The sequence below is a fragment of the Epinephelus moara genome, chromosome 6 (assembly GCF_006386435.1).
Source record: "Epinephelus moara isolate mb chromosome 6, YSFRI_EMoa_1.0, whole genome shotgun sequence".
NCBI lineage: Eukaryota > Metazoa > Chordata > Actinopteri > Perciformes > Serranidae > Epinephelus > Epinephelus moara.
The window spans coordinates 32,813,513-33,071,949 of NC_065511.1; the positions used below are offsets into that span (position 1 = coordinate 32,813,513).

The 258,437-nt window shown below is 42.5% G+C and overlaps 11 protein-coding genes across 23 annotated transcripts; 8 read left to right on the top strand and 3 right to left on the bottom strand.

Annotated features, from left to right (window-relative positions):
- The first annotated feature begins 30,150 nt into the window (after nt 1-30,150).
- On the top strand, nt 30,151-73,462 carry si:dkey-246i14.3 (ephrin A4). 2 transcript variants are annotated; one of them, XR_007570180.1, is made up of 6 exons: nt 30,151-30,663; nt 57,016-57,314; nt 63,857-63,925; nt 65,713-65,914; nt 69,597-69,623; nt 71,507-71,610. XR_007570180.1 is itself a non-coding variant. In XM_050047799.1 (5 exons), the coding sequence occupies exons 1-5, from the start codon at nt 30,551-30,553 to the stop codon at nt 71,593-71,595; spliced, it is 597 nt and encodes a 198-aa protein (XP_049903756.1). In that variant the 5' UTR covers nt 30,151-30,550; the 3' UTR covers nt 71,596-73,462. The 2 variants fall into 2 exon arrangements, 1 of the variants encoding a protein (XP_049903756.1); XM_050047799.1 differs by lacking the exon at nt 65,713-65,914 and having other exon boundaries at nt 71,507-73,462.
- Nucleotides 73,463-82,983: 9,521 nt separating this feature from the next.
- On the bottom strand, nt 82,984-93,039 carry flad1 (flavin adenine dinucleotide synthetase 1). 3 transcript variants are annotated; one of them, XM_050047016.1, is made up of 11 exons: nt 92,980-93,039; nt 91,271-91,364; nt 90,882-91,050; nt 89,346-89,723; nt 87,361-87,474; nt 87,017-87,284; nt 86,518-86,665; nt 86,095-86,193; nt 84,705-84,894; nt 83,491-83,564; nt 82,984-83,397 (listed from the first exon to the last, which is right to left on the bottom strand). In XM_050047016.1, exons 2-11 carry the CDS (start codon nt 91,276-91,278, stop codon nt 83,262-83,264), a joined length of 1,584 nt encoding a protein of 527 aa, XP_049902973.1. In that variant the 5' UTR covers nt 91,279-91,364; nt 92,980-93,039; the 3' UTR covers nt 82,984-83,261. The 3 variants fall into 3 exon arrangements, with proteins under 3 accessions (XP_049902973.1, XP_049902972.1, XP_049902974.1); XM_050047015.1 differs by lacking the exon at nt 92,980-93,039 and adding an exon at nt 92,680-92,961; XM_050047017.1 differs by lacking the exons at nt 82,984-83,397; nt 92,980-93,039 and adding an exon at nt 92,680-92,962 and having other exon boundaries at nt 83,487-83,564.
- A 5,031-nt stretch (nt 93,040-98,070) lies between these two features.
- Nucleotides 98,071-131,064, top strand: shc1 (SHC (Src homology 2 domain containing) transforming protein 1). 3 transcript variants are annotated; one of them, XM_050047280.1, is made up of 14 exons: nt 98,071-98,302; nt 107,039-107,083; nt 115,510-115,674; nt 115,901-115,971; nt 118,199-118,262; nt 119,283-119,402; nt 121,448-121,501; nt 121,876-121,927; nt 124,052-124,178; nt 124,285-124,432; nt 124,755-124,812; nt 125,015-125,131; nt 125,731-125,987; nt 127,284-131,064. In XM_050047280.1, the coding sequence occupies exons 2-14, from the start codon at nt 107,072-107,074 to the stop codon at nt 127,410-127,412; spliced, it is 1,374 nt and encodes a 457-aa protein (XP_049903237.1). In that variant the 5' UTR covers nt 98,071-98,302; nt 107,039-107,071; the 3' UTR covers nt 127,413-131,064. The 3 variants fall into 3 exon arrangements, with proteins under 3 accessions (XP_049903237.1, XP_049903238.1, XP_049903236.1); XM_050047281.1 differs by lacking the exon at nt 107,039-107,083 and having other exon boundaries at nt 98,072-98,302; XM_050047279.1 differs by lacking the exons at nt 98,071-98,302; nt 107,039-107,083 and having other exon boundaries at nt 109,931-115,674.
- Nucleotides 131,065-133,052: 1,988 nt separating this feature from the next.
- pbxip1b (pre-B-cell leukemia homeobox interacting protein 1b) lies at nt 133,053-145,580 on the top strand. Of its 7 annotated transcripts, XM_050047276.1 has the most exons (12): nt 133,053-133,811; nt 135,874-135,950; nt 136,136-136,170; nt 136,359-136,434; nt 136,631-136,698; nt 138,652-139,060; nt 140,029-140,274; nt 140,448-140,471; nt 141,734-141,786; nt 142,119-142,232; nt 142,389-142,623; nt 142,812-145,580. In XM_050047276.1, the coding sequence occupies exons 3-12, from the start codon at nt 136,165-136,167 to the stop codon at nt 144,311-144,313; spliced, it is 2,733 nt and encodes a 910-aa protein (XP_049903233.1). In that variant the 5' UTR covers nt 133,053-133,811; nt 135,874-135,950; nt 136,136-136,164; the 3' UTR covers nt 144,314-145,580. The 7 variants fall into 7 exon arrangements, with proteins under 7 accessions (XP_049903233.1, XP_049903229.1, XP_049903230.1 ...); XM_050047272.1 differs by lacking the exon at nt 136,136-136,170; XM_050047273.1 differs by lacking the exon at nt 136,136-136,170 and having other exon boundaries at nt 142,815-145,580.
- Nucleotides 145,581-148,398: 2,818 nt separating this feature from the next.
- Nucleotides 148,399-153,502, top strand: LOC126392103 (protein S100-A11-like). Its single transcript, XM_050047283.1, has 3 exons — nt 148,399-148,472; nt 148,626-148,795; nt 152,871-153,502. Exons 2-3 carry the CDS (start codon nt 148,667-148,669, stop codon nt 153,003-153,005), a joined length of 264 nt encoding a protein of 87 aa, XP_049903240.1. The 5' UTR covers nt 148,399-148,472; nt 148,626-148,666; the 3' UTR covers nt 153,006-153,502.
- A 430-nt stretch (nt 153,503-153,932) lies between these two features.
- On the top strand, nt 153,933-161,228 carry si:ch211-105c13.3 (uncharacterized protein LOC325758 homolog). Its single transcript, XM_050047282.1, has 3 exons — nt 153,933-154,093; nt 160,536-160,657; nt 160,754-161,228. The coding sequence occupies exons 2-3, from the start codon at nt 160,538-160,540 to the stop codon at nt 160,907-160,909; spliced, it is 276 nt and encodes a 91-aa protein (XP_049903239.1). The 5' UTR covers nt 153,933-154,093; nt 160,536-160,537; the 3' UTR covers nt 160,910-161,228.
- Nucleotides 161,229-164,426: 3,198 nt separating this feature from the next.
- s100t (S100 calcium binding protein T) lies at nt 164,427-166,255 on the top strand. Its single transcript, XM_050047073.1, has 3 exons — nt 164,427-164,569; nt 165,498-165,660; nt 165,756-166,255. Exons 2-3 carry the CDS (start codon nt 165,499-165,501, stop codon nt 165,918-165,920), a joined length of 327 nt encoding a protein of 108 aa, XP_049903030.1. The 5' UTR covers nt 164,427-164,569; nt 165,498; the 3' UTR covers nt 165,921-166,255.
- Nucleotides 166,256-167,584: 1,329 nt separating this feature from the next.
- On the bottom strand, nt 167,585-195,446 carry chrnb2 (cholinergic receptor, nicotinic, beta 2). The gene is made up of 6 exons (XM_050047072.1): nt 195,122-195,446; nt 181,228-181,373; nt 178,910-178,954; nt 177,155-177,264; nt 172,055-173,183; nt 167,585-169,015 (listed from the first exon to the last, which is right to left on the bottom strand). The coding sequence occupies exons 1-6, from the start codon at nt 195,183-195,185 to the stop codon at nt 168,863-168,865; spliced, it is 1,647 nt and encodes a 548-aa protein (XP_049903029.1). The 5' UTR covers nt 195,186-195,446; the 3' UTR covers nt 167,585-168,862.
- A 4,699-nt stretch (nt 195,447-200,145) lies between these two features.
- On the bottom strand, nt 200,146-211,092 carry she (Src homology 2 domain containing E). The gene is made up of 6 exons (XM_050047619.1): nt 210,191-211,092; nt 209,628-209,754; nt 206,937-207,191; nt 206,337-206,700; nt 203,505-203,624; nt 200,146-201,300 (listed from the first exon to the last, which is right to left on the bottom strand). The coding sequence occupies exons 1-6, from the start codon at nt 210,635-210,637 to the stop codon at nt 201,108-201,110; spliced, it is 1,506 nt and encodes a 501-aa protein (XP_049903576.1). The 5' UTR covers nt 210,638-211,092; the 3' UTR covers nt 200,146-201,107.
- Nucleotides 211,093-212,617: 1,525 nt separating this feature from the next.
- Nucleotides 212,618-235,547, top strand: LOC126391662 (cingulin). Of its 2 annotated transcripts, none has more exons than XM_050046555.1 (20): nt 212,618-212,789; nt 219,647-220,550; nt 220,660-220,757; nt 220,861-220,930; nt 221,044-221,139; nt 222,881-223,002; nt 223,266-223,377; nt 224,197-224,409; nt 225,538-225,686; nt 226,707-226,827; nt 226,916-227,128; nt 227,334-227,555; nt 227,651-227,899; nt 228,039-228,209; nt 228,459-228,620; nt 229,302-229,475; nt 229,624-229,742; nt 231,282-231,390; nt 231,511-231,674; nt 232,195-235,547. In XM_050046555.1, the coding sequence occupies exons 2-20, from the start codon at nt 219,648-219,650 to the stop codon at nt 232,328-232,330; spliced, it is 3,603 nt and encodes a 1,200-aa protein (XP_049902512.1). In that variant the 5' UTR covers nt 212,618-212,789; nt 219,647; the 3' UTR covers nt 232,331-235,547. The 2 variants fall into 2 exon arrangements, with proteins under 2 accessions (XP_049902512.1, XP_049902513.1); XM_050046556.1 differs by having other exon boundaries at nt 220,687-220,757.
- An 8,121-nt stretch (nt 235,548-243,668) lies between these two features.
- tuft1a (tuftelin 1a) lies at nt 243,669-257,447 on the top strand. The gene is made up of 12 exons (XM_050047169.1): nt 243,669-243,908; nt 251,665-251,742; nt 252,738-252,839; nt 252,948-253,034; nt 253,272-253,322; nt 253,460-253,546; nt 254,628-254,738; nt 254,830-255,053; nt 255,167-255,272; nt 255,376-255,459; nt 255,773-255,867; nt 256,326-257,447. Exons 1-12 carry the CDS (start codon nt 243,849-243,851, stop codon nt 256,396-256,398), a joined length of 1,158 nt encoding a protein of 385 aa, XP_049903126.1. The 5' UTR covers nt 243,669-243,848; the 3' UTR covers nt 256,399-257,447.
- The last annotated feature ends 990 nt before the right edge of the window (nt 257,448-258,437 follow it).

A 258,437-nucleotide genomic window follows, 5' to 3' on the forward strand; every position in this document is an offset into this window, starting at 1 on the left:
CAAAAACGGAATTAAAATAAAACAAAATAAAATAAAATAATATCCTGCGCCCAATAATTCGGTACAGGGTCGTGCCGAACCAAAAGTTGCGTACCGAACGGTTCGACACAAATACATGTACCGTTACGGCCCTAGTTGCAGGTGCTGCCATCACAAAGCTGGTCCAAAATATCCCTAAAGTGTTCATCAAGCTATTCACTGACTCCAGTGCCATGTGGATGGAGAGTGGATCAGGAGCATTCAGTGTCTTCAACATGGGGACTAGGGGAGCTGGAGATCAAACCGCTGATTTTCCAATTAATGGACAACTCGCCCCACCTCCTGAGCCACAGCCACCCTCCATTGTATCATGTGCAGTACATCTGTATTCATACTCACTCAGGTTTTTCTTTATTTCGTCAATTGTTTGTACAAATTACAAACCTGGCAAGAATGTAAAAAGTTAAGGCCTCTTAAGAAGATAGTTAGAGTGTGTGTGTGTGTGTGTGTGTGTGTGTGTGTGTCTACGTCTTACAAGCAAGTATTTGTATGTGCACTGCTGCTAGCTTGTGTATAAGAGTGGTTGGGCTTTGGGGCTCTTTAGACAAATGTTCCTGACGCCTCATATATCACAAGTCTCAGTACTGTATTAGCCCCCGCGAGTGTACTTCTGCAGACAGCACAGAAACACTGAAGACAGCAGGTACGCACACACACGCAGAGACAAACACATACACAAGAACCCTCCCCCCACGGGCACGCAGACAGACACACATGCACACACATGGAAAAGGAACAGGTGCAGGTTGAAAAAGCCAGCTGCCAACCGTTCTTTGTAACATCTACATTTCATCATCCACAGCAGCAGCAGCACAGGTGACGCCGAGCCCAGTGGGCACCGAGATTAGGAGAGTGGGAAAAGGTTTAACTTACACTGTCATCTAAGGTCAGATTTGCATTTTCCCTTTATTGTTAAAGGTTAGGTATTCCAGTGGCTAAGCTGATCTGAGATCAATGCCTAAAGGCACCTTCCACCCTCAAGGACGGCTCCTCGGAGCTTCTGATGGTGACATCATCATATCTGTGAGGGAAGTTGAAAGGGCGGCCGGGCAGAGGGAGAGATTGTTGCCCGTTTTGGGTATGATTTGTAGACAGTTGGTGTCCTCTGCGCCTGTATCTCTGTTGCTGTCTCCTCTTTCTCCATTTCTTTCTCTCTTGCCTGTAGCTTCCTCTTTGTCATTCTATCTCAATCGCCTTATTTCTGTCCCCACTGCTATCTCTGTCGCCCTATTGCTCCTGGCTTCCTCCTTCCTCGCTCTATCTCTATTTTCCCGTTGCTCTCGGCATCCTTCTCCTCCCTCTGCCCGGCCGCCACGAGGAAGTGCTGTCAGGTGAAACCCTGGTAGATTAACCTCTGACCCTCAGCAGGAGGTGGGACCGATTGACTTGTAATTGCTATCAATGTAGCATGTGTGTGTGTGGGTGTGTAGATTGAGCATTTGTGTATGTGTGTGTGTGTGTGTGTGTGTGTGTGTGTGTGTGTGTGTGTCTTTTCTACATTTGGGCAATATGATGGCTATCTGGGCCAGCACAGGCAGCCTGCAAATTTAAAGGGTGAAATGCATTCTGGGTTGTGATGGTGCGTTATGGGTGTAAGTGGGTCTTTGGTGTCCATACCAAAGCGGATGAAAAACCATTTCTGCTGCTCTCAGCAAACTGGAGCTTACTGCTGTGTCCGGAGCATCAGCACGTATACACAAACATGTTAACACACACGCGCACACACACACACACACACACACACACATATAGAACACAAGACATAAATACAAATGTTTTTCTCCCTTCTACCGACTTTGAATGGCACCTGATTTGTGCAACAGCGAGCGCTAAGGGCCCTCCTCTGCAGCTCGTCTGATTGGGTTTGTGTGCATGGGTACCCATGTGTGCAGAATATTTACGACTGCATACGCATGTGTGTGTGTGTGAGTGTGTGTATTCGTGCAGAGATAGGGTGCTGTGAAACAGAGGCTCTGACTCCCAGCAGTCCTTTGTCACACTGACTGACTGCTGAAAGGCTGAAAGCAGGAAAGCCATTTCAGACTGTGGGGCTAAATGATGGCAGGTACTCCGATCCATCTGCAGCTCGCTACAATAACACAATACAGACAAGTCATCAACAGCCCTGTCATCTCCATCTGTAAATGCACTTCACACAGCCCCCTCTATCTCTCCTCCTCCTCTGACTGCCATTCAAACACTTGTGTAACTGTCCCCTAAACCCAATTGGCCCTCAAATAGCTGAAGTAGAGCCAGATTTAGCGAAATCATTTGTGTGTGGCTCCTTCTCCCCTGTTTCCTTGTTTTGTTTGCCTCGTGTCGTCCTCAATTTGTTTTAGAGTTACTGCTGAATTTATCGGCTTGCTGTTTTGGTAGGAGGGGGAATGTCACTTGGCTTTAATGTATGACTAACTCGGAGAAGCCACGTATTTCTAGTGGTGTCGCTGCTACTTCTTGAGCCTATTGATGAAATTAATGACCAGAATGACTAAATGGGCCGTCACAATACACGGCTCTGGAGACTCACAGGGGTGGGCAGGCTTTTACGCCGGGCAAGCACTAACACAGTCAGCTGCAAGAGAGACAGAGCACAAAAAAAGAAGAGAGGACTAGAGAGTTTTTTCAAGGTGAGGTGGGAAGAAAAGAGACATCAGATGCACACAGTGAAAGGATGGAGAGAAAGGGGGGAGAGAAAGCGAGTGGCAGGGAGGAGAGGGAGAGAAAGAGAGATAGTGAGTAAGTAAAAGCAGGTCTGGTCCAGGTGGGGTTCAGACAGTCAGTATGTTATTTTAGGAGGGCAGAGGGAGGGAGGGCGAGAGAAAGGGATGGATGGAGGGAGGGGAAGATGAATGTAGTTAATTAAGATGAGCAGGCGGAGGAGACAGTGTGGAATTACACAAACACTAATTAGAGTCTTCGTTAGGGGGCACGAAACGAGAGCAGCGCATCCATCATCGCAACCCTCCATCCCTCTTTTTTCCCTCTCCCTCCTTCTTTACCTCCACTGCTCTTCTCTTGCTTTTGCATGGCAACCACATTTCCTCGCACGACTCTTCCCCGCATGCCCCCGCCACTGTCGCCAGTCCTCTGCCACTTTTCATCCCACACTTTCCTCCCTCCATCTTCCCTTTCCCTTCTCAGTTTCCCCCCATCGATCCCATCAGCAGTTAACTAAATAGGTGCGATTAAACATCTGGGATCGTAATCGAAGCAACCTGTGCTCTCCCCTTTCCTTCACTTTGATTTCTATCCTTTGTTGTCACATCATTCCTTCTGTTTTTATCACTGCTCCGGGAAGGATTTCATCTGCACTCTCCCTCTCCCACTTCCCCGTATACGTGCTGACAAACACACACACACATTAACTGTACCATGTCAGCACTATTTTTATTGTTACGCCAAGCCAGTCAATGCCTCCTCTAGTCTTGCTGCTCCTGCTCCACTCCTCCTCCTACATACAGTATACACAGCACTGTAAACCACTTACCTCTTCTTATCTTGCTTTCTCTCCTCTTCTCTCTCTCTTTTTTTTCTGTACACACAGGCTCTAAGCACTACTCTTGTCCTCTTTATCGTTTCACTGTCCTCCTCTGGCTCACCCCTCATTCCCTGCTCTTACTGAGGAGCGGATCAGCCTGTCACTGTTGTCGTCTGCATCCCTTTCCCCTCATGAGACCACGAGGATGGAGGGAATAATGAGGGATAAGTTTGGATGGAGCCGACGGTGGTTCATGCCAGCTCTTGTTTCTGGCATACATATATACGCAGTGTGAAGCAAAAATAATACCATACCTGCTGTGTGGTCACAATGCAAGTGATTGCAATAATGTGCTTAAACGAGTCAAGTGCTCGCTGATTCTACAAGTTCAGCCCATTATCCATACATTTACTCTGATCATGTACATGTTTACATTGATTTTATACCTTCCAGGTGGTTGTGGTTTTCACTGTTCACTTTATAATTTCAGTAAGCTGTGATTTGAGAAAATCCACGTACTTGACAATGATGGTGAGCATTTAGTTACTTTACTTTTCTTATGATACCAAAGCCCAGTAAAACATTAGAAAATGCTGTTGGAAAAACAGTCCCTTGTTGGTGTGTGTACGCCCTTTTTACAAGTGAATGAATACAGAATCAGGAATGATAGAGACAACTGTTTTCATACAGTTTTCTTTTTCAGTTAAATATTTCTATCATCTAAACTGAGGTGTCAGTTACATAAAGCTTTTGCTATCCCAATGTTTTTGGAAGGTATATCTGGGGATAGTGTCAGACAATGTCGGGCATTGGTGAGCATCTGTCGGCCTGGTTTTTGAGGTGTGTCCTGCACTACTGGACCCATTAAAGCACTCTGATTGGCAGTTCAACTCAGTGCACATGAAGAGAAACAGAAGTGGGGAAAGCAAACAAACAGCTAAAGTGACAAGGGCGTGAGATCGAAAGAACCTTGTTATATTAGGTTACATTATTGTTTAGCAATTAAGCTATTTAGCAGAAATGATTCATATTTGTTTGTATTACCGTTCGCTTGCACAAGGTACATGTCCTTTGTTCTCTCAGCATCAGGTCGTCCTAACTGGCTAACTAGCGTCTTGAAGCCGTCCTGTCAGTCTTCCAGTGTCACCCTAATGATAAATACAGACTATCATTGCTTGCTTGGTGTGGAGTTATTTCCTCTCACAACACTGCAGAACATATGTACTAGTTGGCTGTTGGCTGTTGGCTGGAGTCTTTGCGTTGTATCCAAGTGTAACAGGGTCAATTATACAGCAGTAATATGTGTAACAAAGTCAAACGTACATTTGTAATATGAAGTATTATAAGTACACAAAATTTGTTTCAGTTGTTACCTGACACTCCTAGGCCTCTATAGTCAGTATGTGAAACATCTGATACTCAGTTTCTGTACCTCTATGTTCACCTTTAGGGGTGCCCCACCTATAAAGGGGTGTCTCCTGCCTTGCCTCTCCCCTTTCCCCCCGCGTTTTAGCGCTGTTAAGCTGTTTATGAGTTCTTTTTTCAGCCTAAACTTATTGAATAATATGTTAAAATATTCCTGTGTCACTTAATTGGTGTAGGGGCTCGACTTATATGGTTGTAACAGACGGAGGATTTTGTTTTTACCTTGCTGTCAGGTATGTTTGCTGTGTTTCATTGTACTGAATTGAATGTAACATGGCTTGCCCTTTTGCTGTTGTGCTCCATGGGAGAGGGGCTCAAGTTATATGGTCGTAATTGACGGAGGATTTTGTTTTGACTTCCTGCTGTCAGAGTTGTCAGGAACAATCAGAGATCACCTCCAAAGATCTCCACCGTCTGGGCCTCTTTATGTCAACACAAGGGAGACAAAACTAGAGTCCACCATTAAAACAAGTGCACCTTTCTGGCCGAGAATGTGAAGCGGTGATGTGAAGCAACATAACAGCTGATCTTCATCACCCCTTGATGTTGGGTTGTTGTGTCTAGGCCTTTAGAGAGAGGGACAACAGAATTTAAAGGGATAGTGCACCCAAAAATGAAAATTCAGCCATTATCTTCTCACCCATATGCCGCGCTTCAATTATGTGTTTTTGGACGTTTGAATCTGGGGCTGAATTTTCATTTTTGGGTGCATTATCCCTTTAAGGGGGGTGAGAGAGGTGAGAGATGAGATGTGTGTCAAAGGTCAAAGGCCGGACTTGAACTGAAGACGCTGGAGTTCATGGTCAGCCCAAGTTTCCATGTGGTGGGTCGAAAATGACAAGTAGACCCCCTTAAGACATGTTTTAAAGACACACTTAAATACTCTGCTGCAATGATAATCTGTGTTTGATATGTTTTTCCCGCAAAAAGTTAATTTGCCCATTCAAAAAGTGATTATGCAAATTTGTTTCAGTACAAATGTGTAACTGCTGGACACAAGCTGTCTCCTATTTCGGTGAAAAGTTCATCCTAGTATTAATGCTAAAAGCTTTATGTTTCCACATCACACTCATGTGACACTGCCTTCCAAATTAGTTGTGATGTCACTAAATCCTGCTCACACACACGTGTTAAATTGAGATTTAAGGTGAGCACAGAGAAGCTTTCAGCAAATGAATTTGGAAACAGCCTTCTGGTGTCAAACTCGGCACATTATTCTGCTCAGTGAAGCTCAAACATCCACATGAAGAAAAAATTAGCAAAACAGATTTTTGAATAGAGGGGGACTTTCAAGTTAGCAGCATTACATCACCACCGGATTTAAAAATGTCACAGCTGACAGGCTGCTGTTTGAAATCTGCTACATTTTTTTCCATATAAAACAATATAAGGAAGAACAACATGTTAATTCTGTGATGCTGCACAGGACAGGAAAGTAAGCTTATTGGGCTCTCGCTGTGGAAAGCAAAGTCCACAGTAACAAGCTGAGGGTGATGATTTGCAGTAATTGCATGCATCTCATCAAATACACAGAGGCACACACACACATACAAACACACAGCTTGTTCAGCGCCGTGCTGGACCCGATAACAGCTGCCATGTGTCATGACCGTGACTCGACAAGCGATCTGTAGTTTAATACTACATGAGCTGGGTAGAGTTACAGTGGAAGATACAGTTGTTTTGAAGCAAGTGAGGTGCTGCCTTTATCTGCTTGCAGTGGTGAGCTAATGGCAGTCAACATGGTACAACCAAACATAAATATTGTAAAATGTTGTTAAGCAGTCTCATTAATTCTTCCTCCCTGACCTTTGACCTTTGAAGCCCATCTTGGTGTGAGCTTCTTGCTGCAGTCACAGACAGACGGACGGACGAAGCAGACAGAGCGGAGGACTCCCAACAGTTTGCAGTTCCAGACTCAGGTCAAAGGTCACAGTGTGCACACAGCTGAAGCCTACTAACAAGCTACCGGCTACCTGTCCGTCATGTCTAGGTGACCCCAGAGCATCTACTGTATGGTTTCATTCATGGTTTCATTCATAAAAGAAACAAAACAGAAGCTAGCAGAGCACTGGAGAACAAGTAAGGGAAGTCATGCTGATTTTAAAGTTACACAGAGGAAAAGGGGAGGAAGTTCAGAAACAATTATTTGAGGTATTCATCCTAGATGTTAAAGATTTGCCTTTAGCCATGTTAGCGACAAGGCTCGGGGGATGACAATGTCAGTCTGCAGGTCAAGTTCAAATGAAAAACTTAGGCCTCAGGCTCCCTCCAACAATGCTCATTGAATAACTACAAAAAGGGAAATCATGCAAGTAAAAGCAAAATCTCAATTTATGACATAAAATAGTGTAGGTTAAAACATAAATAAAATACAAATAAAGTTTGTAGACAGTATTGCAAATGAATAAACAGGAAACAGGAATATAGTAAATGTTAATGCATTATGAGAAGTAATAAACACAGAGTAAAACAGTAAGTAGAGTCTATAAAAGTAAAGTGACTATTAAGTTAAGGAAAAGCTTAAAAAAATGGCAGCCATCCTCAGTGTGCAACCCAATCATCAGAAAACATGTTGGCATTGTACGTTTCTGCAAACCCTGGTTACGTTATATTTGTAGTTTATGTAGTCGGTACATTGAAACATAAAATTTCAGCAACACTGTGTTAATGTATGGTTAGGTTTAGGCACAAAAACCACTTGGTTATGGTTCAGAAAAGATCAGGTTTTGGCTTGAAGAATCCGGTTTTAGGGGCACAATCCTGGCAGGAAAAGCAGCAATGTCTTGGTAAAGAAAAACATTTAAAAAACACTTTTTCAGGCACTTTACCCTGTGGAAAAACAGCAACAGGTCACTAAAATACTAAAAACACAGGGATGACTTACTAAAACATAACCAGTTTTGTTGTTTGTTGGTTTTGAACAGGGGTCTGCAGCTTGGCAGGTGTCTTGCCCAGGAGTTACACCACCCACCATCCCCTCCTCATCTGCATGACAAAGTCAGCCTATATACTACATCCCTTTAGAAAAGTTAATATGATACGTATGAAATGTACAAATGTAACTTATTCATGGTTTACAGAAATGTAAAATGCCAACATTTTCCCTTCAGTGACTGGACTGCGATTCTATCTTGAGGCTGCGGGTATAGGTCAGTCTACCACTTTGGTCCAGACTGAAATATCTCAACAACTTTTGTATGGATTGCCATGACATTTCACACAAACATTCACTGTCCTCAGAGGAAGAAGAAGAAGAAGAAGAAGATATACTTTAATAATCCCTGAGGGGAAATTCAATTCAATCTTGTCATATACACACAGGCCTGAAATACACACGGATGCACAAACAGAACATACACATGCATTAAATGGAATGTCAGAGCGAGGGGGCTGCCCTTGGACAGGCACCCTGAGCAGTTGGGTGCCTTGCTCAGGGGCACCTCAGCAGTGCCCAGCTGCCAGTCCACGCTGCATATTTGGTCCAGTTGGGTACTTGAGCCGTCGACCCTCTGGTTCCCAAGCCAAGTCCCTATGGACTGAGCTACTGCCGCCCCATTAAGGATGAATCCTTAATGACTTTGGTAATCCCCTGACTTTTCCTCTAGCACCACAATAAATTTGACAGTTGTGGTTCAGAGTGAAATATCTTGACAACTGTTGGATGGATTGCAATGATATTTGCTATAAATTCAAGGTCCCAGATAAAATCTAACGACTTTGGTGATGCAATTTCCAAGCACCACCAACAGGTCATTGTGAAATATCTGAACATATTCTGGGTAGATCTGCACAACATTAGTTAGACACTTGTGCAGTTCTTTGAACATCCACTTGAGGTTGGCAACAGAAGTGAGTCAATCCCCATAGATGCCCATGTGAAAATGCCTGACTTCACAACAGATATAAACATGTTTACAGCCTGGTACAAAAAGCGGTTTTGGGTCTACAGCTAATTTCACCCTTTATGAAAACTGCGGGGTGAATTTTATATAATATAACTCACCCGTTTACATATTGTAAAGGCTCAACGTAATGCATAATTAAGGGCGAGCAGCTTTGAGTGACAGGCTGTCTGCGGGTAGTGTCCTTGGGCTCTCAGTCAGCTTCACCCTCTTGTCCCAATATGGTCCCTTCTGGCTCCAAAAAACCAAGATGGCGATGGTCAAAATGCCGAACTTGAGGCTTCAAAAGTCCATAAACAAATGGGTGACGTCACTGTAGCTACGTCCATTATTTTATACAGCCTTTGTTCCCAGAGAGTGTATCTAATGACGTAAGTGATCCTAACTTTTGCATGTTAGCATTGTTGTCATGAGCAGAATAGTCTCGCTCACCAGACCTTTCTCAAGAAAAGAAAGGTCTGGCTGGGCCGACTCTCACTTTAAGATTGGAGAAAAAAACGCCCCGGCTGCTTGTATTTCTTTCAACCAATCACAATCGTTCTGGGCGGTGCCACAGCAACGGTGCGCTTGCAAAAATATTGCCGGGGGGAAACAGGTTTTGGTGTAACACGCCCACAAAAATATCGCCTACAGGACGCGAACCATGGCAGAAAAATGGCTACATCCCTGCAAGATCAAACACTGCAAAAGTTAGTAAAGGACGTGTTGAAAACGGTAGAAAACTGCTACACAACCGGAGGTGGTAGGGCGGGACTTCAGCGGGTGGCTCGTTCCGCCCAATGAGAGGCTGATCTATACAGCGAACTTCCGCCCACTCAGACTATGAGCAGAATAATGGGAGCTTTTGTTGATTTATGTCCTTATTTTAATGCCTTTGTATTCATAATTTATCTCACTTTACATGTGCAATATTATTGATAATCTTTTTTTACACAATTTAGTCGTATATCATTTCTTATTGTGTCTTTGTATGTACCGCTGTACTGTCTTGTTGGCTACATATTGTCTTAAGATGATTGCAGCTGTATGTAGCACTATTGCCTGAGCAACATTTCCCCTTGGGGACAATAAAGTCTATCTTATCTTATGTTATGTAGCTTAGAGCTCCGATGTGCTTAAGTACACAGTACTTACAGAGCTTATGGATGGCTTAAAAACATATTTGGATCAGTGTAAAGTAGATGCATTTGAGTGGCACTTACATGAGGATTTTCCATCTTCAGATCCTGCTCTGCAACTACAACCACATTGTTGATGCTAAATCTTTATGTTTCATCGGCTAACAAAGCTTGCACTTTTGTTCAATACTTCCTTGGCAGGATGTTATGCCCTTCAAGGGTTAGGTTGTATTATTTATGCAGCCCTCGGAGGCCACGGAGGTTGAAATTCTGTCAGTTAAACACAGTCAGCTGGGACTGTATTGCAACAGCAGATCACCCAATAAGACCAGTACCATGAGCGTCTCCCACCTTCCATCAGTAACCATTGTGGCACATCCCTCCTGGCCAGCACAACAGCAGCATGCTAATTCACTGTGAAACCAGCGTAGTGTGTCCCATCACCGCACCTCCTGTAATCCCTGCAGGTGAGAAAGAGGGAGAGATGGATTCCTGAGTATCTGATTGAGCAGCACACAAGATGAATAATTGATATGTAGGTTCTCCATCCCGATGAATACACAGTGTACACACAGAAGCACAAACACCAACTGTCTTACAGCCCGTGCAGTCACTGGTCTTTCAGGCTAAACTAATCCTCCAGGAAATGTAGTACGTGATTCAATTAGCAGCAGCATATAGGGCCAGATACCTCTTGTGTATGACATGGTAGTGTGTATGTGTATGTGTAAGCACTTTAACTAGTCCATTCATTAATGTAAAACCACTGATATACGGTCCTCTCCCACATGTTTCTCAGATCCTCGAGCATGAAGAGGCAAAAATACAAGACGCTGAGGAGAAAATCCCAGAGATACACGCATTAAATGTAAAAAAATAAAATGCTGCCCAGTAAATTAACACTCTGATGGAAAACAACAGAGTCAAAATATGTGATTCTTCGCAACCACCTCAGAAATTGATAGAACAGCAAACAACAGCCCGACTGTAGTCTCTCTGTTTGCTTTTCCATTATTCATCATCTTGTTTTCATGCGCTCACAGTTGTTTTTCATGCTCACAGCAGTAGGATGATGCCCCTGTCTTTCAAGTCCGTTTTCTTATTCACTTGGGTCAACTCTTGCCTCAGACCCTGAATAAACGTACACACAGAAGGCAAGAAAAATGCTCTCATAAGCTCAGCGCAGGGTAGACACTGTGAGCATCTCCCCCTGTTTTAATTGCTCAGGATTTCAAAAGGAGTGTTGACTGCTGAGGCATTTAGTTAAAAGATGAACATTAATAAGTCAGTTTCACAGTGAAGGTGGTAATACCTTGGATAAGTCACTGAGTAGATAGTGTTCCTGTGTGATGTCTAATTTAAGACTTTTTCAGAGAATAAAACAATCATAATAATTATAAATCAGACACAGATTGCAGGCAGGAAAACATTTAGTACATTATCAAAGGAGACAAGCTGTCAGATGTGTGACGTCTGACAGTCTTCAGACACGTTTCCAGCTCAACCCTACTCTTGATCTGCTTGTTTCCTTTTTTTTTTTAAAGCAGTACCTTAAATTACTTCTCAGCAGGGAAATTCCTAAATTCTATTTTCATACATTACAAAGTCAAACACTTTCAAAATACAAAACACTGCCCTTAGAGGAAGCTTGTTAAAAATTACATAATTATGCTCAGACTTGGCAAATAATAATTGCCCTCTTTTTAAAAATGCATGTAGTGAAATACAGCCCATCTCATGGTCCAGTGGGGGAAAGAGAGGGAGGAGAGAGAACAAGAGTGTTACTCTTTATTGCTCCATCTCTCTTTCACGCTCCCTGAATCTCTCTATTACCCTGGAAGACTCCCGAATCTCTAAAAAAGAGAAACACACACACACACACACACACACACACACACACACACACAAGCATGCACAGAGTCCATCTATAAACACTAATACAGCATGTGGATGGGAATAATGAATGTGTGCGTGTGCTTCTCGGTGTGTCTGAGTTATGATTGATGTCTCTCTTCTCAAATTAGGCATTTAAAGAGGAATGGGGTAAAGCAAGGGAGCACCGGATGAAGGAGGAGGGGGGAAAGCAGCCACTTAAGAGGGCCTAAACCATTTAACCACTTAACCTTAAAGCCCGCTCAATGTCATGCTCAAACTGCCTCCTCTGTCCTGTGTCTCCTCTCGACTGCCTCGTCTCTAATTCAAAGCTGATTCAGTGACACGATCATGTTGTGCAGGTCAAGGTCTACAATGTACAGCAAGTAGCCCACAGTGATTTGGAGTGTGATTAATAAAGACAAATGGTTAATATACCACAGTGTACTCTACAGATTTGATATAACCATGATTAGCAGGCGCAGTCTTTTTTGTCCACCATTTTAGTTCATGTTAATAACTCTTGTACTTATCACGCTCCTACTGTTACTCTATTAGGCACTGGTTTTTGCTTTTGCTTCAAGAAAACACATCTATCGTGTATATTTGTACATTCTGCCAGATATTTAATACTCTATTGTTACAAAACTGGGCCCAGTGTGTGACCCTGACCTTGGGAAACCCACTGGTTGTTTGGTTGATACTGGTTGTAAATCGTTATAATTGAGGTTACTGTACTTTGTGTTACTGTAAATTTGAAGCATTGTCTGGCACAAGAATTTCCTTTGGGATAAATAAAGTTCTATAGAATTGAATTGAATTGAGCACAGCCTGTAACTCTAAATTAGCCTATCAGCATTGCTAATAGGTTTAACGAGCAGCCATGAATATGTTTTACCACAAGGTGGCCACTCTGCAGTGGGCTATATATGATTATTTGGCACTTAAAGGAAATGACCACTTTAGAATGAAAATACAGACAGTTCTTACTCACCCTCATGCTGACAAGAAGTCCAGTGTAGTTTTTAATCCACAAAACTCATTCGGGGTATCGGAGGATAACAGCTAGCCGGATTTTTCCATTCATTTGAAGTGCATGGAACCCACGTTCCAAAATCATTTTGAAAATGTAATAAAAATCCGCTAATGCATTTCAAAAACGTCAGAATGGCTCGTCCGTCATAATAGTGCCCTGCAGCCGCGGAATGTAAAATTGACTTGAAAAGACATAATTTACTCCACTCAGTTAGCCTGCAGGCGTGCTGTGTTTACATGGCAACTCGCACGAGACTTGAGAACATTTAGAGACGTTCTTGTTCTCGAGTCTCGCGAGTTGCCATGTAAACACAGCACGCCGGCGGGCTAACTGACCATGGTGAGAAATTATGCTATAAAAGTGGAGTAAATCATGTCTAGCTGTTATCCTCCGATACCCCGAACGAGTTTTGTGGATTAAAAAACTACACTGGACTTCTTGTCGGCATGAGGGTGAGTAAGTACTGTCTGTATTTTCATTCTAAAGTGGCCATTTCCTTTAAGCTTTGCAGCATTGGCGGTGAAAGCAAACAAATCTGTCTGCGCACTATTAAAATCTCTGTTTTCTTCCAAAACTTTTTCTTTTTTGGATTTGGAATCATAGCAAACCTAGCCAAGGAGACTCAAAACTGGTCTACTCGAGATCAAACGCCAGGCCGTAAACGTTTGATGCACATTTTATGTTAAAATATTTTTTTATTTGGTATAGGCTACATTTTTAGCTCTGGAGACTCCATCTCCACCTAAATCTCTTTAGGCCTACAACAATATAAATGAAAATTAAAATGTGAGAAAAAAAAAACATTTTTAATTTCCATATCATTTTTTGTCAGAACCACAGGGAGCCACTGGAGAGGGGCCACAGAGCTACATGCGGCTCCGAAACAGCAGGTTGCCTACCCCTGCTCTGCATAATTGGACAGCCACCCATTATGTGCTATGCATACATCTATCAATTATGTTTTTCATTCACTGTTTGGTCGATAAAATGTGTGAAAACTGTGAAAAATGACTAGATTTCCCATTTGAATTCAGTTTACAGTGATATGAAACACAGGAGAGCAGAAAATCCTCACTGTTTAGAAACCTGCTGATCGACTGAGTGATTAGTTTTTAGCGCAGCATAATCTTATGATCACAACTCTTAAGCAAACTTCTGTGTGACAGTTCTTTGACAGCTGAAAGTAAATTCAGTCTGATATGGAAAATCCTGAGAGATACAAACTAAAGCAGAACAGATACAAAATGGACCGTGTTTGTTCTGACTGCTGATTCCAGGAATGAACTGTCCATCCTAATCTATTAATCAGCTAGTTGTTTGATGTCTACAATGCTATATGCATACAGCTACATTACTATAGTACAAAGTATAGAATACAGAAAGATAAGAAAATCATTGTGTGCAAAATATGAGAACATACGGGCGAGATATTCTTTTTCATGCTGCGACATATTTTTCATGAAGTCAGTTCTTTCCCAACTAAACATTGAATTTTGGTTTTGTTTGTGAAACTCTTGGCATTCGAGTTTTATTTTTTGGTAAAGAACTTGGCTCCCATGTTTTTCATGCGGGCTGAAGTGTAGCTGGAAGTGTTGCTCCATCTCTACCTTTTGTTCTTGGCAAAACTGACACAGTAAAGCTGCATCCCGAGTCACAATATATCTAATTCTGAGCAGGCACTGAGCATGTTCACACAGGAAAAGTGACAAAATTACATATACCCCAAAATACTAAAAGCATGCACACTGAAAGACGCCTGATTTTTAAGTGTGCTGTTGATGCACAAAAATGCCAAGCACAGCTGCATAATTTTAAGTGAAATTACAGATACTGGTAAAGTAGCACCAGAAGATCTCATGAAGTGAAAAACAACAACAAAATATCAAATCTTTGTAAGAACACTGTGGTTTCTTTTTGAAATGGCAGAGTCTGTTGATTTCTGGTATACCGACTGCAAAAACATTTTACCATACAGATTATTATACAGTACATACCATCAGGGGCGGAGCAGGAGGTGCTTCTGGGGCTCCAGTCCCAAATGTTTTCTCAAAAGCCCTGAATCTTTGCTATTCCCTAAAGAAATCTAATATAACTAAGAAGATGTTCTGTTGGCCTGATTTAACATTCAGAGTATTGAAGACCACATTTACTTGGCTTTACTGTGAATCCTTGATTTGCAGTTGCAGCAGCACTGGATTATGTATCACAGATTTGTCAGATTAACATCCATTTTGTGAACTCTACTCCAGCGTAGTATGGCAACACATTCCTACTCCACCCTCGTCCCATATAAATGTTTGGTCATGGACCTTCCATGTCCAGATATGACCTGCAAGGTACCCTGGGTTTATGAGGCTCTTGCGAAAGTTTAGTCAAGCAGACAATACTTTTCATGCTCAGGCTGTAAGTTCTTTCTCACCCTGCCATTCATTCCTCGCATGTATGCTCACTCACTATCTCTAGGTGTCACTGTCTGGGTAGGCATCTGAGTCACAATCAACCAGTAGCACAGTGAGACTGCTTCTTTGTCAGCCTATCATCTTGCTGCTTCTCATTTTAAATATGGTTCTTTCTCTGCCGTAGTTCTTTCTTGCTGCTTGCTGCCGTCACCACCTATTCTTTACAGATTCATCAGCCTCATACGCCTCAGCAGTCAGCAGCCTTCAGGCCTAGTCCACACAGACCCGTGTACTTCTGAAACTGAAGTTTTTCAGGCTCCGGTTTCCAAAAAAAAATATGATATCCACACGAAACCGCAAAACCCACTACCAAGTGATGTAATACCCATGCCAAAGCAGTAGGTGGCAATGTAACTTCTAACAGAAAAGCCATTTTAACCAATCAGAAGTCAGAGTCAATACCGGAATAAGGAAGTGCGGAAAATAAAAACAACCTGATCCACAAAAATTGTGCGACCTAATTCAACAGCAGAGGCGCCTGAACAACCAACTAAAAGAAAGCAGTGTCGGGCCTGCCAGCGGAGGTCCAACCCAGCCGGATCCAGAACCTTTGTTGGCAGGCCTGTCGCTGCTTTCGTGGTAGTGTAGTTGGGGTAGCTAGCAACAGGAGCAGCCTCCTTCGTTGGTCGTTAGGTTGAGCAGCTGGATATGCCATCCAAAGAGAGCAGATAGCACGCTCACAAAAAAAGTTAGCACCAGCATGTTTGTTTGGTCTGCCATTTCACTAGCTATTTACCGTCGCTCTGACGTCAAACAATGGAGACAGGTAATAAAATATTGCAGTTATCCTATCTACACGCAACCGCTGGCACCGGAGTCTTCCAAAAACTTCACCATGTGGCCAAACAGCCAAATCGCATAGAATAATACACGGTTTCAGAAGTACACGGGTCCGTGTGGACTAGGCCTCAGAATCAGCAGCCACCACCACCAGTGTCAGGACTCCATGGGGAGGATTCAATCTGCTGCCGCTCAGATGTCCCTTGATTACAAAATATCTCCACCACCAAAGACTTCTGTTAAATCTTAATCAGCACAAATCAAATGTTCATCTGTACACTCATATTCTGTACTAAATATTATCTTTACTTCATTCTTCTGTCTCTCCTGATTGAAATACCTGCAGACTCATTTCAGTGAGGCGAAGGCATCTTATTGGTAAATATCTGCATGAGTTTCTGATTGAGACATTTCTGTTTGTGATCTGTATCATGATTATTGTAACTATCAGTGACGTAAATGGGACAAAACATCTTCCTGGGAGAGCATGCCCCTGGACCCCCTTGAATGTTCAGAAAAGTCTGGCTCTGCCCCTACATACCATTAGCTTATGGAGTTTAGCATCTGTCTTCTCTGGATTGCCAGGTTTGTTTGTATCCACCAGCCAGCGTTTTCTTGGTTTAATATGGGTTCTTTGGTATAGACGTCCAGGGGTTAATGTACTTTTATTTTTCTTTGGCTACAATTTTCCTGGTCCAGATGGTGTCAGGGTTATACTGAGGCTTCAAATCCAGATCCTCTCATCATCTGTTCATCATCATCACACTGTTAAGGCCTGACATCCATCCATCCACTTCTTTTGTCTCCATTACTGCATATTTTTTTCTAGTTGAAGTTACATTTGCCACAAACTGTGGAAAACATTTATAGTTGCCTTGAAGATCAGTTGCTCACTGACTGACTGATTTGCAGTGATGGTGAATTAACCCTGATTGGCCGGGCTGTCTGTCTGTAATCAAAGTGGATGAGGCGAGGGCAGGCATCAGACCGGCCGGATGAGACTCTCATTATTTTCCTCGCTACTTTCTTCTCCTCTCATCCCCTACATCAATTTATAATACCGCTCTCTCATTGCGTCTCCTCTCCCTCTTTCCCAAGCCTTCTGCTCATCAAATCCCCCTCCTAGACTTATCCATTCCCTATTTTTCATTTCCACGTTCTCTCTCTCTCTCTCCTCTTCTGTCTCTCTCCCCTCTCTCTCTCTCTCCCCTGGATATTTAGTTTGATTTATTGCCTCTTGTTGGAAAGGTTGGCGTTTTAATAACTCAGCTCCTCCTCACCCCAACGAAGAGAGAGAGAATGTGCGAGAAGAAGAACTTTAGTAAGCACAAAATAAACGTGCGGACAGACAGCGAGGTTTTTCTAGTGCTTTTCTTTTATCTCCCCAGCACTCTCCCACTCTTTCATGTCTTCCGGTTCCTCTCACCGTTCACTCCGGCTGAGGATATAAAAGCTAAACGTGCAGCCGAAATGGATGTCAATTTGAGCTCCTCTCTGATCTGTGGAGAGAGAAAATACACATACGCGCGCACACACCCAACAGCTGTAATGGACTGGGGATGTGCAAACTGACAAGCACATAAAAGATGGACCATCTGGTTTGAGGTAGAGGGAAGGATGGGACCAAAAAGAAAAAAAAACTTTAACCAGAAGATCAATGATGAAAGAGGGACAGCACTCTGGCCGTGAGATACACAGTGATAATAACAAAAAAGTAGAGGTGTGAAATCAACAGAGGGAGACAAGGCTGGAGAAGTATGTTCATCAGCTAATGGGCCAGGGAGGATGAAAAAGATAGTGAGAGACAGACTGGGAGATTTCTAGCACCAAACAGAGCCTTTATTTAGATGGCGATTATTCACACTGGTCATTAGAGAACCATATCACTTTCCCTCATTTACTGAAAGACGGCGAGGGGAGAGGGGGCGAGTGGAGAATGAGAGGGCAATCATTAGGAGATATCACTTTCACCCATCTTCTGCAGAGGGGAAGAACGCCACAGCAGACAGATAACAGTCTGAGAGTCCACATCCTCGAGCAATAAGACAATAACTAGCAATTAATAATTCAAATGACAAACCAGCAGCCGCCGCATCCACACGTGGGAGTTGCAAAACCTGTTAACAGAAACTTTACGCTCTTGTTCATTTAGTTTTTTCTGTGTCTGCATTGAAAGTAAATCTATCTGATCAGGGTAATTATGTCTTAGCTATAGGCTGAGCATATTGTTTGTTACTTTGCAGCACGTCTCCTCCCAGAGCAATTAAGTTAAAGTGTGTGTAGAGTTAATTACAGAGCATGAAGTGGGATTATTGGAAAACACGCGCGTTTTCCCGTTTAATTAAATGTTTGCAGGTATTCATTGTAAACCTGTCAAACGTCGTGATGTAAGAAGAGCAGAGAGGAGTTTTTATGACACACAGATTTACAAACACACACAAAAGTCTCCCTCTCTCTCTCTCTCTCTCTCTATCTCTCTCACACACACACACACTGCCAGTGTCTGATTCCGCAGTAATAACTCACAGGAAAAATCGTTGATGGGGAAAAAGTCATTGACAGGGAAAAAAAAAAAAAAAAAAAATCTGCATTTTTATCTTCAGCCCATAATTCTAAGTGGTCCAGCCTGTTTGAACGTTTCCTAAGGGAACAATTAACTTGCTTTTAGTTCCTACCACATAAGCATGTCTGCCAAATCCCCATCAGATCGCTGCCCACAAAAACACACACTGACAGTCAGGAGATTACAGACACCAAGACACAAACTGGAAAACACTGGTTTGTGTCTGCACTTAATGAAGAAAGCTGTAATAACAACGAGGAAATGACTGTACATGTGGAGGTCAGAAAAAAGAGACAAAAACTAAGTGGAGTTTTGTCTCTGCGACACTTTCATCTGCCAGCTTTGATTCCTTTACAAGTGTGGATCCACTTAAATCTATGACTTTACATCAAAGCCGTCGCTGTCACCATTTTGACCTTTCTATATTGGTATCTAAAGCAAGCGTTTATAAAAACACACACAATGACAATTGAGTGCTTGTATGCGTTGGCCTCTCCTGTCAAAGCACACAGCTGCTAAAAAAAAGATGGATATTCATTTATTCTCTTATCTCTTTCAGAGCCACATGACTGAGCAGGTAAGGGATTTGTGTCCTCCTCAAAGGCACTTTGATGGGGTTCAAAGCTCATCGTGTTGTACTGGGACAGTCACTTCAACCATTAGACTGCCCCGCTGCCTCCTGTTTGGCTGTATTTAAATGGAAATCTCTTTTTTGGCACGGAGGTGGATTGATTCTTTTTAGACACCAGAGCATAATTGGAGAAGTCACAAAAGTGGAGTGTCTTGGCAGTAAATAGATCAAGACATAACCTTCACTGCATTTTTGGCAGAGTGTCAGACTGCATGCGCAAACAGCCATAGCCTCGTTCATCTCAAAGTTAATTTTACTACAGAGGGTTCGCTCAGTCTATCTGGGATGGAGAGGAGGAGCGGAGGGAGACGCAGTACAGTAGGGGGACAGAAGGGGAGGAGAGGAGAGGATAAATTGTGGAGGTGTACGTGGGGGGGAGGGAGGATGACTGCTGGCACGCAGAGAGGACGGAGAGAAAGTGGACAGAGCGCAGAGAGAGTCCACAGCGAGGGGGCCGAGTGAATAGAAGGAACAGAAGGACAGATGAATATGCAGAGCGGGCCGCGTGTCCTCCTCTTGCCTCCATCTGACTCTACTAATCATCCACAAATGCTGCGAGAGGGGAGGGGAGGGGGAGGACAGGAGAGACAGAAAGTAGGTGACAGGAAAGGCAGAGGAACACTATGGAAACAGAGTGAGGATGAGACAGGGACTGGAGAATTTTGTGATACCATTGTCGAGGTTTTCCTCACATTAAGGAATATTAAGATGTACTACAAAATCCAAAGTTCAAAATCTTAAATGCCCAAACACATAAGCCATACAGGCACCCTTTAATGCTGTACATACATATCATGGAACAGTCATTGTGCAACAGCATGTGCAAACAGAAAAATCCTTTTACTGTCAATGTATGATGTCTGAATTTTATTTAGCTGTGTCAGTTACAGGCTCTTGGTGATGTTTATGCTGCCTCACTGTCATACTGGGACACCTGAACAGAACTGAGCCATCATTAATGTTTTATTAGTAACACATGCTTTTCCTACTAGCCCTATATGACAGGTCAAAATGTTGCTATACATACTCCGCTGCATTCCATTTGTAATTCCACTTCCCCTCAGCCCTTGGTGTTACATAACAGCATACGTCGCACGGAGGAGAGCAGAGGGAAAATGGGCGGGGGGAAAAGCAGGGGATTGAAATGGAACGCACCTATCCCTTGTACACTTACAGCTCAAACCATCATGGATCACAACGACAGTTAGGATGGCGGCGGGAATTCCCCTGAGGCCAAGTGCTGAGGGGAAGTCAGCGAGGACATGTTGAACATCTAATGAAGCACAGCCTCTGTCCATCAGTAGAAATACATAACACCTGTGTATATAAAGTCAAAGTAACTTATACATGCAGTATGTATTCAGTCATTGCACTGCCATGCACTCTTCTATGACTTATATAGTACAGTGCCAACAAGACTGCAACCCTGTGTGTTACACTGGAGCTGTATATTGTCATCCCATGTATCTCTAAAACAGCTCAAATGTCTGTCTTCAGCTTTGTGACAATAGTACCTTTGGATTGATTGATATATATATATATATATATGTATATATATTAGAGGGTGCAATTTACCTTGTGTAACATCACAGCTTCTATTAATGGGAGCATAAGACAAAGGTTGGAAAACTGTTATTTCTTGACACTTTTCAGATGTAAAGTAACTCATTTGCAGGATGAAAATGCAGCTGGAGTTATGAAGAGCTAACAGCCCACTCAGGAGCAATGTAAACTATAAACTTACATAAAGATGACAATAAACCACCATGTTCTGAACAGACACATTACAGACAGAAACATAAAACAGCAAACTCAACTGCAAACTACAAACTACTCAGTCCAGCACTGGGCATGATGGGAAATGTAGGCATTGTAACTCAACTCAAGGTCCACCTACAAGCCTTTTCTGGACCTTTCAACCACATCTAATGGTCTCCATCAGTGGACCGAGTTTTCAGATGGGACAGTTGTCATCATGTGACCTACTTTCCTGGACATAATAGCTACACAGTATTCATTTATTTATTGTTGTTTAGCTTGATGTCTTTGTGCAGTTGCACACCTATTTGTCTTTGATCATTTCTGTACTGTATACCAAGCTTCTGACAACCAGAGTCGTAATTCTGGTTGTTACTATTTGATCAAAATTGGCAAAATTCAGATTTAAAGTCAGATTATTCACTTTTTGAAGGAAGAATTAACACATTTTCTCTCACACAAATCAAATGTTGAGTTTGTACGAAATCAAACGCAGTGTTTTCCTGCTACAGTCTCACTTGGTCTGGTATGACCAGTAGCTTATGTTCCCTAATTTAAGATACTGTATGCTAACTTTAGGTAAATATCGCTGTGTATGTGATGTCACTAAGTCTGTGTTACAGTTTCACTACTTTTTTAGCTTGCTATTGTCTCGTAATTGTCACATGTGCCTACTATGGAAGCTCTCTGGGAAAAGTTACATGGTCTCACTTTAATGCTACAGGTGGTGACTTTTATGAAAATTTCACAAGAGGGTACACTCTTGACGAAGGTCCAGGAGGACTGAAATGTTAGTGTTACTGATAAATTGTGAAGCTGAGCAAGAGCCGTGTTTCTGTTCAAAGACTCAAGTGATATTTTCCAACGCACCTGCATCTGAGACAGTTGGATGTGCAGATACGTTTCTTCAAACTTTTATGAAAATAACTTTGACATATTTGTTGAAACTGTCACTACATCCACACAGTAGTACATAAGACAGATAGCCTGTGAAAAAAAACATGTTCCTCTGCCTCCTTGTGGTGCTTCTATTGGCACTTGCCAGAATCTACCATGGTGGAGGGATCACAGCCAATCAGAATTAAGATGTCTCTATCTAGCTGTCAATCATGTCAATCACTGCTCATAAACTGCAGTCAGACTAGGCAACAAAATGTTTTCAGAAACATATTTTAGTGTACCGTTTAGCTGTAAAATGAGAAAGTTTGTGACCTGGCCACCATGTCAAGTTAACCATGACCAACAGTCAAGTTAAAAACCAAGGGTCACTCATGGGCCAGAGCAAACTCTCTCAATTTTACAGCTAAACTGTACACTAAAATATGTTTCTAAAACATTTTAGGCAAGAATTAGGCAATGCATATTTATTCATTGTTTGACAGGTTGATCACAATTTACCAGCAGTGATTGACTGCTAGATAGAGACTTCACAATTCTGATTGGTTGTTTTCATTCAGCTGCTTTTGATTCTAGCAAATGCTATTAGAAGCACCACAAGAAGCTGGAGGAGCATGATTTCTTTTCACAGGTTTTCTGTCTCGTGTACATTTGTCAGGACATGGTGACAGTTTCAGCAAATATTCCAGAAAATTATTTTTATTGAAGATACTAACCACAGCTTTACTGTCTGATCAAAGAAGAAGCTAAGGAGAGAAATTGTGCAAGCATGCGAAACCAGCTTTGGGAACGTAATGCTACGGATACATTTCCATCAGTACCGAAAGAGTTTTGAAGTTTGATTTCCACCTCCATCAAAGATAGGGGACATAAGAAGAAAGGGCTCAGCAGCTTTGAAAGACGGATGAACAAACACAGAAAGAGAAAAGCCAATAGAGAAAGACAGACAAGCAGATTGGACGCTCTGTGTCTGTGATGATGAGAAGAAAGACGAGACACAATCGGATTGCTCACATCTCGGAGTGTTGTATTCAGTGAGGGCCACTTACGCAGTCAATAGTAATGGATAGCACATGCCGTAGAAGAAACCTTGCTTTCTTTATCTGCTTATATGTAGTACACGGCGACAACAATAGCCCCGACTACTGCATTGAAAATCCATCCAACATACTCAATTCTCATCTTTTCTTTACAAATGGCAACTATTAGTCCCCAAAGAAGTTGAGGTGGCTCCTCAGACAACAAAAGAGAGAAATGAAATGAGGGGAAAGACACACAGATGACCATCAATACACAGGAGTGTGACAAAAAAGTAAACACAGAGAGAGACAGGTGGAGCTGTGGAAAGAAAAGGGAGGAGGAAAGGGGAAGGGGCTACGGGGGGAGTAAGAAAGTGTGGCGAAAAGCATTCAATAAACACGTCTCTATAGTAACCAAGATGTAATTTGCTTGGTGAGAAAAAGAGAAAGATGGAGATTGAGGGGGAGTGATGGAGAGAGGGGAATAGAAAAGCATTTACCATCACTGCTTGAGTCCAGAGCTGTAATTACGGAACTGAGATGCAGCGAAAGAAGGGGAGGAAAAGAGCGGAGGTACACACAAGAAAAGAGCCGCACACAATGTACTTTTACAAAATGAAAAGGTGAGAATGAAAAATACACACAAGTAAAGTGATGACCCCATAAAATTGGCACTGTTGCAAATAAGTGTAGTAGGCGTGCAGAGGAAAGGCAGGGGAAAGAAGCCGCTCCAGAGAGTACATAATGACAAAAATAAAAGACAAAGAGAAAGTCGTGAAAAAAGGCTTCTTTTGTGTGTTATTGTGCGGGGGGGGGGGGAAGTGAGTTCAAAAAACGTAATAGTCCTGGCTGATCATTAAGCCAAATAAAAGAAATGAATGCACTCTCTGATGAGTTGGAGGTACGTGTTAATGTTGCAGGGACCACAGACAGAAATGCAGAGATGGAGATGGAATGAGACAAAGAAGAGGACGATGTGGAGTGGAGTAAAAGGGAGGAGGAGAGGGAAGAGTGACAGGCGAAGACAAGATATCTTATGGGAAGCAGTGGTTTTCGAGTGATGAGTGATAGACAGGCCAAGATGTGCATGAAACATGCAGGCATATGGCCGATCAAAATAGTAAGAGACCAAAAATAGCGGGATTACAGAGGAGACGGAGAATGGGGCCAGTCCCGCTCTGAGCGTGTGTGTGTGAAAGAAGGAGAGACAGAGCGATACAAGGAGAGGAGTGTGTTCACGCTGTGTGAGTGTTTAAGAAAAAGTGTGTTTGTGAGTGTGTGTGTAGGGTAGTTGATTACAGCTCTGGCGAGTGGCTTGGTGTCAGCCTGTATATGTGGAGATAACAGGATTAAGAGGCTACTGACACTACTGTACAAAAGAGAGGGAGAAGTGCGGGTGATGAAGAAGAGAGCAAGAGACGAGGAACAGTAGGGAAGGAAAAAATGAAAAGAGACTTAAAGGAGTATTCCCCTTGGAATCTGAAAATTCCTTTGGCATATAATAATAAATAATAAGTGGTAATTCTCTGGAGGGGGATGGCCCTGTTTGGTCCAGCATGGAGCGACATTCATGTGTACCATTGGACCCTGCCTCATTACTTTATGCCCCTCTGCCACTTTGCAGAAAGCACCACTCGAGCAACATGGTAGTCAGTAGTTCCCGTAGGATATGGTCACACTTTAGGATGCATTTTGGATTGAAACAAATCATCCAATCCACTGCCATAGTAAGCAACCCCGCTTTCACACCTCGCCTTTTAGACTCAGCGTTCAATTTGAGGTTCCAAAAGGACCTGAACTGAATCGCTGACCTCTTCCATGATGTTTTTTTTTCTTCCTTTGACCGTTGGTCTACCCTGGAAATCCAGAGTTCTCGCGAGAGCACAATTTGAATTTGCTCAGCGAATCACTCTGGCAATCAGTAATGATGCTCATTACCCATGCCCTTGTAGCCAAGCTGCACCAATCACATCAGTGTATCTGATATAGGCGGGCCATAGGCGAGCTAAACAGATGATGACAGCGCTGCGACAACGAAGTCCGGAATCAGTCAGTAAACATTGCAAGATGGCTACGGATGAACACCAGTTGTTTGAAACAGCTTTGGCCGCTACAATGAACGAGTCAGACTTGGCTTTTTCTCTAAAAAAGGAACAGAAGACAGCACTCGAATCTTTCCTTTGCAAAAAGGACGTTTTTGCTGTTTTGTCAACCTGATACAGCAAGAGTATAATCTACCAGTTAGCTCCACTGGTAGCTAAGTGTATACGTCACCCTGTGTATTGTTCTGATTGGTCGTAGGGTTATCCAATTGCGTGCAGTGATATTTACAAATGCATGCTTGGTGCTGCCCCTCGAGTTGGGCCATTTGCATTACTCATAGCCAGACCCTAAATCTTTCTAGATTTGGGTCTGGATTTCAAGGCTACCGACGGTCATGGTCTTTCCACGTTCCACATACAATGTGCAAGGTACCCTGGGTGCGTTAGTTGTTGACGTTCTGGGACACTGTGTCAAGTTCTCTTCTTTCAAGATACACTTCCATTTTCAAAATAAACACACTACATCAGTACAATACCGCAAACTGACATTTTTTCCTTCAACAACAAACACACATTGGGTTTAGGCAACAAAAGGAGGTGGTTAGGTTTAAGAAAAGAGAACAGGGTTTGGCTTTAGAACCTTATGGGACACGAACACCACTCTCTCGGGTGAAAGTCGGTGTTTATTGGACCCATCTACCACCCCACCTTCCTGCCCCATTAGGACTTTCGCCGCCTTAACTTTCGTTTCCCATTTTGGTCCATCTATATCTGAAACTCTTTCACAGATGTATGGTCGTAATATACAACTGAACCCTGTAGCTGGGGTGTTTGGAGTTGCTCCAGAAGGCTTGTCCCTTTCAAGTAGCCAAATCAAACTCCATGGCTTTTGCGTCCCTTCTGGCCCGCCGACTAATTTTCCTGAAGTGAAAGGACAGGGCTCCACCTTCACATGCCCGTTGGGTCAGAGAGGTGACAGCACACCTAAAGCTAGAGGAGCTGAGATATCACAGTCAGAGCTCTATTTAAAAATACTACAAGGCGTAGCTGCCTTTCCTGGATGACTTTAACAACCTTCCATGTGCCAGGTTGACTGAATAAGGTCTCCACCAAATGCACATGCTTCCATACAGAGCACTTCAGGGGGTCACTGACTGGTCTGATAAACATAAAAATGAATATGAATCAAATGACTATGGCCTCAACTCAAGTGAACACTTATGGGGATCTGTAAGACAGCACTCTGTTAGACATTCATCATCAAGTATCTTTCGGAGGAATGGTTTTCATTCCTCAAACAGATCCCCAGAGACCTGCAGAATCTATAACAAGAGCCATTAAAGCTGCTCTGGAGGTCTGTGGGGGCCAAACACTTTACTAAGACACTTTTCTTGCAACCTGATCACCAGAAAAATGTTTGCTTTATATGTTTCTGCATACCATGGATACATTACAATTGTATGTTATTATGTAGCGGATACATTTAAACTTTATGTTTCAACAATGCTGTGGTTAACATATGTTTATACACAGAAAGCACTTGGCTATGGTAAGGAAAAGATCATGAGTGGCAATAAAAAAACTGGTTTTGGTGGCACAATCATGGCTGGAGAAGCCACCAATGTCTCGGTAAAAAACAACCGCTTTTATGACACTATCCTGAATGGAAACACAGCGATGTCTCAGTATAAAACAATTGCTTTTTGTGGCACTTCCCTTGGTAAGAAAACAGCGATAGGTTGCTAAAAAAAACACCCAGGTTTGGGGCTTAAAAGCCACTGGGAACAGCAATGACTCGGTAAAAATCAACTGCTTTTCATGACACTATCCTGGCAGTAAATGCAGCGGTGTCTCTGTAAAAAACAACTGCTTTTTGTGGCACTATCCCTGGTCGAAAAACAGTGACAAGTTGCTAAAAACAACTTCATTTGGTGGCTTAAAAGCAACTGGAAACAATGATGACTTGCTAAAAACAACAACTTTTCTTGACACTATCATGACAGGAAACGCAACGATGTCTTAGTAAAAAACAATCACTCTTTTTGACACTATCCTTGATGGAAACGCAGCGATGTTTCAGTATAAAACAACTGCCTCTTGTGGGAGTATCCCCGGTGGAAAAACAGCGACAGGTTGCTAAGAAATACCCACAGTTGTTGGCTTAAATGTCAGTGGAAATAGTAATTACTTGGTAAAAAACAAGCTGTTTTGTGGTTTGCTGGTTTTGAACAGTGGTCTGCAGTGGTCTGTGGCATTTGACCTAGATGTCACGCCATCAACCATCCCCTCATCCTCCTCCTGATGACAAAATCAGCTCATTGTCACTTTAGAGATATTAAAATGATAGTATAAAACGTACAAATGTAACGCATTCATGGCTTGCAGAACTGTACAATGCAACATTTTCTTTTGCTGACTTGGCTGTTTTTTGTTTCTTCTTTAGTTTGTCACCTTCTGTTCTGTGCATGCACAGGGGAAAAACAGCTGACCACTTCTTGAGCCTCTGTCCCCAGGTTTCGACATGTTACAGAAAACTGGAGTAAATCAATACAAGCTTGGACTTCAACTTGACATATTCATGAATCATCTTTAGCTTGATCCGAGGATGTTGTAAAGGCCCCGAAAACCTATTTTCTCAAACAGCTTCTTAGTACGAGGGATGCAGTCTTCCAGTTTTGGTTCTTTCACGAGAAATGTTGTGTATTTGTGTTTTTGTCTGTGTTCCTCTCACCAGTCTGAAGTGGGACAAGCTCAGATGGAAAAATGTAACAGTTGTGTGCACAAATCAGGGTTTGAGAATATTTTAATCAAAATGTGGTGACAGTTATGGGGCTGTTTGCTTATGTTGCCAGGCAACTGTCAATCAGATCTGATCACATGACACACACATAGTCCTTAAAAAGTGTGTTGGAGTTTTTGGGGTGCTAAACGCATAAATAAAAGCTACCTATAAACATGTTTTTTAAACTTTAATTGTTGCATATTTAGTCGCAGATAATTAATGCAATAGAGAAATGCATGTAAGGCTCACAGGAATCTCACATGAATGAGGGAGTAAAGGACAAACTCTGTGGGATAACAGAAAAATGTTTGCTGAGATAAACTGTGCCAGGAGATGTGGGGGAAAAACATATTTGACCAGTAATGAGAAGATCAATGAGAGGGAAGATTAGGACGAATGATGGATAGAGATTGAAGAAAAAAGAGGGAAAAGATTTTTGGAAAGAGTGCTGATAATGATGAATAGCAGACACACAGGAGTTGGAACAAATATTAGAGGGGAGGAAGAGACAGAGAGAAGGTTTGAGGGTGAAGAGAAGCTGTAAAGTTAGTGGTAAGATTTCTATTTCTGCCTATTTAGTTAAAACGGCCATTAGTACGTGCAAAATCCATCAGCTTTGCAATCAACACGGCTCTTAATTTGGTGCATCATAACTGTAGATTTCAATTGGTGCTCCCATGAGGTAAATGAGACCACTTTTCTCTGCAATCTAATCTGAGTCAAGGGGGGGAAACTGGTCAATTTATAGTCGGAGACAGAAGAATTAGCTGCAGGGCCACTGAGTACTTAAACTGTTATGTTCTGAAGACAATTCCAAATTGAAAGTTAGAAAGTTTTTCAGAGGAAAAAGAGGGAGAATTAAATGAATTTTCACAAAGCATTATTAACCTCTGGCACTCTTGCAAAATTTGTTAGGCTCTGTCTGTTCCTACAGATCAATCAAAACGGGAGAGAGAGAGACCCCTGCAGAGTGAGTTACTCCTCTGTGGTCTGCTCCACGTTTGCTGAGGGAGCGCTAGCTCACTAGGGACAAATTAGCCACACAGGAGCACTGAGGCATCATGGGAAATTAATGATCAGGACCTCCAGGAAGTGAGCTAATGAGTCCTAGTGCCACACGCACATGTACACGATGAACCGCACACACATAGCCAGGATAAAAGATAGAGAAAGCAAGAGAAGGACGGAGGGAAACCTGCAGAAAGGAAATAGCCAAACGTGCAGTTTCAGCAGCTAATAACACAAAACTATCAATGTAACTTTGTCCGGATGAGTGATAGTGCTGGAACAATAGTAATCTCTCACACACACTCTCACACACACACACTTTAGAAAATCAGATAATTAGAGAGGACCACCAGTGGCTTTCGCCCATGGAGGCGTAGTGATTACTGTCACTACACCCTCCCCTGGGGCGGCTGACAACAACCAGTGAATTAATACTCATCAACACACACACACGTACACGTACACACAAACACACACTCACAGCTCATGTTGCCAAGTGTGTAGCTGAACTAAATCTGGATCTTGCAGACAACAGTCAAAGAGATAGTGTGGCTCCCCACTGTTTGATTATCTAGTGTGTTGGTACCTGAACGCACCATTTTAATATGTAGCATTGCACAGGTGTATTTCAGGGGGGAAACAGGGGACACGTCCCCCTTTATATTTAGAACATGTGCATTTCCACCATGAATTTTTGCAGAAAAAGGCACAACAGGGGGCACAAAAAATACCAGAATGCAGAAAATAAAGTGTATGACACTCAAAATTTCCTTGAGGTGCCCCCCAAACCCCATTTATTTGGCACCCCTCTAATTTTGAAACCAAACCTACACCCTTGTGACAATGTCCTACCTGGATACTTAGAGCTATACTGTAACTATAAGTTGGAAGAAAGTTTAGGAGGGGGATGCAGTAGAAAGTTTGCATGTTAAAATCTGTGAACCAGCTGCTCAAAGGCACCCAGGTACCCCTGGGTCCTGCAGAGGAGCTGCTCAAGGACTTTAAATTATGTGTTGGAGCCTATTGCATGACTTATGTCTAAAGAAGCTTGACTATCCAGCTCCAGATGTCAGTGGGAGGGGTGGGGTGTGGGGGGAGGAGGACAGAGGGTCCCAGGATTCCCTGCAAAACTGGAACAGTGACAGACTGTCTCCCCACACCAGTGGGCGCACCTCTCAAGGATTTAACCTTGCACTCCAGTATCATACATCACCACACCCTTGTCCACTGATTGGCCCAAAGTTTCCCCGGCACCGCCCTCTGCTCGGCGGATCCGCCCTTCCAGCACTCCGCAGCTTGTTGCTGCCAAACCAGCTGGCATTTACAATTGATGTCCTGATGACTGTATGCGTGGATTCGTGACCTTTAAACTCGGGTTTAGTGTCTTTTATTACTTTACAGGAAAGAGATCAAGGGTTCAAAACCACCATGCGGACCACGGAGAGACTCTCAGGAACTTTTCACAGTGGAAGTTCACACCTCCTTTTCAGCAGCCTGTGATTTAACCTGTTCTTTTTTTTTTCTTTTTTTTTGAGCGACTTTAATCAGCCCACCTTAATGCATCATGCGAAACTGCGGCAGCGCATGACGTAGACGTTTGTTCATGAGTTGGTGAAGCTGCTGAGGGAAGTTGTTCACAGAGCCTCTCCTATCTGCCGGGGTCTCCATACCTGGGTTGCGCGCCACTCCCAGCCGGTGCAGAGCGTCTCCGCAGGGCAGGCCCCCCGCTGCTGTCAGGATGGGGACACCTGGAGCTCCGCCTGCTTGGAAAGCCACGATATTCCTCTTAAACCTCATCTCAGCTGCTGTGGCCAAAAGACACGTGGTGTTTTGGAATTCTACAAACACAAGGTGAGAAAACTCTTAATGATGCTGCTCTCCCGGGACTACATGAGAAGTGTTTCTATTTTTTTCTCTGCTGCTCTGTCTCACTGTGGGCCAAATCATGTTAGGAGCAAAGTTTGGTTAATTTCAACCTCCTTTGCCAGAGCAAACATAGCTGGTCTGAACTTGCACTGCCATGCCATTGCACAACGACCACAGCAATTCCAACTAAATGAGTCAGACTTTTGTTGGTTTAAAGAATCTCTGCTATGCTGCACATCACGTCCTTGTTTACTTAATTGAAGAGGGGTGCAGAGCAGGTATGATCACTTAAACTTGCTCCAGCAGCTATCAGACAGGTATTTTTTAGTTTAATGAGGAACCCTGAACTCTACAGTAGAGTCAGAGTGGCCTGATCTCACCTTCTTCCCGCAGCTATCTTTATCCCAATGACTACACTCTAACCCTGGCTTTCACCTGTCCACTGCCTTCTGCAGGTAGTTATTTTTCTACTTATAGAATGCCAGAAGTAAGGGGTTCTTCCTAAGTGTTTGTTCTAAATAGTGTCCTAGATAGCATTCTGAGGACACAGGTGTATATTAAAGTCTAAAGTGCCACTGTGCATAAGCGAATATGTAGTTGGATAATGGGAAGGTGTGTGTGTTTGTGAGTGTGATTGGGGCCATTAGCAGAGCAGAGCGAGGCTCACCTGCTGATCCAGGTGTTCCAGTCTGGCTAATTGAGGGGTTGAGGTGGGAGACCTGCAGGGCCAGTAAGACTACTGCCCAAAATACCACACGCTCTCACCCGCTTATTTAGAGACTCTCGCTCTCTGGAAGGCCCCAGTCCCCCCAAACACTCTTTCAGATGAATGACCTTTTTAGTTAATAGCCGTTGGCCACAGAGACCACTTTGTCAGCCCCTGTTTTGTCTTGTATTTTACATTTGTGGATGCAGAAATGTAGAGAAATATGACTCCCGGGATGAATGATTTCCCCAAGGGCTCCTTTGTCAGGTCTGCAGGACTCATCCTGCACTAGAGTCGGCTGAGGTTGTATCCAGTGTGTCCAGGCGGGTAAAACCCAGTCCTGTAATTGGGATCCAACAGAAATGTGATGAGGAGGAACACTGTGAGGATTAGGAAGCACCTTCTTGTTCCCCAGGGATTCAGGGATGAATGGTCACAGTCTGTGGCAGGGCCACACAGTTGGCTGCAACACCACACAATCACAATGCCATCAGCATCACGGCGGAGGGTAACCCACTGTGGCAGAGAATCACTCTCATCAGCAACACCACCCAATCACAAAGCTATCAACAGAGCCGTGATGTTGCACCCGGTCCAGAATCCCCTGGGTTTACTGCTAGGACACTTTTTCTCTCCTCTCCTCTCCTCTCCTCTCCTCTCCTCTCCTCTCCTCTCCTCACTCTTCATTACCTCCTTTGTTACATCCCCTCTCCTTTTCATTTTTTTGTCTGCACCCCCCCTCCTCCTCCTCCTCCTCCTCCTTCTCCTTCACTCCCTTTATCTCTCACGACTCCCTCCTGCCCAGTGATGGATATTGGCGGTGTGATTAGTTGAGCTTCAGTCATTTTCCCATACCATATTTTCTATTAGCTGCCAGCCAGCCGGCCAGGTTGTCCTGAGGCCTGTAAATGTAGCCTGGCAAGGGAAAAGGAGCACAGGGACTAGAGAGAGACGCTTTTGCTGGCATGACACTGCACTGCAGGGTCCAGGATTCCACTCATGCTCACGGTATAGGAGGCATTCTAGATTACAAAATAACCACATTTGGCTTTTTGTGTGTTTGTCCACAACATGTAACTTATGAATATGCTAAAAAGCTCCAGGCTAATTTTTTAAAGCTGCTTCAGTCAGTATTTTTACATTCAAAATGTAACGGGAAAGGAGCCACTTGTAGTGATGAGCCTCTAGAGAATTATTATCTGACTCTGCAGTTCCCCTCAGCTCCATGGAGCACTTAAGCATCTTTCAGCTAACTGTTTTAGTTTAAGTAGGGCTGGGTGATATGCAGAAAATCCAATATCACAATTTTGTTGACCAAATACTATGGTATTGATATTGTGACGATATGTCAGAGTTGACTATTGGTGCTATCAGAAAATACCCAATGAGATTTTTGATAAATAATCAACAGTACAACAACATACTTAATTCCTCTTAACTTAGACCTGTTGTCCTTATTTTTGGACACTTTTTGTGACATCTAGCAGTAGTCAGAGCAAAATTAAACTAATCTCTGTAGAAACAAGATGGCAGCCATCTCTGCCAAGTCAGTCTGCAGCCGATCCTGACCCAAAAGTGGACAAGGTCCAAAACTTGTTTATATATGATTAAGAATGTTTGTAGTTTTATATGGCAACAAATTTGACCAATTTTAGCAACAGCAACAAGCTAAAATGTTAATTAGGAAGTGCTCGTTTGAGGACACTGGGACTGTATTATCATTGACAACGTTTAGTTTTTTATACTTATCGGGTCCTACTGACCCCAAATAGCAAGAGAAATTAAAAATGCATACTATAGAGAAGTTCGGGTCACAACAGGTTATCGCTCTGATTGGCCCACTGTAAGCTACCTTGTCAATACCAAAAGGCAAAGGGACAACGTTAGCAACAAGTAAAGATTTAGCAGCTAAAGGGCCAGATATTTCTCCCAGGAGTTGGTGGAGAACAAAACAGAGCACACACCAGGTTGCTTGAAACACAACTTGAAATGCTAACATTGGTCTTTGTCTGCTGGATTTTGTACATTTGCTTGCTAACAGTATGCTAAGGGCCCTGAAACACCGAGCCGCCAGTCAGCCCTTGGTCAGGGTTGGGCCGTTGATGAGCAACTATCGTCCTAGTTTTTGCTGTGTGTCCCACACCGTACGCACAGCCCGTGTCACCTGTTTTTCGGCTGATTCCATATGTTGAATTGGCACTGGGGGCAGCGGAGGCCATTGGTGAGAGAAATCACTGTGACTGGTAGTTGAGCTCCGGGCACAAGATGGGAAAAGGAAGTGAGTTAAGCAAACATCGGATGGTGACAACAAAACAAACGTTGGTATATTAGATGAGATTATTTTTGTAGCCATTAAGGTCTTTAACAAAAACAACTTGTAATTGTTTGTGTTATTGTTCACTCGCATACAGTAAATATCTTTTGTTTTTTCAACATCGGGTTGTGTTGTTAATTTGCTAACTGGCTAACCAGCGTCTTGAATCCGGCCTATTGGTCTTCCAGTTTCCGTTTTAAATCACAAATACAGACTACCAATGCCTGCTGCTATGGGGAGATATATCCTCTCATGCAGGCGCAGAACATACGTGCTCGTTGACGTTGGCTGTAGTCTTTGCGGTGTGTTCAAGTGCAACTTTTGGCCAAGACACAAGCAACATGAGGCGATGCAACAGTCGGCTGTCGTCGGCATTAGCTTTTTGAAGTCGGTTATGGTATGGGCCGTAATGCCACAACTTTACAAGCGATTAATGTAGGTCTAAATATAACATCTTAAATTAATTGGTACATATGAGCAAGTTGTTGTCGCTTTGGCCGTTTGTGCTTGTTTCTGTTGGTTCAACCTTCTTTAAAAATGTTGGTGATGTAGGAAAAACATTGTTCCCGCCATCTCTGCCACAGGACAGACAGCTCAAGAGGGGCAAGCTGCTGTTACAGACCTCGCATTAAAGGCTCAGCTCGTATATAACATAACTGTAGCTGGTGAGCAAACAGGCCCCTCTTTAATACGGATGACAGAGGACATTCTCTGGCCATCACCTTTCTTTCGACATCTAGATTTATGGTTTTAATGAAGCGGGGGCAGTGGAGTGGAGACTGAAGGGCCTTGTTGCTCTGTTCTTTGCTGGCTAATATGGCTGTAACAAAGGCCCGGTGAAGCACTTTAACTGGCACACATTTAGCACCCTCCAGATTGAAAAATGGAGCTCTGGAATAGAAGTGATAGACTGAGTGCGGGGTCAGCGTTGAACATCGCGGAATCAAGACACCCTGGCCTCTTTCATTGTGAGGCTCAAGTGGTTCGCTTTGCCCTTTTATGATTTTATGAACAGAGTTTACGATCGTTCTCGGTTTTATAACGGTGTTTCTCTCAGAGCGATAGTTAGATTAGAGGAGAAATTATTTTTTTACTTCCTGGAGCAGTTAAAGGTTAGTAAAATATTATAACCGCGGTGCTCTAAGCTTGAGTGTGTGCTGACAGTATACCTCAGCTCTCCCCCGAGTAGCAAGCTCAGACCAGTTTATTGGTATATTCAGCCCCCTCCTCTGTGCCACGGTGTGCTTTAAAACCTGTTGGGCCAAATAAGTTGACCAGCCTATTTGCTGATACAACAGTGTCTGCTTCTTGTGCTACATTCATCCTCATAAACTCACTCAGGATCTGTCAGGAAGTTTACTCGGAGCACCCAAACTTTAAAGATTGAATTACCTTTCTTTTTTGCAGGAGATGGCTTGAAAGAGGCTCTCGCCACCCATATATGGGCTTCTCACACATCTGTAACGAGAATAAATGTCACCCAAACCTGAACCTTTAAATCAGCTACTCCATTTCCCTGTCCTCTACTTACCCTTGGTCTTGGCTTACACCTCTACTATTGCTTTCCCTCTTATCCGACATGACAGGAGGCAAACTTGTTGCAACAGTTCCTCTGGATCGCAGCTCAAACTTTCCAGACTCCTCTTATCTTTTCTTACCTGCGCTCAATCGGAGATAAGTGTTTTACTATTAAAATGGAGAGATACGGCACAATTGGAATATTATAACCAATTTCTGCTACCTGGATTCTCTCTCGCTCGCACTGGAACTCACTCTGCAAGTTTGGACACAGACCTCAAAGCATTTACAACAACACCAGACCCCTCTGAAGTCTCTCTCTCTCTGTCTCTTTCTTTCTTCCTGTCTGTGTCTCTCTCTCTCTCTCCCCTCTTTCGACAAAAGCTCAGGGCGAGCTCCAAGCCAGTGAAGCATGTTTAAACGGTGCGTGAGGAGATGAATATTTGTATTGGTTTTCTGTATCTTTATTGAAAGCAGCCCTCATAAGTCTTCCGTGTAATCTCTGCTCTGTTTATGCATCATTTCCCTTTGTGTGCACTCATGAATGATCTAGTTTAAATACCAAAGTAAATCACATTCTGCACACCATACCTTCACACACACACACACACACACACAAATCTGATGTGTGGGCAAGCAGACACACATGCAGTGTACAGTAAAGTGAAAGCAGACAGTGTTTGTAATTGTGTCTTGTCAGAGATGATTGCACTTCTCGACTGATTTCTTTTTTTATTTCTTTTTTATGATTTCTTCACCCGCCTGTGTGTGTGTGTGTGTGTGTGTGTGTGTGTGTGTGTGTCTGTTCCTCCTCTTGTGTGTGTGTGCATGCAAATGTATTTCTCGTACTGCCTGCTATCTCTCCTCACTGTGTCTGTCTCCGCACTAATCTCTGTCTTCCCCTGGTAAATGATTAACATGGAGAACCTGGCTGAACTATAATCAACAAACCCACAGTGAGGTAATTACCACTTTATTCCCTGTCCTGCTAACAAAGCAATCTCTCCCTCTCCTCGTGTCTCTCCGCTCCGCTCTCTCTCCTCATCTGTCATCAAACTGTATCAATGTCTCCCTCCTTCACTGTGTCTTTCTGTGTCAATGCCTATTGTCCCACTCACCGCCGCGCTGTAGATCCAGAGATGTGTTTGTGTGAGTGCGATTGTGTACCTTATCTGTCTCTGTAAATGTGCTCTGTCTGTTTGTTTGTGGTATTGAGTGCATTATCTGGAGGTAAACTGGGGATGAGTTAACTTTGTGTACACTTGAGCTCCTTCATCTCTGTCAGGGAAACAATGCGAGGCAGTGATTTTAGTGATTTGTACGCCTTTGGAATTGACATTTGGTGCCATTGTTGTCGGTTGAAGTTCATTTCAGTGGAACAATAGCTCTGTTAGAGGTGTGTGTGGGTGCTTTAAGAACTGACCTGCTGGTTTGCGCAAAGGGGAACTGTTTATTTCCCTCAGAGGAGATGGAGTGTGATAAATTTCACTTCTGGAAAAACAAAACCCAGAAATGCACCAGGATGCCCAGCCCTGTTAAAACACACACACACACACACACACACACACAAAGTTTTGAATTGTGATCTCGTACATGATTCATGCTCTTTACAAGTTTTGTGAGATTTCCCCTCCGCTCACAGCAAGTAGTGAAAGTGGCTTTTACTGGAAAAAAATCCTCAATTCCAGCCAACGGCGTGCGGCTGTGGGAACATTTACCAACCGCTGTGCCGGCCTCTCGTCTAAATAGGTCATTGTTTTGTTTCCACTCGTTAGTTGATTTTAGGTGTGACTGAAGTGTTGGAGGGAAAAGGCGTGTTATTGCCTTTGGATGCTTGGTTTTTTAAAGGTGGGGCATGCAGATGGAGTATTGTGCAACCACATCTTTTACTCCAGTCTCACATGGCCCTGTTTTGTGAAGTATTTCAAGTAGATATAGGTGACAAACTGACACTGCCACTTTTATATGTGTGAAATCAGTAATCCTCCATTTTACTGTTTAGGGCTATTGTACCCAGAATGAAACCAACATAAAAGTTGAAAAATAATCTTTGCAGCTGAATTGAAAGCAGAGATACACACATGCATAGGTGGATTCAAGCACACTGTGTTGAAAATTAGGTTGAGGCAGAGGCCTAGCGGTGAGGATGTCTGTATTAAAATGGATCAGATAGTCACAGTGCAGCTTGGAGCCATCGGAGCAGACATGGTGTACAAGCATGAAAGGACGGCCGCTCTCTCCTCCTGGTCAGGATATTTAGTCAATCGATACCAATTTAACACCCAGATATTATCGCCGGCTCCTCGCATTATCGCCAGACTGCATATGGACCCATCTCTTTCCCAATTTCTCTCCGCACCCTGCCCCGTTTCTCTGTGTACACACATACATCAATATTAGGTGGCATTAAGCTGTAATAAGTTGCATTGTACGAATGTTTCCAAGTGGCGCGGAACAGCTGTGGAATGAAATGAGGTTCAGCGTCGTCTGCCGCTCGGGTTGGCACAGCGCAGCCTGGCTTTGGCACAAAATGGCTGCTGTGCCGTATGTGTGTGAAGAGGGTGGTTAAGGGCTGTTGGTGAGCACCGAGCGGGAGTGCATTCATTCATTCACTCATGGCGCACAATGAGCTGGCATTGTTGTAGGTGTCGGGCCAACTGTGTATTTCTTTGACAGACAAAACAGCAATTAAATTGTGGCGTGAGAATACGTAAGCTCAAAAATGTGGGAAACACTATCGACTTAAGCCTGACCAAATTAACACAATCTGCTGGTTGTTTAGCCAATATGTGCATTTAAGAATAACACACACACACATACACACACATGCACGCACAGACAGGCAGACACACACTCTCAAGTACATATAACCTCTCACAATGCTCTTCCACTCAGCTCAGAAATCCTGCCAAGAGGCAGCCTGGGAATTCCCTGAGACAGAAATTGAATTAGTATTGACCCAGGCAGAGCAAAAGGCTGTAGCAGGAACCTGGATTATTGTACCATACAAGGTTCTTGCTGCCAGGAGGACACTGAGACATGTTTGCCATCAAACCTCAAGTCTTCAAAGGTGCTTAAGTGTGTCGTCCATAGATAATGTTCAGGAGTACAATAGTTGCTGCAGATGCCCTTTATCTCAGAGAGCAGAGATGAGAATGTCTATTTTACTCAACAAACCCAGTGAAGCCTGTGAGGAAACGCTTTGTTCGCAGAGTTGCACTTGTTATTTATATTAACTTATGGAGAATATTGATACAGGTCTCCCAGAGTGCGATGATTTACTTCTTTTTCGGTCGCTATGTGAGTCCCGTCGTTGGCATCAAGGATGGAAAGAACATCAATTTTCTACATTTTTAAGCAAACTCTCAAGGATCTCATCATGAATCTTTAAAAATTTGATTTGCATCTTTCAAGTTACATATTTGGAGACAGTGCGGAAGAAGTTGTGAATTTTGATGCATCATTTTCTGCATCGATTTATGGTGGAAGTGTCTTTAATTATATCAAAATAAAAGTCCTCTGCTACTTTCATGTTTTTATGAGGGGGGGACAAATGCACATGTTCTAAGGTGCCCCCACATCACTCCGAAATCTCCACCAATGAACATGCATACAGTATCTGTATCCGTCAGTGTCACTGGGTTAGACTAACAACTCCAGGTAAATGGTAGCAGTTTTAGCTGTCCTTTTTTAATGATTGTTCCAGTGTATAAACTAAAGAGAAATAGTATAAGCAGTAAAGATTTGGTGTCAAAGAAGTATTGTAAATGCGCATGAGGTACCTCCTTTAATAAAACCGTAAGCTGGCATTCTGCCATGGAAAAGCATAATGAAGGATGAAACGTATTTTGCTTTTAAATAAAATCATGCAATTTCTGTTACAGGCCTGCACTCACTGGAGGAAATGGGGGGGGAAAATTCTTAAAGGAATACTTCACCTGCAAAATGACCATTTGTTCATCAAATATTCATTGTGTGTTACCTTGAATTCATGAAGAAGACCTTGTTTTTCTCACATGCCCCACGGTGAACAAAGAATTCAACAAAAAGCTAACATTCTTCATGAACTGAAGTGAAAGTGGGGCACGTTTAGTAACAAAACTTTATCAGACATGTTTACAAGCACTCACATAACTCTTGCAGTATATTTAAGTCTCATTTATCTAGTTGTACGCTCGCACAGTACTTCTCAAACACATGCATTTTCACTAAAATGTTAGGCGGAAGAGTTTTAGATAGTAACATTTTAGCGAAAGTGCATGTGTTTGGGAAGTGCTGAACGTACGACTGGATAAATGAGGCTTGGATTATATCGTCCCAATGAGATTGAAAGGTAGCAGCCAATCAAAACACATTTAAAATACAACAAATACAACATATAATACAAAAATCCACAGTAAAACAAAAACTACTCAAACATAGTGGCCTCTCAAGAAAAACAAGCACATGTATCTGTCACCACATTCTTTATGATGCCCGAAGAGTATTCCATGCCCATAGTGCATAGTGGGAAAATGCAGTTTTCCCCAGATCTGTTAAAACCCGGGGCACCCCATAAAAAAAAAAAAAAAAAAAAAACATTTGGAGGGGTGTAGCTGGTAACGACCAGAGCTGACACACAGAAGGGAGCAGAGGTAGGCTGGAAGTTTGCCTAATATTGCTTTATAGATGAAAATATGCCAGTGCTGTTGTCTGCCCAACCCACTAAATCATAAACAATGCAGTGATGAGTAAGGGACTTTGCATTTGTAATAAAACGTAGCGGTGCATGGTGTACTGAATCAAGGCTACATAAAATGGAGGAGGTTACATGCATAAAAAATATGTCACCATGATCAATCACAGACAGAAAAGTAGCCTCCACAAGATACAGTTTTGCTGTTGTTAAATGTGGACCCCAATTACTTCAATTCATGAGGAATGTCAGCTTTTTTTGGATCCTTCTTTCACCATGGAGGCATGCAAGAAAAACAAAGTGTTTGCCACAAATTCAAGGCAACACATGATGAGTAACTGATATACAAATGCTTATGTTGTGGGTGAAGTCTTCCTTTAAGTAGTAAAAAAGCAGAGCATACATTACAAGAATCCTCACCCAGTGCTTTCTATACATTGCTCATCGGTCTTTATTTATTGAGTAACATTTACCAATCGTGTGCCCTGTTCAGCCTGTTTTGTGAGCTAGCACATAGGTTGCCATGTCACGTGCTCACTGCAGTATAGTCTTAAGTGAGATGGTGTGCATCCAGAAGCCGTAGAGGACAGATAGGAGCGGCCGCCTTCACACCAGAACAAACTTTATGGACTCATAAACCTGGTAGAAAGCACAGCTCCACTCCACTTTATCAAGACAACAACAAAGAGGCACTTAGATAAAAATACTTGAAGGGGTGTGAGCGTGTGTGAGTGTGTGTTTAGGGGGTGTATAACTTTTGTGTTATGGCACCGTTTGTAGAAATGATTCTGCTTATCAGAATTACCTTCTCTTATGAAAAAAAGAGCTTCAAGTAACACTTTTTGTCAGCTATATTCCCAGTTCCTAAAAAACACCTTTCATCCTGTGCTTTGTGATTTCCAGAGGAGACGGATCACATGACATATGTGAAGATATTTTGAATCTGCTGTATGATTTTTGGGAGACTTTTCCATGGTGGAACAAAAACTAATATTATTTTGCCATTGCCTCCCAGAAGTATGGCAGCACAGCCTACTTTCCAGCCCCCAGTGATGTGAAACACAAACATTCCTCTTCTCTGTTTCTTTTTGGGCTGCCACACGCACACACACGCACCACATATGAATATACACACTCCCTCTCTGCTTCCTTTTTCTCGTCAGCCCCCAGAGATTGTAAAAACATTAGACCTGCAGTAGAGGGAGCGACGGATGGAGAATGCGTTAAAGGAGAGGATGGTAGGGAAAGAGTCAACAGATTTCAACTCCCAAAACAGCTTGGGAAGGCCCCCAGGGGCGGAGGGATGAGGTGAGAGAGGAGAGAGGGAGAGAGGGAAGAAAGGATGTCAGCAGGTATTACTATCACTGTCACAAGCAGGCGTGAGGAGCAACCCCCCCCCCCCCCTCCTCTTCCTCTTCCCTCCCTCCGCCCCAACGCACACACAGAGGCTCACACACACTCTTGGTGACGCAGGCTTGTGTACAGGTGTGGTACAGAGACACACCACCAGTAGTACCATCGCCTTGCCTGCACACACACGCACACACACGGCTGCTCGGACTCTGGGGAGAACCCGAGTAGGAATCACACCCCATTTAGAACTGACACTGCTTTCTGGTGTGTGTGTGTATGTGTGTGTGTGTGTGTTGACTAAGCATATCGCATATGGTATGCATGTTGTAAAATCACAGTAGAACCTCTATACCTGGAAAAAAAGGACAAACTATGAATGGAATGTGGTATCATAATTCAAACAAGCCTGCGCTGAGATTTTCTGAGGCTTACAGTACGATGATGAGATATGGTTTTTGTGTGCGTGCGTGCCAGCGTATTTGGATGTGTTATTTTTGTAGCAATAACCAGTACCACATGATCTCTGGGTGTGCAGTAATGCGCAGCTTGATCCCTGTCTCCTGGTACTCCGACTGCTATTTTCTTCTCTCTGCTTCCTTGTTCTTTTTCTCTGCCCTTCCTCCTCTCTTTTTTTTTCCTCAACATTTTGTTCCAATCAAATCTTTTATTTATGAGTTCAAGGAATGTGGACTGTTTTTTTTTTCTTCCAGAATTAGTTCTTTGATCAACCTGCAGTTGTGCAGCTAGATGAGTGCAGTGTGGTGCATGTGTTATTGCTTTTGTGGGACGCTAAGGTACCATCTACAACGCTGACAGGCTGCTGACACGTTAGTATGCAGAATAGGGAGTTGCATACTTGACGTACTGTACAAACAGTAAATCTTTGGGGCTAAGTCGATCAAATTGTGTTTATTTTTTTTACATATTTTTTATACAAACTGTCATTTTTCTGATGAATTGCTCTCTGTCGCTGTCCAAAAATATGTTTTGTTATATTCATCAGAAATGATTAGATGGCTGTAATTCACAGTCGGAGAGCATCCAGAGGAGTGGTGGTAATGTTGTGCAGAATGGCAGAGGGGGGGGGAAATAGCCTTGTCCCAAATCTCCATAGCTGTGGCCTTGTAGCAGGAGAACTCATGAATCTCATTGCTCTCCTATTCAGCTGGAAATGGAGTTCTTGTACGCAGCGCGCTTCTCAAAACACTGGAGCGGACGCTGCGTGTTTATGATTGTGGAATTAATCTGTGTGTTCTTCCAAAAATACACCCGGGTGACAAATGCCTAGTCATGAAAGTCAGAAAATCCCTTACTCACTACATTTTTTTACATATAAGGAGGTTCCCTGATGGATTTCCTTTCAGGAAGGAAAATTGTTCGGAGCGGTGTTGTTCTTCATCAAAGGTAGATACTGAATACCCAAACAAGTTGGGTTTTTTGTGGTATTTGCTTACTTTGCAGCTGATTTACAGTGGACTTTGTGTTACCATGGAGAAAAAACCCTCACCTCGCAGTGGGCGATATATTGAGTATAATCGATACATTGATAATATTCATTGTATCGGGGTTGGTTCCCCGTGGGTTGTATAAAATGACTATATCATGGGCATCGAGTGTACACTGTCATGTTTTTGTTTTGTTTTTTTGGTTGTTTTTTTCATCCACTGGGAGGGGACTGGCTTTGGTGTTTCGGTTCTCTCAACTCTCCGATGGCTCCTTATCTCTCACAAACACAAAAAGAAAAACAAAGACTAACAAACATGATACATCACACACGCCTTATTACAACAGTACTTCATTTAACTTTATCATAACAGCACTTTATTTAACTTTATCATAGCAGCACTTTATTTAAATTCATCATAAAAGTACTTTAACTCTATTATAACAGTACTTTATTTGAGTTTATACAACAGTATTTTATTTAACTTTATTATTACAGTACTTTATTTAACTTTATTATTACAGTACTTTATTTAACTTTATTATTAAAGTACTTTATTTAAATTTATTATAACAGTACTTTACTCAACTTTATTATACTGCTTTATTTAACTTTATTAAAACAGTACTTTATCTAACTATTAAAACAGTACTTTATTTGAGTTTATACAACAGTATTTTATTTAACTTTATTATAACTGCTTTATTTAACTTTATTACAACAAGAGTTTAAATGTATTGTAACTGTACTTTATTTAACTTCATCATAATAGTACTTTATTTAACTTTATTATTACAGTACTTTGTTTAACTTTGTTAAAACAGTACTTTATTTAACTTTATTAAAACAGTACTTTATTTGACTTTATACAACAGTACTTTATTAAACTTTATTAGTACAGTACTTTATTAAAACAAGAGTTTAAATGACTTTATTAGAACAAGAGTTTAAATGTTTTGTAACAGTACTTTATTTAACTTCATCATAACAGTACTTAATTTAAGTTCATTATGACAGTGCTTAACTTTCTTATAACAGTATTCATATAACTTTATGAAAACAGTACTTTATTTAATTTTATTATAACAGTACTTTATTTTACTTTATTGTTACAGTCCTTTATTTGACTTTATTTTAACAATACTTTATTTAACTTAACAGTACTTTACCTTTATTATCACAGTAATTTGTGTACCAGTACCAGTATTTTTTGATAAACTTTATTGTAACAGTAGTTTATTCAGTAGTTTAGTATTTTAGTCCAAATTAGGAGGAGATTTCAATATATCAAGATATATATCTTGTGTTGCGATATGCCTAAAAATATTGTGATATATTTCTAGGCCATATACCCCAGTACTTTTTACCACACTCTGTGGCTCTGTACCTCGTGCATGTCAAGTTGTAATTTTGGGTGATTGTGGTTCTGTACTTCAAGTTGCAACCAGTCATTTTTAATCCCAGATAAATCAGTTAATCCCAGTCCAGCATCAGGCTGTTGTTAGCACTATGTCAGGCTGCCGTCTGCACCTCTCCTGTTGACCCTCGCCACTTCCTTCCCTTATGCTCCTAAATCCAACCCCCCCTCTCCTTCCTTCTTATTGTGTCTAAACCCTTCATCAGTGTTGTGGAACTCGACTGGCCTTTCTAAGAAATTCAGGGGCATCCGGCCTTGAGGCAGAGAATGGCATCCAGTTATATCAGCCCAAATGTTAAAAGCATGAATTTAATTTCACACGCTGCAAAGCAATGGATAAGCTAATGTACGAGAGCTGAATATGCTGTATCAAGTTTATAAATAACGCACATTCAGAAGCCTTGAAGCCAAATGGATGGATTTTGTTCGAATATCTTAATAATTTTTTTTAGTCTCCTTTGAGCTGATTGGTGTGAGACATCACTGTACATGTCGGACCTCTGGTGCGAATATGTGTTCGTGTGTGTGAGGGCTGGGGTGGGCGGCTGGGTGGCTGGCTGTGCGTGACTAGAACAGGACAAAGCTGGCTGCCTTGAGGGGGAATAAGGGGGACCTTCCATACCCCCGACGCATAGAGCGATATGAATCTTAACGGTTGTGACGGAGAAAGATGGAGAGGGAGAGAGAAGCATGGATCGGCTGCGAGGGAGGGAGAGGGGGGCCAGTTTAGACTCCTGGGATTCCAAAGCAGTGACCGTGAAAGTGCTTAGATAAACAGAGAGAAAGACGGAGAGGGGAGGGTGGGGAGGGCGAAGTGGGTGAAATGGTGGTGGAAGAAGCAATGGAGGGAAGAGCGGACGAGAAGGTGTATGGACGCTGGCAGGGGGAGGAAATGAGACCTGCTGAGGATGGGGTGAAAGAAAGCAGATGGGAGTGAAACCAAGTATAGAAGTTTTTAAATAAGTTCACCAGGAGTCAGAGGGACGGGAAGCGGCCAGCTTACTCTATTTACTCCTTAACTCTTTTGCCTCTCCAATCTCTTTCTCTCCATCTTCTCCTTTCCTCTCCATCTCTCTCTTTAAATTATTCAGGCCTGTTGGCTGTATTAGGAGGACAGGTTTCCTTGACATGTCTTAACTGTGTGTGTGTGTGTGTGTGTGTGTGTGTGTGTGTGTGAGTCTGACTGACTGAAGGACAGCTCCAGCCCTCTAACTGGCCATTCCTCCACTAACAACCAGCAAATAATCAGACACAGAGGGAAAGCAGGAGGGGAATGCACACCTGGGATTAACAGTCTATACGTTGCCCATCCAGCATTGACCTTCACATCATGGAGAACTACAAAAGCAGAGTGCAAGAATGGGAAAGAAAGAAAGAGTGTCTACGGCATCAGAAGTGTGACCCACTTAGTAAATGATGGATTCTCAAAGCCAGGTCTGATTTATTGGCCGAGTGTATTTGCTTTGCGAGCGCCCTTTTCACTATAGTAAAGAGTGTATCTGAGTAAGTGTGTGTAGGCTACATGTTTTAAGGGATGTTGCTCGCATGTCCTCCTTAACCCACTTACACAGGTGGGCCTCGCTGAAAGACCTGCGGCACAGATAAGTGTAGTTAAGTATAGTTAATATAATAGATGAGGGGACCCTGGAAAAACAAGGGATAAAAACACACAATAACTTTTTTAAAATAAATCAAGACAAAACTAGAAAGCGCTATATAAAACTGTTTATTGTGTGGTGTATTATTTGTCTCATGGAAAAAGCACTTTACTGATGTATCCTAATTACAAACGCTGGTACAGAGATGGGTCGTATTTGGTTGAAAGCCAATTAGCAGCATTTGTTGTGTATAAAAGAAGTCTGGCAAGCCACACTCTAGTGTGAGTTTGTAAAGCAAGCGACAGCTGCAAATTGGTCATATCATCTTTTCCCAACTTCATAAAAAAATTAAGACATTTTTTTTGTGATTCAAAGGGGAAACAAAAACTCAAAATTCACAACAGCGTACAGAGAGACGGACAGGCTGCTCTGAGAAGAGAACCAGAGAAAAATGAACAAGTTAGGGTTGCAACTTACTGCCATTTTTTACTAATTAAAGCTGTAGTTGATACCTGTAAGTTGGTCCAATCAGTGGGTGGTGCTTGGTATTTTGGTCGTCTATTTACAACATGGCGGTTGGGTCACAAACGTTCTTAGTTTACAGCTAAACAGTACACTAAAATATGTTTTGGAAAGCATTTGAGGGGAGAAACAGGCAATGCAGTAACAGGATCTTGATTCATATGTAATCACAGTTTGACAGCAATTCACAAGCTGTGACTGACAGCTGCGTTAGAGACTCCTCGGCTCTGATTGGTTGTATTCAATGAGCCAAAGTAGAGTCTAGCAAATACCATTAGAAGCAGTGAGAAGAGGAGGAGGAGGGACATGATCTTTTTCACTGACTGTGTCATGACTTCTTTCAGAATATAGTGAGTTTCAGCAAATATGACATAATCATAAAAGCCACCAACTGTAGCTTTAATCTGCTTATCCAGTTAATTGTTTAGTGTATGAAAATGTCAGAAAATGGTGAAAAATTTCCCAGAGCCCGTTGTGACGTCTTTATAGTTTCTATGATTTAATTATATTAACATTTTATCAACTAAAATCCCAAAGATATTCAATCTATACTGATATAAAGCAGAGAAAAGCTGCTCATCTTTACATATTTGGCATTTTTGCTTTTTTTCTGTCAATCATTTACTTGTTTCAGCTTAAGACCAACAGATGTAGTATGATTGACGTCCACAGTATAAAGCCGCTTGACAAACACTCTTGTCAGTTTTTGTTATCAGTGTTTTTAATATAACCTTTTAGAATCAATAGGAGGAAAGAAAAAACATCACCCACTTCCCCCTCTGCCACACACCACCTGTTCCATTGGCATGAATCCAATATGACCGACCTCGGTTATTTACTTCAGTGTTAACATTAATTTGTCGACACCCTTTATTTAGCTCGATGTATCTGCTTTGACACTGTGTGCAAAGCTGAAGGGCCCCAAACAGCAAAGTTAGTACATAAACATGAGACAAATGATGTTGACAAAGTGGATCAGCCCAGCTGCCACTTTGTAGCAATACACTCTGATAGATTTTATAAACAGTTTGAATCATGGCTTTTTGTGTCCACCCATCATCGCTGTCACTGCCTTCCTCCCTCCCCCACCCCCCGACAGTTCGTCCTGTCAGTGTCTGAGCGGTGAGGTACTGTAGCTATATTCAGGTCCATGTATCCAAGGCTGGCACCTGTACAGATCAGCCCTGTATTTACTCTGCAGCTCCATTTAGACTGCAGAAACATGGAGAGCACTCATTACTCTGAGGTTTAGGCTGTCCGACTGAAGGATGCAGGGGGAAAAAAAAGACGGATGGAGCGAAGGATGGATGGGTGGGGCATTGGCTTGGCACCAATCCCAGCTCCGGATTGGTTGTTGTCCTGGCAACGGCACGTCTGACCTTATTTACCCCCTCGCACGCCCCTCACCGTACGTGCACTCCGCTCTCGCCCATGCGCAATTCTTTTGCCGCACACTTTTCCTCGTCACTCCTCTCTGCGTGCGAGCTGAAACTCTTCTTTTTCGTGCCCTTTTCTCCCCTCACGCTCCTCTTACAAGTGTGGCCACCTCGCACGCGGAGCAGGTGAGAGAGTCAGGTCGGAACACTTAGAGCTGCCACCGTGCTGGTGGGCATAGTGAGGCAACATTTGCAGTGTGTTTTTTGGACAAACGGCAAAAGGGAAAAAACGAGCCATAGACTGCGAGGCTTCACTCTTGTCCATTTATATTGTGGACAGTAATTTCATACCTCCCAGAAAAGTCGCTGGAAAGCTTATTTTAGGATCAGAGTAGACCACACATGGAGAGCGGTGCCTATGCATGACAGAGCTCTGCCACAAAGGGGGATGATGGCTTCTGCAGACCTGCAGCCGTATCAAAATGGTTCCGATGGATTGGTTTCCATACTGATGGGTCCTGTGGGCCCGAATCATGCAATTTTCCTCAGCTCTCGACGGCCGTAGCTATACATCCTGTTGTGCTGCTGAGTCCCACAGAATGGACACACATACACACACATGCACAGAGGGACCTATGCCATAACAGGCAGAAAATAGGGTCTGTCTTTAACCTGGGGCTGAGAATCCCTCAGGGCCTGAAGCAGCAGGTGTGTGTGTTTGTGGAGGCAGCCTGCTGATCCACACAGTTTGAATGCCCCGTGCCTCCTGGTCATTTAATGGAGGCTGCAGGGCACGAAAGGTGCAACCAATCACTTCATCTAGGCTATAAGACATACTCACAGCCATAGTCACCAACGCTTATGCACAAAATTCATATTGTTATGTGATGCTTTGCTGTGCACTTGTGCTCCTATTCTTCTAGCCTTATAAGGGCAGAGGCATCAGGTATGTCTGATAGCGCAGGGCATCCCCAGGAAATTGTTTCACAGAGGTCATAAGCCACCCAGATCGCAATGCATATCAATACAATGGACCCCATTTACTAATATGCGTGTAGAAATGTTCCTACAAAATAAGTGTAAACGATAGGCTTAGGCGGTATCTATTATTTCATATCTTTTTATGGCATTTCAAAGGGGTATACGATGTATGACAGTATGATGGTTAAATGTGAAAAGCTGAGCTACTGGTGATTGAAGTTATTGTAGCATGTGCAGTTTGTAATTGTGTAGCTTACAGTGGTGTGTTTCTAATATGCAATTGGCCTACTCAGACAAGTCTTGCCTGGTTTAAAGACTTATGACCCATAGAATATGGAATAGATTGGAAATAAATGCCCTTCTTGCTGAAAAACCAGATTACACTAGTTGCCATGGCTGATACCAATACATCAGTGGGCTGAACGGATATGATGTGTTTAATAAAATCATGTAGCCTGCACTTTTATAGCGCCTTTCTAGTCTTCCGGCCACTCAAAGTGCTTTTACACTACGAGTCACATTCACCCATTCACACACGTTCACACGTTCATGCCGTGCTCTACATTGCCTCAATACAGCATCTCCGTATCAGTTTAATAAAAAGAGTAGCATCTGTATTTTTTACATTATCGAAAAACCGTACCTTTGAAATTTTTAAATACCCTGATATACGGTAAAACCGTGATACCTAAAATTACTGTTTGATTCATGACATGTGCACACCAGCCAATTTTGTTCTTACCGGCATGAGTATGTCAGTGAATCAGACTCACTCTAAGGTGACAGGCACATGCTCGCTATTTGCAATCAGCATACTGCCATGGACCCATTTCTCTATATAAGGAAATACGTTTGCCGAGAGGTTTATCATTGAGAAAGCAGTTAAGTTGTCTCAAAGCGCAAATTAGTGAATGTCTTGGCAGTCGGAAACAGCTGATCAGCCATTTGTCACTCCCTTCAAACATGCTATGTCGGTCTCTGAAGACATGCTCTCTCCTAAAGGCATGGCTGCAGCATCTTCCAGCAAGGCAAGATATGCCATCCTAACAGCTGCTTGGAGCTTAATCAGAATCTTTTACATACCTTTTATACATGTCCAATTTCAGATTTGTTTGGAGTGTGCAAACAAATTTAGATGAGAAAATATTGATGAAACCCCCACATTCTTACACACGGGTAAAGTACACATGTGTGTGTATGCGCTGTTCGTGAATGAGGCCTAATGTGAAGAAAAACTACACACTTAAGTGAATGGAGATGGAAGAGGGGAAAAAGGAGGAGGGAAGTTCACATACCGACCACATTTGGAGATTAGGAGTCATAGAAAAGAAAGCAAAAGGTCTGGTGTAGAGGGGAGATACACTTCCTGCTGACCTTGAAGGAAGCACACACACTTACACACATACACACACTCACACAGGCATACCAAACAGGAAAGAGCAGATAAGAGCAACAGCTTGTTCCCCTTAAGTCCCTCTTTCCTCTCGGTGAGGAGTGGTTGATCGCCGTCTTTGGCCACGGTTTGATGACACTGACAATCCAAAGAGGCGGGGTCTGCCGAGTGTTGAGGTTGGGGGGGGGGTGGTAAAGGGATTTCTCGGCCAGGCGGGGTGGTGGGGGGCCCCAGATGGTCAGTGGTGGGGGGTGAAGTCCTTGTTTGTGCGCGTTGAAGGGAGTAAGCACCAGGTTAGACACAACATTGGTGTTTGGGCTCTGGACACAGCATGGCTTTGTGCTGGCACGGAGGGGGGGCATAGCTCATAGAAGGGGATTGAAGGGGAGGGGGGGGGTGGTTGTCCTGATTCTACATCCGCGCAGAGAAAAGAACAAGCAGGAGAGAGGAAATGAAGAGCAACACGGTTTGAGGCATGCAAATTCCTGGAAATAGTGCAGTATCGAGAAGACGTAGTTTCTGTCTTTCCCACTTACTTCGTGACTCTTGGGTGAAGCAGTACAGGTGTAAGATTCCTTTTCCCTCTTCCTGTGAAGATAGGATAGCCTGTGGAGCAAAAGGTCACAGACGCTTTGGAAACCTGAAGGAAAGAATGTTCTCTCTCTTTTGTTGTGCTTTGTTTCCTCTTTTCCTCCTGCACTGTCTTTGGGCTGCTTTTGTCATAAACTTCTCTCATCTTTTCCATCAATTATTCTCCACTGTACAGCACTGTTTTACCATAAAAGGCACCCAAAGTCTGGTCTTATTCACCTGCCCAACATCAAAACACTGGTGTTCAGGCGTGCTCACATGTGAGAAATGTTCTTCCTTCATGTGTAAAGTTTTTCTCAGTCCCTCTCTTGTCAAACCAGTGTTGAGAAATGTTTGCATGTAATTCTTTATGATTTAGTACCCAGATGTCACCAGAAAGTGGCACAGCAGAAATAATTAGTGGGGAAGGGTGGTGACATAGTGAGCAGGGCTGGTTGACTAGCTACTTAGGCTGGTGAGGTAACATGCTAGCACTAGCCAGCTACAATAGTCACTCGAGCTAGCTGGGTTGCTAACAGACAATCAAGCCAGCATCATTCTTTCCGTGTCTGCATGACCCCTTGGTGGATGTCCACATGCAGCCCAAAATTTGTGGCTATGCAGACTGCACACGCCGACTATGCATGCACCAGTTGCAACATATAATTGCTTGTTCCACACTACTATCCAGTTGGTGGTGTATGCACCTTTCATATATCTAATTTTGGAGGTTTATTTGGAGAGAGGTTGTGCAAGGAGATCCACCATTACCCACATATGTAGAATTTGGCTTTAAAGGAATACAAAGACTGCCGGGACAACTGGCATGGAGTGTGGATCGGGAAATGTACATGCATAAAACGCCAGATCAACACGGACCCTCAAATGTAGTATGAATGAAACCTCATGTGCATCTGCAGTTGTCCATGGATGTCCACTGCAGAAAGTAGTCCAACTTAGGTAAAAAAAAATGTTCAAATTACACATTTATACATACATTTATATAAAAGTACAAACTATACAGTTTATGGAACAGTTTAAAGTCTGGCAAAGCAGAGTGGAACAAAGCTAATGTGACTCCAGTTCAGGGGTCGCGTTAACGGATATTCTCGGTCATTGACCGTTTTTTTTTTTACAAGAATGACCGGAAAATCTGAAGGCTGTCGGTTGCAATTACCACCCCTGCCCACTTGGCGGCGGAGTGCACAGCCAGTGGTTTAAGTGGCTGCCATTTTCACACTGCAGAGAAAAGGTCATTCATCTGCTTCATGTAGCGTGGTTGACATAACGCCCTGGACACACCGGACGCGGAACCGAGGCACGGCGCCCAGCAGCGGAGGCCGTTTTCAATCAGCGCCCATGTCAACCTATCTGACTATCCACACAGGCCACGAGCGCTTCTGTCAAGCTGGATCGAGCGGATCGTACCAAACAGGAAGTCGGACACAGAAAAGACGAGAGAATCTGGCCAATTTTCAAAATAAAATAACAGCACGCACTGAGGAACATGAGGAGAAAATACCGTGTTTATAATTTAAAATAACACAACAATGCATAACCGAACACATTTTTCAATACCATAATCACTTCATTACAATTTTAATTTTGTGTCACCGAGCCTACAGACATAACTACATAACGCCCTGGACACACCGGACGCGTAAGTCCAGGGCGAAGCCTAATGGCACGGGTGTGTGGATGTCTGTTCATCTTTTCGTTCATGTCCTTATTAATGCACACTTTTTAATTTGCTTGTTGGATTTATTAAAAACGAACGAATGAAAACTAAATGTCTTTGAATATCTTTATTATCATTTAAAAACGAAAATTAAAATGGCCGGTAAAAATAGATTATGACCGGATTTTTATGACCCTGTCAGTCAAAATGACCGGCGACAAAAAAGTCTAGCGCAAAGTCTGCTCCAGTTCTAACAGTGGCGAGACAGTTTGCAGTTGTTTAGCAGCAGAATTTTTTGTGTGAAAGGTCACCTGAGTTAAACCCAGTGTGAAAGTTTTGCACTGATTCACTTCATCTCAGCAAGTAATCCACCGATGACAGCAATTCCATTTAAATGAATTTAATTCAGCTTGAAATTCAGCCATTAAAAATGCTGGCGTGACTTGATGCTTTAAACAAACACAACTGTGACACCCAGACTACTAAGATAATAAGTATGTCAGAGCTGACATTGTTTTATTCTTTTTGACTGACTCACCTGGCATCTACTCATCTGTCATCACGCACTAAACCCAACCCATCTGGTACACCAAAACTGAAATAAACAATACCATTTCATAGAGTCATCCTCAGAGAGCACCAAAGATCCTCCAGTTTCACCATGAGTGTTGCTACAGCACCCACCATAGAGGCTGAAGCTGTGTCATGCTATGCCCAGCCAAGGCACACTGACCACAGCGTGCTGTGCCCAGTCAGCGTAGTGGCCAGACTTAGCCATCACCCTGCTGTGACTGACCACGGAAGAACTGAGGCTCCACCAAGCCTTTCGGCCTCCCGCCGTCACTACAAGGAGCCGGCAGACTTTTACTGCAGGCTTTTTAATGCATGAAAGTGTTAATTAAAACCATAGTATCTACAGTATACATTTAGGATGCATACAGTGTATGCACGTTATCAGCATTTTCATTTTAGTAGTCTATTTGTATCCCCCATGTTTATGTGCAGTACATGGGTTAAGTGCCCAAGTGTATTCAGTATGCATAGTACGCAGCTGCTGTGCGTGATCGAGTATCTACTCTGTATTCCTGAAGCTGTGTTGTGGAATTGTTGCTCCTTTAATTATTCTCTCATATTAAAGGATCAAAGGTCTCTGCCACAGTCAACCCCCTGCATTTCATTATATCTGCACACACACACTCCCACACACACACGTGCATATGTGCTTCTGTGTGGACGTGTTAACACGGACACACATTGGGAGGACATTGGTTATGTTCAATTTTGGAATTTTGAATGTGATTTCCAGCAATTATAAAAAGGATAAATGGTAGCCTTTTCAAGTCCTCCATTGAAGAGCCCAGCGTGCTACTTTTGATTCGGCTCCTCGGTGCGAGTTTTCTTTATCAACCAAGAGCTTGCACCAGTCCTCAGAAGGGTGTCACCGATCACCCTCTGGCAGGGGGGATGGAGCATGTTTTATTCTACCAAAGTACTTTCATGTCTGTGTGTGTGCTTGACATGTGTGAACACGTGTGTGTGTGTGTGTGTGTGTGTGTATTCACCTATGTGTGCTGAAATACACGTGTGTGTGTGTGTGTGTGTGTGCTTCTCTGTGTCAGTGCCCTCTCCCCTCTTGCTCCAGCACTGGACCAAACCAATCCTCTCCTCAGCTTCCAGAGGATTCTCCCGCTGATAGGCTGCTCCAGCACTCTGTTCTTTTTTACACCCACAGCCCCTTCGGTGCTCCCATGATGCCCCTGTGCTGTCACCGCTCTGCTGCATGGTGGCTGGCAGGAGGGGAGGATGCTGTGTGTAATTAGGGCGTACCCAAGCCTACCAGGGCCAGAGAGAGGAAGAGGACAGAAAGAGGGCTGACAGTTTGACATCAGTAGAGCACACCGTCTCTGTAATTGCTGGCATGCATATGGCGCAAGCCCAGGTTGGAGGCTTGTGAGAGGAAGGGGGGGGCAGTAATGTAGGATACTGAGGAGGCAGAAATAGGTGGGAGAGCAGGAGGGAGGTGCAACCTGTGAAGCAGTAGATGGGGGGGATGAGTGCATGTCATCCGAAGTGGGGAAAGACGAGGGAGGAGATCGAGGAGAGGAAGGGGGTGAGGAGGAATGCAGATTGGAGGGGGGGGGTGGGTGAGGGGGAAACAGGACCTGAGCAGTGCAGAAGAACCTTGAGGTGACTGACATGTATAGCAGGGGGTGCAGCATGTTGACACAGCACACGTCTATTATTACATTGCATATACGCGCACACACCCATGCACACACTTCCACAGCTGGTGCACCTAAGTAAACATTCCTCTGCCTCAGAGAAGCCTCAGAAGCACCACAGGTAGTACGTGTGTGTCTTTGTGTGTGTGTGTGTGTGTGTGTGTGTGTGTGCGTGATGACACTGGCTTATGCGCTTTTGTGTTCCCTTAACCAGACAATCAAGTTCCTTTGTTCGGCTGTAATTAGCACACACAGGTAATAGAGCTATCGGGACGTGGCCACACACACACACACATTCGCAGAGGGGATATTGATCAGACGGAGCGTGTGTGTGTCCTGAGCGAGGGATCCCGATCGATGCCGTCCTGTCCCGTTGATAGATCGCCAATTCTGCACGCTAGCTATTGAGCAGGAAGCAGCTTTTGGTGAGACCTGCCTCCAGGGTCTCACCTGCATCCCCGCGACACACACACTTTTCTGCTCCATTATCTCACTCAGAAATGTGCACCGTTGCGCCCACATTCGGGTTCAAAGTTAAAGTGGATTTCTATTTCAGTTTTCTTTTCGCCGTGCCATATGGCCCCCCTTTCTCTCCGCCGGTCTCTTGTCATTTTTCCTCTCATTGCTCCATCCATCTTTGCCACCCTCTGCAGATTTGCTGGACCATCTCAGTCTCCTGCTTCCTGTCATGTCTATCTGTTTCATTTCAGTTTTTTTCGTCAGCTCTGTCTCCTCCTCCTCCTCCTCCTCCTCTCCCGCGCTCATTCTTCTTCTTATTTATTCTTTTGGCCTCTTCTCTGTCCGCCTACTTAACTTGAGACTACAACCGCCGTCCGCCGCCATCCACCCCTCCCCATTCCACGTTCCTTTTCCCTCCCATGTTCCCCTTCACTGACTCCCAGCACTCCCTTCCTCTCTCCTCCGCTCTGTCACCCCTCTATAAAGACTCCCACTGATGGACCTGAACCTTCTGCCCAAGCCACATTCTGCCCCTCATTCTTTTCTCCTGCGTTCCGTGCAAAGAGGAGCCCAATTAAAGTCCGTCTCCTCGCTTTCTTCCACTCCGTTGTTCTCCTCTCTGTGTGTCTGCACTCAGACTCTCTGGGGTCGCTAATTAAAACACTTTACTTTCTTTTCCTCTTTACTCTACTTTTCTTTTTTCACCTGTTCATCCAACTTTCCTCCTTCTTTTGGCTTTCTTCGTTTCCTTTTTTGTTCCAGCTCTCTGCTCTAACCTGTCTCAACAGCCCTCGTTTCATCAGTCTCCATCTGCCTTCCTCTGGGCCTCGTCTCATGTCACTCCATCACTCACATTCCCTCCCTCCATTTGTCACACATTCCTCTCCTCATTTATTGTCTCCTGCTTTGTCTTTTCGTGCCATTATGATTCATACGAAGTCTTATGATTTCTTCATGTTGAACGTACCCCTCTTACTTTGTCCTACATCAACTTCCCTTGATCTTTCTCGCATCCCCACTCCCTCCACTCCATATTAGTTTGTACATTAGTTTTTCTCTCCTTATTTAATGTCTCCTGCTTCGTCTTTTCTTGAAGTTATGATTCATACATCGACCTCAATCTTTCTCGCATCCACATTAGTTTCCTCCATATTTATTTGCACATTAGTTTGTACAATTTTCTCTCCTCATTTGTCTCCTGCTTTGTCTTTTGTCTTTGAGTGCTCCCCTTGTACTTTGTCCTACATCGACTTCCCTCAGTCTTTCTCTCATCCCCTCTTCCTCCGCACTAGTTTCCTCCATTTTAGTTTGTACATTACTTTGTCACGCATTTCTCCTCTGAATTATTGTCTCCTGCTTTGTCTTTTCATGCCGTTATGATTCAAACAGTCCTATGATTTCCTCATGTTGAATTCGCCCCTCTGACTTTATCCTCCATCGACTTCCGTCAATCTGTCTCGCACACCCTCTTCCTCAATATTAGTTTGTACACGGGTAACTCTTTATACTGTGGCTGACAGGAAGTCAGAATCTGCAGTCTAAAGGAGCATGCATTATGCAGCTCTTCTGTTCTAATGATGCTGTCTTGTCCAGAGTTGTTGTTATGCCTAAAGCCAGTCAACCTTGACTGAAGACGTGGTTGTGCATGCGCACGCACGTCCGCATAAGTTTGTATATCTGTGCTGTGTGGTGGGAGAGTGGAGAGCGGAGGGAGCCGAGTTTATTTTACACTGAACTCCCCTCAACGGTCTTAATTAGCATATGAGGAATTGTTGTTCTCGCTATCTGTCGCTCAACACCGCTCCCTCGCTGGTTTAGAAGTAAAGTGCAGTCGTATCATTGCGATATACTAGATAGTAAAACATTCTTTAAGACCTGCACAACTTTGCTTTATCTCCCTGTGTAATCGTTATGTGTAATATTGATGAACAATCCATCTGCTGTAACTATCCACATTCCTCCAGGCACAAAGGAATTATGGAATATCTGTCATCTGTCTTCCTTCTCTCTCCGTCTGCGCTTAATCACCGCCTCCCTTTCCCCTTCAGTCATGTATTACTCTGTGTAATCGTTACGTGAAATATTAATGTCGTTGTCGTTCTCCTTTCCAGGTTAACAGGAGGAGATCTGTCCATCCAGGTTAATCTGAATGACTACCTGGACATTTACTGCCCACATTACCCCAACAAGGGGAGCCATGACCTCGAGCAGCCGGAGACGCTGGCTCTCTACCTGGTGGGAGAGGCCTCTTTCCAGGGCTGCGTAGAGACCAGAGGGGCCATCAAGAGGTGGGAGTGTAACACGCCTTACGCTCCGTTTGGACCAGTGCGCTTCTCTGAGAAGATCCAAAGGTTCACCCCGTTCTCACTGGGGTTTGAGTTTCTTCCAGGGCGACACTACTACTACAGCTGTGAGTAGAGGATGAGTGTGTTTCTGTGGAGGTGGTGGTTGGGGATCATTAGCCAGGGGATTCAGTCAGTTAGAGATTCAAGTGGGTCTCATGTACCTCAACCAAAGTGGTTATGTTTTTGGTTTGTTTGTTTGTCAGCAGGATTACGATACTGGCCCAAGTTTCATGGAAGCATGGGCCAGGAGAGAACCCATTTCATTTTGGAGCATATTCACAAATTATTTTTTGCTTGTGTTAATGTTGTGTGATAGGGCATTTGGCCTTGGCAGAAGTCTGCATTCGTAGAGTGCCCTTCTAGTTTGATACAGGTAACAAAACGGTCCTGAATTTTCATGCAGGTTCATTTAAAATTCATTTTACTCGACAGTTGTTGACACTCATCAGTGACTGTATACAGAGATACACAACGTGTCTCCACTTCCTCCCACTGCACAAAAATGAAGCCAAAATATCTCAAATACAGCCGCTGCCATCTTGCATTGGTAATGTCATTTGGGGACAGGATCTGTGCAGTAGCGATCTCCGAGGTATCGAGTTCCTGCCCTCCAACCAACAACGAGCAGCTTCATTAATCGCGAGCACACCCATTGCCACACATGGCTTTTAATCATGACATCACACTCCCTTTTTATAGCACTAAATAACTCATTAAAACCAACTTTGTCAGAAGAAATGAACACTTGAACTTAAAGCAGCATGACAAGAACGACCTAAAATGACATAGACCATCTTTTGTAACAATTTGACGTGTACTTTTAGTTTGGCTTATGTCCCATCTGCTAACATGGAGGCGGTGGGGTTTATGTTTGAAACTGCAGCCAGCCACCAGGGCGCTGTTAAGATGTATTTGCTTGCTGTCATGTTGTCCGTCTTGATATAGAGTCTGTGATACTCACACTTGCGTCAGACACATTTCCGCCAGTAGGCGCTGCAAATTATTTTGATTATCAATTGATCTGTTGACCATTTTCTGATGGAAACCGTTAATTGTCCATGAAATACTAAAGGATAGTGAAAAATGTCCATCACAGTTTCCTAAAATAGTAATTTCACCTTCAAATTGCCCATTTTGTCCATTCAGTGGTGAAATATCAAAAGATTTTCATCGTGTCATCGCATAAGGAAAAGAAAAGTGACATATTCTTGCAGTGAAGAAGCTGAAACTAGGTGATGCTCGGAATTACTGCTTGAAAAATGACTTCAAGCCCTTTAAAACTTGGGTTGAGATCTCAAGTATTTCACTGTAACATAAAATATTTAAGACTCAATCAGCAAAAAACGGAGTGGAAGCTTTGAAAACAGCTTAAATTGTGTAACATCCTATCCTTAGGTAACCTTAACTCCAGGAGTTAAACACCACAGACTCAGATAATCTGCTTCAGCAGCACTGCCTATTGATAATAATTATTAATCAAGCTGCATATTAGTTTCCTGTCGTTCCTCAGAGAGTGTAGAGGTTCAATACATGGCTAAAAGGTATGTGTTTTTATATGCAAAGTGCATTATCACTTACTTTCTTGTGGGAAATTTCTATTCCAGTGAAGCAATGAACATTCGCTTCAGGCTCCGCACACTGGAAGCTGAGTAAAACAGCCCGAAAAGAGAAAAGATGTAAATATTTGATGTTTCAGTTCATCAGGCTGTGCAAAGACACCTGTGTCGAAGGAAGTGTGGTGGCCGGGCAGCCGGGATGAGAAGGTTGAGAGCAACTTGCAATGTTTTTTATGAGTCTTTGAGTGTCTGCAAACTGCAGCTTACAGCATTAATGTTTTCCATAAATTCACACTGAATGACATTAATTTGATGTTTTCCTAAACCTGTAGGCTGTTACACAATTATAGTGATGGTTTCCTCTTTTCCCATTACACTCTCCCGTGCTCCTCTCCCCTCACTCATTTATTTCAAACCACTGGAGGGAGAAAAGGGAGGGAGAGACACAGAAGATGGCTTAGTGGCTGTAAAATCAGTTTTTCTTTTTTTTTTTTACTTTTTACAACTTGTGGTGTCAGTCCAACCAAGAGGGGGAGGACATGAAACAAGGCAGAGAATGAAAGAGTCAAGTGAATGCATGGTATGGAAGGGTTGACAACAAAGAGACACAGGGACCGCAAAGTGTAGGAGGAAGAAATGGAGATCAATACAGGACGACAGTGAGGAGCGGGGAAAAGAGGCAGGCAGAGAAGCAGACGGAGGTAGAGAAGCGTGGAGGAGTGACAGAGAGAGAGAAAGAGAAAAAGATGGACACAGTCTGACAGTACAGGAAGGGGAGGGGAGGGGGGGGGGGGGGGGGCAGAGGGACGAGAGAGGCCGGATGAGAGGAATCCACACTGGAGAAAGAAAAGGGAGAGCAACAAAAGCGACGAAGCAAAGGGATGGATGAGACGAAGAGAAAGAAAGAATCTTTACATAAATTACTGTTGCGGTCCAAGGGACAATGGAGCATTGTGAGGGCATGAGAGAGCGCTTCCACACACACACACTCTAACACACACATGTATATATGTACACACATACACACTGGGCTATTGTGGTTGTTCAGGCCAGTTCAGAGAAAAGCAACAATGGGTGTCTCCCCCCCTGGTCGGGCCACATCGGGCTCCGAGCGATTGTGTGTGTTTTGTCCACATCAAAGATAAGGCGTAAAGTTGGTCCAAATGTCTGGCTCTGGGGTCTGTGGGCTGAATGGGCCCGCAGCACTGGAGACAGTATAATGGCATTAGCCTGGGAGAACACTACAATAGTATTAGAAACACTAATGGCATTAGTTGGCTCAGTCTGAGCCGGGCTCAGCTCCTCTCGACGGCTCCCACAGACTATGACACTGACAGCCTACTGTCTCTGGGACTCTGCCCGACCTTCTGACCGACGCCCGCTGCTTCTCCATGTCCAGATCCCACAAACAGGAAACACCTTGACATCCTCTGATAGTCAGCTGCTCCTAACACAGAGCCATTTGAGGGGATGGCAACGTTTCCAGGGGCCAGCGAAAACTGAAAAATGCACTTAGTCAAAGTCAAACACTAAATTATGTGATCACATTGTTAAAACTAAACAAAATATTAAGCTTAGAAATAATAGTCTGAAAAAACAACTCTTAAGATCCCCTTAAGACATGTTTTAAAGGAAGACTTCACCCACAGAATGGCCAGCTCATATTAATTATTCACAGCTTGTTACCTTGAATTTGTGAAGAACCCCTTGGTGGTGTTTTTTTGCATGCCACCACAATGATCAGAGAATCCAAAAGAGGCAAACATCCTTTGTTTGTTTGTTTATTAAGATCCCCATTAGCTTTTGCATTGCAGCAGCTATTCTTCCTGGGGTCTACACAGTTACATGGTGACAGTAAAAAACATACATTCACACCAAACACTAAACACAATCCACTAAATTACACATCATAACGCACATCCACTGTAAACGGAACAAAAACATTTGACAGAGTTTACATGAGAATTTAACAACAGCAAAAAGTATATTAAAAGATCCTTTAAAACTTTCACAGAACCCCTGCTGTATAATCCAAGTCTCATTTATCCAGTCGTATGCGCAGTACACCTCCACCTATGAGTAGCGTGCCCTGAGTGTGCCTGGACACGCATGTGCGTTTGAACTGAGCTCAAATGCAAAACTCAGGCTGCTCGTCCATACCTGAGGCAGTTTGTACTGACATGTTGTAAATCGTAATGTTTTAGTGAGTATGCACGTGTTATGGAAAGTACTGAGCATACGACTGGATGAATAAGACTTGGATTACACTGCATGAGTTGTGTGAGAGTTTGTAAATGGATGTTTTGATTTAGTCTTGTGGTTTTTAAAGGCAGTCCCCGTTTACTTTAATTATTTTAATTGGGTTCTTCATTCAAAAACAATGTTTTCTTCACAAAGTCATGTGCTGTACTTACACTTAATATTTTGAGTGTATTTATAAGTGCGTTCACACTGATAAGTATGGAAAAATGCAGTGCACTATGAGTACCCGGATGGTGCACTCAAAACAGTCAAAAAGTTGAGTGTGGAACTATGGACACTTGTCGCCTTCAGTGGTCGCCATCTTGGCTACGTAGCGCAAGGGGAGGGACCACTTCTCAAACTGGAAATAGCAGCCGAGGACTGTGCGACCGTGAACGTAGCTGCATTGTACAATACATGTGTTTTTTGCACTAAGCACCACTATACTGTTGTCGGGTGTAAGCCAGCAGTATGTTTATTGGGTTAATTTAGCAGTTTGTAATGATTTGGTACCGCGAACGATAACACAGATGCTAATGCTAGTTTGCTAACTAGCTAATTGTTTGACACAACACTACCCTTTACTAGTGTACTAACGGAAGTATGTGATTTGAGACACACGAATGGTAACACAGGGTAAGTAGGGGATAAACAGATGGTCATTTTGCAAGTGAAGTATTTCTTTGATACAAGAATGCTCTGCTCTGAATACAATAATACTCCATTATGATCATTTTCTAGTATGTTTTTTTAAATAGTACAATAAACTACTTTCATCCTCTACTTCTCTCAGATGTTAAATAAAAATATGGAATCTATAAATGTGCAGATATTGATCATATCAAAAAATTTAAATGCTGCACACACGACGTCTCTTCACTGAAAAGTCCATTCAGTTACACTTCCTGCTAATGAAATTACCCAGATCTTGCGTAGAGATGTTGTCCACAGTGCAGCAAACTTCTGTTTACCCACCACTAACTTGAATGGAGTTAAAATGATTAATCTTGTAGACTTTTGAGATGTTATCTGACTGTATGGATGAAATCCTGAAACCCTGATAAGAGTCATTTTCTGGGGGTGATGCTTAAAAAAAAAATGTATCCAATGATTTACAGATGTCGCTCTCCCAATGTGAGTATATGGGGAAAAAAGTATTTTGGGGCCCAATGGTGTCACTGAATGGACCCAGAAGTTGTAGTTACACAGTTTGGCCACTATGTCAAATTGGCATCAAAGCCCAGCGTTGTTCCTGGAGGCTTGCTGTGCACTGAAGGTTTCACGTTAGCAGTTGCGTGCTGGACCATGATTTACTTTCAAAGTTGTTGTGATGTCACAAAACCATGCTTGTACATACACGTCTTACATGGAAATTTGACGCAAGCACAGAGAAACTTTCCCTCCTTTAGAACATGAACGTAAATACAGCCTTCTTTGGTCAAAGTCCGCACACATTCTGCACAGTGAAGCTCACACATCCAGCTGAAGCAACAACAGGCAAAACACATTTTTGAAAGGAGGGGGACTTTAAGTAAAGGTCCAGTGTGTAGGATTTATGGGGATATATTAGCAGAGATGGAATATAATATTCATTACTCTGTTTTCTTTACTTTATAATCACCTGAAAATAAGAATTGTTGCGTTTTTGTTACCTTAGAATGAGCCGTCTGTGTCTACAGACAGAGCGGGCCCTCTTCCACAGAGTCTGCCATGTTGTTTCTACAGTAGCCCAGAATGGACAAACCAAACACTGGCTTTAGATATGGCCAATCGCGTTTTTGCATTGTCACACCTCACAGGTAGATGCAATGGAATCCTGCACACTAGACCTTTACGGTTTAAGGTGGAATCTACAGAGAGAAGGTTATACGCAGACCTTGAGTAAAGATTTGCTTTGTTAGAGTGACATAAACATCATTAGCTCATCTTCCAACATCACCGACAAGTGGTAATGTTTAACAATTCGCATGTGGGTGCATGTTGGTCAGATTTTAGTGTCGTCTGGAAACCGTGTTGGAACCCACTCTTGTTGTGTTGCGCACCTCTTGCAGCATCTCTGCATTTGCTTGTTCCGTCTGTGTTTTTGGTGAACATGCTCCTCTCTTTGCTTTTGTTTCGTTTATTTGTGCTGTCAAAATGAAGATGTTCTGTCTGTGTGAGTTGAGCTCTCTCAGCCACCGTCGACGGCGCCGTATAACACGGCCCCGCTGCTATTCCGTGCTGCATCCTATCAGTTGAAATCACAGATACAAAGTGAGACAGACTGTTAGCGATCATACACTCAGCTTGTGCGGTGGGTCCCTGTTGAGTTAGCAGCTGTTTGTGAATAATTCAAATATAAAGCCCCTGTAACTGCACTTTCCAGACAGATTTGTTTTGTAAAAGCAATGCTAAACTGACAGGTAATGCAGCTGATGTTCGCCTGTTTTCTCGCATGAGCCGTGATCAGTATTGATATCGCAGCGGTTTCTTGTTTTTGTTTTTATGGTCACACTCTCAATTGCATGTTTTATTGCTTTTATTTAGTTGTGGAGATAAGTGTGTCTGTGTGACATAGGGAGACTGTGTTGTGATATTGGCAGCAACAGAAAAACAAACCTCGCTGCTCTTTAGCTTCACTTGTCACGAGAATTCTTCAAAAGTACCAGGAGAGTTCTCAAAAGTGTCGATTTGATGGAAAGATTTGATTCAGCATGTGCAAATTTCTGTTTTCATTTGACACGTTTTGAATACTAACCATTTGTTGGGCTGAACAGATAAGCAGCATATTTAAAGCTCCCTCTCTGTCTGCATCTCGTCGTTCTTTCTAGCTCTACCGGCAGATGAAGGCCCTCCTCTGCCATGTATGAAGTTGCGTGTCACCGTGTGCTGCGAGCCCAGTGAGTACACTCCTCTTTTCATCTCCTCTTCCTTTCATGCTTCCCCTTTGTACACCATGAGACTCTTCTCTCTGCCTCTCTCATCTCCACTACCAGGGCATGATGTTTAGACTGCTCCTCATCCCCACCACTACTCCTTCTGTTTCCTCCTCTCCTTCTGAATAGCTGCAATGCTCTAATTCTCCACTTTTATCAAGGAAGCTAAATTCATCTTTACCCTTCAGAATCTTGTATTATCTTTAACCTTGTAAGATGAGACTTACTCCACACTCCACTCCACATTGGCTTTTAAACCTAATTGGATTGAGGGTTTTTTAAGCATTAGTTCCCTCTCTTCTCTCTCTCGTCTTCCCTCACCCCTCCCTCCATTCTTTTCCTTTTTTTTTAACCTCCCTGTCTCCTTCATTCTCCCACTCTCCATCTCTCTGTCCCAGTGTGAAATTCCCAGAGTTGATCTAATCCAGAGCGCGCCTGGAGTAATGTTAGTCTTCCAGTCCAGTGAGCTGCCCATTCCGGTTGGGAATGTTGCCCAGTCACTGTGGGAATCCCTGTACAGTTGTTGGTGTATGTGTGCGCGTGTGTGTGTGTGTGTGGGCATTTCTACGTGTATGAACACTTTTCTGTGTCTGTGGACATTGTGTTCAAGTGCAGTCCTGCATGGGCCTTTGCGTGTGCTCTCTGGCTCTCTCTGTGTGCGCCCCCTCATATGCGTGTCCGAGACGTCTGTCCCAGTTCCCATCCCAGCGCTATCTGCAGGGGGCTTGTCGCGCTGTCCCAGGCTGAATCAACACACACTCTTTTTTTTTTTATTATTATTATTGCAGTAAAAGCTGCTCACAAGGTTGTTTGTCTCTGCATGTGAGAACCATTCACTAAATTCCTACATGTCGTCCAACGAATACCTCCCGACCACGCCGCCTTGATTAAATTCGTGTCACTTTGGCGACAAGGAAAGAGAAATATTAAAAACCGGAATTAAAAAAGAGCCCCATCCGTCTCGAATGAATTCTTAAATGCCATCACTGTTCCGGCGCGAGACGGGGACTAATTTGCTGCGTTATTACCAGAGTGAAGGCTGATGACTTTTTTTTATATGTTAATTATCCTGCTGTCATTAATTAGAAATACCACAGATAGTTGCTCAGAGAGGAAATGCTAATGCAGTCTTCTGACCTTCTCACGGTATTCCCCCGATCAGCCTGCCTGAGCCTGGGAATAATCAAAATATTTGGAATCACCTGGATTACTATACACATCCACACACACTTGACTTTACTGTTAAAGCCCATTATTTTACATGAGAAAGACTTCCAGCGACAAAGATGCACATACTTCCATGTACTGTTTCCGTCCCTCGTGCTTTTTTCTCTCCCTCTCATCCTGTTCCTTAACCAAAACTAATCCCGACTAAATGTCAGGATCTCCCTCTCCTTGTCTTCCACTCCCCCCCTCCCTCCCCTTCACTCCAGCCTCCCGCTCTTTCTTTCTAGTCTTCTGTCATTCCTGAAGTGGCACTAATCCTCCCCTTCTCTCTGTCTCCTCAGCTCTCTCCTCCCTTCCTCATTTTTTATGATCTTTCGCTACTGGAGCAAAACTAATCTAGGCACCATCCATGGCAGTCTCTTACACTTCCTCCTCCCTCCCCCTTGACTCCGCCCCACCACCACCACCACCACCACCACCCCCATTCCTCCTCCACCTTTCCCTGTGTCTTCTCTATCTCTTTTGTTGCATCTCCATATCTACAACACAGTTATTCACCGACTCCCCTCTCCCCCGTCTCTCAGCTCCGCTCCATCTCTGTCGTGCGCATGCTGTGCGGCGAGCGCGTCGGGATGAGGATGCATGAGGCCAGAGAGAGGAGCGCAAACGAGATGGATGAGAGAGGAGACGGAGGGGAGTCGGAGGGGTCTCTCTCTCTTTCACTCTTTCTCCTCGACTGTCCATTAGTGGCGGTTTACCACAGCTGTTGTTGTGCTGTTCCCCGTGGTAACACCTTACAGTACATACCCTCTGGTTCCTTCCTGCTCAGGTTCCCTTTTATCTGACAGGTAGCATGGCAGCAGGGCGCACTGTGCCTGTGTGTGTGTGTGTGTGTGTGTGTGTGTGTGTGTGTGTGTGTGTGTGTGTGTGTGTGTGTGTGTGTGGCCCTCGGTGATAGCAGCCTCTCGTCCTTCAGTAACATCTTATCTCTCATCTAAACTTCAAACCGTTCACCTCCCTCCCTCCTTCACTTCCCCAAAAACTTTTTTTTTCCCTTCCAGAAAGCATGTGATTAAACGGTATTTCCATGTGGGGATGCCCTGTTGTGGGTGTTTGAATTAATTATTAGCAAGCCCACATGCACACACACACACACACACACACACACATACATACATACATACCTGCCTCACATGGGTCTGAAGGACAGAGTGATGACAGTGAGAGGGTCCGTCAGGTACGCTGTCATTGCTCCAAGGTCAGCTACCACTCGCCAGTCCCTCAGTCTCCTCTCCGGTGTGTGAACGTGTGTGTTTATCGCCTTAATTTAACCCAAGAACACAACAAACCACGCAGGACAGATTCAGTGACGCAGGATGCTTTTAATGACATCCCGTGTGTGTGTGTGTGTGTGTGTCTCTAATGTTTCCTCATCCTGGTTTCTGCTCGCAGCACTGAAAAGCATGTTTTGGCTTTTTAGGTTTTGGTGATGTTTTTCGGTGTAGTGATGTGTGTGGTGATGTTTATTTGAACACTGTCACGAATCCCGCCAGAGAAAAGTGCTTTTGCTGAAAGGTGCTTGAGCCCGCGTTGCATCAGAAAACAAGGCTCTGAATCGGCATCAGCAAGACTGGTGTCATGTGAAATCTCCAGCGCCCTGCAGCCCTCTATTGCATCTTTCACCGGCTCGCTTCGCCTCTCACTCCATACTTACCTTTTTTTTTTTTTTTCTCTGCAAGTTCTCCCTAAAACTCCTCCTGTTGTGTTTATCTCTCGTCTTCTTCTTGTCGCTCTGCCTCTCTGCCTTTCTCTTTCACCGCCGTCCTACTGTGAGAAACCATTATAGACCAACTTCCCTCTCTCTCTAATTGATTCCCGTTCTCTCTCCGTCTCTCTTTTCCTCTTTTCTGTCATCCTCCCGCTGTGAGCAGTCCATTGCATTCATTTCAGTTTGCAGAGCTTCACCATTTTCCCCACTTTCTTTCTCGCCCTTTCTTTTTCTTTCTTTTTTTTTTTTTAGAAATTTCTTACATCGCTGCCCTCCTTTACCCCCTCCACTCTCTCCCAAATACCTTTGTACCCCCTGAACTCGATACACACAGGACAAAACTCGAACACAGACGCACACACACACCGCTTGCCCAGACGAGCTCTCTCGGATCCCAAACTCGACTCTCAAAATTTTGACTTTAACCGCTTTCGACGATTTGCGTTCTTACATTCGCCGTTTCGCATCTTTGTTTTATTTCTCATTTTTAGTAAGGTGCTAACAGTCAGGGTCGGCTAGCATTAGCTCCTGCGTGTGTAAAATGGCGGCACGAGAGGAGAGGTGGGATGGTGGAACACTGTCTGTCTCTGCAGTGGGGCGTTCTGCCGACTGGAGACACACACACACACACACACACACACACACACTGGCACGCGCACACACTCACACATTTAGCCACGGTTGTGCATGTACAGTTACACACGCTGCATGTTTCTGACTGCAGTGCAGAGACGACACTGCTCTTGCAGTCACGCCACCGCGGACGCCATTTTGCGGCGGAGCTCACCATGACCAAAATGATGATGTTGACACAAACTAGTGGTCCTGCATGTTCGGCTTGTGCGAAAAATTATGTGATTAAAGTCGGGTCAAAACACACATATCACACACAGCCGGGTAAACATAAGGCATTTAACATTTTTAATTTCGCAGGGCGGCGTGGCGTTAAACACACACGCTGATCGATGCTGTTCAGTAAAGTGTTTTTCCTACACCAAGTAAATTATAAGTCTGATTTAAAGCATGTCTGTAATTGTCATAATATAATTGTTTTTACAGCGGTGTTTGCTGCATCCAAAATATCCAAAATGAAAGAAAAAAAACTCGCTTAAATCAAGGAGTTAAAATATTTTTTGTTAATTCATTTAAAATGCTTTATTAATTAAAATTGTACACATTTTTATGCTTTAGTTTTATCAACACAATTTAAACTTGAAAGGGGAGCTAATTAATAAATATTCTTTGGTCGTCAGATTGCATTAAAACATGTAGTGATAGCAGAACTGCCTTATTTTTCAATTTAAAAAATGAACACGATGATGATAATTTTTTTTTGTTCCGTTTTGTGTGGCAGCTCTGTTTAAAGCCTGAAATGTCTGAGTATTATTCTCTTGTGTTTGCTTTGATTTCCTCCCCACAAACACCCAACAATTACAGCCGCATAGACACACACACGTGCACACACACGGGCTCAGCAAGAGGCCCGAGCCCAGCATGCTATTTAATGCTTCGTTAACCCCTAGATGGTCGTTAGTTGTACAGAACCTGGGAGTAATTTAGTGTCTCATGTCTGCCGGAGCGACATGTTGCTGCAGAGACCTGTAGGTGCGAGATGGATATTGCAGACAAACACATCGTTTCGACGCTAAGCCCTCATTTAATAAATCCTTTCTCCCTCTGTGGTGACTGTACAACAGATGAGCTCCGAGTGTCCCATTTCCTGTCTCGTAATCTCAGTCAGTCGCAATGGGATCATGTGGATAGGTGGTGGTTTTCCCGGAGACATCAATACACACTTTGTCTTCACGCGTGCGTTTGAGGCTTTGGGGTTGCAGTGTCAGAGGTGGGTTCAAGGCCGTAGATCGATTTAATGGCAGCTGCAGTTGTGCAGCCTCATCCCCGTCTCCTGACCCTTCCATCCTCCCTCATCCTCACGTTGCACAGCGGTTCCTTTTTCTGAGGGGTTTTAACCATTTCCGCTTTTTAGTCTCACCACCTGTATTTTTTTTGTCCTTTTCCCTCATCTCACCAGCTCTGCCACCCCTCCCTATCCCTTCATCCTCACCATCCCTCCATCCGTCCCTCCATTATTTCCTTTTAGTCCGCCCCCTGCTGAGAAAGTGACGCCCAGACACAAACACCCCCCTATCCTGTCTCTTTCTCTCCCTCCCTTTTCTCTCTGTCTGACCTTGTTTCAATCTTTCCAACCTTCTTTTTTTCCCCCCTCTGCCATACTCTCTCACTCGGGTCTCCCTTTCATCTTCTGTCCACTTCTTGGTTTCGCTCTGTCATTTTGAATTTTCCCGTGTTTCTTACCCCCTTCTCTTTCATTTCCTGTATCCCCCCTCTGTATAATCTCGATCATTCTTACTCCTCCTCATTTACATAACACCATCTTTTCCTGTTGCCATGCTTCTCAAGCGCTTTTTTTATCCGACCTTTAAGAGAATTTGCATAGGGGACATATTTAGGGTTGCACAGCCAGTCAGTACTCATTTTTCATGGCGTAAGGCGTTGAGTAATGGTAAATACCTTCCCCTGGTCATTTGTCTGTTTCTTGCTCCTTTTGTTCCACAAAGCAGCAGCTTTATTGAGAAAGTTAAGCATGCAAAAATGACTAATCAGCAACTTGTTTCTTCGCCTCAACTTTATTTAAATCTTCTCCCTCCTCTTCTCTCTCTCCTCTCTCTCCTGTTACAGCATCAGAGGGTTCAAAGCAAATACAAGGTGAGATGCAACATTTCAAAACCCAATTTAGTCTTAAGCATAGGAACATTGACATGCTGTGTTGCATATGTCCTATTTCTGTATCTTTGTGTTCGTCTGTCTCAAGTTCAAATGTGGTTTGTTGCCGTGAATCAGTGAAAGCAGGGGTCCTCGGCGTTTTCAGGCCACAGACCCGTTCGCTCAACGAGAGACAGAACAGGGAGCTCCTGCTACATTTACTGTTGCACTTGAGATAACTCTCTGAGCATTCATTTGACCTTCTCATTTGCACTTGGCTGTAGCTGCTAACTCAGCAGGTGTAGCATGGCTAGGTGCATTAGCCTCACCCTCTGCAGACGGTGTTTCAGAGTCTCTTGCTCGAAAAGTTACAAAACAATCCACTGTGGCTCACAAGAATGTCCGTACACTTGGAATAATAATACAGCTCACTAGCTAGCGCACACATTTGCACAAGGATTCATGGGTAACAGTTAGCATCGTCATTAAAAGGGGAATATATTGTTACCATGGCCGATAAAAGTTCTGTCAGCATTTGTGAACATGAGCAACTCTCACTCAGAGCCAGAAACCAGAGAAGGAAGTCTCAAACGTGTGATGTCATCAAGTATAAAGTCTGGAGCTGCTCCATAGACAATGAATGGGAGCCTGATTTTGTGGAGCCAAATGAGCTTTATTCTATTAAAGTGTTCTCAGTTCTGAAACAGAAAATGTACCCATGTACTCAGAACATTCCCCTGGGAACTCTCAGTGTCATCGAGAACGTATTTCACCATTCATTGCCTATGGAGCAGCTTTCCATTCTATACTTCATGGCATCTCAAATTTGAGTTTCAGCACTCTAGCGTTTGGATTTTAGAGAGAGTTGTTCATTTTTACTAATAGTTTTGGACAGTCTAAGACCACAGGAATAAAATGTATGAATTTTTAAAATGGGTGAAGTTCCCCTTTAATGTTGTGTACAATAAATTCAATGTTTTTTTTGTTGTTGTTGTTGTTTATTGTGAATAGGCCAATTTATGTTTGCTAATAATATCTTGTATTAACATATATGTTCAGATATATTTTGATTTTTTGGGGGGGAAAAAACACACAAATTATCAAACAATAATTTGGTGGCACCCCTGCTGTCACTCTGAGATTCCCCGAGGGATCCCAGACACACTGCATGAGAACATACTCATACATAAAATGGCCAAAAGTATGTGGACACCAAAACGTTACACCTATACATATATATGTAATAGTTAAAAACCTTCCAAAACAATGGTCATTAATGTGCTTCTGTCACAAACATCTCTCTTCTGGATCAATTTTGCACTCGATTTTGGAACCTTGCTGCAGAGATTTCACTCAATGAGCCACAAGAGCATGAATGATACAAGGCCTGGCTTGCATTCTGCGTTCCAGGTTATGCTTAAGGTGCTTTCTGCAAAGTTCTTCTATGGCTACACTAAATTCAGATATCAAGGGCCTTCTACAAACAGTTGACACAAAGTTAGGAGGCACGTTATTGTCTCTAATATGCTGTAAAATTGAGATTTTCAGAAATTTTGGGGTGCCCTGTAGTTCACCTGATAGAGCGTGTGCCCAGTGTACTAAAGCTGACTGCAGCAGCCTGGGTTCAATTCCCAACTGGGGCCTTTGCTGCATGTCGTTCTGCTTATTCCCCCTGTCCTGTCACTCTTTGTTTGTACTATCAAACAAAGGCAAAGAGAAAAAAGCAAAAAAACAAAAATAAGTTATTAAATTGAAATTATGATGTCGAGCTCAAGCTAAGGAAAACTGGTACAGACCAGAAGTCACAAGGGTGTCCACATATTTTTGGCCACAAAGTGTATCACATACGTACAATTTCATTCATAAAGTTTCCTTCTCTCTTTCAGAAACTGTACGTGGAAGTGGCGCCTGCTCACTGAGGACAGCTTCCACTCCACTCCTCCTCACCCTCGTCCTCTTCCTGCTGACTACCTGACTTCACCCTCGTCCGCCCGTCCTCACCGCCGACCTCGCACCCGTTCCCTGCCGGGAGCCGGGAGACATTTACTCGGACGTTCAAGTACACAATGCAATCTACGCTCAGACAGTGAATGACACGATGCAATCTATGCTAAGCTACTGCAAATGACACACACATTACCTTGTGGCCGGTTTACCTGAGAAAGACTCGGTGCGACTTCTCCAGAACGGGGCCACAGTGACTCAGGGACCGACACGCCGAATCACAGTGATTCATGTCTTGTTGTTTTTCTTCTCCCACCACCCGTTGTGTAAGTAGTAACACAGAATATCACTCGTAGGCCTCGTCATATCCTCCTCTGATGCTAGGAGAACAATGAGTCTGCCAGGAATCGTTCCAAACAAGTTCTCTCACTTTTTCATCTCTGTGTCTCATTTTCTACTCGTTGTTTTGCGTTTACTCCTTCTCGAGGACCTGCCTTCTTTTAAAAAAGTGGCCAAATGAACACATACTACTGTACAGAGTGGCTCAGGTTGGAGGTCAGTCATTAAGCTGGTGGCTTTTGTTTCTTCTTTACATTGTTAGACATAAATAAGTGACACATTTTTAACCGTGCCATTTGCATCTGATTAAAGTAAACATGGTAAACTTTTTCGACTAATTAGATTTTGGAAATAAAGGTGTTTTAGGAGGAAATGTTGGAATATTCTGGAATAGTCAAGCAGGGTTCCTGCGCCCCCTACTGGGATCAAACTGGTTTAACTGGAGTTGGACTGGGCTGGCCAGAAACTCAGAAACTGGACACTAGATTGTGGTGCTGTGTGGTGATAATGGGACCTGGGACAGAGTTTGTCCTCCCTGATCGGACCTCCTGTTGTTGTGCCCCCACCTCCACCCTTCTCCCTGCTTCAGAATAAAGCACAGAACAGAGGGGTTTATGGGTAAATAGAGAGCATCAGCTCGCCTCGCTCCACTGAACGGACCACTGAGGGGGCTGATTGGTTGATGCTTGTGGTGACCAACCAGGTGTGTAGATATGCACACATGCTTTTTGTTCCTTTTTATGTTGCTGTTGTCTTCCTTTTTTTTCTACATGATCCTTAATTTTAGGTTTTACTGTGTAGTGATTATATTCTGCAAAATGAGAGATATATAACTACACGATTCAGTGTTTTAGTGGCAAATGATCTCTGATATTTAAGTCCAAATGTCTGATTTAGAAATTATTTTTGTGGCACACACAAACAATCATTTATATTCTGGATAAACATGTATTTACTGGTATTGTCAATACGCTCTGCTACAATGTAGTTAAATGATGTGTTGTTATTTGTTTTAAGAAATCACTCCAATTTGCTGTCATAGATTTGGTAAAAATATAATTAAATCAAATTAGAGATAATGTAGGTGTGATATTTTTTTTTCATTGAAATTAGATGGATTATATATTTATAAAATTACGTAATTATTTCCCCACAATATTTGAGTGATTTAAGCTCAGAAAATCTATGGGTTAATTGTTTAATTTATTAAACAGTTTATTCTGGAAAAAAAAACAACTACATTGTTGGCGCTTAATATATTTGTCCTCATGTTGTAAATCACACCAGTCATGTCATTATTTTTATGTTAATTTCCTAAGTGGGTGATAAAACTGATGTTCGAAGATGTGTTAAATAATTTCAGTGATGTAGAAATTTATCATGTACAACTAGGATTTTTGATTTCTTTACCTGTGTGTGTGTGTGTGTGTGTAACGTGTTCTGCTTTCACATTTTAGTGAAGAATGAAGCTTCTTCTGTGAAGACTTAACTGCAATCTGAGCCTTTTTTTATACGTGGCAGACAAGACAACAAAATAAATATGATTGCATTTAAACGCTTCCAGTCGTCCGTCTTTTAAGTCTTGAAAGTGCTGATGTTTTACCTCGCTCACACACACACATAAACATACGACTTTATTTGCGGAACGCACACGTCCAGTGTAATACACATGGGAGTGGAGATAAGGAGACTTCAGGGACTTGCAATGACCTTGTGGTGCAAGAGGCCATTGTAATGTGAGTAACTTAGTGGAATATCGAGCTGAGTTTTTATCTGTGGGCAGCTACAGCCTGATAAGACTCCCGGTATTAATAGACCCTGAAGCATCATTGCCAATACATGGACCTTAAAGTAGTAACTGTATTTATATTCAGTAAACACAGAGCTGAGGTTGGATACAGAGCCAGAGATGCTTTTTTGTTTTTTAAGTATAGAAGTGTACATCCAGATAAGCTGCAAATGCATTTTCATTCATGTAGGCTGTAATGTAGAAGCCTCTTGTGAAGCCAGAAAGGCAATTTCCTGGATAATAGGGCTAATGCTTCTATTTCATGCTTTCTGATCTCTTCTGATGACATGTTTGTCACTGTTGAGGCATGTTATGAGCTGGCTCTGATTTTGACCTTCACGAAGAAATTTCCAAAGCCCATGTTTTCATTCTTTGCCCATTGTGAATGATGAAGTAAGCACACTGAAATCAGCGGAAAGTGGGGAGATACTTTTTAAAGCAGTGCTAAAGTAAAAGGACTTAAAAAGGCGAGCGTGTGTCCACTTCCATTTCAGCTGTGTGTTCCAGCAGAAGCATGCACAAACCAAAGCTTTAACACAGCGGCGTGATATTGAGGGTTTTTTATGTTTTATCTTTGATTCCAGACAGGAAACGCTTCAACAATACCAACAAACATTTCTGATATTTCTTTGACAGTGTTAATGTTTTCCTCTGTGCGTCACTGTGTGCTAAAGCTGGAACCGAACTCACCCTCCAAAATAAACTTCATAATTATGGACAGATGTTGCCGTATTATATAAATTTAGAAGATCATGAAAATCCCACGTCAAAGCTCCCTCTGAGGCTTTCTGGGGCGACTGTGATCATAAACAATTTCTGGGATGACAAATTTAGTTTTAACTATCTGAGTGAGAAAAAAAAAAACAATCTTTGTCGCATATCCATATTACAGCTCTCCAATGACACTGTGATTACACTGTATCACATTTCAACACAGCAGGGTCTTTTTCCTCATGTTGGCCTGTGTTTAATTGGACCTTGGCTGAAGATTGCCGGTGTTGATTACATCTTCAGAAATACAAAACTCTGGCTATTAATAGAGGCAAACAATGCTCATTATATTGTAATTACATCAATAAAGACATTTTAAGAGCATACTCATTAGTCAAGATTTTTTAAGGGTTATGAAAAATACAATTGATACTTTTACAGCATAAAATGTGTCTGCTGGAATAAATTTAAGGATATTTTTTGCTGTATTTGTGAAATCAAATCTGGCATAGGTGTAGATTTCAGGGGGACGGGAATATTTAGTGCATTTGTCTCCCCAATAAACACATTAAAGTAGCAGAGGGCTTCAGTTTGACCAAATAAAAGATACTTACATCATAAATTAATGCAGAAAAGGCACAAATTGGTGCATAAAAATATGTATATATATGTCCCACTCAGTGAAACGAATCTACGTCCATGTTTAAATCAATGCAGGGTGACATGTTTCTCCTTTCGGTTTACTCCTCAGCTGGGAGTAGATGTTCTGGACACATGCCTCTCAAGCTTTTCCTTGAATTTTGGAAGGATGTTTATCACACTTAAGAGTTTCTCAGCATGCAATCAACACCTTGATCCACAGCGACATTGTGGTTGAGAGTCCTGACTAGTGTATGTTTCACATATTTCAGAACCAAGGTGAACAAAGGTGAGAGGGCATCCCTGCCGCAGGAAGTGTCCTTCTGAAAACTTTTGAATGCTTTGAGATGACGAGGTCCTTGAGCAAAATGTGTTTCTACATTTTGAACTCATTCATTTTATCTTTTTGAAGTCGTATCATCCAAAGAAAATAAGCACTTCATCTCCTCGGGGCAGTGAAGTGATACAAGGCCAGTCATTCATCAGGTATTTTAGCGCTGAAAGTCCTTATTATGTTATTCCAAACAAGCTCACTCTGGTTAAGATGCTGTATTTATTTTTGATGAAGTCATTAAATAATTTTGTCTACAACTTCTGCTGCTATGTTTTGACTGTTTTCACCGAGATGAAGCCATAACCGTTATCGACAGGCAGAGTCAGATAGAGATTTCAAAGGTGCCAAAAAGCTCATGAATCTAATATTTAGTTGTCATTTCTTCCCATAAACATCTGCCAACTTCCAAAAACATTTTACATGAGGAAACGGGACTGAATCACAGTTTGAAATCTCTTGACCTCTCAGTCTCACAGCTCTTGACATAAAACATTTTACAGCACGAAGAAGCAGAAGGAACAGGAAAGTGTTCCTTTCTGTTGGGTGCCATTGCTGCCACATATCTGTAAAGAGCAGAATCTTATTTACTCCTCGAGGTAACCTCTCAACTGTGGTAGTCCTGCGAAAGAGCTCAAGATCAAGGACTTTGTTAAAGTCTTCACCAATCAGCAGAATGTCACTTGACATCTCTTGCACGTATTGCGTCTACTTTTACCCCCCAATACTTTATAATCAGATACAGTATATATTTCCCAGGGTGAGTATTTGACCCTTCATGCAGTGGAGAGTAAAAGACTGGCTTAAGATGCTAAGTCTGTGAAGCAGACCCTCCACATAAACGCCTTTGGGTGTCTTCAGAATTCAGTTCAAGAATATCCCTTTTATTTATTCTGGGAGGTTTCACTTCACTTGGTTTCCCAGTTAGGAATATTTTCAATGGTCCTCACCAGGGGCACCATCGTCAGGAGAGGCAAACCAGGCAAATGTATGGAGCCCAATGATGGCTACTCATATTGGCAAATTTTGCTGTGACAATTATAAACCCAATTAAACCTCCTATAAAGGGACTATGCAATGCACTACTGTTGCCTCACTATGTTTGGCAGCTGGGTACCATTACTGTCACACATACAACATCATTTGGTCACCAGAAATTCAAGAAATACTGACATTAGGGGCAGTTAAGGAGCCTAAACGGGCTTATTTGCCTGCGGGATCGGCACTGGCCCTTACAGCTGATCACCAGTTACACCATCCAAAACAACAGAAGCCATACAACCAGAATTATATGAAAACACTGCTTTGTTAAAAAGAGGATTTAACTGCTTAACTGTGTAGTCACTGTACAGATGCAGAAAGTTGTGGTCGGGTAATTATTGAATTATTAAGAGACTTTGCTAGTTTCAAAGTTTGACTCTGATAATGATAGTAGACAGCCTAAAACTTGTTGCAAAAAAAAAAAGCCCCACACATTTTAAATCATTTATCAAATTGCGGATTCAAAATGTCACCTAAAATTATTTGAAATAAATGAGTCTGTTGAAATAACACATTTGCATTTGCGCATTCATTACCAAGGATGCTATTACACAACACAGCTAGGTTTGGAGAAATCTTAATTTTACAGTATTTGTTTATAGTCAGTGATGGAAGAAGTACTCAGGTATTTTACCATAAGTAAAAGTAAAAGTACAAGTACAAAAGTATGAGCATCAAAATAAGTGGGTGTACGACTAGGTAGATGAGTAGGTTACAGAGGAGGAAGTAGGTTTACTCCTCCATATATTCATTACATATAAAAATGTATACCCTCTACTACACCACTGTACTTTAACAACAAAAAGTAAAAGTACTCAGTATGTAGAATGGCCTATCTCAGAATAAAGTACATTATAGTCTATTACGGAGTGATGCATTAGTGTGTTCATCACTTTAATGCTGCAGCTGGTAAATGTGGAGCTCATTTTAATTGCTTTATATACTGCTGGGTGACTTCATCATCATTATTAGTTGATTTATATTTTTGTGTTAATGATCTAAGTTATCAAATACATGCAGTGAAATAAAATGGTGCAGTGTTTGCCTTGAAAATGTAGTGAAGTATAAAGTAGCATGAAATATAAATACAGTACTTGAGTAAATGATTTTAGTGATGATTTTATTTATACAAAGTGATTAACTGCATCATTTACAGCTGGGAAGCTTAAAAGACACGTAGCTCCCAACCAGGTTTCATCCCTGAATGTATTCTGTGTGCGAGACTTTGGCTTGTGAAAGCCTCTGAGGATTATCATTGAATAATTCTGCAGCCTTGATGAATCGCTGTGCTATTTAATTTCCAGGTAATGAATAATAGTCGGGGCTTTTATTTCCTCTCTGGGCTTAAGGCAGAGTTTGTTTGTTCTAAATAAAAACCTAACCCGACCACGTCTGCTTGTCGCACCGGTATTCACCTCCTGTTACACGTGTCAGGTAGCCAATAACGGTGTAATTATTTCTGCTGCGTGCTCACAAAGCAGGCACTCCACTGTGTCATGCAAACTGTGATGAATGTGGACAGACCAGATTATAAGGAAGGAGGGGGAAACACGTAGAGGATGTTATGGTGTTAAGCTCAAGTGAGAAATAGATATATCACCAAACATGCAAGCCTTTTTTTGTGATTGTGTTCTCATGCAAATCCATTATTTTGTACACAAGCATGAGCTAAGAACACTTTGAAAACATTGCAAAAAGTAACTCTTCACACTAAAAAGATGACCAAGATGACATCTGAAGGAGGGAGACATACATAAACATTAATTCCATGCCTGATTTGGGATATTTTACATTGATTCACACATTAAATTGGCCTCAGTAAAGTCATGGCAGGACTTATCTTTAAAAACAGGATCAGCTAACATTGGCAGGGCCTTTCTAGTGTTAAACAATCTCTCATCTTTCTAACACCCTGCACCATGTTTAAGTTATGGCTGTTGAGTGCAAATGAGCTCCAGTTGAGTTAAGCTGAGCAGATTCTTTCTCATCACTTTTCAGCATGCTGGTTGAAGCTTCACAGACCCCGGCCCTTTACATTAAAGCGAGCTGTGTGCTGCTGTGTGAGAGGCATTTTTTTTTTAAAATGCATCCCATGTGTGCGGCTGCGAGCAGGGGGTCTTGGTTCTGTGTACCGGACTGCGAGCTGTGACAAACTTAGGATTATGAGACTGGCTTTTATTTGAACACACCAAAACCAGACACAAACGAGCTGAAGTCAGTCACACTTCACGTGGCAGCAAAGCAAAGCAAGGCAGCCTCCTTCCTCATTCTCCCTCCTGCTTTCTCTCCCTTCCTCCCTTTCTTTCTCTCTCACTTTCATCCACTTTTAATGTGCGACACTTTGATACTGAACATCCTATTTCCCGTGTTCTGGTCGGTTGGCTTTACATGCAGATGGGCTGGTAATTTGCATAGACTCAAAGGTCTCCCCCTCTCTCCTGATGCTTTCTGACAACGGAGTGTCTATTCATCCTCTGTGTTAAGCATCCCTCCTAGGACATCGCCTGAATTGCTGTCTCATGCTGCTTCAAGTCTCGTTTTACACCGCAGGAACTGCTGAGGAATTGGATTAGGAACATATTCCTTTAGAGGAAAGCATCACAGCCACCAAGGCAGGCTCGCATCTGAGCATCTGAAATGGATAGTTCACTCCGATATCAAAGCTTGTCGCATGTTTTGGCACAAAGTCACACCAAGACATGCTGAGTCCATATCACACATGCTGTTAACTGTGTAGATTCTGTTATACGTAAGAGTCCCACTGGGGTGGTTTGGAGGAGGAACTCTAGTGTTTCAGCAGAGCAGCGAGGAATTATGGTGCTAATGACGAGGAGGTAACTCTGATCAGCCCACTTCCTCTTATCCTCACATCACCTTTAGTGGCTGCTGTGATCATACCTCCACCAGCTGACCTAAAATCTGTCTTTGGAGAGCCAATTAAGTTTAAATATGCACAGGAGGAAAAAGAAATAGCCTTTTTTTTTTTTTAAAGTTCCTGCTTGTTCCACTTCGTCTCAGATGACACATTATTTGCTGTATCAGAATTTCAGGAGTGTTTTGTTTGCAGTTTTGTAGATTTCAAACAGACCCTGTTTCAAAAGCACAGCAGTGTGAAATTAAAAAATAAGATATTCATAAATATGCAGTTAAGGACCGCACACACGCACAAAAGTATTTTAGTCCGGATACTTTTAGGCCCCTAGTCAATACCCATATCCTCCCACTATGTCACCCAAGACGTTTTTCTGACTCAGTCTTCCAGGTCAAAATCAAAACATCAGTTTGAAATTCATAAGGAGGACTGAACAAGAATCCGGAGTTATACAGGAAAGGCAGTGAGGAAGGAAGTGGTGCGATGACTACAGTAGATAGTGGATGAATACAGTGGTGGAGCCAAAACTGAAGTGAAGGATGAAACAGGCAAGTGAGAGTGATGGAGTGACAAGTGAAAGAGGATGAAGATGGAACTGTGGAAAACAATGGAACAAAATGTAATAAACTTTACAGAGATATCATACAAATGGCAAAATAAATTTAGCAGCCCACTGTATCCCTGTAGTGGAAACAAATGCACTAGTAGAAGAAGTATAGTCAGATCTTTTACTGCAGCTTATTGTTGGAGCCGGTCGAGGCAGAGCTGATTTCAGCTACTTTATCTTGATCGTGTCGAGCCCCGCCAAAGTATCACAAGAGAAATCTGGGAGGTCCTGACGTGACTAATGAGGCAGGTTGCAAGAAAAAAACAAAGTTCTGCCACACAAATCTGTATTCATTTTTTGGATTGTCTCTTATCTTTGATCTTTCAAAATAATTTATTGGATGATTCTACCTCTTTGGTTCTTGAACAGCTTTTAAAATGAAACCATATGACAAGTTTCGGTGCAACTGCTTAACGTCTCACAGACAGCTGAAATGTGACAAGGGGCCCAAACCAGACACTGTTCAGAGCCACAAGCCAAAAAGGCTGGGAACCGCTGGTTTAATCTTTTAAATGGTGAAAGAGATCACTTTCCATTTTCCTCAACAACACGGGACAGGACTGCATTTTATTTTCTGCACTTATTCTAGTTTTCTGTTGTCTGCCATTTCCCAGGGTGTCTTCAGACATCAACAAGTTATATATAAGACTTTCAAAGACCTTTTTAATACCATTTTGAATTCAATTTAAGATCAATATTAATTAAATACTAAATAATAAACACATTGATGTAAGTTCAAAATGAATAGTAAGGTAAAATAACACTGATGATACTCTCTATGTGCGTACCACGTGCATATGACATTCTCCCGCCTTAATCTCCGTTGAGTTTGAAAAGTGCAGTTTGCTCCATGTGCATTTGAAGGCGCCATCTTTAACCACCACAAGTAACTGTTGTACTGAAGCCATTTGTTGTTAAACTTGCATTTATCCCTTTCCATAAGCAGGCTGGTTAGCAAGGCCTTAACAATGAGGACTTATCGCATAATCTAAATGCATAGAGGGGGCAAAAACAGGAGCATTACCTGCACACAGGTGTTGTGTCAAAGTCTGCTCCCTTGTCAACTTGTGTTTCCCTCCAGTTAAAATAACATTTCCTGCAGTGCAAACACCTGAAATTCCCACGGTGACCTAACTAAAGAATAGTTGAGACCCATCCAAAATGAATTTAAGACAATGTAATGCTACTTTTAAGGCTGTCAATAGCTAGTGGTGAAAACAAAGGTGCTTTCCTCTTTCTGTTTTGGTTGCGCAATGGTTGATGCACTTCCTCTGTGCCATAAATTAAGCATTCATTTTCTCGGGAGATCGTACCTGGTGGCACACAGAATTGCAGAGTGAAAGCGAGGCTCATAGGGAACCAGGCTGAATCTGAATGCTGATGGTGTCATTATTCTATGGCAGGGGTGCAAAACTTATTTAAATTCATAGGCCCCATGCAGCTCAGTTTGATGTCAAGCTGGACCAGTAAAACCACTACATTATACCCTCTAAATAACAACACCTACATATTTCTTTTTATTGTTATTCTGGAAACATTCATCCATTTACAGAACAGTCGAACAGCTTGAGATGTCCCCAGAAAAATAAATGTCACTGTCATTACATGTGGATTTCTCCATACATTCCCACTCTTGTGTAATAATGCTGGCATCACCACACCAAACTACAGTGGGAACTATTGAGCAAGCAGGTTAAGATATCCCCTGCCTTATGAGCTATTTACAAATCCAAAGTGAAAGTCCCGAAACATGGCACCTTTTCACCTTCTCAAGTGCATCAGTATTCAGTGTGCAAAGTCATCCTGTGGGCCAGATTGGACTCTTCCTTGGGCCGATTCTGGTCCACGGGCCATATGATTGCCACCCCTGCCCTATCACTATTATATTATGCATCAATATTTACTTCAAAATGATAATTCAAAGCAAAAAAACATGTCCATCCCTACTTTAATATTATGTTTAGAAGCAGCAAAACACCAAAGCTAAATTACTGTGTGAAAACCTGCATGGAAATAATATCATAATGTGTTTTATAGGATTATCATGGCTTTGTTTTTTGTTTTGAAACATTGAAACTGTACTGTAAAGACATGTAATGAGTTATTTTCCATCAGTGAGCAAATTTACTGCAGGTAACAGGCCTGCCTGGATAAAAACATTAAAGTTTCATGAGCAAAGTCACATATTGTGGGAGGATAAGTCAGTAAAATTATTATATAGCAATATCATATACAGAAACCAAGCTCTAATTATTCCATTATATACCCTGCAAGTAGGACAAAGTTTGAGTCACATACTGGGGAGCCCATCTCAGACACATTGTGTATAGTAATGTAATTTTCCTGCACATAAATATCACCATTCCAGACAATGTCCCGGTGTTTTTATCGCACCACCAAAACACACACACCATTACATTTCTGCTGTGATTATGAAGCCTCTGTTCATTGCCTCTTTTATTACTGTTATTATTAATAAATCAAGCAAGCCGTGAAGCCCGGACAGATAAGTTAGGGGGTATGGGGGGCCGGGCTGGAGGTGGTAATTGCTGGTGTAACAGTGTGTGCTACCCCGCGGTGGCCTCGTAAGCGACCCGCTTTATTAGATCGGCCGGTATCGATCCTCGCTGCGCGGCGTTGACTAATCTCCAGGCGGGGGGAGAGAAGGAGCGGATCGATGAGCCTGGATTCAATCATGTCTGGAAACAGAGAAGGTAATTTATTGTAATCACGGCTGCTAAATGGGGAAAAAGTGAGAACAACGCGCCCGTGAGGTGCTCAAAGAGAACTGCAACACCGGGGTGAGGGGATGCTCAGATCTGCAAATATGGATATTCAGCGAGACAGTAAGAGTCAATATGAACCTGTCCGATGACCTTCAGTTGTCTGTCCATGCTGCTGCACACACAGCCTCCACAGCCTGATGTTCTCACCTTGAGATTATATTATTTACCAATATATTCTCACACTGGCTGTCTTGCTTGCTCATATTGCATTTAGAAATCACACAAATGGACTCATGAATAAGATAAATCAAGAGAGCCCTGCGCTGCCATATGTGAGACTTAAAATAGTAACATGACAATGGAGAAAGATGACACACATTGATGTTTTATTTAACACCACAAAGAGCCATTACTTCAGGCTGAAACTCACAAGTAAAAACAAAAAGCACACTCATATACAGGCACACAGACTTCAGTTACAGTCTCAGATACTCCACAAACATTCACATGTAGGGTTTAAAAAAATGTCCATGGTTTATATTTCAGAGTTACATTATGAGTGCAGGTGGGGGGGAGGTGGTCTGAGATCTGAAGACATGGCTCTGTCAGCAACAGGTGACACGGCGAGAAAGTGAGGCTACATCAGGCACGGGAGTTTCGCTCCTCTTCTTCGTTCTCCAGGAGGTAGGCTGCCTTGTATCGCGTCACCCCCCTCCCGTCCACCATCTGGAGGGAAGGGTTTCGACAGGTGTTGTCCATACTGCCCAGTGAGGTGTACCTGCGGGTCGACAGGGACGTTTAGGACAGGGAGTTCTGCGCTTGAGCTGGGATGTTGTGCGATGGAGGATGCAGAGAGTGGCGAGAATCTTACCCTTTATCGTAGAGGATACAGTACGGCACGTATAACGTCCTCAAGAACGACCAGATGTCGTGATACGTCCAGTCCTGTGGAGGGTTGCAAGACATCGAATTTAATTGGTTTGTGATTGAGCCATGATGTAGGGGAACACTGTGGATCCCTCTGAGATGCACCCATGTGATTAAAGGTTACATAAATGACCGTAAAATGATTTCAACTCTGTGCTACTGTATCATATGTACCGTTGCGGCTGTCCTGGTATGACCGTTACCAGCCAATCTAAAAGCATTTGCCAAATCTAAAATAAAGCAAAACTGAATGCTGGCCAACTGGATAGCATTATATAGTTCAGGTGTACCCTAGTATTTGTTTGTGCGAGGGGGGCGAAAATATTCACAACATCATTTAAAGCCTCACAGATGCAGTATTACTGCGGGGCTGTTGGATTGCATTAAACTGTGCAGGTGCTGTGATATTTTGTTTACACCCTGTAGATCTGCTCTCTGAAACTTCAGTCAAGATGACAAATAACATTAAGTGTAACAAGGGGAAATTGCCTGGCTGGAGCAGTGAAAACAGATTTGTATTACCAGTCAAAAAGCAGTTTTTCCCGCAGCACTATATACGCCGTATCTTTAAAAATGTGGGGAAACTGAAGGACTGCTTGGTTTTTTTTCTACATATAATTAATGTCTGCAGGTGCTTCTCACATTAAGGCTACATGCGTTTTTCTTCACATGGAAGAATTAGCTGATTTTGTTTTTACTCCTAGACCAGGGATACTCAACTTACTTTGCCCAGGGGACACTTTAGCAAAATGACAAGAGGCCGGGTCCAGTTGCAGCAGCCGGGTCAGGTGTACACAGTGGCGTTTCTAGAACTTGAGGACATTCAGGGCTGACCTCTGTCGGGGAGATTCAAGAGTTCCTCCCCTGACACTTAATTTTAATAAACATGCTCTGTTATGCACTCTGGCAGCTTACTTGCATTCAAAGTACCAAAAAAAAATCCCCAATGTAAAATCAATTTATTTTAATTGTGATTAGAAAATGGTCAGCAGGCCTATTCACCATCAGTAGAGTATCACTGTCCTAAACCCTCTTACATGATCTGACCTTTTACCATCAAAGATAGGAAAATTTCAATAAGAGAAAAAAATACCAAGACATAATGAAACTGTATATCTATGTTATTTGTGTGTATAGGTGTGTGTGTGTGTCTCTCACAAGTAAAGGGTTGACTCTCATGTAGTCTGGCCAGCCGGGGTCTGTGGGACACATGGCTGTGAGTGTGTGCGAGTAAGGGTCACTCCTCCTGGTCCCCATCAGGACGGCTTTCAGCTCCGGTCTCCTCTCCTGCACCTCGCTCAGTGCCTGTCGTATACTTCCCTCCACTGAGAATAGGTCCAAGTCATATCTACGGGAGACACGCAATGACACGCAGTAATGAGCTGCTGTATTGTAACATAAAGGACTAGGACACTTTTTAACAAGAGAACACAGAATTATTTGGACTGGTAACAGTTGTTGACTCAAGCTCAGGTTACCATTGGTAAAAACATTTTGTCATATTTGCTTTGACTGTCCCTATACAGACAATCTATGAAAAAAAAAAAATATCACATTGCTCTGCCTCCTTCTAGTGCTTCTGATGGCATCTGCTAGGATCCACCGTGGCTTAAGGAAAATAACTGAACAGAGTCTCTCGTGAGCTGCGGTCAAACTGTCAAACTCAGCAGCACTGATCAAATATGAATCAAGATTCTGTTACTGCACTGCCTATTTCTTGCCTCAAATGACTTCAGAGACATATTTTAGTGCACTGTTTAGCTGTAAAATGAGAAACTTTGCTCCAGCTGGTTGGCTGTGCTTCATTGTGGCGTGACAGTTTTCAACGTTGCAGCCAGGTCATAAAGTTTCTCATTTTACAGCTAAACAGTGCACTAAAATATGCCTCTGAAAACATTTGAGGTGAAAGTAGGCAATGCAGTAACAGGATCTTGATTCATATTTGCTCAGCGCTGCTGAGTTCGACAGTTTGACTGCAGTGTACGAGCAGTGACTGACATGATTGACAGCTGTGTTACAGACTCACATGTGGTGGATTCTTATAATTAGAAGCACTATGAGGATCAGGAAATTTTTTATAACAGATCATCTGTCTAATGTACTACCATGTGGATATAACGACAGTTTCAGGCGATATGACAAAAGGTTATTAATGAAAGTTACCAACTACAGCTTTAGGTAAAAATGTGCTCTATAGAAAAGTAATGCACACCGAGGGTTGTAGTGAGGTGCTGATCACTGGAAGTAGACCTGAAAATAGGCAAAAAGAGTCGCTCACTCCCGCTCCACATGCACCACTCCTTTATTCAGATGACGTTTTGGCCCTCAGGCCTTCTTCATCATTGTTGATCTTGACTGTTGATCTTGAAGAAGGCCTGAGGGCCAAAACGTCATCTGAATAAAGGAGAGATGCACATAGAGCCAAAGTGCGACACTTTCCTCCCCTAATTTAAAGTAAAAATACGGATAAAAATACATAAATCTATTTTTAAAAATGTTCTGAAATGTGTTTATTGGCAGTGTGCAATGGGGCGAGCTGTTGGCTTACCTTTTTATCGTATCTTGGAGAAATCTCTCCATTTCTGGGAATGGAGAGACGATTCGGATATAGAGGGCTTTCACCTTGTCTTTACCATCTGGATAGCGCCTGAGAGTGGCAGGAGGAGAGGAATGAGACATTCAAAAAAAAAAGAAAGATACATAGGAGCAATCCAGAAAAAGATTAGATGTTTATCCTTATCACTATCTCCACTATCTGTCCAACACAGGTCAAGAACAGTCTAAACAGTACTGTGTCTTGTCCAAGATTTTTCTCAGTCTAGTTCCTACTATACTAATTTTCCTCTTCATTAACAGTGATGTCCCACTGTGCTAAAGTAATATCATTTCCCTCATTTGTTTTGTCCTGATTAAATCATCCCTACCCCCGAACGTTCTACCTGTCTCACCCCGTCCTCTCCCCTCCCGTTACCGTTTCAGTGCTGCATAGTAGAGATGGAGCAGTGCCGTGCAGTCTTTCCCTCCGTTGAAGCCGACGCAGACTTCCTCTGTCGAATACTGATCCAGTGCAGCCTCTATCGTTTTCAGTGCAGACGTAACTTTCTCGCCCAGCGGTGCGCCTGTGAGGCATGAAATCCACAGCAAAAGAAGTTTTACGATCAATGTAGTCAGATTTTCATAGTTATAATATAAATAATCACTCATTCTCGTGTCAAATTGAGAGTTAAAATATCTGCTTCTCCTTTCTCTCATTTTATTGACGCTTGACTCTATTCTCTGTTCAGCCTCATGCCAGTTCTATTCTGTTTTATAACCCACTATGATTTTTACAGCAATAATTACTTTAATCTTTTAGCTTCTGTTATTGGTCCCACTGCCTGTGTAAAGAGTAAGAGTTCTCTGCAATATTCACTTCATATTAAGTTCAACTACCACCCTCCACCACCCCCTGCCCTCTGCCTCCCCCTCACCGCTGTTGGCCAGTGTGTACACCTCGGCAGTGGCAATGGACACAGGGTCAGTGACCAGGGGCACCACGCTTCCCTTGGGCAGCTTATCCAGCAGCTGGGTCTGGGCTTTGTCCACCTCCTCCTGGCTATCTGAATCCAGGACCAGCCTGACTCTGTGATAGTTGCTCAGCCAGTCCGGGTAGGAACCGAGAGCCACCTTACGGCCCCAACCAGCCTGCAGTTTGGTCAGCACAGGGGCGATCTCTGCTTCATCTGCATCCACAAACACCTAACGGAAAAGCATGTGGTTATCAAACACAGTACTCAGGTGGATTTGTAAATGAAAGGTATGGTTGTGGTGTTACCTCACGGGTGTGAAAAGTGGTCCCTGAACTGGCAAAGAGGTGCTCCAGCCCATTGAAGGCCCTCTCCATCAGAGACGGGATCCCAGGAAAGATATACACGTTACGCACACTGACCTGAAAGAAGATGGACACGTCATACAGTGGAGGAATGAACCCACAGGTTTGATCATTCTGTTTAAGGTACAATACTTCTACCAACGTGTATTCAAAAGGTATTTAACATCTAGAAACTGACCTTGGTGTCTTTCTTGTTACTAAACTGTTTTCAAGGCAATAGTCTGTCCCATTTAATATGTCTGTAAACTCATTGATATAACTCTGATATTTAGCCAATGTATTATTTCAAGTGAGTTTCTGTGAGTGTTTCTTTTTATTCGACTTAAAAGACAGGGTGTCCACTGTTTTCTGTCAAACCACATAATTTCAGTTCGTCAAGGCATGGCCCCTCTTGAATCATATGTTCTCAGTGTGGTATGGTACAATCAGAGTCACGTTTCAAATAGCCTGCAGTATGAATAAATATAGTCAATAAACACATTTGTGTAGCTGCTTCATTTGATTACTGGCACTACTGACTAATTTTACAACATGTACTATGACAGTTTGATTTTCTGTGTCATCTCTTTTTTTTTTTTTTTTAGATCTTTATTTTTTACTATTTATATCATGTTTAAATCAAACCTCACAATGGGTGCACATCAATCTAGACGTACACCCTACACTTAAAATGACAATATGACCCAGCAAGAACAACACAAACACAAAATCTCAGGGCAAAACCAAAATATTCAAAAACACTCTGACAAAAAGTCTGAAATCACACAGTCCCAGAGTCTTCAAAATAATTCACTGCAGGGTTTTCTTTTATACTTTTTGTCCAAGTCAATCACTTTTTCCAAAAAAGGGGAAAAAATGAAGTTCAGTTCAAAATGAAAGCAAAGTTCAAATCAGTTCATTTTCATACCGACCAAAAAAAAAAAACAATCTTCAAGCAAATTTTTGAAAATCACTTACAGAGTCAGTAAGTCAGTCAGTCCACTAATCTGGGAATGCAGTCCCAGTTTGCTGCTGGGCGCGGGTTAATGATCGCCTGTAATCAGCTGAACAGAGAATGAAGCAATCCTGGAGAACGGAGTGTATATGGAGTATTCCGGGAGAATGTCCGGGAGGACAGCTGTCGGTGGTGGATGAATAAACATTTGCGAGGTATTTAACAACCTTACTGTGTGATTATCACGAGTGTGCTGCTCATACCGAAACTCACTGACACTTTCCTGCTCTCAACCTCACCACACAAAAACTGAATGACTAATAAACGGAAGGGAACTGAACTGTAATGCAAATCGAGAACCAATCAGTGAGCAGACTGAGTAAGTGGGTGTTTCCAGGGGTGTGTACAGGCGATGAAACATGGTGATGAAAACCAGTTTGTCACAAGACAACTGTATGAGGTAAATGTGCCTAAATATAATCATAATGCACTACAGATGTTAACCATGCAGAATACTATAGTCTTCATTTTGAAAAAATATCACTGAATTAACTAAATTTTAGCAAACTGCAACACAAATATTTGCAGTTGTGTATTCCTTACACTGCTGTTTTGCTGTAGATGTTAAATGTCATTATTTTGCCCATTGTGAGAAGCCGCTTTTCACTCCTGCAGTGTCTGGGTAGCAGTTAATGTTGCAATCTGTCTTCTACAATATCCCCAGAACACAATGGAACAGACAGAAAAGTGTACGACTGTGAGTGAACGTCTTCCTGAAAGTTGTGTCAGCTTAACAAATTTTGTTTGCCCAAAAAAAGCCTACTGAAAAGGTACTGCACAGCACAGCAGATAGCAGACAGAAGCGTGCAGGCAGGCAGTCAGTAAATGGATGAGGGTAAATGATCTAATTTCATCTAAGTTATTGTTTTTTGACCACATGATGCAGCTTGATGAAGGAGCTGGGCTAACCCCCCGCCATCGTGCCTTCACTCACCAGTGGGTAGCGTAGCAACTGTCCAGTCAGAGGGTCGGTCCCATAGTTGAGACTGGCAGAGCGAGGCACCATGGCCAGCTTCATAGCAGCACTGTTCTCATCCACCACTCCGAAGAATTCCTCAACCAGTCGGGCCAGCTCAGGGTGGGGATATAGCTCCTCTTGGAACGCCTTGGCGACGCTCTCAAAGGTGACGTCGTCATGGGTAGGGCCGATGCCCCCTGAGGTGATGAGGTGTGTATACTGAGGGGAAAGGAGGGCCACCTCTTTGGCAATTATCTCCTGTACATCTGGTACCACTGTTATGCGCTGCACAGAGACTCCGAGCTTCCTTAGTGCTCGTGTCAGAAAGGCACTGTTTGTGTCCTGAGTGTGACCCTGAGAGACGAAGATCAAGAGGAGGCACTCAGTTAGTTTCAGTCCAGTGTTTCCACCTACACATCACATTCACAGACTTACAGGAATAGTTCACCTGCAAAGTGACCACTTGTTTGTAATTTACTCACTGTGTTACCTTGAATTCCTAAAGAAAATTTCATTTTTCTCACATGCCTCCACGGTGAATGGATAATCCAAAAAAGACGAGCATTCTTCATTAATTGGCGTAAACAGGGACTGTGTTTAACAGCAAAACTATAAAAACATCTGTTAAAAAATGTCACACAACCCATTCAGTTTAATCCTAGACTCATTTATCAAGTTCTTTGTTCAGTATTTCCAAAACACATGAATTTTCCCTGAAGCATCACGATTTAAAGCATATCAGTACAAACAGGTGTATTTGCATTTTGCTCTCAGGAGTTCAAACGCATTTTCAAAAGTGTTTTAAATTGTAAGGTTTTAGCAAAGCTGCTCGTTTGTATTGGATAAATGAGGCTTGATTTATACTGCATCAGTTGTGTGAGAGTGTGTAAACAGATGTTTTGATATAGTTTTGCTGTTAAACCACTTAAACTTAAATGACTTAAATCCGTTAAAAAATGCTCTCCTTTATTGGATTCTCCAGTCCTCATATAAGCATGCAAAAACAAAAGTTTTCTTCACAAATTCAAGGTAACACACAGTGAATAACTGATATACAAATGTTCACTTTTAACAAAGACTCCAAGGTCTTGCTCGATAAAATCCAATGATTCACAGTGAGCATGTTTTGAGGGTAAGACATGACATTGGACAAAAATCAAAGGCTTCATCTTTAAATCATGATCATGTCAAGTCAAGAAATAGTGCTGAACTTGTCGTTTTATAAATGAGTACTGCTGCCACATCAAATAACCATCACAGCGTTTTCCTGGGGATACACAGTGTGGACCCTAGACGGCGATGTGCCTATGCGAGACCTGAGGCATATTGATGATTTAGGGTGTCATGCTGGAATGTATATATAAATAAAATCATACTTTCAAGTATGCAGAATTATTAGGAAAAAAGGTCAGGGTCTATTTAGATTTTCTACAATCCGCAAATTTCCAAGGATTCTCTGTGGGATACTGTCAATGATACAAATACAGAGAGTGTCTCTCAGCTCTAAATCACCTTGAGTATCTCATCTCCAATGATGAGAATGGCTGCAGTGGGAGCATCCCCGTTGGCTGCAAAGGACGGACTAGAGCCCTTGTGGTTTGTGGACATGGTTGCCTTGGAGAGCTGAGCTGCGAGTCTCCTCACACGCACCACTGTTGTACTCAGCCTGGAAAAAGAAAGGCTAGAAGACAAAGGAAAAAATGCCTGTGACACCAATTTAAAAGCAGCTTCTGCATGTGTGTTTTGCTCTCAAGTGTAGATTTAGACATCTGGAATGTCTGTTTAAGGACGTATATTTTATATTGTTCATATCTTTTGTTTTGGTGTGTTCTTAATACTTTTGTGATTATGTGATGATAATGATGCCTGAAAGGATCAGTAAAATTAATCTTGAGTCTTACCTCAACATGAAGAACCCATATGGAGTGTCCCAAATTGTTTCATTTCAGTTCAGGCCCTCTTCTCCTTCATAACTTGTCTCCTACCAGGGAGTGTCTGGAAAGAGACACATAAAGGAGCAGATCAGGCAAGGGGAAAAAAGGAGGAGAAAAGAGGCAAGAACTGTGAGCAATGTGTACATGCATCGACTCACAATGACTACTTATCGGTTGTTTCTTGAGATCTATGAGTTGTATCTAAGATACTGCACTTCAATTATTACAAATATTTTGTTGATGGGGGGAAAAAAATCTCATTCTATTTAATGAGTCTGTGAAAAGGTCCAGTGAGGAGGATATAGTGGCATCGAGTGGTAAGAGACGGGTTGCATGTGGACGAACTATGGTGGCCGATGCAAAAATGCAAATGGCCCTATGTAAAGCCAGTGTTTGGTTTGTCTGCTCTTGGCTGTTGTACACACAACATAGTGGACCTCATAGAAGAGGGCCTGCTCTGTATGTAGATATAAATATAATCATTCTAAGGTATAAAAACACAACGATTCTTAGTTTCAGGTGATAATACACCAATGGAAACATAGTCAGGAATATTATATTGCATTTCTGCCCCCTTAATCCTACACACTGGACCTTTAACTCTGCTTTAAATAGTACACTGCTTGACCACAGTGAGCATATCTGCATCAATGACACTGCTACACCTTCCTACTGAAGCCAAGCTATAAAATGGTGACACTGCAAGTTTGGTCTGTCTTCTAAATTTGTCTGAAGCAGATGTGAAGAACTGACAATTAATGAGGCATGTACATGTACAATAATGCATTGAGGAAGACTTGTCAAGATACACACTGTAAGGTACTGAGAGAGAGGACGTTGATCAAGGACCAAAGGGTTAATAGACAGCAGCGAGCTGATTTCACCGGTCAAATGAGGCAACATTAGGGTACAGACAGTGTCGGTGCGGTAGGTTCAATCTGCAACTATCTACATGTGTGTTAACATTTAGCCTTCATGTTGTTTGGCTAGGACTGACAGGAGATACACCTGACTGTACTTTCTATTGCGTAACACTCCCAAGTTATCTAACGTGAGAAGACAGCGAAATGAACTTCATTCACATTTATAAAATACACCATAAATTATAGCTCAATATAAGTCAAAGCGCCGGGTACTACTATGACAACTCTTAGCTAACTGTAAATGTGCAAAGTCTCCTTGCTAGGTTACTTAACGTTAACCCATTGTTGGAGACACTAGCAACAACCAAGCACTAGCATTCAAGCACGCTTCAATACAACCTTACGCCCTGTTTCTACTGCCTACTTCTCTCCACGACCACACACCACGAAAAAAACATAATATCTTATTTCATATATTGGTATCCAAACTCATTAAAACCCGAGGAAACTTACTCCTGAGCCGCTATGACCTCGTTACGTATCCAACTGTTTGTCGCTACATGTCACTCACAACACATGGCGGTCACTGTCCAATCAGAACTCAGAAAAGGCTTCCAGATAGGTCCGAGAGCCAATCAGGTTTAAGGAGGCGGGACTTAACGGTCGCCTTTTTATGTACACGGAAGTGACGGCAAAGACGATCCCGTTATGCTGGAATCAGTAAATGAAGCAGTGTATGTCGTTTAGCTAAAGTAAATGCAATATATGATAAGTATTACTTTAACGACCGGTACCGACAACTCGTCTACCTACGAGCTAACACTGTGCACCACCTCCACTCGGATAGCATTATCAGCTGCCTCTCCTCCTTCTTCTTCTTCTTTGAGTTTTAATGGCGGCTGGCAAACCAGCCTTTAGGCGCACTACCGCCACCTACTGGAGTATGGCGCAACAGTTGGCAGGAAACAACATAATAAAAAACTAAATTCTCTAAATTATTCCTGTTACTCTTAAGTAATTAAATAGAAGCGTATGCACTTTCCTTGATGTATTTCCAGTTTTATTCCCCAATGTGATACTGTGCTTTACTCCAATTAGTCTTGTTTTTAACTACATTCTGTCTTCACTATATCTGTTGCAATCAGTTAGTACATGTTTGGCAGTTTCCATCTTTTTTTACACACAGTCTAGTAGGGTGCTTTCCTATCCTATGAAGAGTTTCGTTTACTCCTGTATGTCCTATCCTCAGACACCATCTCTTCCTTTGGGTTTCCACTCTGTATTCCTCCAACACCTGCATGTTTTGCACACTGTAAAGATGTCTTCCTGTGTCACTTAAGCCCCAAATATCCCTGCGAAGTCCTGTATGCTGGACTGTATCCCTGCATACAGTCTTTTATGACAGTTTTAATCTCTGCTTTACTTAATGGCACTTGCATGTCAATTAACTGTCATTTTAATGTTCAGCCAATATGTCTACTCTCTCATTTCCTTCCACCCATACATGAGCAGGAACCTAAGGAAGGAGACATGCATTCTCCTATAATGTAGCCTGTGCAGCACATGATACATTTCATGCATAATAGTCTCTCATGTCTGCATGACGACTTTAATGCAGCTAGAGGAGCCAATAACTGATGATGGACTCCAAAGTACCACCATCCAAACTACACGCTGCTGTCATGTTTCTTGTCTATAGGTGGCGCATGATGACATGTCTGCAACCGTGGTGCTGGCGCCGCTGCTCTGCATATTGAAAGAGAGTGGAAGGTGGGTTACTTATTTTTCCACAGGACTTTATTGGCTTGAGAATACAGCGGTGGTTTAAGATACATTAAATGCTTAGAATATAAAAAGGGACTCCATTCAAGTTCTGATGGTGGTATTGATTATGCCAAGAAACTCCTTGTGCATTCATGCCCAGATGGTGTCAGACAGTTCATTCAAGCAATCATATTTTTTGGCCTGTTAGATCATTTAAGTGTAGAATAATATGATATTTCCATGGTGTTTAACCTCGTTATCATTACCATTACCTTTAAAAAAAAAAAAAAAAAAAAGTAAAGTAGTCAGTTGTAAAGAAGTAAGGAAAGATAATGGAATGTAATGAAACATATTGATGATAAGTCAAAACAGTGACATAATAAATCAAAATTAAGACAAAGTTCTGATATAAATGAACACTGTGAGATATGTCAATAACACATATTTCATAATTTTGACTTTAAAAGTTATTATTATGGCTAAGTATTTCATTACTTTTGACTCATCCAGATAGTACCAAACAGACCAGTCATGTATTTGGCTGTCAGAGCATTTAAATAAAGGCTCATATAGTATTGCTATTGTGTTTAACCTTATTACTATTATTATTATTATTACTTTACTTTAATTATTGCAGATGGGTCTGCATATTATGGTATATGGGAGCCTGCCAGGGAAAGAGAAGTCAGTAAAGTTAAAATAATATGATGAAACATGATTAAATTAAGTAAAAATGATAAGATAATAGGTCCGAATTAAGGCAAAATCCTGATGCAAGTGCAACTTTTGAGATATGTTAATTACATGTTTCCTAATTTAGTATTTTGACTATGTAGGCTATCATTATTACTTTTCGTGAGTGTTTCATTTTTGTTATTCCAATTGCAACGCTGAAATCTCTGACCTGGCAGATTGTGAGTTGTTGAGGAGTTGGGATTTTGGGGCTGTGTCACTGACTCTGACAGAAACTCCTAGTGCATTCATGCCCACATGGTGTCAGACAGTTCATTCAAGCAATCATATTTTTTACCTGTTAGATCATTTAAGTGTAGAATAATATGCTATTATTTGTTAACAATGGCACTAGCTGTCGCAGTTCAACAGTGAGCCCACATGTACAATACCAGGACCCTGAAACCTGAACAGCTAAACTGAATTGAACCATCATTTATTTCATTATTTTCACCTGCTTTTCCTGCTGTTACATGTTTGAATGTTGTGTGTGAGAAAAGGCCTGTGATGCATATGTAAAGATCCACTCTGGGTGCATGTGAGCAGCAGACAGAGCCACAGGAGTTTCTGGGGTCAAGTCTGCCTTGCTCAAAGACATGTTTAGCTGTTTTGTTGTTAACCGTATGGCCTGCACACAGTCACTTTAAAATGTACTGAGCCTCTCTGAAAATCAGTCATCAGTGTCCATCAAAACTGTGCTGATGGCGATGGAGAGACTGCGGGAAGTAGTGACTGTTACAACCTAGCTATGGTTTGAAACATAGATGGACAAAAAAGTCATACTATTGAGGAAAAAATAGGGAGCGCTGCACTGGGTTATGGCTCTGTGTAGTTAGTTGTAAAAGAAAAATGAGTGTAAAAATCCATAATGACGTGTTTTGACTACAGAATCTTCATCATCCTGATGACGTGTTGGTTTACATGTATTAACAAAGCATTTTTAACTCCAGTCAGAGTGCCTCGGATGCATTTTTCGGACTGCATGCCTGTACCATGGACTTTTACACTGTGTGAGCTGGCCAGTTGTTGTTTTTTATCTTTATAAAATCATACTATTATTCATTTTGTGCCCCCCATTTATACCAATGAGGGCAGGCCTATTGGCAGAGATCCTGTTCTGTTCAATGCAACACAGTTCAACAGCACCACAAACCACATCCTCCAAAATGGTCATACAGTGTAATCGAGGCCTCTCTCGAACACTTCCAACTAAATCTGAACAATTTAACGTGAATGAAGATTGAAGTCATTGCACAACTGTTTTATTAGACTTGTAACCGTCTTCCCTTGATGGTTGGTGTTCCCCAGTTCTTCCAGCCTGTGGGTAATAAGCGTACTACAACATTTGTTTCTTCCTCTTCGACGGCAAGACAGTGCTTACACATTCCAACTTAGTGGTACAGCAACTTCTCCTCACGAAGCACTCACTCTTGTGGGTATCACTCATACCTGTTCCCACAAAACAAGGGCATGCAAAGGAATGCAATGACTCCACTTAAATACATGCACACATACAAATGAAACAATATACAAAGTACTATAAATAAAATAGATTAGAAAGAACTTTTTTTATCTCCAAAGGGAAATTCAGCTGTCCAGTAACAACCACACTTCCCCTCATCAACAACAACACAGTGGTATTAAAATAGACATACAACAAAATAAGTGCATAAGTAGAAATTAAATCAAAATAAAATTGCCCATTCCACAGTGCAGTCCAGTTGTGGCTGATGTGATGTGTGTGAGTGTGTGTGACTGGATTCAAGAGGTGTTAAACAGTCTTACTGCCGTGGGGACGAAGGACCTCCTGAAACGCTCCGTTCTGCAACGCAGTGAGATGAGCCGACTGCTGCAGCTGCTCCTCTGTTGCTCCAGGATTTGTTCAGTGTGCCCCTTTCCACCACAGCTCTTAGTGTCTCCTGCTGAGCACTGAGTCAGCCTTTTTAACCAGCTTGTCCAAACACTTGGTGTTTTTGTCTGTCAGGTGGTCAACACGGTCAACATCTCCACACACACACACATCTAAGGACCTCAGTGTCCGCAGGAAGAACAGGCGGCTCTGCCTCCTCCTGTAGAGGGTGTCAGTGTTAGAGGACCGGTCCAGCTTCCCATCTAAGAAGACCCCTTAGATATTTACATAGGTGTGCACCATCTCAACATCCTCCCAGTGTGTGAGACTGGTTGATGGGGTGACCTCTTCCTCCTGAAATCCACCACCATCTCCTTGTATTTGGCTGGGTTCAGGTGGAGACAGTGACAAAGAAATAATATTTTACCAGTAACCCAATAAGGCTGATTCTATTAGTACTTAAATACAATATAATGTCCATCCATTTTCATAACAGCTTATCCTCTTGAGGGTCGTGGGGGGGCTCGAGCCTATCCCAGTTGACATTGGGTGAGAGGTGGGGTACACCCTGCAGACAACCATTGACACTCACATTCACACCTATGGTCAATTTAGAGTCACCAATTAACCTGCATGTCTTTGGACTGTGGGAGGAAGCCGGAGTACACAGAGAAAACCCACGCTGACACGGGGGGAGAACATGCAAACTCAGCACAGAAGGGCTCCCTCCTGGGATTGAACCAGGAACCCTCTTGCTGGGAGGTGACAGCGTTAACCACTGCACCATCATGCTGCCTATAATATAATAATAATAATGATATATTATTTATAAATAAGACAGTCAATTAAGTAATAAAAATAACCCAAAAATATAATGTGTGCAGTAATTATGGTTACAGACTGCATTAGTTTCAGCTAAGTGTACCCAATAAACTGGCAACTGATTGTATATACTGCCTTATATTTCACAATGTAATATTCTGTGGTAATAAAATCATAATAAATCAATATGTACAGCCTATTTAAAAAGGGGAGATAAAAAATATGGTTGATATTAAGATAAAGACACTACTTTAGTTTGTTTGTTTGCTTTTTTTTTAGTTTATTTAAGGATGGACAGTGCGAATGAATAAATACACATGGTATAAACATGTCAGAATTAGCCACAAGGCAATTTTCTGTGGTAATAAAATCATCATAAATCAATGTATACAGCCAGTAACACAAAGGAATCGCTGCTAAAGGAGATATGTTTAGAAACACTATGGTTGATATTAAGATGAACATACTACAGTGATTTTTCTGGCAATTGTAGTCTTGTGGTAACCAAAGAAAACGAAACTTTACTCGCTAACATGTGGTATTTATTTTAGTTAAGGTACGTGTTAATGCTTTTGGCTCGCGCTCTGGGCTTTCTACATTTGCGCAATGTGCGCTGAATGGGCCAGGTGCAAAACAGGGGCCAAACACACACACACACACACACACACACACACACACACACACAGGATCCGCGGCCAGATGACGTTGCCATTTGTTCGCGGAAGTGGCTTCTGTCGTGACCGTGGAGGGGGGAGGCAGGCAGGGGGAGGAGGAAGGGAAGGAAAGGGAGAGGAAAGAAGAAGTTTAGACTAATCTCTCATGAAGTTTGTGAAAACTGTGAGGCGTCCGGCGGATTAAAAACACCACCAAACCTTTGGCCTGTTAGATGAAATTAAGCCAAAGTGTGTGCAGCAGCAGCAGCTCGGTGGGCAGGAGGGGCAACTCGAGGGAACGGGAGGAAGAGAGCTGGTAAGTTCTCGTTAAAGTTGACCACACTTTTTTTGGGGCATGGTGTGTACTCTGCTACGTGCTGTGCGTCAGTGTAGCAGTTATTGTACAGAAGTTTTTAGGAGACTGTTGACTTCGCCTGGTGTGTGTGTGTGTGTGTGTGTGTGGTGCCCGCAGGGAAGCATTGTTCTGCCTTGTGTTAGGTGAAGACGACACAGTGAAGCCTGTCGGGTTACTGTACAGAGAGTTGCTCAGGAGCACACTGTGCACACATTAGCACAAATGTTTAACTTGTGTTCGTCCTCGCGCTGTCATCGAGTTTTCAGGTCTTGGTACCGCAGCTTCAGGTCTCCAGGAGCCGAGCAACACTATAGGAATACAGTCAGTGGTAAAGTATTGTAGTTAATTTAAAATAGGCAGTGATGAGGAGTCACCTGAGTGGCCTCAAGCTCATGATGCGTTCAGGACATGAATAGAGAATAGCTCATTATAATGCCTCCAGTTATCTATAATACACAGGCATATTCTCAGATAGGATATTGGAAAGAAAATAGGTATACATTTTATAATAAATTAACAGTTGCATTAAAAAAAATGCCAGATATTTGCTGGGTCCACCTTCTCCAGTGTAAAGATGTTCAGATTTTCTTGGTTTAATATGCTATTGAACTGAGCATATTTGCAAATTGGACTGTTGATCATACAAAACAAGTCATTTGAACACCATAAAACTTCAATTAAAAGCCCGGGCTAGTATTTGCTTCCATCCATCCATTTTCTAACTGCTTATCCTCTTGAGGGTCATGGGGTCGCTGGAGCCTATCCCAGCTGACATTGGGCGAGAGGCAGGGTACACCCTGGACACGTCGCCAGACTATCACAGGGCTGACATGTAGAGACAGACAACCATTCACACTCACATTCACACCTACGGACAATTTAGAGTCACCAATTAACCTGCATGTCTTTGGACTGTGGGAGGAAGCAGGAGTACCCAGAGAAAACACGGGGAGAACATGCAAACTCTGCACAGAAGGGCTCCCACACCCAGTATCAAACCAGGAACCCTCTTGCTGTGTGGCAAAAGTGCTAACAACCACACCACCGTGCCGCCCCTAATATTTGCTTACACCACTGAAATCAACAGATGATGTACCGATATTATCGTGCTTCCCTAAAACTGACACACGAATTTGACTTTGAAGTAGACAAATAGATAGATAGCGTAAAACTTCAATTAGTAGCCCAGCAGCTCAACAGGCCTATATTTGGGACAGGCCTTTAAATCCTCTCACACCAAACTGTTGCTTAGCGAAGATTCCGAATACAATCAAATTGTTTATCTAAATGAGTATGAATATTACTCATTTAAAGATCAGGCTTCACATAAAATGTCAAGTATGAATAATTGATTTGATCTAGCTCTGACAGACATCAGATACAGAGGGTGAGTAGTGGTACTTGAGAATTATGTCATCCGGCATACCAACACAACACCACTTTATCCTGTTAAAACAATACTCACAACTTGGACTAATTTTTATAAAAACAACCTTTTGATTCTTTTGATCTGAGGACCCTTATGGACTAAAACAATATAAATAACTTACATTGTAATCGAGGAATGGACACATAATTTTAAGTAGCCAAAATTGAGGAAAAAAATGGCAGATTAATTGATAATGAAAATAATTATTAGTTGAAGCCTTAAAGGGACAGTTCGCCCCCCAATCAATCAATCTCAATACATATTCTTCCTTTTACCTGTAGTGCACTTTGTTTCGCTGTGATTTGCCGATTGTTGAAGATATCAGCCGTAGATGTCTGCCTTCTCTCAAATATAATGAAACTAGATGGCACTTGGCTTTTTTGTGCTCAAAGCCACCCAAAAAATACATTTGAACCAGTGCAAATTTGTAATAGCTGCGACCATGTACGTCATGCATCCACATGTTCATGCACTCACACACACAACTTCACAAACACTTGTCACTAGTACAGTGATACCACCCTACGACCACCCTTTCATGAGTTATAAAGGGGATGTGGCAAAAAGGTGTGTGTGCATATCTGTGTCTGTATGTGTGTGTGTCTTTCTGTAAAGTTAGGTAACGTTAATGAATTGACGTTATGTAGCCTACCTTTTTGTTATAGGCCTCTCACACTGCTGCCAGTTGGTGCGAACAGTTATTCAGCTGCCCTGTGGCTCATGACCAATATGTCCACAAAAACTTGTGCAAGTTGGTTATTTTTGTTATAACTGCCCACCTTCAAGCCTTTGCACACCAAGTCAGCATTTTTCGTATGTTTTTTTAACCCGTCATCCAACAAAATCATTAGCGTTGAAACCTCACACGCTGAGTCTAATCTGTTTATTGATATATTTGTTATGAAAATTCACAATACAAGACAAAATGAAAAGACAGTGTGGTTACCTGAATGGGCTGACTTGTCCTCCCTCTCTGTCTCCACACTGATGCTCTCTCTGTCTGCATGCATAGATCCTCCTCTACTTCATCATCATCCACCTGAATATTACAATCAGACCTGTTGACAAAAGGCTACCTGCGTTATGAAATGATACCATGCACCCTGTTCCTCTCTTGTTGCACATGTATGTGTCCCGCAGGTTACGGCACATTTTCATCTCTGCTTTTTGCTCAACTAATTCTCTTTTGACGGATGTGAAAAAAAACACGTAACATTTGGATGCAGTGCGCAAGCATGAATGACACAAGGTGAGGTCATACTTATTTTTAGATGTGTGACAATTTCAGAAGAAAAATACAGTCCTGGTGTGCATTGGCCTTCACACATACACACACACACACACACCCACTTGACCTCCAAGCCAAATTGAAGTCTTTAGTGCAATAACTGTGGCCACCAAAGGGTGGGGAAATTTTGTTAAACTGACCAAGTGGTTGCAGCTAAAAACTCAACAGCAGTGTCTCTTTCCAGAAACCATGACCCGTTTACTCAAAATAATCCACAGACCTTATTGTGAGCAGTTTCACAGAGGAACTATTTTCTTTCTGCCTAACTACACCTGCCAGCTGTATCACCACACAGAGGGAAGCATTCATCTACTGCTAGCTCACCTGCTCAGCCCTGGAATCAACAATGTTTAGATCTCACGCTGTCATGAGCACGAGCCTCTCGTCTGTGAGTAGATGCACGTTTCCTTCTGCGTGGTGATGCAGTTGGCGGATGCTGTTCAGTAGAAAGAAAATAGTTCCAACATTAAACTGCTTACAACAAGGTCTGTGGATTATCTTAAGTAACCAGGTCATGATATCTGAAAAGAGACATTGCTGTTGAGTTTATTTAATTTATTTATTTATTTTTTTTTTTGGCACTTTGAGCACCACAAGCCGAGTGTCATCAAGTTTCGTTATATTTGAGAGAAGGCAGACATCTCTACAGCTGATAACTCCAACACTCTGCAACTCACACCAAAACAATCTAGACTGATAAACAGCACTTCGAGTAAGAGGAAAAATATGTATGATTGATATTAGGGAGAACTGTTCCTTTTAAAACTTGAGTCAATTAAAAAAAAGTTTCCTAGTAGTGTCAGAGTCGAGCTGAATCTCAAGTCCTCATCATAACTTGTCATTGAGATAAGCAAGAGAGCCTATCAGTACACACATTCATATCTATACACAATTGCACAGCGAAATTACAGCTATACTGCCCTTTTTCTTTTATGTTGATCGTATCCATGGAGACCGATCAGCAAAACACACCTCAGATGTGTTGAAACAGGGTCACTGTGACAGAGTTAAAGTTCACCGCGAACGAGTGAAGGACAGACAGACTATTATGGAAACAGACTCAAGGGCATGGGGGGATGATTGAGGCGACTGAAAGCAGTGGGCTCAGTGCTCTTATCAGGGTCAGCCACACCGCTCAGACCAGCAGCCCCTGACACGATATTATATGGTGGAAGTTATCTCCGCTGATGAAACGGAGGGGAAGAGAGGGTCCAATCAACAGCTGATCCGAAAAACGCTAGATTCAGACACATGTCAGGAGCCAGCCAAACGAGACGCGTGTGCACCTACACACACACACAAGGACAAAAACAACACAAACGGGAAGGACAGTCCGAGACGCTATCTGTCACTCAAAGCGCCGGAGCATCTCGGCCACTCTATCACACCATTGGCACAATCCAAAGTCCACTTGATTAAAATTGGATCTGTCCAATTCTGCTCAAACCGTATCAATCAAAGGTGAAAGCTTTCGTCCTGATTGACGGCACAGCGTGGCGCTTGTGATTGTTGCAGCTTCCCTTTGACAGAGGTTTGCACTTGTGCACACAGCCGCACACTCACCCACAGACACGCACACACACAGTTGTTTTTTTTGTAAGCAGTGAATGTTAGCGCTGATATTAGCCTTCAATTAGTCTTGTGATACTTTGATAAAAACACACTGGCGAGGTACTAAGCTCCTTTAAACGTGTCAAGGCTGTTGACAGGACGTAGAGTGTGTGTATCCGTCCATGGGGGTGTTCGTCTATGTCTTTGTGTGATGTGTGCACTATATCTGTCTGTCTACCAGTGTGGGGGTATGTTTGTGTGTTTGTGTCTGGTGTGTGTGCTCTGGAAACAAACTGTGGGAGTTTTTTTTTTTTTTTTTGAGGTCATAGCATGTGGTTGTCCGTCTCTACCTCTACACAATGGGACTGAGCCTCAGCTGTGTTTCCTCCCGTGCTGCTTGGTGGAGTGCAACATGCTCAGCGCTCGGTACACTGTGTGAACCGCAGTATGATTAAAATACTGTCCTGTGCTGTGTGATGGTAAAAATGAGACGTGAGTGTAGCCTGGGTGTAATTTACAAGAACAGAACCTAAGTTATACTATAGCAACACTTGGTGGTATATATATTAAGACTGGTTGGCTCTGATTGGTGTATCGGCTCAGACACAAACAGTTTATCAGTATGAATCAGTTCTGCCTTGAAGTCTTTATCATGGTCGATCTCTTTTTATGCAGAAAGCTAAGGTTGCATCTTTAGAAGTCACCTCTTCTGTGCAGATCTGGGCTTCCCAGCACACGTCTAGCCTTGGGTAATGTGTTGCGTGTGCGATTGAAGCTGTTCCTCTGCCAAGAAAAGGTCACTTTGGGGTTAAGTTAACATCAGGTCTGAAGCAGACGAAATTTTGATTTCCTGGTCTGTTCCTGGTAGAGCTGTCGTCACTGTTTCATGTTCTAGATTGTTCCCTTTGCTGATACTGAGAACAATAAATCACCAATAAGATTATGATCACACTCGGGACACTAAAATAATTAACTGCTTTGCAAATATGTAGTGACAATACACTGTTATGATGCAGAAAGCACCTTAATTGAATTTTGTAGATAATATTGGACTTAAAAGGATTAAAAGGCAGCAATTTAAACTATTTTGTTGGTCAAACAGCTGAAAACAGAGACTTTGAAACTTGTTTTGCTAAAATAAAAGCAGGAATACTACAAGATGTACCTGAAATAGACAGGGCTTGACAGTAAAGGTTGCCAGGTTGCCATTTGCAACCAATTCTCGGCCTTTGGTTGCCACCAGTGGGAACCAAGGTGCAACAATGCAAGAAAATCGTATTGCAATTATTTTGACAAATATTGCAACCATTCCCATTAGTGGGTAGTAATTTTTGCATTTAATTTTTACTGAAAAAGAATATAAAAAAGATAATGTGATTTTTGCTGGGTATGTACCACACAAGCATGTTACCTGGAACATGATTTGTGTCCAGGGCATTTAATATTTCGATCAACTGTGCAGCCCGAACCACTTTTTAACTTAACGCTAACGAGGGACATGAAACAGCATAACATGCCCCCCAAAATATTGCTGTTTCAGTGAGAACTTGAACCAGACAACGCTGCACATGCATTACTGTGTCTATATGCGTGCACACAGGCATCTGTTATGGAGAAAATGGCGAAGCAAATAAAGTTGCACTGATTTTAACTCTTTAAAGTAGCAGCTAAAACACAAACTACAAAGAATTTTGTTCGGTTACTCTGATAAAGCTTTTAAACAATCTCTTCTATCACATTTTTATTATTAGCCTCATGTATAATTGCATAATATCTTAATAACGGGCTAAAAATGGCAATCATATTTTCAGTTTCAGCAACCAAGAGCTGAAGCCTTTAAAAGTTAGTGTTGAGCCCTGATGGAAAACATGATCTAAATAGTATTCAGCATGTGACGGAAAAACAAATGAATCTACTTTTGAACGATTGTGAGTGTGTTTGCAGACTAGGGAGGTGTGTTGACCTTAAATAGCCTGTGTCTTGTACCAAAATGTGCAACTTTCCTGTTACATACTTTAATGAAACAGCTTCCATGTAGTTTTCTTTGAGCAGGATCAAACCTTGAGCTGTGTTAATGTTCACCTCAACACAGCAAAAGGAAGCCTGGTTAATAGTTAATGTGAAAGAAGACATTTTTTAGTACAATACAGCACGTCAGGTGAAACGTGGAGCGGAGTGTTGAGTAGGGTTGTAACTAAAGATTATTTTCATAATCAATTGATTTGTCAATTATTTGTTTTGACAGAAAAATTTCAGAACAGTGAATCACGCCCTGTGTAATATCTTCAAATGGTTCGTTTTATCTGATCAACAGTCTAAGAAATCCAAATCTATTCAGTTTATTTAGTTTAGTTCAATTCAATAGAACTTGATTTATCCTGAAGGAAATTCTTGTGCCAGAGAATGCTTCAAATTAGAGTTACTCTAAGCACAGTAACCACAATTATTCACAACCAGTACCAACAAGACAACCAGTCGGTTCCCGTGGTCAGGGTCACTCACTTGGCCCAGTTTTAAAACAATAGAGTATTGAATATCTAAAAATAAATATAGAAGTGTTTTCAAAGCACATAAAACCAGTGCGTATTAGAGTAACAATAGGAGTATGATAAGTATAAGAGTTACTAAAAATGAACTAAAATGGTGGAAAAAACAGACTTATTATCATGTATGATACAGAAAACCATCACATTCTCACACTTAAGAAGCAAGAAACCAGCAAATAGGTGCTAGTTCATTTTCTGTCAATTAATTAATCGAGCTGCAGTTTTTGTGTTGAGGTGCTCATTCTGGAAGGCTTCTCCTTGATCTGCTGTGCCTTGGATTGATTGCCAAATGAATGATTGTCAATGCACCCAAGTTTTGATATCCACACAAAACAATACTTATTTTAGATGCCTTATTTTGAGGATTGCGAACACTTTAGGTGAACTGTAACCCTGTTATTTTCTTCACCAAACAAGCCAAACCACTTAAACAGCAGCTGTAGTGTTTGAGCACAAAGAGCCATAAAGACAGGGAAACTTTTCTGAAATAAAATAGTAAAAAACTGGCAAAATTCTGACTTGAATCATGAAATATGATTGGAAAATATCTAAACAAGACCTGAAGCATTCGACGGTTTCATTACTCAACACTGGTACTCAGAGAGTCTTAAAGTGTTACTGGCAACTCAAATGAAGAAATACCACTGTTAATGACAAATAAACCGTTGTAGCAAAGGGGGAAGTTGTAAGTGTAGGGAGGCAGAGAATGGCAGCAGGAAGGGAATGATGGAAGGAGATAGAGATGTGGGAGTGTGGTTAGAGGGGGGGGGTTGGCCCGACCCAAAATAGCCGTCTCACATGTTTGCTGTGTGCGTGGTGAGCTATGAAACCAGCAGAAAGGCCTCCCGCTGAATGCCTGTCTAATCTAATGTTCACCCTCACCCCTAATTTTTGAAAACTTGATTGCCATTTTGCTGTCCGTACGCACGTGTGTGTTTGCACGTCTTTTCCAATCAGAGAGGCTCTCACTTGTCAGTTACAAACCACTCCCCTCCCGCTGCTCCCTTTGCGCTCATCGTCTTCATCATTGTCTTTCTCGTCTCCGTAATGTGAACTGATGTTAGACAGCGTCTCCGGCTGGCAGTACTCCAGTAGGGAAAAGGTCACTGACTAGGCCCGTTTACTCATCTACGCTCATTTTTTTTGGCCTAGTGTACGCAAGGGGGTGAGTGAGGCGGGTCAAATCAGATTACACACACACACACACACGCACACACGCACAGACAGTATAAGAGCAGACAGCAGATATGGCCCTGCAGCGTGTGCATTAGATCCAGAGCTCTGTCTCAGTCCGTCTCTGACTGTTTCATCTAATATACACTGACTATCTGCAGCTTCCTCGGTTGTTGCCTCTTCATGCATAGAAACAAAACGCACACTCGCCGACTCGCGCTGGGCAAGCCGAGACACAAACATCCTACACATGCGGTCCTTTCAGTTAATTCCATTCATTCCACAGAGTGTGTTTCAACATGCACGCTGGATTATTGCCTCTCTCCTCTCACTCGCACTCTTTCATCCTCTCGCTGTCTTTTACTTTTCTCTCCCACTCAATCTCGCCCCGTCTCAAGTCAATGTTGTGTCTCTGTGTGCTTAACCAATTGGGCCGTTTATATCAAGGAGGTCCCATGACCCTCTCCACAGCTGATCCTGAGAGCAAAGCATGCTGGGAGTCAAGTAGCTGCAAGGGCGGCATTGGAGCATGCTGTGATTGGCTCCTTGAGTTATGTGTGTGTCTGCGCGTGTGTGCGTGTGTGTGTGTGTGTGTGTGTGTGTGTGTGTGTGTGTGTGTGTGCGTGCGTGTGCGTGTGTGTGTGTGTGTGCATGTGCGTGTGTGTGTGTGTGTGTGTACAGTATGCTGATGTGCAGTTTGGTGTTTTTAGGGTTACAGACTCACAGGCAGCCTGTGTTGGCCGATGGAATATATGGTAAGACATTCAAATGATACAACCAGCTAATAAAAAACACAACGTGACACAGTGGCAAAGGGGCTGATTCTACTCACGACAACGTAATGGCGAATTGAAAGGTCAAAACTCTAATGTCAAATATGTAAATCAGTGGTAATAATGGTATTTCAAGATTTATGAGAGGTTTAATGGTAAGATAAAACTAAGTAAACCCTCCTGGAAGTAATCATTTGGTCAATTTATCTTCAGTCGTGTTAAATATTGGTCTTATAGTTAATGAATTATAAATTTAGGGCTGCAGGATTACACCCAAAAATGCTCTAAATCAGTTTTCTAGATATAGTGACTGCAGTTTTTAGTAGGGGTGTCATAATTCACAGAATATAGTCTGACTCATTTCTAATATATCATGGAACAAAGTCTCCTCGAGATGTTCCCTACATTTCTATTCTCAATTTATTATAATTCAGCTCTATTACGTAGCGAAGTTTAAGACTTTGAAATGAGAAAGTGGAGCTTTGTGTGACCCATTTAGATGAGTTTCTCAGCAGCGGCAGAAAACAGGACCATTATTCAACGGATTCTGAACAAAGCACACTATAGTATAAAGTGTAAGTATACAGTATGATCCCCTGCAGATGATTTGAGAAAGCAAACTGTTTCTACAACACATTTGGCATCTTATTGAAAAGTTTTCCCCCCTGCAGCAGCAGTCTAAAATGAATATTTAAATATAGCGAGGATGCCAGTATTTACAATCGTGTGAAACTGGAAACTAGTCACAGAGTGTAATCATGCATGAGTAATTGTGCAGCCCTGCTTATTTAAATTTATTGCGGTTTGAGTGAGTTATTCTTAACAACACTCAGTTGCCAGTTTATTAAAGGTCCAGTGTGTAGGATTTTGGGGTATATATTGACATAAATGGAATATTAGACAATAAGTATGTTTAGTTTAAAATAAAATAAAAAGATTTGTGTTTTTGTTACCTTAGAATGAGCTGTTTATATCTACATAGGAGCAGGTCCTCGTCCACTGAGTCCACCATGTTTCTACAGTGGCCCAGAGCGGACAAACCAAACACTGGCTGTAGAGAAGGCCCCAAGATTTTGGGCTAGCAGTCCCTCCACGACAAGCAGTGTTGTGAAAATATTGATGTTTTTCAACCTGAAACTGCTTTATGCAGTGTTTTTACTGGTTTAAATCACCTGGTCTGTTTGTTTATGAGAGGTAGAGACCTGTGCGGATAATTCGGCTCCCGGTAAAAATCTCCTGAACGTCTCGAACTGAAGTTATCAGAGAAAAAAGGTGAGCACACATTAGCAGGTGCTAGGCTAGTCGTACGTCTCCGACATACCAAACAGCATTGAAGAAACACTGAATTCTAGTGTGAAACAGCTTTATTATGCTCTTTTACTGGTTTAAATCACCTGGTCTGTTTGTGTTTGAGAGGGAGAGACCTCTGCGGATAATTCAGCTCCCAATAAAAATCTCCTGAACGTTTCGAACTTAAGTTATCAGAGAAAAAATGTGAGCATACATTAGCAAGTGCCAGGCTAGTGGCACGTCTCTGACATGCCAAACAGCGTTGAAGAAACACTGATTTGTAGCGTGAAACAGCTTTATTCAGTGTTTTTACCAGTTTAAATCACCTGGTCTGTTTGTATTTGAGAGGGAGAGACCTCTGCGGATAATTCGGCTCCTAGTAAAAACCTCCTGAACATCTCGATCTTAAGTTATCAGAGAAAAAAGGTGAGCACACAATAGCAGGCGCTAGGCTTGTGGTATGTCTCTGACATGCCAAACAGCGTTGAAGAAACACTGATTTGTAGCGTGAAACAGCTTTATTACGTATTTTTACTGGTTTAAATCACCTGGTCTGTTTGTTTTTGAGAGGGAGAGACCTCTGCGGATAATTCGGCTCCCAATAAAAATCTCAAAGAACACTGAAAGAATTCTATCTGGACGGGAGAAGTTTTAGCTGGTTGCAATCTGTGGCCCTCACTGTAAGATGCCATTTAATCCCCCTAAATCTTACACACTGCTCCTTTAAGTACACCTAGTTAAAACGAATGCAGTCCAATACAAGAGTCCTGCATTAAATCCTACCTTCATTAAGGTTGTAGTGTTCAGTGTTTGTTAGGACTGTTTTAAAGAAGTGTTGATTGAGCCTAATGGTCTGTTCAGCAGCTGCAGTTTGCAGGATTGTTGCAGACTGCATTAGTCTGAGTTGGGTGTAGCTAATAAACTGAGTGAGCATTTTTAACATAAATGAAACTCATAAATGATTCACCAACAAAAATACAATTCTTAAAGAAAAAAATATGTATTTTTGTCAGCCCTGAGCCACAGTGTGTCATGTGTTTCACTAGTTATAGGCATGGTGCAGGCTGCAGGGTGGAGGGGTGGTTGTCCTCAACAATCACTATGATACCCATCACTGTGTGGTGTAGGGTGATGGGTTTTACCTCAAATGACACCCCAGCTCTCTGCAGTTGTCTGCCGGTGTAGTGGTCAAACGTAGTACTGCAGGGAACTGTATATTGGGGTGTCATTTGAGGACTCCTTGCTATATCCACTCTGCCGTGTCCCCGTGTCACTCTTTGGGTGGTTCCTTCTGCTTTCTGCAACACTGCCTTCTCATCAGATACGCTTGAATTTCGGGACCTATCTGTGGGATCTCTGCTTTCCGTTTGCCTCTACTTGGTTGTTATTGTGCTTGTCTGGTAATAACCTGCCCTCTTTCCCCCTAGAGAGCTCTAGTCGTGTAGTAACGTAGGGGATGTTTACCATGTGAATGAAAATCTTTTTAATATTATTTTAATTTGTCCACTTTCATCAAGGTTATACAGAGTGACCTCGTGTCACACTCTGCACAGTCTAGAGGGAGGGTGAACCCTCTCCATCCTCCCTGTCGCTCTTTCTCTCCCTCTTTCACTCTGTTTCTCAGGTTACCAAACATGAATAAGGGAGGAGACTTGAATAGCCAACATGGACACCCCCCCCCCCAAACACATGCACATACAAACATACATTTCTCCCCCACTTTCTCTTCCCCCCCTCCCTTCTCCCACATCTCCATCTCCCTTTGGAGTGTGTGCATTAATGTGCAGGAGCGCAGCATCTTGCTGTGCATACACATGTACACTGCTAAATGAGTGAGGCTGCAGAGAGGTGGGGGGAAGGGGAGGAAACAGGAAGGAGGTAGGATGGGAGAAAGGGAGGTGGGGAGGGCAGAGGCAGCAGCCATGAGTGAGTGTGTGTGTGCGTGTGTGTGTGTGAGATAGAGAGAAAGAGACGGTAAGAGAGAGAATGGGAGGCAGCTTCACCCACCCAGACTGGGAGGAGGGGAGGACAGACAGCGTGCCCGTCCCTCTAACAGACAGAGGTGAAAGGAAAGTGGGAATGAGAGACAGACGTGAGGGGAGAAGAGGCGCACAATGAAGGAGTGCCATTGTCCATCCTGGCAGCACTGCCATTTCACCATCTGCTGAGAGAGAAAGAGAGAGAGAGAGAGGAGGAGGAGGAGAAGTAAAGAGAAGAGGAGGCAGCCAAACGGAGGAGAGGATAGATGGAGAGAAGCTGCCGGCAGTGACTTTGTGAATTAATCGAGCGGAAGAGCGGATCAGAGGAGAAGCACGTTTTTCAGGGAGTGGACGGACGGAGAGCCAGAAAGAGGAAGGAGAGGACGGATGACCGGACAGTCAGAGGCTGTTTAAACATTAATGTGGTTCTCATGTGAATATGGAGCCCAGCTTTAGATGATTCACAGTGGATTATCAACTGTATGCTTTTTAAAACCAAAAAACAAAAGAGAGGAACTATTAATGCTTTGCCATTCATGAAAACAAAGAAAGAACTCTTAGGGAAATTGATCAGACTCACTTTATACAGAACAATTTCAGTGACTTTTTTTTGTTTGTTTTTTGTAAAGATAGACTCTCTTTGTGACTTCTGATTTTCTATTCTCTAAGAGCATACTCTGCAGGATGTTATACAATCATTTGTTAGCTGCTGCACAGAATATTCAGGTTGTTTTTATGCAACTTTTCTAAACATCAGTGTTGTCCTTTAGAAGTGAATGCTCAGTGTAGTTGTTGTTGTTTATACTGTTATTAGGAACGTGATTGTTGTCCTTTTGAAATAATATCATACAGTTTCACATGCCCTAGTTGGAGTCAGTGCATGCAGCCGACATGGGATGTCAACATTGATTGGGTTTTATGGCTGGCGCGACGCCGGTCAAACTTTGATCATTTCCTGAAACCTATTGATCTTTCTAGGATGCTTTAGTTTTTTCCTCCTGTTGGCTGAAAAAAAAAGAAAAAGCTCTAAAGTGGAGCCTTTCATGCAGCAACTAATTGCTGTCTTGTGATTTGACAAAGCAGTTATCTCTTTGTCTGAAGATTTCTGCGGTTGTCGGGACTTCTCAGTATATATCCTCCGCAGGCATCTCTTTTAATGTCTGTTGCCATAGCAACGGGCAGCAGTTGCAGACTGAACAAGATGTAAAGTTCCTTTTTCTTGTCTTATCTTTTAAAACTGGTGCTTTTCCATTAGGTAATTGTATATATTTAGTAGATAAGAGGCAGTGGAATTGATAAGTCCAAGGTTGTGTGCAGTTTTTAAGACTTTCATCCTCAGACGGGATTGTTCTCTCTTTCTTTACTAGACAGTCTTTGTCTATGCGGAGCTCGGGGAGACTCCGAGAATCAGGGTTGTTTCAGGTCACCTGTCTCCCCCTCCCCATTCTGTGTAGTAGTCTGCGATTCAGCGCAGCCCGGCTTGTCCTGATCTCACCTTTTGTCAACGGCAACTACCATCTTCATCAGTCAAGCTGATGTGCCATTATCAGGAATGGCTGGATAAATTAGATTATCAGACTGGTTTCACTTGTACATATCACTCTGTGCAGCTGCTTGGCCCCGGGGCCACTAATCACCGATCATTAGGTGTGCTGTGTTTGTGACAGTCTGTTCCTTTTTCTGTCTGTGTAGGTGACTCAGGATTTCTCCTCATGTAGAGGGTCATTTCCTCTGCAGTCACCTGACCTGACCTACACTGTGTTCTGTGCACTAAAACATCCTCGGGCAAGGCGAGGGTTAACTCTGCTTTTAGACCAGTGTCTCAGTGTATGGGAACACATCTGGATTTTCCCCCTCTATTGTCCATTTGTGTTGGATCTTTTGCCTTTTTTTTTTAAAGTGCTAATTCCCTCTTTAGGCTAATTTCTGGTTTTTACTAGGGGTGTGACTGACTGTTGTGTTTGTTCTGCATGCTCTTGATTGTCCAAATACCGCGTGTCTTTTGTGACTTTTCCAGCCATACTTCTTTACAGCTTTCTGGAGATCATCCCAGCCTGTCTGGCAGTGTGAGAGTGTGACTGGATCCTCCATGGTGCTTTTTGGCCAAGACCAGATGGATGACTAGCTAGAATTGCTAGACAATCCCTCTGTGGTGCTAGACTGGTGTAGGCGACTGTTCCTTTGCCATGCGTCCAGCGCCCACTACAAGCTGGTCCGCTGTATTTCAGACTCAGTTAAGTCTTGAAATGTTAGTGTGTGGAAAAATCAACCTTCCCACTTGGAATCACTGAGATATCTGTGCCAAATTTACAGCATTGTGTAAGTGGTCTGAGCAAGGAGTGTTTAAACCTTGCTCTCCTTCGAGGGAGTAAAGGTCAAGAGATTGTAAATATGACTAGTGCCTGAACAGCACTGAGGTGTAGGCCAGCCAGCTTGCTGCAGGACCGTAGGTGTAGCCTTGCCTCCTCCTGAGGTCAAACTGCTGCCGACTGTTTTGTTTGTGGGACTCTGCGAGAGACTGTTACCGTAAACAGACTGTTGTTTGCCTTCTAGGTTGGACTATGCAGAATGTGAGATGTTGTGTGGCGTCTGTACAGTAGTTTGTAATCGAACTGAGAGCTAACCTGCTGCTTGACAAGCCCTGCCTTAGATAAGGAAGGAAGCGGTTCCAGAGTGTAACCCTTGGCTTGTTCATATCATATGGGGCTGTGTCAACGCTCTTCTCTCAGGTAACTGACTATAATCTGGGCTTTGTTATTTGAACCTGGCAAAAATAAAGTAACAGGGTGAGAAGAGAGGCGCACAGAGAGATCAGCTTAACAACAGAGTGCAGTTTTAATTGAGCATTTCCAGCTGGGTGAGCGAGTTCACGTTCAACTCTGATGAGCCTCCAGCACCATTCAGGGAACCCTGGGCTGGGAGTTCAAACTGGACAAATCAGGTCTCATTACCATCACAACAAGCCCACCGGTAGTCGTCATCAGCCAATGACCTACATTCTCTGGTGTTACATCACCACCGTGCTACTGCAGTGTGTGTCACTGTACCAGACGTAGACAACATCTCAGACTTAACCTACCACTATCTAATGGTGCTCCAGAAAAAAACATCCTAACCGAGGTGGCCAGAACACACTTGAACCAAGGCAGCCTCGCTTGTTTTAGCCATATCAGGAACTTCAGTCAGGAACGGGCCCCGACTCTGCCGGCCCAGTCTTAACTTTTTTTTCTTTCTGTTTTTCAACTGGTGTCTAAATAGGTGACCATGCCTAGCCTCTAGCCATCCCTAATATCAAAGTTAGAGAGGCAGAAAGACAGGGATCACCATTAATATATTAGACAAGGGGACTGTTAAACAGGACAGCCTGGAGAACGGGAGAGCAGACGAGGGAGGGGGTGAGGGGGAGCGAGAGATCATCTGGAAGAGGAGAGAGGAAGTGGTGGCGCGGGAGAGGGCGGAGGCATTGGAGAGACAGAGATTGGCAGACTATATTGTGTGGAGGAAGAGAGAGGGCTTCCAAGAGAAGAGAGGAGACAGAGAGAAGGGAGGAAAGAGTGCAGAGAAAGGGAACGAGGCTGTGCCAGAAGTGATCTGGAAGAGGAGAGAAGAGGAGGAAGAAGGGAGGGAGAGAGCGAGGGCCATTCAGAGAGGACATGAAACCATTTGGAGGAAGAGAGAGAGGGAGTAAAAGAGGAATCCGCTGAAAGATTTGAGAGTACGATGCCCTTGAGAAGTAGGTGTTAAAGGAAGCGTGCTACGTTGGATACTAGCCATACGTCAGTAAGCCTCCTCTCTCTTCTTTAGCAGTTCTGGGCTTCATTGAGCTCTGCAGGTGCTCACTGTAGTATCGACCAATTGGAGCCGTGCATTGTGTGTGTGTGTGTTGCTGCCGTGCTCGTGCGTGCAGCCCCCCTTGCGATCCCCTCGTTGGCTGCTAATAGGATTTTTATGGGCCCGTGTCAAGCAGGATAGAGCTGCCAAGGGGAGCCGCTTCACACATGCACGCATGTGCGCGCACCAACACACATTTACACAGATAATCTAAGAAGCATTGTGGGCAGGGAAGGTTTATACTGCCTCACATGCATGTAAACACATCACATACAAGAATGCACCCCTCAGTGCAGTAGGACACATATGCGAGGGGGGCGTTGAGAGACAATCACTTGTGTTGATTCTCCATGGTGCTGCCGACAGCTGGATAACCGGCCCTCACTGAGAGGCTATTAAGTTGGGAGAAGATACTCACAGATATTGTTTTACATTATGGCAAAAACACCAAGATGAACACTTTCTGGAGAGCTAAGATCGTGTCGTCATCATCAGTCCCTGGGAACACAATGAACACTGATGCAGATTTAAAAGTGAACTGATGACAACATGATCCGCACTGGTGCACTACTAACAAACTTTTTTCATCTGCATTCCAACATTAACTGGGACACCCCACTTTTCCTCTGCGCCTCTCCTCATTCTGCTTTCATTGTGGGTAAAGCCGTTTGTAAAGCAGTTTGGTTTCGGCCGCCTGGTGATGAGCGGAGGACAGACAACCAGACAGATGGATGCGGCTCTTACGCTGAGGGAGACAGACAGATGGCTGTGTGTCCTTTTAGAGAAAAACTTTGAATACTGAGACAAAGAGACTTTGATTGAATCACTAGAGCCTGTGTGGACTTGTGCGGATATAAAAACTGACGCTGCAGATTCATTATGGAGCTTGTCCCAAAAACCAAGTACACCCACTTTCGGAGTGAATCGCTGAGCTCAACTGATGAAACAAACTCCAATCCATCACCGTTCCCTCCTTCCAGTCCTGCCACCCCGCTCACTCCCTCCCCTGGTTTACCTTCTTCTCTCTCCTCCTCGTCTCTCACTCCCATCTTGCCCCCCTCTTCTCCCCGCCCGGCTGAGAACAGCCCCACCACCCTCTGCTCCTTCTTCCCCAGGATGGGATCCCTTCGCCTGGGCGTCTCTGCCACCCTTCTCCCAGGACTCAAGGCCTCAAGCAGGCCGCAGCAGCCTCAAGCGCCTGTTGAGTCCTCCGGGGACGACCGGAGCAGCTCTAGCTCCTCCCCTCCGTTTCATCACCCCATTCCCCCTTTAACCGCTCCTTCTCCCCCTCCCCGACCTCCTCTGCAGGACATGAACCGGCTGGGAGTGGCGGCCAGGAGGGCACGGGTGGAAGGAGGGCAGCTGGGAGGAGATGAGTGGACGCGCCATGGCTCCTTTGTCAACAAGCCCACCCGCGGCTGGCTGCACTCCGACAGTGTGGTCAGCACCACCGGTGTTTCCTACAGTGTACGGGTAAGGGACTGGCACACTCTCACTAACCCCCAGCTAAAATACATAATTACACATCTCTCTTTCCAGTGAGTTTCTTTGCACATATACACCCTGCTCTCACATTTTTAGAAACTGACACAGACACAAGGAAAGGCTTTCTTTCATCTGCTGTGCTCCATCTGTCCAAAGGGACTGTGATGCAGGAAATGTCTGATGCTAATGTGTTGCCTTCCTGTTTCCTGAGCAGTACATGGGCTGCGTGGAGGTGCTACAGTCAATGCGAGCGCTGGACTTCAATACCAGAACTCAGGTCACCAGGTGAGATTACACACTGAATATGAGCCGCTTGCTTCCTATTTCTCTCATTTAAAGCAACAGTATGCAACTTTTTTCTGAAAGTAGCAGCTTTAACATCATTGAGATGGTACACTGACTTGCAACAGGAAGAATAGCGTCTCTTTCATTCCCACTTCATGGCTTGAATGCCTGTTCTTGTACTATGCAACTTTGGCAAGTGGGTAGGATCTCGAGCACTATGGTGCACACAGTTCCAGCTAGCTATAAGAAAAAGCTAGCTCTTTTTATCTTTTTTATTACATTTACATTAGTTTTGAATACATTAATCTAAAAATAAGGCCTCCATTGGTATTAAGATACCTTTCAAAAGTCTTAAAAATGCTTGGGAGTTTATGAATCGTTTTTTCTGGTGTTACATTATAAACTCTCAAAATAATTGGTAATTTTTACAAGATGATTTACCCATGTTAACATCATGCAGATCAGCATAGTGGAGCCAACAACACTCATTTTATTTCCTCCCAGAACAGATGATCCACTGTCTGCTAGCTAGCTGTCACTGTACCCTGGACGACACAGGGAAGTGCAAATTCAATGAAAATTGGCTATATATCAGAGATTTCGTGGCATGGCTGAATCCGGAACAATATCATGTTACAATAGTGGTAGTGATCTGTCTCACGCCTCATGGGAAAACGACAACTAGAACAACAGCTAGAGCTGTACCTGGCTAAGAATTATGTCAGCCAAATCAGATTTGGCTGTTAATTACGAATATTTGACAATTCAGTGTTATGATTTTTGTTTTTTTCCTTTCCTTTTCCTTATGAATGAACTCAGCGGGACGTTCAATGTGACAGCGGCATTCATGTAATATAGTAAACATGCTAATAGAGCTAATGACAGATCGGAAATGTGCAACAACATTTTGTGCCAACACTAGATATCAAACAAAAGCCAGAGACTGTGTCGTATTAAGTATCTGTGAGCTGTTAATTCACCACTTCTAAGCAGTAGAGGGAAGATAATGTTATCTTGGAGCCTTACAGTGGAAAGTTTCTCCTCCTCTGTGCCGCTGCATCACGTCCACAGCTGTCTGTACCAAAGAGTAGCGTGAAAGTCAAGAGTAGCAAAATCTGGGGGCCAAAACGTCCCCAGAAATACAACTGCTGGACTTGAAGCAACTTCGGTCAACTGAGGGGTCCCCAACAGACGATTTGAATCTCCTACATTCAAGGGGCAGCCCTACCGACAGCAAGGTGTACATCCCAGCCAATGTTATGCATGAACGTTTTTGATGTAGGCTGTAACCCTATTGGCGTCATCCTAGTCTCACAGAGTGTTGTAGTTTTTCCAGACACCAAAAGTCACATTTAAACTCTTAGCACACTATGTATATGGACTGAAAATGAAAACGGGAGCTGTCATTCTTCATGTCATTCTTTTTGTTATTCCTTTAATGTCTTCTGATGTCACAGTAAATAAAACTATGCAGTCTTGTAACGTTACTCTACTCTGTGAGTGGACATGGTTCTTTGATGTCATATTTGCTGGGTACAAATCCTTCAACTTGTCAGCAAATGCTCGTGCACAGCTGTTCATGAGACTTTTCCAGACAGAGATGATGCCAATAGTGTTACCGCCTACGTTGCAAACTTTCACAGACAACATTGGCAGGGTTGTACACTCTGCTGTCGGACTGTCGTTTTCCTGTTAGCTGTGGGATAGCTCACTACGGCTTCTGTCAGGATGGTATAAACAGCTTGCCACCCTGTATTTACAACAGTGAATGTAGTGATGTCAAATTTAAAAAATACTGATTCTTGCATAGTGTTGCTTTAATTTCTCCTTTGCACAGGGGGGGCGAGGTAATAAAAGTGTGGCCAGACGTAGAGAAACACAGCTCACCTCTCACATATTTCTTTGTCTGCCTGCTCCCTTTCTGTCCCGCTTCTGTTCTCTTTCTTTCACTAGCTTGTTTCTCTCTGAGTTAGTGTCAGACTGCATCAGCTCATGTGTGCATGTGTGTGTATACACGCCTGCAGCTCTCTCAGACCCTAAATTAGAACGTCCTGGAATCCTGGTGGTTTCCTTCTGGTTTCCGTAGTGATGTTTGTCTCCGTGGTAAAGACGAGCACAGTTCAGGGACGATAAATTCGATCACCAGCTGCTACATAATTGTGAGTCGGGGAAGGTGCAAGGGTTAATGCCGTGCTGTTGCACCGCTTGCATGTTGTCGATGTTTCAGGGAGGCCATCTCTGTGGTGTGCGAGGCCGTGCCCGGAGCCAAAGGAGCCCAGCGCAGGAGAAAGGTACACAGCACGCACACGAGCACACACCCTTACAGGACATTATTTATTTATACGGCTTAAGTGGGCAGCAGAGGGGAGGGTTTTCTGGATAAGAGCTAGATTTAGCTTGATTGTCCACTCTGTGGTCAATTGGCTATTCAGTCACACACTCTCCCTCAAACACACTCGCAGATCTTGATTTAGGCTGATTGTACACTTCTGTGGTTAGCGGGCTACTCGCAGGTAATTACCAATCACTCTCTGGTCTCCCTTTTCCCGCCCTCTTGTCACAAGGGAGGCTGGAGAGGTGGAGTAGTAGCTTGTGTGGAGCCAGCGTCGGGCCAGAGAAGCACTACAGATGAGCAGACACAGCCGTCAGTCTGCTGTGTAAAGACTGCGTGTGTGTGCGCACAGTATTTCTGTAAAACTAAAAACATCCACCCAAACACTTTGTAAAACAGGTGGCTAAATCCAGCAGCCTGTTGCCGTAGCAGGGTTTGACCAAGGAATGTCTGGCATACCAGACAAAGCACAGCTATAGGATGTAAACTAGAATAGATTAAACTAGTCTAGTCTCTCTGATTTGGCTGGACTGAGGTTAATGTGGCTGAGCGTGTGCATCCTGCCCTGATGCTGTTTTTCTCACAGCACACGCCAAATATTCTGAAGCAGACATGGATGAAAGCCATGAGAACAGGAGGAGGATTGGGATAAACGGGCTGGCACTATAGTGCTGGCGTGGCCTGCCTGATGCTCTTGGCCCAGCCTTCAGTATGTGAACTGTCCTGTCTGCTCCCCATTGGTCACAGTTGGCCTTGGAGACAGGATCACTTTCACAATTGCAGCTGTTCTTCCACTCCCACACACACAGGCATTTCCACACATACACCCACAGGCTCATGCACAGTCAGGGAGGACTCAATGGACTATCGTGCCTTGTTGAAGTGAAAAAAGAAAAAAAAAAAAAACGTGGCCTGTTGTTTTCTGTTTGTGCACCTATGATTGTTTGTAACTCATGGACTGCATCCCCGTCCCTCGCAGCCCTCCTCTCGCTGTATGACGTCCATCCTGGGGAAGAGTAACCTGCAGTTTGCCGGCATGACAATCAGCCTCACCATCTCAACCAGCAGCCTCAACCTGCTGGCCTCCGACTGCAAACAGGTTAGACTGAAACCAGCTCACTCTGGAAGCCCCTGTGTGTTTATTTTTCCTCAAAAAAACTCTGTCAGTGTTTGGGAGATTTGTCCCTGACCGCCAGAGATTTGACTGTGAGTCAGAGATACATCTGATTGTCAGAGCTCTGTTGTAGCCAGAGGTATGTTTGGTATCCAGAGTGCACTTAGCCTGTGCAGTTTACTGGAGCAGAGTAAACCTGAGGATCTCTCTGCTTGAGGGATTTGATGTGGATTTAAGGATTATGCAGACATGTTTTTTCAAGATCAACTTTAGAACGGCAATTCCAATGTAAAAAAAAGTAGCATTCCCATTTTTTGTCATTTTTAACATTTTATATTTGTCTTTCAAAGCCTGTTAAAGTCTGTAAAATGCATCGTTATTGATCCTTAAAAAGTCTTAAAAGACAGTGAATTTATTATCTAAGAAATAAGGCCTTAATTGGTACTTAAATGTTGTAAATCATTCTTTTAAAAGTCTTAAAAACGCTAAGACATTTGAGGATTTTATTAATATTATTAATAAGTCGCAATAAAATCTCAAAATAATTGGTAGCATCTTTTTTTTTAAGTAATTTAGAGAGTGCCTCTCACATTAAATCTTGCAGATCAGGATAGAGGAACCAGCTACACTCATATTTTGTTTCAGGTCAGGATGCTCAGAGCAAAGCTGTCTGCTAGCTAGCATATTGCTAGCTAGGGCAACATGCACATCCCCATGTTGCCCTGGACGGCATGGGGATTAGCATTGTTGCCACACAGCAAGAGGGTTCCTGGTTTGAACCTTGGGGTGGGGGAGCCATTCTGTGTGGAGTTTGCATGTTCTCCCTGTGTCAGCGTGGGTTTTCTCCGGGTGCTCCGACTTCCTCCCACAGTCCAAAGACATGCAGGTTAATTGGTGACTCTAAATTGGCTGTAGGTATGAATGTAAGCTGAATGGTTGTCTGTCTCTATGTGTCAGCCCGGTGATGGTCTGGTGACCTGTCCAAGGTGTACCCCGCCTCATGCCCAGTGTCAGCTGGGATAGGCTCCAGCCCCCCCATGACCTCCAACAGGACAAGCAATTAAAGAAAATGAATGAATGTCCCGAACCCGTAGTAGTTAATGTCGTTTTCCCCCTTTGTTTTAATATTAAATTCAGTTTTGGTCAAGGTAAGATTTGGTTTCAAATTGCATTCAGAGTGACAGTTTAAAAAGTCCTAAATCTAACTTGCCATAAGCTGTAGGAACCCTGATTGTCGAGGGTTTGTTTTAAAAGATGCATGAAAATCATTCCCACTGCTTTCATGCTCTAATTAATGACATAATCAGATTTTAGTTGGCTGAAATTTCACAGAAGATTGAACCTAAATGATGTAAAAAAAAAAAAACACTTTAAATTGACTTTGACACCAAGGAAATGTTTCAATAAACCACCACCGAACACAAGGTTTTATTTTGATAATTTGATCATCAGCGCACTGTGCATTGTGACCTTTTGGGGATGCCCAGATAAATTTAGAGCCTCTCCACTTTGTTTGCCTCATTTATTCTGGATGCAGCGCAAATCACTCCTAACCATCGTCTTCATTTCTGCATCGCCACAGGGCAGGATGCGATCCTCCTCCTATGAGTTAATAGCTGCTGAATGATGTTTATTTCTTTGGGGAGATGGTACACAGCGGGGCGCAGTGCACCCACATTAACACGCAGAGCAGAGAGACATGCCCCGTGCATATATCCATTCACAAATAAAGCCTCAGATATAGACCACACATTGTGCACGGGGCATTAGCAAGTGTTGATGGTGTTATTGATCCAGCGCGGGCGGTTGTAGCAGACTGTTAAAAAGGTGTTCCATCCATTGTCCCACTTAGTTTTTATCTCAGCTGTAGTTGATGCCGCTCAGTGGAGGGGAAAAAGCACTTTTCTCAGTAATGATTCCACATTTGTCTCTCCATCCACATGCTTTCATCTCACTTCCCACATACTTCATGTCACCCACGTGCTCTCCTTCTGTCTCCCTCTCCTCCCTCTCTTTCTTTTTCTCCACAGATAATCGCCAATCATCACATGCAGTCCATCTCCTTCGCCTCTGGAGGAGACCCAGTGAGTCACTCCCCCTCTCTCTCAGCTCAGATCTCACTCTGGCCTTTTTCCATCTTTCTTCAGTCTGCATATCCTTCCTTCCTGTCTTCTGTCATTGTCTGTTCCTATGAATGCCACTCACTCCATTACTGCCTCGCCGGGTTTGCAGTCCTTCTCGTCTGAGCTCGATCTTGTTACTTCCTGTCGTCTCTCTTTCAGCTCAATGTGTGTTTTTTAACTCCTGTTGTGACTTAAAGACTACAGCTTTTGCTTTGTCTCTTCCTCCTTGTTCTTTTCAGTCTTTCTATCCTAAACCTGCCCTTCACTTTTTCTTCCTATCAATTTTTCCCCCCCTTCCCCCTCCTCCCCTAACTGTCTTACCCTGTCTCCCTCAGGATACGGCTGAGTACGTAGCATATGTGGCCAAAGATCCAGTCAACCAGAGAGGTGAGCAGAAACAGCTAAGAGACATTTTCACTCAGGCAGAATCTGACAAAGTCCACACTTTTAAAAAATCATATTGAAGTGATGTTGCGCAGAACTCTGACTTTGATCCTGTGGTACATGTGTTGCAGATTCTCTCTACATTCAGTCCCACTGGGTGGTGAAACAGCAAATACTGTAAATAAATAAGAGCAAGACATTTTTATTGAAATATAAATGAATCCTATTAAATAAATGATATGGCTCTATTCATTTTGGTTCTCTCCTTTGAATTTGACACACCGCCCACTGGAGCTGAGACATTACAGGCCCACTGTGCAGAGCAAAGGAAGAAACAGAACATTTACCACTAAGTAGGCATAGCAAGTAACAGCACTGCTTTTAATTGTTTGGCGAATAATGCTTTGTTCGCACTTGTGTGATAAATATGTGAACATGTGGCTTGATTTTCCAAGCAGTGGTGGGAAAAAACAGGATTCTCAGTTTTGCTCTCACAGAGCTCGCAGGAGCAACTGAAAAAAAAATAGTGAAAATGGGATTAGGATTACATTACAAGCTCCTACCAAAAAGTAACACCACTTTAAATATTATTCATGTTATCTGTTTGTAATTCTGCAATTATAATTGGACCTGTTATGCTCATTTTTGCCCTCAGGATTGTACTTGTATTTAAGGTTTCTACAGGAACATGGTTTAATGTTCAAAAAAATGTCCACATACTTTCTGTGCTGTAACACTGAAACGCTCTGTTTTAGGGCCTTTTACTTTAAGCAACCCTCCCGAAAAAGCCCAGTCTGCTCTGATTGGTCAACGTGTACGGGTTCTCTGTATCTCTAGCCCTTTTTAGATAGGAATTGTGGAAATTTACAGAGAAGCCCAATCAGTCTTTTTTCAGCATTGGCTGTATAAAAACAAAATCGGCAAAATGTCGCCTACCTACTTTTGTTTATACAGAATGCGTCTTTTTCGGGCGATAGGGGGTGTGAGCAAGTAACAAAACGTGTAGCTCAGCTTGTGACGCTGCAGCTAGTCAGTCCTTCGGCGATTCACTCGTAAGTTGGCCCGTCCTTCACCGTTCCCCTCATCTGACGGTTAATGGCCTCTTCGTTTGCGAAGACAAGGAGGGCATGCAATTCCTTGTCTCCCCAGTTGCTCATCTTTACAGTGTCTGTCAGGTTTGCGTTTCCCTCTTGCTACTAGCTGCTCGCTAATTCCTGCTATCAGCTGTTTCCTTTTTATCCACCGCCAGTGGCTCACACGTGCGCCGTCATCAACAGCCCCTCCCGTTGCGGAAGGCCGCCTTGGTCTTTTTAAACTAAAGGGCTCCACCAATATGACTACCCTACGAGGCGGAAATTTGGCACCTCAGATCATCTCGCCAATCCGGCTCTGTGTGTCTAAACGCTCGCAGCTTGCCGGCAAAACGGCCCAACATTCGCCGAAAATCTGGCAGTGTAAAAGGGCTACTATGTCTCTGCACTATCATTGCAGCCGCAGAATGACTGTAACGGAAAATAGTGGCGCTTTCTACCGTTAAAGATCACCAATAAAAGACACTAAACCAAAATCAACTCACCTGCACATGTTCCAGCAGGAATATGATCTGAAATTGGGGAGAAATTAACAACACAAGCAGCCACGATTACCTTTTTCCCTGTTGTTAGCATGTAGCTACATGTAGCAGTGTGGGCTAATGTAAACATGTAAAGAAATCCTTCAAGAGCTGGCGTCAGCTTGTCTCGAAAGTAGAGTTCAGAACTTGTAAAGCCTGAGGTTTTTGCTCATAGGGATTACTTTTACATTCATTTATCTCATTATTTAAAATTTTGGCCATGTTTAGTATGGAAAACCAACATTTTAACATATGACAGGAAATAAAGAAAAAAGCATAGTAGGTCCCCTTAATAGAGAAAACTAGAGTGTGTTAAGTGAAATACATGCAATGTTTCTTTGCATCCATTAGCAGAGCACATGTACATGAATGCACTGCTGCTGAAAATGCACACGGCAACACAAGTTTAAATGTTGCCTGCAGTTGATTATATTTGTCTGCGTGAGTGCACATTTAATTTGAGTACATGTCGCTGCAGCTTCCTTATTAGTCATTTGTGCCTTTTTCTCTTTCAGCATGTCACATCCTGGAGTGTTCAGAGGGTTTAGCCCAGGAAGTCATCAGCACCATCGGCCAGGCCTTTGAACTGCGCTTTAAACAGTACCTAAAGAATCCCCCTAAACTGGTCACACCTCATGACAGGTAAATGTGAAAAATGTCTCTCGCATGAGCCCAAAACACGAGCTGCTGTTTGTATTTTTTCACCCATATTCTGTTTCTGCCTTTGTATCTCTCCTTTTCCTCTCAGAATGGCTCCGTTTGACGGCTCTGCATGGGAGGAAGAAGACGATGAGGCTGCTCCACCTCCTGACGTCCCGTACTATAATAATTTTCCTGGAAAACAGCCTCCCCCTGGTGGACTGATTGACATGAGGACCCGCCCAGGTGCCACGCTGGTGAGAAAAGTGCACACAAACACAACAGGAGGATGAGATACTCATGCTTCAACACGTCCAAACACTGCTCGTGCTGCAGTTAAGAGATGATACACTTGTAAGGAATTTCACAGCTCTAGAGTGTGTTTCAGAATTTCCTAGTTGTGGGCGGAGACAATTAAAAGGCAGTAGTAACCCAGCTGGAATTGCTCGGTTTGTCATAGACTAATCATCATTGACCTTTTGTGTAACCCTTTTAATAGGAATCCATTTGTGTACATACACAAGAGAACGCACATGTGACTGTGACTCATTATTTGTTTGTATGTCTCTGTGTTTGCAGCCGTATGGACAGCCAGGCCAGAATGACATTCACAAGCAGCCTCTGCCGCCTCTACCAGGTGAGTCTCAGCCTGCCTCTCTGTCTGCACCTCTCTGTTAGTCACTGTAAATCTGTGGAAGGTTGTCACAATTCAGTCACACTCCATCTCTACTCTTGTTTCTGTGTTGTTTTATTGTCATGGCTGGTTTAAATACCATTTCATGTGCTGATAGGAACAGAAAGACGTGCCAAGGTCACTGATGTCTGCCTTTTTTTTCCAGTGGGTGCCAAAGAAGGGGGACGGGAACTGTTTGATGACCCTTCATACGTCAATGTGGACAAACCCCGCCCCCCAGTTGCAGCTAATGGAAATGCTCACAGAGATGCTTTTGACATGAGTGAGTGCCTCACCCTGTCTCCTTGTGTTGTGTTGGGAATATCATATTAATAAATCAAGCTAAAGGGACTGCTGTCTAAAAAACACACAAGTAGTGCACATAACTAATCCTTTAAATAACTGGAAAAGGTGATTGCATAATTTCTCTAAATGACAAGATGTGTGTAATCAAAATGACCAGGATTACTGCCAAAGCAAATGTGCAGTTATTTTACCGTGTGGACAGAATAAGGGTTAATTATTGACTGAGGGGATGAGCAGAGTAGTGTGTACTGTACATTCCATATGACGAGCTAATTGAAGAGTGGAGCTGCCCGCAGAAGGCAGCCTTGGAGGAAGATAAGGGAATTAGAGTGCCTTTGTCCATTACAGGGGGCATTTTATGTAACATGATTGGTTGACTGCGTAAAGCCTTTCACATTAAAGACACAGTCCTCTATCAGTGTGCAGCACGCAACTGTCAATTCATGTGGCTCACTTGGATAAGGCCCAGTCATTTTGGCTCTAAATAAAAAGATTCATTTTCCTATATAGACATGCGCATGAGGTTTTCAACAGAGAAACACAATAATACAAATATATGTGTGTTTATTTTTCAAGAGCCGTTTGATGATGCCCTGGGAGTGTCTGGGCACGGTGGCCCGAGCTCAGCGACAGCAGCGCCCCCTCTGGTGCAGCAGCTGCAGTGCGAGGCCTGGTTCCACGGTAGCTTAAGTCGCAGGGAAGCGGAGAGGCTGCTGACCCGCGACGGGGACTTCCTGGTGCGAGAGTCCGGGACCACGCCCGGACAGTACGTCCTCACTGGACAGCAGGGCGGTCAGCCCAAACACCTGCTACTAGTTGATCCAGAAGGAGTGGTGAGTCAGGGCGGGAGGGGAAAATCATAAGGCCAAGAGAGATTACAAAGGGGAGGGAGAGGCATGAATGGGCTTTGGCTATTTTTAAAGGTGCTATATCTGATATCTGTAACTCTTTAGAAAGGTAGCTGATTGTTGAGTCTCACTCCGCGACACCAACCCAAAGTATTTGACTTGGGAATGAGACTCAACAATCAACTATCTTCCTATAGAATTTCATACAGCATGTTTTCCCAACACATGGCTGTATAGGTGTATATGAATTTAAAAGGCAGGTCCATTTGCATTCTTTTCTGTGTTTTTCAAATGGAAACTCCCACTCAGCCGTTAGCACAAAGGTGTAGGTTACAGCGCTTATGCCCTTCTCTCCCTCAGCCCCCACACATGCAGTTCACTGACAATGTAAGCATGGAGAGCAAGGAAAGTGTTAGCTTGGAAGTTTTGAGCTCGAAGGAAGAAGATGGTGCTGTTTATTATTATTATTCAACTTTTATTTAACCTGGTGAAGACATACTGGGGCTCACTATACTGTATTACATTCATAGACCCATAGCCAGTGTATTACTCTTCAGTAGGTGGCAATCGGCACAGTCCCAGTTTGGGGAAGCAGACAGGACTACTGGGACACAAACGCTAAATAATGTAGCTTACTGCTTCGGATGCCACGTTAGTTCGGTTTTGAAAGTTACACAAAAACACAAACTAACTTAGCAATCAAAGGAAGCAGTCAGTTCGCAACTCCTTGTGTTCTGTGAGATAAAATTCCTGTTTTTGTCAAAGGTGTCTGGTGGCGGTGGACGAGGGCAGCAGCCATGCATATTTTGCCACTTGAATGAGGACCAACTGAAAAAAAAAAATCAATATTAGTTTCAGTGTATGCTATATTTAGATTATTTTTACCACTTTTACTTTGCCGTCAGACAGCCCTTTCCGACAGAGAACTGAAGCTGTTCAATCAGCCTCCTCAATGCCACCAGACTCCTTTGACAGAAACAGTCATTTGACCTCACAGCACACAGGAGTTGCTGCTCTACAGCCAGCTCAATAGTTTGTGTAATTGTGTGACTTTTGCAACCAAGCTAATGTGGCATCCACAGCAGTATGTGGGTTTATGTTTAGCGATGTCACCATGATGTCAGCATTTTGACACTAAAACACACACACACACTTCAACCAAAATTTGAATTTTCAGATTTGAATACTTAAGAAACACTAGGAAGGAAGCTACAGAATTAATTAAAACCTTAAAAAGGCCCTTTAAACTTGCCTTTAATACCTTTTTTTTGTGTCTTTCAGGTCCGTACAAAAGACCATCGGTTTGAAAGCGTGAGTCACCTGATCAGTTACCACATGGACAACAGACTCCCCATCGTATCAGCTGGTAGCGAAGTGTGTCTGCAACAGCCAGTAGAGCGCAGGGCCTGACGTCACACACACCAATGAAATACTCCACCAAATACACACACACACACACACTCCTGCAGCAATTCAACACAAGACAAACACACCTGCATTATGCTATAATACACACAGCAACACTACACTTACCATGCACACATACATATACAAGATCCCACATGCACACACACCATTTGCAAAGAAAGCCAAAAAAAGAAAGAAAAATCACTAGTTTCTCTGTAAAATCACTCACTTGCTGCTGATGCCACATATTTCTGTCCTTTCTGAAAGCCAAACTGTGACCTGCAGTCTTCGACCCCCCCCCCTCTTCCAAAACTATCAGGTGCATCCTTCCACAACGGAGAGGCACTGCTGCAATTTCTCAACAGCCTACTGTGAACCAGGGAGGAGCCCTTTCAGAACGGGGCAGAAAATAAATGCTTTTTTTTTTCTTTTGTTACGAGAAAAAAAAAACAACCTTAACATGCGATTTATGAAAAATAAAAAAATGGACACTTTACTAATACATGAATCCTTGTACAAAAAGAAATGTGGAACTGAAAAGTGAAGAAAGGAGCATAAATGGGACTCGGAAATAAGATTTGCAGTGCTTGTAAGCATGTGTCATTTCTTACGGGGAGCTGATTTCCCTCCTCACACTGTTGCTGGAGCATATCAGGCAAATCACAGACTGGATGGCGATTGTTCTTTGTATCACAGACTGAACCGGGCTCGAACATAAACTCTCCCCTTCAAGTGTCACTGGAGCACTTAAGCAGCAAACCTGACTTTGAGAAAAAAAAAAAAAATCTGCCTGGTGAATATGCATAAATGTGTTTGCTTCCAATCTAATCAGGAGGGCCACCCTACCCCCGACCACTCCCCTTTTGAGGACGTTTGAACTTTGACCCCTGGAGTGATACCTGGTGATGATGAAAGCCTGTATGCAAAACTTGGGGACTGCTATGCCAATGATGATGTTCTCTTTTTTTTTTTCTGTTATCTCGGGATTCATTACTTGTCGGACACTCTGAGTTCAGGAGGATCTAAACAGCTGTATCTCCCTAATCCCTCCGTAAACACAGATGCACATACACCTTTACACCACGCACGGCCCGCACCACCTGTCATGCCAAAGATCATGAACTCGGTCGCTAACAGCAGAGAAAGCCATGACGATTAACAGCGGTTATCTGTTTTGTGTGCTTACAGCATTGCGCGCAAGTTTAGACTTGGATTGCATAATGAAACGGGCCTGTTTTAGAGGGGAGAAGGATCTAGGTGATTGTGCCTGAGTACATCAACAAAAAGGAGATTTTTAAAGTTCGTTGATGTCACCCACAAACACAGATACAAGTATATGTTGAGAGGCATAGACCTGATGCTTTTCCTTAGCATGTGTTTGCACTGACAATCTATGGGTTATATCTTTAAAGAGGATTCTGACTGAAAGCAAAGGAAAGCAGGTAAAGAAGACCCCTTTAAACTACGGCCAATGAGAAATGTTGAACAGTCTGAGCGCGATGAATTCCCCTCTGCAAAAATGATGCAAAATATGTCATCGTAATGGTTAGGTAATTATGTGTATCGTGATGTTGCTTTATTTTTTAATCACTTGAGGGAATAATGTCCTTTTAAAAAAAGAAAAAAAGAAATGGTTCGGGGGTAACTGAACATAAGGACATAAATGTTTTTGGAGCATTGCTAATGTTAAAGCCAAATGTTGCTCCTCAGTGTGCTGTTTTCACAAACTTTTGAGGATCTCGGGGGAGAAGTTCACGCTATTGTTTCTCCTTTCCTCTTCCTCCTCCCTCAGTTCATGATGTTTTTTTTTTAATATATATATATATATATATATATGTTTTTAATTGTGCCTTGTTTCTTCAATGCAGTCACATCACTTCAATGCAGTCACCTTATGTACTTAATTCAAATGTAGTGGACTACAGGAGAATCTTACACAAGCCTCTCAGTTAAACAAAGACTTGCAAAAATGACACTCCAATAAACACACGCGAACAGATCCAGTGATGGCAATCTCCTCGGATGCACATTCTTGCATTCAGCTTATAGTCACAGATACTTGATGTCACCATTGGGAGGGGGTATTTCCTGACCATCTGTAAATAACATTTGAGCGGTCATTTTAGGATTGGATTATTGTTTCCATTGTTGTATCTTTAATGACTCATTTGATCAGTAACACAGACTCCACAGCACTGAGGTAGCTCTTTGTAAATCAGTTGAACTTGTCAAAGATAGATCGAGGCCAAACTCTTGAAATACGAGAAGGGACGTTTCAGCCTAAACCTTAACTGTCAACTAGTCTTTAGACCCTGAAGTGGGTTCATATGTAATCTAACATGCACAAACATGCCAGAGTGACAGCTGGGTCAGTCAGACGCTCACATTCTGCCTGTTCAGGTGTTTGTAGGTCAGATGGGAACCTGGAGCTTTAAAGGGATAGTTTGGATTTTTTGAAATGGGGTTGTATGGGGTACTTATCCATAGTTGGTGTATGACATACAGCAGAAGTCAGTTGGAGAAGCTAAGCTAAGCAATGTACTGCTGTGGATGGAGGTTAGCAACAAAACGTATTTTAGCTACCTAAAAAAAAGTCCTACCTAAAAAACATCACTATCACTTTAAGTGTACGCTGTATAAAGTGTATTTTCACTGCTTTACCTTTCTGTCAGACAGCCTGTTCTGATCCGGAGGCAGCTTCAGTTCCCCATCTCTGCTCTTAGCAAAGCCACCAGACTCCCTTGACAAAAACAGTCATTTAAGCCTGCTGAATACAGGAGCTGCTTGTTTAAAGCTGCTTCATTCAGTTAGTTAGTTTGTGATATGGTGCATCTTTGGTGAATCCAAAGTAACCGTTTTAAGCGCCAAAGTCACACAATAAGACAAACAAAATAACTCTTCAAGGCAGTGGTAGATCAGCAGCTCCTGTGTACAGCGATGTTAAATCACTGTTTTTCTCACTGGAGTCTGGCTTGGAAGAGAGCGACGTAACGGCTTAATTTTCCTGTTGGAAATCACTGTCTGACTTTAAGGTTAAGCAGTGACAATATTACAAATATATCATACACTTAAACTGATGATGATATTTTTTAGGTTGGACTTTCTTTAAGATGCTAAAATTCGTTTTGTTGCCGACTCCTTCACAGCAGTAGCTTGCTTAGCTTTTATGTCAGGCCTGCTTTTCTGAACCAAGGACATGCCGACTGACATCAAGTGTATGTAATATAAGTGTGTGTAATATACTCTCTATTGATAAGTACCACATACAACTCCACTTGAAAAATTCTGAAACATCCCTTTAAGTTCTGTATACGTTTGTGTGTGCTCTGAAACAGACCCACCTGACCCTCTGCGTCATTAGTGAACCAGTCCCGTGTTATCATTCATCACAGATGCCTTTGTTGCATGAAAAATCCTTTCAAAGAAACGTGTTGTTTGTCGTTGTCGGTGGTGGTGATAGTGTTAATGATGCTGTTGTACTTTTAATTTGTGAAAGCCAAAGGTTACTTTCAGATAGTGTGCACAGATATTGATTTTTACTTTATATGTTTCTGTTTTAATACCTTTTTTTTGTTTGTTTGTTTTTAGGGAAACATTTCTGTTTACACCTGTATCTGAAAATATAGATTGCATATATAAATACATATATCATTCATCTCTCTTTGTGAGTTTGGCTTTTGATATGATATGATAAGTGTGTGTGTGTGTGTTCACTGAGTGTTTATCACTTTGTTGGATAGGCTTTTTAAGATCCGACTCATCCTTCTATCAAAGTACACCTAAAAACTTTGATGGAAAATGAAACAACAGAGCGCACACTGCTGGAAGGTATTATCACCTGTCACACAGTGTCCTGAACAAAGAGTGGGTTGCAGTGGGAGTTGTGTTGGAGCTACTGGAACTCTCTTGTTTGTGAACAGCAGGGGGCTGATTCAGGGATTATTAGAGCCTAGGGAGAGCCTGTGTGTGGGGTGCTATACAACAGAGGGGAGCAGTGCGCAGCAAAGGTAAACAAGGCCTTTAATCAATCAGCGGATGTTTGAAAGCAGGGAACAGTCGAGAAAAAGCAGGATGTGAATGGCCTGCAGCTCGTATAGGAGGTTATAAGTAGAGGAGCTATCTGTGCCAGGAATACGGAGCAGACCTCAGCTGTTGCACCGGCCCAGTCTGATCCAATTTGTCAGACCTCACCTCCTATTTCTTCTCATCGACTGCCCTCTTTGTTGCCTCTGCTTCGTTTTCCCTCTCCGCAGCCATGCATCCCCAGCGTCCTCTTCCCCAGGCCATGCCCTCCTCCTCTCTGGGACAGCACCTGAGGGACCTGGCCATGGGTCTGGGAAGAGGCAAGAACTTCCTGGGAGGAAACTTCGCCTACAGTTTCATCCAGTCGGTTAAGGAGTGCCTGTATTTCCTTCTCTGTTGCTGGTGCATCAAGGAGATCCTGGACTGAAGGACTGAAAGTGAGAGTAGATCAAGTGGTCAAACATTGATTTTCCCCCTTTTCTCTGTTGGCACCTATAGTGTAATTTCAACCAGCTTTCATTTCATCGGGAATGGAGTGTTTGATCGGCGGTGCTGGCAAAGCATTGGCAAGTATAAGTCTTGTCTCATATGACAACAAACAACCACTTATGTACTTGAGCACATTCTTTCTAACTGATGTAATACAATTTAGGTTTTATACTGTTTAAAGGTCCAGTGTGTAGGATTTAGGGGGATACGTTGGCAGAAATGGAATATAATATAATAAGTATGTTTTCTTTAGTGTGTAGTCACCTGAAAATACGAATCGTTGTGTTTTCGTTACATTAGAATGAGACGTTTATATCTACATAGGGAGCGGGTCCTCGTCCACGAAGTCCGCAGTGTTGCACTGCCGTGTTTCTACAGTAGCCCAGAACGGACAAACCGAACACTGGCTCTAGACGGCCACTATAGTTAGCAGCCCCTCTGTGACAAACAGCATCAGAAAAACAACTTTAAATCACCTGGTTTGTTTGTTTTGGAGAGGAAGAGACCTCTGCGGATAATTCGTCTTGCAGAGAAAACCTCCTTAACGTCTGAAGTTGTCAGACACATCAGCAGGTGCTAGGCTCGGGCAGTCTCTGACGTGTGGAACAGTGTCGGAGAAACACTGATTTGTAACATCCAACTGCTTCATTCAGTGTTTTTACTGGTTTACATCACCGGGTACATTTATTTTGGAGAGGAGGAGACCATGGCGGGTAATTCAGCTACAGGTGAAAACCTCCTGAACGTCTGGATCAGAAATAAGGTGAGCACCCATTAGCAGGTGCTGGGCTGGTGGCCTTTCTCATCCAAGGAACTCTGATTTTTAACTTGAAACTTATTTATTCAGAGTTTTTACCGGTTTAATTACCTGTTCCATTTGTTTTTAAGAGGAAGAAACCTCTGCGGATTATTCGACTCCCAGTTAAAACCTTCTGAACATTGAGCACTGAAGGAATTCTAAGCGGGAGAAGTTTCAGGTGGTTGCACTTTTCAATTCTCACCACTAGATGCCACTAAATCCCCCTAAAGCTTACACACTGCTCCTTTAAAGTGAGGTTCTCAATTTCAATGATGTGTACTAAATCATAACATTACGTAGTGTGTTAAGATATTTTTATCTCTGTTTTTCAGTGTCTGTAGGATGCTCTTCTTGGGTTCCGGGAAATACACTTGAACATTTCCAGAAACTACGAATGTTCACTGAGAGACTGGGTCAGGGTTTTCCTGCGTTTAACTAAAGAATAGCACCCCATGATGTTCACTGTACAACACAAACTGGTGTGCACTGAATAAAGGAACTCATGACTAGAAAAAGACTTACCTTTATGTCTGCATGTTTGTTCATTTTGTTGTGGTTAATCTTGTAGAAAAGAGAAAAAAAGATATAAAAATAGTGTGATTTAACTCTTATGTGACTTTATTGAGATTTTAAGGCTTGTGTTTATTTAATTTGGCACAGTTTGCAAAGAGGTCTAATTTAAGACCTATGTATTGAACAGAAACAGGATCCATTTTACAAGCTGTCTTATAAGGGAAAGGAGGATATTGTGACCTGGAATCAGCCCAAGCCTGTGGACTACCAGCGTTATATGCCGAGGACTGGTGGTGTTATCGCATGTAACATGTATGTTTTACATACTCATCACCTGCGTTTGTCAATCATCTTGGAACCTTTCCCAGCGAGGAACAGCGGCGCCGCAATGCCATTGGTCGAGCAGGAGGGCGAGGGGCGGGACTAGAGCTGACGCCGTCTGTGATTGGACGAGGAGCGCGTGGATCATGCAAGTTCAGGAGGCACTTTGTAAGTTCCCAAGTTGGATGGTGAGACTCAGAAGTGTCTGCTGTATCTGTGACAGGCTGTGGGGGTCTGAAGTAAAGCGACGGAACACGGTAAGAGTGACCTAAATTTGGATGTAACTTAGTGTTTGTTTACTTTAAAGTAACAACGTCTGTTTTGTTTGTTCTTCCGTTGCGTCGCCACCGTCGTTTATCTCACTTTTTCCTGGTTGCTCGACATGACGGTTAAAAGTTTTGTTTCTAACGGCTAATGTTAAAACATGTCGTTGCTTTTAAACCATATATTGATGTACCTTACGTACACTGGCCTTTAATACGTTGAAAACGTGATTACTGAGTTTGACTTGTTGTTTATTTTGTTTCTCATGTGACATTTCCTGTCCCAGGCTTCACACCCCTTTTCTCAAAGCAGTATATCTAACGTTAAGCTACAACATAATTTGATGAGCTGCTGCTTTGTTGCTGATGCTGTGTGTGAACATGCTAGCTATGGTGCGTTTACTGACATCCCAACATAGCTGTCCTAATGGCCTGTCATGTATTTTATTCCCTTGACCTTTTTTGGTAATTTTTCCCTGCTGAGACGAGGATAATAAGATAAGGCCTACGGCTGTTAAGCTCAAGAAAAAATGGTGTCCACTATTGCCTATTGCATTTTAGGTGGCACATAAACTGAACTGAAGGTAGCTTATTATTTGTCTGAAAAGATGTTAATAAAGTGAGATCAGGCAGGGTGTCATGCATCTTTTAATATGACGGCTATGAAGATATGATGAAGCCCAGACTCCCAAAGCTTTACAGGTTATATTGGATATTTCTCATAAAAAATCAGAGAGTAAAAACAGACTGCAAGGCAGTGAAATTTATTTTCTCTCTGTTAAAAGCCATCGGCTTTGTGATGCAGTTTAAGTAATCCTTTTAAAACTGTCCTTAGAATACATTTCTGCTTCTGTTGTGCTCCCCATGGCCATCTTCTGCATGCTCCCTCCTCTGTCTCTAGTCAATCTCATGGTGGCTATATTTAGCCAGTATCTATTTAAGCCATTCCACTATATGCCCCACAATGCTCCTAGGGCCCTAGGCTAGATTCAGTAGACTTCTCTTGGGAGGCACTCGATTAGGAGACCTAAATTGCAGAGCTGGGAGAGAATTGAATTTGGGGAGTGAAGTGTGTCATTACCCAGACAATGTGGTGTTAATGTAAGTGGTTAGCTCTCTCTGCATTCGCTGAAGAAAGCCAGACTACGCCTGATAAATATGCATCTCTGCTATGTCCTCCTCTGCTGTGTGAGAGTAAAGGCTTTATACAGCTGTAATACCTGACACTTGTATCTGACCAGGAGGTGAAATTGAAATGTCAGTTTGTGTTTCCGCTCGAGTGATCTCAGTCTGGAAAGAGATGTGTTGGTCACTACTACAGAAGTAGATTCAGGGAAACATTTGCACCATATGTTTATCCTACCGTAAAATCTGTGATTCCCAGGCAAGTCATACAGGGAATACGTGTATTCGTTATACAGTTCACATTTGGTGGTTTGTAGAGATTAACAGACCAGTAGCTTTGAAATGGAAAGCCCATTCTGCTGTCTGTATCTCCCCAGAATGGTGCCGGCCTTAGTTACCAGAGTCCTGTGCCAAAACATTTCACAGCTAGTCAAAAGCCAGGGTGACCAAAGGCCCGAAACACACACAAACTACTAATGACGAACTCAATGCTTCCAGGGAGCTGGACTTCCTGCACACATTACACACATGTACTCTCTCACACACACACAGCAATGTGTTACAGTAGCTCCTTTATTGGCAGAATGGGTGAGGCTGAATAGCGAAGGCATGTATTCAAATCCTGCGCATGGGTAAACAGGAGATGTAAATGTGTTTAAGCTGCAGTACTCACACTGTTTCTTGTGGCAGGCCTCTGAACAATACGCCAGCTCACTTAAGGGCTGTGTAGCTGTCGCTTCAGTAACAAGTGCACTGTTAACAAACCAAAATTCTATTTTTCACAATTTAGGATTTACCTTGTTGGAAAATCACACAGCCAGCTTTGATGCAGAGCGTATGAAGACACAAAGGAGTACACATTTGATTTGACTTCTTCTCTGTGAACTACTATTAATCATGTTATCTGTTTTATGTTTCTCTTGTGTTGCAGGAGACAGGCAAAGCCTCTAGGGGGCCATGTCTGGCGGCAGCAGTGCTAACAACAGCTGGACCATCCTCACTTCTGAGGTATCACCACTCTGTAAAGAGCAAAGGAAGTCTCTGTGCATGACCTCAATGAAAATGCATTATTTTTAAAAAAGAAAAGTCTCTGTCCCAATTGATTTTCTTTTGGGTCACCTGGATATGAAGTAGGTTTCTGTAATAAGACTGTCTTTGTTTCTTTTCTTTTTATGATTTTAACTGTTACTCAGAGAGGCAAACTAGCTTAAGAGGCTCTGGCATGATGGTTAGTTTTACACACACACTCACACACACATGAACACTCTGCCTTGTTTAGTGGCACTTTGGCAGGAGCTGTTGTTTAAAAGAGTGATGCTTCGTCACTGCTGATGCTCAGAAGCAAGATAGTAAAAGACTGAACTGTACTTGCAATAATATCTAAATAGTAATAATGTCTGTGTGTTTGTGTTTCAGGAGACTGTTGCTGAAACCCTGAGGCCTCTGGCAGAGGGGACAGAGCACCATGAGGAAGGCCTTACATGTGCAGCAGGTGTGTATCACAATACATTTGAGGATTGTGAGATTATTTATAGCGAAGAAAACACATATTTCCAGCTCACAAACCCATTCTAATTTCCAAGTTTTAATTTGTACTTTTTTTCCCATTTGCCTTCCCAGTTGAAATGTTAAACTATTGCTCTAACAGTCTTCCTCCTTGCCCTGTTTTTCTGTGTTTGATGAGCCAGGTTTTGGGGAGAACCCGCCTGCAAATGGTGCAGAGCCTGCAGAGGGGCTCCCTGTGGAGGGCCACCTGGTAGGACCAGCAATACACATTGTTTTTGATAATGTACTATTTGTTACACAGCTTAGCTGAATATGTAATTATGACTGGCCAATGAAGGCATTTTTATGTTCTCCATTTTGTAATTATACCATGCTGTGGTTGAATACTCTTTCTGAATTGCCTTTAAACTGTTTATACCATAGGCACTAGCAGTGCCTGATTCTAATTGACCAGTGGGTGTGTAGCCACATTATAACCCAAGTATTTATACCTAGAGGATGACTCATTTCAGCTGTTACCAGGCTACAGCTTAAAGGTCCTCTATGCAACATTCAGAGCAGTAAGTCAGCATCAAACCACTGTTTTCTATTTAAGATCCAGTGGAGTGATGGTGTTCTGAGCAGAGAATAAAGTCAAGCTCCCTCTGTCCCCAAGGGTGCATGTGTCCATCCCACTGGCTAGATCATTGCTGTCGCTTGGCACTGCAGTCATATGTCAATTACCACCGATATAGGGACGGCAGCCACCCCCCAGTTCCCCCTGGTTAACACCGTTAGCTCTGTCAGCCGTTGCTGTTGTTTAGCACTGTTTATGGAGTTTGCACTGTTAGCTGTTAGCTGCTGGCTAGCAGAGAAGTCATATGCTTTGAAATTTGCATAGATCTCCTTTGATGAAGGTATAAAACAATTTTAAGTTTCTAGTTTCTATTCAAAGAACTTTTTAAAAAAAGTGTGCATATTCTTGATTGTAGCAGTGGCTTTTTTTAAAGGCATGTGCACAAAATGCAGAAAGTCACAAACATGCCACTTATACCTATTTCTTATATATTTTTAATTTAAAGGAATAGTGCGACATTTTTGCGAGATACACTGATGGACTTTCTGACATAGAGTTTGATGACAATATCATACAGGGTTCCCACAAAGTTTTACCAATGAATTTTCAAAACCTTTCCATAATATTTTATGCCATTTCCATGAATTTATTAAAGTAGATTAAAAAGGGTAGGCCATACATTATTAAACATTCCGAGGCATTTGCAGATAAGCAAACTATTTGCACTTCTGCAAGTTAGCAGAAGTGCGAATAGTCACCTTGCAAAACCCTGAGGGTGCCCTCCTTTTTGGGGTATGTAAAACTGAAGATCATATTAGTGTCAATGCAGTTTGACTAGTATTTAGATTTAAATTTTGACAAATTTGCATGCATTTATTTCTTATTAAACAAACATTTTTTTATGGTTGTTTTTAACATATGTCGCTTGATGATAGAATTTGTTTTAGGGTATTTTTTTTAACTTATTTTAAACTATAGCCAAAACAATGTAGATACAAAACATTCTGTTAATTCCAAACCATTTCCAGGCCTGGAAAACCATTTTTCTGATTTCATAACTTTTCCAGGAATTTCATGAACGTGGGAACCCTGCTGATAAGGCTATAGCCAGCAGCTGGCTAGCTTAGAATAAAGACCGTTAGCACCTAGCCTGGCTCAGCTACAAGGCAACAATATCTTCCTGGACTATTGTGGACTATTTCTTGGTCGCGACTGCTAACATCCTGTAGTCTCCGCTGGTTGCCTAACAACTGGCTCCATCCAAGAAATAGTCCAGAACACAGCCCTTTGTAAAACAGTGAACTGTTGTTTCACAAGAACTGATGTTCAAATGCTTTGTTTTCTGTTTGGATTAAAAAGAAAAAAGAGAGATGTAACATGTTAATAAGTAAACTGTAGAGGTGCTGGTTGCTCCCTTTCCCTTTATGTCAGTCTTTGCTGCTAAACAAACAGCTGGTGGCTGTATCTTTATATTTACTGTCCTGATACTAGAGAGGTATAGAACTTCTTATCTAACTCTCTGCCCAGAGTGTCAAATTTAGGAGCATTGTTTGAATTTAATCCAAAAAACTTAAAAGGGAGCTCTAAATCCTTTGGCTGGCAGTGTAATACCTTAAGGAATATTAATGACCTGATTCTTTTACCCAGGTAGCAGAGGACAAAACAGCAGAGCTAAGTGAAGACACGAGCACAGAGCAACACACCGCCGAGCCCATCACCGTCACTGATGCCTCTGTTCCCACCTCTTTGGAAGTCCCTGACAGCTTTGTCCCTGGCAGTGATGCACTCAGCCAGTCAGAGGGCCTACCTGAGGGCCCGGCACAGTCCAGCTCTGACCCTGATTCATTTTCTGACTCCTACACCCACATAACCCCCTCCCCTGATGAGCCCCCAGCCTCAACGCTGAGCACAGAGACTCTGGGAGGGGTGGAGTTAACGCAGGACGAAGAGAGGCACACGCAGGATGGGGCACTGCATCAGCTAAATGGGAAGGAGCACCAACAGGAAGGGGAGGAGCCTGACCTGTTTCCAAGGACTGACTCAGGTAAACAGGCAGGTATGAAAACTTTATCATGTTATTACATTAATATTATATTGACCTTAGTATCACTCTTTATTTGTCGTTAGATTATCACCTGGTATGCCTGTATCCTTTCCTTTTTTTATTTTAGACTAAGCTGTATGTACTGTTTGTGTTTGAAGTGCACTTGGTGGACCAGCTGGTTATGGAATTGCTCAGTATCTGGGCCAGGAGGTTGTCTGCAGAGGCTGTGGTTGGTACGAGGCAGGGAGCATGATGTGACAGAGAAACTTTTAGTTGCATGACACCCTGCAGAAGTAAATTGGCTTCAGAGGGACCGGGGCCTCTAAAGTTTTTTTGCAGTGTGGTGCTTTTGGTCCGCAGCTCTTTTTCTAGGTACAGCATTAAAAAATGAGTTTTCTTTTGCTCCGTTGTGCATTTTTTTCACACACCTTTTGTTTAACAACTAGTTCAGCGTCAGAGTTTTTTACAGTGCCAATTTATAGTGCCACTGCTCTTCTACAAAAAATAGTGATGCAAATAGTTTAGAAACTCCAGTGCCAGAAGTTCCAAAATGAATCACTTGAATCACTTTCCAGACGATTTATTCAAGATTTAAGCCTTATCTATGCAGTTTAAAGGAAAATAAGGAATGGCAACAGAGCAAATTAACCAGCGTGCCATGCACAGCAGAGCCAATAAAGAAGCAAGTCTTATCTCCCGCGAGGAGTATACTGCAGCATCAGACCGTTTACAGCGCCATCGCTGCTGTGCTATCTAACATCAACTTTGAAACTGCAAGAGCAAATTTGTGCCCAATAATCTGCAACAGCTTTAAAATAATAAACGTGTTAGAAAATAAAATCCTCTAATTTGCAACAGCTATTTTGAACGTTTATGCTTTGGGGGTAACGTCGAGTAGATTAAACCTACAAATTGCAAAGTGAAAGTCAAAAAAATACTTTAACAACAGCTTTTCACACTCTTCCCTTCCACTGCCCCAGACTCCCCTGTGGATTCAGAGGTGGCTGAGGAGAGGACTGAGAAGACGGGAGAGGAGGCAGAGCCAGAGGTGAGGAGAAGGAGGTCTCTCCTAGCAGCTCTGGAGCGGATCGGAAGGACAGAGGAGGAAGAGGAAGGAGAGGAAGAGTTTCAGCTGCCACAGCGGGAGGAAGACAGCGGGTTCTCTGTGAACAAGTGCATCCTGGGTGCTGTCATCCTGGTGGGCCTTGGCACCATCTTTTTCTCAGGTAGGTATCCCCATATGACCTTATGAAAAGGTTTTCTTTTGCCCGTTAATCTGTAAATGAATTTTAGATTAATTTTAAGATGTTAAAGAGCAGTGAGTTAGAGGAAAATGATGAGTTACTAGCAGTAAACTAGACAAAGGGTGCTCTGAGACTGAGGTGTATTATACCTGCAGGTATCTTCATGGACCTGGATGAGGGTACGTTATGTGTGTGAGTGAGCAAATGAGTGCTTTCTGGCCCACAGCATGTGTTTGTATGTATGACTGCATGCAGAAGAAATTGTTTTGCATCAGAGACCTTTTTAAAGGAATACTTCAGCCACAAAATGACCATTTGTATAACAATTACTCGCTGCATGTTACCTTGAATTCGTAAAGAAAACTGGTGGAGGTGGATATTATTCATGAATTGAAGTAAAAGGGGACAGTAAAACTGTATAAAATCATCTGTTCACAAACTCACACAACTCCTGCAGTGCAATGCAAGTCTCATTTATCCAGTTGTGCATGAATTTTCGCTAAAACCCATCAGTACAAACAATCTCATGCACGGCCAAGTAGCATGCCCAAGCACGCACGTGTGTTTGAATTCTGCTCAAGCAGAGCTCATACACAGGTACGTGCTCAGGCATGCTCAAGGTGCATTTGTCCTTGGCAGAAGTGTTTAATATTGGACCGTTTTAGCGAAAATGCATGTGTTTAGGAATTACTAAGCAAACAGCTGGACAAATGAGACTTGGATTATACTGCATAAATTGTATGAGAGTTTGTCAACAGATTTTTTTTTTCATGTATGTATAGTTTTGCTGCCGTTAAACGCGGTCCCCATTTACTCCAGCTCATTAAGAATGATCTTTGTTGGATTTTCTGTTCATCATGGAGGCATGAAAGAAAAAGAAAAGTTTTGTTCATGAATTCAACATAACATGCAGTGAGTAATTGGTATACCAATGGTCATCTTGCGGGTGAAATATTCCTCTGAAAGTGAATTTTAAAAGCCCTGCACGCTTCTAAACTTGTGCGAGCAAGAGAGGGAAGGATTTATGCACTTTTGCGCTGAGGCTTATTTGCTGTTGTTGTATGAAAACACTGTTCTGCATCACTGCAATGTAAACCAACAATTTTAAGCTTGACTACCATAACTTTAAATACCAAATGTTCTTTTAGGTTTTTATAAATAGCTCCTACCATGATCAGTGTCAAAACATGGAGGATAAGGTTTAAACTGAAAAGTTGCAGTTTTCAACCTTTAATAAATATATTGTCCATGATCTTTCGTTTTAGATATTATACGGTGTATACATGCCCTTACTCAGCTCAGAGTACACATTTTATTATTAAAGCCTTGATTGTTGTTTGGGTAGGTGCATGTTTTTCCATAATATGAAAAGCTTTTGCTCTTGTTCTTTGTAAGTGTATGTATTCACATGAACATGAAGCTTTGCATAATACATTTGCAGAGAGTGACTATGGTACAGTGGACCTGAAGGATGCAGAGGTACCAGGAAAACAGGTCAGTCTGACGTCAGTTTGTCACTTCTTTTTTTGTCCTTCTATTCTGTCTGTGTTCTTTCTGTTGTTCATTATAAATACCATTTGAGCGCCGAGTTTACAGCACAGTAAGTACCACCACATGAATTTTTAGTGTGATATGCCCAGCAGGAGACCACCCACAACACTGGCAGCATTGTCTACCAACTGTGCTTCCCTGGACTTTTGTTCTCTCCTGCTTCATCAACATGTACTGTTCTCTAATTTTTCAACTGCTGCTGTCTGGCAATAGAAATTCTGAGAAGTCATCTAAATTTACCATTGTGTTGTACACTGTCTGCAATTTGTCGACAGGAGTGGCTTAATCCAGAGGTTCCTCCGCCCGCAGTAGATGCTGACAGTACAGAGCTTCTAAATAAGTTAGCCAAAGGGAACCAGCAGATTTCTGTGCTAGAAGCCCAACTTCAGGTGTGACTCCATTCTGTCTCTCACCTTATCTCTGTGTGTCTGTGTGTGCGCAGTATACATATATACATAAATGTGTGTCTGTGCATAAACGTGTCACTGAGTTTGTAATATTCTCACAGGACCCTCTTTTCCTGTTCCTTTTTTTTTTTCAAACAGGCACAGAACGAAGAGCTAAAAGTAGCCAAGGGACAGGCAGCAGAGGGAGCAAAGGAGCGTCTGCGGTGGGAGGAGGTGGAGAAGGAAAACAGTAGGTTGAAGAAAGAGATGGCATCTCTCCCTGTCCTTCAGAAAGAGAACGAGAGGATGAAGAGAGAGCTGGAGTCTGTCCCGGCCCTACAGAAAGAACTAGAAACACTGAGATCCACTGTGACTGAATTAAAACTCTCCTCAGGTACAGCGGGACAGAGGGAGGAAGTAGGGAGGGCACGTGGAGGAGGGTAGAAGATGTAGAAGGATTATAGATATTAGACAGCAAGGGAGGGTGCAGCGTGATTCCTCCTTTCTTCTTTTTCTGTTATTCTCACTTGAATGCTCACCTCTCATCTTTGTAGTTGTACTGACTTCTTGTGTTTCCTTCAGCAGCCAGTGAAGCAGCTCAAGCACCTGTAAAGGCCACCACATCGCCCTCCGGTGGCCAGCCAGAGGACAGCAAGCAGGGCACAGCTGGATCTACAGAAAGCCAGACTAAGCAGCCATGGGATGACCAGAGGGGGAAGAAGAAAGATGTGAAGAAGGATAAAATTGGCGAGAAGGAGTGGAAAGAGAGAGAGAAATCTGATTTGAAGGAAGGGGAGAAAAAGGATCGGAAAGATGGCGGTAAAACAGAATGGAAAAAGGGAAAACATGAGCAAGGAAAGTTTGATAAGGAGAAAGATAAGGAAGGTAAGCAATGGAAGGAGAAAGAGTTGAAGAAAGACAAGGCTAGCAGAGGTGATAGTGGAAAGCCATGGAAGGATAGGGAAGGAAAGAAAGAGTGGATAGAGAAGAGTGAGAGAAAAGAAAGAAAGCAGGAGAAAGACTGGAACAGGGCAAAGCATGAGAAAGTGAATGGGGGCAAACAATGGAGGGGTAAGGAGGAGGGGAAGGATTGGAAGGTAGGAAAAGACCGTGGAGAGAAGCACAAAGGCAAGGAGGAACTGAAGGGAGAGAAGGAGTGGAGGAAGGGCCAAGATGGCTTCAAGGAAAGTAGCAAAGAGAAATGGGAAAGGAAAGAAAAAGGAAAGAAGAAAGACGGTAACTGGAAGAATAAAAATGGCAAAGATTATGGTAAGGAATGGAAAGGAAAGGGAGAAAGAAAACTGTGGGAAGACAGCAAAAATCACGGTAAAGAAAGGAAAGTGAGGGATGAGAGGAAACAGTGGAACGAGCATGAGCGGAAGAGTAAAAATGGCAGAGATGAAAAGGAGTCGAGTAAGACAGACGAGAGGAAACAGTGGGAAAAGAAAGAACAGTGGAAGAGAGGAGGAGAGAAAGACAAAAATCACAAAGGAGAGTGGAAAAAGGACAAATCAAGCCCCCAGAAACACAAAGGTGAGCACAGATTTAATGTCCACAAGGAAGAGCACCTGTGGGGAGACGGGAAGCCGCCTCACACACACAGCCGACACTCCCTGGACCAGCCTGAGTACTGGACCCAGCAGAGAGAACGCCTTCAACACAACCCCAAACCACCACAGCAGTGTGACTCACTGGAGACCTGCGCTCAAGCTGAGGGTCTGCTCCCTGTTTCTCTGCCCGAGTTTGAGGCCATCCTCCAAACGTACCTAGCCAAGGCAGAGGGGGCGGGAGTGGATGACTCCAAAAGAGAGGAGCTCAAAAAGCTAGCCACCGAATTCTTCAAGGACGGAGTCTTTGTCCACGACCAGATGAGCTTTCAGGAGTTCGTCGAAGATTTGGAAGATATCTTGGAAGACATGGTGGAAGACGACGACGACGGGGACGATGAGGATAGCGCCATAGAGGATGAAATGGAAGAGTTTGAAAAAGAAGTCATGAAAAAGTTTTCGGCGCCAGGAGCGGTAGAGAAAGAGGAGAGATCCAAAGGGGAGTGGAGGAAGGAGAGCGGACGAGGACGTGGCTGATGATGTGACACAATTGATGGATCTGTCAAAAGTAGCTTAAGAGCAGTCATGACGGATGAGAGGTTATTCAAAGGGAACATTTTATATTGGACCACAAATGCTTACAAGTATACATTTATCATCCTGTCACACCTTTTTACGGGATCTTATTTTACCCCTTACATTTGTTGTCCAAGAAGTTCAGCTTGTAATTTGATTTCACCTTTTTTGGGGTTGTTTTGTATTTTTCACGCACATGCACACACTAGTACTTAATAATGGAGGAAGTCCTTGCATCTTGAATGGACATAAGAGAGAAGATGCTACTGATAATAATGAAGCACAATGCATACATTACGTAGTTTTTGTGTGCTCTATAATCAAGTGTTCAATCCATAGAAAACCCCACACATTTTTTATTCACCTGCAGCTAATGTAATCTGTTGGTGTGAAAGTCATTTCTGCACACACTGCTACTTTTTTCCTTTTGCATAAGGGAGATTAAACCTGTTAGATTGAGTTGGATGTTACTCTGCTTTGACTTTCATGCAGGAATAGATACTGTAAAGTCTTATCGAGACACTGCACCTCTTCCTCTGCAAACTGCACTCTGCACTGATGAAGTCTACCTTTTTTCACTGATCATACATTGTACCTAGAGAATGCCATCTTTATGTATTAATTTCTTTAGCCTAGCTCTTAATGTCAGATTACCTTTAAATCATTAGTGCTTAGAAAGGGTGGCGTGAAATGCTGAAAAAGGTTTAGTGGACATTTTGTGTAAAATTAGCTATGATTTTCTTTGTTTTGATTGTTTGTACATATTGAATTAAATGTGTTTAAGAATTATGCTGACATGCAGACACATATAATTAACTTATTTTATAGAGGTGGGCGTAATATAGATACAAATATAATTGGTTGGCACATAATATATCGACATGTTGAGCATGTATGTTTCATTTCAGGTACGGAGCTTATGTTGTGCACTAAAATGTCCTTAATTTTTTGTTTGGTTATGAACGTAACATTTGTTTTTATCGGTTAGGTTTGTCGTGGCGCTGAGGTCATGGCACGTAGTTTCCAAAAAAAAAAAAATATGGCTAACTTATTAAATGTTGTTGATTGAAGGGCCTGCAGCCACACAGTGAGTGTTTTTCAAAGGGCGTCGATGAAGAAGCGCATAGTGGCAGCTTAGAGAGCTTTGTACGTTAGGATGTTCATATTTTGCCCTGTTACTGTCACAAGAGCAGAATAATAAATTGGGTTCATCCCTGTGATGAAATAGTTTGCTTTTGTCTTCTTTTTACTCCATCTTTAAAATGTTTGTCATTGATTTTACCAGACCATGATTTCAGGTCTTCATCTGAATTCCATCCTGTTTGATTTACACGTCCTGATGATTTTTGCGAGGTCAGAAAGGAAGGTGAGCTCTTTGGTTTTACTGATTATTAATAATAAGTTAATGGTTGTTTGAACAGTTCTCCCCACAGTTTCTGTTGAAAGTCAGTGGAATCTGTAAAAAGATGAATTTGCTGACAGATCAATACAACACAAGTGATGTATTACTTTGTGTTCCATTGCAGACGAATCGGCTCCTTTCTCCTTGGGTTGCCTTTGCCAGACTGGTGTAAACTTCTCGTCTGGGATACTTTTCCCGCTGTTCTTCACTTTTATATTACCTGTATCTGGATGGGTGGAGCAACACCTTGGCTGGTGGTAGCAGAGGAAAAGAAGAAAGAAAGAAAAGAGGGTGAGATGAATTATGATGATTTCACATTCTTCAGTCACTGAGTGTTTGTTTAAACCAGAAACTGGAGTACTGCCTTGGTTAAATGTTGAACATTTTTACACAAATACTGTCAATCAGTACAGTTGCATAACTACACCGATCAGCCACAACATTAACCCGTTCCGATCCCCCGTCTGTTCCAATGGACATAACTTTTCTAAGATGTCTAGAGATCTAAGATTTCTGTCATCTGACTCCACCCAAATGCACAGACTTATCTGATGTCTATGAGCCAATCACAGTGTTCCACATCATCTAAAGTGGACTGTAGTAGAGCCACGTCCCCTTCTTTAACAAACATGGCTGACTGTGAGGCAAAGAGGAGGCGCAAGGATACATTTCAGTCTATCATATTGTTAAACTACATAATTTGTGGTTAAACTGTGTTTAAAGTAACATGAAGAAATATTACTTATAAATGTCAAAAACTCATATGAAAGACTTAAAGCTTTTAGTCAACGTCTTATTGATTAAGCCTCCAGAATATTAATTTTAGGAGATTTTCAACATGCTGTTTTCTGGAGATACTTTGAGAAACTGAGTATATTTTGAGTTATGATTACAAATACAACACAAATATATACGTAATATTTTTTTTTATCCTAGTATTCATGTGGATGCCACTTGCCATGCACCAAACACCACTGCAGACCAAATACACCCCCTCATGGCAACAGCTCCTAATGGCAGTGGCCCTCCCAGCAAAACAGTGCACTATGCCACACTGCTAAAACTGCTCAGGAATGGCCTGAGAAAGTGACAAAGAGCAAAGGACATCGACCAGGCCTTCACATTCCTCAGATCCCAGTCTGATTGAGTATCTGTGGGGCATGCCAATACCCAAGAGCCAAGTCCATTGATAGTAGGGCCTCCTTGGATCAGCCTTGGCTCTGAGCTGTCTAGGCAGAGGGAGCTGCTTCCATCAGGGAGTGCTTTTGCCATTAGGGGGTGTACTTGGTCTGCAATGGTGTTTGGGTAGGTTGTGCATGTCAAGTGGTATTCACATGAAAACAAAGATGTAACAAGATGATCACCTGTTTTAATGTTGTGGCTGATCCTATGTGAGAAAGATAAATAACTGGTTCTCTGCATGTGAGAAGTATTGATACTTAGCCCCTCACAACAAAGCAAAGTGTCGTTCCTCCTGATAATATTGTGAAACTGTTCCACTATTGCTTCAGCAGGAACGTCATATACAAACAGAAACACACAATTTATACTGCTGCCTCTGTGGAAAAGCAACGTCTCAAGCAGCTTCACATTCCCTAACGCACACTCTTCTGTAATGAATAACTACCTAATAAAGCCTGTGAAAGGAGACACTATAAATCAACCCTGTATATGTGTAGGACTTTAAGGACCTCTTGAGCTTTTCCCACGTGTTTTTTTATTTATTTGCATGAAACATTTAAAGCATGCATCTACTTTAAAGGCTGGATGAGTGGGTGCAGCAGGCAATCAACCAATTCAAGAAGTATGGATTATGTTTTGAAATATAGATCAACAAATCCTTAGACACAAAAACATTAATCATAAGAAAAGTAGCAGCAGCGCCCCGCAGAAAACCCTGATGCTTTTATACCACTGTATGTGATTTCTCCGCTCTGTAAGCCATTTATTTTGTCTAAGTAGCGGCTCTCTGCTTCCTCAATGATGGCCGGGGGAATGGAGGAAAAAAGAAGTGAAGACTGCTGTTTCAGGTGTATGAGGATATAGGTGTGTGTGTATCTGTGTGTGTGTGTGTCATGCAGCTGAGACAAGAAAACTAGGCGCGGGGATATTTGGATGATAAAGTTATTGTGCTTGTCAGCACTAACTGCCTCCCTAATACGCCAATTGTGCACATCCTGTCAGAGCTTCCGCTTAAATGATACGACTTTTCCGAGGTGAAACCCAAGTGCCTCGTTCTCAAAAGTTTTTGCAACACGGACTGTGTAATTATATCTGATTTACTGCTCTCTTTTCGCTCTCTGCAGCTTTTTGCACGCTCACACACAGCAAAGGAAAAATGTGAAACTATTGTCCGTGCATTGGCATGAACTGAGCAAAACATTAAACTATTTGTAATATGTTTAAACCATCCTAACTCCGATTGTTAGTCTGCGGTTTCCTGAATGAGGTGATTCATCCAGCAACCCATATGCTGCCAGGGAGCAGTTACACGCTGAGATTGCATCTGAAAATGCAAGCACGTCATGGAAAAAGGTCAGCGGAGTTTGGGAAACATGGTTTACATTTTTACTGATTCCAATAAATGGTCAAACACAACCTGTAAATGTATAGAGAGAAATTAGTGAATGATTCATCTCTTTTACCAGGACAGGCCGGCTACAAAAAGACCAGGAAGACTTGTGTCCTCACAGTTTATCCACACACACACCTGACTTGGTGAGTCTCTCTGATTTGTGTCGCCAGATTAAATTCTAGTTACAAGTGCCGTTGTTTTTCTTCTAACTTAATCTGAATTATATCTTAATTGTATTTTGGAAATGTATTATCATTGTGATCGACAGCAGTTCTCTTTTTTTACCTCTCATGAAGTATTGGCCCGAAGACCCTCCCTGTCCATCTCTTGATCTGTAATGGAGTCTGCTATTGGTGTGCTGGTGGCCCAGTTCAAGGCGCATGCTGGCAGCGATGGTTCCTCTGACACACTGAGCAGAGATGAGTTCCACAGACTGGTCAAATCAGAGCTCCCCAACTTTGTCAAGGTGAGGACTGTAGGTCTAACAAACACCATTACTGCTGTGGGATACCACTGTTGTGTAGTTGTATATGTTTGCTTGTTGGTGTAATACATTTCAGTGTGTGGAGGGTTGTCACTTTAGTAGCTATTGCATACATGGGTGGATTATGAGGCAATGGGATCCTGGGCACAGACATGCAAGGCCACGACAGCTTTCCTACACAGGAGCAAGACACAGACTGTGGTGTTTTTTTCTAATTTTTTGCATTTTTACTTCTCTTTGTAGTCATGTTTCTTGTTTTTTTAGTTTTGGTTCTCTTTGTGGTAATTTTTTCGTCTCCTTATGGTTGTTTTGTGTCTCTTTGTAGTCAGATTGTGTCTTATTGGGGTCATTCAGTGTCTTGTTTTGGCTGTTTATGTCTCTTTATGGACATTGTGTGTCTCTTAATGTTTTTTTGTCAGCTTTGGAGTTATTGCAGTTACTATTGCATCTCCTTTTGTTTCTCCTCCCAGTCAGTGCGTGTTCATTTGAGTGACATTTTTAGGGCTGCAACTAATGATTAATTTTTAATTGTCAATTAATTGAAGTTGATTATTTTCTCGATTAGTTGATGAGTTGTTTAGTATATAAAACATCAGAAAAAAAATCAATATGCCCAAATTGATGTTCTAAAATGGCAACTCAAAGATGTCCAGTTTACTGTCATACAGGAGTAAAGAATCTGGAAAATATTCACATTTAATAAGCTAGAATCTGAGATTTTGACCTCTTTTTTCTTAAACAAAATTACTCAAACTGATGAAGGTTGATAAAATTAGTTGCTGATTAATTTAATAACTGATCAATTAATCATTGCTGCACTAGACATTTTGCAGGTAAAGGCCAGGGGAGCCCCTGAAACTTCATTAATTTTTGTTTGTCTGTTATTTGGTCCACAATGTTTCTCAAATATTCTGGTTCATGCTGCAGGATTGTTACCTGTTACTCCAGCTGAGGTCCGTTTTTCTTTCTTTCTTTCTTTCTTTCTTTTTTAATATTAAAGAGTAATATGAGATATGTTTTATATTTTGCTTTTTGTCAACTAATTCCATGAAAAGACCGAAACAATGAACTGATCATAGTGTTTAGCACGCATCCAAAGCCTGATACAGCTCATTCCTCTGTGCTATAGAGCTCCATGATTGTCCAAAAACACATCAGCCAGCCACACTTTGCAGATTGTGACATGGTCCTTCATTACCATAAACATCTGACACTGTCCTGCTGCAATAGATGTGCACTAGTGCACTAAACGTGCATTAATACGTGCCTGAAAAAAGTCCCCAACAAATGCACTATTTACCCCTTTTAAGGTCAAATTTGATAGAAGCTACAGTGTCGAGTTAGTTTTGGGGAAAAGCCTGTTTGGCCTGTTTTAAGGTTAAAAGTATGTATTTAAGCCTGAAGATCTTTGTCTTTACAACTCATTGGTTAGTGGCTCAGGGTCACAGAAAGCCTGGGACATTGGTATTTAGAAACAAGACAACGCCTTGTTTGTCTTTTCATAATAGGCAACAATTCTCTAGTTGATCCAAGGAACAAAATTCCACATAAATTCCTAGAATTATGATTTCACAGTTAAGACCAGATTCTGGTGAGTTATTCACAAAGCATTTTAGCCCTTGAGAGAGCTCTTAAGTTGAAAAGTTGTCCAGAGTAGGGTGGTGGACTTTTTGGAAGGTTTTAGAGTTTCTTAAGCAGAAGTGAAAATGACAGACAGACAAAGAGGTGGGGAAATATTGACATAATAGTGACAATAGACTAAGTACCAAAATTACCAGCGTGGTAAATAAACATTAGCAAATTAACATAACAACTATTAACATGGTGATAAGTGACTGCACAGGTACTGCAGGCCTGTGTTTTCAAACATTTTGTCAACCAATCATATGCACTAGTCAATGTTGAGATTTTGGGCTATTTTGCCTCTACATGTCCTCTTTCAGACTATTGGAAAGATAGTGTTTAGAATACAAATTTGGGTGTTTATTTTAGTTCAGATTTCTGTTCTGGAAATTTATGCAAAAAGTGAACGTTATTAGATACTGCCTCATTTGCATATACAATTTCAGAAAACTTGTAATACAAAAAATAATTGTCTTAATATAAATAATTCACCAGAAGAAGTTTCATGGTCATATCTATTCGGTGTTTTATTTATTTTTATTTTTTATATTTATCTATTTTTTGCCCTAGTTTCTTTCTTTCTTTTCTTTGTGTCTTAATATGTATGGAATTTTACAAGACATATCTTTAAAGGTTGTTTTTCTCAAGTTGAGTTTTTTCTCATACCCAAAAATCTCAACTTCTGTAGCATGTCTATACTCCAGACTCTCCAACTGTATTCCTGTCTTTATTGTGGAGGTTTTTAAAGAGGGGTTTGTTCACATTTCATTCATAGCAGACACATTTTGGGAATCCAAACTGACTGTTTTTGGTTCTGAAAGTCCAGACATAAAGCAACAACACATGGACAATCCACATACTGTGTGAATTTCAACAACCTGAGCACGGGAGCAAAATGTATAATGAGTGCTTTTATATTTGTTGTTGGGATATTTTAGCAACAGCAAAACAATTTTCCATAATTAAATGGGCACTTTGCAGTCGCTCAATTTATATAACATTTTCGTGAAAGTGTATTTTTTATCGCTGTTGACAGTATTTTCTGATTTATGGAGTGATAAAAAGAGATATCCAAAAGTCCCTCCTCAAAAACCTTTGAGTCTAATATGTCTACAAACATAAAGCAAAAATTTGAACCTGGCTTTATCCAGTGTTCAGATTATTGTTCTGAAAATAAAAGCAAAATAGTGCATCTTTAATTAGATGATGCATCATTTGCATATTTAAACATACAATTTCAGATCACTCCTAAGCTCAGACTCCTTATCAGGATTTTTTTTAGTAATTTCTTTGTTTAATTAAACCCACATTTAACCAGGTATGTCTTGTTTTATAAGGGGGACCTGGCCAACACAGCAGCACATAGAAGATGTACATTAACAAAATGTTAAAATACCTGCATACAATGACAAGTACCGACTTATTCATTTATCCTTTTACCAGTACTTATATGAGCTTTAAAATCAGGCAAAGAGACCAGTTCTCTCTGTGTCTGAAATCTTTTTGAAGGCTGCTACAAGTGAGGAGAGCAGCTCAGTCTGTGCACTTACCCCGTATGGCTTTATGAATGTACAAATACCAGTGACTGAGCCTATGAAAGGTCAAAGAAGGCCAACCAGCCCTGGAGTAAAGCACACAGAGATGAGTGAGGGCTTTACAGTTTGTAACAAGGCTAAGTTAGGAGCTCTCTGAGAGCCCGAGAATGTTTGTGAATACAGCCCCAGGCAAAAAACAAAGCTTCCTCATAAGGCCAGATTCATATTGAAATCATCTGGATGCCACATTGGCTCTTTTTTCTGTGCCCATATAATTAACTGTTAGTCATACTTGTGTGCAAATGGCCACTTCTGGTCTTTTACGTGGGTGGTTTTTAATGAACGTGGTCTCACTGTACTTCTGAGTCAAATGTGTGCTTAAATATCTCAGAGTATTTGACTCTCTCCTGTGATCTAGAGCAGTTAAATCTCATGTTGGGACAGGATATAACTTCACATTTTATGTTTCACCGTGTTCCACAAAAACAATGAGTGTGTCATAAAGGAAGAGTCGCCACCCCTCAGAGACTTGCCTCACGGTTTTTGTTTTGTCATGTTTAACCAGAGCACAATGGCAGAAAGTAGTGGTTCCTGAAGCCTGACAAAAAATCCTGGGCTGCCTTTTTCCAAGTGTGGAAAATTCCATGTGTTTCTCCTCTCATGAACAGTAGGAATAACCACACTGGCCACTAGATGGAGACAGAGCCACAGCTCCTTGTGCCAAACCACCTCTGCTGACGTTGCATTAATTTTTCAACTGGCGTACGTGCCAGCGGTGTCAGCTTGCCTCTGCCTCACTGCCCCACACACGCAACCAGTAACATCCCAGTTGCTCCACACTGACTCTCACTGTTGTTTTCTTTAAGTATTTAACGCAGTGTCGTTCTGTTTTCCTGCAGAATGCTGCCGACCCCACTGCCATTGACCAGCTCATGAGCTCATTGGACAAGAACAATGATGGAGAGCTCAACTTCCTGGAGTTCTGGCAGCTGATTGGACATCTCGCAAGCAAGCATGGGGGGTTCAGCCAATAGGGAGTCCTCAGATACTCTGTTACAGTTTCACGTCTGTCACTGGCTTGTCTGTGTGCCATGTAGTTTGAGAAAATGGGAAAACAGCCAAATGGAAAACACCCTAAAGTCTATTTCAACTGCACAACGCTGTGTTTTTGCCAGTCTTTCTGTATTTCTTCTCACCCTGTCCTCTCACCTGCAGCTGCCAAACTGGCACAGACTCTGTCAGAGAATACTATTGAACAGCAATATTAGAACCAGTCCTTGCTGTTTCCCAGAACACACACACACACTCACAGCTGCTTGTGCTTACAGGTCTTCAAGAATGGGAATGCATTGTGTGAAAACAGAGAGTGTGTGTGTAAGCATTATGTATTCTTGGCTTGTGTAATACTTAGGAAAAGCATCTTGTGATGTTTGTCATCTTCCTCCCGGGCACAAACAGAAGCTGCAGTGTTGGCAAAGCAGGATTTTAATGTGAAAAGCTACAAATAAATGTAAATAAAATATAAAAACGTGTGTGTTTCTTGCTGCTCAGGCCTTCATCTGACAGTTTGACCAAAAGTTTCCTTTCTACTGAACACTATCTTTCCATTCTTTGCTCAAGTGAGTTAAGTTTCAGGGTGTGGCTTGAGTACATCGTCTGTTGGGAAAGCTTTGAACACACGCGCACTTTGAGACATGAGCGCGCGCTTGTTCTTACATGTTGAGAGAAAGTGTGCCAGCAAAAAAAAAAAAAAAAAAAAGAAATGTAAATGAGTGTGCAAGTATAAAACTAGACATATTAAAAAACCCTTAAAAATATTTATTCCACCACATTAGAAAGTCTGTTTTCTTAAACAACGGAAATGTTTGTTAGAAAATGTTGGTTTAAAAAAAAAAAAAGCTGCTGTGCTGCTCAAGCTGCGCCTCTTTCCACATTCCTTCTCTCTCAGGCACACGCCCTATGACAAAGAAAAAAACAGTTGGCTGGAGTCAGAAGTTAAATCACGGAAAAGATATGTGTTGCTGCTTAATCTAGCGCAGGACTGAAGAGGAGGATCTGTGAGAGAGAAGAAGGAGCGCAGCAGCTGAAACAGTTTCTCGCCTTTTGTTTTCCTGTCATATCGGTGAGTCTGCTTCATCCTGATTACTTGTTATGTCTCCTCTTTGGTTATTTTGTTGTTTTCTTGGCAAAACTATCACTTTATCTCCACTGTGCCATGAATTTTGCAGAATTAGCGAGCGTCTCTATTGTCATTATCAGGCTTGGTGGCCACAGAGATCAGGTTCTCCTTTTTGGTAATCTAACCCCAATCCCTTTACACTTACAGAGAAACCGGAGTCTCGCCTCACGTTTACTTATTTATTTGCTGTGTGTCAGTCCTGCCTCTGGCCGCTCTACAAATTGTCAGGATTAGTTAGGGCTAAATGTAAATGTGGGACGCGGGCAAGCCCCTGACATCTCCGTTACGCACAGCGCTGACTACTTTTGGCATATGCGCCGAGGCCGTTTTCGCCCCGTTAAACAGTCATACTGCGATCGTTGTACCGACGGTCAGATTTGGCTCTTATCAGTCTGAATTATTAACGTTATGATAAGACTCCGGTAGCGAGAGTCGAATGGCTCCGAGCTGACGCGCAGGAGAAATAGCGACCTGGGCGATGACAGGTAACATGCCCACGGAGGAAGTGAGTCAGTCACACCTAGCGCAAACAACACGAGCAGGGTGGAGTCGATCACCAGGGTTTATTAATGCTCATGAGCTCATGAAAGATCACATGGCAGCGCGGGATAATGACCTGTGTGGTCCGTGGTCAGTCTGATCAGAGCTAAGGGCCCCACTGGATATGAGAGATACACTAAGACTTTGTGGCGGCCTGCTGCAGGCGGCAGGGTGATAAGGTGACTGGTTGGGTTGGGTGGCCCTACCTGACTTACCTGGGAACTGGTTTGTACATGTCAAGCCTTGAAGCAGTTGGTCTGAAATGGTGGGGCGGGTTCCCCTGGGGGGGGAGCCACTGCAGGTGGGGCGTGGATGACCAGGGGACAAATATGGAGTCACATAATGATGATGCCATCATGCTCACTTTTATGTCACTAACATTCAACATGGATCCTTTAGTTGGTTCCCCAGTTAATGGCAATGGTTGATTACAAAATTCAGGGTGGGTGGGCATGAACTTTTTCACCTTCTGAAGGAGGCATTACAGAAAAAGGTTGAGAACCACTGCTCTAAAGACAGCTGCAACCCAGATCTGCACGTCCATCATGCTTTATTTGATTAATATGGGAGGTACTGTGTACACACACACACACACTATGATACTTATGTGTTAACTGAGAGCTTAATTTTCATCTCCAGTATCGTCAGGGCCCAATTTAAACATATATTACACAGTACAATGTGACTAAAGACATTTTTATTTATTCTTTGTTGAACCTTTTGTGGTTAGTAACCTCTTCTGCAAAGGAGACTATCTCAGACTGAAGCATAAAAAGTTGCAGGAACAACATGACAAAAGTAGGGAAACAGAAAAAAGAAATAATTCTAAAAAAGATACAGAGACAACAAAGGCATAGGCGTAGATTTTTGGGGGAGGCAGGGGACACGTTCCCTTCAATATTGAGAAATGTGCATATCGAGATGGTGGCAGTGTGCAATGGTTGCAATTCGCCTTAAAACAGAAGGAGGAAGCAACTGTGCTCGATTGAGGCAGGAAGTACCACAACATGTCCACCATAATTTGATGTAGAAAAGGAACAAACCGGTGCATAAAAATGCCCGGACCAGAATGCAAGAAGTGTTTGGCGCTCAAAATGCCTTAGGGGAGAATCCCCAGACCCTTTGCTTAACATGTGACTCCCCAAATGTTCTTTTTATTTTTATTTATGTAAAATTTATTTAACCAGGATAAGCCAAAGAGATTAAAAAAATCCCCTTTATGAGAGTGTCCTTGTAGAAAAACAGCATGTGGGCCAAAAAATAAAAAAATGTAGGCCCTTGAACAAAGGCTTCATTTTATAGTCTTGAATTCGGCTCAAGATTTCCCTAATTTGATATTTCATAATTTTTTTTCCCTATTCATTCATTCATTCATTCATTCAACCTTTATTTTATTCTCGAGGAATCACTGAGGGCTTGCATTCATTTTTAATTATGTCGAGAGTACAGTTTAGACAGGAATGATACACACACAGCCCAGTTGTATTCAAGGGGGGGTAGTTTGTAATCATGATTTTGAATTGACCTATAGCTACAGCTGTGTTAGGTTTTAATGTGTGATGTAAAATGTTCCAAGTGTGTGCAGCACAAAAACAAAAAGCAGTTTCCCCAAATCTAGTGTTTGCACACAGGGCGGGACTTCAAATATTAGCCAGTCACTTAAAAGAGTCAAACAGTGACCACAGGACTAATTTAATAAGGAAGCGATACATGATGGCAAGGTGCTGTTAAATTAATACAAACCAATGTCTGTCACATCTTACTGTTAAAGATACTCCTACATGGGGTGCCCAGTAGCTCACCCAATCTACAAAGGCTATATCCCTGCTGCAGCATGTGTGCCATCCCCTTTCTCTAAAGCTGTCCTATCCAATAAAGGCAAAATGCCCCCAAAAAATAATGTTAAAAAAGGCTCTACATGAAACTTCAAACATTTAATTAAACAAATTCAAAACCGGCTTGTGCAGAACTTTACAATCTGTGGATCATACTCCCTAAGGGGTGGCATGATACGTCTGAGAGACTGTAAGAAACAGAATGGGGAAGTAGAATTATGTTTTTATAGATCCTCTAATCCTCACTATTTTCATTTCCGAATAAGTGGACAGTTGTGCAACCTTAGGCCTCTAAATATATGCAATAAAGGGAACAATATCACTCTTTCATTAACCGTCTTATAATCCGTAGACATATGCAACTGGAGACGACTGGTCACAAGAAGACAAAAGATTGTGAATCACTGAACTAGCATGCGTAGTGCAAAGTTCCCGTAAAATGCCACAAAAAGGACCCAGTAACACAAATAAAACAACGCACTGGGCCTCACACGAGCATTCATTACGCTTGAGTCATGCTAATCTCCAGGCTCTGAATCAGAATGGAGTACATGTGCAGAGGAGGCTGTAGGAGCGCTTTGTTTGTAGTCAGCACACACACACACACACACACACACCCAGTCAGGCCACCACTTGCTCTTATCACACAGACCTCACTACATGTTCCTCTCTGCCCATTTGTAATTCTGTGGCCCTGACGTCTCCAGTTCTGACCGAAGCCGTCTTGGTTTCATGTTCATCTCATTACACCCGGGAGAGACGCTAATGGATGGTGGCCTGTCAGGCATTTTGATGTATGGGCTGTACAGATACAAACACATACATTGAAACTGGTCTGCCTGCTCGCTGTGCTGCTGCTGCTGCCGCTGCTCGTCTTGTAGATGGTGTTAGGAAGGTGTTGGGACAATTATAGTAACCCATTAAATAATGATGAACAGCATGCTGATGACAGATGCTCACTTGTGTGTCCACTTCTGTGTGCGTGTGTGTGCATGTGCTGACATGGTAGGGAGACATGAAACAGAATCCAGGGTTTGGGTGCCTGCTCTCACTCACCCAGTAATTAGGTTAATGCAACAGAAGTCCTAATTGGTGTTGTCCTTCTTTAGATGTGCGCGTGTGTGCGTGTGTGTGTGTGTGTGTGTGTTGCTATCTGTTTGTCTGTCTATTCATACGTCTTAGCCTTTGCATAGTGTGAGCATTGAGGTGTGACATTTGTGTCAGATGGGAGATTCACCAACATCTACAGTTACTCCAACAACATCCCCACAGGCACCCGTCATCATCACCCATCCCGCGGCCACCGCTGCCTCCTGGTAGTTTCCGATACACAGTGGAAACCCCACAGCAAGGCCTGCACCACACTGCTGCGATACTTATCAACTCTGCTCATGTAACTGCTGCATTTATTCAGGCCTTTAATTTTCTGTGAGCTGTGGAAATGTTGTTTGTTGAGACAACAGGAAGCGAAAAGGAAGCAGAAACCCAAAGACAGACCTGTGCTGGCTGGAGTATGTCTGGATAGCTGCACAGTTACCGGCCTTAACACTCTCTATAGTCATCATGGTGTTCAGTTATGTGAGTTCCATATGACAGTGAAAACAGCATCAAGTCATTTTTACAGTCTGTTTTTCAGTTATTTAACACAAAATCAGCAGCTGTCTTAATGCCAAAGTACATACCAATTATATAAAGTATATACTAGGTAATGATATTATCACGCTATCCATACAAAATTAGAAAAAAAAGCTATCATTCAGATGTGGTTGGGGGAAGGTGACAGAGTGAGAACGGGTAGAAACCGAAATCATTTAAGAGAAGCTGGATTATTTACACGATATTATCATGTGTGTACTATTAACATGGCATCAATATTTCATTTTTAAATATCAAAGTTAGCGTCAGTATCAGTATATCGCGTCATCGTCATAATGTAGGAGTTTCTATACAAGAAATCAACATTTTTGTAACAACAGGAAGTGATGCAACACACGCGATGATGGATGGCAGTCAAACTGTAGTTGTGTGTCCGACTTCCATACTACATACTAGTTGATTACAACATACAAACAAGAATAAAAATTTACAGACAGTTAGTATACAGAAAATCAACATACGCTGTAATTGCAGCTGTTAGCATGAGCAGCTTCTCTGTTTCCTGTGTGCACTGCATTGTGGAGGAATAGCACAGACCCACATTAACAACACTTTATTAGTTGTTAGATTACATTTAATTCTGTCACTTCTCCACCTCAAGGAGAATGCAGAACATTTTAAAGGAGCATATCTATGATTTAGAGTCTGAGCTGGGATTGTCTGCACATGGCTCTCACCATGGAGATGGTGGAGGCACTGATAGCAGCTAGCGGTGCTTTGGGGGGGCGGCTGGAACAGCTACCACAGTAAAGAACCGGAAAGCTCAGATTGCAACACACACAGAGGGAGCATGACTTCATTCTCCGCTCATTACTCCATTAGATCTTTACATAGTTTGCTCACATATTAATGCTCTGAGTGTCGCATACAGAACTTTTAATTTGTGTTTTTGTCCTTTATGTTCTTCCTGCAACTTTTTATATACACATATAGCTGTGAGTAGCTCCTCTGTTTCATTTATGCATTGCATTGTGGAATGACAGACCTTTTTCATGGAAGACATTTTGACTTGTTATAGTGGGAAAAGCACAAGTGGTTGCTAATAACATTACTAACAGTGTCTCAGGAAGTCATTACAGTCTGGCAGTGAGCCAGCAAGCATTACACTGAAACTGAAGCAGCAAAATGGAACTCAGCCATGATTATTTTTATTATGTACACTCATGCTTTTACTACTGTGACATGTCACATGTCCTCTGTGAAAACGCCTACAGCAGTGTTCATCAACACTCAAAAACGAGTGAATAAGATTAGCATGTGGTATGGATTTGGGATGCAGCCATTGTTTTGTTACATATTTAACATCCAATTAAAGCATAATGTGTTTCCATCTTGATTTCTTCCTTCCTGCGAGGTAAAATAAGCAGTGAGTGGAATGAAACCTTAAAACCGCTTGTCTCAAATGTTCAGCCGAGGATTTAGCCTCACCCTGAGATCCTGTCAACAACAGTGGCATTAGATGTTTCAGGCCAGCTTAATCTATCGGTGCCGTGTGATGTTTTTCAGTTCATACTTGAGCACAGTATGCAGTGCATTCCCGCAGTGTGAGGGGAGGTTCGCTGCAGCAGACGGGCAGCAGGCAGTAATCTGAACCTGCGGCCTCCCGCTGGCTTCTGGGGATCAGATGTCCACCGTCAGAGATCACAGCTCCCATTGTGTTTACCTCAGAGACTCCCCTCCTCTTCAACCTTCCATCACTCCCTCTCTCCGTCTCTCGCTCTGTTTACCTCGGAGAGCTTCCAGGCCCTGCCCCCCAACCCGCTCCCTCTTCCTCCTCTTCCTCTATGCTGACATCACTTGTGTGTCTCACCTTTCTCACATGTTGAAGGGACATATCTGAACACATCCAGTTCGAATACAATTTCAAGGCGTGCTCCGTCTCACATCAAAGAATAGCACAAGTTATTTTTGGCTTACATGGTGACTCAGACCCGTTTTCTTTGCAGATCACTATCATAATATTTGCAGAACGATGTGGTTTTAACTGAACTCACCACATTTTATTTTAATAACTTTACATCACACATGCAAAAATGAAGTGATGCGTTGTAGAATAACTTGAATTTCATACATTACAATACATACTATGATGGCACAGAGTTAATAATGAACCCCTAATCTTGATCAGTCAGCTGTTCACAAGGTTACGGTGTACTCTCTTCTGCACCGATGCGCTCAATAACTGGAATAAGCCTTTCAAGACCCAATGTAAATATAGCCTCATATTGATAAAAATTCATTGGAACTGTACCCAACGGCATGACGCCTGAATTTCTAAGATATGGCCATATCTCTCCTTGCCACTTCCAACACTCAATTTTCCATTTTTTGTTCTTCTCTGTCTCCCTCTGCAGATATGGAGTCAGCCATTAAGACAGTGGTGACCACATTTCTTAGTTCAGCCAGGGGGAAGGAGAACCTAGACGGGGGTGGCTTCCAGAAACTGGTAAAGAAACAGCTTGGCGGCCTCATGCAGGTAAGGAACTGCGTAACTTTTAGCTATTTGCTGTTTATGAATAATCAATCAGTATATTAGAATGTGACCATATTCTGTCTCTCCTTTCGTGTTCAGGATGCAAACTGCTCCTCTGCCGTTAAGGAGATGCAGCAGGGGCTGGATGCCAACAAAGATGGAAAGGTCAGCTTCCAGGAATACCTCACTCTGATTGGCTACCTGGCCAATGCCCTCAGTCAGAGCAAGACTGGAGCTGCTCAAGATGCATCATAGATTAACAACCCCCAACCCCCCCCCCACCCCACCCCTTTTTTTTTTTGCTTTGCTTTTTTTTAATCTTTTCTCATTTCTAAATGCTCTAACCATCATGTATACATACAGTCCATAATTTCCATCATTTTTTAGTTAATCAGCCAGTTCTATAACGCTCTAAATGTATGTCCAGATCAACCTTCCTTTCACTTACACGGTATTGATCTCCACTGTCAAGGACACATTGAAGGACTCTAAGCTGGGAGTGTCTTTTTTTATACCAATTATACAAAAGATACTTACTGTATTTTCAAAATAAAAGCTTTATATAATAAAACCATGTTGTGTGTTGTTTATAATTGATGTTTGACCTTTCTTAGAGCTCCAATTTGTAGGATTTATTAGGATATACTGGCAGAATTGGAATATAATAAGTACCATCACTGGCCACTTTATTAGGTACACCTTGCTAGCACTTGGTTGGACCCATTTTGCTTTCAGAGCTGCCTTAATTCTTCGTGGCATAGATTCAACAAGGTGCTGGAAACATGGTCCATATTGACATGATAGCATCACGCAGTAGCTGCAGATTTGTCAGCTGCACATCCATGATGTGAATCTCCCGTTCCACCACATCCCAAAGGTGCTCTACTGGATTGAGATCTGGTGACTGTGGAGGCCGTTGGAGTACAGTGAACTCATCGTCATGTGCAAGCAACCACGGCCATTCTCCTCTGACCTCTGGCATCAGCAAGGCATTTTCACCCAGAGAACTGCCACTCACTTGATATTTTCTCTTTTAGGGACCATCCTCTGTAAACCCTAGAGATGGTTGGTTTGAACTTCAGCAGGTCGTCCATGTCTACATGCCTAAATGCACTGAGTTGCTGCCATGTGATTAGCTGATTAGCTATTTGCGTTAACGAGCAGTTGAACAGTTGTACCTAATAAAGTGGCAGGTAAGTGTATCTTTTCTTCAGTGTATAATCACTTGAAAATAAAAAGCAGTGTATTTTCATTACCTTAGAATCCTTGTCCATAGAGTCTGCCATGTTTCTACAGTCTCAACACTGTGCAGTCTCCGTAGTTAGCATCCCCCTGTGACGTATAGTGTCACAAAAACATTGACTTTTAATGTGAAGCTGCTTTTTTTCAGCGTTTTACTGGTTTAAATCACTGGGTCCATTTGTTATGGAGAGGAAGAGACCTCTGCGGATAATTCAGCTTCCAATAAAACCCTTTGAGCGTCTGGATCTTAAGTTATCAGGAAAAAGGGAGAGCACACATTAGCAGGTCCTGGGCTGGAGGCAGTATTGGAGAAACACTGATTTGTAACGTGAAACAGCTTTTTTCAGTGTTTTTACTTGTTTAAATCAACTGGTCTGTTTGTTTTGGAGAAAGAGAAAAACTCTACTTTGAAACCCAACAAAATACTGCATGTCTACAGATGTTTCCCTGATATGGTTTGACATTGTCCCACAGGCATCGCCGCAATGATACCTGCTCCTTCCACAGCTACCAGCAACACTTGCTAAATATAGCCGTGACATCTCTGACTACTCAAACTCAGCAGCCTTTAGATGCATCAACTATTGCAACCAGATCCTGGCATACAGTATACGCTTCCTATTGTGCATCGTCCTCCACTCTGCAACACTATACATACACACATATGGTGCATGCAAGCGTGCACACACACTGTGCTACCCCCACTCACTGACACAATATACTGCAGCGACAGCACACAAACAGGGCCTCAGATTAAACATACATTTTCATGACATCTTGCAGTGCTTGTTCATGTTGCTTGCTTTGACAAGTGTGATCTTTTCTATCATTCATACGTGTGTCTGTCATTTATTTTTTGCTCCCTGTTTACTATTCATGCACTTTGGCTTTCAGTGCAATCCACTGCTTTCTCGTGATGTGTTTTGGAGCTTAAATCGTGAATGTGTTTGTGAAAGTGTGCATGTGTGTGTGTCCTCGCATTAGCATGTTTGCCTTTGTGTGTGTTTTTGCAAAGTCTTTGTATGGGGATTTCTCTGTGTGGCTGCCAGGTGTGATGGCTCCATTCATCACTGCTACACTAATCCTTCGGATACTGTATCAGACATGACCCCCCCCCCCCCCCCCCCCCCTTCCTCACCTCCTCCCCTCCTCCTCCTCCTCCTCCAGTAAACATCCTACCTCTGCACATACCCCAACACTCTTTGCTGCTTCAAACCAGACACACTGAGGAGCTATCATGTTATTCATCTTCGCCCTGCTACTATGGGCTGTTTATTTTAGCACTCCCTCTAAGCCCATCCTTTGCCATGAAGTACAAAATGGTTGCACAACATGGTAGAAGGATAAACCAGTGTGACAATAGCAAGAGCTGTAACATAGTCAGTGATATCTCTGACTGCATGGCAACTCATTGTTCTCAGTAAATGGTCTGGTGTTGAGCTCATCTAAGTATGACTGTTGCTAATTTCATGTCTGTCAAATTTACATCTGGCATCTGAACGTCTAGGGCTGCACAATGCCACGTCAACTTGCATGACAAATATATTGCAAAAGACTGCGACATTGCACTCAAGGAGAATCAGAAACTGCACTAATTTGTAATCATTCTTTTTTCAAAATGTATTTGTTTATTCATTTATTTAATGGTGTTTTTTGTGTTCAGGTGAATGGTGAATTTGTTCAGTAAAAGAATATTGGAAATAACAATTTCCTTTCATTTTTATCTGCAGCAGAAAACTGAGTACAATCTAATATCTGTTTATTTATTGCAGCCCTATTGACTTCCATTCAGACTGACATCTGAGAATAGCCAGCCCGGCGACATTTGCAGTGCGCCTTGCGGTCATATTATGGTTACTTCAATTTACCTAATGCTGTAATTTCAGCCCCATTTCAATCAGGTGAAACAGGTGAATGAAGTGAAGACAGTTGCTGAATGCAGACTACAAGTGTACAGATTAACAGATAATGTGTGATGACAGAGGTGTGACAGACAGTCTTTAAAGCTTAGACTCTACAGGGAGATTTTGTAATTGAGGGGTGTCTGCCCTGAGCAGCAGGAAGGTAAATCCCCCCCCGACAGTGGCGATGGTGGTGGCCGATGACCCTGTTGAGACTGAAGCTGATGAAATTGATGAATCTGCAAAGATAAGGTGGCGATGAGGAGGTGAAGGGTGCACAAAGCAGAATAAGAATAATATGATAGGCTAGCAATGAAGGTTGATCCACTCATATCTCAGCTGACAGCTCCAGATGATGACAGCAAGAAATTATGAGTGAGCGTGCCTGCGAGGAGTGAACTGTAAAAGGTATGAGGAATAAATTATACTCCTGCAGGCAAAAACTAGTCGTCCTGACTGAACTCTTGCAGGAGAGCTTCATTAGTGTTGTTTGTGGGTATGTTATCTGTGACAGAGGGGGGCGGTTGGATCTCCGTGTGTTCAGAGGATAGCAGGTGTCTGATGCGTAAACAGAGAAGGAGGAGAGGAGAAGAGGGGGTGGGAAGGTGGAGAGGAGCAACAGGTGGAAGGAGGGAGAGGGGAGGAAGGGATAAGTGGGATGGGTGGAGTGAGGGGTGTATTTAAGACGTTGTCCTCCTCGTCCTCCTCATCAGTCGCTCTCGCCTCCTCTTTTTGCACCTGACCAGCAGGCCGACACTCGTCATCCACTCAGGTAAGAATGAATGTAGAGGACAGAAGATTTTTACTTGTAGACGTAGATATTTAAGGGTGCAACTAATGTTTGATGCTGTCTGTAGGTGGGTTTTGTGCATATCAGCTGCAAAGGCAGAAAGACCTTTCTGTTTATTCACTAATAACTTGTGGAAACTTAATTTATCTTGACTTGAGCTTGCCAAAAATGTCTTCCTGATGAGACTTCATGCCCCTGAATCATGAGAAGCAGAAACACGGTGGAAACGACGAGGAGAAACTGATGTAAGATGTGACTGACAGTTAGGAAAAGTCTTCACAGTTCAGAGGTGATGTAGGTTCAAGAAAGGCAAAGACTTACACCCGTCTCCGTTTTTTTCTGCCATCCGGTGGAGCTCAAGTAAAAGCCGGATCAGGTTGCCTCTGTGTGTCCTGGTTACATCTCCTCCACTGGTTTGGCTGTTTTACCAGCTTAGAGTTTCACTCTTATCAGCTGGCTCACATGTCCAGCTGCTGACTGCGTCCCGGCTCCCAGTGGTCCTCTCGCCGAGGCAAAGCAACAAACAGATTGAGGATCAGTTTAATCTGTAGCAAAATCTTATCGGGGGCAACTGGCAGAGAGGAAACACTCCTCATGAGGAAACAGTCAGAGCAAAGTTAACTCCAGGGGCTGCGCAGGGTTTCTGACCTCTCTGGCACCTCATAGAAGATCAGTTCGTAGCTATCTCACTGATAGTATTGTAGTATGGTGATGTTCTATGTTTATTTCTCCATGCATCTGTCTGCCTGGCAGGGAGTCTAAAAAAGATAGTGTATGTGCAAGAGAGCACAACCGAGAGAGACTTTAACGTGTATTGATTCGCTTGTCCTCCATGCTCCAGGGAGTACTGACACGGACTACTCTTGCTCTCACCTCCTCCCACTCTTCCTCTTATTCTATCCTTCTCCAGAATGTCTTTGCCCAACTCAGAGAACGTCTCCACCCTGGAGAACGCCATGCAGCTCATGATACAGACCTTCCATAAGTACTCTGGGAACGAGGGGGACAAATATACACTGAGCAGGGCTGAGCTCAAAGAGATGCTTACCACAGAGCTCGGCAACTACCTGGGGGTAAGGAGATCCTTAGGGATACAAGACGCACAGCTGCACGAATATAAAATAGATCCAGCCTACATATCTGTACTTTCTATCCCCCCCACATGCAGAACGCCCAGGATAAGGAGGCAGTGGATAAGGTCATGGGAGACCTGGATTCCAACAACGACGGGGAGGTAGATTTCACCGAGTTCATCATACTGGTCGGAGCTCTCACTGTGGCCTGCAACGACTTCTTCCTGGAGTACAACGACAAGCCAGAGAAGAAGAAGTGAGCACGCCCTGCTGCGCAAAGACGTCCACTCTGCACACGTTCCAGGGAGGAAAGAGTTCAGACAGGAGAGAGGGACATCCTGTCATGGACATCACTAATACACACACACACACACACACACACAAGTCTGATTGTGTATTTGTCTGCAATGTCCAATCAATATACTAACTGTATTTATTGCAATGGGAAAATCTGTCAGTTTGTCAGTTTAAGTCAGTTTCAGCACCTCATTGTTTTTGTTGAAAGATGTTTCTTTTTTTTCCTTAAATGTATTTTGTAGCACATGCAAGCAAAGGAATTTCTCCCTGGAAAGAATAAATGTGACCTTTACTCAAACGCTACAGTGTTGGTTGTACTTTATTACAGCAGAGAAGAAGAGTAGGAACACATGACGGTCACCAGGTGGCAGCAAATGGCCCTCGATCAAAGCCAGCAGAGGATTATTGCATTACTTTATATTTGCCTTGCATGCGCAGGAACAGCGCTTTAATCCAGCTTGTGGATGGGTGTAGATTTGAAATAGGTTACTAGCAAAGATAAATCAATAAAAATATACAGTATAAGAACTTTGATATGAGAGAGAATTACCTCTGTTGTGGTGTGAAGTTCATCAGGTGTATAAGAGCAGGTAGCGACTGTACCTGTGTTCCTGTTTTTACAGCAGAATAATGAGAACTTGAAGTGACCTTGGCGGGGCCCTACACCCATGATTGTTTAAAAGCCCTGCTTCCTAGAGGAAAAAAAGCACTCTGTGTGTGTGTGTGTGTGTGTGTGTGTAGATACAAAAAGGAAGTTTCCAGCCTCAACATTAGAAAGCCAGGAAACATTTCTTTCTTTCATTCTATCCCGTGGTGTGTGGACTGTAGGTTATGCGTGTGTGTGTGTGTGTGTGTGCGTGCGTGTGCGTGTGCGTGAGAAAACATGGCACACAGATGCACACGTTGATTAATCTGAACCTACAACCTTTATTGGACTGGTTAAGGTGTGCACAGGAGCAGATCTGAGAGTCAGGAAGGGTGAGAGATGGGGAGAAGCATGATGAGAGAGGAAGTGAGAAGAAAGGAAGGAGAGTGGAAAGGTCAAAGAGAGAGAGAAAAAAGAGTGGACAGCAGCACTTTGTCCGTGTGGAGCCGTGCGGGCTACAGTTTTCACAGGTCTCTGATAGGCTTTTCACACTTGTTTGGGATCTGTTGGGGATCCCTCCCCGGGGTAATCCCATCCTCTAGAGACAGAGAGAAGGAGAGAGAGAAATAGAGAGAGCTCCCGGTCCAGAACTGAGCTGCAGACTTGGCCACACGACCGTAAAAAGCCAGGGGAAACTCACAGCGAGTGACAGTGACTGAGGATTAGACAGCTTCTTTTTTTTTTGTGTCAGAGTTTATAGTGGCTTTCCAATGGAGTAACAACACTAACAGTCTTTTGTCTCTGCCTATCCTGCTTTACTCCTCCTCGCTATCTGGATTGTGCTTGCTGTGGTTGGATTATCCTGTTTTATTTCACTCTGCAACATCATTATAAAGTCAAAAAACCCCTCTGCACGACGACCTGCCTTCTCTTTCCTGCTTATGATTTTGCATCTGTAAGTTATTGCCTGGTGCGACTGCTTCAGCATCGGCCCTCTTGTCATTTCTCTCTTGTTTATTGAAAATTNGGGGGGGGGGGGCACACATACAGTATGCTCTTCTGAACATCGTATCTGACAGATGTGATAATGCATCGGGGCGTGGGGCACGCATACACATACATACACACACACGCGGTACATGTATACATATGCTCTGAACGTTACATACTGAAATATGAAATTACATATTAATACACACAATAGCGCCATTCCCATAATCCCTTCCTCCCGTCAATATAATTTGATTTACACGTTGCTTTTTCTAATACTGATCTCTACTCCGTCTCAGCTGAGCTCTGTTTACTCCGTCCTGGGGAAATCATGTTCCACTGTCCATCACATAGGAGGTCCTATCCACCATCTTGGCTCAGATTCCTCACTTTCTCTGGAGCTGAACTCATCTCGCTGCAGCTGCGCACTCTGGCACAGCAGGCTGCTGCTGTCCTCTATTTAATGTGCACAACTCTCGAAGCAAAACACCGTCCATGCATCTAGTACTTTACCCCTCTCGCTGGATAATGGCTCTCTCTTTAAATCCAAGCCCCCCCTCTATGTATTTTCCTTTGCAATCTGTTGCTTGTACAGTGTTAGTGTGCGCATCACAGGCTGTGTAGTACAGTTTATATCACATTCTTGTTTAATCTATACAATCATACAACACACCGTAGCCTCTCGATCAGCAACAGACCCTTGCATGAGCTAACACATAGAGAAATCTTAATAATATATTCCTAATGCTATACTGTGGTAAGCTGCTATGCTATGATAAAATATACTGAATCAGTTCACTGATGTAGTGGATTTCTGAAAAAATAAAGTAAATGTATAAGAACCTTGATATGAACCTCCCTTCCCTTTCTGATTAGCTCCCTCTGACATCAGTCGATATTGAGAATGAGTAATGTCATAGTTGAAGGCGGGCATGTCGTGTGTCAATTAAGCAGTCAGCGTCGAGCGGAAAGTGTTGACAGGCTGGCGTTAAGGTTCGACGAGGAGAAGGTCAGAGCATCCTCGCTCCCGGGGAGGGACCTTTCCACCAGAAAGGGGAGGTCAGTCCGTTAAACATCTGGACAAAAAACTGCAGGTAAGAGTATGACGGTGTTCTCCTCTTTCTTCATTCAAGAAAAAGTTGTTCATTGCAAAAAACGTTACTATAAAGGTAATGGGCGTGATTGCTTTTCAGTTCCAGTTCTGGTTCCAGTTCAGTAGACACAATAAAACCCGGACGCGCTCCCCCGACCCCAACTCCCGGCCCTTGTCCTGCTGTGCTGATTGGTCGGGGGAGCTGTCAGGTCAGCGTGTTCTCGGCCTGCGGGCGGTCAGCCTGGCGGGCTGGTGATGGTCTTGACTGTGTAATTCTGGAAGAGCGGCTGCAGGAACATGCCCATTGTGCCAAACACGCACACAAACACAAAGATCCACAGGAAGAGGCGGTCGATCACCATGGCAACGTACTTCCAGTCCTCGCTCACCTGTGGATGGGGAGGGACAAAAAAAAGGGTTTAGGATGGGGTGAGGAGACAGATTAAGGTGAGCAGAATCACATTCTCTCTGTAATTCCCCCCCTGCCTTTCTCTATGCAGAGGGTTAATGGAGGTGAAGGGTTAATGTGAGCGGAGACTCGCTCTGCCACACAGCTCTGATGAGGTACAACACGAGTCAAGGAGGAGGAGAAGGACGTGGGAGACAAGAGACAGTGATGGAGGGCAGGGAGACAGAGGGGTGTGCTGACACTGTAACCCCGGCGATGATGACTTGGGGGGAGGAGGGAGATGGGAAGGGCTGACAGGCAGCACACTGTGCCAGGAGAGGGAGGATTTTAAAGCGGTCGGCATGGCAACGGGACGGTAACCATGTCGATGATGGACAGAATTACAGAGGATTGTTAATTCCCGTGTCAGTTTCTTTCATTCCAGGAGAGGAGGCTGGTCTCCTAAGATGCCTTGAGGAGAAGCGATAAAGAATGCCACCCTCACTCCGCTGTCTTGGCTCCTCTATTCCAGCGCTTCTCCAGTTGTACTCCTTCTCTATGCACACGTCATGCCGCTGCTATAATTACATGTCTGCGTTGAATATTCAGAGAGCCATGATTGCGTCACCAGATCTGTCTCCTTTGCTTATGCTCTGGTGTAGTCCCCCATGCGTTTCAAATGGCAGAGCTAAACGGAACTGCTGTGCCGCTCCATCGTCACTATAACTTGATGTGGCACCCAAAGCACAGATCTGTGCCGCTCATGATGCTTTTTATGATTAGTAACATGTGCACATAAAGTAACACGATTAATGCTATGAATTCTCCACACAGAGACAAGATAATCATTTATTTTAATAGGGAGAAGAGCCGATCTATTTATCACAGATACACTGGTATTGAAATGAGTGTTGGCAAGAAGCTGCAGAGCTGTAAAAGCAGCAATAAAGGGTTTATTGGCAGCATCACTTTGTGGTTTTGTGTTTAACTTGAAGTATTTTACTGCTGAAAAGGTGGTATTATTTTATATAAGTGGGCTGTAGAAAGAAAATACTTTTGAAATTAGTGCTACATGACCAGAGAAAATAGAGGAAAAGGACTTTTGCTCAAGAGGTACAAAACCTACAACTACCAGAATGCACTGCGCCACACCAGGCCGATAAATGCTCCCCCGAGTGGCTAACATAATGCAAGTTCTGCCACAGATAACAATATGGCAGCCGGCTGGTAACAAGCAAGCTCAAATAAAAGTTACAACTTGGAGAGAGCAAAAAGCTGCAAACAACACAACTGACATTATCGTGTTGTTATCAAATTGATATAGTGTTAGCTATCAGGTGCCTATTTATGCATCTGTTGCCTCTCTTACCACAGTGTATGAACTCAGTCCAAAAGCAAGAAGCACTCAGTCTGGGTATGTGAGTGGAGGTCTGTAATCCAACCTTGGGCTGCCACATCACGTGGATTTATGTTGTTTATCGTAATTGCAGGCACAGGTAACACAGCACAGTCCTCACAAGATGGTGCCCTCGCCCAAAAATTTACCACAATATGACACCAGCTTTACATTTTTAACTAGAGCACTCGAAGAGCGCAGACCTCAGCCAAGCAGCTCGGATTTCCCGCCAATTTATTATTCTATCCACTTCGCTTCAACCGATCACCATCATCTGTTCCTTGTGCCATTATCAACCTTTCCTGAAAATTTAATCAAAATCCGTTCAGAACTTTCTGAGTTATTTTGCAGACAAACAGACCAACGCCGGCAAAAACATAACCTCCTTGGCGGGGGTAATAAAGATGCAAAGCGGGTTGATAATTCTGTGTGGCTTGTGACACCGTTCACATTACACAAGGTCACTTGATGCATTCTATTAAAGGTTCTGTATGCGACATTCAGAGCATTAATATGGCAGAAAAACATTATTTGCTGTGTAAAGATATAGTGCAGTAATGGAGTCCTGAGCAGGGAATGAAGTCATGCCACCTCTGTGTGTGTTGTAATCATGGATGTGTAAAGAGAACTGGATACAGCGTTGGAGCCAGGTACACGTTCATTGCATGAAAGTTGCTCGTAGTTGCTCTTATTGATTTTAACAGCACTGTAACTTTTATTCTTGTATTCTATAACCTGGTACTTTTTTTTCCTACTCTGGTTCTTTAATAAATTGCTTTTAAATGCACCCTGTCTAGATGCTTTCTATGTTTTCACTTTAAATTGCTTTGTTGCTGAAACTTGCCTTGTCTTGCCTCAGTGGTGCATGAAGCCAAAATGGTGCTGCTGCAACTGCAGCGTATAAAATCATAACAATCAGCACTGCTTCTGCCCACAGAGCAGGCGCACTGGAGACTCTCACTGCCCGAGCTGGCCACCTCTGGTTTAGTGCTCCATTAACTTGAATGGGGATGAAATGATTCAACTGTGGGCTCTTCTAGACTTGCCAATTGTTACCGGACTGAATGGGTATAATTCCAGTCATGAAACTAGTCATTTCAAGGGAGCTGTGACGCTCAAAATAATGTATCCACTGTTTACTTTTCACAATGTAAGCCAATGGTAAAAAAAAGTGTTTTTGTTACACTGTTTGCCACTACAGAAATTGGCTTCAAAGCCTGGTGCACTTCCTGATTTGTTATGGTAAGCCAGTCCAGCTGCACATGGATGTTGGTGCTTGTATCCCACTGGCTGGCTAATCGCTGCTGTTTTGCACTGTGCTTATACAGCGATTACTGCTGATATTGGGACGGCATCATTGTAGAATCGTAGCGCCCATGCTCCGGTTCCACCCTGGTTAACACCATTTGCTCTGTCAGAACTGTTGCTGTTATTTAGCGCTGTTTATGGAGTTAAAACTGTTAGCTGCTCAGCCACCTCCGTGTTGAGATCCATGTCCAGACAAGTATCCTCTGAAATTTGCATTGAGCCCCTTTAATATAAAGATATTCCATAAAACACTCCAGTACTGGCTGCTGATAACAAGCAACAGAGACCACTACTGTAATGATGTAAATGGTAACATACAGATGATGTAATACTCACACTCTGATCATCATCCTCACTCTTCATGTGATTGGCAATGAAGCGTACTCCCTCCACAGCCTCCTCAAAGCCCGGACAGGCTTGAGCCAGCAGTGCCTGAGTTAGAGCAGGACCTCCTGCTGCCTGCTTCCCCCGCGGCAGGTTTCCAGCGCCCCCTTCCCGGCCCTCCCTCACCCTGTTCAGACCATCCATGGACCCCCCCCCTGCACCTCCCAGATCCCCTCCAAACTGTTTGACAGACGCCCGGTTCACATAGCAGGTACAAGGGTCACTGTCCTCCTTGTTGAAAACCCCTGTGGAGGTGGCTCCTCCGTTACCACCAGTGCTGCCCAGCCCGAGCCCCACCATCAAGGCCCCAGCCTCCCCGCTGCGCCCACCCTCCTTCTGCTCCTGGGCCCTCCTTCTTTGGCGCAGCCGCTGGCGCTCACAGCTATTCCTAGGCTGGCGCATGAAGAGCAAGGCAGGAAGCTTGTTGAGGAACACCAGTTTAACCCAAGGAGGCATGGTGTGTGTGGTGGGCGAGCGGTGGTGTACGTTGAGCACACACACACTGGTGACGATAGAGAAAGTGACCAGGACCATGGTGAACATCAGGTACTTCCCCACGAGAGGGACGTCCAGTGAAGTGGGTGGAACAATCTTGGAGATCAGCAGCAGGAACACAGTGAGAGCCAGCAGCACGGAGATGCAGAGCGTCATCTTCTCCCCGCAGTCGGAAGGCAGGTAGAAAACCAGGATCGCCAGCGAGGTGATGAGCACGCACGGGATGATGAGGTTGATGGTGTAAAAAAGAGGCTTCCTGCGAATGATGAAGTCGTACGTGATGTCCACGTAGGTGGGGTCGGCCGGGTTCTCGTTTCGTCTGCCAGGCAGGGCGATGATGTCCCACTCCCCGCTGGGCGTGAAGTCGTCCATGCTGGCGACGTCAGCACGGAGCACCAGATCGATCTCCGTGCGGTCGTAGGTCCAAGAGCGGAAGCGCAGTGTGCAGTTCTGCTGGTCAAAGGGGAAGTGCTTGACCTCGATCTTACAGGCTGACTTGTAGATGGCCGGGGGCAACCAGAAGATACTGCCATCGTAGGAGACCACTGCATTAGAGTAGAACGACACCTCGTACACCCCATCAGCACTGAGTGTGAGAGAGATGAGGAGGGGGAGGAGAAAGACAAAAAAGAGGAGTGTCAGACAGAAACAGAAATCTTTGTACGATTAATTAGTAAAAAAAACAACAACAACAAAAGTATAATGAGACGTTTCCCTGAGTCTTAAGAACAGTGCAACATGACGCATCTCATTATGTAATACGGGTTCATTAACGAGCTCTAGGACACACACACACACAAACACACACATACGGATGTGGAGGCTTTGAGGCATCTAAGGGCAGCAGGGTCACACACACATGCTTCTACAAACACAAGGAACAGGATGAACACGCAGTCTAGACAGGAAACACGGCTCATAGGTCAGACTGAGTCCAGTTAAACAGCTCGAATTAGACATTTTGCTCAGAAGTCAGCCGAGAACACTAAAGCTGTAGATTGAATTTCCATTTAAATCAAGCTTTTAACAAGAGAACTAATTAATGATGGCTAACACTGTGAGATGTGACACACGCAAACGGATAAGTCTTCATTTTTGACTGATTACACAGTTGACCCGTGTGCCGAAGTGCACTCTCAGAAACACCAACTTTCCTGCAAATATAGGAACAAAATCTAATTGAGACCTCCAAATTAGCAGCTCTGGTGCAGCTGTGTCCACATCTAATCCTCCTGTTTAGGTGAGTGACAGTGAGTCCGAGGACTGGGAGGATAGCGTGTCGACCCGGGGATCGTGGGATTAGCGGGATCATTTTATCCAGAGTTCCGCGGGTCAGGGATCTTTTTAATCTTTAGTAAAGTAAGGACCGAGGCAGGGAAAGAGGAGAAGGCCAGACAGATCACTGTACTCTGATGAGCTGATTTACATACTGTAGGCTGACACTCAGTTTCCATTACATTGAGACAAGTGGTCTGCATCCGTACCTCCATCAGACATGCAGGCTAATTGTAATTAAAAAAACGTAATGGATTACAGTTAATTGCATTGAACATAAAATTGGACTATTTTACATGTTTGTTTTGCATATATGTGTTTAAATTGTTATTTTGAACCATATTACTGAGATCTACACTGGAGTCTGGCTTAACAACTGGCCAAAGCAGTTATATAGTTCTATGTTCAGGGTAGGGCTGTAGATGGAAATCAGTAGCAGCTCAGCAGCAAGGTTCTTGCCCCTGGGGTCCCCTTACAGATTAATCCAGGCCTAAAAATGTTCCTATACCATTTCCTATAACGATTCCGATACTTGAACTTGGGTATTGGCTAATGCCAAGTACTGATCCGATGTCACTACATTTAAAAAAAAAAAGAAAGAAAAAGAATTGAACAGCTGTACGCTACTAACCTATTTCCATGTAAATACACCAAATAAAATGTAAAAATGAAGTAATAACAGTTACATCTTACAGATATTACATACCCATGGACTGCTCTTTACGCCCTGGGTGGGTGCCTAACAATATTATGTTAATATTATGTTATGTGTTTTCACATATACTCCTTTTTAAACAAACTAAACTCAGTCCTGTTAAAGTGGACCAAAAAGTGGACTGACTCGTGGAAGGATTCGGTTCTCTTTCTGGTCAAAATCAGCTCTGATGGGGCCTCAGTTCTCTTTCCGTTCACACTATAACCTCTATTTAATATATATTGATGTAGTTTTGTTTCTGCTTGGATGTGCTACAGCAGTGCTGTTATGAAGCCCCTCACTTTCAGATGAACTTAAACTTGGAGGAAAACCTTAGCATTTCTGGGTGCTTTGGACTGTTGCCATTTAATGTATCCTGCATTCCACATCTGAAGACGTGCAGTATCCTCCGTGGACCAAAACTACTTCTCGTCCTGCGTCCTTGCAAACGTTGCAGGTCAATGTGGTTTTGTCTGTTTTTTCAAGCGTCCCAGTGCAACAGCATGTGATCCAGAGGGCTAAATACAGTGGCAAAGAGCATAGCAAACCTGGAACCCTAACCTGGTGTTACAGCTGTGTGAGTGCTCCCTTACCCTAACCTGGTGTTACAGCTGTGTGAGTGCTCCCTTTTCCCTCCCTTTGAGAGGCCGTTTACACGTTGCCGGCTATTTTCATAAACGGACATTTCACCGTCTCCATTTTCAAAAAGATCTTCGTTTACACTTACCCGTGTATATATACACAAGAGCATGCCAAACCTGTAGGTGGCAGTGTAACGAGAAGCTCAAGCCTTCCATGTATCCATTGTCACCATAGCAACATAGGTCGCACTTTTGACACAGGCGCAAGTTCTGGCACATACTGTGACATCAACTGCCTATAACTCCGTTTATCTCCGTTTATCTCAGTTTACATGCAAACGCACAACCGGAGTTTTCCAAAATCTCCACTCTGGCCGGAGTTTTTAGAAAGACTTGTTTTCAGAGGAGAAATCTCCGTTTGCGTGTAAACGAAGGGCACAAACGAAGGAAGATGTCTCCGTTTATCAAAATCACCGTGTACGTGTAAACGGCCTCTCAGATCTGCCCAGGTGTGCTGCATTACTTAACAAGATGCATTGCACCTGGTGTGGAGGAGGTGCTTAAGAGCTCCTGTGCCAGCAGCAAAGCAGAGAGGCCTCTGGTGTGGGGACTGCTGGTCCTGCTGCCTGTCAGCGTGGGATTTTTGTTGTATTGTTTGCTTGTTGTACTTGTAATAAATCCGATTTGTAAATGTGGTTATTTTGGGTCAGTGTTGGAGTTTTGTTTGCCCCATAGGTCCGCCTAAGGGTGGGGCGTAACACCTGGAACCAAAGGTTCACTTTGCTCTTTGTATTTACTGTATTTGCACTGCTTGGGGTAGTCTGAGTTCGGTTCGCATCAAGAGGTTCGCTTCTTGGAGTGTTCATATATGCCAAAAAATGCTGAGTCACTGCTCTGAGTCTGTTAAGAGGGCTGAAAAGGACCAAGTGTGAAAACACTCTGAGTGTGCACTGGATAATCTAGACATTATTTATGGCACTCACAGTATTTTCCTCATTATGTTTGTTGGTGAGAAAACAGCACAGATCTACTGCTACTAAGATGGGGTGAATGTCATGTCATTCCATCAGCGCTGTCAAGCCTCTGATTTATTGACAGACTCGACCCAGTGCATCCTGGAATACATCATGTGCTCAGTAGGCTTCAGCTAACAGCTAACATCAGCAACAACTCCTTTCAACAGGGATAAACGAATAAATAATCATCGAAGACATTTAATGCTGGAGAAATTTGTTTTGTAAAGTCTTTAAAAACAGTGGAGTTTCATTGCTGGATTACAATGCTTCTAAATATGCAAAATATGTTCGCGTCAAGCACTCGTTGGAAAGCTGCAACAGTGACGATGTGGAGGCTAATTATGTGGTTTCAGAACGGTGCTACTCAGTCCAGCATTTTAGGCCGCATCAGAGGCATTTCCGAAACTTGCACCTGACTGGTGAGACTCACCTAAAAATTACTGACTAAGTTAAGATGCAAATACATAGTTATTGATCAAGCATCTCTGCATGCAGATAGATAGATAAATGACACATTTTACAACAAACCACAGAGAAATAAGAGTTAAGGTGTGTGTTGACATGTGCAAGCGCTTCTTTTTGGTTAATCGTATGCATTTACTGTATTTGCATGCATCCACTGTCCATGTGTCTATTCGGGTGTGTTGTGCAGATGACTCCATCTTTGAAGCATCTCATGAGACCTGGAGGTACTGTATAGTAATGTAGCATGAGTGATATGAGCTGATTGCAGTGGACACGTTCAGTCATGTGTGGCAGGTCTGCATGTATTACACAGTGAAACCTCTGGCATTTAATTGATGTTCTTATCCAAAGTGACTTACAATGGTGGCAGCTGGATCAAATCACCAGGGAGTCGGCTTTATAATGTTATCAGTTTAATATGAGAACAACATGTGCTTTTTGGTGTGCGTGTTTATGGGCGTGCGTGCATCCGTGGGCCCGTGTGTGTCTTCTGAAGTGAGGGCAGGAGGGTGAGTGAGTGACTCACTTGTTGTAGAGCACCACGTCAGGCAGCCAGATGTGTTTTGAGGGCAGCCTGACCTTCATCATCCCATCAAACTCCTCAGGGACCCAAGTCAGACGATAGTCCTGCCACTCCTGAGGGCCAATAAAAATAAAATGCTTAATCACTCATGCGCCAATCACACCGCAGCAAGGAGACATCTTGAGGGGAGCAGAGAGGAGGAGGTCCGTCCATCCGTCAGTCAGTCAGTCAGTAGTCAATCTGACACATAACAAGCCTGGGGAACATCCTGTGCTGAGCCCCTCTGCACTTACATCATATTTTCAACTTTAACCCAAAGAGAGAGAGTGAATGGTCTTTTGAACACACCCAGCCACAAACCAATCAGCATGATTGAAATGGCATCTACAGTACAGCTGTTCCTGCATGTGTGTGTATGCATCAGCAAACATCTCTGTGTCCTCTGTGTAACCTTTTTTAACAGACAGCATTATCTCGTTCTGTATGCTGTGGGTCAGTCATTGACGTTTCCACACTGAAGCCTTTGCAACCTGCGACGGCACTTCAGTCTGGCTCTTCTATGTTATGGCCATGTCAGAGCCGTAATTCTCAAGCTAGGTCATCTGCAGTAACTGTGATGCATTATGGTCATTACAGTTTGTCTTGGCTCTGGACAGCTGTCCTTGGCTCCCCTGCTTTCTCATAGCAAGGGATCCATAGAGCACTGATGGCCATTCTACGCTCCGTTACATGCCATAAATCCTAACTTGCTCAGGTGCAAGTGTGTGTGCATGTGTGTGGACACGGGACAGAAAAATGCATGATGCTTTAAACAATCAAAAAATGCATCGTCCACGACGGTGGCATCGCACACGAAAGGCTACTTTAAAGAAAATGTCATCTGTTTCATATGGATCTAAATTTACTTACAAATTGAACACGTCCGTGTAATTTGTTCTGACACCTGCCCTCAAAAGCAAGCACATATGTTGACAATGTGTGTGGCCGAATGCATTTGTATACGCGGCGTGTGTAAATGTGTACATGTTCTAGCATGTTACAGGCCTCAGCTGTACGCATACAAAGAGCCAGCCATGTAGAAGAGGGTCACGGCTCAGTCAGGGTCACATTACTCACAGGGTGAGGTTACGGTAGGTCTCATCCAAAACTAACAAATTCACCGACTGTGAAAAAGGGGTTCGGCGTTTGTGTTTTGGGTGCTTAAAAAAGATCTGTCTCGTAAATTTCAATTCACTTCTCATATTTCTCCTGTCAGATAATGGGGGTTTGGAGGACGCGTATTGTTTGATGTCTCTCTCAGTGTCTGACACTTCACCAGTCATGTCAGTTCTCAGGGCTGCTGCTCCACGCGAATGGAGACAGGATTAGACTCAGCGACAACCAGTGAAACATGTGGAACACAGAGATGCATCTGTCCCCTCCAGTAACTGGACCACTGCTCATGTGCTACAGTCTACTGGTGTAATAATACTGTGGCCGATGATTATATAATATAAATCACCATGTATACAGTAGAATACAGCAGAGAGGGCATTATGCAGTGCCTGCGTTTGTAACTATCACTCAAGCCCCTGCAGTATGTGACAGATCTGCCAGTGAAGCTGGGAAATCAAAGGTAAAATCAACCGAAATCAAATGTTTAATAAATTCTTCAGCCTGCAATTCAATGATCTTTCTGTCTTCATTTCATTTCCTCTGAGTCGCAGAATGTTTACTACGTTAGGACGGTAATATGAGGAGAAGAGTGGGAAGTCTCACCTGTGTTAGCCAGACATTGGTGGTCATCACCTGCTCTCTCTCATGCTGCAGAAAAAAGAAGACATATACATTACAAACTATGATCAAAGAGCTTCCTCGGTGATTCATTACAGCACTTCCACCGAGCTGAAGGACGTGTGTGACAGATTCTTTTTTTAAGTGGCACATAATTGATGCAGCAAAGCGGAGATATCCTGACTCTTAGTGCATAGAAGCTGAGTCAAGCTTGCAATATGCAACCTGATAGCGTCTTTCATTGCTTGCTAAATGCCTGTGTCTTTCAAACTCTGCATCACTGGTTTGTAGAACTTTCTCGCCCAGGCTGAAATAACATTGATGACAGCATAGGGGTTAATTTCTCAGGCTTTAAAAAGCTCCTCCAGGAGTATAAAATACTTTATATTAACAAGTGTTTGGCTGAGAGGTGCTTGACATAAACTGATCTTTATGTATCGTATCAGTGGAGTGAATGAACTACAGTACTACATTTCAGTGAAGCATCTTTACATCCTTGAACGTAATTATTCTTGAGCTTGTTCGCAGTGGTGGAAAGTGTATTTAATCACGTACTGTACTTACTGTAAGTACAATTATAAGTTACTTGTACTTAACGTGAGTATTTTAATTCTATGCTACTTTATACTTTTACTACACAATATTCAGAGGGATGAATTGTGCCTTTTACTTCACTGCATTTATTCAACACTTACTTTGCAACTTTTAAATCCTATAACGAGTATAAATACAATGTAAACATGAAATGAAACCCTACAGTATCGAAAAGTATCGACAGGAAGGCAATCCAGGCACTCCAAAATAAATATTCAAAATGGCTTCTTTTGAAAGCCCTGACAAAGGCCTGCAGTGGTGGAAACATGTTGGCTCTTTTAATGATTTAGCCACTGCAATAAAGGCTTTTTAATATTTCCTTCCTCGTTTTTTTACATATATTTTTTCAGAGTGCCTGGATTGCTTCCTGTCGTTCCACGTTTGTATGAGCAACCAGTCGTCTCTCTTTCTCTAATAATACAATGGTATAATATATAATAATGTAACACTCACAGGGTGAGCGCTGTAACTTTAAAGGGCCAGTTCACCCCAAAATCAAAGTGCTGTTTATCCGTTTAGATTCTTTGCCGTAGAGATGTCTTGCCTTCTCTCTAATATTATACAACTAGATGGCACTCAGCTTGTGGTGATCAAAGCGCTAAAAAATACATTTGAAAAACTCCCAGCAATGTCCTACATCTGCCAACTATTATCAGAAGAAAGTGTGCATCTACTCATGGACGAGAGGTTTGTGTGAGATGTAAACATTAATGGCAACCTCCTTGGCTGAGCTGTAACGTTAGCTAGCTCAGTGGTGCTAGGTAAGCTAACAGGAGATGCACACTTAGTTCTGTGCGTTGATATGGTTGACGGGTATAGTTCAGTGGAAAGAAAATAGATCCTACATGAAACTGGAGGATACGTTGCAGTAGATGCACACTTCCTTCTGCGTGGTCATACAGTTGGTGAGAAAATAGTTCCTGCATTAAACTGGAGGATACGTTGCAGTAGATGCACGCTTCCTTCTGCGCGGTCATACAATTGGTGAGAAAATAGTTCCTACATGAAACTGGAGGATACATTGCAGTAGATGCACGCTTCCTTCTGCGTGGTCATACAGTTGGTGAGAAAATAGTTCCTACATGAAACTGGAGGATACATTGCAGTAGATGCAGTTGGTGAGAAAATAGTTCCTGCATTAAACTGGAGGATACGTTGCAGTAGATGCACACTTCCTTCTGAGCGGAAGAAAATAGTTCCTACATGAAACTGCCCTCATCAAGGTCTGTGGATTATCTTGCGTAACCAGGTCATGATTTCTGGAAAAAAGACATTGCTGTTGAGTTTTTCAAATGTATTTTTCTTCACCACTGGCCGTTTGCCTGTCTTTGAGAAAATATTCTCAAAATTCACTGAACAGATTTCTATGAAACAGATCAGGCCTTGAGCCAAGGACTAATTGATCATCAGCCTGACTTGAGGTTTCCTGGGATTTACATCATTAAACAACTTCATTTTCAGCTTTTACCATGAGATACGAATACAAATCATTATGGCGGAGCTGAGAGATCAAGAAGAACAGCATTAGACAGAATTAGCAGCAGATTTTGCACCTTACAAATGCCTTGTATGTAATTAAGACCATCTTTTGGAGTCATTTTGATGTTAAATCAGAATTTAAATGATGAGTGACACACTGGATTGTCCTCATGCTGTAAGAGGTGCACACTGATTCAATCACACAAGCCCGGAAACACGTGCACACTCACCACGCTGATGAGCTGGGCCAGCGACACCATCAGCTGCACAGTAACCAGCTCGGAGCCATTAGTCGCAGGACGGATCAGTTTGTTGTAGTGGGCTGGGTTTAAGAGATGCTCCACCAACCGCTCCTCTGTGTCTGCCCCAAGGCCGCCTGTAATGAGAACACATTATCATCATCATCATCTGCCTCTATCATGAGACAAAAAAATGCTGCAGCCATCTGTGTCTCTCTTGGCGCTTTTTAAAAAAGACTTTTAACCACATCGGCTGTATAGCGTATTCACACAAGGGCAGGAAATCAGTGGTGCTGTTTGGTTTCTGTGTTTGCCCTCACTGCCAGCATTGAGAGCTAGCTATCCATGTGTATCGAGAATGCAATGCCTTTGAACCATGGCATTACTCATCACTGCCGGCTGGAGCACGTCAACACAGCTCGATACACACTTCTTACAAGATCTGACATCATAAGAATGAGTCAACCAGTCTGAATGTCTCTATCGCTATCCTTTCTGTCTCTATCGCTCTCTTCGTGCTTCTGCTCTGTCTCTATCTATTCTCCTCTGCTGTGTTGCACTTCTCCCCAACTGCCAGTCTTTTGTAGCTTTGGGTTATTTTCACTCCATCTCTCACTTCCCTTCCCCTGTCTTTCCCCCTCTGTCCCTCCCTCCCTCCCTTCCTCCTGTCTGCCGTCCCTCCATCTGTACGCAGACTGTAGTCGTATCTGTGTGAGTGGTCGACTTTGGGCAGAGCTGTCACAACAGCACACACAGGAGGGGAGGCATTTTACTGAGAGACACGATGCATGGAAGAAAAACAACTGTTCTGCACCTCCCTCCTTCCTCCCTCTTGCTCCCGCTACTCGCTCCCTGCCTCTCTGGCATCTGCTCGCTCCTGTGCTGCATCTTTTCCCTCTCACAATTCCCTCACACGTTCCCCCTGAAGATAAACACAGGCTGGCTGCTTACCGTTAACTTGGTACCAACGCTGTCATATTTAAACCTGCTATTTTAAGAGGCTATTAAGGGCACAGGAAAACAAACACGTAAAAGCTGAAGTGGGTAAAATGAACACAATGCCGAGCAATCCTTAGTTCCAACTTCTTAAATGTAGGGGTTATTTTTCCGTTTTATATTATTAATTTTGCCAGGTGAGAGGGAATTATTCATTTGGGCGTGTGTGTGTGTGTGTGTGTGTGTGTGTGTGTGTGTGTTTATGAGTGTGTGTATCCGTCGGTTCGCAGCTAGCCTGGCAAACTATTGGAACAATCCACGTAATATTTTGTGTGCCTATTTATGACTGTATGCGCAAGGACCTTTCATGGTTCAGTTCAATTCAATTTCATTTATAAAGCCCAATATCACAAATAACAATGTGCCTCACAGGGCTTTACAGCATACGACATCCCTCTGTCCTTAGGACCCTCACAGCGGATAAGGAAAAACTCCCCCCAAAAAAACCTTCAACGGGGAAAAAAACTGGTAGAAACCTCAGGAAAAGCAACTGAGGAGGGATCCTTCTTCCTGGACGGACATAATTGTGGAGATCCATAATTGTTTAAAAAACCTGTTTGAACCACTGTGTGATACAGGCCATATTTTGGCCTTCATTGTGGCTCAAAACTGTCATCCATAGAAAAATCTGGACTCATTTGGAACCAGGGCATCTGCAGATAAATTATTTATGATCGACTGAAGTTACACGACATGATACAAGATGAGTAAATCCCTGTTTTTGCTATCTTTACCGCCATCTTGACTGTAAGGCAGCCGGGAGGGATGATGCCCGGTATTGTTCTGTCTGACATCATACAACACAGAGAGCATTTTTCTGTCTGATTTTGATGATTTGGTCATTTCTTAATATTTTTGTTTTGCTGTTGTAATTGCGTCTATTTTTATTTCCTATTTTGTTGTGCTGTTGCCTAGAAACAGTTAAAACTGTTAAATGTCCAGTCATGAATGCATGGATTGAAGATTTGTGGCTATGTTGTAGTTATTAAAACCACATTCATCCTCGTATCTATATGTCACATACGGTGCTTGTTAGTGGGAGAAATTGATCTGCTCTGTGCAAAGCCCTGTGGCTCTGTCAAAAATAGCATGTATTTTTATTAGTTTCTGGGAGGCTTCTGAAACATGCTGCTACATGTCTGCAGGAATTACAGCAATTGTCTTGAGTGGCCATGGTCAGCCCGTGGGGCGCGCGGCCACCTGGTGGAGATGTGCACTCTACCAAGTGCACTTTTCTAGTTATAGATTAAATAGATTTATTTAATGGGGGTTTGGTTTGTTGGTCAGACGAAACAAGCAATTTGGAGACACCATATTTAGCGTTTGGAAATTACAATGAGCATTTCATAGACTAGCAACTTAATCGATTAGTAAAATAATCACCCAATTAATCGAATAACCAAAAAAATCAGTGGAGATTAAATGTATAAAGAGAGGGAAGAAATGATTAATACATGGAGGGAAAGACACTCAAAAAGAAGAACAAGTACATTTGAGGAAAAAAATGTTGGGATTTGTTGCATTAATGATGTAAAAATATGAAAACGGAAATTAAAAATGGAAATTAAAAAGCTATAAACAAACTAAACGTACTCTCAGCCGATGTTCTTCCTCCTGTTTCCCTCTGAATGTGTCTCTGAGCTCCTCTGACACTCTGTCCTCCCCCTGATCTCCACTCCACCCCCACCCCCCCCTCCCTCTTGCCCTGTAGCACTGCTGTGTTCACTGAGCAGGAATGATAGCCTCTGTCTCTGGATCAATGAGGACTCTATTCATGCCCCGTAAACTGAACACGCAATTCCCCCCCATCATTTTTTTAATCTCCTGCTCTTCCCTGCGTCCGCTCTCTTCCGTCTCATTTTCTTTTACACTTTCACCATCTTTCGATTATCCGAGGCGGCCCGTATTTTCTCCTCACCCTGGCTGTCTCTCCCTCGCTCTCATCCTTCCTGTTATCTCCATCTCCCCGTCGCTGACAGCCACTGTCCATTTATTGCCCCTTCTCTCGCTAATCCACCATCATCAATACACTTCCTGTCAGCACATGTGTGTAGCACTCTGGTTGTTTATTGTGCCGGTTTGCTTTTCTTTTATGTGTATGTGTCTGTGTGTGTGTCTTTTTGTGTGCACATATTCATGAGGGAAATAAACACTACTGTCTGTGCCTGGACCATATGAGTAATGTATATTATTCCCAGAAGCACAAGGCAATAACACTGTCGGATGAGACAGAAAGCTAATACAGTTCACTTAAACAATGATGAAGCAGAAAAGGCCTGCATTTCCATCAGCCATACTCACAATGCAAATGGTAGTTTCATGCTCGGACTAACTAGATCACATCTTAAAAGTCGTGCTTAAGTGTCACAATGATATCCAGCTGTTCTTTGTAAACAGTTTGTGAGAATTGTCTTTATATCTGAAATTATATTCATACATATATGTTTTTCTTGAGGGGCTGCTATGTTTGAATAGTTGTTTTATTGTGGATCTTTGTATTATATGTTGTATTTGTCGCATTTTAAATGTGTTTTGATTGGCTGCTACCTCGGCCAGGTCTCTCTTGTGAAAGAGTTTTTCAATCTCAATGGGACTTCCTGATTAAATAAAGGTTAAATAAATAAATATTAAGCATCTTGAAGCGTCTGTGGAGTTAAATCTATGAAAAAGAAGATTTTAATGCGTCTTTGTGCCCTAAACTTCCCGTCATCTTTGATGATACTGTTTGAGTGGCTGCATTAGGAGTAATTATGTGGGTTTACTGAAAAGCTCCTTAGTCAAAGACCCAAAGATGACTAAGACCAGCTTTACAAGAAGCCAAAACAAAGTCCAAGGCCAAAGTGATTCAGTTAACTGGATGCAAAGGAACTACAGTGTGTATTACAAGTCTCAATCCAAATGTATCAATCTAAGTCAGCTTCTGTCTGATTTTTTTTCTTTAATATGTGGATAATATCTCAAAAACTGGACAACAAGAACAAACACCTGCGAAAAATGGACAATGGACTTCTCTACAAGTGCACTAGATTGTGTCACGTTCAACGTCACAGGCCAAAATACAGGTTAGTAAACAGTAAAGCAGCATGGAGGCCAGTGAAAATGTTACAGTGGTTACGAATTTACATATATATTTCTTACTTATTCAGTCACTCTTTCAAACTCAGTGCGAACTCATTGTGATGTTCGAGCATTGCTTGGGTGCAGACAGCTGGTATTTTGTGGTGGCCCGTCATTGCATCTTGCCGGTAAAGGGGCAAAAAAATCATACGGGTCCACTCGGGTGTTGTATTTCCATCACTGTCGTTCAAAGCCCGCACCATAAGCAAGGTTTTTTTTCATACTGCAAAATACATTTTGCACAGATTTATTTGGTTGCAGGGTGCTATACCAGAAGTATAGCTGGTATACCGAGCTGGAGGTGATAAATACCCATGACTACTGCAGAGTCATGTGTCCTGGGTGTAAATGCCAATTGGAACCTTTGCTATTAAACACAATAGCCAGATGTTAGCAGGTTTCAGTGGATTTTTGTGCAGTCGGAAAGGGGCTAAATGGCCACAGTGAGATGCAAGTGAACTGCAAAGAGACACAAATAACTACAAAAGAGGTTAAACAACCCCAAAGATTCACAAAATGACCAAAAAAAGACACAAAATTACCTTAAAAACACCAAAAAGATGCATAACGGCTATGAAAAAGACGCAAAACCACTGTAAAGTCTGTGTGTCTTGCTCCTGTCTAGGAGAAGTGGTGGGGCCTTTTGCATATCTATGCCCAGGGGCCCATTGTCTCATAATCCACCCATGCTACAGATATATATATATTTTTATCAGGGTGGTAACATCGTGACAAAGGCTGTTAAAAATGTTTGAACAGTTCCAATATTTCCGTTTCAACTCCCACACAAACTAGAGTAAAAAAAAGTCAGGCATCCCACCACATGTGTGTTGACGCAAATCTGGATCGAGATGCAGATTTAAAAAAAGGATTGTGCAATCTCGGCTTACACATCCACTCTCTGAGTCCTCATATTTTCTGCTTATTTTTACTAAAATATTTGCATGCATGGGCTCAGGATGAAAGTCTAGACTAATATTTCACGACACTGAGACAAATTAGAGACCAAAACAGAGAGCTTTACTGGTTTATTCTTATCTGGAGAACAAGACTGATAAAAATATCCACGCACTGCAGCCTGATCACTGCACAAACATGTTAACCCGGCTGCTCATCCTCAGCACTTACTAATGCTTCTAAACAAAGACTGATCTCCCTCTTTCGCCGTCTCCACATGACACGCTGTCATGCTAAAGGCCGAGCTGAGTGGTTGTAATGTTGCTGGTAGCTCAGGTTGTATTCTGGTTGTTTTCCATTGCAAATATTGCAAACTTAATGTGACACTATGAATATTTCAGCAGGGCTCCCCATTAGACCCTGGAGCGAGAGAAGTTACACACCACTATGCACATGCAAACACACACGCGTCAGTGGCACAGCACAGGAACAGACGAGACGGTAGCCATGTTCAGCTACATCCGTTTCTCTTTCCCTCCTTTTAAACAGCCACTGATCTCAGCACCCTGATTCATCTCACAGAGTGTGTCCCCTGAGTCTTACTCAGGATTTTTGGAAAAACTGCTGTGAACTGTTTGATCATATAAAATCATCAATCGTTACATTTTACAGCACGTGTTGTTTTGAGTTTACAAAGCTACTTAGAGGCCAGAGTCCACACACACCGTAAAGAGAAATGTGGGGAAAACGAGGGCGAAGCGAGAGCTAAATTGAATTATCCCGCTAAGACTATTACAGTGATGATCTCTATTTATACAGCTTGCTCAAATGAGAAAAGGTTGGAGGGAAAGTAGGGTCGCTCTCTGCTCTGCTCTCTGACGCTCTGCCAAAGAGGCTTTTTGGCTGCAGCTGGGACCTTTTATGCTGAAATATTCTTAAATCAATAATGGAGAGATCCATTGATCTACTGGCAACACCCAATTGGCACCGTAGTGCCCATAGAACTGAGATATTAATATTGATCCCCCATCCAGCCGCAATATCACAGCACTCCAAAAACAAAGCCATCCCACTGTGGACTAACTGAGGGCGGAAGAAGCTTTATTGTCGCCAAATTTGACAAACTCCAAAGTCGAGAAAAGAGCGGCCAGTTAAGTTTTTTAAATTACCAATATTGATGAGGGGACAGACTTTTACAGCAACAAACTGCATGTAGGCATCGACTTTAGTCCTGTGCTCAATGCTGTTCTTACAAACAACACCATAATACAAAAACTAATGCTGTTACTGCTGTTATAAACTTAATTACAAAGCCCCTGTATGAAATCTGATTCCATGTTCTCTTTGCAGAAATTAAATACAAAGAAAGAAAAAAAGGTGCACACAAATGACTAGGGCAAAACATCGACAAATAGATAAAGAGTGTAAGAGTGTGTTGTAAGATGTGAGCTACAAGAAACGTTTGCAGATTTTTGCAGCATAGCTTTTTATGGGCTAATTCCTGATGGCACAATTACATTTTTTAGACAAATGTTATTAGTTTATCGAAAGAAAACTATTTAAATAGTCAAGTAATCTCAAGCAAATTTGCAGACCTTCATGAGTTTCAGGTTTTTAAAGTGAGATGTGCTGCTTCTGTCTGTTTTACACAGAGGTGGGTAGTAACTAGTTACATTTACTCAGTTACATTTACTTTAGTAACTTTTTGGATAAATTGTACTTTTCAGAGTAGTTTTAATGCAAAATACTTTTTACTTTTACTTGAGTTACATTGTTTTAAAGCAACAATACTCTTACTTGAGTACAATATTTGGATACTCTACCCACCTCTGAGTACATAATTACATATACATATATATATATATATATGTACAGTATATATAAGAATATATTTGTGTTTGCAGATTATTATTTTTGATTGATTGATTACGTTCATGTTCTTATTTTACAAATAAATCAGACATTACTCAACAGTTACTCAGTACCTGAGTAGTTTTTTCACCAAATACTCTTTTACTCTTACTCAAGTAATTATTTGGATGACTACTTTTTACTTTTACTAGAGTAATATTGTTCTAAAGTATCAGTACTCTTACTTGAGTACAATATTTGGCTACTCTACCCACCTCTGGTTTTACATGATTGTAAATTGAATATCTTTGGGTTTTAGAGGTTTTTGGGTTTTGTTTGATGGCCAAACAAAACAAAACCACCCAAATGGCAACCTTCAGGACTGAAAATTGAAGCCAACGCAAAGTGCCAAAACACTGCAGCTCCTCTAACAGCCACTTGAGGCTGACTCCAAGACCAAGTCAATCCCCATTCACCCCCATGTTAAAATGCCCAAATCTTTATACAACTCACCTTTTTAAATGCTATTAAGGCTTAAAGTTAGATATATTTAAGGGTGTGGCTGCTTTGAGTTACAGGTGGGTGCCATCCGTTGACAGTAGCCACCACAGCAACAACGTTCCCTTGGTAACATAACCATGGCTTGACTCTAGATTCACAGAGCATAGGCATAGCTAGTCTCGCCACCAGACAATCAGAGATCTCCACCTTCTGATAAGCAAAGCGTCTAAAGACTGACTTGTGAGGCTAAGGCATAGCTGTGTCGCTATTTCAGTGTGCTTTCAGCTTATGAAGTTCATTGTAACCTTTTGGTTGTCTAAAAATAAAAGTTCAGTGTTTGGTCATACTTAAAGATCCTCTAAGGATGTTCATATTTTCCGGTAAAGACATTTTTATTTTAATGGTTTTAAGCCTGTTTTTCGCCAGTCAAAATTAGCATTAGCATTACCACAGTTAACCATAACTGTAAATGCACCATGCTAATTAAGCTAGCAGCCAGCATCGGGGTCAGCTCCACCCTCTCGTCAAAATGCTGTCAGGTCTGGCTCCAAAAATCTGAGATGGAAAAGGCCAAAATGCCAAGATCAAGGCTTCAAATGACACACAACCTTGGGTGATGTCATGTTGGCTACATCCATTATTTACATAGCGTATACTGAGTCCTCTGGACACTCTGTCTGGGGACACAGGGCAGCAAAGCTCCAAGTGAAGTGATTGTGTCATTAACTTAACCATTCGTTAGTATATGAAATATAACACTCCAACAGGGCTTTCATTTTAGTGCAGAGCATCAGACTGAATTTATGAACGCACCATGTCAGGTCACTCACTCTCCAGGACCACAAGTGTTACTTGAAACACTGACGAACCAGGCCAGACTGGCCGACCTGTATGCTCTCACCCAGTGGGTGCATGATGTGACAGGATTCCTGAAGGTGTGATGGCTGGTTTTGTGGTTGATTACTGTGCCAGTCTTACAAAGGAGGGCGACACAGAATGGCCTCCTCTGGTTTGTTTTCTATTGAAGCTAACACCAGCTAGGCACAGTGCACTTTACATTTTAACTCAGGTTTTTAAAGTCTTTGTTTTTGCTATTTTTATTTATTTTCTTACATCCGACTTTAATTCTTATTTTTATTACTGTGTGTGAAGGGAGACTGGCAATTAAGAATTTCATTGTACGGTGCAAACTGCTGAGTTTTCTACTGTGTGTATGACGATAAACTTCTTGAATCTTAAATCTAATACGCCAAAAAGTTAGTGTTATCGCATTTTACTGTAGTTGTCTTCATTTTTGTTGACGGGCAGTGGCGGCTGGTATACGATATAATTTAAGTTTTGAGCCATGACTCCTTCTATTCTGGCTCCTAATAACACAACAAGACCACATTTTAAGACTCCTATGTAGCCTACAGGCCTGTGTTAGTGAGTTGTGTTTTGCCTCCAGCTAATAAAATGACATAATTGTGACATAGGGCCGAAAAGACTCTATTGTATGTCATTTTATATATACCAACCAATTGATTGATTATTCAAAAGAGTAATTAAAATAATCATTAGTTCTGGCCCTAATGAACAGGCCTATTAAGACATATGCAGAGACAATGACAAAAGATCAATTAAATTAAAGATCTGAGTCTGTGGATCACCACGGTAACTGCTGCATGTCATTTCTTAGATGTTTGTAATATAAATGTTTTAGCAATAATGTATCATCATAGTTTAATAGGTCTTACAAAACTCCAGAGTCTTTTTTCAGGCCCATTATCACAAATGCATACTGTGGGGCCAAATATCGATCCAACCGTACAGTATAGCTTGATCCTAAAAAGCTCAAATCAAAAGTTTAAACTGATGCTAAATATATGAACATTTTCCATTTTAATTTACAGTAAAATAGCATCTTAGGTTTTTGGATAACTAAGGTATAGTCAAACATTATGGAATCTACAGTCGAAAAGCTCAGAGGCTCTGAAATCCTCATACCGGGGATATGCAGTATGCTTTATTTGTATTATTTACAGCCCAAGGAGCTCAGCTGCTGGATGACAGACGGTGCGGCTTTCTAACTATAGTGGTGCATATTTCAGGGACTGCAATAAAATACATCATTTGAATTGCATAATGCCTCTCATAACAGCTATTATTTGAGCTATTATTTGGTTACCCATAAATCCTGAGGCCATGTTATCACCAGGTCGAAGCCTGCAGTGTGTGAATCGTATGCACACATGCGGAGATAAGAGGTCGCCTGTCTGACAGCAGTACGTGCATCTAGATCACATTTGAGCTTATCTTGCAGACGTCCTGATCGAAATCAGGAAAGCATTACTTACTGTTGTGTTGATATATGCTGTACTGCACTTTTCCAGGCCGGAGTATTTTCACATTTAAGATCTTTTTTTTATGATTTTATCTTACATACATTTTATCACCAGAGGAGGGTTTATCCTGAATTCACTATGACACACACGTGCAACAAAGGAACATAAGCAAAACGCCGCCTCAGTGTAAGTCCACCTTTTCTTTTTTTCCCCTTAATAAACTTGAATTAAAACTCTTAACTTTCCAAACGTCTCTTATCTTCCTCTTCTTCTCCACCGCTTAAGTTTCTATTAAACCTCCGTGCTCTCCCTCTGCTTCCCTCTAATCTCCGGGGCCACACACTGCTGTGTGCTGCTACTACCGCACATTCATTCACACAAACACACACACACACACACACACACACACATAGTCTTGCCCAAATCACACATGAGAGCACAGTTTTACACACGGGATCACACACGTTCTCACATACAAATGCAGGCCTCTGTTGTGCGACCGCTGTGCATTTCTTATCACAGATGCAGCCCCTATCCTCTGATCTGATCCTGTTGCTGCTGTGTGTTGGGACTCCGTCCAAAGAGATACAGGCAGAGGAAATGAGAGAGCGAGATAAAGACAGAAAGTGACAGAGAGAGACAGAGAGAGAGACAATAGGAGGGCTGTTGTAATGTGCAGGTTGAGATGCTGCAGGGATCAGTGGGCTGGAACAGTGCAGCAGGAAAGTGATGACAGGCTAAACTGACTGAGCAGAACTTTCTAGACTGTAGCACTGCCAAGGAAATGGTTAGTTGATATTCACTAAGTGCATTCATAAAGCAGAGGACAAAGATTATGGTGCATGCATGCATACACACAGTCGCACATGCGAAGAGGACGACTTGGCCACCAGTCAAACACGTCTGCTTTGAGATGGAGCTTATAAAAAGTGTTGCTGTAAAACTAATCCCAGCACACTTTACGTCCTTGGGTGATGAGACTGTCGCACACCATGCTCCATATCCAGTAACCCCTGCATCAGGTCAACTCGGCACCACAGACCTGTTTATTATGCATGGCCTGCAGGGGAAATGACAAGAGACATCCTCCTCTCCCATCAGGACGGCCACATCCTCGCAGCAGCGTCTGAGACAGGTGGTGAGATGTCCTTGAGCGCCCTTGCGCAGCCACTGAATGTGAGACTCCTCTTGTGTGTGCATGTTTGGCTTATGTAAGAAAGTATTGTTGTGCGTCTGGAGGTGTAACGTTATGACTTCTCTCCCTCTAATTCCATCACCACCAATGTGAGCAAATGCATAAAAGTATAACTCAGTCTGTGCACGTCTTTTCTAACATTTCTACAATTATGTGCTTTGCAGCTTCTTTGTAGGGAATCTCTGAAATGTGTTTATACCCAGGTGTGCGCGCGGCCATGTGCCCATTTCTTCAAACGTGTGTTTGCGTGTGGTTTGAGTTTACAGTCTCTGAGGATGATGCTAATCAGATTTTCTCCCTTAAGGGAAGATGACTCATTAGTACTCAACTGCTTATGAGGCTCCTTTAAAGTGATATTTCATGTTGGTAGTGTTTTCTTGTGCACATACCTCTTGTTTGAACTCAGGGAACGATCAACCAACAAAAGTGAGCGCTCGAGGCAATCGAAAGATTACGCAGCAAATTTAGAGCAGCTTCATAAACGGGATACACTCTTGTCACTTTTGATAAGTAACTTTTTGTTAGTTCTGTTTATAAGTGTAGATTTTTTGGGGAGGGGAGATGCAGGGGACACATCCCCATCAATATTTATAACTTGCATTTGTCTCCCCCAATACAAACATGAAAGTAGCAGGGGACTTTTATTTTGACCAAATTAAAGACATTTCCACTATACATTTGTGCATAAAAATGTGCCAGAATGCAGGAAATTAAGTGTTTGATGCTCAAATACAGTATGTGTCCCCCCCAGTGTTGACACAAAATCAACGCCCTTGGTTTATTTATTACATTATTCTAATTTGTTTAATTTGTATTTCAATACAAAGAGACCTAATTTTGCCTCTGTACACTTTATATTTTTGACATATTTTATACACTCTTGTGAGTTTTTGTTATATTTTTATCTGCTTTCATATCTGTAATACACTTAATATTTTTATACTTTTTAGTATCAACAAAATCAAACAATTACTGTTAAAATATTATGTCTTTTTCATGTGTGTATGTGCCCACATTAGTGCTTGTTCCTTGATCATAACTTCAAGACAGAGCTTGAAATAATACTTCTTATATCTGTATGTCGTACAGAGTCTCTTCCCAGTCCACTGTCTTGTGCAATGATTCATAGTGTGTATTCTTATAAAATTTATTGTGTGTATCTTCTTTTATAAAGTGTGTATCTCTGTTTTTATGCTGCTCTTTTAACTGTCCTTTGCCTTTTTCTTCCAGGTTGACTTTGAGAGATATGCACGGAAATTCCAACGTACTGTAGCTGTGCAAATGGCAATAAATGAATCTAATCTAATATCTCTTATATCTGTAAAACACCTTGTGTGTTTTTGAAGAATGTTCAATAAAGAAAATTTGTTATTGTGATGAAAATCAAACTGTGTAAATGTACATGTGTTTGCTTTGTGTGTGTGCATGTGTGTGTTTGGAGCTGGTGCTTGAACTGATCAATGGCAGGCTGATGGAGGCGAAAGTGATCTTTACTGTACGTCTCTGTAAATACTCCTCTGAATGTATTGTGATGAACGGCGTGACGTAAAGCTCTCTTGTGTGTGTGTGTGTGTGTGTGTGTGTGTGTTTGTGACAGAAAAAGCGGGAGTGTGTGTGTGTGTGTGTGTGCCAGAGAGAAAGCAGGAGCATGTTGTCGCCATGGGTGATGATGAACAGTTAGTCAATACAAGGCAGATGGCCAGGCGTGTGTGTGTGTGTGTGTGTGTGTGTGTGTGTGGATGGAGGTGTGTTAGTGCGTGTGGTTATGTGTGCTGCTACACAGCCAGTGACAAACAGTCTTTTTTTGCTCGGAGGCACTGAGCTGACCTCTGCCCTGTCACTACTATGGATTGGCTGAAAATATTAAGGCGGCCGTAATTCAGCCAATCAGCTGATGTGCTTTTCCTCTCCGCTTGAGGAGAACCCCCTTGCTGAGAGGAAATTAACACCAAATTAGAGCCAAGTTACGGAGGTAAAATATGTCCAAACACCCTAATGGCTTTACACTTAACCCATTTGCGAGAGCTGCGTCGTAAATAAGACTGGTCTACTCAGTGCATGTCCTCCATGAAGACAAAAAGACCATCTATCTGTCTGAGCTGCTACACAGAGACAGAAGGCTTTTCCTGTGCTGCTGCATGACACATCATTTGTCCTCTGATGACAGGATGTAGAAGTTGTTTTAGCTCAACGTGCCTCTCATTAACCTGCCCACTCAATGCAAGACCTCAGTGTTAATGAGAGACAGAGAGAGGGGAGGGGGGTAAGAGGGTGATAACATAATTCCTTCCCCTCTCTCTAATGTATACTTAGAGAGGAGGGATGCTACAGTGGTTTGGTTAATGTTTAGTAGACTGCATGCTCATTCACAAAGACTTCTGTAACTACCTGCTGTGTGTGTTAATTCATGCAACTAATCAGCCAATCAGAGGCAAAAGCAGTGTGTGGGCAACATTTAAATGCTTTAAAATGTCCTCAAAAATGTGCCATAATTTATTTTATTATCTGGTGCCAAAGTGTGATTTACCCCCACAGATAAACATAGTAGCAGGGTCACTTATAAGTCCATGCAATGATATAATTGTGACACAATACCACATGGTGTTAGTTTATAAAGTAAGGCCTCTAAACGCACCACACTGACAACAAGAGATACCCTATTAAAGGGTTTTATTTCAGGGTTTAAACGGATAATCATCAAGCTTATATATATATTTGTGTTCCCACAGTGTGCGCATGTGATATGGAGTGGGCAATATTTTCTCCACCACATCATTCCGTCGCGCTCGCTGCTGTTATTATAAGAAAGATGGTGACACAGCAATGAAGAGTCCTTCTCTCCACGTCTGCCTCTCCTCAGCATCTAACCACTCGCTTTGCCTCCACACTTTGAAGAAACCTATTCCGCTCCCCCGGAATGCGCGGTGGGTTCCGGCCCTATAAAGGTGACGATGCACACAAAAGCGCATCGATGGAGCCATTATGAGACGGACAAGTTACTCACCTCCCGCAATGGCGAGGAGAGCCAGCAGCAGCAGCGGCGACGGCGGCCGGCCGTCCATCATCATACGTGCGTCCGAGCTGCGCGCTCCGAGCCCGAAAGGTGTTCACCGCGATGGAGAGGCCACCCCAATCACACCCGCAGCGTTACTCCCCTCCTCCTCACGACCCGAAGGCTCCCTTCACTCTCTACCTGGCATGGTGACGTCAGGGCTCTCCGTCGGTCCACACTTCTTCGCCCGGTAAAAGCGGGGAGAAATCGAAATACCTCGGCGGGGGCCAGGTAAGCTCTGCGCTGGGTCGTGCCGCTGCTGGCTGTCCGTGCTGAACACCGCTCAGCGATGCGACGCGCTGGAAGAGGCGGGGGCGGGGCGGGGGGCGCGTGGAGGAGCACGGGGGGGAGGGAGGGAGGAGGCGGGAGGGGAGGATGTGGCATACCTCAGAGGCTCCACAGCTCAGCTAGCGATGCCAGTGTCTTCCCCGCACAAAGTCACACATCACCATATAATATTCAGAGCTCTCAGGCACATACAGTGTTTTTCCTGCTCAATAGTGACCTCGTCAAACTCAATGGCATCTCTCATCCCCACCTGCTTTATCTTTAATATCAGCCTCAGGCCAAATATTGTGGCAGCAGTGGTATTTCATATCTTCTAAATCCTCTAATCTTATTGTATTTTTCATCAAGGTGCCATGAGGAAATACATTTCTCCATATAACATGTGCACCAAGGCCCTTTTGCCACAATAGTGTGGTGAGAAAATAAAATACAGATTATAATATATATATATAATAATCACAATTTGTTAATACTGTAGCTGTGTTTTGGGGTGTGACTCTCCCTGCTCTACTTTCCTTGTATATCTGACACAGCTTGCATCTGTGCCCATTAATAACCTCACACCACCTTTCTTTCCAGGACTGCTGAGCCTAATGTAGTCATTATTCTGTGAATAATCTCCACCCTCTAAAAGCTGGAGGGGTATGTCTCGCCTTCTCCTATGTGACCTCTTCTTCTTTCTATTTTTCCCATCCTGTCGCTTATCTTTTATTAAATGTCTTGTTTTGTTTTTGCCCCTGTAGGCCACTGAGGTGACCTCTAATCTCCATTCACAAAGTCAAACATGCAGGAGTCGGGTAGATCGATGGGGAGGGGAGAAAGTCCAGGCAGGTAGGGGGAAGGAAGGGTAGCCAGGTAGACATAAATTGGGATGGACATATAGAAGAGTGGGACTTTTTCTGGATGTTGCGACATGATAACAAAAATATCACAACTGTTTAGCATGATGAGGGGCGGAGGGAATGCAGCAAATGAAGAGGGGTACAGGAGGAGTCAAAAGAGCGTGGGAGGCAGGGAGGGAGGGAGGCATGGATGGATGGGGGAAGAGTAAACTTAGTAAACAGGAGTGCAGGATGGAGGGAGGAGGCGGTTGCCGTGGTGACTAAGAGAAACCAGAAAGCTCCAGGAGGCAACGACCTGTTTCTCCTTCATTTTGTCTATTTTCATCACCGGCACACACACACACACACACACACACAAAGAATACACACATGCGCAGCTGGCGCACAACACACTCATGCATAAAATGCACACAGTGAACACAAATGCACACATGTACACACATGCAGGCAAAACTCTTCCACAGCGATGTCTTGGTCTTCTCATGCTATCTTTGTGCACTCTCCTCTCTCTCTGTACAGTCCTCTCCTCTCTCCCTCTCTACCTCTCCTCTGCAGTGAATGAGCTGACCTGACAGTGCTCCTCCTCTGCACTGAGTGCTGTGAGTCTCTCTGAATTATTTAAAAGCTGGGACCCCCACAAGTGCTTGTCTTCCCCTAACACCCCCCCAACGCTCTCCCTCTCTCCCCCTCTCTCTCCCTCTTTCTCTCTTTCTCTCTCCTCTTTCCTCTGTCCCTTGCTCTCCTGCTGTCATTCTGTCTTCTGGTGCTGCAGTTACTTCCTGTAGCTCTGTCATCTCTGGGCAACACTTTAAACACACAAAAATCTGATCTATGAATCACAGACTGATTTATAGTCTGAGACAATGTCTAAGAAATGAATACTTTTGGATTATATTTTCACTTTTCACAATTTTAGGTACTTTTTACTTCTTTACAGAGGCAAATATTTTCCTTTTTTGCTCAGCCACACTTCATTATTACCAGGCAGTTTGCAGATTAGGATTTTACGTGATCATCTAATGAAATATGATGTGCTGTTATAAGCAATCCACTGGTATACAAAGTGGTTGAAATTAGCTCCACCTCAACTAGATGCAACATAACAGCACTGCTTTCATGTTACTGGTATATTTTTATCTATAAAGCATGGGCAAACTCTGGTAGTTACCAGCTACGCTCCTCCAGGTGGTTGCTTTGTAACGTATCCCTGGTTTTAACAGATCTTGGGAAAACTGCAATTTCCTACTCTGCACCTTGGACATGAAACAATCTTCAAAAAGATCTAAAATTAGAAACACTTATGTATATCCATTGATGAATTTAAGGGCATCATAAAGAATGTGGTGACAGAGACATGTGCTTGTTTTTCTTAAAAGGTCACTTTGTTTGAATAGTTGTTGTTTTATTGTGGATTTTTGTATTATATGTTGTATTTTAATGTGCTTTGATCGGCTGCTACCCCGGCCAGGTCTAATTTGTAAAAGAGTCTTTCAATCTCATGGGACTTCCTGGTTAAATAAAGGTTAAATGAAATGAATGTGGAAAAAAATTTCCCCTTGGGGACAATAAAACCTAACCTAAAATAAAATGAGAAAACTAAAATAACATAACAGATAGCTGTCATTTTGTTGCACGATGAGTACTTTAACTTTCAGTACTCAGTATATTTTGCAAATAATACTTCTGTAATTCCACTTATGTAACATTTTGAAGGTGCCACTTTTATTCTATTTTATTTTTTTATTTTCGGTATTGCCAGTATTACTTATCAAAAGGATCTGGATACGTCTTTCACCACTGACACTTTATAAGCATGGATGGATTACTGAACAGGCCAACCAGGCTCAGGCAAGGGGCCCCAAGTGTCAGGTTCTCACTGGCCTTCAAGTGCTTCAATGTCACTCAAATTAACACATACTGACCAGGAGGAGACACGCAAAGAGACACAAAATAACTACAAAAGTGTGTAATACAACCACAAAGAGGCACAAAACAACCACAAGAAGACACAAAATGACTGAAAATTTCCTCAGAGACACAAAATGACTTTAAAGAGACACAAAATTGCCCCAAAAACACACAAAACAAAGACACAGAAACACTAAACAGTAATATGATGCATAACAACAACAAAGTGACACAAAACCACACCAAAGTCTGTGTGTCTTGGTGGTGGGGTCTTTTGCATATCTGTGCCCAGGGGCCCATTGTCTCCTAATCCGTCCATATTTATAAGCTCATATCCAGAGTGCAGGTGATAGAAATGACGCATGTGATCGCTGTTTTAAAAAAACACATGCATTTCCAAATTGTTTCTTTCCATGAGCTCTGAAAAACAGCCCTTTGTGACAATGTCAGATACTACAATGGGTTTTAATGATTCATTTAGCTTAAGAAGTAATTTAAGTTAAGAAACACGAGATCCTTCATATTATATAAAAAATAATGTTAAAAAAAATCACTAGAATAAGAGATAGGTGGTTTCCCTGGACAGTGATGATATGTAAGACCAAGCAAGCTCAAGCAAGCATTTAAGATTGTGGGCTGGATGGTTAGCAAACGCAACATTCCCAAAAACAGACTGGCGAGCTCTGCAAGAATCATGTGTCCAGCACCTCGGGCCTCTTGTTTGTTTTGACCTACTTTGTGATTTAATTAAGAGAACATGGAGGACTAACCACAACACATCACACGGATGGAAGGAAGGGTGAGAGTCAGTGGTGTCTGTTGTTGTGTAACATTGCCATTTGTGACACACTGGGTAGAGCAGGATGGGCCAAGATTAGAGAGGGCTCCTCAACCGGAAAGCCTGAGTTCAGGCCCACGTAGAAAGTAAGCATCTGTCTTGATGGAGTGTCAGAGCAAGACATGTGTTTTGATCGGGGATCGACCCTTCACTTTGACCCTGTGATCAATAAAGTGCTCCAAAATCATGAGCTGACAGAAAGAGGAGTGTGTGACTTTTTACGCTCTGACATTACATGTTGCTGCTCTCCATTCACAAAGCAAGCAGGCTTATTCTGTGGGGGAGCTACATTGCTACTATGGCACTATGGCCACGGTTATTCATAGCTCTTTTTATATTGCAGCCTGTCTCTCCTCCCTCTTTCGCTTCCTCTCTCCTCCCTCTCCTCGTTCCCTGTAGAGATGGCCCTACCTCACTCTAACTAATCACCATGGCAACCTGGTAATCCCTGAACAGAAAAATTCTGACTCCCTCTCTCTCTCTCTCTCTCTCTCACACACACACACACACACATAACAGGACTGCATGCACACACAGATATAAATGCACACATGGGTGCACACTTGGGCACATTTACGCTTGCACGCACTCACACACACACAGACACACTCTAAGACATGCAAACCAGTACACTGGTGTTTACTGGTTAGACATATCTTACCGCAAACACACGCTTCCACGCATCATTGTGAGGATAAAGCTCCTCTGTGCTCTCTGAGATGCTCCATGTGTGTGTTGGTGAGGATTTAAATACACCACCTTTTGGGGTTGTGTGTGACGAAATGCTGTTTGTGCATACACTATTTATGTATGCATTTTGTATGTGGAGCTTATGTGTGTCTCTGTTTGTGGTGGTCTGTGTTTGTTGGCTGCAAATAGGTGAGTGTGTGCGCATGTACAAGGTTGCATATGTGTGTTTGTGTGTGTAGCTGTAATTGATTTCACGCTCAGGTCAATGGTTTTACAGCTACAAGAGAAAAGCACACAGATTCACTCTGGTTAGCTTCTCATCTCCATTTCAGCACCGCTTTTTCCTTGAACCTTGCTTCGACTTTTGCTGCTGGCATTTCCATTAATAACACTGTTTCTCTACAGTTAATATGAATTTTTATTTTATTTACTGAATAGAAGTCTTACAACAATAATATACAACCCACATCTTTGTGCGATTGATTAAAAAAAAAAACTTCACACATACATCATTTATGCATAAGTACATTTAAAGGTACATTTTTCACTCACAATACAGTAGCTTTTTAATCACGACCTCATACCTAGATTACAGCCGATGCACGTACATGGACACAATATTCACATATTTATTTTGCACTCACACTCAAACAATTTCGCTGACTGGGCACTGTAATGTTACGAGACCCCTCCCACTACACTAGTCCTAATCGTCTAATCAATAAAGCTCTTTCTCTTGACAGACAGAGTGGCTGGCAAATGAGCCTGATTTTCAGGATAATCAATAGGCTGATTGACATGTCAGATGGATGAATGGATATACTCCAATCAGGTGTATCGATCTCACGGTCCAAGCCTAACTGGATGGCATGGCGATAATTGATGATGCCAGCACCTTTGTGTAAGGAGAGATCACAAAGTTCTCCGCTTACTTCAAATATCCGATTGTTTACAGTAAGTGCACGGCTTCATGTGCATTGTTTCAGGTATTAGAGAAATCAATTTGGTTTCTGTGGTACTGAGTATCATCTGTAAGGCCAATGGGCACGACAATGGGACAACTACACAAGGCTGTGGAAGTTTTCCTGTAACTTTAAATACATTCAGTAGAGTTTTTAGATTGGAAACAATGACCACTACAACAATGTGATCAATGGTTATTGTAATGCATTACTACGACCACTAGGGGGCGCATGGAAGAGATACAAACATACAGTATAAACTTGACAGAGTAGTACACAAGACGATCCAAAGCAGCATATCTTTGAGTATGTGTGTGTACACATGTATTACAAGTTAATATGTGTGTCTGTGTGCATGTCTCTGTGCACGTGTACTCATGTCCCAGTGTTTGCTCATCCTTTGTGCATGTTCAGTGTGGCCTGGGCACAGGGTGCTGCAGGGTCATGTGCTCTGCTCCAGTGAAAGGCAGTCTGTGTGTGCAGTAATGGTGGACCAGCTCAGGGATACTGGCAAAGACGCAGCTGCTCTGGTCCAGTGTGAAGCCCAGACCCTTAACGCTCTTCGTCTGGGCCACGATGATGTGCACACAACTCTGACTGGTCCTGATGAAGCAAGACAGTGGGACAGACATTTTAAAAGAATGAACATAGACTGTCAGGAGACTTGCAAGTAAAAGACACACAGCAACAGTTAGAGTTAAGTGTTATAAGATGCTGAACAATGTCGCAACAAAAAAAAAGGAAGTCCTCCCTTATCAGTGCCCAAATGAGGCTGTGCATTTTACGAGTTCAGTGGATGTGTAAATGGGGTTAATGATGTGGACTCTCAAATGAATGAGCAGCGTACAACAAATGTGCACTCAGGCGCATGCACACACACGCACACACACAATTGCACCACAGGATTTCAGCCTTTATCCTAGAGAACCTGTTCCTGGCACACTTTTTGGCAGCGTTACCCCCACAGATGACACACATTCTCATTTGTTAACGCCTTAGAGGTTTCTAACACAATACCAGTTACTGTAACTCCTAAGAAATTCCTTAAAAATAGCGAAACACAGGCTCCATCACTGACGAAGTCAGAGTCAGTGGGCAACAACACCTTTATATATTTCATGTAAAACATATTGTAAAGATAATTTTTAAAGGAATACTACACCCACAAAATGGTCATTTGTATATTAATTACTCAACTTGTTACCTTGAATTTGTTAAGAAGACTTTTTCCTCACATGTCGCCACAGTGAGCAAAGAATCATTTCTATTTATCCAGTCGTATGCTCAGTACTTAGCAAACACATGCACTTTTGCTAAACCATAACTACTAAAAACACTTTGAGTCCACCTGGGCAAGTGTGTACATTTGATTTCTACTTGTGCATCCAGTTGTGCAGAGTTGAAATGCACACACTTGTTTAGGCACGCTACACGTCCCTGCATGAGACTGTTTATGGGGAAGTGTGTTAAACAGTACTGGTTTAGTGAAAATGCATGTTTGGGAAATACTGAGAATTTATTAACTGTATTAATGAGACTTGGATTATACCGCACAAGTTGTGGGAGACTGTTAAACAGATGTTTTGATATAGTTTTGCTGTAGAGGCATGCAAGAAAAACAAAACTGTCTTCACAAATTCACGGTGACACAAAGTGAATAACTGATATTCAAATGGTAATTTGGTGGGTGAAGTGTTCCTTTAAAGCAGTAGTTCTCAAAGTGTGGTCTGTGAAGACTTTTCAAATTCATTAATTTAAATGATCAAGATATAAAATCTTTTTTTTTTTACATAGTTCTATTAACAATTCTTAAATCTAAAATAGTTCATTATGTTCTAATCTAACAAACTGTATATTATTTAAAATAACTATACACATACATATGTGTGTATGTTCTGACCTGCACTTTCAATTAACCCTTTCCTCCTGATTAGCCTTTGACAGTTTGTGTCTGTGCATGTCGGTTGCATTGCTTTGTGGGCATTATGGTTCCCTTTATGAAGAACATCTTAAATTTGATGTAAACACTGCAGATATTGTGGAGAGAGAATTCACCTCCTTCGTAAACTAAATTCCTTCTCCGTCAATCCCGTCATCCTCTGTCGCAATCTTTTATTCCCTCTGCAATTTTTTATTGTTCTTTTATCAATAGTCATACATTTTAATCATTTATTTATAGATTCCTTTATTACACTAAATTCCTTGGCACATTTTTTATTATTTTAATTTTTTACTCATCTATTTATGTGGCTACATGTCACTGTATGTTATATGTGTGTGTTTGTGAAAGGCAAGCTTTTCAAACAAATTGCCCCCTGGTGGGATTAATAAAGTTGTCTGAATCTTAATTATTCAGTGTTGAGATGGTGCGAATATTTCAACATGTCTAATATCTTTCTGATACATTTCTCTTGAGTTGCTCTTTCTCATAACTAAGACTATAGAAGTGTAAAAATAGGCTACGTCACATTATTCCAGGGGACGTACAGTATATTCTCTATCTTGTAAAAGGTCCTTAGCTGAAAAGAGATTGAGAAATTCTGCTTTAAACAGTACTTAAAGACAATCTTAAAATTTTATTCTACAAGGAAATATTAAAATCAGAAAAGCATATTTGATTTTCACAAGTAACATCCCAGCATCACTGTTGTAACACAGGCGCAGACAATCTGCCATTGTCATGCAGCAAAACAAAAGCAGATAAAAATAGTGCCAGAAATAAATATGTACGTGTTGCATTACATAGCGTGCCTGTGCTGCGTTCAACAAACACACTCCCAACAAAACACACACATCTGCGAACTCACTTCAGAGCGATGGAGTACTTGCTGGTTCCTGATTCGCTGTCCCTCACCAGGAAGCTGGCTTCCCTGCAGCGCTGCAGCTGAGCCTCAGCCTGTTGCCGACTCACACTGCCGTGGTACCAGCTTGGAGGGGTGGGGGAAGGAGTGGGGAGGGGGAGGGGGACGGGGAGACGCAGAGAGAGACAGCGGATCACTGACATATAGCGCGGCGACATATGGAGATAAGTCAGATGTCAAGATAATGATAGGTGATGATGGTGAGAGAGGGAGAAGAGAGAAGGAGACTGACGGGAGTAACGAAGCACACAGACGAGAGCAGAGATTTACAGTCACCATAAATCCCACCGACATACATGCTGGACAGAATGACTTTAACAGTGTCAAAGGTGAACTGGAGATGGCAAAGAGATAAATAAAATGGACAAACAGAATACATGTGGCTGTGCTGAGTGTCCAGGGAGGCCTATTAGGACACAAGGTGGTGCTGACAGTGGCTACAGGCCAGAGCCATATATAAACAGACTGTATGTGGCCTTGAGGCAAAACACGCTGACATTCAGCCACAACATGAGAAGAACAAATGCGAACATGCTCTGAGCACGTTCTCCACATGTTCCATCCACAAAGAAAGGCCAGTTTGCCGAGACGACGAAAGAAGGTTTAAGAATTCGTCTCTTTCTGTCGATTCAAGCCTCACCTCGAGGGTGCACCTCTCTCTCGCTTTTATGTTCAACACCTTATCACGATGGTGCGCTCAGGGGCTGCTGCTGGCTCATGCTCTCAGTGATAAATACCAAATTTCACTTAAAATTGTCTAATGTGCCAAGTGTAAAATATATATGGCTGGCAGCCTCTGCTGTATTTGACATTGTGAGTCACCGGATCAGATGTTGAAGGAAATCTGCTTGATTGCTTTACAACTTTTATTAAGGGAAACTGATTTCCAGCCAAAGCACAGATGGTAAGGTAAGGGCCAAAGGAAAAGAAAAAAAAAACTTAACTGTCCAAACAAATGCAAGCAGAGCAAAACAGAACGCAGGCAGAGGAACAGGAAGTGCGGTTTACTCTGCAGAGTTTATGAGAAACGCGGAGTTCATTTTGATAAGAACTAATAATACACAGACATGAGATAAAGGCGACCAAATGTCTGAACCCTCATCTCATTTGTTTAATTCCTTCAATCCATTAATCCTGTTCAAGGTTGAGCATGCAGTGGGTGAGGGGTAGATTACAAGTCTATCATATTAAGACTCTCCTTACTGGTCTTACATGCACTTCTCCTTCGATCATCAGATTTTTCTAAGTCACTGGGGTCTGTTGGATCCCATACAATGATGTCATATATTTGATAAATTCAGATATTTTTTGTCATTATCGGTGATTGCTACAACTCATGCTACTGAATCTTGAGTGTCGTGTTGGCAGCCCAGTCGCCAGAGGAAAATGTTGGAATCGGACTTCTCTGCAAACCACAAATACGTAACATTTGTACGTTTTATACGTATCAGATCAATACTTCTAACGATGGAGGGGACGGAGGATGGTGTGACAATTATACGAAACACCTACCAAGCTACAGACCACTGTTGGAGACCAATAACAACAAAACTGGTTGTGTTTTAGTGACCTGTAGCTGCTTTTCCAGCTGCTTTTTGCATCAAATGATGGTGTTTTTAGCAACCCATTGCTGTTTTTCCTTCCAGAATAGTGCCTCGAGAAGCAGTTGATTTTTACTGAGACTTCACTACGTTTCCTGTCGGGATAGTGCCAATAAAGGTTGTTGTTTTTTACCAAGACATCACTGCATTTCCTTCCCAGATAGTGCATCGAAAAGCGGTTGCTTTTTACCAAGACTTCGCTACGATTCCTGTCGGGTTAGTGCTAAGAAAGGTTGTTGTTTTTTACCAAGACATTGCTGTGTTTCCTGTCGGGATAGCGCCACGAAAAGTTGTTTTTTTCTCCGAGACATCGCTTCGTTTCCTGTCGGGATAGTGTCACGAAAGGTTGTTGTCTTTTACCGAGACATCGCTGTGTTTCCTGTCGGGATAATGCCATGAAAGGATGTTGTCTTTTACCGAGACATCGCTGCGTTTCCTGTCGGGATAGTGCCAAGAAACGTTGTTGTCTTTTACTGAGACATCACACCGTTTCCTGTCGGGATAGTGCCACGAAAAGTTCTTGTTTTCTCCGAGACATCGCTTCGTTTCCTGTCGGGATAGTGCCACGAAAGGTTGTTGTCTTTTACCGAGACATCGCTGTGTTTCCTGTCGGGATAGTGCCACGAAAAGTTGTTTTCTCCGAGACATCGCTTCGTTTCCTGTCGGGATAGTGCCACGAAAGGTTGTTTTTTTACTGATACATCCCTGCGTTTGCTGCCAGGACAGTGCCACGAAAAGCAATTTCTTACCAGGTATTTCAAGCCAAAACACAGTCCTTTCCTAACCATAACCATGTGTTTCTGTGCCAAACCTTACCACATGTTAACCACAGCATTGTTGAATTGGAAAGTTTCTGTCCTGCTTGATCGTAATGTACAAATGCAACGTATCCATGGTTTGCAGAAACATACAATGGCAGCTTTCCTTTTCTGGCAATTGGGTTACTTATTAAACATTATGTAATACATTTTGTGCAAACTCTGGTTTGTCCAGTTGCAAATTTGCCTGCTGACGACCTGACAGGGCTGAAATGTTGCGTGTTTCGGTCCAATACAGTTTACAAGCTATAATCCAGTGTGTGAATTCTTTTTCATTCTACCCTCACTAACATCTATACATGTCAAACGCAACACTTCCCTCCTCCTTCCTATGCATCAACAGTCTTCTCTCTCCTTACCTCTGCTTCTCCAGGGGCAGGCTGGGGTCCACTTTGGCTGCCTCCCCATCCAGTGGGGCGCTGGGGGAGGTAGGAGATGGAGGGGAAAGTTTGTTGGGACTAGAAGAGGGTGAGAGGGGGGAGAGTTTCAGGGTGGGGAAAGACGGGGATGGGGGCGTGAGCGGGGAGAGTTTGAGAATAGGAGAGGAGGGGAAGGAGGGAGAAGAGGAGGAGGATGGAGAGGATGGTACAAGTATTTTATGGTTCCAGTTCTTCTGCCTCAGGGTCTGCTGTGGCTGCTGCTGCTGCGGCTGCTGCTGCTGTTGGCGGGTGGAGGTTGAGCCGTTCTCTTTAGTGGGAGAACAATCCACTGCCTCGAACTGAGCTGGAGGAAGCAGGAGAGACAATATCAACCTTTCATGATAAAGTTCTATTAAAACATGCCAGGGCTACCAGTGTAAACACATCTCTGGAAATTGATTCAGCCGGATTGTTTTGTTTCCTCTCCAAAACAAACACAAAAATTGTTGTGGCATTACTGTACAAATAAAACTCATGGCATCCTTCCTCCACACCCTAAACTCCCCACCCTTCCCATCATCCCTCTCTCCCTTTCTCTACCTGACAGCGCTCTAACAATGTCCTCCTTTCTCCACTCCCAGGGCAGTTCGTACTCTCCAGCGGGACGGACGTCGGACTCTGGCCTCGTGACAGGGATCCACACCCCCCCACTGTCACCCTCCAGCCCGCCCTCGTACGGTGTGTCGTAGATGTTTGGGGGCGCAGGTTTTCCCTCTTCATCCTTCCCCTCTCTCTTGCCTCGGTCCAGCAGAACACACACTTTCAGGAGGTCTTTGGAGCCCCGTCTACGAACCTCTGTGGCAGAATGGTCATGTGATTAGTCATGGCATCAGATAAAGATTTTCACTTATGTTATAAGAGACAAAGCAGTGCATCTCCTACAGGACACAGTTCTGTCATCTGCTCGTTAAAATGTTTGTTTTTGTCTTTTTGTGAAGTGTCATACTTCAAGCCCAGAATGACTCCTCTGTGTTGTGATACATTTTTTTAATAACCATGCACCTGGACTCAAAACGTCATAAAGAAGACGTTTCAAACGAAGCAGGTGACAGTGTTGCGAGTCCTTTGGGAGATATTTGGACGAGATTATGAGGTTGTTGTCATACAGATCACAGACAAAGCAATCACCTGCAAAACAAGATCACTGTTTTTTATAGATGAGCTGCTTTCTAGGCACAGAGTTAAAAACATAATATGGTAAAACAACTTCCTAATCTGTCTTCATCTAAATTCACAACACAATATAGTTATCCTGTAAAATAACCATGGATTGAGCTCCACTGAGAGTGTGGAGTCTTGCAATAATCCTACCTTTATGAAGGATGTAATGTTCAGTCTTTGTTGAAACATTTTTTAAAGGCGTTGTTTCAACTTAATGAATAGTGTGTTGTGCTGTTGGTTTGGGTTAAACCGGGAGGTGTTTTTTAGTACTATTGATGTGACTGGAATGGATGAATTATTGGGGACAACTTTCAGTAAAGCACAGCACTTTCAAAATGTTTAATCAACATCCCTTTTAAACAGTATTAATTAAAGTGGAGCATTATAACCATAATGGAAGTACAACTTACTGCAGGACTGTTGCATTGGGAGTTACTGACACAACTTCACCTACTTCCAAGGTGCATGAGGAAGGGAAAGAAATCTAAAGAGGTCAAAACTCCAGCAACACTTTTAGTATATAGAACAACTTTATTGTAAGACCAGTGCGTTCGGTTTGTGGCCTTCACCAGGGTCAGGAACTGTTGTATTAGACTGCATTAGCTTTGGTTAGGTGTACCTAATAAACTGGCAATGCCATGAATAAGTCTGCAGAGATGCGCTGTCTGCAAGCTTGCCAGTATTCCTTTAATGTAAAAATCGGACACTAAAGACATTTCTCAATCTGCGTTCTTGCCTGTTCTTGTGGACTTGTGAAACGTCATCAGTTGCAGCCCAAGTACTGTTCCAAATCAAAGTCCGCATCCAGCCAAGTACAGTCCAAATGCCCGGATGTGAACTTGCTCTGCCCGTTCCATCGGGGATGCATCGGGAGGTGGCTTGTGTGGACTTTTGACAGCCAGCTATCCCAGAATGCATTTCTCACAGACCAGCGGCAATGACAGCTGTCCTTGGGAGTTTGTACTCCTGAGTCGAACTTGCCAAGTTCGAACTCCCAAGTGCGCAAGTCCGAACTTGGCATACTTGGTATTGAGTAACGCGTTAAGTAAGATAAAAATACACTTTCTTATAACAATGGTGTATGTTGAGTTAGCAGTGGGGGATCTTCCTATGGGTGACACAGGCAGCCGCCCAGGGCGCCACCCAGGACATAAGGGAAATGGAGGATTGGAGTTTATGTAGAGGGCATTAGAGGAAGAGAATATGAAAAGGCAAAAGCCATCCAGGGTGCAATACAAAAACATGACGACAACAGAATTTGCACTAGTGGTGGGAGGTACCTCATTAGTTTTACGCACAGTTTGTACATTGTGCTCAGTGGGGCAGCTGAATGAATCTGTCGATCGTGCGATTTGCTCTCTAAATTAAGTGTGTTGTGGCACGTCGTTCAGTTTTAGGGGAATTTCACTTGTTGTGTTTCTTTACTGTCTGACAGGTAGCCTGTGTGTCTGCACTATTGTGTGACCAAACAATGGAGCTGCAGGAAGAAAAGGTCAACACGGCTGCTGATTGGCTGGCTGACTGGGCCACTTCCTGGCTGCTGGGAAGTGATTGGGCGAGACCAAAAGGGGGGACCTGTAGAATTTGGAAAGGGGTGAAGGGGGGGGTCTTTCGATTCTTTTCACACGTAAGGGACCATAAAGTATTTTGTGTATGTGTGTGGTGTGTGTGTGTGTGTGTGTGTGTGGGGGGGGGGGGGCACTGGGGCCAACTTCCTATCAAGAGAATGGGGCAAAGGAAACAGAGGCAGGAGACAGGAAGTTGGAAGAGGAAGCTGCGCCCATTGTCCCTGCACAACAGTGTTCCTATAGCAACCGCCAGTGGGGAGGGAAGTCAGCAGAGAGACTGGGGGTTTAGATGGCCCTTTAAAACGTCACTTTAGCAAGAATGCGACACAGTGTGAGTGCAGAGAACTTTAGCTTGTACTCTTTGGCTTGCTTATAATTCACTTATCAAAAACAATGAGACAAATCATAGTGTGTTAAAAGGTTTCAGCAGACAAACTGCGCTCTAGATGATGCCACTTTGGCCTTCCATAACTTCTGAGATAGATAATGAGCCTAAACTCACCTGTGATGATGACCTGGGCATCGTAGGGCTCCATGTACCCATCATTCACCCCTGCTCTCTCAGCCTCCCTCTGCTCTTTGGTTTTCTCTGCATCAAAAGGATCGGCGTAGTCCTCCAGGATTATCAGCTGTGAAAAGGACAAGACATGTTAGAAAGAGCAGCTGCTATAAGTACTCAGACATTACATTAACCTAGAGACAACACCTAGAGAGGGATCTGATACAGTTTGGGTGTGTGATGTCCATGACTAAGTGACAGTTAATGGAGGGATGAGCAGAGAGAGTGCAACGAGGTCAGCACATTGTGTTTGCCTGTTTGATCTGACACAATGTAGTGAAACTGCTTTGTGTTCTTTTGACAGCGATGGAAACTAAATACAGGGATATGAACTGAGGTGGGGAGGGAAGACACAAATGAAAGCACTGACCTCAAGCTCACAATGATTTTTTTTGTGCATAGTATGCTGACTTTTTTTTATCTGTATGCTGCTGTAACCTGATACTGATATGTGGAAATGAAAAATTTGCACATGAGGTTTTGCTTTATCTCCAGAAGTTACTCACCGTTGTTTTAATGTCAGATCTTCCCTTTTCGTTCTCGGGCTGCTTCTGCTCACTTATCCCGTTGAGTTTGGGGGTCTTGTCTTGTTTGTCCACCTTGATCATCCTGCTGATGTATGCTTGCGCCAAACTTGTGGTCCTGACCTGGCGGTTCTCATCTGACGCCCCAGCCTCGACTTTGGAGTTCTTGCGACCTTTTCCAGTCGTGAGACTATCCCAGACGGTCCCACCAGAACCAGCGTTGTTACGACCCAATTCTGTAGCCGAATTTTTCCTGTTTCTCCCTGCCAGTAAACCCCCCACTCCGCCGTCTTTGCGCTGATTCCCTTTCAGACTGTCGCGAGAGAACGAGGGTTTGGGTCGAGTTTGTGGACCAGATTCTGAGGCCGAGCGGACCCTTTCATTTCCGTTCTTAAGGTTGATGGGGAAATCTCTGAACCACTTTGCCATGGCTGTCAAGGTATTAACACTTTTCACATATATAAAAATTAATAAACCTGTTGTTTTGTACGCCTTCTTGTATTAGCTGCCCACACTAAAGCCAAATTTAAACCGTGCGCAACAGCTCCAACTTTACGCACACATATTTTACGCACGCCTCGGTTGAAGTAACTACGGTCCTTGATCACTAGAATCTCTTCGTTATCAAATTAAGACACCTTACCTCGAGGTGCTAAACTGATTCCTGGCGTCTGAAACTCCCTGACAACTTCTCGCGCGTCTTGGAAGTCATTGGCCAGTGGCTTTTCGTTGCTGTCACCCTGCACCTGCAGTAACAACTATCCCTGCAGTTTGAAAAGTAGCCTCTGCAAAGCGTAAATTCGAAAGAACTCGAAGTTTTTCTTTGAACTCAATAAAGATCCCATTCCCGGAGCGTGAGATGATGCGTGCAGTCTGTCGAGGTGATGAGATGGAGAGGAAAGTTCTGTGCGCAGACGGTGGGATGTCGCTGGAGTTTGGGGAGGGGCTGTGTGTAAGGGGCGGGGGGAGAAGTTTTACGGTAATAATTTTATTGAATGCACAAGTGAACTCTTCAACCTTTATCAGGACTTGGTCTAATGCCGATAGACGCCTGACAATAAGCACAATATAGAATCCAACATGTGAAGTCTATGAAAAGTTATTACAAAAACGAATTTAAAAAGTCCCTTTTGAAGTTTGTTCTTGTCCACTGCACTGCTGCATAGTTGTTAGGAAGGTGTTAGGTATGAATTAAGTTCAGTGGAGTTCGGTTGGTCAGCTCTGCAATTTGGAGCAATTTGTAGTGAATCCACCAACTATTAAGGAATTATCATTTGCCTTATTTGTTCATGCACTTATTTTTGTAATTTGTAATGCAGTAATCAATATGGGTATTTGATTTACAGGCAACACTGGGATTTTAAATATCTTTTTCAAAAGTGTATCTTGTCCAAGAAATGCAGCCATATCAGTGTATGACAGACAACATTCAACATGCCACAAACAACAATTATGAGATCATGAACAGATTTTTTTTAGACCAGTCATATTTAATATTCCAGCACAGAAGCTAAGCACCATCTTATCATCACCATCTTTAGAGTAACTCTAGAAAAACATCCCATGAATTCAAGGTTTTTAAAGCAATGGCTGAAACTAAAGCAAACCTATGAACACGGATTGTGCAGACCACAATCTTTGATCACACATATAAAGGTATGCACAGGCATGTGCGTTAAGCACAATGCATGGACATACATGTGGACATGTACACATAGAGACAAACACACACAGACCTCATACTCATATTTTACTGTATATGTTGTGTTGAATTGCTCCATGCTCAGTAATCACTCACTGTTTGACATGGGTTGCAAATCAGCCATGGCTAGAAACCTGTATGCATTGCATCTACTTTGTATTTTAGATATGAGGCAATGTCTTTAAATTTGTCCCTGTCAAATAAACAAGCATTTAAATAATAAAATAGTTATAATAAAACAACAGTAGGACATTGCATGACTCTTTCAGCTGTAGTTAGTTAATGGAGGTCATGCACTTGCAGCAGAGGGTTGGAGCTCTTTTAGACAAGTGTTCTGGATGATGATGATGCTGCTGAACTACCAGCTGATAGATAGTTGCGCCATCTACTGGTGATATGAAGAGAAACAAACACACGGAGACACCAGTCTGTATTCACCTTCGTCCACAACGTAGGTGCTGAACAATGTTTGTCTGTCAGGGTCTACCGATAGTTTTTTGTTTATTTCATGTAAAGTAAAAATACGGGCTTCCGTTGTACAGCAAAAAGGTCAAAAAGTGGTCCAGCACAATGAATGAGTGACGCATGGATCTCACCAATGGCGAACGTAGCCACTATCTATAGCCCCGCCCACGCCAGCATTCTCGTCCAATCACAGCGCTCTCTTCGGGGAGGCTGGGCGGGACGGTTACATCCCCGACAAAGGTAACAGGTTGCAGTCGCCGCATAAATGAACTTGTTGCCGTGTTAATTTGCGTAGGAGTTGTTTCTTTCCACCCACTTTTCTGCGTGGACTTTGATGGAAAACATTTGAATTATCACCGACACCAGGGAAGCGAAGTGTCGAGGAGGAGCAGAGGGAAAACTTGAGAGTAAAAGGTAACTTTACGCTTGTTGTGTTGGACTTCACATAGCCAGACAGCTAAAAGCAGACACACGAGCTGTCAGACAGTTAGGCTCTTTGTGGGATGTTTTTGTCCACTATGTGACGCTTATTACTTCCTATAAGTTAGTTCTGTCATCATTTCTCACAGTAATCTATTACCTGGGGTATCTGTTTGCTAGTTTAACGTTAGCTTGGTAGCTAACGTCAGTTTGATGATGGTTCGAGGGTTAAGAGTGACCAGTGTTCTCAGCTAACGTTACCTCAGGATAACTTGCCTGTTAATGTGATGGGAAATACATGGGACGGGTGTTTATTTTAAACGTTTAAGTACTCTAAATGTGACCACTCGTTTATGGAAGTTGAATATAAGACTTTTAAAGATAGTTTAATGTCGGGAGTAACGTTACTTACATTCAGTAGCTATTTCACTACCAAAACAGGTGGCCTAACGTTACCTGCTACCAGGGTGAACTATGCACTGAGAGACAAACAACTGTAAGACCTCAGAGACAGTGTTTAGGACACAAGGGGCTGTATGCAACTATATTTAAAATGCTTCAAGGCTTTGAATCTATGCTAGCCTGACATGTGTTCTCTGCAACCTCTGAGGGACATCTCGAAGAGCATGTCTGTGATTCAGAGATGCTCTCTTCACTATTAATCTTGAGTCCGATGAAACTGATGATGCAGGCAAGTAAGAAGTGCAGATTATAGTTTTGAGTTGTGGGGAAAGGCTCATGGATTGTGTCATGGAATTGAATAATTACAGCATTGCACTTGCTAAGCCACTGACCATGCTGACACAGTGTACTTTTAAAACAGAATTAACGTGGGGAGAAAAGCTAGTAGCACATTTTAAAGGGCACCTTAGGCATTTCAGTTTTTGAAGTTGGTCCAGTATTGAGAGAGACTGCTGCAGTGGTGAAATAGGCTGCAGTGTTACCACTCTGGGTATTTGTCCACTGACAGGCTCAGGTCTTTATTCTAAGTGTCCACCAACATTATGAAAAGGATCCTTGCAGAGATAGACCTTTTTGTTTAACCAAAAACAGACCCAAAATCGCCCTCAACAAAGCTCCCAGAGTTCTTTTAAATAAACAGTAATTTACATATGTATAGAGGCAGCATATTTTGACATCAAACTGGATGGATTAAGAGTTTATTTCAACCAAATCAGAGATAATTGGAACAGTGTAATAATGAAGGAAGACGGCTTTTGTGAGTTTTATTTTGTTTCTGTCAACTCAAAATGAAGTGTGTTTCATGATGAAAAAATGATTGTTCATTCAAATGGAGTTTGGTTGGCTTGGCTAGCAATTTTGGGGCTGTTTCTGGCTCATCCAAAACAGATTCTTTCCATAATGTTGTCAGACACTTCCGATAACAATCTGAGCTTGTCGGTTCCAAAAACAAGCCCTTTTAGTCGTCGTAATTGACAGTGCCTCATTGTCCATTTACTTTACATTGCAGCCTGTTTTGCTGCTATCACACAACACTAGGCCAATTATAAAAACTGTTGTCTCCATTCAGGAATTACACACACAAAAACATGGCAAAATAAGGTCCAGGTTAAAAAATACCGAAGTAATCCTTTAATTCTGGACAAAGTGTTAAAGGTTAGTCTGATGTTACAGGTGCACATACTGCAGTATGTAGATAAGTTCCCATAAATCAACCTCTCTCACACACGTACACACTCTTGGCCTGTGTGTGTGAAAGGACAGAGCGAAACAAGTGTCTGGAATGTAGGGTAAGGGAGGGGTGTATTTATGTGCTCCTAATATGGTGTCATTTGTTTACTATTTGGTAACACTGAAGTATCTCTTTGTTATGCCAATGAACTTCTCTGGAATTGAAAAGAGGAATAAATGGCTGTTTGTTTGAGCGTGAAAGAGGAGTAGTGGTGAGTTTGGAGGAGAGATTGACCGCTTCAGAGAGGAAGAGGGCCTGGTTTTATGTCAAGAATGTAATAGAGAGGAGGGAGAGCACCCTGAGGACTGAGAGGCTGCGTGTCCTTAGAGGACACAAAAGGCATGGAGCTGCTGTTACTGTCCATCGCTGTTACTTACACCTACATGTATCTAATTTCTAGGTTATTATGCCTGCAAAACTTAACGATTCACCTGGAAGAAAAGGGACAAACTACTGCTTTACAGTTCGTCCATTTTTGCTTAGTAGTGTGCCATTTACTAGTGCTTAAACAGTCGAATAAGTGATATAGTCAATTGAATTAAATTATTTGACAACTGTTTTAGTGATTGATGAATTACTTAAAGTAATGTCATGGCAAAATGCATTTATTTTATTCTTTTTATGTATGTGTATTTGCTGCTTTTCCCTCTGTCATTGACCTCGAAAATAGTAGTTTGACATAAAAACCTTAACTCAAGGTCCGTTTACGTGCTTTCACTGGCACTTTCATCCTCATTTCTCTCAGACATCCGCAGCAGATGCAAGATACAGCTTGAGGAATTGTAAAGAATGATTCAACTTTCAATTAGTTCAATAAAAAACTTGGCAGGTTTATGATTGTTAATGCATTGTACATACCCTCCTAAAAACACATCATGTATTGATACTGTAAGTACATACATTGCAGTATGTAGGATGATACATTTTTATATTATAGTGAATGCAGCACAAACAAAAGTTAAGACTCGGAAAGCATTCAGCCTTTGCCACTGTCTCCAGCTGTATCAGTTTTAGGCCGGGCCAGAGATGATCTGATCACATGAACCATGCTGACTCTGTGAGTCAGCAGAGGCACTTTCATGACTCCACACATTGCTGTTGTTTCATTTCTCTCCACACCCGCTCTAATCTCCTAATTACATTTCCATTCCATCTCGGATCTTAACAGGGAAGCGGCTCCAATTCAATTTAGTGTGCGGGAATTCAATTTGAGGCCCGAGGCAGAGAGCCCGTCAGCATAACTACAGGGTACCATAACTGGCAACGGAGTCAAAAAGCACCAGATAGTTGGGCATGCAAGCCTGCAAAAGCTTGTTGTTGAAGTCACATCCTATTAATGACACAAGCATGAGTTAGAGACCTTTGCTTGAGAGCGTGTAGCCCACTATAAGAATATTAGAGCTGCAGCTGATGCTTTTTTTTGATAATAAATTAATCCTCCTAGTATTTACTTGATTCTTTTTTAATCCATAAAATGTCTGAGCATAACGAAAAATAAAGAAGAAAAAAGCAGCAAATTTGCATAATTGAGAAATTGGAACTACAGTAGAAAATAATCACCATTTAATTGTTTTGCTTTAATTGATTTAACGACTGATTTCAGCCCTAAAGGATACAGAGTCACACACCGTGTTGCTTTCAAATAAAGAAAGCAGTTACAGTAGGTGTGACTGACATTTTAATATGACAGCACAGCCACTGTATAACCAAATAGATTACAGAAGAACTTGTTTGATATCCTACTTTCAATATGGAAAAGGATGTTTATTTTAGAGAGATGTGAAAAAAAAAAAAACTTAGTGGAGAAACCTAAAAGGGAGAGCGTATGGGGACAAAAATGTCAGTGTTGAAACAAACTTGTTGTCATCAGATAAACAATGTAAGGGAGGAAATGAAAGACCACGGGGATGGTTTTGGCATTCTCAGAATCGCTGCCCTCATTTTCCGCCCCACATCAACTGGACAATAGGATGGGTTCCCCCTCATCCCTGCCCCTCTTCAGCATTCTTCCTCAGTGACATACAAAAATTAAACTGATGAGGAGATGCAGATTAACAGATAGTAACAGAGAAACGTCCTGTTAGTATTGTACTGTAAGTCAGTTTGGCACCCTTACGCTCTACAGATCTCCCTGCTTCAGTTTCCCATGAAATCAATGGACATTGCCCTCGTATGGCACGTTCGTCAGTGCATGTCATGCTTGACCTTGCAGTGAAGACAGTGCGCTGCAGACCTCATGCTTGACTGCACAAATGTGTTGTGACATGGTGCTTCCTCTGTGGTTCCCAAAGGGTGGAGGGAAAAAAAAAATCGACTAGCTGTGCACCTCTGATGAGCAGGTCTATCTGCGGACGATGCTTACGCACCACAAGCGCACAGATATCCTCAAAGGTCGTTGATGTCGTGTTGCTTCGCACACTGCCAGCCCAGACATTTTCCATCACCTATTTTCGCTCCAAAGTTGTTTCATGTATTCATTTTCGCTTCCACAGCAGGGACATATAAGATTATCCGTCCTGGCTCACTTTGCTGACTGTATCTTTTTCCTGGCTTGGATTAGTCTGTGCTGCGTCATACAACCTTCAAAATCTGCATGGAAATATGAAAATGCACGTGTAGGCGTTCAATAATGCATGGGTGCATTTGTTAGTTATCTGTTAGATGGTTACTTTCATAGTCGGTCCTTTGTGTGCGCGCAGGGGGGAGGGTTGCGCACAGAACAGCTTGACTTTGGATTTTATCACACAACGCACTGATAAGAGAAGAAAAGCAGAGTGTTTTCTTTTTTCTCTCTTTCTGTCTCACTCCACCCTCCCTTTCACTCTCCCAGCCCACTTTCTGTCTCTCACCATGGAAAGCTGTGGAGGGGAAATAAAAGGTGCAGAGGTCAGGGAGGGAGTGTTGTAACAGGTTTGATGTGAATTTAATGAACCATACCAGTGTAATGGACATGGGGGGTGAGATCCTACAGTTTGACCTAACACAAGGCATGTTCAGTCAGTCAAGGTAACATCAGGAATGTTCACTTAAGTACTTCATATTACTGAGAGTGATGCATAAGGCTGACAGTGACTTATCATTAAACTGTGACGTATGATCAGTTGAGATACAAATAGTTTCAGAATTACTCATCAAGAGCTATCAAAGTATAGGAAAAGGGAGGATTAGGGAGTCAAGAAAAACTCAAAAGTGGAGAAATTACAGAGTGAAAGAATGAAAAGGTCCGTAGTAGTTGCTGTGGTACCTGTCTTTATTCAAGCTGTCAAAGTTTTGAAGTGGGAATTAGGTTTAGTATCTGGCTGGGAAACTTCCAAAAGTTGGGAAAGGCTTTGTTGGTCCTTACAAGTGGAAAGTGATATGTGGGTGTGTGCTTTCAGGTTAATGACTAATGGAGTGCACAGAGCACAAAGTCCACACAAGCAGCCAAAGAGGCAGAAACTAAGTGTTACTGCCTATAAATCTGTGTCCTTGTTATTGTTCAAAACGCTTTGTCTAACAAGGTTTTGACATTTCAGGGTTGCATGTGAATTAATGTTTAGGTATTCTTAGATTTCCTTGCTGTTTCTCTGTAGTTCTGTGTTAACCTGGCTATTGATCATAATGTCCTTTTTACCCATACGTCCCTGAATGTGCTACTGTGAGCATAGTCTAAGCGATACTGAGTTTATCAGGCCTTTACTAGTTTGACTCACCAGATATAAGCTGCACCTTATAAACCTGCATTGGCTGGCTATATAGGCCAGCATTCCTTCCCCCCTTCCGCTATCTGCGTGTTAGGTTTTTAAAATCCCCTTTGCTATGGGAAACAACAATAACCTCCAAGCTAACAACTGAAAAAAATATCACGTTTTGGTGAAGATGTGGATTGTGCAATAAGGCAAACCTGTTTTGTTGTTTCTGGAAATTGTCGTAAGGATTTACAACCTATAAAACAACTTATGAACACACCTCAGAGAAAACCCAGACTTAATCTCGCAAGACTCTCATTCCTGATGTTGATCTGCTTTCTGACATGGTCAGTCAGAGTTGGTTTGTCACATCTTTTTATCCCTGCAGCAGCACGCGCCCGTGACATTGCCTTCAGCAATTTACCGATCCGTTCCACTTCACACGAGCCTCTGTGACACCATCGTGATAATGTTCTGTTCTGCAAGTGCCACATGCAGCCAGCAAATCGACTTTGGTTTTTTTACAGGTCCAGGGAGCTCCTCCAGAGCTAAAGTATAGTCAGGCTTCACCCTTATTATATTAAGTTTCTCTTTTTTATTAGTAAAGTTGAATCACAGGGTTGACATATGTCTGTTAAACCTACTGTTGTTGGTGGCATTTTCTTTTGCAGAGAATTACCTATTATAATGACAGTGCAAACTTCCTCATGTTCAAATGTAACACGATTTTGCATGGGTACTGTTGCTGCATCCTGGGCTCAATACAATTGTGATTGGTTTAAAGAAATACAGACATACCAGAGCATTTTTTCCCCTATAGCAAAATGATGAATGATATGTGCTTCCAGACCTTTCTCTCGTGTTGACACAGTGCTGCTGAGAGTCTGGCCATGCGAGACAAGGCCAATACTAATATCCGTAAACAGAGCTCCCTCTGCACAGTCAGTCTCAAGGATCAGGTGCTAGTTGGCCGCAGGAACATCTTCAATAAAATCATCAACATAAACCACCGCACACTGAACTGAATTATTGTGATTTTATTTAGAGCAAATAATGCGCTTCACCCGTGGCTTCTTCAGGTTCACTCGACTAATATCAGTATATGGAATTTTAAAAAATCTGCTAATGATATATTGGCTGATAGTAAACACGTAGCATAAACAAACATTGCTGGTACAGGGTTTTACTTATTCTATTTAATTTGAATTGAAACGAAGATAGCTATTAAGCGTAGCGTAAACGCTAGCTCCCACGGAAGAAACAGTATTGCCAGACCTCTACTGGTGGACACATCTCTACTTTTCCATGTCATATACTGTCATGTCGCCCAGCCCTATTATGCATAAATAAAAAGCTGAATGAAAATACTTAACAAAAGCAAATACTGTATGTAAAAGCTCTGTTCTTATGTGTGACCTAACCACATAAATGCGTTCTTCTTCTTCTTCTTCTTCTTCTTCTTCTTACCCTGCCCTGTGCTGTGTTACCAGCATGAGCACACCGTCCTCAGGTCGCAAGACCCCAGTGGACTACGGTGTCCAGATCCGCTTCATCAATGACCTCTATGACACTGGTGGGGGGCAGCCTGGGCCACAGCCCAAGACCAAGACCCAGACCACCTCCAAGTACGGTGTGGCAGTCAGGGTGCAGGGCATCGCTGGCCAGCCATATGTGGTCCTGAAGGACGGAGAGAAAGGAGACTCGTATGGGGTTCAGCTCAGGACCCAGGGCCACCCTGGTTACAGTAGCCTTCCCCGGAGGAGAGAGAAGGCAGAACCAGGAACACAGGGGGCAGATGTAGGAGGTGGGCAGGGAGGGGCACTACGCCGGGCGCAGTCCCATGGGTCACTGCTGGAAAGAGATGGAGAGGGAGGAGCAGGCAATGAGGATTTTCAGTTGTCCAGGCCACCAGGAGATGGGAAGTCTGGAAGTTATGGGAATCTGGATGGAGGAATTGGGGTAAGGGGGCACAGAGAGCAGGTTCAGCGTGTCAGTAGCAGAGAGGGGAGCATGGAACGGAATATGTGGGATGGTTCGTACAAAGCTGGGCTCAACGGGTCAGTGGGGTCAGTGAGGAGCAGTCAGTCCTACCCTGCCCCTCCTCAACAAACAAATCAGAGACAAACTCCTGTCAACAGACAAATTAACAGGTTTGACGGTGGTAACACTGAAAGCCAACAGAGAGGACTCCGTCCCCAACAGCAAGATCCCAGAGCTACATCTCCTCTCCTCACCCCCAACCCCTACAACTCACCTCCGTCCTCAACTCATAGCAGCCTGGGACGCAGCCAGCCTGCTGTCACCAAATTTCCAGGACACTCGGCTAATCACTGGACTTCACCAGGGAGATACGCTGCTGCTGAGACGCCGCAGGCCACTCTGACTGAGGCACAAGTAAGAATAAAATATTTAATAGCTGAGCATTACCACTGATTTTTAGTGAGCTCCAAACACCACGTAGCATGCAACATTGCAAGAGTAGTTTTCTGATCTATGTCTCAAGGTGACTCCTGACCTTTTGCTGGACCAGGGTCAGAGTGCAGAGGCGAACAGCGAGGAGGAGCAGGTCATGCAGACTATATACAACATCCTGAGACAAGGGTATGGACCTACACCTAGGGTAGAGGTTTTATTTCGTTATCATAATGCACTGGTGATGAATGATTACTGTCATGTACGTTTGACCAATTTCACCTTCTCTCAGGAGCAACGAGAGTGATGTCGTCATCAAGCACAAAGTCAAGGTCATCTTTCAGAAGATACAGACTCTCAAGGTTTGTATGTAATTCTGTAAGGCTTTGTTTCTGCCTGTTTTATACGTCAGGTAAAGACATAGTATGAGCAAGCTGCTTACATGTTTGTCTCCATTTATCTTCGTCTTCAACAGCCTAAAGAAAGACCTCAGGAAGAATGGATGAGAGAAAAGAGGGAGCTTGAAAGGAAGATGGCTGAACTACAAACTGCCCTGCAGGAGGAGAGAAGGGTAAGCAAAGTAGAAATAAAGATGTGAGAGCATAGATTTTTTTTATATTGATAGCCATCCAAATACTAACAGTAGGTTATTAGCAGTGCTGAAATTTATCTCTACGCTTTTCTTAAGTGGATAGGACAATTTTACATTCGTAAACAATACTGGAATTTCTTTCAGTGCCATGATAGATATCATGATAGAGCTTTGATCAAGGCCACAAAAATCAGGCTCGACCCTATATGAACCTGCGCAGTGTCTGTCCTAGCCTGACTTGAGCACGAACCACGGCAGAAGTTTTGGGGCCAAACCCATTAAAAAGTCGACTTTCTAGTGTTAAAAAACAAAAAAAATTACATACATTTTTATTATTAAAACATTTATTACAAGCTAAGGGCTAGGGACTATTTTCTTGCACCACCACTTCTTCCTTTTCTTCCTTCTGTTATTTCAATAGTCTGTCGTCTCATGCACGACAGGCTCAGCAGAGCGGGCAGCTGCTGGGGAGTCAGAAGCAAACATTGCCCACTAAGTCTCCTTGCACCCCTCCTCTTTCTCTCTTGCTCTCATTTTCTGCTCCTTTCGCGTGCATACTCCTCGTTCTCCACTATATTGCTCGATCTCTCTGTCACTCTCCCTCTCTCTGAGTCGCTGTCCCCCTCTTGTGATTTGGTTCATGGCAGCCCCTGCCATTTATGCATGAGAACTGCCAGTCTTATTTAAAAAAAAAAATCACTGGTAAATTGGCCAGAGCCTGACCTGACTCAAGCTTGTGGAAATATTTTGAAATTACAGCCCCGCCTGGCTCTGCCCGAACCAGGCAGGTTAAGTTGGGCTCAGTTGGGCTTGGACAGAGAATTAAAGCTCTATTCTACAAGGAAAAATAGACATTAAGGGCACACAATCATAGATATTTATTTAAAGATAAATATAACAAGGGTATAACATGACAACTTTTCTTGGTTAGTAGCAGAGAACAGCAGAGTGACTGTAGTAAACATTAACAATATGAGAGTAAGAAAGCGCAGCTGGTACCGATGTATCGATGCTGCAGAAAATGTTAGATGCAGAAAACCCTTTAAAATATTCAGACTCAATATACATCAACAAATCAATATATCTGACAGCACTACACTGAAGAATGTACAAGTTTTGGGTTGTTGCTGACATTTCAGTGCCTCGAATGACCCACCAACCTCTCTAAATTCACTTGGCTGATTGGAACTGGCTGCCACCAGAAGACGTTCACATTAGTAGAGTAACCTGCCACTTTAAATCAGCTCTGATTACATGGTGCACATCCAATGCCACACACATCAGGACTCTCATCCAAGTCTCCTAAAACCCCCTCCGCTATCAAAGTGTAGGAAAATAGCTGTTGGTTGGTTGAGAGTGTGAAGCTGTCCTCAGTGTTTTTATGTCTCTAACTAATCTAACCAGGAGCGCTGGGGGGTTTCTTGGAGTGTGCTTCAGATTAATCTTCACATTAATCCTTAAAGCCCTCTGGCCTGGTCAAAGGTGCACACACACAATAATCTAACTTCAATAATGACTCATTATGAGTTGGTTTAAGGAAGGTGGGCAGGTCTTAATCCCTAATAGCTCCTAAGAACTTAATCCCTTATGCATATCGATCGGTGGGCAAATGCAAGCTTGCTGTAACATTTCCTAAAAGCCCATTGTTAATGCCACCAGAGCTACCTGATGTCTAATGTTTCACTGCTCTCATTTATTCATCATGTCTGCTTGTGCGTAGGACTCTGTTAGCAATTCTGATCCCACTCTGAAAGCTGAGCTGGAGTCCTGTCTGGATGAAAATCTGCAGCTCCGGGAGATGCTGGACCGGAAGAAGAAAGAATTAAATGAAACACAATCAGAGTGAGGATACGACAGCGTACACACTCAAACACACACGCAGATAGGGGAAAGCAGGAAGGGGGCATGGTACCATTGTCTATGAGTCTTGGTGGTCAGGAGTGAGAGGGCTGCCTGACAAGCCCACTTTGTTTTCAAGCACACGCTCCTCACAATTTCATAAAACAAGCAGTTACTGTAACTTATTCAAAAGACAAACAAGTGTGCCATAGTCGCATGAATTGAAGGAATCATTCAGCAGTGTTTATGTCCTCTTTTCATCGCAGGCTGACTCAGCTGCGTATGGACAGGGAGAACGCAGAGGCACGGGTCAGAGAAATGGAGGACCAGCTGGCTGAGCTTCAGGATGAACTGAGAAGAGAGAATGGCAACAAGACGGTATTACAGAAACACACTCGCATAAATAAACCCACACAGATGCACAGGGAGAAACTATCTCAACCCACTATTGGATTTTTTAATAAGATGAGACTCAAATCTAGACTAAACTGAAAAGGTTTTGCAGTTAAAAGCAAGATTAACTTCCTGTTAAAGAGATAGTTCACCCCAAATAATAAATACACATTTTTCCTTTTACCTGTAGTGCTATTTATCACTCTAGATTATTTTGGTGTTAGTTGCAGAGTGTTGGAGATATCCGCCTTAGAGATGTCTGCCTTCTCTCTTGCATCTACTGTTATTTCACCTAGCACCACCGAGCCAGCTAACATTATACCTCATCCAAGGTAGACGCTAATAATATTTACATCTCGGGCTGTCATATTCAAGAGTCATGTGTAGATGCATGCTTCCTCCTGCGCAGTGGTATGGTTGATGGGTGTAGAAAGAAAGTAGTTCCTACATGAGCTCGCAACAAGGTCTGTGGATTATCATGAGTACCTGGGTCATGATTTCTGAAAAGAGACATTGCTGTTGAGTTTTAAAATGAATTTTGGGCACCACAAGCTGAGTGCCATCTAGTTCCATTATATTCAAGAGAAGGCAGACAACATTACTCGGCATCTCACACCAAAACAATCTAGGTTGATAAAAAGCATGACAGGTAGGAGGAAAAACATATTTTTAATATTGAGTGAACTGTCCCTTTAAGAAAAAGCTGTATAAGGTTTGTGTAAACAAATGAGCAATACTGTACAAACAGGAGGCTGAGAGATCAAAAGCATCAAGTTAATATTGTGTGTACCCTGTTCCCTGCAGGACTTGATATCTTGTCAGGCACAACTGATGGAGGTGTGCCAGCTGAAACAGAAGCTGGAGGAGACGCTAAGACAGAGAGAGAGGGAGCTAACTGCTCTCAAAGGAGCTTTGAAAGAAGAGGTAGCCACGCACGACAAAGAGATTGAGGTGCTCCGAGAGCAGTACAGCACCGACATGGAGAAGCTCCGCAGCAGCATGGAGCAGGTGTCTCAGGTGTGTGCACGAACACAGCAGCCAGCTCATCATTACTTTCATTTGACATGAGTCAAAATGAAGGTCAGAAGGGTCAAACCAGTCCAACAACAACAGACCCCTTCCGGTAAACTCAGAGAAACCACTTCTACATATATCAAGTTTTTGTGAAAATCTTTTTATTTTGGCTTTTAGTAGATTGTCTTATTGAGATTGATTTACAAGAGTCAGCTTGTAGCACATCCACGTCTCGCTCAAGGATATTTTGACAGGGTACATGAATGCTGTGAGAGAGAAATATGAACCCTACATATACATATATATTTATATAAGAATAAATGTTTCCTCATGTATAATTATATAATTTTTACCTACGAATACTGTTACTCTCCTAAAATGAAAGGAACAGTGTGTGGGATGTAGTCGCATGTAGCAGTGAGGATTGCAGATTGCAACCAGCTGAAACTTCTCCCATACTCCAAGCATGAAGTCCTGGTTACAATTCCCTCCATGGTCCTTGTTCAGGAGATCATTACTGTGAGCCAAATTATCTGCAGAGATCTCTTCCTCTCCAGAACAAGCACACCCAGTGATTTAAACCTGTAAAAACACTGAACAAAGCAGTTTCACGTTACAAATCCGTTTTTATCTGGCGGTGTTCGGCATGTCGGAGACAGACCGCTAGTCCAGCACCTGCTACTGTAATATATCCTCACCTTTTTTCTCTGATAACTTAAGATCCAAACGTTCAGAGGGTTTTTACCCCAAGCTGAATTATCTGCTCAGTTCTTTTCCTCTCTTAAACAAATGGACAGAGTGATTTAAACCAGTAAAAACACTGAATAAAGTAGGTTCAGGTTGACAAAGTGGTGTTTTTCCGGTGCTGCCTGCAATAGAGTGGATTTCACTACCTGTCAGAGTACTAACACAGGAGTGTCTGCAGAGGAGATGCAGCATGCACAGGTGCACTGAGCACGCTCGGTCAGGTGCCCTATCATAGCAGCAAGACATAACATTTTAACCTTGATCTCCTCAATGAAAATAGTATCTTCAATAAACGCAGAGGTCTATCTATGTATGTTTTTATGTCTATTAAATGTTAGGGATATTTACAACATGCCCTAATTCTTCTTCTGTGGTGCATTTTAGTCTCACGCAGGGATCGAGGCAGAGCGGTTGCGTGTGAATGCGTCTGTTCGCACCCTACAGCAGCAGTTGGAAGACTGCAGAGATGAGAGCAGCCACTGGATGGAGCAGTTTCACACCACCAGAGACGAACTTCGAACAACCAAACAAGAGTGAGTTTATTCTAATATCTTTCTCACAGAGTATATTCATTATAACCCACCTGGATTTTGGGCTCTCCAATGCTTACTCGGACATGGGTTTTTGTCACCATCTTTTCATGGTTCTTTGCACCTGCTGTACTACTAATGTGTGTCCATCTTTTCTCTTTCACTCTACAATGTTTCTCCCCCTCTCTGTCAGAGAGCAACCCAGCAGCACTGAAACACCGTGAGAGTCACTAATTGAACAGCATTTGTGTTTAGATGTGCAGACCTGTAGATGTGGCTAGCTGTGCTAACAGCTGTGACTGTAGTTTCAAGGTCATCCACACTGACAGACCTAATTCTTTCTACAGTGTCTACATGATCCATATTTAAATATGTATCATGAACCCTCAAATACCAGTGGAATGATATGTGGACCATATTTAGTTCTGTGGTTGAGCAGAATTGGTGCTGGAAACCAGTCACCAGGGTTCTCACGGGTCCTTAAAATCCTTAAAGGTTTTGAATTGTAGGGAAAAAATCAAGGCCTTCAAAGTTTTTGAAAATAGATATAAATAATTAATCTGTGTCTCAAACTATGCTGTGTTGTGTCCTTGAATTTGAAGGAAGTAGGCCTGGAAAGTCCTTCAAAAGCCCTTGAGTTTGGTGTTTAAGAAAGTGTGAAAAACCTGAGTCACAATTTATGTCTTCATGTGTCCATACAGTGTAAAAGTGTATGTCAGCAGAAACTAAAGGGTGGTGTGGATGACCTTAAATTTCTATGTTTAGCAAAAATGTGTCGTAGATTTGTTTTCTGTGAGTATGTCTGACTGTTAGATGGTAAAATGTACTGATTCATTTCCTGTTGTTTGAAGATTAAAAAATGACTTATTTGTTTGTTGACTTACATCAAAGTGAATTAAGCTCACCTGTCATGATTCACCTGTACAATCCAACTGCTGCGGATCAGCTAATCAAGCAGCACTTACAATACTTTTATGGGGTACATTTTGTCTGACTCAGCTGTATTTAATGTACACTTTTTAGACTCTTGCAAGCCCGTCTGGAAAAAGAGGAGTTTGAGGAGGAAATAAAGGAGCTCCAGGATAGAGTGAGCACCATGAAACAACAGATACCCGACCCTGCTCACTCACAGACTCTCAACCAGGTGAACATATACACACGATCTCTGATGCCTGATCTGTTTAACAAAAATTAATCAGTCAAACCATCAAATTGTCAATTTTTTTGTTCAGGAACTTCAGCGATACAGTGCTGATCTACAGAAGACCAAGTCTGAGGTGGAGAAGCAGAGGACGGCATTTGACAAGAAGGTCATGGAGGTCATCTCCATAAAAAAATCTCACCAGGACCAGGAGGCAGAACTGAAGTATGAGATTGACAGGTTGAAGGACCAATTACAGAGGGCCAAAGAGGATATAACCAAGGCCCAGGAGAAGAGCAAACGGGTTTGTTAAATCTTACAGTGAGGAGCTGAAGCACCCTGAAGGGATTACTTAAATTTTAGTGGGGTTTTAATAATGTAAAAACAACAAATCATGGTGATGTGTATGTGGTAGTTTTGGTTATTACAATGATGAGATTTGCGTTTAATCTCCATCATCTCTCTTGTATTTTTTTGCCAATATCATTCCCTTGTCTTTTTGCCAATAGCTCCCAGACCCATCCGTCATCTCAGAGCTGGAGCAGAAGGTCAGTGAGGCACAAGGTGAAGCTACCCAGCTCAAAGAAAAACTCTTATTAGCTGAGGAGGAAGTGGAGGCCAGTAAAACACGTCTCAGTAGAGCTCAGATGGACATTAAGTCACTCGAAGATGCCCAGCAGGAGCAGGAGGAGGCCAACACACGTCTCAAAGAGAAACTCTCACGGTTAGAGGTAGGTCACACACCACAGTGTGGCACTGACCATCAGTGCATTAGAAGCAGCAGACATATTTAAGCATTACTGGACATCCTCTGTGGTTTCCTCAGGCTCAGCTGCAGTCCAATGCCACAGAGAGCTCAGAGGCAGAGATCGCCCTCCACGCTGAGGTGAGAGGCTTGAGATCTGAGCTAGATGAGGCCAAGAGAAAAGCTTCCCGACTGAGCCAGGAGCACCGTGATCTTATTCTGCGCGTGGAGGATGCGGAGAAAGACAAGGAGACACTCAAACAAACCCTCAACCAGCTGGAGGAGGCCAAACGACAGCAGGAGAGAGCTCTGGAGAAAATCAACAAAGAGGTAAGCAGAGGAGATCCTTTTTATTCATTTGCAAAGAAATGAAAGCTCCCAACTGCTCTTTAGAGCACTCGCAGGACAAAAAAAAAAAAAAAAAATTCACCCTCTGTTTTTTCCCCTCTCCCTCCCGGTCTCCCGTCAGTATGAGTCGCTGACCATGTCCTCAAGAGAGGAGGCGCAGACTCTCAGGGTTCAGCTGGAGGAGCAGAGAGAGAGGGCACGCAAGGAAATGCAGGAGGCGCAACGTCACGGAAGCGACGCTAAGAGTGAACTGGATAGAAGTCATGTAAATCTAAGGAGACTGGAGGAAGAGGTGTGTGTTTGTGTTTTGAGTGTTTGTGTGCATGCTCACTGACTTGCTTGGCCTGGTTGTTTGTTTGTTATTATGAAAGTCTGGTCTGAATGTTTTCAATAGTTTTGACACATAATATTCATGGTTCATGCTTGGCTGGTTGTGTTCATGGGTCTGTGCGATGCAAACATGCAAAACCACACATATTTATTTCATGATGGGAATTGAGTCTGGCATCTCTGTTTCTAATATTATTATGAACCTAACTAGATGTCACGACAAAAGAAGGAGCTTCTGCTTGCATGTGAGGAGAGAGACAACCACCAGCTGGATAAAGAGCTTCTGACCAACAGACTGCGCCACCTTGAGGGAGAGATGGAGGCTAACAAAAACAGCCATAATGAGAAGGCCCGGGAGATTCGCATCCTGGAGGTAAGATATGTGCATCTGCTCGCCTCCATGGTTTGGGAGAATAAACTATGACCTCAGGGCTCTGTGCTGTTAATAGCTGTGCTCTGCATGCACTGTAGTCTGTGCAAATTTCTGGACATGTTTTCTACACAGTTCTTACTTTCATTTGTAAACCAAACAAAAATATGGTTTATAGATAACATGTAGGTCATAATTAAGTCGATAGAGATATACTCCCTTATCAAGAAGTACAACAGGTCAAGAGTACTTACATGCTCACATGTACAAACTCAGCATCAATAAGTCTCTCACTGAGGCTAATCCAGTACACACAGTCTCCTCTCTGAGCATGTGTTTCTGTTGTGTTACATCCATTTGGTTTCCTCAGCATATTAGAGAGAGAGTTATGATATATTTTATATAGTAAAAAGACTTGAAGCAGTTCTTTTAAAAAAAAATTCATTTGAAAGAAGGTTACATTTGTATGATTTTAATTTGTGCTTACTTAAAGATTTCTTTGTTTCCATGGTACAAAAAAGGAGATAACTAACAAGAAAAAAGAAATAAACAACAGCAAAAACAACTTTGCTATCAGCCAGCACCCAAATTGTTACCTTAAATATGGGAATTGGCCCAGAGTTTTACAACCAGTGCATCCCTACTGATCGTCTAATACAGTAGATCTCATCTTGTCCCCATCAGGATAAGCTGAAGCGTTTGGAGTTGGAACTGGAGGAGGAGAAAAGCAGCGTGGAGATGCTGGCGGACCGAGTGGCCAGGAGCAGGGACCAGATTGATCAGCTCCGCTCCGAGCTCATGCAGGAAAGATCCTCCAAACAGGACCTGGAGCTGGACAAGAACGCCATGGAGAGACACGTATGTAACGCATATACAACGTATGTGTCTGCTGACATTTTTGATTAATAGTAACTGAATTTCATCCAATCACAACATACCCACCCTGCTGCCCCAGTTGTATTTTGGGTATTGATGACCTTCTCTTTGTCCATGTCCGTCCCTGCAGCTGAAGGAGCTGAGGAGTCGTGTGGCTGACATGGAGGGCCATTCTCGCTCCTCAGCAGGAGTCTCCCAGCTGGAGAACAAGATCCAGGAGCTGGAAGAACGCCTTCGGTGTGAGGAAAGGTACAGAGTAACAAATAGAAAACATGCTGCAGTCCACTAGATCTTCATATTGGATCATATTTTTTTCACCCTTGTGTGTTTGTTTGATTGACAGCTGGGAATTTCATATGTTTTTGAACAGATCCCTTGAATTTGGTGGATAGATACTGTTTGTCATTGACTGAGACACAGTGGATTATGTAACAGTGGATCCCAAAGTTTTTTTTTTTTACATGTACCTAAGGACTGTAACTAAGTACTGTACTAAAGCACTAATTTGAAAGTATACTTGAATATTTCCATTTTATGTGACTTCAACTCCACTACATTTTGGAAGCCAATGTTGTAACACTTAAATCGCACATCAGATCTTGATGAACAAATTATTGAAGTTGGAAATCTTTACTGATGTACATTGTATAATTTGTTGGGAACAAAATGACATTAAACGGTCAGTGGAAACCAAAATCATCAACCCAGGGCTGGATTTAAAATCACACTGAAAATCAAAGTAAAAAAAAAAAAAAGTAAAAAATTGAGATCACAGGCTGATGCAACTTGCGTGAATTTTATCACAGCAACTCATAATGTGACTTAGTAGCGAGTGCAGCCCTCGCGTGCCTGTATGCACTCCCAGCAATGTCTGGGCATGCTCCTGATGAGTCGGCAGATGGTGTCTTAGGAGATCTCCTCCCAGACCTGGATCAGGGCATGAGTGAGCTCCTGGACAGTGTGTGGCGGTACTTGGCAACGCCGGATGCACCGATACATAACGTCCCATAGGTGTTCAATTGGAAAGTGAAGATGTATTAGTGTGGATGCAGCTTCACTGTAATATAGTTCAATGGTGTTCATTATGTCTTTAGTTTCTGATAATGACTTTAGTTGTTCTTTTATCTCAGACATGTGTTAGGATGTTACATACCTTGACATGTTTCGGCGGAAACTTCCGCCTTCCTCAGAAGTGTCACTTGGTGGTGGTTGTGACGCGTCTTTATCAGCTGATCTGTCAATCAGCCGATATTAGGGACGCCCTGCAAGCATGTATGCCCCCTCGTCCCTGTTCATTGTCCCTTAAGGAAGCGGGGCCCAGGGACAATGAACAGGGACAAGGGGGCATACATGCTCTCCCACACCTGGAGCAGCATCCTGGAGAGGCGGCGGACAGACAGCAGGTGGCGTGACCGTCCTGTCAGTTTTTGACAGGATAGTCACGCCTCCCTAATATCGGCTGATTGACAGGTCAGCTGATAAAAGTGACACTTCTGAGGAAGGCGGAAGTTTCTGCCAAAACATGTCAAGGTATGTAACATCCTAACATGTCTGAGATAAAAGAACAACTAAAGTCATCACTGTAATATAGTTATGCATACACACACATACCCGAGAGTAAAGTAAAGCCAGACATTAACACCTGGCTACAGAGCATCTTCATGAGAGCAATGAGGTGGCAAATGTCTCGCTCAGGGGCATTTTGGCAGTAGTTGAGATGAGGGGAGTATGACTCATTAACATGCTCACATCTCTCATGCTCTGCTCTTCTCTTGTATTCATGTAAAGGGAGAAGAACTCTGTGTTGGCGTCTCAACGACGTCTGGAGAGGAAAATAAAAGAACTTAACTTGACACTGGATGAGGAGAGACAAACACACACTGAACAAAGGGACCAGGTATACACATTCACCTCCTACTGTATGTCAGTATTTGAATTTACTCTTGACATATGGGAATACGTAAATATAAAATGCATACACAGTAAAATTGCACTTTAACCTCATCCTGTGTTACAGATTGCTCTGAGAGTGAAAGCTCTGAAGAGGCAGGTGGACGAAGGAGAGACCGAGCTGGAGAGGATAGATGGACTGAGGAGGAAGGCCCAGAGAGACATGGAGGAACAGATGGAGCTCAAAGAGGCCCTGCAGGCCAGAGTCACAGCACTGGAAACTGAGCTCAAGTAAGCATTTCCCTTTCTTTGTATCCAATTCTGTCTCTCATCCAATTTGTTACTCACTGTGCGCTTATGCAAGACACGTCCTGACAGCCAGATTATCACAGCAATGTGTGCAAGTGAGTAAGAAGGAGAGACACCATCTCCTCCTTCCTATGGCACAGACGGAATAAAACTGCGTGTAAATGACGTTATTAGCAGCGAACCCAGATTCCTTTTCTGTTACACACAATTACACACACTAAGTAGGGATTCACATAACCTCCCCGAGGTGCAGTATTTCACAACAAATCAGCAATCACCATGTGTGAACAGGTATTTCATTAAATTAAAAAGGCACATTACTCATGTACCACGGGGGAAATTAAATTCCAGACATGCTCCCACTAGTAACAAGGAAGTGCATGTTGTTGCCAGCAGAGGGAGCACTATGATCACTTGGAAGCACTGACGTGTGAATAAAACATCAAAGTGTGTTTCAACAGCTAATGATGATATTAATAATGTCAATGATTATGTGTCACAGGAGGAAAACCCAGGCAGCAATGCGCCCAGCTTTGGATTCATCGGTCCTCAGCTCAGATGATGACGACAGCCTGTATGACCCCTCCACCATCACCTCCATCCTCACTGAGGGCAACCTCCAGACCAGCTCCTGTTAAGACAGTACTTCAGGGACAGGATGAGGGTGGGAAAATGTAGCACTGCTTAGGGAAACAAATGGAAGGAAGTGTAGGTTAGCTGCTTTGTAGACTGGGAGTTAAAGCCAAAAGGCAGAATGGTACACACTACAGACAAGGAGGGAGGGGTGCAAGGACCTAATGATATATTGTAGACATTAGCGGGTAAATGATTTTCCACACCAGAGTGAATGGAAGGAAACAAAACATCCTCTGCATTTCAGGGTGTTTCCTTCAGTCTACAACCTACACTGATGTTCTCCATGGTACAGTTTGAAGTACTCCAACATATGAAAACTAACTACCGCACAAAGTCAGTAACTGGAATGCAAGGAGAGACATTAAGCTGGAAGCAGAGAGAGAGATAAATGAAAAATACCTCTTGCATTTTTTGATATAAATTCAGTATGTCAAACCATTTCAGGGTTGAGACTCTGAGTCAAGCACTTACGGTACCAAGTCTGGTTTTGACTGAACAATCAAAAATACTCGTTTGGACAGTTTATCTGTTGGTAGCCACAACCATCAAATCACTAAACTTCTGTTCCCCAGTGTGCACAAACATTAGGTAGGACTACTAACAAACATGGACCAAACACTGACATTGAGTGCATTCATGATTAAACTATAAGCAATATAACACTTTAAATCTTATGCTGGTTTTTTGACAGTTATTTTGCCTAACCAAATCAAATGGTTTAAGTACTGCATATTATACCTAATGAATGAAATGTGGAGTTTGTTTACGCAAAACAAAATATATTCTCACGTTTTTAATGTCACACGGTACACAGGCTAGGAATTAAGAATTATAATATGACACTAATAGCACCTGAAACGCACTGTTAAAAACTATAAATGTGATAGAAACCTCACATTGGTGGGAAGGTTTGATTAGTTATGTTAGTCATTGTTCACTGTATGAAGCAGCTTCCTGTTAGAGGTGCAACAGACGTTTGGTTCTGTGGTCTATAACTTTGAGGACAGATGGGACATTTGTCAGAATATCGTATACCGTATAGACAGTTTCATTGCTATTCTGTTGCTAAAGCGACAGCTTTGGTCCTTGTTTACAGCTCCCAAGGAAAATGTAAGATCTTTTATTCCTTGTCAGCTACTGCATCAAAAAGATTTCAACATACACTTGGACACATTCAGAATATTTATGTTGTCAAGTTTGAAACTGTCTTTCAAAGTAAAATAATGGCCAAATATCTTCCTGTCTGCAGTGGTGCCCCCAAGGTGGGGTGGGGTATCACGATTGCCGGTCCCCTTAGTGAAAATAATAGGGTGCCAACATAACTGTTTTTAAGAGGCTCTGGCGTGCTTATTTTTTTTGAGCTAGCACAAAGGTAGTGGTCTCTTGTGACGTGAGACAACCTAACGCCCCGATCACACATAAAGCATTTTGCAGCATTTTTTGAATGCAACTGGTAAAAAAATGCTTTTGCGGTGCCTTTTTATTGTTGTCAGGCAACCACTCCATCACGTCCTTACACTAACCCTCCCATGTATTCACTCTACCATTTTTTTGTCTCAGTAATTAGTAGCTAGTTACTAAAATGAGCAAGCAGAGGGTACTTGCTGTAGTTTTGGTTGAGGGTGAGAGACTGTCAGCAGTTTGTTGGTCGGAGATTTGTGTGGGTACATGAGACCCTAAAAAAAGAGCATGGATCACAGGGAGTACAACCAGTTGGTCTAGTTGGTGCTCCTCCATGATGGCAGTTTACAGTCATATTTTAGGATGACTCGGGGGCAGTTAGACAACCTACTGTCTGTTGTCGGGCCATAAAGCTCTGGGTATCCAGCAGTCGCTACCATCAGTTTCTTCTCCTGTGAACTTCTTGTTGTGACCACCACAGAAGGCCCGCCTCTCAGATCATCCAATTGGACAATGGGCAAAAAGATGATGTGGGGCGCTTTTCCACTCTGAGTTTAGGTTTTTTCAACTTTTTCAACAGGAGTTCAGAGCGCTCCAGCAAATACACCAGGCGCCTAGAGCACAGAAAGGCGAGGCGTGTCACAACATAGAAATTGTGAGCAAATTCTCATGAAAAACCATTACAAAAAGCCTCCTCCAGCTGCTAAAACACTTTCTGTGTGATCAGGGCTCAAGGCATCCGTTGGTTCTAGCCATGTTGGCAAGGGAGTTAAATAACACTCCAAAGTTAGGCTAGATTTCGGCGAGGGAACAACTGACATAGCCATTTTCAAAGGGTTACCTTGAACTCTTATGTCTGAATTAACTCTTATAACTGAATGAAAATGTGTGGGTGCCCACGGGTCTCTCGTAAAGTTGAGAAAACTTGTTCCCAATAAATGCTTTGTTCCTCTAAATCAATGTACTCCTTCAAATTAAAACTGTCTTTTTAAAGGAAAAGAGCAACCAGCCTAGTTGAAGAACAATGAATCACCAAACATATATACATACATAACACATTAAAACAGGATTGTTGTGGAACTCACAATGTTAAATGTACTGGTATGAGTCCATGCATATTGGGTAATTAGTTATATAAACTGCAAAATAAAAAACCAAAGTATATCAGCATGTGATTCCTTAACTCTCCATATTGACAAAGTTTTAAACTAGCCTATGAACTTCAACAGCATATTCGAATCACCTAAATCCAGTTATGTCTTTTGGTTTTGGTGTCACCTCATGGGTTTCAGTGGCTTCAAATGTTCACCTCTGTGATGCCGCTGCCTGTCTAATAAAAGCTTAAGTGTATTTGTAGGTGCTGCACTATATCTATGCATTCCTTAATAGCGAGTCACTGAAATATATTCTCATCATTTTCATTATGATGCCTTAAAATTGTTAAAAAGAATTTTGTAACTGTAATTCTTACCTGAATGATTTTGTAAAATGTTTGTATTTAACATTTGTAGATTTTTGTTGTTGTTGTTCTGAGTCTCGAGTTGATTTTTGTATACAGTTTGAACAATCAGCCAGAGCGATAATAACTGTATTTCATTTTGCTGCAATGTTATTTTTCCTTCCAGTCTTTTCAGTCAAACTGGAAAATGTTAATTAATTTGATTTGTTAGACTGTTGAGTACAAAGATGTTGAATTTAAAGATGCTGGTATATGCTGTAATTATAACAAGAAAAGAAATCACACTGTGACTGTACTTCACAATGTAGAATTTTTTCTATGGAAAATCTAGCAACAATAAAACTATGAAGTTGAACTGATGTTTCTTTGTCTGCCCTTTTAAAGTTCACAGAATGTTAATCAACTACTTTGACTGCATAGTTTTGTTTTTACACATTTCAACATGTGCAATTTCCTCATAGTTTTGAACGTTTCTCTTTAACAGGAGGACATCAGATGTCGCTGGCTCTCTGCCCACTGAGGCTGAGATTATAGCGGGAAGTGTTTGCACATTCCGGTGGATTTCGTAGGAGGCTCAGTTGGCTTCAATGGAAGAGATCACTGTTGGAGGAAGTCAACAAATCTTTAACCTACATGTAAGTTGATGTGCAGTAATACACACACCAGTTCTACTTTGGAAAAAAATATTTAAAAATGCAAGTCTGTTTCTGATGCTCCAAAAAATGACCAGAAAATCTGTTATTGCAGGTTTAATACTAATTTAATTGTAAGACACCTACGCCAGTTGATAGCAGCTCTATTCTAAATAAAAGAGTAAAATGTGAATTGTACTAACGCTCCGTGTGATAGACAAACACTACAAATTAACAATACTGTATATATCGCCATCTTCAAGAGGCATATGACAAGATAATAGAGATGGATCATGTTTTTGTTTCAGCTGCAGGGCGGTGCTTCCCTGGAATTAAAGGTTTGTTATCTAAGCCTGAGTTTCACACAAGTGTGTTGTATGAGCTTTTCAATACCACCTACAGGAGTTCGCTAAGCGTATAATAGTTATTATTACCGTGACAAGGACTGTGTGTGTCCTGTACCTGACATGGTCTGATTATAGCTTTGTCTTTTCTACATCTCAGACACTGGTGTTGAAGAGACAAATTACCGTGGCCCAGGAGACATTTAAACATGTCGTAGCAGGAAAAGCACAGGTGTGAGTAATAACATTAATTAGACCTACAGCTTCCTTCTGTGTGGGCTCTTCCAAGGTCCTGATACCGTGCCTGCTGCATTTCCTGCTGGAGCACTTCAACAGAATGAAGCCATCATTAATGTTATTAATCATGTTTGTGCTTTCCGCTATGTCATTATGTCTGCTGTGAGAAAAGGATTTATCCGTTATTTCTTCAGGTGTATCAATTACATTTTTGTGTAACAGTGTGACATCTAAACCAGTGGTTCCCAACTGGTGGGTCGCGGTCCATTCTGAGTGGACCACAAGTGACTCGCAGACGTGAGTACAGTGAATTTCCAGCACAGAGCTTTTATTTTGAAGTGCTGTAGAGTGAGTGACTAAAGCTACTTGAGAGAAACAGTAAACTAGCTCGACGACATGGCCAAACACAAGTTTCACGCTAAATATATCAAACTGTGTGGACCTTGAACTAATGACTAAGGAGAAATGTGGACTCTGTGGCTGGACCAGTTGGGACCCAGTGATCTAAACAGCACAGGCCCTCCTTCCACCCTGCATTCATGTGGTATCGGAATATTCGGAAAAATGAGTTCCCAACTCCAAAAATTAGAGTTAACGCCACCTCAAATCAGAACAACTGGGAAAGTTAGCAAAAATTTTGGTCCACAAGTTGCCGAGGTGACGTCATATATGCAGAAACATATAATTTGTGAATGGTATTAGGTTGTAACCTTTAGTTGCTGTCCACATAGAGTGACCTAGATCAGTTAGAAAAGTTATTCATTAGCATTTCTCAGGTAAAGAAATATTTTTGTAGTTGCAGGCATCGATGGGCCTACTGGGCACAGGCCCAGGGGCTCAAGGTACTGTATTGGGGCCCCTCCATATTCTTCACCTGCAAAATGTTACTCAGATTAACTAATGAGACTTAAAATGACCACAAAGAGACACAAAGGTAAGGTAAGGTTAACTTTAATGTCCTTGAGGGGCAATTTTAGATACAGACAGTAGTCATACGTACAACAAAACACACAGTACTACCCAGTATCACACACTGTCGGGGGTAAATCATGGATTAGTGGTCTTTGCTGGTTAAGATAAACCATAGCAGACGGGACAAAGGATGATCTGTAATGCTTAGTGCTACATTTAAGGAGGCAAAACCTCCGCCCTAATGGAAGCATCTAAAACTCAACATGGAGGAGACAATGTTAAAGAAAGAAAGGGGCAAAAGCAGCACTAATGTACAGAAAGTCATCCAGCGATTATCCACCTGTAGCTTTTCAGGCCTTGTGGAGAATGAAGCATTTTCCAACAGTAGTTTGCTCTACTACCCTCAAACACACCGTGACCACGATGTTATGACTGTATAGGCTGTTCCAGTTGAGCAGCAGAGCGTGTGGGTGTGCCAGTGTTGTTGTTTTGCCCTCTTATCTCTTGCCACCCTGTTGCTTTTGTTCATCATAACTGTGTGATAAGCATCGTGCAGGGCAGAAATAAACTGAGCTGATGTGTTGATAGCAGAGACCTGCGTCCATTTTGTGGCAGTATTCACAGATGTACACTATTATTCTGTTCACACACCTGGATGAATAATCTGGGCCTCCAGTTTTCCAAACCTTCATTAAACAGACCTCAGAGAGATGAAAATACTAAACAGCCCACGCCCTCCAGAGATTTCAGACAAATTAATAACATCTGTTTGTTAAAGGTTGAATTGTGTAATGAGGTTTATGCCGTTGAGACACGGTCTGTCTCTCGTAATGGGCACTGCAGGTTGTGATGGATTGTTTGTTGGTGCCAGGAGCACCACAGGGTGAGGCATGTTAGGAATGTTCAGGGTCAGTTGAGATCTTTGTGAAAACAGGTTGAAGGAAACTTCTGCAGAACTACTTAATGTTTATGAGATAAGATCTGATATCAACACCTGCGACTGCTGATCTAACTCATATCTAAATCTCAGAAAAATCTCTTTACGGTAATGGGAGTAAATCCACGCCTTTATGTTTCATGCCAAAACATTTTTATGACTTCAGGCATTTGTTTTTGGTACGTCTGAGAAAAGAGATGAAAGCCAGCACCCTGGAGGGAGACTTTACCAACTCCCTGTGTTATTTATGTGTTCACATCCTTTTTGGCACATTGGCACAGGTAACAAGATCGTGTTTGGCTATTTTGAGGCAGCACAGTGGCGTCTGCGTCTCACAAGTGTACAGGTCTCTTGCTGATTTTGACAGACTTACTGGACCCCCTGTGGTGCCATTGTTTGTTTGATCTACAAAGGACCTGAAAAAGCCCTTTTCGTGTCTCGGTTCCTGGGAATTGAACTTCTTTACTTGGAACAAATATGTTGGCACGAAGTCATGCCGTCAATATTTGCTGTAGAACCAGATGCAGCATCCATGAAACTACACCTCCCATCCAGTGTAACCAAACCTGTACAGTACCTGCATGCAGTGTACTGTATACCTGTTTTGCTAGACTGTAAATTATGAGCGAGCATACTTTCCATGGGTGGGATTGGGTTTCCATATCATTCCAGCTTCCCAGGCACAGCTTTAAACCTGAGAGCTGATTTGCCAAGAGCTGGGTGTGTTATGTTTTGAAATCATGGTGTGTTTGCTATTACATATGGTTACTCAGAGGGAATGCAGCCCTACTGAAAAATATTTCCATTTGCCTACAGGTGTTCCACATGTGGGAATACAGGTCTGTTAGGGTTGGATGAGTAGTTCAGACACAATGGCGAACGTGTTTTTATTGTTCTGTATTAATTAAGATTGAAAAAGCAAAAAGATAAGGAGTGGCCAGTGCTATAAATATCTATCATTATGTTCAGAAGCACATGACAGTCAGGGTCATGGCCAGGGTTTTAGAAATACCGAGTTTATGACAACACAGAACTTTTTTACTTGTGTATCTTAAACTAGCCAGGGATTTTGTGAATATTTATACTACTCATTCCAGGAAACTGTAAGGGAAGTTAGAATTATAAGGAAAGTACAGACCTGTTTTATTCCCCTATGAATTTCTAAATGCTCTGTGGTGCCAGAAATTATTTTTTGATGCAAAAATTAGGCAAATTTAAAGCAAATAAGTCTGAAAAATACTGCAATTCAGCACCAGAGAAGTGGACTCCAGTTCTGTGACTTAGACTCGAGTCACACATTCGATGATTTTAGACTCGCCTTAAGGAACAAAAAAGACTTGTACCTCAACTTGGACTTAAGCACCAAACACTCGTGACTTCACTTGAACTTTAGCCTTTTGACTTGAAAATACTTAATACCTTCCCCCAAGTCCAAAGGTTTAGTTCACGCACAAAAAATATGTGATGGTTAACTAAAAACAAATCGCAGTATGCAAACCAAAAAAGCCAAAATAACTTTCAGCTTTGTCCGATATTTTAAGTTGCACAAAGGACAGTAAATCAACGCTAATATCAATGTAGTTAGCGAGCTAATGCTTAGCTAACAATTTTTTTGACAAATAAATGTAAATTTTAAAAAGCATTAATGATTTTTGTAAATATGACGACTTGTTTAGGACTCGAAACTTAAAGGTAAAGACTTAGGACCTGACTCAGGACTTCTGTGTCTTGACTTGAGTTTTACTTATAACTTGTAAAACAATGACTTGGTCTAGGCTGCTGGAATCCACACATTCACACAAAACATACTGCCGACATGACCTCAGTGTTGTCAGTACAGCTCTGATGATAATAACTAAGGGATGGAAAGATGACTCTTCCCAATGTGGTCAACTTTGCCAAACCAGAGTAAATGACTACACTTACAGTGTCACTGTTATTTTCGGGAAGGCAGCACTACTGTATCACCACCCACTGACTCTGTGTCACCCTATAGTGCACTCACTGACCTTTAACATTTGTTCCCACTCAACCAAAACATTAGCTTTTTCAGGCTTTTCCTGTTTATGGTCACTGGTCATCTGATTAGATCTTTGACCTTTAAATGGTCCCACTCATACTAAAAACAATGGAAACATTATGATATTTATTTATTTAAGGGGATATTTCACTCAGTATTTATTTGTTCCTTTTGGGCATTAACAATAAAAAACTTTCTTTTTCAACAGACAGCAGATTTTAAATTAGGATATATTATATATATATTTATAGTTAAAGTGAACATTGGACAATCTGCGTAAGTATTCTCTCCATTAAAGTGAAATTAAAGACATTTAATCACTTTTTATGGACAAAAACAATGTATCACACTCTAGAAATAAAACATTTTACATATGATATAAACATTACATTATTTAAATGATGACAAAATTTGGTAAAATACGGTAAAAGGAACAGCTGACCTGAATTCAAACACATGAAAAACAAGTATGTCCTACGCATTTTAAACTGGACACACTTCTCATTCTTCTGGCTCTGAAAACTGCAGCACACCTGGGAACTCAATTCAACAGAGTGCTACAGGTTCATTTACATTAAGTGCGACTCATTTTAAAGATATTGTAACTCAAAATCTGTGTCGCTGTACATTTAATGTCACGTGAGAACAGAGTGTGAACGCAGGATTCTGACTCACGTCGTCCTCTCAGACGTGGATGTATATAAACACGCAGGCCTGTCATAACCGTCTGATCTGTGGATCAGTGTGTCTGAACGCAGCCCACTGTGTGATGTAACCACATATTTATGACTTATATCATGGCTTAGTACATGGGACACATGATGACATACTGGAGTAAGATTTGGGTGTGTGTGTGTGTGTGTACGTGGGATCACCTCATTCCAAATGATAAGTCAACCATTAAAAAATAACGCCCACTCTGATAAGTTAATCACATTCTTTGTTAGTGATCTATTCCAGGTAAGAGATGCCTTGATACATTTACTTATTAAGTACCCACTGTGCCTTTTGAGGAAATGTTCATCAGTGTGTGATGAACGTGGGACAGCATGTACATTCTTTGTGTGTGTGCTCATGAGAGTTGGTTCTTGCTCCTGTTTCAAATTCACTTAGTGTCATCCCTTGTATGCCACCGCGAGCTGTTGTTTGCTCCTCAACAACCATTAATGCCATTAAAGTCTTTATCCAATTTGAGGTCTGTGCCGGTTTGGATCAGCTGCTGCTGGAATCAGCTAAACGCCAGCAGGGAAACTCTTGTTCTGCTGCTTGTGCTTTGTCAGCATGTTGCTTTTGTGTGACCTCGGTCAACTCTGGAAATATGTTGTTTATCATGTGTAACATTAATGCTGTAGAAATATTACACCCTTGTCACTGATTCATTTTGTATGTTTAACCTGTCCACTTATAGCTGGTTTCCATTCATTTTCCTATGCTGTAAAAACCTAAAGCCAGATGATGTCATATGCTGTACAGATGGACTTATCTTTATAGGCCACAGTGAGCACGTCTGCATTTATGCTTTGTTAAACTGCATTGTCCTTTTTGTGGTTGTGTAGTCACAAGTAGAAGACTGATCTGAAAAGTCTGTGCTGCACCAACCACACCACCATAAGGCAACATATTAACACAAAACCATGATACCCACTGTGGTAGATGACTTATCTTAAGCAAAGTCCAAGTCACTGTAAATGCATTTTAAAGCAACAGTTCACCTTAAATTGATAATGTATATTTTTCTTGAAAGAGACATTGCTGTTGAGTTTTGCTAATGTATTTTTTGGCCCTTTGAGCACCACAAGCCGAGTGCCATCTAGCTCCATTACATTCAAGAGAAGGCAGATATCTCTACAGCTGATATCTCCAACACTCTGCAACTCACACCAAAACAGTCTAGACTGATAAACAGCACTACAGGTAAGAGGAAAAATATGCCTTTTTGATTTTGGGGGGGAACAGTCCCTGCTTGGAAATGAATAAAAGACATGCAAGTCTCTTTTAGAAGATGATCAATGATCTGACACCAGAGTATATAACTGAGCTTCTCACACCGTACCATCCAAACAGGTCCCTCAGGTCTGCTAGTGGGTCTTCTAACTGTTCCAGAGTCCAGGTTAAAGACAAAGGGTGATGGAGCCTTTTCAGTTGTTGCTCTCACTGAGCATCAGATCAGCTGAGTCTGTTCACGTCTTTAAATCTCGTCTGAAATGGTACTTTTGCAGAATGGCCCTTTCTGACAGTTGATAGACTTTTTATGTATATGGGTTGGTATGTATGTATTTGCAGCCATGTATTTATGTGTGCATGCTTACAGGTATATATGTGTTTAAGAGTATATCTTGGTGTAGTGCATGTGTATGTTTTGTTAGTATCACTGTTGTTTTGTATTTTCTGCACCTTGAAAAGCAGTTTGTGCTTTCAGCTCGAAAAGTGCTCCACAAATTAAGTCATTCTTCTTCTTCTTCTTCTCCTCATTATTATTATTATTATTATTATTGATAAGTATTAATTAATTAAGTATTCTTTAGAAAGTGGTGGGCAGTAATATTAAGTATAATATTTGTGATTTGTCCAAAAAACGAAACCTATAAAAAATAAAAATAATGATACTTACTACTTAACTTCTTCTCCGTCTTCTTCTTCTCATTATTATTATTATTATTATTATTATTATTATCAAATATTCTTTAGGGAATGGTGGGCAATAATATAAAGTACAATTTTTGTGATTTATTAAATAAAAGGGAAACTAATAAAAAATAATGATGATAATAATAATAACAATTATTATTATTATTAGTTGAAGTAGTAGTATTACTATAACTATTATTATTAAGTATTCTTTACGAAATAGTGGGCAGTAATAAAGTACAATATTTGTGATTTGTCCAAAAAAGGGAAATTATTATTATATATTATATACTATATTTAAAATCATACAAATTCTATTAAGCAATTAAGCAAATCAAAAACAGATTGTCTCTATATAAAACACCTTTAATAAATACCTTAAGTCACTAAGTGTAATATGTTTTTTCCCATTGCTTTGTAAGCTAACAGGAGACACTTAAACAGGTTCATTCACGGGTTAAACCTTATGTATTAATAATTCATTGGTAAACCGAGCGGTGGAGCTGACCGTCCTCAGCCCAACTATGGTCACCTGTAAGGTTTCAGACTCCCTGAACATCTCACCCAGGTGAATATCACCGTCATCACATCATCATCATGTATTGATCCAGAAGCAGCAGGTATCTCCATCCGCCCTCCCCTCTCACACACTCCTGTTTCCCCGGTTCCCTATTTGGCTGTTTCGGTCGCTTTGTGGGCGTGTTGCTTTTAGCCTTCCACTCCCACAGTGACGTGATGAGAAAAGTTATTACAATGTGCTGAGAGGGGAGGGAACACATACATGAACACACACCGGTCTGCACACCGGGCAGGAGACTGATAACGGCAGCAGCTACCGCGGACGGACACACACCGGGAACTGCTTCTGTGTAGCGGAGGGAGCTTCAAATAGTAGTTTATTTATTTGTTTATTTATCTGTTTGTGTGAGGAGTATTTATTTCTATCCAAGATGAACGGAGTGTCGAGGAGTCTGTGCACGTTTGAGGACATCAGGAGTCAAGAATATGGGGTGAGTTGCTCGATATTATTCATATATGTGTTGCTTTTGTCTATTTAATGGTGAAGTTAATGATAAAGTAGGTCTTCATGTATTTCGGTTTACTTCCGGTGTGAGTGCATTATGTTAAAATAATTCATTTTTGAATCAAGAAACCCAAATTTAAACACTTAAATTGTTATTTTTGCCACTTTTTTTAATCTATTGGTCCTTTTTAAGTTAAACTATTTTCAGTTTCCTCTCTTCTTATCTTTTTTTCTTGCTTTACATGATCAGTTTTGTTGACTGTATTCGAGTCATTGTGTGATTGTGTCATGGCTCTGTCACACATCTTAAGGCTTCATCTCCTCTAAGTGGTGTTTTTACTTTTAAGTCTGTGGCCTTATTGTAATTAAAGTATTAGCCCCTTCCCTCCTGAGTCCCCACATACACACACACACACACACACACACACACACACACACACACACACACACACACACACACATAAAGGCAGCAGCTCAGAATTAGTCCAAATAACATCTGTGCCTGTCACAGGTGCCTTCTGCCTGCATCATTTAAGGGCTTACAGTTGCACTTGTGACAGACAGTGAAGCCAGCTAAGGAGACAAACCTCTAAATGCTTTGCGTGTACAATATGTCCACCACCTGTGCTTGTAAAGTTTTCTTAAACAGGATTAAACATCACACTTGCTTGATGTAAAGCTCAGTTTGTTTGGTGGATGCTTGTGCAGTAGATGAGTGATCAGCACTGCAGCTACCTGCGTCACTTAACAGTCAATGGTCTTTATTCTCTGGTGGCAGCAGAGGTTTAATCATTTACCTGAGAGAGGAAAACTGTTAACCTCCACTGTGGTTTATGAGGTTGCGGGGCAACATGACACTTTCACCTTATCAGCAGTCTCCTACTGCGACGGATCACTGAGCTCATATCAGATGGTGTTCTCTAAAGAGGAGATTACAGTGAACAGTCTCGGCTATAATGATGTTAAATTAAATGTAACCAAGCCTGATTAGAGCAGGAATTGACAGCTAGATTTTAGATTGGTGTCAATTGTGATGACTTCAAGGGGAGCTACGCCCATTTTTAAAAGTCATAGATTATTCATATGGGTCTAGGACAGTCCAGACATTTTAGTAAACTTGAATAACTCAACTCAAATCCAAAAACTAGAGTGCTAAAACTCAAGTTTGTGATGTTATAGCTAAGGTTGCAGGAGTATAGTGGTTTTAAGGTGTACTGTGGTATGAATAGTGACGGTTATCATACAGTGTACATTTGCTTATCTACAGTGTTGGAGGGGAAAAATGCAGACAGATGCAGTGAGACTTTTATTACATATTTATTTTTAAAAAAAAATGGTTTCAAATTTCAATTATAGCATTAAAGCATTCGTTCAACCAAAAAAAACACCTGTTTTTACTCATTTACGGGTCATTGTAACTGATATTAATAACAATTATGTACCTAGGACAAATACTGTGTACTTTAAAAGTGGGATATTTTCTCGAGTTTGAGACTTACTTCTCTGTTTTTTTGCTTTGGCACATATACAATAACATAATGGAGTTCTTATTGAGGCGGCGTTCCTCTTTAAATGTCACTTACCGTTGTGTAACTGTACAAAGAAGGTCAAAGTGTACAGAGGGCAGCTCCACTCGCACACCTAATAAACTGATTATTTGTGTTGAGGAATGTCTTGTTAAGCAATATGCGAAACTCCACATTTGTTCAGCGTCTGTTTTATCTGTCATACATTACATTTTAACGTGCCACTGACAGCACATTTACATCAGCGTCATACAGAAGGCAAATCCATCCTTATCACACTCAAATAGTCACCCACCAGTTATTTACATACCTGATATGGTTATTCAGGTCAGACTAAATAAAGCAGCTGAGGTATTTCACCTCGATATGCAACATTTCATAATGACTTAACAGAAAATAGACTGTTTATCAGGTGTATAAGGATACATGAGGAGGATGAATGTGCCTGATGTAGCAGAGAAAGGCCTTCACTGGGTGCTTTAGTGATAAGTTTCCTGGAACTGAGGTGATCTGAAGTAAAACAGGAGCAACAGCCAGCCTGGATTTGAAACAAAATGTTCATAATAACGACCAAAACTCCAGCTTTTATTTGAAAATCATTTGAAACTCATGCCACAATTTCTCCTCCCTTAAAAACCCAGAGATTTATTTTTTGCTGTGAGGGCACTTTTCAAATAATGCCCCAACTATCCCTCCAGACATTTAGTTTCCCCACGTCATGTGACTTAACACATTCCTTCTGTCCTCCCTCATCCTCAGACATCATCTCACTCAGGAGTATGTGTGACGTTCCTGGCTGGGAACAAGCCAAACGTGACATATGGAGGCATCAATGTAGAGGAAAGGCTTGAATATGCCAGATCGCACCTGGTTCACGAACCACACAGAGCAGGAAAAAAAGCCCAAAGGGATCATTATTGAGTGAAAGATGATTGTAGCAATTATAGTGCGAGTCTGTCCTGATGGCAGCTCGCACTTCATGACTCAGATCCTGGACTAGCGGTTTACCGTCAGCATTCAAGTTCTCACACGATGGTTAAACACACGCAAACAGCTTCTCTTCACACCTCAGCTTGATCCTACCCTTTTAAGTTTGCTTAACCTTTAACTTAACCCTTTAAGTTGTAATGACTGCCGACTGACTGAAAGGCCACGCCTGACAGGCGGACAGGCAACAACACCTTTCTCTACCCTGAGAGCTACAGCTCCATATTGAAGGATCTAATCCCAAGACAGGATGTTCTTAAAACTAGGGCTGCAACTAACATGTATCTCTATTATTTATTAATCTGCTAATTGTTTTATTGAATAGACTGCTTGATTGCTTGTTTTGTCTTATCAACAGTCCAAACTCCAACAGTACTTCATTAATGTATGATAGAGGGCTCCAGGGACCCCCAGGGGTCCTTGACGGAGTTTCAGGAGTCTCCAGAAAAATCAGGAATAGTTTATTTTAACTATTTAATTTACTACAGTAGTGAGAGAAAACTAAATGTGAGATAAGAGTGACTATCCTGGTCATAGGTTTCACTTCCTTTATGGTTATCTCCTCAACTGTAGTTGAAAACTAAAGAATTCTGGTCTTAATCATACCTAATCACGAAAATCTTTTCAGCTAGAGGTCCTTAAAGCAAATCCTATCAAACGAGGGTCTGTGACCTAGTGTCTATCACTTTAGGGGCCTTGACACAAAAAAGGTTGAGAACTACTAACATAGAAAAGTAGGAAATCCTCACATTTAAAGGCCCAAACACACCAAACAAAATCAAAGAAGTAGTGGCGACGAAGGCAGGCTGTTGTGTCGCCTCAAGTTGCCTGCGTCTCGCTAAAAAGTTGCACTTGAATACACCGCAAAGACTAAAGACAACAGCCAACCAGCACATATGTTCGGCGCCATTCAAAAAGGGAAACCGGAAGACCAACAGGACGAATTCAAGACGCCATTTATTCATTTTCCATAAACAATTACGAACCGTTTCTGCTCAAAAGCGCAATGGCAAAAAAAAGTTTGTTTCGATCTCATGCCCTCTTGACTTTAGCAGTTTACTTTCCTGACTTCCGTTTCTCTTCTCATGCACTGAGCTGAAAGGCCAATCAGAATGATTTCATTCACCGAAGGACAGCACCATTTCTGACACAGATTCAACATGCTAAATTGGACAACAAAAAGCTGACAACTAGCGCCTAAAACTTGGGTGACAGATTGCCACCGATGGCCCGACATTGACCGATGTTCGACCATGGGCTTGGTATGCGAGGGCCCTACGAGGCTGGAACTTGCAAAAGTTTGGCATTGTGGCTTGAAAAATGACTAAAATAAGTAATAGATTATCAAAATAGTTCAGTGGCAAAAATGTGTCTGCACAATCGAGGATCAGTAGCTGTTATGTAACAAAAGTTGGCATTGAATGCTTAGACTCTCAGTTTTGTTTGCTTATTCTTTGATCAAATATTCTTGATCCTAGTCATAACTTTGAAGTTTTATTTCATCCAAGTTTCAGTTCAGCTAAAAAAAGCTGTTGTGGAAGGATATATTTGTATATCCAAATCCTTGTTTAAGTAAGGTAATTGAACTCAGGTATCGTATGGGCACTGGTTTCGAAACATTCAATACCTGCAGCTGTAGCGCTAAACTCAGTCGGCTCCCACCTGTTGCTTCAGAGGCCCGGGTTTATAATGCAGAAGGTGCATCTGTGCAGCAGGTGTGGGAAAGCAGTGCATTAGAAGGACAGATTGATTTAATGTAGGATGAAGTACGCACACTAGTGGAATTTTTATGTGGAATGCAGGTAGAACACCTGGAGGCACAATATGTTCTACTGTTTACTGGCCTCAGAAATCTGAACATCACGTACTTTTACAAAGTGGCACAGAGCTCTAAAGGAGATTTAGTTTCTTTGCCCAAAACTCAGCAGGTCTGTCTGTTTGTCAGCAACATTTCCAGTCACTTCTCCGCTAATTTAACCCGCATGATTCACAGGCCTCCTCATGCCAAAGTCCAAAACAAAAGCGTCTTCATACCCTTTAAGCCTTTCGGCCTGGCCATACCCCGTGATCTTTTGTGCTCATTGTCGGTGGACACTGTGTTTGTGTGTGTGTGTGTGTGTGCGCTTAGTTTCAGGTTTCTGCCCTGTTATAAAGGTAGCGTGTACTTTGAGTTATTGTGTGTATCTCTGTGTGTATTTTCCTGCATGTGTGCGTGTGCCTGCAAACGTCACAGTCTGCGAGCACTTCCAACTAGTCCCTTTGTCCGTGTGTTCCCGGGAAGTCTAGTATTACAGGTTGTCTTTGAAGGTGGTACGGGCGACATTTTTGTGTGTGTGGATATAAAAGAGAAAAATAGGCAGAGGGTAGCGTGTAAACAGTCGATGGCAGAGCGAGGATTAGCAGAGTCTTTGTTTGGTTGTCTGTGAAGAGCCAGAGAAGTTGTATAATGATGGATTCCTTCCTAACAACCCTCTCACTGTTCCCCCTTCTCTCTTCCCCTCTTCTCTTTTCCCTCCCGTAATCGCTGTGCTTTCAGGTGTCTGTAATCTGAGAGGAAATCATGTTGAACAAGAGGGGAATTTCTGGCTTTCGTTTCCCTGAGTTTTGTTTGTCGTAGTAGGACCCCCCACCCCCAGCCCAACTATTAGGCTGCTTCCTCTGCCATTTTTTAATTGTTCTTGTTGAGGATTTTCCCATCTGTCCCTCTCTGCTCTCTCTTCCACCACTGTACTTCCTGTGTAGATAACCAGCAAGTCAGAAAGGCCTTCTGTAGTCTGCGAAACACACGGGCCTTTCTTTTACAACCTCTCACCGCTCTTTATCACAACATTACACAACACAGTCCAGTCCATTTCCCCTGTCTGGCTTACATCAAGGCCTGGGCATTATGCATATCAGACGTAGTGTCTATACAGAGGGAGTCACTTTGCCACTCTTTCAGTAAACTGGAGAAAAGGTTGAGTTTAGGATAGGGCCGTGACTAATGACTGTTTTCACGACTGATTTATTGTTTGGTCCGTGAAATGTCAGAAAAAGAAAGATAAAGAAAAAACAGTCTATCATTGTTTCTTAAAGACCAACATGATGTCATCAATTTGGCTGCAACGAATGATTTCTTTCTAGATAAATTGATTATTTGTTTGGTTTAAAGAAAATGGTGAAAAAACAGAATATATTCATATTTACGAAGCTGGAATAAGAGGACGTTTGCTTCACTTTTACTGTCACAACTGAAACCTAGAAAAGTTTGGCATTTTTGCTTGAAAAAAATTATGAAAACGAATATTAGTATATTCATTTATTCATTCATTTTCCATAACCACTTATCCTGTTGGGGATCGTGAGGGGGGGCTGGAGCCTATCCCAGCTGACGTGGGGGTGGGGTACACCCTGGACACGTCACCAGACTATCACAGGGCTGACACATAGAGACAGACAACCATTCACACTCACATTCACACCTACGGTCAATTTAGAGTCACCAGTTAACCTGCATGTCTTTGGACTGTGGGAGGAAGCTGGAGTACCTGGAGAAAACCCACGCTGACACAGGGAGAACATGTACATGCATCCAGGGTCCGAACCAGGAAGCTGTGAGGCGTTATTGCTAACCATGACACATGATTATAGATGTTCAAATTTCCATTTTTCTCGCAGCACTTTAAAGGCACACGAAGCACATTTGTCGGTTACTGTTTGTAAAAACGCTCACCAGCGAAACTGAAGTTAAAAGCTGACCCCAGATTCACTCTCGTTTGGCATTTTGCCTCGCTATATTTGCTTTTTTCTGCGCTGTCTCTTGGATGCCTGCTGGCTACAGTCTGGCACCTATAGCCGCTGCCTTTTATGAAGCCCCGCCCTCACCTGAGCGCTTTGAGGGCAACACGTCCATAAACATCCCAAACACTTGAAATAAGGAGAAAATCAGAAAATACAGGCAGAGGGCAGAAACTGTGCAGAAAAATACACCACCATAAACTTCTAGTGGGTCATAAGTGACGACATGCCTAGTGTATCTTTAAGTACTTTTTGTCCATGTTGCCTTTAAAGTGGAGCGTTTTATTTAAGCTTAAAAAACTCAACAGCTGGGCAAACTCCATCCGCTGACAAAGTCCAGCGATGTTATTTAAAGCTCAGTGAAGACTTGATTTGTCAGCGTCTGTGGCAGTCAAAACAGGAAATGCAAGTAGCAGGGCCTTTTGTGCTGCACGTACCAAAAGAAAACAAAGAAAAGTATTGCAGTAGGAAAGGGTTAAATAGGGACAGATGATATTACACAAACACATGACACTGTTATCTTCTAGGTTAATTATTTATCACCCAATTTGGCTGGTGTAATATATCACCAATAAATCTGATGTGTGTGTGCACGCCCTTCTGTGTAATTGCTTGCGTGTGTGCGTTTGTTTTTGTTTATAGCGTTTAACCCCAGGGGAAGATTGCAGCCATTTCTTCTCTGCCTGTTCGTGTCTCAGAGTTGACATGAGTTTAGACAGCAGGAGGACACAGTGAATGCATAAGGGAATATAAACAGAACAAGTTGTGTTGGGCTGGAATGAGTTATATAATGTCTGCGACCTCCTCCCTCATATCCGCATAGTTGCACTTGCACACACACACTAGCTGGGTATCACTTTTAAGGGGGTTCCCTGTGCTGGAAGGACACACACACCCTGCGACATCCTGGCCGAAACTTTTCCTGTTAAAGCAACTTCTCTCCTGCGAGTGAAAGAAATAACCAGGAAGGTCTGCGAGGCGTTCTGTGCATTGTTTCGTCTCTGCCTTGCTCCCCACTCTGATACTGTTAGCGTGCCAGACAGTTTATGGCTACTGTGAGGATTTTGTTGCCATGGAAATGTTCTGTCTTGCTTGACATGACATTTTCTGCCCACTTTCCCAGAAATCCAGCCAGCGCTTCCAATTGGCTGCGAGCGCCTGGAGAGTTTCCGCCTAAAGTCCCTCTGACGTCCACAGCACGCAATTTAATTCAAACAATCTGTCTCTGTGCAGCTGTGAAAAACTTTTGCTTTCTGTCTGACGCTCGTAGCCCCCCTCTCTCTGTCTTATTGGTTACTCTCTCCCTCCTTCTCTGGTACTTTCAGTGAGTATGACTCACTTTCTCCTCCTCTTCCCCCCGCCCCCCTCCTCAAAATAGTCCTCAATCATTTTATCCATCACATAACGGTCTCTTTGTGGATTCACTTCATCGTCTCCTGTCTTGGTTTTCAGGACGGGTGCAGGAGGCTGAGGCTCACACTGCAAGACCAGCGCCAGGCAGCTCGGAGCTCGGAGCAGCACAGGGACAAGGTAAGAACTTCCTGCACCTGATAGGTTGTAATGTGGACTGTAACATCAGTGCTAAGAGCAGACTAAGTCCTGGGACCCTAACTGTGGGAGATCGAGGAATACAGCATGGAAAATTTGATACTTGAGGGTTTAAGATATCAAACTGATGCATTTAATTTTTAATGGATGCACTGGGTCGGATTTGTACTGTAAACCATGAGGGGGAATAGTCTGCGATTTCTTTGGATGAGAAAAAAAACAAACAAAGGTGAAGGTGCGATCATTCGGACCATATTTGGATCTGAAAGTTCAGGCTGTAAATCTTCTCAATGATCCGGAGGAATTAGCTCAGAGCTACCGTACATTCATACACGCATCCCTACACACAAACTGTACAGAGACACCGACTTCTTGTAAACATGCCACGGCTGCCTTCAGCTTTTCATTAGCGCAGTTCCCACACGAGGCCACTCAATAGACAACCATTGTTCTCCCAAAAAACTGGTGCCAAAGTTAGATTAAAAAAAACGGACCACCAGAGCGGCTGAGTTACATAACCACCTTCTTCTGAGACTCTCTGCTTATGGTTTTGACCAAGTCTGAATACTACTTCCAGAGAAGCACCAGATGTTTATGGGTTAGTCTCCATAGTGATTACGGAAAAATGTTTCTACCTACTGATTATAGAGACTCACAGTCACTCGCACATACACAGGAGGAACAATTCACTCTGGGGTTAAGACATACATTCTTCTTGATGTGTTCACAGTTGAATTGCATCATTCCACAGATGTTTCATAATGATTATTAAACGGAAGTACTCCAGGCTGTCCTTCCAATTGTTTTGCAATATTCTGACGAGAAACATGCTTCAACTCCTCTCCTGGGGTTAGCAAAGCACCGTGACCTCACTCATGTTTGCATATGTGTGGAAATGTATCACACCCATCCTCACGCAACATGAAACACTACGCATGCTACATCGTTAACTAACTCCTCTGCTCTCTCATCTGCAGCCAATCGGACGTGCGTTTGCGCTGGTGCAGCCGCCCAGTGACAGGACATCTCTGAATCCCGAACCAGTCAAATCTACAGAGGAGCAGGTGGAGGTTATAAAGGTGGGTGTGGCACACTGGCTGTTGTTTTGGAAGAAATAAATGCTGCGTGTTTGTCTCGCGGTCACGCTGGTGTTTGACATCCGTGTGCGTCTCTCCTCCCTGTCGCAGGTTTATTTAGAGGCCCGCAGACAAGAGCAGCAGAAACACCAGCAGAGCCTGAAGATGCTGTCAGATGAAGTGTCACAGATACAGGAGGTCAGTCTCTGCACGGTATCTACTGTATTGAACACTGCAGCTGCTCAACCCTGTCTCCTGGGTTACATAACAATTTGCATGTTGGCATCATGCAAATTCCTCCTGGCTTCCAGACTTGTTTTCTCTCTGCTAATGATACAATCTTGTGTTTATCAGCCGCAAACACACAGATGTTAAAACGCTGACAAATATAAGATATTATCTCAGCAACTCACAATATATCTGTGTATCACACAGGTGAGGTATTGCCTGAAGACGCTGAGGGAGCAGATGGCAGCCAAAAACAAGGTAGGTCTATTTTGAGCTGCTTTGTTGTGCCCTCGCCATTGTTGACCTTACATCCTGCATGCTTAACGGCATTTCCTCCTCCTCTCGCATCTCAATTTTTCACTCTTTCCTTGCTGACTTCCTCCTTTTCTCTCCAGACGCACACAAACGGGTGGAAAGTTGGTCTTCCCTTCCGAAAGAGCACCTCACCTGCCCCCGGCGGAGGAGCTAAAGCTGACGGACAGGTGAGCATATACTGTGTGTGTGTGAGCATATCAAATGTCGTGTATGTATCATAGCTGCAGTCCAATGTCCAATGTGTTTTCCTTTGGACAATGTGTGCCATTGTGTTTTGTGTGGTGCGTGTAAAGCGATAACCTCCCAGAGGCACACAGAAGAGGTGGAACGAGATATAAGGTTAAACAGAGATGTGATATAGTGAAAAAAAGAAAGACAGCGACAGAGTAAATACGCTTATAGCACCCCGGGGTGTATGAAAACGTGCGAGAGCACACACTGTTCCTCTCCCTCCATGTGTTATTGTGTTCAGGCCCTTCTCATTGTTCCCAGCATTCCACAGATACCTCTCCTTTAATAGTTTTGCTGCTGTCTTTGAGCCACGCACTTGTAGCAACCATACAATCTGCATGCCAGTATTGTTTAGTACAAATACAAACAGAGGTGACACGGCTGTGTTTGGTTGAATGGCTTTGGCACCAATTATAGCATTTATCTGTGAGTCACGCCACGGCTCACTCGCAGAAGTGTTGCAGAAATCATGAGGGAGATGCTGGTCGTGATCCAACTGCTCTAGTGACGCACGCAGACACGCCTGTTTTCTTTATGACAGCCATACCCAAAGCTCGAATGAAATGAAAACAAGATTTTACATTAGGTCATCATGAAAGTATCTATCTGCTTCTCTGTCCAGCTTAAAAGTGTTGTGTGTAAGCCAGTCCTGCGCATGATACAATTAACTCTAAAATTAAAGAGTCCCTTTAATGTCCAAGTGAAAACAGATGTCTTTAAAATGATCTAAGTTAATTACAAATCTAAAATACAAAATAGTTTTTTTGCATAAGCACTCACCCCCTCTGACTTATGTCTTAAATTATGTCTAAGTAAAAGTCCTCTGTTTCGCTCATGTTTTCATCAAAGGAGACAAATGCACATTTTCTAAGTATTAAGGGGGGAAATTTATGCCTATTATTATGGGTGAATGAGTTCAAGCACAAATTCTCAACTGTATTAAGCTCTGGACTCGGCCTCTCTGGGACATTGCAGTATCTATCTGCTAATCTAACCCTTCATTCTTTACTCTTTTAGGAAGCAGAAGAAGAAGCGGAGAGAGCCAAGCTGAGGGAGGTCAGCAAGCGCTTATATGCACAGCTACAGGAAGCAGAAAAGAAACACCAGGAGGAAAAAGAGAGGCTGCAGGTAACACACACATTACAGAGCCTAAATTTATGTTATTTATGCTGAAGCCACATTTTAAACAACAGAAATAAACCATCACTGTCTCTTCTAGGTTGAAAGCAGCAAGCTGAAGGAGCGTCTGAGCAATGAGGAGGAGAAGCTGAGGATCACAGAAGAAGCCAGCGAGAAGAAAGACAGGCGCATAGATGAGCTCCAGAGGCTGCTGGGAGGGATGGAGCAGGAGAGTGCCACCCTGAGGGATGCGATCCGCAGCCGCGAGGATGAACTCCGCGAGCTGCGCAAGCTCAGAGAAGACGGCCAGGCAGGGGAGCAGAGGTCAGCTAACACAAACATACATGATAACAATGAACACAATGAATGATTCTTTATCAGTCAGTGACAGTCAAATCTCAAGCGGCATGTTCTTAACTCTCTGTGTGTATTTTTAGGGCTGAGCAGTTGGAGAAGGAGGTGGCTATTCTCAAGGAAAAGATCCACCATCTGGATGACATGCTGAAAAGCCAGCAGAGGAAAGTCAGACACATGATTGAACAGGTGAGGCGCACATGTGTGAGACTCTCGAAAGCAAACACGCTGTCTCCGAGTTCATATTTGTGCAGGATTTACTGACTGTTTGTGTGTGTTTTCTTGTCTTTAGCTCCAGAACTCCCGCATGGTGATCCAAGAGAGGGACCGCGTGATCAAAGAGCTGGAGGAGAAAGTGGCTTTCTTGGAGGCTGAGGTGAGGACTGCTTATTGGCCTCTCAGATAAGGTTCAGGTTTAAGATAAGATCAGGTTTTATGGCTTTTCAAGGGAATTTTGACTGAAGAGTCAGGGTTAAAGCTGTATTGGATAACTTTTGCTGAAACTGTCACTGTATCCTGTCAATAATTCACGAGACAGATAAGCTGTGAAACAATCATGTCCCCCCGCCTTCTCATAGCGCTTCTAATGGCAGTATGAAAGAGGAGGAAATGCAACCGCTGTCTGTTTGATGACCATCTTAACATTTTTGCTATTATGTGCACTGACCTCTGACTTCCTGTGTTTGCAGAACCGAGAGATGCATGACCAGATGGACTACTTCCTGGGAGGACAAAGGTCAAATTCTTACCTCTCATCAGAGCGCAACCCCCAGATCGTGTATAGGTAACTAATTTTGCCTTTCCTCTTCATATTATTTTTCACTTTGAGATAGATTTGCAAGTCCTACAACAGGGATACTCAACTTGCTTTGCATGGGGCCACATTTGCAAATTGACAGGAGGCCAGGGACCAGTTAATAAACAGACCTAGCTCAGACCTTCGTCGGGGGGTCTGAAGGATCCTCCCTTGGCCCTTTTTTTGCTAAACAAGTTCTATTTGCACCTTAAAACTTCAAATAAAAGCCTAGTCCCAATTAAACGTCCAGTCCCATTCACTAGCTCGGTGTGGCTACACAATTACACAACTAAAGGCCTGTCTCATGCCTGGTCTGGTTGCCACGAGTTGAGTATCACTGTCCTACAGGACCCTTCAGTCATGCATCTAAATAAGATCCCTGATTATTTGTTTTTATGGTGTTTCAACACTGAACCAACTAATTTCCCTTCCTCTTGTCCCCTCAGTAAACCAATCAAGCCGACCACCTCATCTACCAAACCGCTCCCTTTCATCAAAGTCATCGAGATCAAGTCATGAAGCGCCCGTGCAGAAGAAAGACATAGCGATTGTCGAGGAGGGCTCAGCACCACCAAACCTTTTTAACTCGGACTGAAACCAAACTGCAGCTCTGCGACCACATCTAATCACACTAACAGTCGGGATGTCGGAGTTCCTGTACTGCAACTCCATCAACACTTCCACTACGACCACAAACACTCCTGAAGGACACTGTGTGGTGTTTGGCGGCACGCGTCGGGGCTTGCTGTGCATGTGCATAAATGAACGAGTGTGTATGTCAGCTTTAATGTAGATAAATGAAAGCGTACTGACTTGGCTGACATGCATTTGAAGTTTTACTTGTAATACTGAAAGCAAGTGTTTCTTTGCGCTGCCCTGTTTTTATCACTTTTTTAACCTTTGAGTTTGTGACAGTTTGGCGTTGTATCAAAATAGAACTGTTGGGCAAAGTGCAGGACGGTAGACATTTTGCCAAAGTGACACTATAAAGTCCATATACTGTACGGTGATGTAGCAAACATAGCTAACTAAGCTAATAGTTTCATGTAGAAGTCAGTAACCAGATGATCTACATCCTGTGTCCCTGTACTCAATAGTCACTAATCCATGACTCCGTTCACACTGCCGAGTGAATGTAAGATGCTTTAAACGTGTAAAAATAACGACTGTAACTTATATGAGGTCAACGCCCTGTGATGAAAAGAGCTAAAAATTTTTAATAAAAACAATACGGCACTTTATGAAACTGTGAGGAAGCAGAGGACAAAATGACGTCAGTGTTGAGGACGATATTTGACAACATTCCTGCTTCATAAAAGTGTCATATTTCTACAGATCTCTTGTAAAGCATTTCAGCTCCCCACCAGTGTGTAAACAGTCACCTTGTCTTGTAAATAATATTGATGAATGTGATTTGATGTTTTAATTTCTATCTAACAACTCCTTTGTATTTATTTATATTAATAAGTGAAACCTCCGGACAGATTGTGTGAGGAGGTTTTTTTATGAAGTACACTCTAATCTATTATCTGTGTTTGTGGTTCTCAGAATAAAGTACTGAAAATAAATATAGTGCTTCCTTTGACTTCCTACTGATACCAAGTGACGCAACCAAGTACATTACTATGTAGAGGGCACCCTCTGCTGGACATAATACACAACATAAAACATTTCAACCCTATGTCACTGTTTTATTTGGAAGGCAACTTGTACAGTAAGAATCACAGAAAATAAAATTATTCACCTGATGGCAGCCCTGAATAGCAAATGAAACACACAGTTAAGACATCAGGGGGCCAGTCTAGCTTTAACAAAGACAAGAAACTGGCTTCCCCCGATGCAACATTCAGAATCTATTAATGCACTGGAATACTGTTAAATTACATTGCACTGACAGAACTGATTAAAACAAAAGACCACGTATCCATCAAAAGTTCATTAAAATCAAGTATGGCTTCTGTAAAATACATTTAAGGCTAAAAAATAAACTGGCTGTCAAATTCACAGCAGCAAATGAACAGCAGAGACATGTAAACATAAGTGACATAAAACAGTGTGTTTTTAAACCATTAATGGGACAGTTAACGCCAAAATCAATTTTTTCCTCTTATCTATCGTGCTATTTATTAATCTAGATTGTTTTGGTGTGAGTTGCCGAGTGTTTAAGATATCAGCCGCAGAGATGTCTGCCTTCTCTCCATTATAATAAAACTCAATGGCACTCGGCTTGTGGTGCTAAAAGCGTCAAAAAATACATTTGAACAACTCAACAGCAATGTCTCTTTCCAGAAATCATGACCTGGTAACTGAAGATGATCTACAGACCTTGTTGTGAGCAGTTTCATGTAGGAACTATTTTCTTTCTATTTGACCTTTCACTAAGCCCTGCCCCTTTATGGTGGTCCCACAAGCTGACGGAGTAAGCATGGAGCCCACACTGTAACTAACTGCACTCCCTGAGGAAATGTTATAATGTTTTTGGAGAAATGAAAGAGTGATTCCAGAGAGAAGCAGACAGAGGGGTCTACAGTCTGTGTTTGAAGGATATATCCAGGATG

Bases quoted from the DNA above. Each gene is read 5' to 3' on its own strand.
- si:dkey-246i14.3 (XM_050047799.1), top strand. From the start codon at position 30,551: ATGGGGACACCTGGAGCTCCGCCTGCTTGGAAAGCCACGATATTCCTC. The intron at 57,315-63,856 runs GTGAGTAGAGGA...CGTTCTTTCTAG, and splicing joins GCGACACTACTACTACAGCT to CTCTACCGGCAGATGAAGGC. The intron at 69,624-71,506 runs GTGAGATGCAAC...TCTCTCTTTCAG, and splicing joins GGGTTCAAAGCAAATACAAG to AAACTGTACGTGGAAGTGGC.
- tuft1a (XM_050047169.1), top strand. From the start codon at position 243,849: ATGAACGGAGTGTCGAGGAGTCTGTGCACGTTTGAGGACATCAGGAGT. The intron at 255,273-255,375 runs GTGAGGCGCACA...TCTTGTCTTTAG, and splicing joins TCAGACACATGATTGAACAG to CTCCAGAACTCCCGCATGGT. The intron at 255,868-256,325 runs GTAACTAATTTT...TTGTCCCCTCAG, and splicing joins AACCCCCAGATCGTGTATAG to TAAACCAATCAAGCCGACCA.
- shc1 (XM_050047279.1), top strand. From the start codon at position 115,081: ATGGAGCTTGTCCCAAAAACCAAGTACACCCACTTTCGGAGTGAATCG. The intron at 121,502-121,875 runs GTGAGTCACTCC...TGTCTCCCTCAG, and splicing joins TCGCCTCTGGAGGAGACCCA to GATACGGCTGAGTACGTAGC. The intron at 125,132-125,730 runs GTGAGTGCCTCA...TTATTTTTCAAG, and splicing joins CAGAGATGCTTTTGACATGA to AGCCGTTTGATGATGCCCTG.
- LOC126391662 (XM_050046555.1), top strand. From the start codon at position 219,648: ATGAGCACACCGTCCTCAGGTCGCAAGACCCCAGTGGACTACGGTGTC. The intron at 224,410-225,537 runs GTGTGTGCACGA...GGTGCATTTTAG, and splicing joins GCATGGAGCAGGTGTCTCAG to TCTCACGCAGGGATCGAGGC. The intron at 226,828-226,915 runs GTGAACATATAC...TTTTTTGTTCAG, and splicing joins ACTCACAGACTCTCAACCAG to GAACTTCAGCGATACAGTGC.
- si:ch211-105c13.3 (XM_050047282.1), top strand. From the start codon at position 160,538: ATGGAGTCAGCCATTAAGACAGTGGTGACCACATTTCTTAGTTCAGCC. The intron at 160,658-160,753 runs GTAAGGAACTGC...TTTCGTGTTCAG, and splicing joins AGCTTGGCGGCCTCATGCAG to GATGCAAACTGCTCCTCTGC.
- chrnb2 (XM_050047072.1), bottom strand. From the start codon at position 195,185: ATGATGATGGACGGCCGGCCGCCGTCGCCGCTGCTGCTGCTGGCTCTC. The intron at 177,265-178,909 runs GTGAGACTTCCC...ATTGGCCCTCAG, and splicing joins CCAATGTCTGGCTAACACAG to GAGTGGCAGGACTATCGTCT. The intron at 173,184-177,154 runs GTGAGTCACTCA...TCTCACACTCAG, and splicing joins GACGTGGTGCTCTACAACAA to TGCTGATGGGGTGTACGAGG.
- LOC126392103 (XM_050047283.1), top strand. From the start codon at position 148,667: ATGGAGTCTGCTATTGGTGTGCTGGTGGCCCAGTTCAAGGCGCATGCT. The intron at 148,796-152,870 runs GTGAGGACTGTA...GTTTTCCTGCAG, and splicing joins AGCTCCCCAACTTTGTCAAG to AATGCTGCCGACCCCACTGC.
- flad1 (XM_050047016.1), bottom strand. The intron at 87,285-87,360 runs GTAACACCACAA...CTTTTCCGTTAG, and splicing joins CCACTTTTCACACCCGTGAG to GTGTTTGTGGATGCAGATGA. The intron at 83,398-83,490 runs GTAAGATTCTCG...GTCGACCCGCAG, and splicing joins TGTATCCTCTACGATAAAGG to GTACACCTCACTGGGCAGTA.
- she (XM_050047619.1), bottom strand. From the start codon at position 210,637: ATGGCAAAGTGGTTCAGAGATTTCCCCATCAACCTTAAGAACGGAAAT. The intron at 203,625-206,336 runs GTAAGGAGAGAG...CACCCCTCCAAG, and splicing joins CTGCCCCTGGAGAAGCAGAG to CTGGTACCACGGCAGTGTGA. The intron at 201,301-203,504 runs GTGAGTTCGCAG...TTGCTTCATCAG, and splicing joins AAGTACTCCATCGCTCTGAA to GACCAGTCAGAGTTGTGTGC.
- pbxip1b (XM_050047272.1), top strand. From the start codon at position 135,900: ATGTCTGGCGGCAGCAGTGCTAACAACAGCTGGACCATCCTCACTTCT. The intron at 135,951-136,358 runs GTATCACCACTC...TTTGTGTTTCAG, and splicing joins GGACCATCCTCACTTCTGAG to GAGACTGTTGCTGAAACCCT. The intron at 136,699-138,651 runs GTAGGACCAGCA...TCTTTTACCCAG, and splicing joins TCCCTGTGGAGGGCCACCTG to GTAGCAGAGGACAAAACAGC.
- s100t (XM_050047073.1), top strand. From the start codon at position 165,499: ATGTCTTTGCCCAACTCAGAGAACGTCTCCACCCTGGAGAACGCCATG. The intron at 165,661-165,755 runs GTAAGGAGATCC...CCCCACATGCAG, and splicing joins AGCTCGGCAACTACCTGGGG to AACGCCCAGGATAAGGAGGC.